The 243,793-nt window shown below is 49.8% G+C and overlaps 85 protein-coding genes across 85 annotated transcripts; 45 read left to right on the top strand and 40 right to left on the bottom strand.

The window, feature by feature from the left end:
* Positions 1 to 255: 255 nt before the first annotated feature.
* C7974DRAFT_402520 (uncharacterized protein) lies at positions 256 to 2,262 on the bottom strand. Its single transcript, XM_046142722.1, has 3 exons — positions 2,241 to 2,262; positions 1,023 to 2,187; positions 256 to 973 (listed from the first exon to the last, which is right to left on the bottom strand). Exons 2-3 carry the CDS (start codon positions 2,071 to 2,073, stop codon positions 612 to 614), a joined length of 1,413 nt encoding a protein of 470 aa, XP_045993634.1. The 5' UTR covers positions 2,074 to 2,187; positions 2,241 to 2,262; the 3' UTR covers positions 256 to 611.
* A 262-nt stretch (positions 2,263 to 2,524) lies between these two features.
* C7974DRAFT_53138 (uncharacterized protein) lies at positions 2,525 to 3,745 on the top strand. Its single transcript, XM_046146803.1, has 3 exons — positions 2,525 to 2,966; positions 3,014 to 3,255; positions 3,314 to 3,745. Exons 1-3 carry the CDS (start codon positions 2,603 to 2,605, stop codon positions 3,611 to 3,613), a joined length of 906 nt encoding a protein of 301 aa, XP_045993633.1. The 5' UTR covers positions 2,525 to 2,602; the 3' UTR covers positions 3,614 to 3,745.
* Positions 3,746 to 4,371: 626 nt separating this feature from the next.
* On the bottom strand, positions 4,372 to 5,782 carry C7974DRAFT_427748 (uncharacterized protein; the record flags this gene model as incomplete). Its single annotated transcript, XM_046144574.1, has 2 exons — positions 4,372 to 5,181; positions 5,240 to 5,782. The coding sequence occupies 2 exons, from the start codon at positions 5,780 to 5,782 to the stop codon at positions 4,549 to 4,551; spliced, it is 1,176 nt and encodes a 391-aa protein (XP_045993632.1). The 3' UTR covers positions 4,372 to 4,548.
* Positions 5,783 to 6,407: 625 nt separating this feature from the next.
* On the bottom strand, positions 6,408 to 6,677 carry C7974DRAFT_295863 (uncharacterized protein; the record flags this gene model as incomplete). Its single annotated transcript, XM_046137685.1, has 1 exon — positions 6,408 to 6,677. A coding segment is annotated over one exon (270 nt), but the record flags the coding sequence as incomplete, so codon positions are not given.
* A 447-nt stretch (positions 6,678 to 7,124) lies between these two features.
* C7974DRAFT_436751 (uncharacterized protein) lies at positions 7,125 to 9,476 on the bottom strand (the record flags this gene model as incomplete). The annotated part of the gene is made up of 3 exons (XM_046145147.1): positions 7,125 to 8,881; positions 8,932 to 9,252; positions 9,305 to 9,476. 3 exons carry the CDS (start codon positions 9,474 to 9,476, stop codon positions 7,125 to 7,127), a joined length of 2,250 nt encoding a protein of 749 aa, XP_045993630.1.
* Positions 9,477 to 9,752: 276 nt separating this feature from the next.
* Positions 9,753 to 10,374, bottom strand: C7974DRAFT_53066 (DASH complex subunit Dad4-domain-containing protein). Its single transcript, XM_046146802.1, has 4 exons — positions 10,264 to 10,374; positions 10,153 to 10,209; positions 9,967 to 10,096; positions 9,753 to 9,916 (listed from the first exon to the last, which is right to left on the bottom strand). The coding sequence occupies exons 1-4, from the start codon at positions 10,351 to 10,353 to the stop codon at positions 9,888 to 9,890; spliced, it is 306 nt and encodes a 101-aa protein (XP_045993629.1). The 5' UTR covers positions 10,354 to 10,374; the 3' UTR covers positions 9,753 to 9,887.
* Positions 10,307 to 11,422, top strand: C7974DRAFT_402510 (YL1 nuclear protein C-terminal domain-containing protein). Its single transcript, XM_046142721.1, has one exon. It carries the CDS (start codon positions 10,431 to 10,433, stop codon positions 10,989 to 10,991), a length of 561 nt encoding a protein of 186 aa, XP_045993628.1. The 5' UTR covers positions 10,307 to 10,430; the 3' UTR covers positions 10,992 to 11,422.
* Positions 11,423 to 11,571: 149 nt separating this feature from the next.
* C7974DRAFT_52850 (vesicle transport protein) lies at positions 11,572 to 12,579 on the top strand. The gene is made up of 5 exons (XM_046146799.1): positions 11,572 to 11,738; positions 11,791 to 11,817; positions 11,881 to 11,929; positions 11,977 to 11,992; positions 12,038 to 12,579. Exons 1-5 carry the CDS (start codon positions 11,708 to 11,710, stop codon positions 12,335 to 12,337), a joined length of 423 nt encoding a protein of 140 aa, XP_045993627.1. The 5' UTR covers positions 11,572 to 11,707; the 3' UTR covers positions 12,338 to 12,579.
* A 999-nt stretch (positions 12,580 to 13,578) lies between these two features.
* C7974DRAFT_52949 (uncharacterized protein) lies at positions 13,579 to 14,752 on the bottom strand. Its single transcript, XM_046146800.1, has 2 exons — positions 14,482 to 14,752; positions 13,579 to 14,434 (listed from the first exon to the last, which is right to left on the bottom strand). The coding sequence occupies exons 1-2, from the start codon at positions 14,557 to 14,559 to the stop codon at positions 13,658 to 13,660; spliced, it is 855 nt and encodes a 284-aa protein (XP_045993626.1). The 5' UTR covers positions 14,560 to 14,752; the 3' UTR covers positions 13,579 to 13,657.
* A 1,056-nt stretch (positions 14,753 to 15,808) lies between these two features.
* Positions 15,809 to 17,016, top strand: C7974DRAFT_436762 (phospho-2-dehydro-3-deoxyheptonate aldolase-like protein; the record flags this gene model as incomplete). The annotated part of the gene is made up of 3 exons (XM_046145148.1): positions 15,809 to 15,851; positions 15,906 to 16,685; positions 16,736 to 17,016. The coding sequence occupies 3 exons, from the start codon at positions 15,809 to 15,811 to the stop codon at positions 17,014 to 17,016; spliced, it is 1,104 nt and encodes a 367-aa protein (XP_045993625.1).
* A 142-nt stretch (positions 17,017 to 17,158) lies between these two features.
* Positions 17,159 to 18,406, bottom strand: C7974DRAFT_402498 (Nse1 non-SMC component of SMC5-6 complex-domain-containing protein). Its single transcript, XM_046142720.1, has 2 exons — positions 18,051 to 18,406; positions 17,159 to 18,002 (listed from the first exon to the last, which is right to left on the bottom strand). The coding sequence occupies exons 1-2, from the start codon at positions 18,202 to 18,204 to the stop codon at positions 17,182 to 17,184; spliced, it is 975 nt and encodes a 324-aa protein (XP_045993624.1). The 5' UTR covers positions 18,205 to 18,406; the 3' UTR covers positions 17,159 to 17,181.
* A 1,694-nt stretch (positions 18,407 to 20,100) lies between these two features.
* On the top strand, positions 20,101 to 23,231 carry C7974DRAFT_52738 (tyrosine-protein phosphatase-like protein non-receptor). Its single transcript, XM_046146796.1, has 2 exons — positions 20,101 to 22,031; positions 22,083 to 23,231. The coding sequence occupies exons 1-2, from the start codon at positions 20,259 to 20,261 to the stop codon at positions 22,926 to 22,928; spliced, it is 2,619 nt and encodes an 872-aa protein (XP_045993623.1). The 5' UTR covers positions 20,101 to 20,258; the 3' UTR covers positions 22,929 to 23,231.
* C7974DRAFT_402493 (uncharacterized protein) lies at positions 23,184 to 25,598 on the bottom strand. Its single transcript, XM_046142719.1, has one exon. The coding sequence runs from the start codon at positions 25,381 to 25,383 to the stop codon at positions 23,623 to 23,625; it is 1,761 nt and encodes a 586-aa protein (XP_045993622.1). The 5' UTR covers positions 25,384 to 25,598; the 3' UTR covers positions 23,184 to 23,622.
* C7974DRAFT_402490 (uncharacterized protein) lies at positions 25,599 to 26,274 on the top strand. The gene is made up of 3 exons (XM_046142718.1): positions 25,599 to 25,793; positions 25,838 to 26,148; positions 26,194 to 26,274. The coding sequence occupies exons 1-3, from the start codon at positions 25,730 to 25,732 to the stop codon at positions 26,236 to 26,238; spliced, it is 420 nt and encodes a 139-aa protein (XP_045993621.1). The 5' UTR covers positions 25,599 to 25,729; the 3' UTR covers positions 26,239 to 26,274.
* Positions 26,275 to 26,329: 55 nt separating this feature from the next.
* Positions 26,330 to 27,460, bottom strand: C7974DRAFT_52747 (cytochrome oxidase c assembly-domain-containing protein). The gene is made up of 2 exons (XM_046146798.1): positions 27,062 to 27,460; positions 26,330 to 26,980 (listed from the first exon to the last, which is right to left on the bottom strand). Exons 1-2 carry the CDS (start codon positions 27,327 to 27,329, stop codon positions 26,421 to 26,423), a joined length of 828 nt encoding a protein of 275 aa, XP_045993620.1. The 5' UTR covers positions 27,330 to 27,460; the 3' UTR covers positions 26,330 to 26,420.
* A 132-nt stretch (positions 27,461 to 27,592) lies between these two features.
* On the top strand, positions 27,593 to 28,857 carry C7974DRAFT_52743 (uncharacterized protein). The gene is made up of 3 exons (XM_046146797.1): positions 27,593 to 28,145; positions 28,193 to 28,232; positions 28,280 to 28,857. The coding sequence occupies exons 1-3, from the start codon at positions 27,727 to 27,729 to the stop codon at positions 28,538 to 28,540; spliced, it is 720 nt and encodes a 239-aa protein (XP_045993619.1). The 5' UTR covers positions 27,593 to 27,726; the 3' UTR covers positions 28,541 to 28,857.
* A 317-nt stretch (positions 28,858 to 29,174) lies between these two features.
* C7974DRAFT_379660 (uncharacterized protein) lies at positions 29,175 to 30,250 on the top strand (the record flags this gene model as incomplete). The annotated part of the gene is made up of 3 exons (XM_046140471.1): positions 29,175 to 29,214; positions 29,309 to 29,588; positions 29,644 to 30,250. 3 exons carry the CDS (start codon positions 29,175 to 29,177, stop codon positions 30,248 to 30,250), a joined length of 927 nt encoding a protein of 308 aa, XP_045993618.1.
* Positions 30,251 to 30,762: 512 nt separating this feature from the next.
* On the bottom strand, positions 30,763 to 32,298 carry C7974DRAFT_402486 (uncharacterized protein). The gene is made up of 10 exons (XM_046142717.1): positions 32,240 to 32,298; positions 32,048 to 32,180; positions 31,941 to 31,993; positions 31,768 to 31,872; positions 31,608 to 31,703; positions 31,400 to 31,556; positions 31,264 to 31,317; positions 31,155 to 31,213; positions 31,057 to 31,094; positions 30,763 to 30,992 (listed from the first exon to the last, which is right to left on the bottom strand). Exons 3-10 carry the CDS (start codon positions 31,985 to 31,987, stop codon positions 30,847 to 30,849), a joined length of 702 nt encoding a protein of 233 aa, XP_045993617.1. The 5' UTR covers positions 31,988 to 31,993; positions 32,048 to 32,180; positions 32,240 to 32,298; the 3' UTR covers positions 30,763 to 30,846.
* An 807-nt stretch (positions 32,299 to 33,105) lies between these two features.
* Positions 33,106 to 35,225, bottom strand: C7974DRAFT_366448 (glycoside hydrolase superfamily; the record flags this gene model as incomplete). The annotated part of the gene is made up of 5 exons (XM_046139845.1): positions 34,846 to 35,225; positions 34,498 to 34,785; positions 33,931 to 34,435; positions 33,756 to 33,872; positions 33,106 to 33,701 (listed from the first exon to the last, which is right to left on the bottom strand). Exons 1-5 carry the CDS (start codon positions 34,918 to 34,920, stop codon positions 33,106 to 33,108), a joined length of 1,581 nt encoding a protein of 526 aa, XP_045993616.1. The 5' UTR covers positions 34,921 to 35,225.
* A 589-nt stretch (positions 35,226 to 35,814) lies between these two features.
* Positions 35,815 to 37,924, top strand: C7974DRAFT_475197 (general substrate transporter). Its single transcript, XM_046146636.1, has 6 exons — positions 35,815 to 36,298; positions 36,359 to 36,506; positions 36,566 to 36,846; positions 36,900 to 37,019; positions 37,076 to 37,479; positions 37,545 to 37,924. Exons 1-6 carry the CDS (start codon positions 35,860 to 35,862, stop codon positions 37,767 to 37,769), a joined length of 1,617 nt encoding a protein of 538 aa, XP_045993615.1. The 5' UTR covers positions 35,815 to 35,859; the 3' UTR covers positions 37,770 to 37,924.
* A 230-nt stretch (positions 37,925 to 38,154) lies between these two features.
* Positions 38,155 to 40,556, top strand: C7974DRAFT_52714 (uncharacterized protein). The gene is made up of 4 exons (XM_046146795.1): positions 38,155 to 39,214; positions 39,263 to 39,349; positions 39,403 to 40,161; positions 40,211 to 40,556. The coding sequence occupies exons 1-4, from the start codon at positions 38,184 to 38,186 to the stop codon at positions 40,410 to 40,412; spliced, it is 2,079 nt and encodes a 692-aa protein (XP_045993614.1). The 5' UTR covers positions 38,155 to 38,183; the 3' UTR covers positions 40,413 to 40,556.
* A 3,942-nt stretch (positions 40,557 to 44,498) lies between these two features.
* Positions 44,499 to 45,671, bottom strand: C7974DRAFT_475195 (uncharacterized protein; the record flags this gene model as incomplete). The annotated part of the gene is made up of 1 exon (XM_046146635.1): positions 44,499 to 45,671. Exon 1 carries the CDS (start codon positions 45,639 to 45,641, stop codon positions 44,499 to 44,501), a length of 1,143 nt encoding a protein of 380 aa, XP_045993613.1. The 5' UTR covers positions 45,642 to 45,671.
* A 727-nt stretch (positions 45,672 to 46,398) lies between these two features.
* Positions 46,399 to 47,760, top strand: C7974DRAFT_52705 (uncharacterized protein). Its single transcript, XM_046146794.1, has one exon. It carries the CDS (start codon positions 46,704 to 46,706, stop codon positions 47,526 to 47,528), a length of 825 nt encoding a protein of 274 aa, XP_045993612.1. The 5' UTR covers positions 46,399 to 46,703; the 3' UTR covers positions 47,529 to 47,760.
* Positions 47,761 to 48,300: 540 nt separating this feature from the next.
* On the top strand, positions 48,301 to 52,830 carry C7974DRAFT_475193 (uncharacterized protein; the record flags this gene model as incomplete). Its single annotated transcript, XM_046146634.1, has 2 exons — positions 48,301 to 52,707; positions 52,780 to 52,830. The coding sequence occupies 2 exons, from the start codon at positions 48,301 to 48,303 to the stop codon at positions 52,828 to 52,830; spliced, it is 4,458 nt and encodes a 1,485-aa protein (XP_045993611.1).
* Positions 52,831 to 53,294: 464 nt separating this feature from the next.
* Positions 53,295 to 54,143, bottom strand: C7974DRAFT_402475 (uncharacterized protein). The gene is made up of 2 exons (XM_046142715.1): positions 53,794 to 54,143; positions 53,295 to 53,668 (listed from the first exon to the last, which is right to left on the bottom strand). Exons 1-2 carry the CDS (start codon positions 53,985 to 53,987, stop codon positions 53,476 to 53,478), a joined length of 387 nt encoding a protein of 128 aa, XP_045993610.1. The 5' UTR covers positions 53,988 to 54,143; the 3' UTR covers positions 53,295 to 53,475.
* Positions 54,144 to 56,169: 2,026 nt separating this feature from the next.
* On the bottom strand, positions 56,170 to 57,554 carry C7974DRAFT_402474 (uncharacterized protein). The gene has a single exon (XM_046142714.1). The coding sequence runs from the start codon at positions 57,281 to 57,283 to the stop codon at positions 56,345 to 56,347; it is 939 nt and encodes a 312-aa protein (XP_045993609.1). The 5' UTR covers positions 57,284 to 57,554; the 3' UTR covers positions 56,170 to 56,344.
* A 1,068-nt stretch (positions 57,555 to 58,622) lies between these two features.
* On the bottom strand, positions 58,623 to 59,493 carry C7974DRAFT_52683 (uncharacterized protein). The gene is made up of 2 exons (XM_046146793.1): positions 59,456 to 59,493; positions 58,623 to 59,385 (listed from the first exon to the last, which is right to left on the bottom strand). The coding sequence occupies exon 2, from the start codon at positions 59,192 to 59,194 to the stop codon at positions 58,706 to 58,708; it is 489 nt and encodes a 162-aa protein (XP_045993608.1). The 5' UTR covers positions 59,195 to 59,385; positions 59,456 to 59,493; the 3' UTR covers positions 58,623 to 58,705.
* Positions 59,459 to 63,177, bottom strand: C7974DRAFT_52638 (OPT oligopeptide transporter protein-domain-containing protein). The gene is made up of 6 exons (XM_046146792.1): positions 62,835 to 63,177; positions 61,858 to 62,705; positions 61,449 to 61,808; positions 61,246 to 61,399; positions 59,848 to 61,196; positions 59,459 to 59,794 (listed from the first exon to the last, which is right to left on the bottom strand). Exons 1-6 carry the CDS (start codon positions 63,094 to 63,096, stop codon positions 59,723 to 59,725), a joined length of 3,045 nt encoding a protein of 1,014 aa, XP_045993607.1. The 5' UTR covers positions 63,097 to 63,177; the 3' UTR covers positions 59,459 to 59,722.
* A 39-nt stretch (positions 63,178 to 63,216) lies between these two features.
* C7974DRAFT_402471 (26S protease regulatory subunit 8) lies at positions 63,217 to 65,061 on the bottom strand. The gene has a single exon (XM_046142713.1). The coding sequence runs from the start codon at positions 64,812 to 64,814 to the stop codon at positions 63,552 to 63,554; it is 1,263 nt and encodes a 420-aa protein (XP_045993606.1). The 5' UTR covers positions 64,815 to 65,061; the 3' UTR covers positions 63,217 to 63,551.
* Positions 65,062 to 65,641: 580 nt separating this feature from the next.
* C7974DRAFT_436732 (carbon-nitrogen hydrolase) lies at positions 65,642 to 68,619 on the top strand (the record flags this gene model as incomplete). Its single annotated transcript, XM_046145145.1, has 8 exons — positions 65,642 to 65,691; positions 65,755 to 65,890; positions 65,957 to 65,978; positions 66,032 to 66,600; positions 66,655 to 67,140; positions 67,526 to 67,681; positions 67,730 to 68,058; positions 68,109 to 68,619. The coding sequence occupies 8 exons, from the start codon at positions 65,642 to 65,644 to the stop codon at positions 68,617 to 68,619; spliced, it is 2,259 nt and encodes a 752-aa protein (XP_045993605.1).
* Positions 68,620 to 68,893: 274 nt separating this feature from the next.
* Positions 68,894 to 69,868, bottom strand: C7974DRAFT_52584 (EthD domain-containing protein). The gene has a single exon (XM_046146791.1). It carries the CDS (start codon positions 69,650 to 69,652, stop codon positions 69,167 to 69,169), a length of 486 nt encoding a protein of 161 aa, XP_045993604.1. The 5' UTR covers positions 69,653 to 69,868; the 3' UTR covers positions 68,894 to 69,166.
* Positions 69,869 to 70,054: 186 nt separating this feature from the next.
* C7974DRAFT_402466 (eukaryotic translation initiation factor 3) lies at positions 70,055 to 72,052 on the top strand. The gene is made up of 3 exons (XM_046142712.1): positions 70,055 to 70,455; positions 70,516 to 71,553; positions 71,601 to 72,052. The coding sequence occupies exons 1-3, from the start codon at positions 70,204 to 70,206 to the stop codon at positions 71,679 to 71,681; spliced, it is 1,371 nt and encodes a 456-aa protein (XP_045993603.1). The 5' UTR covers positions 70,055 to 70,203; the 3' UTR covers positions 71,682 to 72,052.
* On the top strand, positions 72,050 to 73,520 carry C7974DRAFT_442611 (uncharacterized protein). Its single transcript, XM_046145412.1, has one exon. It carries the CDS (start codon positions 72,415 to 72,417, stop codon positions 73,222 to 73,224), a length of 810 nt encoding a protein of 269 aa, XP_045993602.1. The 5' UTR covers positions 72,050 to 72,414; the 3' UTR covers positions 73,225 to 73,520.
* Positions 73,521 to 73,545: 25 nt separating this feature from the next.
* Positions 73,546 to 74,592, bottom strand: C7974DRAFT_402460 (uncharacterized protein). The gene has a single exon (XM_046142711.1). It carries the CDS (start codon positions 74,543 to 74,545, stop codon positions 73,712 to 73,714), a length of 834 nt encoding a protein of 277 aa, XP_045993601.1. The 5' UTR covers positions 74,546 to 74,592; the 3' UTR covers positions 73,546 to 73,711.
* Positions 74,593 to 75,051: 459 nt separating this feature from the next.
* Positions 75,052 to 75,672, bottom strand: C7974DRAFT_475185 (uncharacterized protein; the record flags this gene model as incomplete). Its single annotated transcript, XM_046146633.1, has 3 exons — positions 75,052 to 75,395; positions 75,434 to 75,564; positions 75,600 to 75,672. 3 exons carry the CDS (start codon positions 75,670 to 75,672, stop codon positions 75,285 to 75,287), a joined length of 315 nt encoding a protein of 104 aa, XP_045993600.1. The 3' UTR covers positions 75,052 to 75,284.
* A 509-nt stretch (positions 75,673 to 76,181) lies between these two features.
* C7974DRAFT_442607 (uncharacterized protein) lies at positions 76,182 to 77,044 on the bottom strand (the record flags this gene model as incomplete). The annotated part of the gene is made up of 1 exon (XM_046145411.1): positions 76,182 to 77,044. The coding sequence occupies exon 1, from the start codon at positions 77,022 to 77,024 to the stop codon at positions 76,182 to 76,184; it is 843 nt and encodes a 280-aa protein (XP_045993599.1). The 5' UTR covers positions 77,025 to 77,044.
* A 445-nt stretch (positions 77,045 to 77,489) lies between these two features.
* C7974DRAFT_436727 (uncharacterized protein) lies at positions 77,490 to 80,279 on the bottom strand (the record flags this gene model as incomplete). The annotated part of the gene is made up of 2 exons (XM_046145144.1): positions 77,490 to 77,492; positions 78,087 to 80,279. The coding sequence occupies 2 exons, from the start codon at positions 80,277 to 80,279 to the stop codon at positions 77,490 to 77,492; spliced, it is 2,196 nt and encodes a 731-aa protein (XP_045993598.1).
* Positions 80,280 to 81,151: 872 nt separating this feature from the next.
* C7974DRAFT_402455 (uncharacterized protein) lies at positions 81,152 to 82,681 on the top strand. The gene is made up of 5 exons (XM_046142710.1): positions 81,152 to 81,189; positions 81,243 to 81,288; positions 81,336 to 81,553; positions 81,606 to 81,836; positions 81,884 to 82,681. The coding sequence occupies exons 1-5, from the start codon at positions 81,169 to 81,171 to the stop codon at positions 82,502 to 82,504; spliced, it is 1,137 nt and encodes a 378-aa protein (XP_045993597.1). The 5' UTR covers positions 81,152 to 81,168; the 3' UTR covers positions 82,505 to 82,681.
* A 914-nt stretch (positions 82,682 to 83,595) lies between these two features.
* C7974DRAFT_442602 (uncharacterized protein) lies at positions 83,596 to 84,459 on the bottom strand (the record flags this gene model as incomplete). Its single annotated transcript, XM_046145410.1, has 1 exon — positions 83,596 to 84,459. One exon carries the CDS (start codon positions 84,457 to 84,459, stop codon positions 83,596 to 83,598), a length of 864 nt encoding a protein of 287 aa, XP_045993596.1.
* Positions 84,460 to 84,710: 251 nt separating this feature from the next.
* Positions 84,711 to 86,815, bottom strand: C7974DRAFT_427716 (major facilitator superfamily domain-containing protein). Its single transcript, XM_046144573.1, has 3 exons — positions 86,798 to 86,815; positions 86,076 to 86,726; positions 84,711 to 86,021 (listed from the first exon to the last, which is right to left on the bottom strand). The coding sequence occupies exons 2-3, from the start codon at positions 86,534 to 86,536 to the stop codon at positions 84,995 to 84,997; spliced, it is 1,488 nt and encodes a 495-aa protein (XP_045993595.1). The 5' UTR covers positions 86,537 to 86,726; positions 86,798 to 86,815; the 3' UTR covers positions 84,711 to 84,994.
* Positions 86,816 to 87,587: 772 nt separating this feature from the next.
* Positions 87,588 to 90,196, top strand: C7974DRAFT_52491 (uncharacterized protein). The gene is made up of 3 exons (XM_046146790.1): positions 87,588 to 87,921; positions 87,971 to 88,096; positions 88,144 to 90,196. The coding sequence occupies exons 1-3, from the start codon at positions 87,631 to 87,633 to the stop codon at positions 89,773 to 89,775; spliced, it is 2,049 nt and encodes a 682-aa protein (XP_045993594.1). The 5' UTR covers positions 87,588 to 87,630; the 3' UTR covers positions 89,776 to 90,196.
* Positions 90,197 to 91,879: 1,683 nt separating this feature from the next.
* C7974DRAFT_427714 (uncharacterized protein) lies at positions 91,880 to 93,120 on the top strand (the record flags this gene model as incomplete). Its single annotated transcript, XM_046144572.1, has 4 exons — positions 91,880 to 92,201; positions 92,257 to 92,490; positions 92,550 to 92,624; positions 92,697 to 93,120. The coding sequence occupies exons 1-4, from the start codon at positions 91,990 to 91,992 to the stop codon at positions 93,118 to 93,120; spliced, it is 945 nt and encodes a 314-aa protein (XP_045993593.1). The 5' UTR covers positions 91,880 to 91,989.
* A 176-nt stretch (positions 93,121 to 93,296) lies between these two features.
* C7974DRAFT_442595 (uncharacterized protein) lies at positions 93,297 to 94,445 on the bottom strand (the record flags this gene model as incomplete). Its single annotated transcript, XM_046145409.1, has 6 exons — positions 93,297 to 93,308; positions 93,371 to 93,882; positions 93,932 to 93,961; positions 94,025 to 94,178; positions 94,230 to 94,273; positions 94,313 to 94,445. The coding sequence occupies 6 exons, from the start codon at positions 94,443 to 94,445 to the stop codon at positions 93,297 to 93,299; spliced, it is 885 nt and encodes a 294-aa protein (XP_045993592.1).
* An 828-nt stretch (positions 94,446 to 95,273) lies between these two features.
* C7974DRAFT_318408 (peptidase S8/S53 domain-containing protein) lies at positions 95,274 to 97,271 on the top strand (the record flags this gene model as incomplete). Its single annotated transcript, XM_046138652.1, has 5 exons — positions 95,274 to 95,501; positions 95,551 to 95,935; positions 95,989 to 96,726; positions 96,777 to 97,093; positions 97,143 to 97,271. 5 exons carry the CDS (start codon positions 95,274 to 95,276, stop codon positions 97,269 to 97,271), a joined length of 1,797 nt encoding a protein of 598 aa, XP_045993591.1.
* A 906-nt stretch (positions 97,272 to 98,177) lies between these two features.
* Positions 98,178 to 99,219, top strand: C7974DRAFT_52421 (heterokaryon incompatibility protein-domain-containing protein). The gene is made up of 2 exons (XM_046146786.1): positions 98,178 to 99,133; positions 99,179 to 99,219. The coding sequence occupies exon 1, from the start codon at positions 98,326 to 98,328 to the stop codon at positions 99,013 to 99,015; it is 690 nt and encodes a 229-aa protein (XP_045993590.1). The 5' UTR covers positions 98,178 to 98,325; the 3' UTR covers positions 99,016 to 99,133; positions 99,179 to 99,219.
* Positions 99,220 to 99,822: 603 nt separating this feature from the next.
* On the top strand, positions 99,823 to 102,920 carry C7974DRAFT_52423 (ankyrin repeat-containing domain protein). Its single transcript, XM_046146787.1, has 2 exons — positions 99,823 to 102,845; positions 102,894 to 102,920. The coding sequence occupies exon 1, from the start codon at positions 100,039 to 100,041 to the stop codon at positions 102,697 to 102,699; it is 2,661 nt and encodes an 886-aa protein (XP_045993589.1). The 5' UTR covers positions 99,823 to 100,038; the 3' UTR covers positions 102,700 to 102,845; positions 102,894 to 102,920.
* C7974DRAFT_52424 (caspase domain-containing protein) lies at positions 102,921 to 104,120 on the top strand. The gene is made up of 2 exons (XM_046146788.1): positions 102,921 to 102,985; positions 103,059 to 104,120. Exon 2 carries the CDS (start codon positions 103,167 to 103,169, stop codon positions 103,875 to 103,877), a length of 711 nt encoding a protein of 236 aa, XP_045993588.1. The 5' UTR covers positions 102,921 to 102,985; positions 103,059 to 103,166; the 3' UTR covers positions 103,878 to 104,120.
* Positions 104,121 to 105,007, top strand: C7974DRAFT_52425 (uncharacterized protein). Its single transcript, XM_046146789.1, has one exon. It carries the CDS (start codon positions 104,364 to 104,366, stop codon positions 104,922 to 104,924), a length of 561 nt encoding a protein of 186 aa, XP_045993587.1. The 5' UTR covers positions 104,121 to 104,363; the 3' UTR covers positions 104,925 to 105,007.
* A 388-nt stretch (positions 105,008 to 105,395) lies between these two features.
* Positions 105,396 to 106,579, top strand: C7974DRAFT_52406 (CHAT domain-containing protein). Its single transcript, XM_046146785.1, has one exon. It carries the CDS (start codon positions 105,540 to 105,542, stop codon positions 106,479 to 106,481), a length of 942 nt encoding a protein of 313 aa, XP_045993586.1. The 5' UTR covers positions 105,396 to 105,539; the 3' UTR covers positions 106,482 to 106,579.
* Positions 106,580 to 107,214: 635 nt separating this feature from the next.
* C7974DRAFT_475178 (kinase-like domain-containing protein) lies at positions 107,215 to 109,517 on the bottom strand (the record flags this gene model as incomplete). Its single annotated transcript, XM_046146632.1, has 4 exons — positions 107,215 to 108,520; positions 108,559 to 108,895; positions 108,947 to 109,064; positions 109,275 to 109,517. The coding sequence occupies 4 exons, from the start codon at positions 109,515 to 109,517 to the stop codon at positions 107,215 to 107,217; spliced, it is 2,004 nt and encodes a 667-aa protein (XP_045993585.1).
* A 953-nt stretch (positions 109,518 to 110,470) lies between these two features.
* On the bottom strand, positions 110,471 to 112,005 carry C7974DRAFT_402446 (uncharacterized protein). The gene has a single exon (XM_046142709.1). It carries the CDS (start codon positions 111,969 to 111,971, stop codon positions 110,649 to 110,651), a length of 1,323 nt encoding a protein of 440 aa, XP_045993584.1. The 5' UTR covers positions 111,972 to 112,005; the 3' UTR covers positions 110,471 to 110,648.
* A 37-nt stretch (positions 112,006 to 112,042) lies between these two features.
* Positions 112,043 to 112,970, top strand: C7974DRAFT_416895 (uncharacterized protein; the record flags this gene model as incomplete). The annotated part of the gene is made up of 2 exons (XM_046144027.1): positions 112,043 to 112,091; positions 112,240 to 112,970. The coding sequence occupies 2 exons, from the start codon at positions 112,043 to 112,045 to the stop codon at positions 112,968 to 112,970; spliced, it is 780 nt and encodes a 259-aa protein (XP_045993583.1).
* Positions 112,971 to 113,096: 126 nt separating this feature from the next.
* Positions 113,097 to 115,506, bottom strand: C7974DRAFT_319228 (phosphofructokinase-domain-containing protein; the record flags this gene model as incomplete). The annotated part of the gene is made up of 2 exons (XM_046138701.1): positions 113,097 to 113,867; positions 113,914 to 115,506. 2 exons carry the CDS (start codon positions 115,504 to 115,506, stop codon positions 113,097 to 113,099), a joined length of 2,364 nt encoding a protein of 787 aa, XP_045993582.1.
* Positions 115,507 to 116,503: 997 nt separating this feature from the next.
* C7974DRAFT_318970 (subunit 17 of mediator complex-domain-containing protein) lies at positions 116,504 to 118,568 on the bottom strand (the record flags this gene model as incomplete). Its single annotated transcript, XM_046138683.1, has 3 exons — positions 116,504 to 117,741; positions 117,790 to 118,220; positions 118,273 to 118,568. 3 exons carry the CDS (start codon positions 118,566 to 118,568, stop codon positions 116,504 to 116,506), a joined length of 1,965 nt encoding a protein of 654 aa, XP_045993581.1.
* Positions 118,569 to 118,850: 282 nt separating this feature from the next.
* C7974DRAFT_402440 (IMP-specific 5'-nucleotidase-like protein 1) lies at positions 118,851 to 121,115 on the top strand. The gene is made up of 9 exons (XM_046142708.1): positions 118,851 to 118,892; positions 118,946 to 119,261; positions 119,351 to 119,361; positions 119,413 to 119,433; positions 119,487 to 119,501; positions 119,549 to 119,696; positions 119,772 to 120,517; positions 120,566 to 120,611; positions 120,657 to 121,115. Exons 2-9 carry the CDS (start codon positions 119,237 to 119,239, stop codon positions 120,902 to 120,904), a joined length of 1,260 nt encoding a protein of 419 aa, XP_045993580.1. The 5' UTR covers positions 118,851 to 118,892; positions 118,946 to 119,236; the 3' UTR covers positions 120,905 to 121,115.
* A 55-nt stretch (positions 121,116 to 121,170) lies between these two features.
* C7974DRAFT_402431 (uncharacterized protein) lies at positions 121,171 to 122,662 on the top strand. Its single transcript, XM_046142707.1, has one exon. It carries the CDS (start codon positions 121,496 to 121,498, stop codon positions 122,192 to 122,194), a length of 699 nt encoding a protein of 232 aa, XP_045993579.1. The 5' UTR covers positions 121,171 to 121,495; the 3' UTR covers positions 122,195 to 122,662.
* Positions 122,663 to 122,712: 50 nt separating this feature from the next.
* Positions 122,713 to 125,349, top strand: C7974DRAFT_52190 (HEC/Ndc80p family protein-like protein). The gene is made up of 3 exons (XM_046146781.1): positions 122,713 to 122,906; positions 122,963 to 124,965; positions 125,027 to 125,349. The coding sequence occupies exons 1-3, from the start codon at positions 122,862 to 122,864 to the stop codon at positions 125,250 to 125,252; spliced, it is 2,274 nt and encodes a 757-aa protein (XP_045993578.1). The 5' UTR covers positions 122,713 to 122,861; the 3' UTR covers positions 125,253 to 125,349.
* On the bottom strand, positions 125,324 to 126,989 carry C7974DRAFT_52196 (S-adenosyl-L-methionine-dependent methyltransferase). The gene is made up of 3 exons (XM_046146782.1): positions 126,619 to 126,989; positions 126,222 to 126,522; positions 125,324 to 126,132 (listed from the first exon to the last, which is right to left on the bottom strand). Exons 1-3 carry the CDS (start codon positions 126,871 to 126,873, stop codon positions 125,480 to 125,482), a joined length of 1,209 nt encoding a protein of 402 aa, XP_045993577.1. The 5' UTR covers positions 126,874 to 126,989; the 3' UTR covers positions 125,324 to 125,479.
* Positions 126,990 to 127,656: 667 nt separating this feature from the next.
* On the top strand, positions 127,657 to 129,738 carry C7974DRAFT_52233 (pisatin demethylase). The gene is made up of 3 exons (XM_046146783.1): positions 127,657 to 128,234; positions 128,283 to 128,482; positions 128,532 to 129,738. The coding sequence occupies exons 1-3, from the start codon at positions 128,012 to 128,014 to the stop codon at positions 129,669 to 129,671; spliced, it is 1,563 nt and encodes a 520-aa protein (XP_045993576.1). The 5' UTR covers positions 127,657 to 128,011; the 3' UTR covers positions 129,672 to 129,738.
* Positions 129,739 to 129,742: 4 nt separating this feature from the next.
* On the bottom strand, positions 129,743 to 131,608 carry C7974DRAFT_465894 (uncharacterized protein). Its single transcript, XM_046146307.1, has 2 exons — positions 130,227 to 131,608; positions 129,743 to 130,174 (listed from the first exon to the last, which is right to left on the bottom strand). The coding sequence occupies exons 1-2, from the start codon at positions 131,320 to 131,322 to the stop codon at positions 129,858 to 129,860; spliced, it is 1,413 nt and encodes a 470-aa protein (XP_045993575.1). The 5' UTR covers positions 131,323 to 131,608; the 3' UTR covers positions 129,743 to 129,857.
* Positions 131,609 to 132,130: 522 nt separating this feature from the next.
* Positions 132,131 to 134,579, top strand: C7974DRAFT_402425 (uncharacterized protein). Its single transcript, XM_046142706.1, has 4 exons — positions 132,131 to 132,369; positions 132,423 to 132,867; positions 132,921 to 133,180; positions 133,234 to 134,579. Exons 2-4 carry the CDS (start codon positions 132,582 to 132,584, stop codon positions 134,158 to 134,160), a joined length of 1,473 nt encoding a protein of 490 aa, XP_045993574.1. The 5' UTR covers positions 132,131 to 132,369; positions 132,423 to 132,581; the 3' UTR covers positions 134,161 to 134,579.
* Positions 134,580 to 134,767: 188 nt separating this feature from the next.
* C7974DRAFT_475168 (uncharacterized protein) lies at positions 134,768 to 137,188 on the bottom strand (the record flags this gene model as incomplete). Its single annotated transcript, XM_046146631.1, has 2 exons — positions 136,803 to 137,188; positions 134,768 to 136,681 (listed from the first exon to the last, which is right to left on the bottom strand). The coding sequence occupies exons 1-2, from the start codon at positions 137,016 to 137,018 to the stop codon at positions 134,768 to 134,770; spliced, it is 2,130 nt and encodes a 709-aa protein (XP_045993573.1). The 5' UTR covers positions 137,019 to 137,188.
* A 53-nt stretch (positions 137,189 to 137,241) lies between these two features.
* C7974DRAFT_402421 (uncharacterized protein) lies at positions 137,242 to 138,879 on the bottom strand. Its single transcript, XM_046142705.1, has 3 exons — positions 138,437 to 138,879; positions 138,269 to 138,374; positions 137,242 to 138,223 (listed from the first exon to the last, which is right to left on the bottom strand). The coding sequence occupies exons 1-3, from the start codon at positions 138,767 to 138,769 to the stop codon at positions 137,601 to 137,603; spliced, it is 1,062 nt and encodes a 353-aa protein (XP_045993572.1). The 5' UTR covers positions 138,770 to 138,879; the 3' UTR covers positions 137,242 to 137,600.
* A 131-nt stretch (positions 138,880 to 139,010) lies between these two features.
* On the bottom strand, positions 139,011 to 140,695 carry C7974DRAFT_51893 (Glucanosyltransferase-domain-containing protein). Its single transcript, XM_046146778.1, has 4 exons — positions 140,489 to 140,695; positions 140,313 to 140,439; positions 139,840 to 140,264; positions 139,011 to 139,790 (listed from the first exon to the last, which is right to left on the bottom strand). The coding sequence occupies exons 1-4, from the start codon at positions 140,540 to 140,542 to the stop codon at positions 139,248 to 139,250; spliced, it is 1,149 nt and encodes a 382-aa protein (XP_045993571.1). The 5' UTR covers positions 140,543 to 140,695; the 3' UTR covers positions 139,011 to 139,247.
* Positions 140,696 to 141,183: 488 nt separating this feature from the next.
* Positions 141,184 to 142,377, top strand: C7974DRAFT_402418 (profilin). Its single transcript, XM_046142704.1, has 5 exons — positions 141,184 to 141,469; positions 141,524 to 141,539; positions 141,590 to 141,674; positions 141,755 to 141,898; positions 141,950 to 142,377. The coding sequence occupies exons 1-5, from the start codon at positions 141,457 to 141,459 to the stop codon at positions 142,082 to 142,084; spliced, it is 393 nt and encodes a 130-aa protein (XP_045993570.1). The 5' UTR covers positions 141,184 to 141,456; the 3' UTR covers positions 142,085 to 142,377.
* Positions 142,321 to 145,137, bottom strand: C7974DRAFT_51890 (calcium-activated chloride channel-domain-containing protein). The gene is made up of 4 exons (XM_046146777.1): positions 144,814 to 145,137; positions 144,603 to 144,759; positions 144,250 to 144,550; positions 142,321 to 144,202 (listed from the first exon to the last, which is right to left on the bottom strand). The coding sequence occupies exons 1-4, from the start codon at positions 144,995 to 144,997 to the stop codon at positions 142,535 to 142,537; spliced, it is 2,310 nt and encodes a 769-aa protein (XP_045993569.1). The 5' UTR covers positions 144,998 to 145,137; the 3' UTR covers positions 142,321 to 142,534.
* A 1-nt stretch (position 145,138) lies between these two features.
* Positions 145,139 to 147,220, top strand: C7974DRAFT_51855 (glutamyl-tRNA amidotransferase-like protein). Its single transcript, XM_046146776.1, has 2 exons — positions 145,139 to 146,103; positions 146,156 to 147,220. The coding sequence occupies exons 1-2, from the start codon at positions 145,485 to 145,487 to the stop codon at positions 147,064 to 147,066; spliced, it is 1,530 nt and encodes a 509-aa protein (XP_045993568.1). The 5' UTR covers positions 145,139 to 145,484; the 3' UTR covers positions 147,067 to 147,220.
* Positions 147,221 to 147,857: 637 nt separating this feature from the next.
* Positions 147,858 to 149,254, top strand: C7974DRAFT_51939 (uncharacterized protein). Its single transcript, XM_046146779.1, has 3 exons — positions 147,858 to 148,632; positions 148,775 to 148,788; positions 148,933 to 149,254. Exons 1-3 carry the CDS (start codon positions 148,133 to 148,135, stop codon positions 149,055 to 149,057), a joined length of 639 nt encoding a protein of 212 aa, XP_045993567.1. The 5' UTR covers positions 147,858 to 148,132; the 3' UTR covers positions 149,058 to 149,254.
* On the bottom strand, positions 148,999 to 151,432 carry C7974DRAFT_402405 (peroxisomal membrane protein PEX31). Its single transcript, XM_046142703.1, has 3 exons — positions 151,076 to 151,432; positions 149,769 to 151,015; positions 148,999 to 149,716 (listed from the first exon to the last, which is right to left on the bottom strand). The coding sequence occupies exons 1-3, from the start codon at positions 151,086 to 151,088 to the stop codon at positions 149,234 to 149,236; spliced, it is 1,743 nt and encodes a 580-aa protein (XP_045993566.1). The 5' UTR covers positions 151,089 to 151,432; the 3' UTR covers positions 148,999 to 149,233.
* Position 151,433: 1 nt separating this feature from the next.
* Positions 151,434 to 152,558, top strand: C7974DRAFT_402404 (mitochondrial import inner membrane translocase-like protein subunit tim16). The gene is made up of 2 exons (XM_046142702.1): positions 151,434 to 151,703; positions 151,752 to 152,558. The coding sequence occupies exons 1-2, from the start codon at positions 151,701 to 151,703 to the stop codon at positions 152,163 to 152,165; spliced, it is 417 nt and encodes a 138-aa protein (XP_045993565.1). The 5' UTR covers positions 151,434 to 151,700; the 3' UTR covers positions 152,166 to 152,558.
* A 232-nt stretch (positions 152,559 to 152,790) lies between these two features.
* Positions 152,791 to 154,825, top strand: C7974DRAFT_416878 (uncharacterized protein; the record flags this gene model as incomplete). The annotated part of the gene is made up of 2 exons (XM_046144026.1): positions 152,791 to 153,821; positions 153,871 to 154,825. 2 exons carry the CDS (start codon positions 152,791 to 152,793, stop codon positions 154,823 to 154,825), a joined length of 1,986 nt encoding a protein of 661 aa, XP_045993564.1.
* A 1,126-nt stretch (positions 154,826 to 155,951) lies between these two features.
* Positions 155,952 to 157,669, top strand: C7974DRAFT_402401 (Mn2+ homeostasis protein-like protein Per1). Its single transcript, XM_046142701.1, has 5 exons — positions 155,952 to 156,112; positions 156,165 to 156,207; positions 156,252 to 157,023; positions 157,072 to 157,106; positions 157,202 to 157,669. The coding sequence occupies exons 1-5, from the start codon at positions 155,999 to 156,001 to the stop codon at positions 157,222 to 157,224; spliced, it is 987 nt and encodes a 328-aa protein (XP_045993563.1). The 5' UTR covers positions 155,952 to 155,998; the 3' UTR covers positions 157,225 to 157,669.
* On the bottom strand, positions 157,665 to 174,471 carry C7974DRAFT_51796 (uncharacterized protein). Its single transcript, XM_046146774.1, has 3 exons — positions 170,032 to 174,471; positions 158,023 to 169,985; positions 157,665 to 157,972 (listed from the first exon to the last, which is right to left on the bottom strand). Exons 1-3 carry the CDS (start codon positions 174,104 to 174,106, stop codon positions 157,829 to 157,831), a joined length of 16,182 nt encoding a protein of 5,393 aa, XP_045993562.1. The 5' UTR covers positions 174,107 to 174,471; the 3' UTR covers positions 157,665 to 157,828.
* Positions 174,472 to 175,138: 667 nt separating this feature from the next.
* On the top strand, positions 175,139 to 179,758 carry C7974DRAFT_51699 (leptomycin B resistance protein pmd1). Its single transcript, XM_046146773.1, has 2 exons — positions 175,139 to 176,168; positions 176,229 to 179,758. Exons 1-2 carry the CDS (start codon positions 175,432 to 175,434, stop codon positions 179,470 to 179,472), a joined length of 3,981 nt encoding a protein of 1,326 aa, XP_045993561.1. The 5' UTR covers positions 175,139 to 175,431; the 3' UTR covers positions 179,473 to 179,758.
* An 815-nt stretch (positions 179,759 to 180,573) lies between these two features.
* On the top strand, positions 180,574 to 182,840 carry C7974DRAFT_402394 (L-ornithine 5-monooxygenase (L-ornithine N(5)-oxygenase)). Its single transcript, XM_046142700.1, has 3 exons — positions 180,574 to 181,802; positions 181,857 to 182,403; positions 182,456 to 182,840. The coding sequence occupies exons 1-3, from the start codon at positions 180,886 to 180,888 to the stop codon at positions 182,579 to 182,581; spliced, it is 1,590 nt and encodes a 529-aa protein (XP_045993560.1). The 5' UTR covers positions 180,574 to 180,885; the 3' UTR covers positions 182,582 to 182,840.
* A 287-nt stretch (positions 182,841 to 183,127) lies between these two features.
* Positions 183,128 to 186,583, top strand: C7974DRAFT_465882 (kinase-like domain-containing protein; the record flags this gene model as incomplete). Its single annotated transcript, XM_046146306.1, has 7 exons — positions 183,128 to 184,145; positions 184,211 to 184,488; positions 184,543 to 184,902; positions 184,953 to 185,212; positions 185,261 to 185,739; positions 185,789 to 186,413; positions 186,460 to 186,583. The coding sequence occupies exons 1-7, from the start codon at positions 183,626 to 183,628 to the stop codon at positions 186,581 to 186,583; spliced, it is 2,646 nt and encodes an 881-aa protein (XP_045993559.1). The 5' UTR covers positions 183,128 to 183,625.
* Positions 186,584 to 187,287: 704 nt separating this feature from the next.
* C7974DRAFT_402392 (eukaryotic translation initiation factor-like protein 3 subunit 8) lies at positions 187,288 to 190,386 on the top strand. The gene is made up of 4 exons (XM_046142699.1): positions 187,288 to 187,757; positions 187,859 to 188,477; positions 188,529 to 188,901; positions 188,954 to 190,386. The coding sequence occupies exons 1-4, from the start codon at positions 187,436 to 187,438 to the stop codon at positions 190,202 to 190,204; spliced, it is 2,565 nt and encodes an 854-aa protein (XP_045993558.1). The 5' UTR covers positions 187,288 to 187,435; the 3' UTR covers positions 190,205 to 190,386.
* Positions 190,387 to 191,772: 1,386 nt separating this feature from the next.
* Positions 191,773 to 193,733, bottom strand: C7974DRAFT_366334 (nuclear localization protein-like protein NPL6). The gene is made up of 2 exons (XM_046139844.1): positions 192,568 to 193,733; positions 191,773 to 192,516 (listed from the first exon to the last, which is right to left on the bottom strand). The coding sequence occupies exons 1-2, from the start codon at positions 193,617 to 193,619 to the stop codon at positions 192,084 to 192,086; spliced, it is 1,485 nt and encodes a 494-aa protein (XP_045993557.1). The 5' UTR covers positions 193,620 to 193,733; the 3' UTR covers positions 191,773 to 192,083.
* Positions 193,734 to 194,746: 1,013 nt separating this feature from the next.
* On the bottom strand, positions 194,747 to 195,865 carry C7974DRAFT_402387 (uncharacterized protein). The gene is made up of 3 exons (XM_046142698.1): positions 195,517 to 195,865; positions 195,113 to 195,174; positions 194,747 to 195,062 (listed from the first exon to the last, which is right to left on the bottom strand). Exons 1-3 carry the CDS (start codon positions 195,594 to 195,596, stop codon positions 194,815 to 194,817), a joined length of 390 nt encoding a protein of 129 aa, XP_045993556.1. The 5' UTR covers positions 195,597 to 195,865; the 3' UTR covers positions 194,747 to 194,814.
* A 437-nt stretch (positions 195,866 to 196,302) lies between these two features.
* Positions 196,303 to 198,839, top strand: C7974DRAFT_402385 (Brf1-like TBP-binding domain-containing protein). Its single transcript, XM_046142697.1, has one exon. It carries the CDS (start codon positions 196,412 to 196,414, stop codon positions 198,608 to 198,610), a length of 2,199 nt encoding a protein of 732 aa, XP_045993555.1. The 5' UTR covers positions 196,303 to 196,411; the 3' UTR covers positions 198,611 to 198,839.
* Positions 198,840 to 198,932: 93 nt separating this feature from the next.
* On the top strand, positions 198,933 to 200,633 carry C7974DRAFT_51494 (uncharacterized protein). The gene is made up of 3 exons (XM_046146770.1): positions 198,933 to 199,549; positions 199,596 to 199,988; positions 200,038 to 200,633. Exons 1-3 carry the CDS (start codon positions 199,004 to 199,006, stop codon positions 200,536 to 200,538), a joined length of 1,440 nt encoding a protein of 479 aa, XP_045993554.1. The 5' UTR covers positions 198,933 to 199,003; the 3' UTR covers positions 200,539 to 200,633.
* Positions 200,437 to 202,480, bottom strand: C7974DRAFT_51547 (caib/baif family protein-like protein). Its single transcript, XM_046146772.1, has 3 exons — positions 202,143 to 202,480; positions 202,058 to 202,089; positions 200,437 to 201,860 (listed from the first exon to the last, which is right to left on the bottom strand). The coding sequence occupies exons 1-3, from the start codon at positions 202,326 to 202,328 to the stop codon at positions 200,729 to 200,731; spliced, it is 1,350 nt and encodes a 449-aa protein (XP_045993553.1). The 5' UTR covers positions 202,329 to 202,480; the 3' UTR covers positions 200,437 to 200,728.
* On the top strand, positions 202,469 to 203,549 carry C7974DRAFT_402379 (uncharacterized protein). The gene is made up of 3 exons (XM_046142696.1): positions 202,469 to 202,527; positions 202,581 to 202,703; positions 202,753 to 203,549. Exons 1-3 carry the CDS (start codon positions 202,497 to 202,499, stop codon positions 203,307 to 203,309), a joined length of 711 nt encoding a protein of 236 aa, XP_045993552.1. The 5' UTR covers positions 202,469 to 202,496; the 3' UTR covers positions 203,310 to 203,549.
* A 710-nt stretch (positions 203,550 to 204,259) lies between these two features.
* C7974DRAFT_51499 (uncharacterized protein) lies at positions 204,260 to 206,746 on the top strand. The gene is made up of 5 exons (XM_046146771.1): positions 204,260 to 204,827; positions 204,874 to 205,694; positions 205,742 to 205,859; positions 205,908 to 206,188; positions 206,240 to 206,746. The coding sequence occupies exons 1-5, from the start codon at positions 204,394 to 204,396 to the stop codon at positions 206,287 to 206,289; spliced, it is 1,704 nt and encodes a 567-aa protein (XP_045993551.1). The 5' UTR covers positions 204,260 to 204,393; the 3' UTR covers positions 206,290 to 206,746.
* Positions 206,747 to 206,767: 21 nt separating this feature from the next.
* Positions 206,768 to 208,397, top strand: C7974DRAFT_402374 (S-adenosyl-L-methionine-dependent methyltransferase). Its single transcript, XM_046142695.1, has 6 exons — positions 206,768 to 206,914; positions 206,971 to 206,984; positions 207,036 to 207,055; positions 207,118 to 207,227; positions 207,292 to 207,623; positions 207,673 to 208,397. Exons 1-6 carry the CDS (start codon positions 206,835 to 206,837, stop codon positions 208,149 to 208,151), a joined length of 1,035 nt encoding a protein of 344 aa, XP_045993550.1. The 5' UTR covers positions 206,768 to 206,834; the 3' UTR covers positions 208,152 to 208,397.
* Positions 208,398 to 243,793: the final 35,396 nt, after the last annotated feature.

The following is a 243,793-nucleotide window of genomic DNA, read 5'->3' as shown; positions in this document are numbered from 1 at the left end:
AGCGTAGGCCTGCTAGCTTTGGCGCCCACGTCCGTTGAGAGTAGTTGAATAGGCATTTTGACACAAACTTAATGGCACCATGGCCAGCGTCCCTTCTCTTGACAGCTGATAACAAAACAACACTCCGGTACTAATGCGGTGCTTTCTGGCTGGAGGAAGACTTTGTGCTATGTCTAAGACATCATTTTGTTTTTTACACTAAGAGTTCAGGCATTTTACCTAGTTTCTAGGTATTTCATACAAATCCTCAGTACATTTTTAACTAATTGAACCTTTGTTTGTTGTGAAATAATACAAAAACGCGGGGTTATTAACACTAATCTCTAGTGTTTCTTACAAGATTCTGTACCGTAGTATAAAGCCCATGTAACGCATCAATATTTGCATGAAGGAAAGCACACCGATTGATTTGTTATAAGAATTAGTACGACATATGAGCGGTGTAGATATGCGATGTCTGCATGTATGTGTCGTTGCGCGATACAGTTGAATGCTACTTAGACATAGCGTTCACCATTACAAAGACATATGTCAAGCCTTTCAATGAGTATTTGCTCTTGCTCTGAGAGTTGTTTGAATCTACCCCAACCTGATAAGCCTCTTTACTCCCATCATGGACTCACTGTAGCGACGGAAGCTGGCAAGTTGGAAGAGCTACCGGTTACGTTGGAAGACTCTGTCTGTGGTGACAGATCTGTCACAATGTCCGTGCCAGATGACGAAGTTACTGTCTCCGTGATTGAGGTGGGTGCTTGAGATGTGGGCTGTTGCTGGATCTGATCTCGAATTGAGTTGTAGTAGGAAATTACAAGGGCTGCTCGATCCGACTCGTACCCCATCTGCCTTCCAAGCTCCGCACGTGCTTGGGTGATTGAGTAGCAGGACTTGCTGGCACGTATGCGATTCCGATTTTCTTGCTGATCAAGTACGGCTATCGACTCCAGAATGGACACGTCGTTAGAAGCAGCACTATCTGTGCTGAGGTATTAGTGCTCTGGTCTGCACAAAAGTCGGGGACCTACCCGCAGTTTTCGCGGCTTGATCATCTTTCGCTAAGGTAGTCTTGGATACTACCCATTTCTTGGTTTTGCTGGCTAAGGCTGTGACTCTCTTCTCGAGCGGCCCGAGATGAATGATGGCTGCAATGCCCTGGATAAGGCCGCTGTTGTTGACGGCGAGGTGGACCGGTGTCTTTTTGAAGAGGGCGAACTCGGCGACCAGTTCCTCGCTCAAAAGCAAGTCATGTCTGCAGTTTGGAAGTACGTGAAAGCGAACTCTCTTCCACGGGCAAGGTCCTTTGGAGTTTTGTACTGGAATCGTCAACATGATCTCGACAATGCCAATAGTGAGCGCTATTGATCCGTCTGCAAATTTAATGCGCTCGGCTCCTGACTCAAGCGACAGATCGCGAGCCATCATGTATGAGTCACTGATGAGCGCGATCTCAGAGCCTGTGTCGGCATACGCATAGGCCAGCTCCCCCTCGGCAACACATACAACGTGGTTGGTGGCTTCTCCCATCGAACAAAAGAGATACGGACGCTCGTATGGACCAACTGAAACTCGCTTTGGTAATTCCTCGAGGCGGTGATCGTTGTCGGTCAGTGTCTGTGTCGCGATTAAGAAGTCGAGACCCATGAGAGTTGGTGTCGCTAGTTCTGCGAACACGTAGAACCAACATGGCATTGCAACTGCTTTATCTGGATGATCTGCCTTGAATTGAACTTTGGCTTCGAATTTTCCGAGAGCTTGCATAAACTTTCCGTTTGGTAGCTCGAATAAAGTGTTGCATTGTCCTTGCGATCGGAAACCCAGGGAATATGCTAGGGATAGCGAGATGTGATTTGCATACGTTCCAGTATCAGGGATGGCCACAATCTCTTTGGAGTATCCAGGACAATCGAATATAAGACGAATACCTTTTCGGGTAGCCGCAGCGGGAGCGTTGGCTAGAGCTTTGCCTCGAGTTATGGCTAGAGCTTCGGCGAAAGCTTCGGCTATAGTTTTGCCTCGAGTTATAGCTAGAGCTTTGACTGGAGCTTTGACTGGAGCTTTGGGAACGCCGGCTTTCATATGCACTTCAACCTTCGATATGTGGCAATTACCACATCGACCGTTCCCACAACTCGGACAGCTGGCAGAACGATAAACTATAGAGGGGTATCCGCAGTAGCACTATATCAAATACCAAAAGGCGTCAATTCAAGACCGCTGTACAACAAAAGCACCTGAGCACTTACACACTGCCAAACATAGGAATGGCGCTTTTTGGTCTGCTTTGCCATCTTGCCGTTTCGCTGCTGTTTCTTAGCTGGAAGAGCGGAGCGTACGCTACTACCAAACTTGCGCAAGTATTGAATGCAGGTGATGATAAATGATGGACTGATTGCTCGGTGTTTGCGAGATACTAGGTGTACCGGCAGCCCTCCTAACCTTGGAAGGGACCGTGCTTCGTGTAACGTACACAGGAGCGGGGTATGCATGCACAGCCACTCGGATCGGAGACCATTGTAGCAGACGGCCTGCGAGGCAAACTACGAGGCAGACTCAAATCTACATGCTTATTGCAATGAAACCTCCCTGATTTCCGTCCTTTCTCAAAATGTCCGGACAGCTTGAACAGACGTCCAACCCTTTCCGAGCTTCCCCAGTATCGCTTGATGGGTTCCCATCTCTTGCTAGTTTTATTGCTAGCGACAAGGATCGTACTTCGTTGATCTTCCGAAGGTTTGACAGGCTTGCTGCCAGGAACATACTCTACCTCCAAAGTGAGCTGGTTGAGCTAGAAGCACTCCAGGATCAGTATGACCGGGAAGACCAGAGCATCGATGGCGGGGACCTTCACACGAAGAGATGTGCAATGGACTGGGAAGAGTTTAAAGGTTCAGCAATGCCAACTGGAGTAGAGAAGCAGCAACGCCGCATGAAGCTCGTAAAGGACATACGTGCAAAAATGAAAGAATACCGTATGCTATCATTACAAGATTTGCAACACGCAGTCTGACCATCAAAGGCAAAGCCTTACTATCTGAGAGCTTACTGGCCAGTCTGGAAGCGCCACCAGATCGCAACTTCGAAAGCCTGATGTATGCTTCCACCCGACCGGTCAACAACACAGACCAGCGTGACTCCATATTCGGTGGGCATAGCGCAACGCTCTACAGTAGCAACGACGACATGGTTTTGCTCAAACATCCAGAGCACAGGGATAGGTTAACTTCATTTGTGGAGAAGCACATGCCGATTTTCTTCATTGTATGCTATCACTCAACCTGTAAACTGAATACACAGGGAGGATGCTAATCTTACCAAGTCAGAACGATCCAACGACGATATGGCGTTCGTATCGCAGAGAAGCATTTCCCGGTTCGTAACGATAGTCAGTATTGTACTGTCTATTGTCCTCTTGTTCAGTGCCATAGTGGCTCTGTATCTAGTCTCAAGTCCAGCTAAAAAACTTGTTATTCTGGGGTTGTATGTAGTCTTGTTTGCGAGTAGTGTAGGATTACTAACCACGGCGAAGAAGACCGAGATTTTTGCCGCAACAGCAGCATATGCCGCTGTGTTGGTGGTTTTCGTAAGCGGTAGTCTTGGGTCGGAATCATTGAGATAGTGTTACTGTATCTATGCTCACTATACACGTGTTTGCAATATTAACGTAGGTTTTATACACCAAGAGCCTATAAACCTTAGTAAGTTCCAGAATTTTACTACATAAAGTTATACTCCCTGCTACGCACTAAGGTTTTGTAGATCAATCTGATTGATGTGAATTTGTTTGCTTGCTTTCAAGATTTACCGTCCTGCGGAAGAGCATACCCACAAACGCAGCGCGGCTTCGCGATAAAGTATGTGTCCTGCTGTGCGGAAAAGTGCCTACATGATCCGTGAGGAGGCACAGCGCCATGCGTCGAAGCAGCATTGCGGTGATGGCATGCTCACGTATTCCTTCATAGGTGATGCGTACGTACATGGTTTGATGGATGGGCAAGCAATTGCTCAGGCGACAACGGACAAACTGAAGCAAGAGTGTATTCTTTTGGGCGGGCAAGCCTTGGACCCGGAAATGGAGTTTATGCATGCGGAGATGGATGTTCAGCATGTCGAAACGGAGGTTGAGCATGCGGGATCAAGGCTTCTTTACACGTCGACGGAGTTTGAGGCTGCGGGAAATAAGGTATCACCCACAGAGTCAGTGCCCGAGCGCAGCACTCATTCAAAAGCTGAGAGACCTCGCTGTAGCTGCGTTATTCTGTAGGCACAAAAGCAGGTTTTCTGTTGACCTGTCGAGACACTGTTGCACCACGAAGGGATCAGAGCTGCAGCAACAACACAATCACAAACGCCTCACCACACGCGACCAAAAAGTTTCAAACTTTTCTTCTATTCTCACCGCACACAGATTACTATTACTCAAATTACGCATTAAAATTAATCAGTCCCAACCCAATGACCACCTAGACATAGGAAAACCTAGACATAAGAAACCTAGAACATAGGAAATATATGTTTGTCGGAACACACCAAGTCCACGCGCAACACAACGCTTTACATCTCCGCGAACACCCAGCCCATGACGCCCACGGCACCCGCGAAGAGAACGGCGGGCGCGTTGGCGACGGCAGCGCCGGTGTAGTCGGGGACGGCAGGCGAGGAGGGGGTGGTGGGGGGTGAGACTGGGGGCGAGGCGGGGGGAGCAGCGGGAGGAGCAGCCGGGGGAGCAGCAGGAGGGGCAGCGGGAGGTGCAGCAGGAGGAGCGGCGGGAGGTGCAGCAGGAGGAGCGGCAGGAGGAGCAGCCGGGGGAGCAGCCGGGGGAGCAGCCGGGGGTGCGGCAGGAGGTGCGGCAGGAGGAGCAGCCGGAGGAGCAGCCGGGGGAGCAGCCGGAGGAGCAGCGGGAGGAGCAGCCGGGGGAGCAGCGGGAGGACCAGCAGGAGGATAGACAGGAGGGGGTGCAGGAGACGAGGCAGGGGGGGCAGGAGGAGCGGAAGAGCTGCCGGTAACGCGAATGGTGGAGGTGATTTGGCTGGTAGAGGTGACGGTCGTGGTGTTGTTGACGGGAGGAGGAGGAGGAGGAGTGCAGTAGGCCTTGCACGACGTAACAGTGATGGTACTGGTGGTGGTAGTAGTCTTGCCGTCGGTGGTGATGGGGCACACAGTCGTGGTGGTGTACGTGGTGTACTCCTGTGTCTTGTTGTTGACTGGGTAGACTGGGTAGGTCGGGTAGGGTGTGGGGGGTGACGGTGATGTGGGTCGGGTACGGCTTGGGAGCATAGCAGACATCCTTCTGGAAGGCGATGTAGGCCTCGTAGTCCTCCTTGCTGCAGCCCTTTCCAACCTTTCCGGCAACGTCCTCGTGCTCTAGGTCCTTGCAGATGCACTCGTAATCGCAGGGGCTGCACTTGCTGTGGGCGATGGCCTCGAAGACATAGGTCTGGACAGACTGGGGAAGCTTCTGGATGGTGCCGAAGATGTCCTTATCGCACTTGTGGGGGACAGGAGAGGCACTGTAGGCGCTGTATCCGGAGCTGTAGGCGCTGTAGGCCGAGCTGTGGTGAGCAGTGATATAGGACGTCAAAGTCGTCGCCGAAGTGACGTAGGTGGTGGTGGTGGAAGGCATAGCGCTGCTGTGGTTGCTAATAGGCACAGAAGGCGTGTAGATTGGAGTATAGGTTGGAGTGTCAACCGAAGAATACGGCGAAGTCTCCGAACTGTAGTCTGGATAGTAGACCGGAGTTGAAGTGTAAGCTGGGTAGCTAAGGGAGGACGAAACTTGGTAGGCCATTTCGAGAATTTATAGTCTGTTTCGAACTTAGAACGAAAGTGTGTGTGTTCAAATGCAGATATTCAGCGAGTGATGCGTTTCCTTGTTCTGTTCCGGGCCCTTCATTATATAGAAAGAATGTTTTGCGCCAACCTCGTCTCGACCGTTTGCGACATTTCCTAGCGCTGGCAAAGGACTCATACTGACGCGCGAGTGTAAAAATAACCGCCTCACGCATCCGGCAGACGTCTTTGTTTGGAGTTGAGCGCTGCGGAGTCCTCTGGGCCGATGTTGCGTTGCCGGATTCGGCCAGAACTGAGGAATGTAACCATCGCCAATGAAAAGTCTTGCGCAAACCCTAGTCGCTACCAACCGATTGCAATTGGACAAGTGCCCGGAAAAGCGCGCGATACGATGAGGCGCAAATAATGGCGTCGCTCGTATCTCTGCTGCTCCTGCACCTAATGCAGTGCCGCCACTTTCGGCCAGTCCCGCTTCGTCCTGCCAAAACAAACTCAACCTCATATACCCGAGAGCGTAACATCGGACGCGACCAATCTCACGGGTTATGTTGTCATGGACTGCTGCTCCCGTGGGGTCCTTGTGATGGGCTGCGAATGCGTTCGAGCAGTTTCATCATATCCATGGCAACCGGCTTCTCTTCTGCCTCGTTCAGCCATCCAATGATACGCTCGATGTCCCGGATCTCATAGTAACATTCATAGCGCTCCTTCGCGTACCTTACCGCACGTGAACGGTCGTCTACGGCATCGGCATCGGGTTCAGGCTGGTTAGCTAGAAGGTTCTCAAAGTACTTATTGGAGTATTCATGACCAGATAGGTGGCGCTGCATCGGGTGCTCTTCCATATAGTCCTTGTAGCGGTACGCTAGAACGTATGGGTCCTGTCGTAGAGATCGCGCGTTTGCTTCTTTCTGAAGCCTGCGAGCGCATCGTCGGGGAATCTGTGATCCGTCCATATGAGTGGGTATTCTCGAGTCGGTCGTGGTGTCAGGAAGTCGAAGTGGGCAGTCATGAGTTGAGATGTAGTCGAAAAGTGCGACAAAGCACGTGTACCTTTGTCTTAGATTGCTCCTTCCTAAACATGTGCGCTGCATGTGCGACAAATGGCATTTGCTTGCTGCTTTGTGACACTGAAACAAGCGCGGTCCTATGCAGTCCTGCAGTAAACAACAGACACAATAGAGTAATACGACACGTGGTAACCAAGGTGATGAAATGCATCTCCACGTGTGAAGGATGTGACATTATAGACAACGCCATGCTGTGAAGTGCCTGTCTCAACTAGGTTAATGAACGCCTATTCATTGTGTCCCAAATACTCTTACAGATAAGAAAAGACTTTAGCCGAGCGCGTTGCCTAGGTCGTGCTCTTTGATGTACTCTCCGCCCTTCTCGGCCCAGTCCGCTTTGGTAATGAAGTTGCGCCGGTTCTCCTTCTTGCCACCCCACTGAGCTGCACCTCGCCAGCTGTCCAGGACGCAATCCTTAGCCCGCCTTACCTTGATGCTTTGCTCAGCAGGCAAGACAGCCCTCAGCTCGTTCCTCAGTCTTTCTTCAAAGCCTTGGAAGAGGGTGTTTCCACCGGTCAAGAAGATGTCGCTGAGGACATCGTCTCTTCGGGAGTTGTTCGCGAGTCGCTCAGTCAAAATCGTCGACGCAATCTCGACGATGCCTGCTTGATCAAGACCTGCTATGGACGGTTGGAATACGACTTCAGGAACGCGGATGCGCTCGACGTTGAGATGCAGTTGATGGGCTTCACGTTGAGACTCGGGGTCATACGGATAAGGACCGTGGAAAAAAGCGTGTAGCACGCTCTTTGTCCAGTCTGTCTGTGCTTCCCGTGTGGAGTCCTCGGTGAAATTCGGGTCATGCTGCAGCAGCTGTCCTTCGATGTCCTTGAGAGCTTTGGCCAAATCTTCCTCTTCTTCATCATCCGACCCCTCGCCAGTTGCGATTGTGCGGTACACCGTCCAATCAGCATCGTCGGCGCCGAAGGTATCGTCATCTCCACCACCACGGCGGCGCTTTTTGGAGGGTGCATCTGAGGCCAAATTGGCAATAGATTTCATGCGCATCTGGTTAGCAAGCGATTTCCGGTTGCCAAGCTCCGCCTTCAGACGTTCCCGGTCCTTGATTTTCTGAACGATGGCTTGGCGGGCTATCCTTCGCTCGCCGATCCAACCGTCCGGATCGGACTCTCGTCGCTCGTCGTCGAGACGCTGTTCTTCTGCTAGACGAGCCTTCTCGTTGTCCTTCTCTACCCGCGCACGGAGGCGCGCATCGTAATTTGACTTCATAAGTCGCTGCTGGCGCTTTTGCTTGATGCCCTCTTCGTCCAGCTGATCGTCTGGGACTTCGAGAAGAGGGAAAGTAGGCTCTTCTTGTTGCTCTTCCTCGGCATCGTCACCAAGATCCTTGTTCCGTGTCTTCTTGATCGACTTCTCCAGCTCCTTGACCCTCTTGTCAAGCTGGCTTTCGTCGTCAAAGTCGTTAGACTCGAGCACACGCGCCTTCTCCTTCTTTGTGGGTATCTCCTGTATTTGCGCCTGTAGTTGTACGTAGTACTCGAATTCTTCCTCTTTCTTCTTGAGCTTGTCCAGGCGCATCTTGGCAGCTTGGGCTTGTAAGCGCCGTCCGCTCTCTTTACGCTTTTCGGCTGCTATCGCCAGTTCTTCCTCCGTCTTCTGTACCACTACCTGCTCGGTGTACGGCGTTTGGACGATGTGGTCCCGGTCTTCTAGCCCCGTCCAGTCTAGGTATCGGCTGAGCTCCTCTTCGTAGTTTTGTGATACGTAGCAATGCTCTCTGACCAAGTCTTCCGCCTGGGTGTCGCTGAGCTTGCCAGGGAAAGAGGGATACTTTAGTCTCAGCAGCTTCAGCAGGTACTGTGCGGACTGGAATCGCCCCCAGTTGAGTCGCGTGGCCTGTGATATCAGAGGCTTTGCATCAACGACGGGTATCAGGTGGGTTGAGGTGTAGGAAGAGTCGACGACCAAGCCATTGCGGCCACCGTTGTACGAGTATGAGAAGAGAGAATCGACGCCGTATGCGACAGATGGCGCGCCGTAGCACTCGAATAGGATTTCAGACATTGCTGTTATCATGTCAGCGATCTCCAGCAAAATTGTGCTCTGCTGTACATACTCTTTCTTGTGTAGCCCAAGTTGGCGACTGGTTCGGTCATGACGATGGGCCTGTCTATGCTGCCTGATCGCCCGTCGATGCCCATTTTGATAAAGCAGTAGTCCAGCACACCTTCCATAGCATCCCAGTTGTTGATGACGTTGCTCCCGGGCTCGTATATGGGCTTCGACTGCCCGCGCGCCGTGCCGTCAGAGAAGACGTCGGACCCGATGAATGTGAATGTGCGGTTGAGCTTGCGGTCCCTGTACCGTGCCATGTTGGGCAGCACCGAGAGACGCGGTTTGGAGTCAAAGGACCACCCGGCGCGCACCGCCGACGACCCTGCGATTCATTAACACTTGCGACAAGTGAGATCCATAGCTTGGGGTGGTACCATTGTCGATGATGATGGCTGTTTCCCGATTACTGCGCGCATAGCCTTCGTTGTCGATGGGCCTGAAGCCCTCGAAGGGTGGCTCGCTCACGTTCCAGATGCGCGCAGGGGGAGGCTTGGGAGAGTTGCGCCCCGAGGCGGCTGGCGCATCGTTGATCGCAGATGGCGCCATTGTCGTGAAGTCGTATGTTGAGGAAGGAGTGGTCAGGGAACGTCTATATCATGTCGCGCGGTCAATCTGCGGCGTAAGCAGGTCACTAGCGCGCGGGTTGTTGGGGTCGTGGTGGTTGCTGGTGGTTCTGTGAGCTGCGACTTCGCGGAGCGGTCCAAGCACGCGCCTCCGAGGTGTTGCGCGCTACAAAGTACCAAGGTACTCCAAACTTCAACGTGTGAATGCAAATTTTGGGCAAAAAGCAGAAGAGGGACTCTCGTAATCATGAGGTTTAGCTTTGTCTATCTGTCTCTCGCACACGGGTATCATTTTGTCCATCGTTCAGCTCATCTAACCATCAGTACCAATCTTCTAGATTTGGAATACCGATCCTGTGCTGCAGTTTTTCAACCAAGAGCATGGAAAGTCCCCTCAGGCTGGGTCTTTCAGACCGTTTGTCGCTGTCCTTGTCAGCTAGGCAGTAGTGGTCGAGCTGTAATGATTTATTTACCTTCAAGATGGAACAGAACATTTGACTGATAGTTCTTGAACATCTGCGCGACAAGTTCAGTGTCCATGTTCTGGATGTTGATCTCTTGGAGATTCTTGTTTAACATCATGATGGCCTCATTTAGTTTCTCCTGTATTTGGAGTCAGTTGAGCGCATACTGGTATTGTTTACATGGCTGCCACTCACAACATTGACAATGATACGTGAGAGCAAAAGGCTCTGTTGGTGCTCGTGGGGACTTTCCTTGAACCCAGTCAGCTATCTGCACTCTTGGACTCTAACACTTTCCTAACTTACCATAGCTGTTGCGATGCGACGGGTGGAGTTGGTGGGATGGACTAGAACAGTTAGATGCAGGGCGGCTTGGTGAAAGGCGATCGCCGACATCTCCACCTCCGCAAGCTCCCCCGACAGCTCGATAGCAACCACACATCGCCGTCGCTGCCTCACCGCCTCGCATCAACATGGCGCCGCTTACCACTCAGTCCGACGAGAAGACGCATCAGGCGCTGCTCGACAAGCTCGACATCTACGCCGTACACAAGCCGTTCCGCAACCCTAGCTGGAAGCCACCGCAGCGCCGCAACAAGAACCTCAAGCAGGTGCTCGGCGATGCATCGCGCAGAGAAGCCTCGATGATGAACACACAAGCCAACAGCGGCGCGTCGACGCCAGCCGTCGCGTCTGAGGGCGGCTCGACACCAGCCGGCATCGGTCGACCGCCGAACATCGCGCAAGCAGCGCAGAGCCTCGACCGGCTGGTCCTCGAGAAGAATGGCCGCGCAGCAGCAGCGAATGCAACCGGGCCTGCGCCGACCTACACAAACATCGAGTCCGCGCCGAGCTTCCATCCAAGCGCGCAGAAGAAGTACTGCGACATCACCGGACTGCCTGCACCCTACACCGACCCCAAGACGAGGTTGAGGTACCACAACAAAGAGATGTTCGGAACTATCAGGACAATGCCGCAGAACGTGTACGAGGGGTACTTGGCTGCAAGAGGCGCACATACAGTGCTCAAATGAGCTCCTGCACTGCGTAGATTCATCAACCAACAGCGGCGCATCAAGGTCTCACAAGCTGCGGCGCGCGGTACACTTTCGCGCATAACACTGGACGCGAGGTGAAGCTTGCAAGAAGCAAGCATCAGACGACCGTTGGCAGCAACCACGGGAAAGCAACAGCATGCTATGTATGACCATCAAAGTCAAGCACCTTCCACCCACGCAAGCTCCTTTCGAAGCAAGGCTCAAGAAGGCGCTCCGGCTTAATCGTGATCCTGTATTGTTCTTCGCCCATCAGACGGGATACCAGGAGCTCGGGGGGAGGCATCCCAGTTACAGCAGCACGGAATGGCATGCTGTTGTCAGGGCGGTTCTAAACTTTTCCTACAGGATAGCATCATAGTACAATCAGAAACACATTGATTTCTCCAAAGTCGGTACAAGATCTTGGCAACTGTATGTTGAGTTGATGAGTGACGAGACAAGACGGCGCAGCTCAAAAATCTGCGAACGCTCGCAAAACTCCACGCTAGCAGGGGGTGGCGCGCTAGCAGCCGAGGCGCGTCAACCTCAACGGGTCAGGACACGAGACAAAAGTTGCCAGGCACAGACAGACATAGACACTCACTCGCTTCCTCGGGGCTCATAGTTGCTGTTGTAGATCACGAGGTTCCCCTGCTGTTAGAACTACCACCGCATTTTTTGCGAATACATAGGCCCGGCCTCCCGAACTCAAGATGCCTACCATGTGGCTTTCAGATACCCAGAGTACGTTGGCATAGGTACTATAAACGTGTGGTTCTATACTGACAAACCACAGAGATCGGGGTCGCCTTCTGCTCAGGAGGTAGGTACGCTCTCCGTCCAGCAGACCGCATGCGAACCACGCTCTAACACCCGGGCTTCCCAGGCGGCCTCTTTCTCATGGGCGGCGTAATGATGTTTTTTGATCGCGCCATGTACGTTCTTTCCAGCCGTCTCTCAACTGCCGACTGACAACCCTCAGGCTGGCCATGGGCAACGTACGCCTCCTCCCCTCGCCCCCCCGCGCACCCTAACGCCCGCAGATCCTCTTCCTCATCGGCCTGACCCTCATAATCGGCACGCAGAAGACGCTCGCCTTCTTCGCGCGGCGGCAGAAGTGGAAAGGCACCGCCGCGTTCGCGCTGGGCATCACGCTGATCCTGATGCGCTGGGCCTTCTTCGGCTTCCTGATCGAGCTGTACGGCATCCTGGTGCTGTTTGGCGACTTCTTCGCCACGATCGCCGGGTTCGCGGGCGGCATCCCCATCGTGGGGCCGTACATCGCGAAGGCGCTGAATAGCCTGGGCGGCGCGAGTGCGGCCGCGAACGGCGAGAGCGTGTGAGCGCGTAGACGTCGCGGGGAACCAGACTCGGCGCGAACTGCACGGATCGGCGCGGCGCGGGACAGGGCGCGCGCGACGCTCGCAGGCAGTGTATTGTATACTACGGACTGGGCAGGCGTTCGGCGCGCCATTGCACACGATACCACACGAAGCGACGACAGGGCATGTATGTACTTAATTACCACACCTGCACACTCCACCCGCAGCGCCATGTACCCGCGCCACCCCCCACCCACCCCAAACCTCCTCAAGCAATGCCCTCGCGCAACACCCTCAAGCAATGCCCAAGCAACGCGCCCCAAACCCACACGCAATGCCCAAACACCGGAACATAGCAACCGCCCACCCCTTCCACACCCCCTCCGGCAGCCTTACATCCGAGGCACCGACACCCTTGTCGCACCTGCAGCCTCGCCGCCTTAACAGCGCCTGATAAGATGCGCAAAACGCGCGGGAGCTGGGATCCGAAACGCGAGGACTGGACATGACAGTGGACGGGCGGTGGTGCCGGCGCGGGCCAGGCCTTGCGAGTGTGAATGGTGGTGCAGCCAGACGCTGCTTACAGACTCAGCACACTGTCATGTTTTTGCGCGCGATAAGACTCAACCTGCATACATTATCGCGCTGACTCGCTGCTATAGCAGCACATGCACCGCACTGTGATGCCGTGTACTATGTATGCAAGTACCACAATCCCCTACACCATCCTCTACACCGCCCTCTACACCCCACCACCCCCCACCGTAAAAACAGCGCCCTGTGTATGTACTGTAGATGTGCAGCCCACAACACCCAACACTCCCAGCGTACTCCAACCCGTCCATACACACACACGAGCACGCGCTGTTTCACGTCGCATCAGCGCCGTTAAGCACAGGGATCACGCTCCTGATGACGCTGCGCGGCTAGATCGGGCCGGTTTCGTTTCATGTCGGGCGAGCGCGGGGGAAGGTCAGGGAAGGGAAGGTGAGGACGAAGAAGAAGAAGGGCCCGGAGTAGGAGGTCTTGGAGTGGGAGCAGAGAGAAAGAAGAGAGAGGGAGAGGGGAGAAGCAAGGTGGGAGGTGTCTTGAGAAGCGTGAGGCAAGGAAAACGGAAAAGAGTGGGTGTATTGATGGATTTGTCGCAGATGCACAGCGCAGCGCTGAAGTCATGTTCGTGGTAATAAGTAACTTGTGCACAATGGTATATCCTAAAAAAAAAACGCCCCGGCCGTGATGCAACCCGCGACGCCCGCCCGCGCCGCGCCCATACCGCTATAACGCGCACAACGCTATAACGCCAAGTGAAAAATAACAATCGTCCTTGTTTCGCGGTGCCCGCTACGGCAGGAAATGCGAATAGTGCCCGGGGACGCGCTGTCTGCACTTCTCGCAGTCGTCGCGGTAGCCCATGCTGAAGCGGCCGGGCGTGCCGGTCAGCGCGCCGCTGCGTTTGCGGCCGCGCGGGGTGGGCGGCAGGGCGAGCGGGGCCGACTCGGTGTCCATCTCGTCGGCAGTCGCGTGCGAGAAACTAAGTCGCGAGAGTTGCGATTGCGTCAGGGCGGTGGGCGTGTCGGGGATGTCTTCGTCTTCGGAGATGGGCGAGGGCATGCGGCGGCTGCGGTCGTTGGGCTGCTCTTGTCTGTTCTTGCGGACGGTCAGGCCAGGCAGTGAGGGCGATGCGTTGCTTGTTACGCCGCCTGCTGAGCCGCTGGTGGGATAGCTGAGCCCGTTCATGCCGCCTCGGCTGAATGTGGGATGTATGGGCGTCGGTATGCGCCCAGTGTTGTTGCAGTCGGAGAGCGTCGAGGAAGATGGATTGAATGTGGGCGGCCGAAAGAAATGGTCGCCGAATGGTGACTCTGGCGGTTGGCTACATACGTCGCTCTGATTGTCGTCTTCGTCCATGCTCATTCTGTAGTCCATATCTGACCACTGGGAGGACTGGACTGGGCCTCCCCATGCGTGGTTTTGTCGTTGTCCGTTGTGCGCCGACATCATGGTATCGGCGTGTGATGTTGCTGGCGGCGAAGGCGGAAGTGAGGGTCCGACATTGATATGTAATGGCGATGCTGCGAAACCATGGTTGAGGTGTGCGATGTATGCTGGTCGAGATTTCTATTACCCATCAGATTGGTCCACTGCATTTGTTGGCTGCTACACACCTTGAAGTTGGGCTCCTCCTCAGAGTCCGAGTCGTCGTCTCGCCGCCGCTTGGAAGTCATGGTCTGGAATTGAAACATGGTGGGTGTGATGTCAGAGCGACTGATTAGATTAGGTAGCGGGGGACACGATCAACGTGCGGGCGAGGCAGCAGTGAAATGGGTCCAGCGGCGCACAGATGGTCTTGAGTCTTCTCTTCGTCTCTGACCGCGGGGAATCTCGAAGCAGCGATGGATGTGGCGTGCTCATTTGTTTTGAGGCAGGCGCTGATGGGCTAGACAATCAGGGGAAGTGCAGAAGACTGCGACCCTGTTTCAGGTGTTGCATGAATGCTCTCCGACTGCCCAGTCGAAGGAGTCGCGCGCCTGTCTGATCGCTGGCGGATCCTGTGGGGAGTCGTTCCGTCGTTCCTCAAGTTTCTCAAGTGAGTTGCGCCGTTGTCGCAGCCGGCACCACCGTTACGAACGATGATCGTGGTGGAGGCTATGACCACGCTACCAGCCAGGGAGCCGCAGCCGCATCCCGTTGCGAAAATAGCGTCCCAGGAATCCGAGGTTCAGTGCCCCCTTTGCTCGGCGCAGGCGTGCGTAGAAACTGGTGGAGCTGAAGGCAGCCCGCTCAGCTGGACGGGCATTCTGATGCTGGTTGCGGCTGGATCACATGAATGCGGTGGGACAGCATGATGTGGAGGTTGCAACATGGAAATGATCAACCCCTCGGTACTGTGCACCTTTGAAAGGTAGCCTACCAGCTTGGCTTCGGGTCAACCCTTGTAGCCAGCAGTGCGAATGCAAGAACTGCTCGAGAACCATTGACGGTGCAGCGGTGAGTATGCCCTTCCAAGGTTGCCAAGAGCGCCATTGATCGACGCCTGAGGAATGGCGCTAGAGTCTATCGATTAGCCACGAACGCCCCGCCCAAACATTTTCGAGCGTGGAGCCTCTCAATTTGTCTGGATTATATGACTCCATGCAAATCGAAGTGACTTATAACGCAAACTACTCTCACACCACCTGAAATCTCTTAATCTTACATCTCTGCCTCTGCAAATCTTGTCTGCCCAGCCAATTGACTCCCTGCTTCACTGTCAGCAGCCAATCAAGCCCCGCGCATTGCCCCTCATAGCACGTCCCTACGTGGCGCTGCACAGCTCGCACTCAGCACACACTTGACCGCTGTTCCTCATCGCTTAATTGTCTGTTGTGAGTAAAGCCAGCACTCAGCCCCCTGTCACATGTAGGGCGCATGTCTGACTAGCTATAAGAAGCAGAGACCTTCACAATGGCCTTCGCCGACGCAGATCTCAAAAACCCTAAACTTGCCGGAGACATGCCTTCCTTCAACTCCACCGAGCAGAGCGACGATGTGCGCGGTATGTGCTGCAGAAATTTCGCCTAACAGTCGCAATGCTCATGTTGCGTCACAGTCCTCGGCTACGATCCTTTGATCCCTCCCCAGCTCCTCGCCGCCGAAGTCCCAATCACACCCGTCTCCGAGAAGACTGTCGTCCGCGGTCGCAAAGAGGCCGTCCAGATCATCACACAGCAAGATGACCGTCTCCTGGTCATGGTCGGGCCCTGCTCGCTGCACGACCCCGAGCTGGCGCTCGAGTACTGCCAGCGCCTGAAGGCTCTCGCCGACAAGCTGCAGGACAACATCTGCATCATCATGCGCGCCTACCTCGAGAAGCCCCGCACAACTGTCGGCTGGAAGGGCCTGATCAACGACCCCGACATCGACGAGTCGTTCCAGATCAACAAGGGTCTGCGCATCTCGCGCAAGCTTTTCGTCGACCTCACATCGTCTGGCATGCCCATTGCCTCCGAGATGCTCGACACCATCTCCCCCCAGTTCCTCGCAGACCTGATCTCCCTCGGCGCCATTGGTGCGCGCACAACAGAGTCGCAATTGCACCGTGAGCTTGCCTCTGGTCTCTCGTTCCCCATTGGCTTCAAGAACGGCACCGACGGCGGTCTCACAGTCGCTGTTGACGCGATTGGCAGCGCGGCCGCAAAGCACCACTTCATGGGTGTGACCAAGCAGGGTCTCGCGGCCATCACCCGGACAAGCGGAAACGAGCACTGCTTCGTCATCCTGCGCGGCGGGTCAAAGGGCACCAACTTCGACAGCGCCAGCATCAAGACTGTGCGCGAGCTGTTGCGGAAGAAGGGCCTGCCCGAGGTCATGATGGTGGACTGCTCCCACGGTATGTTCGCACCTGTGCAGTGATTTGAGTACGGCGACTGACGCTTCCAGGCAACTCCAACAAAGACCACCGCAACCAGCCCAAGGTCGCCAAGGATGTCGCGGATCAGATCCGCAATGGCGAGACGGGCATCGTCGGTGTCATGATCGAGTCCAACATCAACGAGGGCAACCAGAAGGTGCCTGCCGAGGGCCCCAGCGGCCTCAAGAAGGGCGTATCCATCACCGATGCCTGCATCGACTGGGAGTCCACGGTCGGCGTCCTTGAGGATCTCGCTGCTGCTGTTGCCGAGCGCAGGGCGAACAGCTCCAAGACTAACGGTGCGCACTGAGCGCGTAGACTGGCTTGGATCGGGAGGGTTGGTGCTTGTATATACGTGTTTTTTGCCGACGTTTACATTGGATGAAAAGTTCAACATGGGGGTGCAGATTTTACACATTCAGCGTCGAGAATACGATTGCATATCTTCACGATCAGCTTCGCTTTGGGTATCAAATCACTCGTCCTCTTCGTCTTCCTCCATCTCTTCATCTCCCCCTCTCCCACCCGCGCTATTCCGCTGCGGTACTCTGTCCGCCCTCTCGCCCACGTAAACGTTCCCGCTGCACACAGCCCTGCACTTCGGACACCTCTTCCCCTCAGCGCTCTTCCCCCTGTAATACTGATTCGCACACCGATCATGCCACCGCACCCCGCACTCGCGATTATTACACCGAATGCCAAACGTGACAATCTCCCTGCACCCTTCACAATCCCGAATCCTGACCACCGGCTCCTCGTCCTCGTCCTCGGCGCCCTCGTTGTACGTCTCCTTGAGATACGAGTGCAGCTCCATCAGCGCGCGCGGCGCAAGCGAGAAATACATGGCGCGCGAGAGCTGCAGAAAGCGGTCTGCGACCAGCGCATCGAGCACGGCGTCGGCCTCGGCGATCGAGATGCCCGCGTCGGCCTGGCTCTGCGCGTCGTCGGCGAGGCTGGCGGCCTGCGACTGGCGGCTGCGGCGCGGGCGCGCGAGCTGGCTGGCTTCCATTTGCTTGACCGCCATGGTCTCGCGCGTGGGTGTGTTGTTGGTGTCGAACATGGCGTCGAGCAGGCGGCGGATGAAGGCGATTTCGCTGGGGGAGAAGCGGGTCGCGAGCTGGGTCATGGCGTCCGAGGTCTTGTTTACGAGCGCGTAGGTTGTTTCTTTGGTCTGTTGGTTGCGGGTGTGGCGGATTTCGAAGTTGTAGGGCTCGAGGCGGGCGTTGATGGTCTGGATTGTGGGCGTGATGAAGCCGGACTGAGTTACGTCGCCGACAGGGAAGGGTCGCTCTGGGTCTGCGAGGTGTGTTAGTGAATGCGGTATATGTGGGGGAGTGGACTGACTATGCGCAGTCATGATGGCTGCGAGGACTGGCTTGATCTCATCCACTGTCATAACGCCATGAGTGAAGAAAGACTGCAGGAAGACGCGGTGGACGTGAGTATAGGCCTCCTCGTCTGGCACGTCGCGCACAAGCGGCGTTTCGTCCCGTGACATAGTGATCCTCACTTGAGGTAGGTCGAGTCAGCGTGCGATATTTCAAGTGGTGTGGGGTTGAAGTTGGAAGGAATAGACGCGTTGCCAGGGAATCTTGGCAAACGCGAAACCACGTGCAGGCGTCGCTGAAGTACACGGGCCGGGCCTGCCTACACCATCCATCGCGAATTGATGATTGAACGTTATTGCTCCCAATAAACTAATTGGGTGGGTACTATGCCTTTAATTGCATGTTAGACTTGCTACAATACTTCGCAGCTACAACCCCTGCATTGATGACCTTCAACACCGCTGGTCGTCTTGACAGCTTCCGTCGCTTCCAAGGTTTGTCTCCCAGCAACCTTGCAACAGCTTCACGACTCGCGGCTCACCGTGAATGACCTTGTGATCACAAAACAAGTACATCCTGGCCACAAGGCGCTGGACCGGTGAACTTGATAGTTATCATGCCATTTTGCAACTGTCAGATGGGGAAAACAGGGCGGTTGTCGTTTTGTCGGTCCTTCTACAGCGTGAAGCGTGCTAGATGACCACGAGGACCTTCTACCGGCCCGTTCATACATCATGATCCAGGTCCAAGTCGTTGTTCAATATCTCGGGAAGCTAAAAAAGTCTATCTGCAGGAACAGAGCCGCCGGCCGAACATGATGACGGTATTGCGGCAGGGGCCTCTTGGCTTACCCAACACCACGATGAATTTACAAAGTGCAAAAAATGGACAAAGTCACCAGTTTTGTTCGGCTATGATGCCGAGGATCGTGACAGTGCTCCCAGATAGCCGCCCCCTGGCCAGCACGAATCAGGCAGATCTGCAATTAGCAACGATTGGCCGGCAGCCGGTGCCAGCTCGCAAACAGCGGTCACCGTTGGTGAGCCCAACCGGGCACGCGACAAAAGGGTCCGTTCGCTCTGGCCTGGGCCAGCTCTGAAGATCAACCGTCATATGAACTCTATTCAGCAGCGAGCCCGCGATCAACATTTGCTCTTGCCCAAGGCTGCGAGCTGCTTAAGCATGTCCCGCAGCCCAGTGCATGACGGGGTCCTGTCTGGGACCATCATGTCAAACTAGCAAAACTCAGGGTCTTGTGGATCGCCTTGTTTCGTACCTACCGCTTGACGCCCAGCCTGGTCTCAGACAAGCCACAGCAGGTTTCCGCCTCGTACCCTGAAGTGGTCAGATGGCTCGCAATACCTGCACAATACCAGAGTGGCAGTGTGACTGGGAAGTACTGGGAGGTCAGCACGGAAGGCTGAGCACGTGAAGTTGCAGCGCATGTACACTACGGTGTACTCATGTCTCTGCAAGCTGCCCTGGTGGCCCTAGCGACTTGATGTCGCAATCGAATGAGAGGAAGCAGCGTGATAGGGCGGGCAGCTGACTGGACGGGTGGAAAAGTGGTGATGATTGTCAGTTCCAGGCCCGGCCCCGGGACTGAGCAACGCTCTCTGCGCCTTGGAAGCGGAACACTAGTAACTCGCCATCCCTCCATTTCCCGATCCCTAATAAGCACTCTCGATCCGCTGCCCTTCTATGCTCCAAAATTCACGATCACAAGTAGTTGTTTCCGCCCTCTTCTCCTCTCCGCCCACGCTCCGCCGTTGGCACTCTCAGCCCTACCACCGTTACGTCACGAGCCTGCTGTTTCAGGGGGCTCCAGAACGGACCCTGCGTACCCTCTTAGCGAGCCGCGCATTTCAACAGCCCGCCGGCGCAATTGGCCACGGCAACAGGTTTTGAACGCAGCAATTGCTTATCGCCGCATTTGCACTCCGAAGGCCTTCGTCCGGCCTCAGACATCAGCGACATTCCTCAGCACACTCAGCGAGCGCTGTTCTGAGCGTTCGTTGCTGCGCCGTCCAGGCCCTGTTTGTCATCGGTGCGGTGACATCATACTGGAAATTGCCGGGCAGCACACCACCCCGGCCATCACGCCCGCACCAACTATAATCAACGCCACGGAGATCCATATTTCATGTACCTATTGCCTACCACGCCCCTGCACCGCCGCTAGAGCCACACCTGCTACGTCGACACCATCGTGCAGTTGCTCAGCATGTCAACACCTGTGATTTCCCCCAGACCGCGAGGAACCTCCTACTCGGCACAGCGACCCGTCAGATCGACGCCCATGACGAAGCCAAGTACGACCCTACCCAGGGCCCATCCACCGCCTCTCGCGCCCCGCATGAACGGCATCGCCAAAACCCCGAGCCATGTCGTGCAGAAGAGTAAGGCACCGGGCACGCCGAGCCCGAATTACTTTGGCCTGACCGTCAATGGCGACCACTTCTCCTCCAGCGCGGCGCAGCACATCCGCGGCAACTGGAGTCCACCGACGTCAGACGTGCGCTCGACCGCCGCCGCGTCGCCGCAGATGATTCCTGTCGAGCAGAATCCCGAGTTCGAGCAGTTCAGGAAGGCCTCCGAGAACGCAAAGGGATTCGCTCTGGGCAACTTCGACTTTGGCTCGTTCTCGGCTGCCGTGCCCACAAAGGGCCCACTGACTGGGTCCTACAAGCCGCCTATATCTCCACAGTCGATGAGGGACACTACACAAGCCACCGTCGAAAAGTACGACGGCAGCAGCGATTCATCGCCCAAGTCGCCCAAGCCTCGCTCCCCCAAACGCATGCTTTCCACCGATGCATCCATGTTCCCCGACCGACCGAGGAGAAATTCACCAGCTTCCTTTGAAGGCTTCGGGCGCACAGATGCCATCGCCGAGTTCGATGAGATCCGCCCACCCCGGCCCTCCTTGCCGCCAACAAGAACCTCGCATCACCAATCGATGCGGGCAGAGACACTGCCTGCTAATATCTCTGGTGAAACCAACACCGAAGGGCCTACTATGGCGACCCCTCAGCACATCCTTAACATCCTAGAGTCAGCGGTCGAGGAGGTGCTCCTGCTCGACCTTCGAGTGTCCACGCAATACGCCAAATCTCGCATTGCAGGCGCACTTAGTCTTTGCATACCTACAACACTCCTCAAACGAGCATCGTTCAATGTACAGAAGTTGGCAGAGACCTTCAAAGACGACGAACAGAAGCAAAGATTCGAGAAATGGAGGAACAGCAAACACATCATAGTCTACGACTCCAACTCAGCGCAAATGAAGGACGCGGCAACTTGCATCAACACACTCAAGAAGTTCACATGTGAGGGCTGGAGTGGCAGCACTTTCATCATCCGCGGTGGCTTCCTAGAATTTTCACAGAAGTTCCCCAACTGGGTCACACAAGCGAGCTCCCAAAGCCCTATCTCGACATCGGGCATGAAGGGAGCCCTCAAGCTCAACATTGACCGACCTGTAGTTGCACCAGTCATCGGTGGCTGCCCAATGCCCGCTACGCAGAACGCTGCAAACCCCTTCTTCGGCAACATTCGTCAAAACATGGACCTCATCGGTGGTGTTGGCCAGATGCCTGTAAAGAAGCCCGCGTCCATGACTACATCTGCGAAAGAGGAAGTTCCGCAGTGGCTTCAGCACGCCGCAGATGACAAGGACGCGGGCAAGCGCGTGTCTGACAAGTTCTTACACATTGAGAAGAAGGAACAGAAGCGCATGCAGGAGGCCCTCTCAGGCAAAGTTGTCTACGGGACCCCTGGAGGGCAGAAAGATGTCTCCAAAAACATCCAAATTGCTGGTATCGAAAAGGGTTCCAAGAACCGGTACAACAACATCTGGCCGTACGAGCATTCTCGAGTCAAGCTCGAGGGTTGTGCAGATGGGTCGTGTGATTACATCAACGCCAACCATGTCCAAGCCGCCTACTCGAACAAGCGTTACATCGCGACGCAGGGTCCAATCCCCGCTACATTCAAGGTATGTCTTACACTACATCACACTAAGCAATCACGGCTGACAAATGTTTAGGACTTCTGGAACGTTGTTTGGCAGCAGGATGCCCGCGTCATTGTCATGCTTACCGCCGAGCAGGAGGGTGGACAAGTCAAAGCGCACAATTATTGGTCTGACAAGCACTTTGGCAATTTGCACTTGAAGCAGCTCGGAGAGCATCGTGCTTCCCTCGAGCCATCCAAGATCCACGGCCACAAGGAACGCTCGAGCGCAAACAGACCTACTCTCGGCCAGAGGAAATCGACAGCATCGCAACCGAGGACCTCGTTTTTCCCTGACCCTAATGAAGATGAGACCGCCGCACCTCCTGCATCTGAAAAGCCTTATGTCATCGTGCGGAAGTTTACACTTTCAAACGACGACGAGCCTTTCGAGCGCATGCGCGAAATCACGCAGCTGCAGTACTCCCACTGGCCTGACTTCGGTGCGCCAGCGCATCCGACCCACCTTCTCGGTCTTATCGAGCAGACCGATGCTGTCGTCCGTTCTGTCAATGGCGTCAGCTCCCCCAACAAGCCCGAGTCGGCTAACAGCCGTCCGGTTGTTGTCCATTGCTCTGCTGGCTGCGGCCGCACTGGTACATTCTGCACTGTTGACTCTGTCCTCGACATGCTCAAGCGCCAGAAGCTAGCCGGCTCCGGCCGACAACCCACGCCAATGGACGTCGACGCCGGGTCACCCAACCGCCGCGAGAACGGAGAGTGGATCAGCAAAGACGATCTAGATCTCGTTGAGAAGACGGTCGAGGACTTCCGCCTCCAGCGTCTCAGCATGGTGCAGTCGCTGCGCCAGTTTGTGCTTTGCTACGAAAGCGTCCTGGAGTGGGTGAACGAGCAGCACGTCCAGGCCAAGGCCGCTTAGACCGGGATTCTCCGCATTGCATGCATTTTGTCTGTTTTTTAGTTTTTGAGAAACTGGGTTCATGAGATTCACGACATGCATGAGCAGGGCGTGTGGGCGCACAGTTGTTAGCATTGGTGTTTTTTGCGGTTCGCTGTGTGGGATCATGGGTCGGCGTTGCATTGCTTCGGGCGTGTGTATAATGCATAGGTATCATGGCGAGTCGGCGTGGATCTGGGTTGGCTTGATGCGACGGGCTTGGATAGTATGGAATCAGGCGCAATGGTCGCGATGGCTAAAGAACACAATTGAAGACGTATTTCCAAATTGCTGCTTCAAATCTTTCATCTTGTCGTTTTGCATGTGCGGCCTCACTGCTGTTACCACACTGCTCTCGCCTTGGTGGGGTGCGTAATCACAAATGTCTCCCATATATACATGGTATGTCCAACAGCGCTTGAGCAGTACACCTGCCATCCACCGCCATCGGAGTCGTATATCTGTGCAGAAGCCAATACTCTGCCCCCAGAAACCCACGCCTCCATCCACAAAACCACCGAGAAGCGGTAGGACAGAACAAGTGCCACAAGCCCCATCACCAGAAGGCTCGAGTACCCGCAACAACGCATCAAAGCCCAAACACCCTCCTCCATCCCATCTAACGACCTCCCACTGTCCTTCATAGCTTCCTCAATACATCTCAACGCCCGCTGCTCTACACGACCCGCCTCCCCGCCACCTTGCGGTTCTCAACCTGCCTCTTCGCCTTCAGCGCATCGCGCCTCCTCTTCTTCCACGCACGATTGATATCGCCCCTGTGCTCCCAGAACCACGCCTTGAACGCGCTATCCTCCTTGGGCTCGCCAGCCGGCGCAGCCTCGCCGTCCTCACCGCCCTCAGCCTCCTCAACCACATCAGCAAGCCCCTTGCCCTTATTCGCCCGCGTATTCAGACTGAGCTGCGCCTCCGCGGCCCCGTCGCCGCTCAGCTCTGCGTCCTCCTCGGCGTCCGCGCTGCCCTTGCGCCAGTCGAAGCTGAACCGGCGGCCGATGGCGGCGGTGTCAGGCGTTGGGGCGGCGCTGCGCAGGCCGCGCCACTCGAGATCGCGCTGCGTGAAGGGGGTGGTGGGCGCGGCGTCGGTGGGCGAGGTGGCGGCGGGCGGCGAGGTGGTTTCGTTGTCGAAGAAGGAGAAGGTTGTGTTTATGGGGGGTGGCTTGGTCGGGGTGGAGAGTGTGGGGGTGCGTTTGAAGAGTGCTTCGAGGGGGTGGATTTCTTTGGATTCTGTGGAGAGGGTGGCGGGGATGGGTTTGGGGGTTGGTTTGGAGGCCGGTTTGGAGTGGACTGGGGAGGGGACGGGGGAGGCGGCGGGAGAGTTCTTGCTTGCTTCTGAGTCGTTGTCGAATTCTGGGTCTGAGTCTGAGTCGGAGTCGGAGTCGGAGGAGTCTTCGGAGGAGCTCGATACGACACTCGAATCGTCGTCCACTTCAGACTCGGACGATGACTCTGGTGGTGGTGCGGCCTTCTTCTTTTTCTCTTTCTTCGCTGGCTTAGGCGCTTCTTTCTTCACGATTGGTCGTCCTTGAGAGTCTGTTGGCGGCGGCTCCTTCAACGGCTGGCCATCCACGAGCTGCAGAACTCTGCTGTGCGCTGCTTTCTTCGTCTCAGGTTCGACCACAGTGCCGTCCTCGTCCACCCATCCTACGCCATCAATGTAGTCGACTGGAGGCTTCTTCTCGGTCGAGACCTTGGCTACCTTGAGGAAGGAAGGCGTCTTGGTGTTCTTCTCGAATTCATGAATAATGACTTCCTTGGTCTTGGTTTTGCGCTCTTTCTTGTCCTTCTTTTCCTTCTTTTCCTTCTTCTTCTCTTTGTGCGTGTGCTCAGTCGCAGCAACAGGCTCTAGCTTCGCTGTGAAGAGGAGCTCGGCATCTTTGGTGTATTTGGACGGCTTCGCCTGGTGCTTGTCGTCTTTGCTCTTCTTGTCCTTCTTGTCCTTGCTGCTCCTAGTCTTTGCAGAAGCAGGCTCAGTCCATCCACGCTTGACCTTGCGGCCCTCTGGGAGCTCCACGCCGTCAAAGACACCAGGTGACCTCTCGCGCTTCTCTGATTTCGCCTTCTTCTCTTTCTTCTCCTTCTTGTCTTTCTTTGAGCGCTTGGCAGGCTTCTCCTCGGCGTCTGCTTCTTCGCGCGCTTTGCGCTTCTCGGGCTTGGCCATCTCGATGCGCACCTTTGAGCCCTTCAGCGTAGCACCGTTGAGCTTCTTCTTGATCTTCTGCGCCTCTGGCTCTGGCAGCTCGACGTAGCCAAATCCTCTCTCGGGAAACGTCTCAGTGGCGTGGTAGGAGATGTTGCGCGCAAGCGGCAGGACTGATGGCGCGAGATAGACCTTTAGCAGCTCAGGCTTGAACGGCGTAATGTGCAGTCTGACAGTCTTGGTGTTATCCGATTCTGTAGCAGGCGCCTGTGTCGCGGGCATTGAGTCGCCGTGACCGTGTATATCCGAAGCTCGAAGCTGTTCTGCGCGTGCAACTTGACCGCGGCGGTGGGGAGGAAAATGTAGGCCTTAGCGCCTGCTGGTCGTCGATCAGGTCAAAGCGCGGCGAGCTGTCGGACTGGGATGTCAAAGAACAGCCGAACCTGGTCAACCCTCGAGTCTGTGTGAGATCAGGTGAAACCCCAGATCATCGCTGACTGCGAGTGTCGTGTTCTTGTAAGCACGCGCCGACTGTGCATCGGAAACCGAGCGGACCCTGGTCAGCCGCACCCAACCGCCACCAACGCGCCAGCACTCGTCGCGCAACTGTACAACAACCACCGCGACCATGAGGAGGTACCTCCTTGCTGTTCTGACCTTCTTTGCATTTTTATCGCTGTCTCTCGCCGCATGTACGTCTCTCGCCCGCCGCCACTTTCGCCTCTAACCACCACAGCACCGACATCCTACTGCAAATGCACCTGCTTCGGCAATAGCACCATAGTCGCCCTCGACGCGCCCTCCACCACGTCGAAACCGCACCTCGAACTGCGTCCACGCGCGAATAGAAAGTCTTGCAACGACTGCAACCGCCAGTTCTGTCTGGGCTACAGCTTCTGCAAGGGTGAGAAGGAGGAGAAGGTCCTCACATCGTGTTTCCAGCGAGACTCGACAAAGGACCAGGTCGTGGTGCTGGCCTTCATCGCTGCGACGGTGGGATTACTGGGGTATGCGGGCGTGAGGCCGTGGGTAGACCAATGGCGAGAGGTAAGCACCAGTTCTGATTGCGAGGCTCGTACTAACGTTGCACAGCGCCGCCAAAGCTACATGCCCGTCTCGGGGCGAGGCAATCAATAGACAGAAGCTGCTCGTGCGATGATCGATATGCAATTATAGACATGAATGACAGATATCCAGCGCCCGTCTACATGTGCCGCCCAACTCCGCGATGCATACATGATAGTGAAACAGCGATGTACAAGCTGATGTCGAGTATAGTACACGGAGGTCTGTTGCCTCCTTTTACTCAATCTGATATCCTACTCTTTCTTGGAGGATCCCCACATCCATCCCAACCAGCCCTTGCCCTTCTGCTCAATCTTCTGGGTCGCCTGCGCGGCCTCCTGGTCAAGCGGACCGCCGACAACTGGCGTTGATGTGGATGTTGTCGACAGAGTGCTCGAGACCTTGTCCGCCACCTTGTCCCGTGCCTCCTGCACCGCCGCAGTGACACTCGCAACGCCAGCATTGACACCTGAGCTCTGCCCCTCGGCCTCTGTCTTCTTGAACTCGGCCAGCGCCGCCTTCCTCTGCTCCTCCAACAGCTTCTCCTCCTTCCAGTCGCCGTGCAGCCACCACAACAGCTTCGATGGCGCTTTCCTCTCGGCCTTCTTCTTCTCCATCGCCTCCTCTTCCTCGGCAATACCTGCGACGAGGGCCGCCTGCGCAGGCGATGCAATTCCTGCGGCGACAGCTGTTCGGGCGGCTTCGAGGATCTTGGCTTGTTCGCGCTCCTGTTCTGCGAAGTAGATTGCGCGTTTCCGGCGGTTGTAGACGACCATGTCGCCTATTGAGAACACGGCGAGGACACCGACACAGCCTGTAATTTATGAGTAACTGGATTTTCACTTTACAAGACTCAATGCGGCAGCATTGGGCGTATTGCACGTAGCAGACGTACCGGTTGCGAAAATCAACCCATACACTGTGAACCTATGCGCCGCATCTGCAGCCATTCGGCCGTACAGATACGCGTAATCCCACTTGGTGACCTGCGCCATCTTCGCCCTGTTCGCCGCCTCCCTCAGCCTCTTGACTTTCTGCTGCGGCGTCTCGTTCTTGGGTGCTGGATCGGCGAATTGCAGCGTCGAGGCGCGTCCGCCCGGTCTTGTGTGCGCCCATACTCCCGTCGCTGTGAAGCGCGTGGCATCTTTGACGTGCTTCGACATGCTGATGTGTGGGGGAGACGAGGGGTGGGCGTGGCAGGTGCGATGTGGAGATCGGATGATTCGACAAAAGTTGGGATCATCGAAGAGGCTGCCAAGACCTGAGATCTTGACATCGGCATGCGGGTCATAGAGCTGCCGACTTCATCTGTCGATCACGCACTCCGTGATTGGATCTCACGGCCGATTCTTGTGATTTTTTGCTTTCACATGCATTGCAGGGCTTGAGGAAGGAGTGAAGAGTGCGGTTCTCATTTCGTCAACTCGAACGCGACTCTTGTCACTTTCGATCTTCCCTGGCTTCCACTACGCGCCATGTCCATTCACGTGCACACTGCTGGATTAGCTGCTACAACCGCGCCTTGAACCGAGCTGTTCATTCCAATACTTGCTTGTCAACATGGCGGAGAATAACGCGCTGCCGGCCAACATGGACCTGGATGCCATCCTCCGGACACTTGCCAGTCTCTCGAAGCCCGAGGAGCAAGGACAGCATCAGCCTCAGGACCAATACGTGCCACAACAACAACCCGCGGCAGATCCTCGCTTGGCCGGACGCTCATTCCAACCTCAGCCCATCCCAAAGCCTCAAGTGCGCTCGTCCACGCCCCTGATCGATCCTGCAACTATCATCGACTGGAAGCAGGGTTTGCGATGCGTTAGCAAAATCGCGGCACAAAACCCGCAATTCACAATCACAGTGCGCAAGCTAATCAAGGACCAAGAGGGTAACGTGAGGCAGTGGGAAGCCGGTCGAACGCGCCTCATCGAAGAGCATGTTCTAAAGAAGGAGAATGAACAAACACATCGAGCTGCATTGTAGGTTTGGAGTAATTCTTGGTATCGAACCTGGCTGACCTCTCTAGATCTCTGCCAGGTCTTTTGGAGAACACACCTCTCCTTCGGGTACGACCGTGCAGGCTGCTTAGCATGCACAAGCTAACACGCGCTAGACTCCGGAGCGTGAACAGGAAGAGCTTACACAATACGATGCCAAGGTCTACCGGGCTAGCAAAGCAATGGTGGAGTCGCAGACGTCAGCGCTGAAAGTACTTGGAGTGCCGTTCTTTGGTGTGCGGCCGCACCTGCTGGCCAGCGAGGACGAGACGATTGCTACGAATGCAGATGAAAGTCCCATGAAGATCTCACAAAGCCAGGTCTTGGAGCTCCAGCGAAGGATGCTAACCCACTTACTGGACCTGTATGGCGATTGATCGATACTGGGCGTCACTGGAAATTGCATGGAGCATAGGCAAGATAGCATCGACTGTTGGATTGGTAGACATAGGGTGTCTCCGCCACTGGTCCCGATATCGGTTTCCACTGTCTGAAGTTCTTGCTTGGATCTCGCTGGTAGTACCATAGCACAACCTGCCATGTGTAGGTCGTTTCGACCTGGTCACAACTAAGATTACGGTCACGAAAAGGGCGGCACCACCCAGAAAGCCGGGATGTATTGAAATAAGCACCTGAGGATTATTGCACATGGCACGCGACGACGATGCAGGCTACCAATAAGAGCGCGTTTGCCAAAGCACGAAACAGGCAAGAGCGACGCGGGTATGACACAACAACACAAACGGAGGTTCACCGTCATACCGATTTGCTGCTCTGCTACTGGCTCACCTTTGATCAATCTTGTAAAGAGCTCTCATCTCGCCTTCACCCCGTGTCGCGTTGCCAAGAACCTTGCGATCGGCGCTCACTTACACTTGCTCCCTCCCCGGCTTTTTTCCTCTCCTCACCAACGATCCCACACTCGTTCCACCCGTTGGCTCCGCACTCTTTCAACACAATCACGTTCTTTTTCTGAACCCATTCCCCACGACTTCGACCACTTTCGTAGTCATGAACTCCCTTCGCACGCTCGCGCTTGCCGCAGTCGCTGGTAGGTATCACTCCGCACTTTCTTTCCGCGCAATTCCCTCGTGCCGCCACACGAAGGACACAATTCTGTTTTGAGTAATCATACTGATATGCAGGAGCTGGCGTCACTGCCGAGGCCATGTACGACCGCGTTTCCAATGGAGAAGTGATCGAAATGTTGCCTAGGGGCGAGGCCGAGGGCATCTGCCCCGAACTTCCCAATCTCTGCACTGCGCCAGCCATGATGTACGGCTACGCTACAACCGTCACCTACGTCTGCCCGGAGACCAGCAAAGTTCGCGAACCGTCCACGGTCCATGTTACGATCACCAAGACTACTACGGTGACGCCTACCAGCGCTGAGCCGACTCCGGTGTTGACCAGTGCTCCTAGCGTGTAAGTAGCTCTCTTCCTTGAATGTTCTGGTCGTGCTATGTATTGATCGTGCTAGGGTCGCTCCCCCGGTTCAATCTGAAGAACCGGATTCCACGACTACGGTCCACACGACGAAGACCGAGTACTTGACCATCACCCTTATCGGTGCAACCCCTCTTCCTGATGCCTCGACTATCAGCGTCTCGGATGATCCTATCGATTCGACTCCCTCTGCTGCCCCTATCACCAGCACCTTGACCGCTCCTGTCGGTTCGACTTCTTTCCCTGCAGCCCCAATCACCAGCCACCCCTCAGTGACCACTTCGACTCTGCTGCTTCCTCATCCCATCGATAGCGAGGAGCCTGCGTTCACGGTTCAAACCTCCGTTCCCCCAAGGGTCAACTGCACATCACACTCCAGCTTCCCGTCCATGTCGCTGCCCGTCATCAACGGCACCACGACCGGCGTACTCTACTCTGCATCAATGACGAACTCCTCCCTCGTTCATCCCACCCCTTTCTTCCCTAACGCGACTTCTGCTCACTCGCACCTCGCCCTTCCTACCCCGAACGTCGAGAACAGGGCGGCTGAGAACCAAAAGGTCAAGGGCGCTGCTCAGAAGCTCGGCACTTCTCTCGTGGCTCTCGCTATCGGCGTGGTGGCAGTAGCCCTCGTTGCCTGAGCGTTTCTTTGATGCATCTGCAGTCAATGATACGCAAAGCTCGCATACTTACGACGGTGCAATTTTGGCGGAGATCTCGAGACTGAGATATGAAGGTTATGCGGCATCTCGCTCACAGATGTGGGTTGCAATTTGGGGTGTTCAATATCATGGCGATTTTGGCGTCTATCCGCTTCACTAGTATGGATTACGTCGGATAGCCAATCACAAATGATACTCTTTTTCATCATGGACTGACTATCCCCACAACGTTTCCTTGCACTCAATTCGTGATGCTCCAGACATAGGAAAGGTAACACGTGATATCTATGCATCCTCACATCGCCACTCTCATACAGACAACGGTAGAAGCTGATAACTTCTAATGCTTCTGCACTTGATTGAGAACAAGACTAGACTGCTAATCATAGGTACATGTGCAGGCCTGATGTGGACAACCTGCAGTAACGTCCTATATGTAAGGTAGTGCATCAACTGAACACATCTTGTACAGATTTAAAGTGCTCATTAGACCGTAATATATACACATGCTTCCTACGTACTGCCTTGGCCGAACTGCATCACCTTTGAAACAAAGGCCACGTACTATTCCACCTTTAGATGCTATCTTCTGGTATATTATTAACATCAATCCCAGGATAAACAACACCGCGGAACTTCGCCACCTGCTCTCGCATCCTTTGAATCTGTCCGGGTGTCCAAGAAGTGCGGCACGAATCCTTGGCATATCCCATGTGGTTATCTACAAAGCACGATGCACGTCAGTCTGCCGTTCTATAAGTGCTGATACTATATTTTCCACTTACAGATAAGATCTACACCGGGATGGTCGGGGCATGAATCTCTGTCCTCAGTGTTAGTAAATCGAGGCCCGGTGACATTGCTAGAGGATGCAGAGGCTTACCTGGGTTCGCAACTTGTTGGGTCGGAGTAATCTAGCATCTCGTGCGGAGTGTCGTCGACCTGAGTAGATGATTAGAAGCTTCGATACGAGGCTGAATCAATGAACGTACGTAGTCGAAACTGAATTCGCACTGGTATGAGAAAGGGTGATAGAGACCAAACCACTAAATAGTGCAGTTAGCTTTAGCTTCAGGCAGCCCTTCTTTTGTAAATGAGCAGAATGGCTTCAGAGCAATGGAGACGTACGTGGCCAACTTCGTGAACAAGCGTCTTGCCCTCGCTTTTCTCAGGATTGCTTCCTCCAACTAACACTGTGCCGTTGATGAAGACACCGTCCATTTCTGGACGATACTGCACCTCAGAGGCTGTAGTAGCCCATGCATAATCGGTGCTGTTGTTCGCACTAGAAGACTAGGTTAGCTCAACTCGGTACAGTCTAGGGCGTATGACTTACCCCACGGTGTAAACATTCAGCGTTGCATTACCTCCCTTGTGTAGCGTTGTTGCTATCTCAGTCTCAACTGGAGAATAGTACTTGACGTCCCGGTACCTGGTACAATGGTAAGCGGCTTGAATGGCGTAGGGATTGCATCGAAAGGTTCAAGGAGACGTACCAATGGGCGTTGATCGTGCGAGTCGTCTCCACGAGGGTGAACTTGTATCCAACCTCTTCAAAAGCACTGTTCAAGATCTTCATTTGCGCATCGATTGTTTCATCACTATGTCTCGGTTAGCGGCTACCACGCCGAGTACTTCCCATCTGAAGTTGTGTTGCACACCGTCATACCTGATGTTTCCGCCTTCCTCCGTCTCATCAGCGCTTATGACCTGCATGACAACCTACGAAGTATCAGCCATAGATACCATATTGCTTGTATGTCTAGGGAATCCTACATCAATCGGTAGTAGCACAGATGAGTTGCCTGCCTGCCTCGGCCGAACGATAGTCTCTTTCTTGATCTGCCGTGGAAGAGCTCCGGAAGCGGATGTTGGTACAACTTTATTCTGCGTGCCACACCCAAAAGCCCTATATCAACCCGTCAGCAAGCAAGCCACACACCTAGGACTCCTCTCGAATGCACATACACTCTTTCGGCTTCGGCTGCGCGCCCAACGTCTTGAGCGGAAACCGAGACGCACGCGGCGACCACGAGAAGGCACGACCACAGAGACGCAGCAACCATATTTACCAGCTGCGAGGTGTGAATTAATCGACGGAAGCATTGCTACCGGGCAGCCGCCTCTTTTACTACAGAACTGCCTGGAGTAGATCATCGTATCTTTAATCTGCGTTGCCTTGGCGGGTCCCGATGTGGGAAGGAGGGTTCTTGGAACATCACAATCGCACACCGCTTCGACTAAAGAGGTTACTGTCGGAAGTGGCGGTATCTTAAGGGCCCGCTAGTCCTTGTGCGCGCAAGTGTACGCTGGACGACAGTCTTCGTGTTCACTACGAGTTTACATCACTAACGGCGTGATCAATGTCGTCTTTATCCGTGTCCTTGCCCTATCTTTGCATTGCATGTGCAATAGTATCGGTGCTTGTAAGAATGTGCAGACCCTCCCAAGCATGGAACAGAGATGTACCTGTAGGTAGTAAAGGCCTCTAACTGGCTATAGGAGTCTAGTTAGACGTCCTGCAGGGCAACAACGTAAGATTTAACTAATAATAGGATGGTTTGTTAATTGCTACCATGGTCTGTAGCTACACTGTGCAATCTGTTCCATAGTTGTAGGGATCTGCACCAATTGCCAACGATTTTAACACAACACGTTGCTTCAGAAGTTAGGGCCTGAGGATTATCTTATCTTGATCATGAGAAATACTAGTTTGAGCTTGATCAGACTGTCTGCCTAGGTATTATTGCTGGTCCCAATTCATGACCGTCCCATTCATAAAAGCCCTTTCAGCCACTCCAGTGTTCGATCATCATATCCCTTTAGGCTCCGCCCTATGATGCCACCGAGATAAGCTGGACCACCGGTGTCTCCATCTTCTTCTTCTCCTCCGGCGATAACTCAAAGACGCCAACGCCTGAGACGGAGTCCTTGACCTGGCCCGGCTGGGGTGTGTCCTCCACAGCAGATGGAATTACCTTTCCCTCGAGCCTCTGATCGTCCGCCCGCATCGGCGCATAGAACGACAACAGATCATTCAACCGCTCTCGCTGAATGCAATTATCCAGCTTCCAGCTTGCTGCCAGCTCATCGAGCTCCTCGAATGTCTTGTCTTTAAAGTAGTCCGCCCACTCGGGGATCATGTACTCAGCCATAGTGATACCGCGGATTCCGCGGAACACGTGCATGTGCATGCGCCATTGCCACGGATACTTCTTGCTGTACTGTGCCGGAACGTTTTCCTCGAACCACTGGTGCAGCGGGCCAAAGAGGCCCTTTTGCAAATGTGCGTCATCGTATGCCCATGGGTCAACGGCTAGGTCGTGCTTCTTGCGGATCATGGGGCCCAAGAGTTTGAGCCAGGGTGAATCTGGGGAGACGTGGGCGAGACCCATGACGTTGATGTCTTTGTATGTCCAGATGTTCCAGGCTATGAGCAGGAGTCAGTCGGTACATGCAGGTGTGAGCCATGAAGGGAACCTACCAATACTTTCTGAAGTGTAGATAGCCATCTGTTTGTCGAGCATGTTGTATCTCTCGTTGTTGTGAACTTGCCAGTCCGGGTTGTATTCCTCTTTCTCGTAGATGGGTCCAAATTCACCTTGATATCTATGTTAGCTGTTGTATCCGCTATTCAAGCTACCACTGGAAGTGCATACCATTCCAGACTGGCACATTGTGCTCCTTCATGAATGCGGCTTTGCGGTCGTACATCCGGCGGATGTATTCGTCCTGCTCCTTCTGGCCTTGATATCTGCCTATGCGATTTGGGAAGCCGAAACCGCAGTAGTCATGGATGGCGTACACTGAGTTGGGGAACGTTGTGGTGAAGCCTGTAAAGTCCATGCTGAATGTATTGCCCTCGAGGAACAAAATGTGGTCCGGGTCGACTTCGCGGATAGACGGCACAATCCTGTCGTAGAAGGAAAGCAGCCGCGTCCACTGTTCGTCGGCAGGCTCGTTGAGTGGGTTGTAACCAGCCACCCAGGGATTGCCCTTGTATCGTTCTGCGATGGCCTGCCATAAATTGATAACGCGATCCTGGAAGTGTTTGTGGTCCCAGAAGGCGGCATAGCAGGTGGGGTTGTCGGAATGCCAGTCCTGATTCTGGCCACCGGGGGCTGAGTGGAGGTCGAGAATCGTGTAGATGTTATGTCTCGAGCACTGCAGAGATGTTGTCAGCCGCTACCACGCAAAAATAGGGCTGTCATTATGGGCAAGCTTACGATCTCAATCGCTCTGTCTATGTGCTTGAACGCTTCTTCCTTGATTACGAAAGGATTCATGTCGTCCTCGAAGTGGTGGTAGTTGAACGAGAGGCGTAGGCAGTTGAAACCCAGACTGGCCAAGAACTCGCCGTCCTTGTCGGTGAAGAAGTACTCCAGGAAGCGGTCAAAGAAGAAGTCGTACTTTTCCTTGCCCAGCACCTTGAGCAGTGCCGCGCGAATCTGGTGCTCTCGGCCGGGGAAGCCATTAATGAAGTTCTCCATCATCATCCAGCCACCAAGAGTTGTCTGGTCTAGTCAGCGAAAGCTCAAGGGCAAACATACATGGGTGCGATGGGTGCTACATACCCCTCTAAGGAGCACATCTTGGCCTTTGGCATCCACGATACGCGTGCCAGAGGTCTTGAGAATCCCAGATGCCATATCGAATGAATGGTGTACAGGTGGGGAATGGTGAATGGAAAGAACGGGCGTGAGGGTCGGGCCTGGTTCGTCACGGAGGACCTTGAGAGAGGATCAAGAGTTCCTAAATATACGAGCCCGGTTATATAACTAGAGTTAGGTTACGAAGCTGCTTTCTCCGACGTCGGGAGGATGTGTGGTAGCTAGTATGAATGGCGAGCCACTCGGCCACATTGAGTGACGATCTTGGAACTGTATTTCTCTCATACCTACTCTCACCACTTGCTCTCCGTGATTCGTACCTCGAGGAATAGGCGAAGGCGGCTCGGGGGAGGCACCGAACAAGCCCCGTCGGGGCAAGCATTTAGATGCCCCGCGCTAGGATCCACCTCGGGGACCAGTTTTAGGTCCCCCGAACACCTCTGACTGGTCAATGGGTGCCGACCTGGAGCCAAAAACGCCCAGACATGCAGACTTGAAGCAAACTCGATCACAAGAGTCCCCCATGGGGTACCCGCACGCGAAACATCTCCTGATTTCCCCGTAGGTGCCTTCCCCAATCTTTCGGAGCGTCTCCGTATCGCGACGACGTAGACCGTCATGCAATTCACCCGGCGCCTAGACTTTCCCTCCCAAGTGCCTGGTTTGAGGAGATTAGCGAGCTTGTATTCGATCAATTCAGAATGCTTTAGCCGCAAAGCTTGCATCGCACCCAAAACTCTTCCGTTGAATCAGCCGATTTTCGGCTAGCCACCAGGACTTACCCCGGCTCGACAACACTATTCCCTTGGGATAAAGTAGCCCTCGACACTTCGCGGATATAAAGTACGCAAGGTCCCCTCCGATGGGATCTTCAGGGCCCATTCACCACACCCCTGACCTTTCTTAACCCCCCCCCCCCCCCCCCCCCCCCTCCGCACTGCTGCTCGAACTTGAACGGCACCGTCGAAAACCTCCAACATGAACGCACTCCGCCAGCGACTACCAGCACCTCGCCAGGATCAAGTCACCCGCCTGGCTCGGAAGCAGGGTGATTCCGAGAGAGGGACTCACGGTGTCAGTCAACCGAGTCGCATGACCCAGCTTGCTGGCGAAGCCCCAATCTGGTTCCGCTCCGCCGCACGCCGACGCCTCTACTTCCTGCTTTTTCCAGCCGCTGTCGTGTCTTATGCCACATCGGGTTTCGATGGGAGCATGATGAACTCACTTCAGACGGTGTCCTACTGGGACGACTTCTTTGGAAATCCACGTGGAGCAACACTGGGGCTGATCAGCGCCATCATGTCGCTCGGAAGTATCTGCTCCACCCCTATCGCGCCCTGGGTTGCAGATAAGTACGGCCGACGGTGGGGAATCACCACAGGAAGCATTATTATGATTATTGGTGCTATCATCCAGTGTGAGTACTCCCCTCATAAGCCTGGCTGGCTGGCGGGCGAAATCTGACTTTGCATAACAGGCGAAAGCGTCAACTACACCATGTTTGTCATCAGCAGGTTCATTCTCGGCTTCGGCCTGTCCTTTGCCACCACAGCCTCACCCAGCTTGGTCAGTGAGCTGTCGCACCCCAAAGACAGAGTCACGGTCACGGCCATCTGCAACACCTGGTAAGACGACAGCCCAGAGCTCCAAGGCTCAAGAACAAGAAGCTAATACGAGATGAAAGTTGGTTCCTCGGCAGCATCGCAGCAGCCTGGATCACGTACGGCACGCGGCGTATTCCGAGCACTTGGTCCTGGAGAATCCCCTCACTGCTCCAGATGGGACCTAGCCTACTTCAACTGTCCACCATCTGGCTCCTCCCCGAGTCGCCCCGTTGGCTGATTTCCAAGGACCGTGACGACGAGGCGCTGGCTGCCCTGAAGCAATACCACGGGGAAGGCAAAGAGACCGAGCTCGTCAGGCTCGAGTTCGAGGAAATCCGCAACGCCATTGACCACGAGAAGCGTACGTATTGCACTTCAGCCCGAATTTTGGATGTGCAAACTAACAGTAGTCAGTTGCCGGCACGACAACCTGGAAGTCGATGGTCAGCACCCCCGGAAACCGCTACCGCATGTTCCTCGTCATATGCATGGGCTTCATGAGCCAGTGGAGTGGTAACGGCTTGGTCGCATACTGTGAGTGAGGATCTCTGTGGCACATCTGTTCCGGAGCTGACAATTGCCACTCGTAGATCTCTCCCGGATTTTGGACTCTGTCGGCATTACGAACAAAGATACCCAGGCCCTCGTCAATGGCTTGATCAATATATGGAACTTCGGCCTCGCCCTCACCAGCGCGTTCTTTGTAGAACGAATCGGCCGCCGGCCCCTTTTTAGAGCGTCAACCCTGGGGATGCTGGCCATGTTTACCGCTTGGACAATTGCTTCGGCGCGGTTTGCTGAGACTAATAACAAGTCCGCAGGCATCGCGGTCATAGCTCTGATCTTTGTATTCCAGTTCTTCTACTGCATCGCCTTCTCTCCGCTCCCTGTTGCGTACTCAGTCGAGGTCTTACCCTTCTCGATCCGCGCCAAGGGGATGGCGACCTATGTATTTTCCACGAAAATGGCCGTTTTTGTCAACCAATACGTCAACGTAAGTTTCACTATGCACGGAGCTGGATCCTATGGATTATCATTTTACTGACATTTATTGGATAGCCCATCGGACTTCAGGACATTGGCTGGAAGTACTACCTTGTTTACGTTGTCATCCTTCTCGTAGAGAGTTTCATCGCATACGGATGGTTCCTCGAGACCAAGGGCAAAGCTCTGGAAGAGATCGCTGTTATTTTCGATGGGGAGGCTGCGGATGTTATGGTTCCCGGTGGCAAGGCTGTTGCGGGCGTAGTTGAGCAAATCGAGAACGCGGAGCGCAAGGCATAAGATGTCAATAGCTTGGGCACGTGTTCGACCCACACACAATCTTGTTCAATCAGTGTATGGAAGGATCAAGTCTGAATACTTCTCCAACTCGTAGAATGAAGTTGGATGTTTGTAAAGTGGAAACAACATAGTAAAAACGAGCTTCTTAATCTGAGCCCCTCAAAAAAAAAACAATACTAAGTGAAGACATTACATGATGTGAATGGTGGAAGCTTTGCGGATTATATACACGCAGTCCATTACGTAGCACATTAGTACCCTCCCATTCGAAGACACAGTTCGTCAACAATCGACCTAACCAAATTGGGTCGCTACTGTGCGGCTACCGAGGGCGAGGCGCTCACGCGGACCCTCAGGTCCTCGACTTTAACGTCGATCTCTCCAAGCACGTCCAGACGAGGACCCGTCTTAGCAATGAACCATGCAGCGTCGACCACCTCGTTTGCCGCCTCGAACTACTTTCCCAGCCGACGACGGGTGTGGCAAGCATGCACGAATTGCCGCAACCGCAAGACGCGATGCGACGCGGCGCAACCGAGGTGCGGCCTGTGCACGGCCCAGGATGTCGAATGCATCTACAAGGACAGCCAGCAGCCCCGAATCGAGCACAACACGAAGATCCTGCTGGAGAGGATCCAAATGCTTGAGGACCGTATTTTCTCCTCGACTGCCTTCCTATCAGAGCAACGGGACCGGACCGGACCGCCCCCAGTCGAGCCCATCAACCCACTACCACTCAAGGAACGCAACTCAGCGTGGGCGACCTTCTCGTCGGCGCCTAGGAACGGACCAGACGAGGTTGCTCAGACAGCGGCATCGAGGGATGCTCCGGACGGCGACAGCCAGATCCCCATCCCGCTCTCGCACACCGCCAATGCGAACCACGTCCTGGGCTGGCCCTTCGTCCAGCGACTCCTTGCAGACTCAGGGGTGCTGCCTGCCAGGCCTCGAATTGATGTGCCCTGGACTGCTGCGACGGATTCATTTTTCGTCATCTCGCCAGATTCATCGGGCACGCCACCTCAGTCGTGGAGGCTCTTCCACGACCAAGGCCGCCAGGGACAGACCGAGAACCCAGATCATCTCCGTAACTGCATCAACTCGTACTTTGAGCAAGTTGACGTCTTCTTCTCCTTGCTTTCGCTTAGTGAGCTCGCCTCTGTCCTTGAGGCAGTCATTTCCTCCGAGTTGGGACCAGACGAATGGCCGTCTGATCGCATCGTCTCAACTGCCGAGTACTGCTTGCTGCTGCTCGTCCTCTGTCTCGGTTCCTTTGTCAGTCGTGGGGAGGCTCGAATACACCTTGAATCTGATCTGCCCCTCGACGACGATGGTGGTCAATCGCAGACCCTCGACGACCAGCTATGGCAGAAAGCGAAGCTGCTCCTCGGCTACCTCTCGTCTCAGGTTAGCGTCGAGGCGGCGCAGTGTATCATGCTTGCCAGGTAATCAGGCACCCGAGACTCCATCGCTGCCATGCTAATCCCACTCAGCCTGTACATGGGAGCCAGGGGCCGAGTGGCCGATTCATTCAATTGGGCTCACGGAGCCGCCGTCAAGTGCGAGGCGCTTGCAAAATTGTATCCCTTCCTCTTCTGCTTGTGCCACCCTACACTCTTCTGATACCATGCAGACTCTCCAACCAAAGCAGTCAACCTGATGCCTTCCCAGAGTCATTCCGGCGGCTGTACTGGGTGGCGTATATCTATGAGAGCGATTTCGTGTCCGAAGTCTCCATCACGCTCCCCTCGGGCATTACTCGGTACGAAGACCTGGTACCCTACCCAGCCAATGGACAGCTCACTAAGCTGTCCCACATGGGAACTACGCCGGGTTCGGATGGCAGCACGCCAGGATCCATGTCCTTTGATCGCACTGACGAGCGGGTGGCGTTCCAGATCAGCACCAACGCCGCCATCCGGCGCTTCCTTAATCGTGCTAACAACTTCGTCTACGATAGCAAGGACCAGTTCCGGATGACGCGAGCGAACTACGCCAACTGGCTCCTTCGCATCACGGAGGACTTATGGTCCTACCACGGCGCTATCTACCAGAACCTCCACGACTTCCTCCTTAAGAGCCAGTTTCTGCCGACGCATCTACGAAATGCCTCGTCACCCAAACCTCCTGGCATTTCGTGGCTGCCTGAGCTAGGGCACGATCCTTGGAACGTCCTGCGTCTGGAGGGGCGGTATTACGCGGGCCAGTACACCATTCACCGACCGTTCATCGAGTACGTGCTACTCAACATGGATCACTTCCAGACGCACCCTTGTCGAGAGGCAATTCTGGAACGATGCCGCCGGTGTCTTCAAGGCTGCCGGGGGTTCATCAAGGTATTCGACGTTGAATCTGCCAACAGTGTCACTTGCCTCTTCGCACCCGGGATGGTGTGAGTATGTCTGGGCCAAAATTTGACCGGGGGACTGACATAATCTCAGCACGTTCACCATGATCATCATCCTGCGCATAGCAACCCTGTGCCAGTTATTTCGGGACCTTCTCTCAGACGACGTGGAGCACGTTATCTTTGTCGGCAAGCGGAACTTACGAAGATTCGCGAGGAGTGTCAAGGATTTCCAGTGGCATCTGGAGGTACTAGACAAGCTGGATGCAGCCTGTCGGGGCATGGCTATGTCGTAACATCGTAGGTGACGAACCTTAACGAGCGACTAAACAGCAAGATGAAATGACCGTGTTTTAAGCGCTGAGGTAGTAGCAGTAACGTCAGACCTTACTTGCTCTAGGCGATGAAAGTAAAGTTGCTGTGCGTTGCATACCTAAAACATGCCGACGCGGTGCTCAGCTGGCTACGAATTGCGAATCGCTGCCACTGTGACCCATGGGACATTTGACCGACTGACGCCGATGATTCAACATACTCCTGTCAACTAAGGTAGGGGTACAACTTTACCACCAGCCCGCACCTACATGCCTCGATGTACCGCTGCCGCAATAGCTCACGCCCTGAAGCAAATCAAATGCGACCCAATCGTCCTGGTACGCTCTGTGGAGTTGAGCCTTGGCGGACAATGTCTCAATCAGTACTCTAGTGCCGTTGATAAGAGGTGTCAGGCAAACCGATGTCCCCAGGGCAAGGCCACAATCTGGCAGCCAAGCGACGTCTGGCGGCTGCGGTTTAGGCGTGGGCGGTCCACAGCCTCCACAGCGCTGCGCGGAGACCAGATAGGAGGCCGCAGCAGCAGAGCAGAATGCGTAGGGTATGGAACACATCAATCGGATTGGATGACAAGAATATCACAGACGTCATGCCATAGAAAGATTGTGGACATCTATACAACATTTGAGCGTTACTTTCACATACGACCATAGGACGTTGAAAACAAGGCTTCCCGTTCGCTCAGCCCTATTTAAGCAACGTACCGGTGGATTAGTACTCAGGTGGGTGACCACTGGGGAATCCCCACTGTTGTATGTGACGCGATTTCTTTTTGCATCTTGTTCAGTCTTTATAACTATGTAATGTTGTGGTAGTCTACAAAGCCATGTTGCAAGCGTCCCTGTTTCTGATTAACTGGCTACTTCTCAAACATAGCCTACTTTAGACAATTCCGTATAGCTACAGACTGTTTATCTTAGTAGCCTCTTTTTGTTGCTAGCCGTATTTAGACTATAAATCTTTGCCTGTCAACAAGGTTGTCTTTATTCTGCGGCTATACAGGGCTAATACAGTCGCAAATTTTTGAAGTAGCTTAGATACAGGTTCTAATACAAGAGGCAATACAACATGCATGCGCGATTTAAAAGAGCCTTTCGGAAAAAGTAGTAGTTTATAGTTGAGTGGCAGTGCAGTTGCTTGTGTTCGGATGTTGCATTTACGCCCGTGGACAAATATCTCGAGCAGACCAGACTGGTGCCCTCCGTCATGGGTGGGTGAGGGGTGTGGCCAGATTCAGACAAGCCTGGACACGCAACTACTAACTAGCACTCACCGCTCACATCTCAAGTTGGCCAAATGCATACCTCAATCGTCATTCTATACAAGACCAATAGTAGCTTTGAATCCTGTATGCATTCAGCGTACAAGTACTGTGTACGAGAATAAGATGATCCTCTGTAAACCAAATGACTACAAGACAGGCTCTGTTGCACGCTATTCTTGAATCTATCGTGTCATGTACAAGCTACATCTACGCAGATCTGCGACCACAAGGCATTCTTACCCCATGCGCTAATCTGCCTGCTACTGTCCATATTAGTGTTACATCGTATCTATCACTGATACCTCCATGTTCAACATTCACACTACAGTGCACAACCGCGAGAAAAACACTAGGGATGGGGTAAGCGGCTAGGTAAGGATCGAGAATAGGATGCACTCTGTGTCTAAGACATTGCCGCCACCGCAAGGCAGCCAACGTTGCTTTGTGCAAGAATTCACTTCGCTCGCCATGGGGTCATGCAAATGTACAGTTGGAAGAATATGTAACATGTGAAGCTGGCGCACACTGGCGCATGCTAGCGCACATCTATTTACTTATCCTTGCCATGCGCCCATTGAGCGGCGTTTTACACACCTATGGTCATCTGTAGCCCCTGTTTTTTGGGCTTGTGAAACGCTAAGATAGAAGGCCTAAGGTTCCCAAGGCTGTGTACAAGGCTCATGACGACAGCTTATCATATACACTGCAAGTTACGGGGGACTATTCTGTCGATCTGTCGACGCAGCGTGAGCAGCGTCTCAGAACTACTCCAATTGTGCGACAGAATGACGTGGGGCGGGATTAGCTTAATGCGAAAGTCTGTCAAGGTAGCCTTGCTGGTGTATCAACATAAAGAAGCCGCACAGCGCTTGTAGCTCTGAAGTATTGCCTAGTGAAATAGAGTCGAAAGTAAAAGCTGGCAAAAGTTCGATGACATAGATGCGACACAAAATAGGCCGCTGCGTGAGGCAATGCAGGTAACTAGAATGGAGGTATTAGCTGCATCAAACACCCAGCGTCCTACATTCCGCCTTACCGATCTGCACTAAGACAGTGCGTAAATTGCTCAGGTCAAGTTAGAGGAGTGCATCGGTGGACCAGGTGGCTGCATATCTATTGATTCTGATGATCGCCTTCGTGCATCATGAATTGCTCTCTGAAACATGCAGCAGCGATTCTCTGGCCATTTACGCTTGTTTTATTGGCTACGTATGCTTTGCAAGCTGCAGATCGCATTCTAGCTATGCAGCTAGTTGGAAGGTCTTCTGCGGTCTTTGATACTGTAAGACAATTCTTGCATCTGCATAGGGCTGTGCGATGACCAGCAACTGGGAGCCATGTCTGTAAGTAGCGTTAGAAGCTCTTTGGCATCTAGCCATGTCTCAGCCATGCAACCTACTCAAGGGTCCCGTAGCTGGAACCTCAAGTCTGAGTATCACGTTAAGACTACCGCTCTTCTCTACGAACCACCGAGCGTTGTGAAGCTGCGCCTCGAGATCGAGCCAATAACATCCAGTGACAAATAATGTGACTCTGAGACTTTAGGTCACCATAAGTACCTTAGCAGGGGGCCTCTCTTGCTTACGGGGCGTAGACATCATAGATTCTTCCACCTATCCGAACTGCGTGAACATTAGGCCTAAAGTCTCCTGCTGTACTCCCAACCGTTGAAGAAGACTATTTAATGGGGAGCAGAACGCGAATTCGAGAATCATCAAACACTCTTCCAGATCCGCTTGTCTGTACTTTCGTATACGCGATTCTGAATCACTTTCCGAAACCAACCAGACACAACTCGCAATGAAGGCACACGCGATTGTTTTGGTATTTCTCACAATGATCCCTGCCTTTGCGACAGCGGAGTGTCGTCTCGGAGGCCATAAGGCTCGTGGCGATTGCACCGAATATGACGCAGGCGATGAAGCTTGTGGCAACCATGTTATTGTAAGTCCGCGAATTGATGTCATTATTTAAGTGACTGCGGTCTGGCCCCTGAGCGACCTGTCTTGCGATAGCCAAAATCAATAAACGATAGCTGACTATATCTTAGTTGGAGTGTCAGAACAATAAATGGTCTGTGCAGAAAAGCTGCCGACTGACAAGCCAAAAATGTAAAGCATGCGCGTGCGTCTAAGCTGAATATCATACATTCTTGTCGAACGATGTGAATAGGGGTGTGGGTGGTAGCGTGTAAGGTGAGGCAATGCGAGTGGGAAGATTTTTTCCCCGTACTGCCAAAGATACAATCGTCCAGTCCACTCGTGGGGAGCAAAAGTCTCTATAGTGTGACTGCATAAGTCTCAACCTTACGAAGTTCAATCAATATTCACTCTGAAGCTTCTGATCAAAGTATGGGGTAGTGAGATGTTTTCTGACTCAAATGTTGCAAGTAATGATTGCTCCAGGATCTTTGTGTTACCATTCAGTTCAAGTAACAAGCCAAAAGAGTCCCCCCTCTTTCAACGAGCAAGCAGAAGTGACAGCTTTACTCCAAGCTAAGAGTAGTTTTTCAATTTGTTGATATGGCCTCGTTGATCCAGAACTCGGCAATCGTGGCTTTTAAGGTCCCCAAAGCGTCTGATGCAACCGCACCGGTACACCGATCCTCCATAGCCTGATTATACTGACTTTTCTGTTTTCTATAGCGAACGCGAATGGTATCATGAAGAAGAGGAAGAATAACTCTTGTATTGTACACAACATGAACGTTAGACATTACGTTATTACGACGTCCGGTATGGGACGATTAGTCACCCATGACATAACTCGATATCTCCCCCTGCACTTAAACCCCAACGCAGACGTAAGTCTTCGACCACATGTTATTGCAGCCCGAACCAACACCCGTGTTCCACTTCGTGAAGCTAGCAAGATCGATCTTCTCATAGCTGATTATCTGGCCACAGGTATCGCCCTCAGATACGTAGTGAAACTTCTTGCAATTGGAGACCATGCCAGGCTGGGTTGGTGTAGGTGTTGTGATGCCATTACCCGCACTGGTGGTCGTGCTCGGCTTAGTCGTAGTTGTGGTCGGTTTAGAACCTCCAATGAGTCCGACACAAACATTAACTTCAGCCCACATGCCCGAGCAGTCGGCCTTAACTGATGGATTCCATGCGTAGAAGTCTGCAAGGCTAATCTGCTCGTAGCTGATGATCTGGCTGCAGCTAACACCTTGAGCAACATAGTGGAACTTGGCACAAGTACCAATCATACCTGGCTGGATTGGTGTTGGTGTTGTGACGCCATTACCAGCCTTCGTAGTTGTTGCAGCCTTGGTGGTGGTCGTCGATGGTGCAGCTGGAGTCGTCGTGGCACCTCCGATAATGCCGACGCACACGTTAACCTCTGCCCACATACCGGAGCAATCAGCATTGACTGAAGGATTCCAAGCAAAGAAGTCAGCCAAAGAGATCTTCTCATAGCTAATCACTGCGCTACAGCTAACACCCTGGTTTATGTAGTGGAACTTGTTGCAGTTGGATACCATGCTAGGCTGTGTGGGTAGAGGGGTCGAGATGCCGTTACCAGCACTAGTGGTGGTACTGGAAATGGTGGTGCTCGTCTTGGTGGAGCTTGGAGTAGTGACTACTGGCGCTGAAGTTGTCGTAGGGACTGTCGTCGCTGGGACTGTCGTCGCTGGGACAGTCGCCTTGGTTGTCGAGGATGGGGTGGTCACTGGGTCGTCATTGACTGTGCCAATCACGCAGTACGACTTGCTGGTGTCCAGGCTGGCACACTGGATCCCAGGGTTCAGGGACGTGAGGTCATCGACGGACATACCCCAAGAGCTCGCAAAGCTCTCGCAAGTAGCGCCATTGTCCGCAGTAGTGGCAAAGTCGCAGTCAACTCCACGACGTTGAAAGGCCGGTCTTGCAGAAACTGATCCCAGGGCCAGTGCAGCGGTGAAAAGGCTGTGCAAATGCATCTTTCTAGATTCAAAATGAACGTATGTCTCAAGTAAAGGCTGGAAGAGAAGAATAAGGTCCAAGATATGAAGCCTGATGTTCTGATACCACAACTAGATCGGATCACTCTAGAGCTTTTATACATGATTCAGAAGAGACTGGTGGCCTGGATGGTCTGCACTGAGTATAGTCTCTCAATAGACTTCACTGTCACCCCGGCCTCGCTGCATACGGTACAACCGATACTGAGCCGATCCGTGTCTGAACGAAGCTTGTCATATTGTACTATGGTAGAACAAGTGCTGTATGCCGTTGTCACTAGCGGGCCCCACCATCGTTGTAGTCTCTCGGCCGATGACAGACGGGAACCTCCCATGACGGTGGGGCCCGCTGATATGCTTGTTGGTGCCAAGCCGGCAAACGGCAAATTCTTAGCGTGCTTCTATGGAATTGGCTCCTGCCTGTTTCGAACTCTCCTGACCTAATATTCAGCACCTCAAAAAAGCGCTAGGCTGTTCCATCAGTCAGTGGGTCTTGCCTCGTCAAAATGTGGAAGACCTTCACAGCTCGCACAGTAGGCTCACGCGCAAGGCCCTACAGAACTATTGTAGAAAATATGGCTTCTTTTTCTCTCTTTAACGTGTTGCTACAAACTCTACTTATCTCTGGAAAACAGGCTGTTGTTGGCTCACAAAAAAAGTCACTCTGAAGCATAAGAGAGCCTAATCCTAGGCTGTTGATTGGGCAGACGGTGCTAATTGGTGTTCTCGATAACCTTCATTAGGATGCTCGACAACGCTTCCCGCGGTCCGTAGTCGGTCATGCAGGAACAAGCAATTAACGCCCGGCAAGGCACGGCCCGCTAATATGAGCTCGCCACAAAGGCGTCCAGCGATGGGGCTGATATCTCTTTGCGGCACGGTAGTCTCGGCATTCTCAACTACTACCTCCCTACAAATTCCTGCAGTGCTTTGCCTTGCACTTCATTTGGGGCCTTACATCACGACCATTTGTCTCTATTGAACAATCACAGCGCCGTTTCTCTTACACACGTGCTCTGATCCCTGTCAACAACAGGCAACATGCGTCTCTCCCCTTGGCTGCGTCCAGCCCTCGCGGCTCTTACGCTGGTTGCCGCTGCGGCAGCCAACGGAGCAGAGGGTGTCGTGCAAGTGGACTTAGCTTTCCCTCGCAACGAGACGTATGCACCTGCGGAACGGTTGCCTTTCATCTTCGCCTACCAAAATGCGCAATCGGCAACATACCTCAATAGCCAAATTCACCTGGATATTTGGCCTCTCAATGACAGCGATCGGGTCACCTCACCCAGGTATCGCAGTCACGTATTCGATGTGGGACAATTCAATCATTCCGGTGAAGGGCCTCTCTTCGAATATTACGGCCTCAAGTTTGATACCGAGGGAGTCTGGTTGATGCTATGGGATCTGCGATGGAGCAACTGTTCGGAGAACCCTTCAAGGCTGAACGAGAACCCCATTTTTGCCGATGGCACCATGACACGACAGATTGTCTTCACAACCAAAAACTCTGCGCCGAGTCTTGACCTGATCGAGGCTACAAAAAACGCACAATGCTCGAATAGCTCAGGCGTTGCTCTGAACATCACAGAGAATATCGATGTTCCTGCCAGCACGACATATCCTGGGGGGGCCAAATGCCCAGTTTTGGCGGCCACCAATCCCGCCCCAAGCCTCTGTCTGCCCGCGATTGATTCTGCCACTGCCTCTAAAGTATCTGCCTCCTTGACTAGCCAGGAGTGTCGAGCCACCTCTCCAGTAGTGGGTTGCGATCCTGACGATGAGAAGGGAACTGGGGCAAATTTGGCGGTGGGTCTTGTTGCCACCTTGACAGTCACGGCAGGCGCCATCGGTTTCTTGTTATTCTAGATGGTGTTCAGGCAAACAACGACGGCACAATCATCTAGTCTCACTTGCACATGTACCCTGTATAGTCACTTCAGTAGAACAAATTTCATCTCCGGTACCAACGTTAGTGTGTCATTCGGTGCCGGGCGAGACCAACGATCTAAGCTTGAGGCAGATTGAATGTACGGCTTAACTTCCTGTCAGTGCTTGGACGAATCCTATACATAAAAGGGTTGCCTAGCTATGCATCTTAGTGTGGATCCTGACCGATTTCGCCCCGAGCCGATGCTATCTGGGGGCGGGAAACCTGCAAAATGTGGGTCTCATACATTGGCCAGTTGACTACCGTCCGCTGACAGCCCACTAGTAGAGACTAATGTCCCGTTCAAGGCCCTGGTTTGAGGCCACAGTGCTATGTGCAACGGGATCATGCAGTTGTGAAATGACAGATCCTTGCAATATGGTAAGAGCCGCACATTTGGCCAAAGTTAAGGCAACCAAGGAGATGCAACAAAGCCTGAGGGTCAGATAAGCTTGGAAGCCGAGATTCGGAAGACAAATTTGCTGGCAAACAGCGGCTCGGTTCTCCTGCATCGAGCATACGGGTATCAGCCTTCCAGAGATGAGTAGTGTTAATGTGAGTGTGAGACTATAAGTACCACTCAATTGCTCCAGTCTCTTACAGCATCTCTCAATATCCGGTCTTTACCATCTCTTACTCACTCTTTTCTACACTCATTTCGTATCTTATGCCACACGTTCATTAATTTCGGGACCGTGCCCCAGTTCAACCATGGTAGCTGCATCATGGTTGTTTTTCCCAGCTGCCAGTATTCTGCTCTCTATAGAAGGAGTACTGGCCAATCCGGGACTCGGACTCTCTGTCAGTCCGTCCTACCGCACCTCCAATCCTTGTCCAGAACGCTGCAAGATCACTGGACCAAACGCCAGCAACTGGTCTGTGTATCCAGATTTTAAGAAGATCCAAAAATGTCAAGAGACCATGTTTTACGACTTTTCTCTTACCGACGATGTCGATGACCCGGAAAGCACCCACAAGATCAATGCGTGCTCATCTTTTGGCCCCGACTTTTCCAAGCTTGCCAACTCGACGGCTGAGACGACTGCTGCTACAGCCGTCGATTGTGATTTCGAACTTGGATGGTGGGAAGAAGGCTTTGGACTCAAGACTTCTTCCATCCGTTCCGTCATCCGACAGATCCGCGATTATGCTGATAGTGGATACGGTGCTACAGATAGGCCGTTCATTCTCTTCGGCCGATCTGGCCAGGCTAGCGTCGGTGTATACATAGGTCAAAGTCTGTCAAACGAAGGGCTGAGTGCAACTGCGCTCAAGAAACTTGAAGATGGTCTAACTAGTCTCAATGTTTCTTCACCCAGCTTGGCCATGCAGCTTTGCAGCCCTGAGTCTGACAGCGGCCATATCTTTGGCGTCATGGTTACCAGTAACTCATCTTTTGGACCCATTCAAGAAGCGATCAAGAAGTGGAACAACGCAACCTGCCTTGAGTTTCCTGACTCGGTACAGCTCACGGGACAAGCTACATTTATAACGCCACTTTTGTCTAGCAATGGGACTTCCAACTCGACCCTTTCGAATGGAACACTGAGCCAGGAGAAACGCCATCTGAAGCACATGCAGCACCATCATATCCGCCCGCGTGCCGAGTGCAAGACGGTTCAAGTTGAATCCGGCGACAGTTGTGCCTCGCTTGCCACCAAGTGTGGCATCCCATCTGCTGCTTTCACCAAGGTCAACCCCGCGTCCGACTTTTGTTCGACTCTCATGCCTAAGCAGCACGTTTGCTGTTCCAGTGGAACTATGCCCGACTTTAGTCCCAAAAAGAATGCTGATGGCAGCTGCCACGCATATCAGGTAGTCACTGACGACAATTGTGACAACCTTGCTTCTGAGTACAGCTTGACTAAAGACAAGATAGAGAGCTTCAACAAGAAGACCTGGGGCTGGAATGGATGTCAGCTCCTGTTCGTGGACACCATAATGTGCTTAAGCGAGGGTACTCCGCCATTCCCAGCTCCAATTGCAAACGCGCAGTGTGGGCCTCAGAAACCAGGCTCTGTTGCACCGACCGACGGTTCTAACATCACAACTATGAACCCTTGCGCACTTAATGCTTGCTGTAACATTTGGGGGCAGTGCGGAATTACTAAAGATTTCTGCGTTGACACATCCACTGGCCCACCAGGCACCGCAAAGAAAGGCACTTTTGGCTGCATCTCCAACTGCGGCACCGATATAATTAAAGGAAGCGGGTCTGGAAGTATAAAGATTGCGTACTTTGAGGGCTACAACATGCAGCGAGATTGTCTACTCCAAGACGCTTCCCAGATAGACACCTCCGGATACACGCATCTTCATTTCGGCTTTGGCACTCTGACATCAGACTTCCAAGTAGAGACTGGCGACATACTTTCCACCTACCAATTCCAGGAGTTCAAAAAGGTCACGGGCGCGAAGAAAGTCATCTCATTCGGTGGTTGGGACTTCTCTACCAACCCTGCCACATACACCATCTTCCGCCAAGGCGTGACCTCCGCTAATCGTCTCAAGATGGCTCAGAGTCTCGCTAAATTCGTCAACGATAACGATCTGGACGGTGTCGACATTGATTGGGAATACCCTGGTGCTCCTGATATCCCAGGTATTCCTGCAGCCAGTAAGGACGATGGTGCTAATTACCTGGCGTTCCTCGTCGTTCTGAAGAACTTATTGGGTCGCTCCAAGACCGTGTCTATCGCCGCACCCTCTTCCTACTGGTATCTCAAGCAGTTCCCTATCAAAGATATCGCGAAAGTAGTTGACTACATCGTCTACATGACATACGATCTCCACGGTCAATGGGACACTGACAACGCATGGTCACAAGAGGGATGCGACATGGGCAACTGTTTACGCAGCCAAGTCAATCTTACAGAGACTAAGCAGTCTTTGGCTATGGTCACTAAGGCTGGCGTCCCCGGAGAGAAAATCATTGTTGGTGTTACCAGTTACGGCCGATCCTATAACATGGCCGCATCTGGATGCTGGGGTCCAAACTGCCTCTACACGGGTAGTCGCGCAGCCTCAGATGCTACCCCGGGCAAATGTACTGCTACTGGTGGTTATATTGCTGACGCCGAGATTGCAGACATCATTGCTGACCGTAAGCGTTCGGGACGCGTAGTTACGAGCTTTGTCGACGCAAGCAGCAACAGTGATATCCTTGTGTACGATGACAGCCAATGGGTCAGCTACATGAGTGCCAGCACCAAGAAGACCCGCGCTACTTTGTATACAGCATGGGGCATGGGAGGTACCTCTGACTGGGCCAGTGACCTCCAGACCTACAACGATGTTCCCGAGCCGGCTGCTAGTTGGGCAGAGTTCAAGCAACGCGTCAAGGCCGGGGAGGACCCTAAGACAGACCATTCTCGCACTGGCAATTGGACCGATCTTGACTGCACCAGCAAGTTCATCGCAAGCTACCTCGACTACACGCCCTCGCAGCGCTGGAAGGGCCTCGATACAGATGCGGCATGGGATGACGTCCTCAGGATCTGGAAAGACACCGACAGCGACAGAATCGGTGTATCTTTCATGCAGTCGGTCTCCAGCACTCTTCACATGGGCGCCCAACCGGACTGTGAGAAAATCACTAGTGCTACCTGTGCAGTGGCAATGGAGTGTCCCGATGGCGCAAATGGTAAAGAGTCAGGACCCGCAGCGGAACTTATATGGAATTCTTTGGCTACCATCCATCAGATGTACCAGGATTACTACAACACTCTATTTAACGTAGCGTCGGTTGTCAGCATGAGTTTGAAAGATTTGGAGAACAAATTTGCGCCGTTGCCTGAGCCACAGGATAACACCTGGTTGTTAGTTATGATAGACCTTCTCACCGTGGGAACACTCACCGCGGCCGGTCCCTTCTTCAACACCTTCCTCAAGAAGCTACCTTACTTTTTAGAGAAAGCCTCATCTTCCACCTTGGACAACGCAAAAGACACAGCCATGAATCTCATCGGACAAAGTACCACTCTTGCCAAGGATCTTCTGTCTACTGATGACCCCAAGTGGACTGCCGAAAAGCAGGATGCCTTCTCGAATTACTTGGGTCAGGTTATCGACGGCTGGGCGACCGTCGCTGAGCTCACGGTACAGGACCTTTTCGACGGGTCCCAAGGCTCAATTGATCTCGTCTGGGGCGCAATGTCGGGCGGAAAACTCATCGAGGGTAAATTTGAAACTGAACCGGAGAAGAAGAACATCACGACCGAGTTGCGCCAGAATATCGGAAAGTCCTTCTTTGGTTATGCGATACCCAACCTCTGGCGTGTCTCCAAGACGTACGCCTTTGTGGTTGATTCAGGATACGACTGCAGCGAGGATAAGCCGCTTGACAAGTACCTTGATGATGAAACAATGGAAGCCACGGGTGCCTGCGTGGACAACAAGAGATACTACCTCGTCTACCCTAAGGGCGACTCGACGACCTGCACATGTACTGTATACGATCATGGTCCCTGCCAGACGACCTGTGTGAACACCAAGTTCAGCGCACCACCAGGTATCGATACTCTTGACGGCGCTCTGTGGAGCGGTATCTCGAAGGAAGACTTGATCAAGGGGTCTGTAAACACATACATCCAGAACGGTGGAAACAATGGTGGCGCGACCGCCGATCCCAGGGACAAGGGCACAATGGAAGCCCTCATGGATGTTGACATCACCACTCCTGGCTTCATCCGCCTACCTGTGTGCAGTCCAGAGCGCGCTTTTCAGTCCTGGGACACATCGTCAGCAGGATCGAGCAGCAACTACCCCTGCGATATTCCGCCAGGCATTGGCGACTGCAGTGACTCGAGTTTCGAGAACGAGACCAGTGATGCTTCGCCAGACGTCGATGATTGTCTGAAGATCATCAAGAACATCGAGGGCGACGGTTCTACCGAATGGACTACACAAGTTGTCGGCCATAACCAACGCGAAATTGCAAAGGCGGGTTCTTGTAGTTTCGGTGTTGAGGCTACCAAGACCGATGGCAATGTCAACTTTCGGGTAGGCGGACAAGACGTCATTGACATTATCAACGATGCTATCAAGCAGTTTGGCGGAGGTGGTAAGATTGGCGCCAAAGGCGATATGTCCTGCAATGGCAACGTTAAGCAGCAGAACGTAAAGTGGGGAATTTACTAAGCTCTATGTAGCATTCTCTGAATTGTTTCATATGTAACTTTTCATGTACAGATATTATACATGATATTTTCACAGCAAGTCATTGAGCCACTAATGAGCTAGAATCTGTACCACATCAAATGCGTCTTAGTCGAGTCAAACTGACGTCGTACCTCAAAACGCCATGCCAGCTCAAAGACATCACCCCCTAGGCAGCTAGTAGATAGGCCCACTTGTACTGAATAACACGAAGATCGGCAGCTTCCAGTCTATGGATAGCTTGTCCTACTAAATACGATATCTTACTAATGCGCGCTCTGAATCACTTGTATCTTAAACCTAGTCCTACACTAGCTATTATCTACGCTAGTAATGTTAGCTGGTAATCTAATATAAACATAGGGTACTCATATTTTATTGACTATCATAACCCCACCTGATAGGTCCCATTGGCTCACTATCAACATAAGTCGAGTATCTCAGCGGCTCGGGTTGAGGCCTGGCACTAATCCTAAACATATAGCCCTAGACTTTCTACTTAGCTTATCAATATTAGTTCGGTCCTAAATGTTGCTATCACCTACACTCCTGAATGCATGTACACGTATATTTAGCAATATTTGCTGTTGCATATTAAGATCAAAATGGCTACAGATATTCACAGCAATCTACGAGTTCGCGCAGCGACATCGACAGGTCAATAACGACATGACCACCTTCCAAATTACACAATACTACTGCAACTTGAAACAGTGAAGATAGGTATATCTAGCAGAACATCGAAAAATCCCATTCGTAATCCGTGCACCCAATGTGAACCCCTTTGTCATCACACGCGCCGTGGCAGCAGTACCTGGAGGTAGATGGATGCTGCCCAAATGACCATGACTGGCTTGGATTAGCGAACCAGGCCGTGCTTCCATCTTTCGTGAAGGCGTAAACGTATCCAGGCAGACATTTCCTGTGCAGTAGAATTAGCACGACTTTTCCACGTATAGGTAGACACCAGGCGCGCATTCTAGGACGTCGGAAAGTAAAATATTGTAAACCCTCACGAGGCATCTCGTGTTCTGATCAGCTACTTACATAGAATAGTGACCGTCCTGATCGATGCGGGATTCCGAGTTGCAGACTTGGACACCATTGTCTACAGCCTCTACGTTCCAAGTACCACTCAACCCTGGAAAAGGGTCGTGAGTAATACCACCTTTGAGGTGAAGACAAGCGAGACCAGGGGCCACCAGAGCAAAAGAAGCAACGAGGATGGATAGAGACCTCATTGTGTGCGATTGCCTTATTGAATTAATGGATGAAGACAGCTGGGTGAAAGTGATCGATTGGCAGAGGTCTAACAAGATGATGTGGAGATCGCAGCACAATCTGCCATGACTTATATACTGTCCACTTCGTATACACCCCGCACTCTAACGTTGAGGTGATTGGTGGATTGGAGAAACATTCAAGGCAGCCGAAAGAGTAGCAATACAATCCCCCATCACGCGAATGCCAAGAGCAACTGTCTAGGGTTCTGCCTGAGTCGCACGGTGCCTCTTGCAGGCAGCCAATACCATCATTGTTAAGGCGGCCAAAGAACGGCGGCCAGATAACAGCTAAAATGCTCCAAGTAAAGCCCAATACCGGTCAGAACAAGCATCAATGATTTCCACTCATGAATATCTAGGTAGATGCGGTCATGCAGAATCATTGCAACGGTAGAGCCCCTACACAACCACTCCCCAACTTAAGAGCGTGCCCTTGTCAAACTTCCAAGACAATCAGCTTAATCCAGAGCGATATAGCACATGCATTGTGGCTTCCGATAAGATTTTCTGACAGGCTTCGGAGGTGGCGCGCGGTTTTTGCGGATTGTGTATCTAAGGTGAGTGCTAACGAGTGATGCGTTTGGAAGTTGTGTAAAGATTTCAGGCCCCTCGTATGGTTTGTCGTATTTCTTACATTGATGTGGAAGCTCTAGTGTGTCCTCATACGCTGAGAGGGTCCTACAGATTTTTCAGGGCTTGTTGTGGCTTCGTGACCCCAGAACGTCCAGGGTCCCCCCCAATCGGAGTCTCATCGCCAATGTTTAATGGCAGGCCCGAATCAGAGATAAGCTCAGCTAAGAATTTCATTCCGGCGGCTTGCACTTCCTGTTGTGGAATAGGGATTGCTTATCTGCAGCGGGCAAGACTTATGAGGCTAGTGCTTATACAAAACTACATAGCGAGGACCATGTCACGAGGCAGCATGGTATGATATGGGCAGCTCTAGAAAAGCCTCTTCTGCCCATCTATGAATAGGAACTTTATCGAAGACATGACTACCTAGGTCGAGTCAAAAATTACAATCCACAATTGAAGAAAAGGCGTGCAAAAAACAAGGATCGGTAAGGCGTCCAAGATCAGGGTTGTGGTAAGGCGTCCAAGACCAGAGGTCGGTAGTGCATAAGTACCAGGACCAAGCCATGTCTGCTGGTCAGATGAGGCTTTATAGGCTACTAGTGATCCGGCATCGAACGGTGTCATTGTCGGTACATTCGGAACTTGGCTATAATCTCTAGGCCTTGTCTGTAACCTGGAAATAGAGCTGTAACATAAGACCAAATTGTAGATCCTTGCTGGATGGACCCCAGGTCAAGGAACTTCGTTCTGAACTCTAAAGGACACGATATAGAAAGATAGATAGTCGCTAACGCGGTAAATTTGTACTAGGTGTTGCTCTGGCCTTTATTCCATTTGGCGTCCTCGATAGCAGCTTCACTTTTAATCACAGTCCACTTATGACCACACCCTACTATCTTGTATCAACGCTCTAGTTTCTTGTAGACGATTTGAAACGTTTCTAGGGCTTTGATATGATCCTTTGAGCTCCTGACTTGGTCATGCAAAATACTATCGCTCAAAACTGAGTTGATCAGATCTAGGTATCGGACTTCCGAAGCGGCAATGAAGGTTAATAGCTAATTTATATGCTAGAACGGAGCAGTGCTAATGTCTTTGTCTTCTCTGATTGGATGGCGTGACGTTTTGATGTAAATCGATCGACCTGCATTCAAAGGCAGGATTGATGTGATAGTCTGAGGACAAGGCAGCGGCATCATGTCTGGGCAAGGTGACTGGCCCAAAGTTTATGCTTGTAGCAGCGTAATCGATATCGAATTGTGGGTTCCCTATGACCGTTTTTCTTTTTGCTTGGCTCCGGTATCTGCCCATACAACTACTACGTCTTTGTTTCAGTAGCTTAACACAAGTATATTACGTATAGGCATACTTAAACATTGCTTGAGGTCTTCGATGGAGCGTTGGATCAAGATGGTTGCATCCTGCTCCAAGTTGAATCTGCGCAACATGTCACACAACTCTGTCGCTCGGAATATATAGGGGTTGGAAAGGTTTCCAATTCGTCCTGTCCTCAGGTCCTACAAGTAACGACCCATATGTGTAAGCAAAGCGTGGTAGTAGTATATAGTCTCATGTATAAGTGTATTGTTGTGCGTATGTACAAGTGTGTAATCTGAGCTCGAAAGCAGTTGGACGTATCAGTCATGCCTGCAGGACAGTCATGCGATGTGGTCCTAGGCTTACAAATATTGTTCGGATACCTTCCACCTGTGCCACTTGCCTACATGAGAAATCTAGGATCATTGCAACAAGGCCTTCAAGGTATCTGCAGGCGTAACCGTTGGCGGCGCAAGCTCCAATACCTCCTTGCTTATCGTCGATGTTGATAACAGTCCCTCCCAAGTTGTTAAGGGGCCCAAGTTAGCCGATCCAAGCACATTTTTGGACTCTCCAGGCACGGCAAACACCTCGTCAAGCACAGACACATCTTTGTATGAAACATCTTCAACCTTTGTGCCAATGTACTTTTCTACCATTGCCACGATCCCCTCGCCGTTGATGTCCTCCGGTCCGGTGAGGGTGTACTTGGCCTTGCTGTGTTTGGAGATGTCTTCTTGGATCAAGAGCGCCGCTGCCATGCGACTGATGTCGTAAGGGTCAATCATGGCACTGGGTGCCTCGTTGAAAAGAATTCGAAGCGTATTTTGCTTCTCCCCAGCTCGTACCCTCTTAATCAATTCAGCAGCAGGATACAATATCATTGGCGCGAACCCAGTCGGCTGCAGAGATGTCCAGTTTAGCTTGCTGAAAGCCGGTTGCTCAAGCATCGTCTCAATCGCCCAGTGCGTGCGTGGATAGTATGCTGGGCAATCTGGGCGTACATTCGTTGTTGTTGTGGAGATGCGCACTACGTACTCAACTTCTGCGTGGAGAGCTGCTAAGAGGAACGTGGATTCTTCTGAAAACTGATTTGGCCGAAGGTGTGAAGCTATAAAGACTCTAGCAACCTTTTGTTCGCGCAGCCATTCAGAGGTGATCTCAGGCCAGTTCACTTCGACGAGTTCGACATGAGGTAGCTTGGCAAGCTCTTTAGCCGCAGAGCCGCTGGCTGATCGTGTCTGAAGGAGGAGACGGTATCCAGAAAACTTCGGATGGTTTGGAAGGGTCTTGGATAAGATCTCAACCACGCCGCGACCAGTGTTGCCAGTTCCGCCTACGATGAGAAAAGAAGGGGACATGTTGAAAAAGCTGCTGTTTGTTGGAATTCTGGGACGAGCGCTGCGACGATAGATACTAGACCTTTTGATGCTGTTTGTCCTTCATAGTCATTTTATGCCTAGGAATTGCACATTGTCGAACAAGTTTAGGTCTCCACAATGCTTTGCAAGCAGTCCCAATGTGGCTGGCGTAGTGACCGGGTGCAGCGGGTAGTCCAAGGTGCAGACTGACCCACACTTACTAGCTCATTTTCTCCAGTTTCAAATGTAGATCAATCAATTTTTAATCGTAGCCTCAGAAATTCAACGCCCCGCCAAGCTATCTATCCCCAGTTTTATAATGCCACGATGGTATCGTCAAAGCTTCCCAATCAACGCCATCATTTGTAAGCAATAATTTGTGATCATCAGAGGGCATTACCAACCTCATGTGAAGCTGTAGTGCGTTAGCAGTCTTAGAGACGCCGCGCCCGTAACAAATGTATCCAAGGCACTAATCCTTAGGTGGTGCTCAACCCTTTTTCATGCCAATGTAACAGTCCATTTACACAGGACACGGTCAGTCGCCCCGCTGCTGAAGCTTGTAATACATCATCTCCATCGTAATTCTCGTCAATATTCACGTCCCGTGCGGCTTTGTTGTCGGAAACGTTCAACAAAGACAAGTTTGACAGCCCTTCCAAGATATCCGTCATTCTCCTCTGCAATGGTTGCCCCGGCTTGCGATGTCCCCACGGATGTCTCGATCTCGATAATTGTGCGTAGTTCTGCTACAGTAAACTCGGCGATTGTTCCAGTGTGAGTTTCTACGATTGCAGGCTGAGTTGCGTCAGGTGAGCCACTAGATAATTATAAAGATGACACAGTGTGACTTCCAAGTGTCTGGATAGACTCAATCATGTAGGCGGTAGGAAGCTCATCTCCGTACGGAGGCGAAGCGACCGATGCACGAGCAGAGGCGATCATAGGCAAGGACGTGTGGAGGTGTCGTGGAATGTATTCACTGGCTGCAGCGCAATGCTGTGCATCTACTCCATAGAACGAACTTGGGCCGTTTAAAGAAGCAGGAGGATCGGCTTTCTGCAGGTTTTCAACATCAGGAGCGATCTTCGCGATTTCCCTAGCAGGCTTGGCTGCAGTCTCAGCTGCGACACCTTCTTTAGCCTCTCGGTCAGTAGTGTCTGCCCGAGCAATAGTTGCGGCGTTTTTCCCCGGAGTCTTGTCTTCCCAGCCATTGCCCTTTCGCTCCTGCTTATTCTCCCCGGCACTCTCGCTCATGTTGCCGATTGCGTTATTCTTCTACCCTGTTGTTGTCGTGCGAGCCGCGCTCACCTTTTCTCTCTGCTTAGCCTCCTTCGCGGTCTTCTTGATCCCCTTAGTCTTTATAAAAGCACTCTGTTCTTTCATCCATTGTACAAACAGGCCTTCGAGTGGGACGTCTTTCTAGGAAGCTGGATTGGCGTCCGTGGCCACCATTCTTGGTGCTCGTCCTTCGTCACAAGTGGTCTTGTAGATACGATATTCGTGCTGGATGCTCTCAGTAAATCGTTCAATCGGATAGAATCGCTTCCTATCAACGTTTTCCTTCAAGGGATGGGCGCGGTCGTTGAAGAGTTGAGCCGCGTCCAACAGGGAGATCATAGGCTGTTTGAGAAAGACGCCTCCCAACTCTTCTCTTTCCGCTTCCGACCAAGGATCCTCTCTTTTCAAACTGTCCCTAACTGCATTCTGGATGCCTTTGTTCGCGACAGCAAGTGCCTTCGAATCGGACCAGTCAACAGGGATCCCGTGCTGGCACTGATAGGTGATGGGGTCACGCTTAGGCTGCTGGCCTTGAGGATTAGGTCGGAGATTCATCAGCGGAAGACATAGGTGATACGCTTGATCGTAACCATTGATGAATCGATCACCCTTATTGACAAGGCGCTGCATGTCTCCACCAATCTAACAGCTCACAGGATATATATGGCCCCCGCTTCAATTGCCAGACCTGCGGCAACCCCGATTATTGTTTCATGTGTAGACCATTTTTGCGCCAGTTGCATGACAACCACAAGTGGGAACGTGTAGAGCCACCGCTTCTTTGAAATGAAATGGCAACCGACAATAGCATGATTGGTGGGCTAGCGAGTAGCAAATCAATGCGGTGAACGTACGCTGTGACTCGGAACACGGATACAAGAAGAGACATACCTGGCGCGCAGAAAGCGTACCGCTTGAGGAAGCTGGAATCCCCTCTCCGAATCATTCCCTTCCACAACCACAACAATAGGGACTTGCCGCAGTAGAGTGAGGTCTATCTGTAGAACCCGGTGAAGGGTACTTGTGCACGTGTATCTGCCTCTCTTCTAGTTATCACTAAATTGTATTCAAAACCGAACTCCGCTGTTGGATGTCTATCACAACAAAACGCCTTGCCCATGCATATGCAAAACTAGCAGCGCGATGCAAAATCGAAATCTACCAGTCTTTCGGTCCAAAAATGCCTCCTTGCGGCACGTCGCGGTACGAACACGCTGTGTAATCGCAGCCCTGTCGGTGTGTCAGTATCGAATATTGAGTCTGGGGGAGACCTTGTGACCTACCTGCTTGTACACCTCGGTGCCCCACCACTTGAAGTTCTTCATCCACCCGGGGAACACAATTCCGAAGAAGATGACCACGACACCGAACGCGAGGCCGGAGTCGAGGGCAGCGCTGAGCATCATGTTGTACTTCCTCCACCAATTCTTCCTACGGTTGCGGATCTCGTAGTTGAAAATGTAGCACACGATGGCCCAGACCGAGAAGTTCAGGCCCGTGGCGGGTGGGATCCAACTCAAGCTACCAAAGACGACCGCGAGATTGACCTTGCGGAGAATAGACTTGCGGTTATTGCGCGCGAAGTACCACAAGATGATTGGTGATACGGCACCAATGAGAAAGGCCCAGACGAGGGGTCGGTAGAGAGCGCCGGGGCCAAAGAAGCGCTTCGGTCCTACGACACCCCAAAGGATACTGCCGTTGAAGTGGACTCGAGCAATGGGGCAATTAAAGCCGTTGATAGCCTCTGTGGTGCAGATGCCTGGAATGTAGTTCAGCATCCAGTTCAGAACGCCGATCTGAGTCAGACTTGATACGATGGTGACTGTGAGCTGGAGCCTGAACAGAAGCCTAGGAGGGATTTTCATGTAGTGACCGAGCTTCAGATCAGACGCGAACTTGAGACCCTGGGTGGAGGAGATGTAGCCAAAGGTTGTGAAGACCATGTTGGCGACCGGACGACCAGGAAATACGCCGCCGCAGATCAATTGACAGATGAGGTAGATACTGCTCTGCTGGTTTGTGATGGCCATGACGATGCCAATCGGGATGAAGAGAAGTCCGCCGATACCTAGAGCCAATAGGAGCCCGTACCAAGGGAGATGGACTGGATAGTACTCGACGACGTACATGCCGACAGCTGCCATACTTACTCCCGTGAGCAAGTACCAGGTCATTGGTGCATCAGGGTATCTGCGCATGAGTCGGTTGTGGACATCCTCGGCCTCCATTAGATCCTCCATATCAGGCTCCGACGTCGTGCTATTCCGATGGCGATGGAGATTGGGAGATGGAGTGCGTCTATTGCCATCGGGTAGATTGTTGAGTGGTTCGTAATCAGGTGCAGGTGCTTTCCGTATCTCCGCCCACGAACGGCTCCATTGCCTCCAGATGTCTTTGCCATGCCAGAGGGCCGTGTGCGAGAGCAGCGCCGTGAGGGCTGCGAACTGTAGTGCGTAGCTGAGCACATACGTGATAGGTAAGAATACCCGGCTGTATTGCTTGTATGCCTGCTCGTCGAACAGAAAGTCTTGGGTTAAAATCTTGCTTACATCGTACGGAGCACCGGTGTTGTCCCAAACCGCAGCCGAGAGGATTGGCATGTACGAAGAGTACATGACATTTGTGTAGTCTGTCGTTGATTAGCGAAACACTTCAAGACCAAAGACTTGAAGCCGTACACATGATAGGTGCTGCGATCCACATAACAAGCACGAGCCCACCAAGAATATTGAGAGCAGCCCAGAATGGTGTGACAAGGGGGGATCCAATGTACGCAATCTGGGCCCAGTCAAACGTTACAGGAAATAGACCTAAGCCGGAAGATACTCCAAACTACAGCTGGGTTAGCTCACATTGTGGTCTGATATATATAAGAACTTACAAGATTGGCAATAACGACATTCTGGGGCGCAAACCAAGTTATGACGCTAAAGTAACTTAGAGCCGGGAAGAGCAGACCGGGCAGAAAGTAAAATGCAACGGAGCCAGAAAACACGCGCGTGAAGAACTTTCGGGGCGAAATCGTCCATCCGTCTGCAGGCTTATTTTCCTCTTTGTGTAGTGCTGTGAACATAGCCGTGGACACCAGCGTGCTAGGCCAAATCATGCCGCTGGGTCGGACCAAGTACCGCCTTGTGAGTCCGGCAAGCGAATATCCAAGAATTTGCGTGGACAGAATCAGTAACACCTGGTACATGATACCTAAGTCTTGATGGTAGAATTTCACTTGCTCGACGATAACCTGGAATGTGATCAGCACACGAAAATTGTGTTGCGGTTTGTGTACTGACATCTGTAGCAAATGCGAATCCAAAAGATACGTTACTGCTGACATAGACGCAACAGTGCTCTTTCTCGTTCCAACGGCCTTTTGCAAGATAGAGTCGGAACCGACGGGTCCAAGATGTGTTAGGTGGTAGAGCGAGGCTGGCTCGGCAGCCATCAACAAAGGTTTCTTCGGGGTCATCTGGTCGTTTGAGGACTTGATCCCAAAACAGACCAAGAGGATGGACAAGCAATAACGCAATAATAGGAGTGAGACTGACGCTAGGGTATCGTAGGGAAAAAAACAAATTGGTTGAAGAACCAGCAATAGCAAATATCATAGACAAGATCCACATCCGCGGTGTATCAATGGATAGGGTGGTGTCGTCGGTCGCAGCGACGGAAGCCCGGACTTGCGCATAGGGAGAGTTGTCAGACGGGTTGCCTTTTTGGTCATGCAGACTGTCGTCGTCGGAGGCGTCGTCAAGTTCATCGTCGTCATCGTCATCGTCAATGTCGATGTTGGTGCTGGATGCTGACGATTTGTTGCTCCCAGGGACAGGTGCTACTCCAGCTATCGAGGGATCCAACGCACTTGCGTTGAAACGTGCTTCAAATTGCGACGCTCCCGGTCCTCCAGTTTCGTTAAGAGTCGTACTGCTACCGCTCTCGTCCCTCAGTCGCCGTCTTGAAGCCGAATTTGTGAGAATGGGCGAGCTCCGTGCTGATCCGTGGTTGCTCCTGAGTGATGCGTTTGACACCGCGTTTGAAAGCTTACTCTTCGCCGACTTCTTCCCATGACGTGCGCTGATCACATGATCCTCGTCGGATTGATCGGGGCTCAAAGAAAGTATGGGCAAACCTCCATAGGATCCTAGCAAACATGATCAGTATGCGTTTTCCAGGGCACTGACACCAAGCACAGGCAAAGCGCACGTTCCTAGGCGCCGTGCGACGCCTGAGCGCACTCGAGCACGGAATGCGAAATGACCCATTAGCTTACCTGTGCCCTGCGCCGGGGACGATCGCACCAACAGCGGGGCGCGCGACATCCTTCTCTTGCGAGATGGAGAAGAGTTGTCTGTGGGATGATCTGAGAGATCGCGCTCGTCATCGGGTGTGGCTGTGGCTATGTTCCTTGCGTTTTGGCGGAAGTCATGTAATTCGTAGCTGCTGCCTGCGGGCGAGGAAGGGCCAGGGTCGTAGCTTGTGTCACGCAGAACAGGCGAAGAAATTACAGGCGGAAACGACGGTTCTTCAGCCATATATGTGGATTCGTTGGCCACAGGGGGCGCGTGGCTACGTCCGCCCGTATATCACACGAAAAGGGTTTCGTGCCAGTCGGGGTAATCAGACAATCAGATAATTCCGTAATCTTTCGATGATCTGATTAGATGTTAAGGATCAAAGCAAGATTGACCAATGGATCCTGCATCTCAGGCGGGACGCGTTAACGTGGAAGAGCTAGCGTGGCGCGCAAAGCTCGGCCTTCGAACGCGATGCGGTACGGGCGGTTGCGCATCACTTGCAGCACGCATTTGCTGCCCGGCCCGTGGGCTTGACCCTGTTTCTCGGGCCTGGTGATGAGAAAAATTCGCTCTGCAGCGCCCTTGAGCTGCCTAACAGTTGCAAGTGAGATTATGGTACACTAGATTGTCATGCAACAGAGTCTAGACATGCTGATATCTCGGTGTGATGTCATGCATTCTTTTGACCCCACTTATCTCAGATCTACGTGACCGGGGATGCCCACATGGCCTTCACGTTGACTGTGATCAGCGGTGAGGCCCGAGACCATGCTAATGGCTCCCTCGACGTCGTCTTTGTTATACAGGAAGAGACCCTGCAGCGCTGCTGTGCTCACCGAGTCAACCAGTCCCAACTCCTTGACCTTGGCCATGAATCTCCGCCTAGCTTCTCCTTGCCTGTCAAACTCGGCGTAAAATCGATCCCACAAATGCTCGATCTGATGCTCGGTAGCCTCACCGAGTCTGACAGTCATGTCGACGCGCCCAGGTCGCACAAGAGCCTCGTCCAACCTTTCGACGTGATTGGTTGTGAGGAAGATAATGCGCTCTTCAGCACTGGCGACACCGTCCAGAGCATTGAGGAGTCCAGAGAAAGTCACAGAGGCACTCGCAAATCCATCTGCACCCGGCGTCTTCCGGTTCATGAACGCAACGTCCACGTCTTCGAGGAGGACGACAGTCCGTCGTGGCACGTTGGTCAACAGATGGTTCAGGCGATCGTCCGTCAACCCTCGTTCGCTGACATTGAGAATGGCGATGTTGAAATCCAAGTGTCCTGCAACAGCTTGAATAAACGAGCTCTTGCCGGTACCCGGAGGTCCGTAAAGCAGATAGCCCCTTCTGTATGGAATACCACGGTCAAGATACCAGGCGCGTGAAGCAATGAAGGCTTCCATATCCTCAACGATGCGCTCTTTAACGCCTGCCTCCAATACAACCGAGTCCAACGGGCGCTTGCGCTTCGGCTGCCCAAATGGCTGCCAGCTCGTGCCCATGGAATTGTAGATGACCGTTTTTCCTTCTTGCGATTGTTGGTACAGTTGGTGCGCCTCCGCGAAGATGTCCTCGAAAACGCCACGGTGGCTGTAGAGAGTCGTGAGGCTGATCGTTTCAAAGGGCGTACCATCTCGCATGTCAAACGCGTCGCGCGTACGTTGGCGGTCGACTAAAAGAAAGGCATTCTTGTAGCGCATGAAGTGCCGCCCAGGGCCAGGTACGAAGGCAAAGTGCGCAGCCAACGACGGCCCATCCTGCGGCGCTGAGGTTCGCACCTGAAGATGGTGCATACGTGGGTCGATGCGATTGAGCAGTTTCGTAAGGAGACCGTTTGGCGCAGCGGCAGCGCCTGTTGAACGTTGGGCGCCATTCAGTTGCGCCCTGTGATACGTGGTCATCCATTGAAGGAGCCAAGGGTAAGCATCGTCGTGACGTGTGATCTCAAGGTCGATGAGCATCCGTCTCCGAAGAAATGCGGCGCCATGCTGAAGTCCTTTCTGTCCTGTTCGCGCTGCGACTCCTAGTGCAGCGAGTCCGAAGCCCTGTGGCCATTGTGAGCACACTCCATCTCATCGGGGCAATGCAAGGATCGATCGTACAGCAGTAAAGAATGGATTACTAGTAAACTGTGAGTATAACGAGCTGGCATTGTCGCCGCCGCTCGTGGCGAGCTGCTTCAACAGCTGCGATTTCGGATCATTAGAGTCCATGAGCTGAACACGCACGTCACGAAAACTTTAGGAAAGGCGCGGATTGCACTAGGCCCAGAACGAACAGCTACGCGCGAATCAGACCCACTAAGTACTTCACAGGATCCAACTCGTTCTTCTCGCAGCAAATAAACGGCGGCACGATGTCTGAATTCATTCATTTAAGGGCAAACACTCTAGTAGAGAAGAGTCGCGATGAGATTGTTGGTGTTTCTCGCCTGATGCTGCATCTTGCCAATTGGCTAGTTGGAAGTGCCTGGGTGTAGTACCTCGCACAGATTGAGGCATGTACTGTTGGTTAATTGATAATTGCTAGCAGTAGACACTGGCGCAAGGCAATAGGCTCTGTAGGTCCACCCGTTGAGTACCCTCTTCGAACAATGGCGAGATGGCTTCTCGTCGCGTCGCGCCTTTCCAAAAAAAGTGGGGCGGCGCGCCCAGCTCCTTCCCCAGATTGATATCAGACAAACGGGCAGCCAAGATTGCTCGGGTACTTGCTACATATTATTTCTTCTTCTCCCACGCTTTTGCATAAAGCCACCTCCAGCCGCTCACCTTCTTTTCACCTTACCGTTATGGCCACTGTTACTATAGGCAGAGCCTATTTCGATGCTCTTCTTCGCAGGTGAGTGTGCTGTTGACGCGCAGCTAAGCCTTACGTATTCACTGACACAAAAACAGAGCCCAGTTCGTGGGTCGCCATGGCAAATGATCGATTCTTCGTCAAACTAATTCACTGCCAGTACACTTCTGGACAGGAGTTCGAGCTTGCGCCTGACCTCCTCAGCAACGTCATCATCTCGAAAGTAGAGCATGATTACATGGTAAGTTCCTAATAAGTCTGGTTCTTCTCGCATGGACATCTTCTGGCAGGTCACTAATGCGTACAGCAACAATGCAGTCACGAGTATGGTACGTAGAATCCCGGACTCCTCGAACTACGACATAGTATTGAAATTGCTTAGCCCTCCTCAAGAGTGCTCTGTTCCGTGGCGGCCTGACGATGGACACACTGAACACACTCCTCGCTAGTGAAAGCGAGGCCACCGATCACACTGCACAGTACGGACACGGCTCCTCCGAGAAAATCTTCTTTAGACCTGATACAGTACCTAACACGACGCGAATATCTTACAACGATGTCAGCCCTCGCAACAATGACAGTTCGCACAGCTCAGACGAGACCGAGACTCTCAGTGATCATCTCAGCCTACCCCAACCTCGACCTCTGCAACGCACAAATAGCATCGACGAGACTGAGTCCTGCATAGACAACTGCGTGGAAGAAGAGCAGGACCATCGGCAGGATTATGGACACCGCGAGCGCATTCCTGTGCGTGATCAACGCACCATTCTCATCAGCAATCTCGCCGAACGTACCACTCATAAGGACATAACTGGAATAATTCGGGGCGGGCGACTCCTAGATATCTTCCTCCGCAACGACCGATCTGCTACAGTGTCCTTTGTCGAGGGCGCGGCTAATTTCCTGGCACATATCAAGCGCAATGACATCTATCTCCATGCCAAGCGTGTAAGTTCTGCCAGCTCCCTAGTTCGCCAACAAACAATACTGACCTGAATATAGCTTGAATTCCGTTGGGCCGACCGTCAGTTCCACGTTTCGCCTCACGTCTCTTACAATATTGCAAAGGGGGTGACGAGGAACCTCGTGGTGCGTGGCGTGGCTGGTAGAGTCACTGAAGAGCAGATTCGAGATCATCTTGACCATATCCACAACCTCATCATTGTCGACGTCTACTTCCAAAATGGAAATGCGCACATATCGACAAATTCGATCAACAACGCACGATTTGCGAGGACCTGTATGATGTCTCGTGCAGTCTACAAGGGCGTACGGATCGAATGGGGCCCAGACGAGTGTGCTGCTCCGCTGCCGCAGCCTGAGTCAAGGACTCGTCCACCAGCCATGCGTGTACCTTCACTGCCTCTCTCGATGTCGAACATCTATGCACCCCTCGATACTAGCTCAGAGCTGGACTCAGACTCCCAAACTGAGCCTTACATTCCTGATGGTGTGCGTCTCGACCGCAATGACTGGGCCAACGCTACTGTAGCATAAGTATATCAGCTCAGCGCTCACACCGGCTCACAGCGCAGTCAATAGGCGCTTCGCAACTTCTGATACCCACACATGCAAGGAAGCTTGCGCGGGCAACTCGTTCTTTCGAGGTCAAGAACTGTTCCTGCGCCCTTTCTTCAATTCAGATTCAACAACAATATGAACCAGTCGTCATTGGTGTTGTCCTCGGCGTATGACATGATCTGGTTTCTTGGTTCTTGTCCATATCTCGGGTGTTTTCAGGAACATTAACACTGCCAGTACTTAGATATTCGCCCTAGTTCGAGAGTTTTTATAGTCAAACGAATCACCTGTAGAAGTTTTGATGAATTCGTGATATAGACTATTCGATGAACACTGACCAATCATGCAAGAGCGGAGCTTATCTTCGGCTGAGGGCTTACCCCATCTTCATCTACATACCCTTGCAATCCTTCTTACCTCGAAGCATTTTTCTAATTGCTGTTTTGAAGCAGGCAGCAGCAAGATGGCATCCACAATTAAAGTTGCGGTGATCCAGATGTACCCAAAAGTACGATCTCCCCATGGTGACCCACATTGACCACGCTCATCCAAGCAGCCTCTGGACCCAGAGCACAACTTCAACAAAGCGGCAGACTATGTACGCTCTGCTGCAGCCCAGGGCGCCGAGCTGGCCGTGCTGCCAGAATACCACCTCACCAACTGGTTGCCGAAAGACCCGGCTTTCGTAGGGCTCTGCGACCAGTGGGAAACGTATCTGAAGAAGTACCAGGCGCTGGCGAAAGAGTGTGGGATCTGCATTGTGCCGGGGACTATTGTCGAGGGTCATCGTGGCGAGCAGAAGGAGGAGGATCGGCTACTGAATGTGGCGTACTTCATTGGCGCAGACGGGGAGATTGTAGGCAAGTACGTGAAGAAGAACCTATGGTACGTACGCCAACACTCCCCGCACCACGCACCCCCCACTCACCCCCCAGGGGCCCCGAGCGCAGCCACCTCACCTCCTCGCGCCACGCGCCCCACGAAGTCTTCCCCACGCCCCTCGGCAACGTCGGCCTGCTCATCTGCTGGGACCTGGCCTTCCCCGAAGCCTTCCGCGAGCTCATCGCCGCCGGCGCCCAGCTCATCATCATCCCGACCTTCTGGACGCTCAACGACTGCTCGCCCGCGGGGCTCGCGCGCAATCCCCGCGCCGAGGCGCTGTTCCTTGAGAGCGTGCTTACCGCGCGCGCGTTTGAGAACACGTGTGCAGTTGTTTTTGCGAATGCGGCGGGGCCCGCACAGGAGGGGTATGCCGGGTTGAGTCAGGTCACGGTGCCCTTTTTGGGGCCGGTGGGGCGGCTGGGGGATGCGGAGGAGGGGTTGCTGGTGGTGGATGTCGAGATGGGGATTTTGGAGGAGGCGGAGCGGAATTATAGGATCAGGGAGGATATTGGGGGGGAGGGGTGGCATTACACGTATCGACATGACAGTGTGGGTGGTGAGTAAAGAGTTCTTGGGGGTGGTGAGATTAGGGAAGGGGAGCATGGAGATGTTGACTCTGGCACGTGATTGGAGGAATGTAGTTGCTTAGTTTAGGTTTCGATAGTGAACGCATGTTGGCTTGTAAGTATTAAAGTTATGTCAAGCTGCAGGCTGATGTCAATCTGCTGTAGCGGCTCGCGACTTGGTAACTGCCGTCGTGGAAGGATAGCCGAAAGTGAAGCACTGCACGTCTACTCAAGTCGACTACACTCAGATCCACTGCACTCAAACGCACCACATGCACCGCATAGGTATTGGAATCCACCACGCTTAAATTCACTGCACTCATATCCACTACAAACCCACTGCAGGGACTCCAATCCACCGCAAATCCACCGCACCACCCCCATCCTTCCAAGAAACATGATTTCAAACCCCCAGAACGCCATCCAGACCGCCAGGCTCCCACAATTCAACAAGGCTGGATATCGCGCAAGAACGCCTAGAGAATCCTTCCAATAGTAGACCCACATGCTAATGCAAACGCCAAAGGAGAAACGACGGGCAGAGGCTAGCTCTGCTCGCTCATGCTGCCGTCGCTGTAGTCGGTGTCGTTGGGGCTGGGGCAGTTCTTGTAGGAACGGGTGATGCCGTGCTCGGTGGAAACAGTCTCGCCGACGACGACGACGCGGGTCTTGCCCAGCTGCAGGAACTCGTTCTCGTCGGCGGCCAGCTTGGCGGCGACGTCCTTTTCGTAGATGCGCTTGTAGAAGGCCTGGAAGGCGCCCTCGCTCTCGAAGGTCATCTCGGACACGACGTCGTAGTCAATGACGTCGGCATCGCCGCGCAGCAGCAGCGGCGGGCGGTCGGGGTTGGCGGGCCCGCCGAAGCCTCGTCGCGTAATGCGGGCCAGGTACTGTCGGGTGAACTTGTAGGGCCAGCTGCCGGCACACAGGCGCTGGGCCAGCGGGATGTGCACGTTCTCGTAGTGGTCGCGGAAGGCCTCGGGCGAGAGGTCGGGCCGTCGGGTGACGAAGAGCAAGATGGTGTAGGCCATGAGGGACACGGTGACAGCGGCACTTCCAGAAGCCCAGAAGCCGCGTAGAAGACGGCGACGCGGCTTATAAGGTGCAGCGTGCGGCGTGCAGCGGGCCACTGGAGACGGGCGTCGCAGGGCTAGCCGGAGCGCGCTGGGCGGGCATGATGCGACGAGCTGGCGCTGGCGGCGCAGGACCGCAGGATCGCGGAGCTCGCTCGGCGCGCAGGATCTCTCTCCGCGCGCACGGCACAGGCGCTCCGCTCGCCAGACCTGCTGGCGACGCTGTGAGCCATGGATCCAAGGCCCAGGTGCAGCGGCGAGCACCCGGCGGCCGCGGCGCTGTGATTGGCCGGCGGGGGTGGTGGCAGCAGCCGCTAGCAACGCACTTTGGCGGTGCGAATTCGAAATCTCGCGGGGAGCCTCGTCGCCATTGTCTCGTCGCTGCCACCCCGCCCACGCCTGCGCGACCACCTGCTGCTCGACACTGCCGCCCGAGCTCGACACTGCCGCGACACACTCGACTGCCGCGCAGCTCGACCGCCACACCCGACCGCCACATTTCCCCCACCATGAGCCGCTACCAGGGCGACTCGGACGCCGAGGACGACGCGCCGCAGGTGCAGTACGACGGCATGGACGAGCTCGACCGCATGCCGTCCATGGGCGGCACCCAGGACATCCACGCGCAGCTGCAGGCCGCCGCCACGCCGCTCGAGTTCCAGGCCACGCTCGAGACCAAGTTCGCCAGCTACGACAACTACTGCAACCTGTTCCACTACATCCTCAACTCGGACGGGCCCGTCGACCTCGAGGTGCCCAACGTAAGGCGCACCTGACTGCCGCATCTGCTGCCGTATCTGACTGCTGACTGCTGACCGCAGTACTACTGGGCCTGGGACGTCATCGACGAGTTCATCTACCAGTTCAACAGCTTCTGCAGCTACCGCCAGAAGGTCGCCCTCAAGAACGACAACCCCGACGAGCTGGCCCTGCTGCGCGAGAACCCCAACACCTGGGGCTGCTACAGCGTGCTCAACGTCCTGTACTCGCTGATCCAGCGCTCGCAGATCAACGAGCAGCTGGCCGCCATGAAGCGCGGCGAGGACTCCAACCTGTACGCCGGCGAGTACGGCCAGCGCCCGCTGTACAAGATGCTGGGCTACTTCTCCATCATCGGGCTGCTGCGCGTGCACTGCCTGCTGGGCGACTTCAGCCTGGCCCTCAAGACCCTCGACGACATCGAGCTCAACAAAAAGGCCCAGTTCGCCCGCGTCATGGCCGCCCACTTCACCACCTACTACTACGTCGGCTTCTCGTACATGATGATGCGCCGCTACACCGACGCCATCCGCATGTTCTCGCACATCCTGGTCTACGTCTCGCGCACCAAGAACTTCCAGAAGAACGCCCAGTACGACTCCATCACCAAGAAGAACGACCAGATGTACGCCCTGGTCGCCATCTGCGTCGCCTTCCAGCCCACGCGCCTCGACGACACCATCCACACCGCCCTGCGCGAGAAGTACGGCGAGCAGTTCAACAAGCTGCAGCGCGGCGGCCCCGAGTCGCTGCCCCTGTTTGAGGAGCTGTTCCGCACCGCCTGCCCCAAGTTCATCTCCCCCACCCCGCCCGACTTCGACAACCCAGAGGTCAACATCGACCCCGTCGAGCACCACCTGCGCATCTTCATGGACGACGTCAAGAACAACATGATGTCGCCCACCGTCAAGAGCTACCTCAAGCTCTACACCACCATGGACCTCAACAAGCTCGCCGGCTTCCTCGATGTCGAGGCCGAGACCCTGCGCTGCTGGCTGCTGGTGAACAAGCAGCGCAACAAGCAGATCCGCTGGAACGAGGGCGGGCTGTTGGAGGGCGACGTCGTGTCGGCGGGCGACCTCGACTACGCCATGGAGGGTGTACGTATTTCCAAAACTACAGAACGACCGCAAACTAACGCAAACAGGACCTCATCCACGTCTCCGAGGCAAAGGTCGGCCGCAAGCTCGTCGACTGGTATCTCCGCAACCTGGCGCGCACGTACTAGATAGCGAAACACGAGGAGAGGAGGCACGTCAGAGTCATTCTTGGCCAATCGAGATAGAGCATCCGGCTTGGCGTTGGGGTTACGGCATATGGAAAGACATGGCATAGCAAAAGCGTTTCTGAGGTTTTTGAGCGTGATGAGGCACAGAAGGTGCTGTGTTGGCCGTGCTGTGCTGGCCTGCGGTGCTGTGGCCGTGCGGTACGGTGTGGAGAAGGATGTTGTGGAGCAGAGATGGACGGGGAAGAAGCACCCGAGGATTGAAGTAGAAGTATACGGTGATGATATATGCGCCAATGAACAAATCGCACTTGAGTCTTGCTAGCCTGTAGTGGTATGGCGGGGCACGTTGGTGGCCACCGCACGACGTCTTCTCGACCAGCAACGCAGACAGCTCACTAGAAGTGCAGGGGACAGTTAATTAAAAGCGTCGTCTCCAGCACTTCGTCGCCTCAGCATGAGACTGGGTTTCACTTGATGCAGCTGCCCCTCACGGCCGCTCCTGCCTCCGCCGAGACCCCTCCTTCAACACGTGCAGGACCACTGTCTTGACGACGCGTAACTCCACACAGCGACGCGTCTGCTGTTCGCAACACGCCACGAGCTCTCACACGCCGAGCAGTGTTCAAAAAGCATCCCGGTCGCAGCCCCAGCTCTGCGGGGTAAACACTATCATCCGACAACAAACACCATCGACGACACACCACCTCCAACCAACCTCCACACAACCACAACCATGGCTCCAGACCTCAACTCCGTCCCCGTCTCGCCGCGCCCAAGCGCCTCGCACTCCACCACCACCTCCCGCCAACCCTCCGCCCCCACCTCCCGCCGGCCCTCGCAAATGAGCCCCCCCGCGCTCCCCCTCTCACCCAACACCGCCTTCCCGCCCCTCTCCCCCGCCGAACCGCACGCGCCCACGCGCCACCCGCGCCCCATGACCGCCGCAGAACTGCACCTCGAGCTCGAAAAAGAACAAGAAGCCGTCGTCAACAGACTCACCCGCGAGCTATCCGTGCTGCGCGCGCACTCAGCCTCCGTCGCATCAACGGGCTCCAGCGCATCCGCGATCGTTGGGGGCGAGGAGGCCGTGCCGCCGCTGGGCGCGGAGCGCAGGCACAGGAGCAGCAGCAGCGTGTCGCGCGCCGCGCTGGGCACGGCGCACGGGCACGCGTACGGGCTCGCACACGGCCACGCACACGGCCACGCCCACGCGCCCAGCTCGACGCCGAGCGTCAGCGTCAGCGCATCGTCGTCCGCGCGCCAGAGTCTCAGCGGCCCGCCGGCGGGTCCGCAGGGCGGCGTGGAGATGCGGCGCAGCAGCAGCATTGTGGCGACGCCCAGGTACGAGGAGGTTGCGCTGCAGCGCGCGGAGCTGGAGGACGTGCGGCGCGAGAACGAGGCGCTGAAGGAGAGGATCAGGGAGCTGGAGCGGGCGATAAGGGGTGAGGAGAGGGGGCGGCGCGGGGCTCCTGCTGCGTCTGTTGGGGGGGAGGGGGGTGCGTCTGCGTCTCCGTCTGCGGTTGTGGCTACCGGAGAGTCGTAGGCAGGGCGGCATCAAGGGGAGGAGCTAGAGCGGTATTCTTCCAGGGGTATGCACTTATACTTGCACTTGCACAAACCGCGTCACAGCCAGATCTTGAGTTCTTTTAATGCATTAAACGTTAAGCTCATAGCAATACCCTGGCTAGCCCTGGTCCTTAGAGATCATTCTCACAGGCCCTGACTAATCCTAGGAGGAGCGTGGAGGATAGGGTCCCTTCAAGTTCCGAAAATGGTGGCGGAAGAGTTCCCTTAAAGCCAACCAAATGTAGAACACATTTTGTAGCTATTACAATGCCCAAAGATAATGTTTAGTTGAGAGTTGTCCACATTGTCTATAGGCAAAGTAGTGTTCAACAGAGACTCTTAGTATTTCCCCTTCTCTGCTGTTGTGTGGTGTACTGGCCTCATATCCTCAATCCGCCGTTCATTCTGCAACGTCAGCACTTCCCCATCGAGACTGTAGAAAGCCGCACCCGCATCACCCGTCCCTAGTAAGAGTCCAAGCCCTCGACATGCCTCTCAAACTCCGCTTCCGCGAGCGGCCTCATGTAAAACCCCGTCGACAGGCTCCCCTGCATGTCTGCATCTGCCTCCCTCGGAACCTGCTGCAGCAACTGCTCGAGAAACTCTGCATCTGCGGCCTGTGCATCGCCATGGAGGGTTATGCGCGGCATCGGCGACTGGTAGACGACCACAACGCGAGACGGAGGGTAGTGCGTGGGCTGGGTGAGCCACAGCACAGACTCCATGACTTCTCGGCCGTGCACGGCGCCGCGCGCGTGTGTGATGGTCATTTCGATGGTGCGGACGGGCGGGGCGTCCGGTGTGCGGCCTGGTGCTGGACGCGTGCGCGAGAGCGCGAAGGCGCAAACGTCCAGGAAGGACTGCACGGCTGTGTTTTGTTCGCTGACGTACTCGTCGGGTACGCCGAGGCAGCTTTGCAGGGGACTGTTAGGGTATATGAGGGCGAAGGCTGCGCTGTAGTCGACAAGATATCGTACAGGCAGGAGCATAGAGTGCTCTATCTTGCGTCTAATAAAGGGGTGGGCTTCCTTGTTGACGAGGCGGCAAGTCGCAAGAATTTCGACCGCGAATTTAGTGCACGGCTGGATAAGAGTGACGCGAGAATCTTGGACCGGAGACTGGCGAGGAACTGGCCAGTTCGATTTGCAAAGTTCAGCCTGTGTTCGTTCGAGGACGTGCCGGGTAGTTGGCATCTCGAGATCGATCTGTTCGTACACGCAGTAACGTAGGTCTACAGGCAGATCGAGAAATCGGAAGGGCTGATCATGATTACCTACAGCAACTGTGTGTGATGCCATATTCGCGGACTGAAAGATGTTGGTGGAAACATGGGGCGGGCGTGAAGTACAAATACTTTGTTGACGTCCCTCAACAACCCAAACTCTCTGTCTAAAAGCAGGATGCAGTCGGGTCAGGGGCACACTAAGACCTAAGCAATTTCACTCTACCACAAAAAAGATGGTGCACCCACGCCGTCTTAGCAGTTATTCGTTACTAGAAAACGACTTATAGAGGTATACAAAGTATCTCGGCTCTAATATTAGTACTTATTGTCTAATCTTGCCTGCATTACAGGTGTTGTTTGCAGAGACGTGTTCATAGAAGAAGAACATTTAAGGATGCACATTAATTACTCACCCTTGCTATGCTGTATGTATGGAGCTGTGGAGCCACGACGAGACGCCTTGCTCGATTATCGTCCCCACAGTGTCGAGAGAAGGCGTGAGATGTGGCATTGGTGTTGATAGGTAGCAGACGGAAGAAGTCAGAAGGCAGCAGCGAAACGCCACACCCGGCACATTTCCTCCCCTGAGAACTCTTGTTGCGTCAAGAGCAAGAGCCTAGGGGACCGGGGTGCGAAATGGAGAAGTGCGTCCACTCGGTCTCTAGCTTCCTAATCGCTAGGTCTCTACCGCACCTTTCCTTCCTTCAATGTAGCCTTTAGGGTTGGCCTTGCTGTTGCATAGTGGCTTGCCGGTAAGAGCATATTAGGGTACATGTAGTCTTTCGCGCAGTCTCTTATCCTGGTTTCTTTCACTAGCACATCGAGACCGCTGCCACCACCACCACCACCACTACCACCACCGCCGCCGCCACAGCAGCAGCAGCAACAACAACAGCAGTAGGTAGATCAGGGCATCCTTGATCCTACTGCAAATAAAGTATCATGCTGAGAGCCAACTTACAGGCCGCCGCACCGCCCTGCCGCCGCCGCCGCCCACCACCACCACCACCGCCGCCGCCACAGCAGCAGCAGCAACAACAACAACAACAGCAGCAGCAGCAGCAGTAGGTAGATCAGGGCATCTTGATCCTACTGCAAATAAAGTATCATGCTGAGAGCCAACTTACAGGCCGCCGCACCGCCCACCACCACCACCGCCCACCACCGCCGCCGCACCGCCGCCCGCCACCACCCCACCATGTTCGTATACAGTCTACCGCTGTACCCCTCCTCCTCGATATCATCGTTGAGATTGCATGTTGTCGTAACGTCGTAGTATGATCAGAAGATTTGAGCTGATGTCACGTGATTTATAGGAGTCGTCTCGACCGGCTGCGGGAGCAGCTGCGGGCCGCCGAGGCGGCCCATTTTGTAGCCGCCGGCGACTACCTCGCCGACCCCACCCCGGAGACGGCCCGCGCGTGGCTTCGCGCTGGAGCGTTTGTGAGCATAGATAGCTTTCCAGGGCTCTCTCTGTTGCGCTGTGGTGGATGGAAAACTTTAATTCTCATGTGTGCTAACAATTGTTGTAAAGGTCGCCGCCACTGGAGCCGCCATTAAGGCGGAGGAGCGACGCCGCGCCTCCAGGCAGTAGAGGGGGGAGGGGGGTAGAGGGGGGTAGAGGGGGGGGGGGGCTTTTTTGGACTTCTGATATAATTACCGTCAATATATTTCGATAATCATTTTTTAAATGCAGACCTACATCTTAACTAAACCTGATTCCAAGAACTATCCAAACCCTCTACATGTCTCTCAAAATCTGCTTCCTTAAGCGGCCTTATAAAAACTCCCCAAGACAGATTGCTAATTTCTAGTTCTCTTGGAACCTGTTGTAGCATCTGCTCCAAAAAACCTGAATCTGTCACCTGCGTACTACCAGGCATCAATATTCTTGGAAGCGGAGACTGGTAGATGACCACAACTCGAGTTGGAGTCAAGTACGTGAGCTTAGAGAGCCACACTACAGCTTCCATGACCTCTCTGCTGTGCACCGCGTCGCGCCTGTAAGTGATCGTGATCTCTATCGCTCGTACCCCGCGTGAACCGCTCTGTGTTCCGTCCCATGCTCGGTTCCGTGCTGGACGCGTGCGAGAGAGGGTGAGTGCGCAGACGCGCAAGAAGGACTTCACGGCTGTGTTTTCGCCCTGGCTAATGCCTGCGCCAGCCATGCCGAGACAGCTTCGCAAGACGCTGTTGGGCTTCACGAGGGCGAATACTGCACTGTAGTCTACCAAGTACTGTACAGGCAGACGCCTGGCTTGTTGTATTTTGCGGCTAAGAAAGTAGCTGGCTTCCTTGTTAACAAGGCGGCACGTCGCTAGGAGGTTTGTCGCAGACTTGGTGTGCGGCTGGATTAGGGTGATGCGGGAGTCATAGATCTGGGATTTGGGCAAAACGGGCCAGTCTGGTTTCCTGATAAGGGCTTGTGTTCGGTCGAGACTGTGCCGGGTCGCAGGGATCTCGATGTGTTCGTACACGCAGCAACGCAGGTCTGTAGGCAGATCAAGGAAGCGGAAGGGCTGTTCGCTTATAGTATCTGTACATGATGCCATGTTTACGAACTGGAAAATGGTGGTGGAAACGTGAGGCGGGCATGAAGCTGTGAGGCGGACATGAAGCTGAAGTATCGTACCTACCCTGTTGGCTTCGCTTAACGACCCAAACTCTCCGTTCAAACACAGGATGCGGTTGAGCCAACCAATACTAGGAGAATGAGTACACTGGGACCTTGGTAACTCCACTTTAGTGCATCCTTATCTTTAAGTCCATGTGCGTAAACGGGAGGCATTCAGCTCGGATCTCGGACATTATATGTTAGATCTCAGAAACCAGACGCTAGAAACCGAAAGGCAGAATACAGATGGCAGGAGTTCGGAGCCTAGAGTCAGAAGACAGGAGCCAGACGTTAGAAGGCAAATACAAATGTCAGACACACGTGTCAGATGCCAGTATCCGCCACCCAGCGCTCTGCAAACTTGCTTCTGCTTCCGTTGCGCCTTTGTAGGATGTAAGTTGTGCTACTTGCAGCGTAGAAGCTGTGGAACTACTGTTAAACACTTCCATTTAGATAGCAGATGGCAGATGGCAAATACTTATATCTGCGATCTGCGGAACAGTGTTGGGTATAGGACCCACTTGGCTGCTCGGTACGTTGTAGGATGTAAACTGTGTTGCTTGCAGCTGGGAAGGTGCACAAGTACTGTTGAACAACTCCGTTCAGATAGGAGATAGCAGATACTAGTAGTTACTTAATAGGCACTTGCACACGTCTGCCGAGCTGCTTAGCACTATTATAGGATGCAAACTGTGGTACTCGCAGCGAAGAAGCTGTACGACTCAGATGCTGAACATCTAACGTCCAGCATCCAACACCCAATATCTACCACCTGCAACTTGCCACCTGCCACCTGCCCTACCACAGTTCTCTAACGAATGTCGAGGCTGGCACGTTATGGGATAGATATGCATTAGCTGCTCGATTCAATACTGGAAGGGTATACTATAAACGACGCCTCGAGACACACAACACCGTAAAACACAACCAGAGATCTAGAATAACCGCACCAGCACACACCCCGACGATGAATACCTCACTGCTTCTGCACCCCCCGTACAACCGCCCGCCCCACACCCGCCAGAATCCGGAACACTAGCATCAGCACCCATACCACCGCCTTCACCGCAAACGACACCAGCTTGATCACCGCGCGCACCACAAACGGCAGCCGGTCCTCCTTCTCGGCCTGCCGGCGCGCCCGCTTCTCAGCCCGGGACTCCTTGGCACTCGGACTCGCGCTGACACTGGCGGTCGCGGGCGCAGCAGGACTCTGCCCGTACCACGCGCCCATCTCGATGTCCTTGTCGACATCCGCATTGCGGTCGCGGGCGCGCGTCGAGCTGTCGTCGCCCGTGGACGACTTGAGCGCGCACAGGAGCCTGCTGAGCGACGACTTGGCGGCTGCGCCGGCGTTGGCGCGGCCCTGCTTGCTCGCGTCGACGGCGGCCCAGTCGCGCTTGAGCGTGTTGCCGACGCCGCGGGCGCTGGAGCCGGGGGAGCGCGGGGCGTAGTCGTTTGCGGGCGGGGCGGCGAAGTCGCTGAGGGATGTTTTGCGCGCGGAGCGGCCGCGCGTAGCTTCGGCGATGGCGACGGCGCAGAGGGTACTGGCGGCGACGTCGACGAGGAAGGGGTTGCCGAAGCGGGTCAGGGCGCCGAGATTGAGAACCAGGGTGTCGGCAGCAAAGTCGAGGCGTGCGAGCATTGCGTCGTCGGCAGTAGCGTCAGTGGTGGTAGGGAGCTGTGCGACGGACATGGTTGAGGGGGTGGCCGAGATGGGGCGGTTATGTGCGTCAAAGCGTGGGGGCTCGGGGAGAGGTGAGAAGGCGTTTGTCCGCGGTGTGGTGGTGGACAGAATGTACGGATTCAAAAGAGTGATGGACGCGGGCTTTGGTGTAGATAGGGTTGGTGTCGAGGCCATATTGTGCCCGTATATGGCGGTTATGGGGCGGGTGGATGGCTTGTTGATGACGGAGCAGTCGCCTTCAATCTGGATGGGAAAATTGCCTAGAGCCGGGTGGTGCAGCTGGTACGAGCCTTCAGACGGGATGTGCTGGGCCCATGGATTGGCTTGTTGGTTAGGGTCATCACGCGTCCAGAGGAGTGTGCAGCACTCCCGTTGAGCGGCGCCGGCAAGGACGTCTTCGGCCAGCCTTTGTGCAGCAGGGGACTGGGCACCAGGATCTACCAGAGCGATACGTGAGGCGGCAGGCGACGTCGCGGCTGCATCCAGGGCTTGGAGAGCGGCGAGTTTGGGGTATACGCTTGTCAGAAGAGTAGTCGACTCCTGCTGCCGGGGGTCGAATGCCATGCTATCCATAGAAGGAGGTGAGATGAGATCGAGTTGTGCAATAGGCAGTACCCGAGGTTGAGTAGGGTGATGCCGTTGGATCAGGAGCTCGTTGATGATGCTCTGCACCGGGGCATCCTCACCAGCCAGGTTCGTCGTTGCTAAGCTGTAGAACGGAAGCGAGGGCGTGGTTCCGAAGGTGATGGTAGGGTTGGCCATTGTAGCTCGATGCATTTTGAGAGTATAGATCTGAATCGCCGGCTCTTCTTGTCCATTGGCCGCTAGCCAGAGATTGTCAAGCAGGTGAGAAGGCGTGAAGAAGGTTTTCGGTGGCGGTTTGGCAGTCATGGTGCTCCTTGAAGACGTGTTGCTGTGAGGCACGTACGGCTCTGCAGAGTATGGCGATCTGCTGGTCTGCAAGTGAGTTGGCGACGCCTGCATGGGCTTGTACGCCTGTTGCGAAAGAGGTACATTGGGGTTATATGTTGGAAACATAGAACGCATCTGGACCTCTTCTTGTGGTGACCTTGGCGGTCGTGTGGCCGTCGTGTTGCTTCGGACAAGCGTCTCACATGTTGAGAATGCAGGAGAGGCTGTCCGGTTGGGTTCAGGACTGTAGGCGTGAGGCATCGAGAGGGCTGGCGAGGGCCCTCGGTAGAACTCCTCATGTGCTGATGGTGGTGTATGGCCTGCGGCGGAGCCGCTTGGCGCGACATGAGCTCGAGGCGGTGCGGCGATTGCTGGAGCCGCATTGTTCGTGTTGGACGGTGATACGGGAACTGAGTTGACTTGTATGACCAGTTCGTGGAAGTCGATTGACTGTTCCATGTGGTTTGCGCTGTCCTTTCTCTCCACCACGGGCGCGGGCACAGATGGCTTCGCCGCTGGCGAGGGCCTCCGAGCCGGGCTTGTTTGCCTTGCCCGAGGCGGTGGAGGAAACAATTGGAAGCCGGTACCAGTCATGTTCAACGCTGCTCTTTCGTGTAAGGACGATTAGAAATTACGTGGAGACGTTTTGTTCGCTATGATAGAGGCGAGAGACGTTAGGTCGGCATTGAAACACAAGACGCTGAATGCACGAGTATATGGGAACGACGATGCATGCACGCGGTGGAGGCTGGCGAACAATCTCTGCTCTTTACCCCGAACGATAGCGGTAGAAGTGCGTCGCATGCATAAACTACCTCTTGCAGCACTTGGGGCGGCCAATCAGAACGCCGACCTGGTTCGGCGCGTAGAGTTGCGGCGAGGATTAGCGGCTACGATGTCGGTGGTTGGTCTACATCACATTAAGCGCCGGCATACTCAAGACCCCAGAACATGGCCAGGACTCTGAATGGTCTGGGAAAGTCTGCGAAGCGCCCTCATTCGCCGGAGGCCTCGTGCCTGACAGCGCACAGGCATGGCTGTCTGTGATGGGTGCACGGGAGAAGCGATCGTCTCGGGGTCTATTTCGGGGTCTTCTGCGAGCTGCTGCTTCTCTGAGAGGACGGTACAAGAAGTAGACGCTCGCCGAGTCATGCCTGGCCTGATTTCTCGGAGCATGAGCAGTCCGTCGAGGTGACTGCCAGAGATCGACAGCGATGGGTACTGTCGCCGCATGTGTGCACGTGCAGGTGGCAGAGGTCACTTTGACCTGCGCATCGGGCAATCTCGAATTGACAGAAACATTGCGGGGTCGGGTCGCTGTCGAGCTCCGAGATGTTCAGTGAGGTTTGAAGGGCGGAGGAAGGGCATGGAAGGGCTCGTGTGGCGTAGATGAGATGAAGGCGCTACTGTTATCGATAACCTTAAATACTTTTGGTGGCAGAAAAGTTGTCATTGCGCATGCGACCAGCAAACAACTTTCAAAATGCCGACAGAACTAGAAGAGGTACGGTGCTGAACAGACAAAAGACAGGATTGCATACTCACACACATCTCCAGCTTGTTGAATTCCTCCACCACGGCAACACGCAGATCCGACAAGTTGGTGAGCGCTGCCCCACCACCCCGCCATCTCTCGCTCACAGCAGACAGCCGCTGAGCACCTGGTCGGATACTCGCAGGTCGACGTACCACTCTTCAAGCGCAACCAGCTGGAGCCTGTGAAGGACCTCAAGCTGCTTGTCAAGGACTACACGCCAATTGCGAAGAATGCCCTCACCATTCTGATCAACATCTCGGCCGATCTTGAGGTCCTGAAGGACATCGCCAAGGACGATGCCTTCCTCGAGCTGCTGCTGTCTCGGATAACAGTATGTCAGTTCCCCGCACGTGTTGCGTCGGTAGCACGCTGACGCCGTCCAGAACAAGAAGGAGCCCCATGCCAATGAGATTGCTATGCTGCTCGCCAACATGGCAAAGGACGACGCCCTGCAGCGCGTCCTCCAACTGCAACGCGACATACCAAAAGAACTGTCGACGTCCAAATGGGCCATGGACCAGCTAATGGACTGCTTCGTCAAGGGCGCTGAGGGCGCATACAACCCCCACGCCGACTTCGACTTCCTGTCCTACTTTTTCGCCGACCTCGCCAAGGTGCGTCACAGCTCCACCCCCTACCAATCCACGACTAACCCCTCCAGTTCGAGCAAGGTCGCGAGTACCTCACCACCCCCCAAACGCACGACAACGACATAATCCCCATCACCAAGCTGCAAGTCTTCACCTCACACACCTCACACACCCGCCGCCTGGGCGTCGCCTCAACACTCAAGAACGCCGCGTTCCGCGTCCCCGCACACCCCGTGCTCCTCTCGTCCCTCGCCACCGACCTAGACCTCCCTCCGCCGCACCTCGGCGCCAACACGCTCCCGTACATCCTGCTCCCACTCATGGGCAGCGAGGACTACTCCGACGAAGACACGGACGGCATGCTCGACGAGCTGCAGCTGCTGGAGCCGGACAAGGAGCGCGAGCCCGATTTCGAGATTGCGAAGGCGCATTTGGAGACGCTGTTGCTTTTCACGTCGACGCGCGAGGGCAGGGACGTGCTGAGGAGGGTCAAGGTGTATCCGATTGTGCGGGAGTGCCATTTGCATACAGAGGACGAGGGTGTTAGGGAGGCGTGTGATCGCGTGGTGCAGATTTTGATGCGCGACGAGGAGGGGGAGGAGAGCGCTGAGGCTAAGGCAGGGGGGAGCGGGCGGTTGATCGAGTTGGAGCAGGACGAGGATGAGGAGGATCAATTGATCGAGGTGTTGTAGTGGCGTGATGTATCGAAGAATTGAATTGACGTGTTGAGATCAAGCGTTTGTCTTGGGCGCTCGTAAGCAATGACACTGCATGCTATGCTTTCTCTGACCCCTCTGTCATATTCTCCACACTTTCACGTTTCAGGATAAACAGTGGATCAAGGAGGTGGGTAGAAAGAATGAAATTGGATAAAATTGTCCTCCCCAATAAAGCCCACCAGTTCGAGTGCATTCACCCTCGACAGCTGCCCCGTCGCCTCCTTCATCGCCGCCAACGTACTCTCGTCTAGGTGCGGGAGGAGTGAGCCCATCTTTGCCGTCGTCCTCAACAGAAACTCGAAGTCCAACAAGCCACCAATCTTCCCCCGGTCAGCCACCATCACACCACGCAACGCAAGAAGATCCGCCCGGGATGTGATGAATCCATCATGAAAGCGTGTCTGCACGGCCCCGCAAAGCCGCCACCAAGTTGTAGGAGTCTTAATTGCGTGGTGCCGCTCGCAATTACGCCGCGAAAGCAACGAATCGCTCCGGAGAAGGCCGTCACCCTCGCCGTCTTCTATGTACTGTGAACCGTGGAAAACGCTGGCGGCCCCTCCGATTGCGATGAACGACGTGCGCAAGTGCAGCGGAAGGAGGCGGGTGGCTGATAGGAAGCACTCGATCAGAGCTGCTTTCATGTCTCGGGTGATGTGCCTATGGGAAGGCATGAGTGCTGTGGGACAACCTGAGGACAACTTGTCAGCACGGCGGTATGGGTTAAGATTATACAGACAGACTGACGGCTGTTTAGTGATAGGCTGGCGGTAGGAATACGGATAAAGACCTGCAAGTGCGTGTTGGTATCGTTGTTCGAGGGTGGGTTGTACGCCTTACTGTTACTCTGCGCCGGTGGATGAAGAAGAGAGGAGAAGGAAAGGAGGCAGGACCTGAACAAGTTCATTGCTACCATCGTAGAACCTTCCATCTCTGATGTAGGTAGTGACTTCCATGTGGTCGCAAGAACGCACTTGCTAAGCTGATATGGCAGGAGCGAAACCGCAGATCAAAGGCGCATCATAGCATCTTAGAAACCTTCCCAAGTACGGGAACATCGAGCTCGACTATTTCGATTGAGGCTGCGCTCTTGCTTTGCACCAATCCGGATAACTGGCTGGGTCCCACTTATGCACCTGCGTCCCAACACCTTCTTGATACACAAAGAAAGGTTTTCTCTTGTAATCCCGGAGATACTCCTCCATATAGTCGTCCTCTTCAAGCTCTATGAGTAGTGGTAACTGCTGATGGGGCAGCTCCAGATACAAGTACCGAACTAAGTTTCGAATTATCCATGATGCAAACAAGGCAAGTTCCTGCTTCGATTCTCTGTAGTGAGTTGCCTGAAACACAAGGGCGTCCAGATATGCCGGAAGGCTTGGGACTAGTATCGGATGGTTGTTGGATGGGCTCTTGCCTCTTGGAAATCTTTCGGAGAATGTCCTTGCTGCCACTGCTCCCTCTGATAAGTTGCGTAATTTCGTCTCCGAACAAAGACGAGGACCATACCACCATCCATCTTCTCGCCCTATTGCTGGGTGCCACTTCTCTTCTATGAGAACGACGAACCAGGGATAAAAGTCGGGCACTTCGACGAATGGGCAAGTATCTACGTTGATGTGATACGTGGTTTCAGACCACAGACAGAGATACTCGTACTCGTTCTCATCCTCGACTTTTGTTCGCTGGAGGAATATATCGGCTTCGGATTCGGGCACTTCATGCAGGCCGAGCTGTTCTTTCGGGTTGGCCTTTTTCCAATGTCCGGACTGAATAAGAGCTTTGCCAATGCTTTGAAGACCACTGTTCTTTATGAGGAGATCACAGATACGTGAAAGGGCTCCGGCGGACCCCATCCATCGTTGCGCGGAAGAGCCCACTAATACCACAGGATGATGGTGAGAAACCATGATATCAACAATATGATCCATGATGTCTCTCTAGTAGGACACTGTCCTAATAGACTAGTAGTGATCTTTTGCGAGGTCTTTGAAAAAGATTTAGTCGTCAGCTTCGCGCCCGCTGTGAGTTGATTATCGGGAGAGGCTTGAGAGTCGAAGAATGAAACGTGTCATCTGATGCGGCGGAGGATAAAATTTTTAGTGAAGGCACCGATTATCGCTATCGAATAGTGTGATTTCGTGGTACAGCCCTATTAGAAGCTATCCGTTACCACGGTAGACTACTTCAAGTTTGTTCCCGTGATTGGGCCTGGCAATGAGATTCTGCGCTAGGTATCGACCCTGTATGCACCCTGTTGAGGCGCTGTCATGAGCCAGCCACGTTTGTGACAATTCCATGGATTTCCAAGGTCGTCAACCTTGCAAGGATTTTGTTTTCAACATCGCTCCCTTCGAAGGACAACAGTGTCAGGCTTGCTGCTCGTTCTCTCCCGTCCTCTGTAGCAAATTGATGTGGTTATTCCAGGGGTTTGACTAAGACGCTCGTATGTGATGACTTCGACCTCTACGCCTTCTCCTCCACACTCCCACTCTCGCGCAGCTCACTCGCACCTTCCTCCCGCACAACAACCACCTCCCGCTTCTTGAAACTCCACCCCCCACTCCACCCAACCCACCCTTCCTCCCACGGCCCCCTGACAACCATGACCCCCACCGCGGCCCCCAAGAACCCCACACTGACACTCCCACTCGCCACCCACCCCCCTCGCGCATAAACCCGATTCCCGACCGCCGTCCCGATCAGCTGCCCCACAAACGCACACACCATAAATGCCGTGTTTACGCCATTCCGTCTCTTCGGCTCGATACCGAAGATCGCGCTTCTTTGCGCAATCTGCGCAGTCTGGTTGCCGAAGTCGAGCAGCAGCGCCTGCAACACGGGGCCCGCGACGCTGAACAGTCCCGTGTAGGTACCGATACACACGCCGAGCAGCGAGCAGCTCAGACCGAACAAGATACTGAGGTGAGGGACGAAGCGGTCGGTGACGGTGCGTGCCCACAGCGGCGACGCGAGCATACCCGCCAGTCCGATGAGGCCGAACAGTCCGATTGTGAGCGACGAGTAGGCGTAAGGCGGGCCCGCGAGGAGGAAGGTGAGTGTGGTCCAGAACGAGGTGAAGGGCGCGGAGCACAGGAGCGAGGCCAGGCAGGCCTGAACGAGGACGGGGTGGCGGGGCAGCATAGCGGGAATGGAGAGGAGGAGGTGCGCGTAGTTGGTGTCTGGGTTCGTGGGCGGGTAGTCTGGCATGAAGAGCCACAGCAGCACGAAGATGAGGTACTGCAAACCGAGTGACAGCCAGTATACAGCGCGCCAGGAGGTGAAGTTGGAGATTGTGCCGGAAAGGACGCGGGCAATCAGCACGCCGAGCATGAGGCCAGAAACTACAATGGAGAGGGCTGCTGCGCGACGGTTGGGCGGGGCCAGATCACCGACGAGGGGGAGCATAAGCTGTGGGGTTACAGTTGTGACGGCGGTGATAAAGGAGATTGCGGTGAAGACGGAGAGGTTGGAGGTTATGCAGAGACCGAGCCTGTGGTGGAGATCTTAGTTTTGGACTCTGGTTTGACGTTTAATTTTGACTTACCACATGGTTGCCGTGAAGAACACCAAGCCACATACGAACGGTCGTCTGGGTAGCAAGTCTCCTAGCGGACATAGAAACAGTAGGCCAGCAGCATATCCGGCCTGCATTACCGTCGGGATCTGCGCAACCTGTTCATAGCGAACACCAAAGTCTCGCGCCATGATGTTGAGAACTGGATGACTGTAGTATAGGTTGGCGACCGTGAAGCCTGCCGCAAAGGCGAAGAGAACGTTCATCGACATCGAGAACTTCGGTGGTTTCTTTGGATCCCAGCGACATCGCGGTGGACAGTATGTAAGAACAGCGTAGATTTTGTCCCATCGAGATAGCTTTTTCGGACTGCCATCATTGTCATGCGTCGAGTCTGGTATCGAATTCGGTGTTGATACTGGTGTTGGCGTCTGATATCCCGGATTGGGGATCGGTTGGTCACCCTCGGCCTTTGGTTCGCTCGCTGCCATCGTCTGTTGCACAAGCTACCCTGATCTAAGACCTGTCTAATGATGTACGATTGCGAGAAAAGCCTCAGTATCCAAACATAGTCACACGAAGCGAATACATTGAGGGAACACAGAATGCCATGCAGGAAAGTCCATGACGGATCTCGCCTCGGGAGTCGATGAGGAGCCGATGTCACAATTGTTAAATCCGGTATGGCCGCCAATCACATCATCAAAGCCTGATTGCTGCGGATAAGTATCCATGCTGACTGGGCGCTGCAGAGACAAGCCTTATCGTCCGTCTGCAGTCTGAAGGTAAAGCAGTTGTTAGCACCACATTACCAACATAGAAGCAATAGCCCTGAAAGTCTAGGGTGCAATATTGGTCACGTGTCGAGCTGAACCCTCATACGAGCTATCGGTGGACGTGATTAAAGCGCGGAGAGTGTTGCTTGTTGACCCAAATCTACTATTGAGTGTCTTGATCGACAGGATGGGCAATTGCTGCCAGTGGAGACTTCCTGTTGCGATGACCGGATCAAGACCCTGGGGTCCAAAACAAGGTGGCCAGACAGACATCGGGGCAGCAGTGCATTTGAAAGGAGCAAACAGGATTCGGGATTTGCGTCAGGCTTTTGCATCCGCGGAGCATGTGGAGACCAGCGACAGGACAAGGATTGATACGGTGCAGGAATGTGCTGGGAGCGAGGGTGTGCGGCATGATCGCGAACCTGGAGAAGATCGGTAAGCGAGAATTGCCATCCCTAACACATGCTGATCCTGACATCTCGATTCCTCAATCCGCTCAGCGCCGACAAGAGGTCTGGATCAACTCTCGCGTGTCACCCCTAGCAGCATTTAGCACACGACTTTCAGGTGTCAGAAATGGTTGCCGCGAATATTGGGCTGAAAGCGGCAGCTGATGATCCCTAGTGATGCTGTGGCTTCGAACGATCTGATGCGGGCCGCTACTGCAGCAGCCTATGACGCAACTCATACTGGCAAGCGCACCCTGGCGCGTCTCCTTGTTGTATAACAGCAACAAAGCGTGAGGCTCATGCCTGATCTCCCTACACCTGATTTCTCACAACCGTGCTACTGCGACCTCAGACAATATGGTCGAAGGAATGGTCCTCAAGGATCTGCTACCTCACCCGGAAACAGACCCCACAGCGCATGAGGGAAAAGCCACAACGATTGTAGATGCACCTACCGAGAGTCATGCGCTTGCTTTGGAAGCAGCGAAAGGCATCAATCCAGACCATGGCACAGGCAGAGCCCAAGTTGCTCATGGCCAGGAGGTGCTGGACCTAGGATGGAACGAACCAAAGGAGCACGTAGAGAGCCCTTTGGTTGGAGGCCTCTCAAATGAGGATGTGTGGCTGCTTGTTCGACGATTTAATAAGGTAATTGATTGTAGACATCTGTGTCCTTGCAGACTGCTGATTGCGATAGCAAATGTACCATGTGAAGGAAATCCCAACGGCCCCACCTGGTGGCTTGGACATGAACATTGCAGACGAAGAGGAGTTCTCTCCTGACAAGCTGCGGGCAAACCTTGAGCGTGTGTATATGACGATAGTAAGGCAAATCCGCAAGACTATCATGCATTCACTTACGTACAACAGGGTATCGGACTGATTACATTCGGGAAACACATCGTCCGCCTCCGCTCATGGCGCGAATTCAACCGTACCTCCTACTTTGCCGCAGCGTACTTCCTGGCTTGGGTAATTGACCTGATTATGCCACTGATATCGATCACACTTGTCACTCTCATCGTCTACCCTCCGTCCCGTGGGATGCTATTCCCGCCGGCACCAATAGCACTGGTCAGCTCCAAAGGAGGAGTGCAGAAGCCCAAGGCTGGCACCCTGGGTAGCAAAGACAGCGCAACGGGAGCACCAGAGAACCACAAGGGTGAAGCAGTGGAACAGGAGGCCAACAACTTCGTCAACGGCATTGCTCATGTTGCGCTGGCTAGTGCGACGGGCAAGCACCCTCAGGGCGAATCTGAGTCTGACGACCAGCCGCAAGGAGATAGTATCCCGGACCCAACCTCTATTGCTATCGGCGCGGCGGACGCACAGCAAGCAGCATCTGGTGGCAAGGCTTCAGCCAAGCATGACAAGACCAAGGTGCCCATGGAGACTGCTATGTGGACCAAGATGCGTCCCATCATGCATGGCCTAGCAGACGTCACCGACACATGGGAGCGATTCGGGAACGCTCTTGAGCCAACAGCTCCGTTCCCAAAACGAAAGTATCCCTTGCGCATGGCAATTGTTGTCGCTCCACTTGTCCTCGTCTCACTGATCGTCTCCTCCTACATGTTCATGAAGGGTTTAACATTTGGCATCGGGTTTGGATTCTTCGGCGACCCAGTCATTCAACGCGGTCTTGCGCTGCTGAATCGCAAGTTTCCAAACTGGCAGAAGCTGCTCGAACTCCGTAATACACTACTCAAGGGCGTACCCACTAATGCTCAGCTCACTGTTACGCTCCTCCGGATCGGCGAAGCTAATAAAGCGCCTCTACCACCACCACCTCGCATCGATGAGCCTCCCCCAGAGAAGCCTGTCGACGTCAGTGATAAGGACCTCCGCGCTGCTGGGGCAGACTGGCCACTTAACGCAACACAAGCCGAGCTCGACGAGGCCATGGCCCACGACCCGACCGTCAAATACCAAACCGATGGCGCAGACATTGACAAAGCCAAAGACAGCAAACATGGCAAGAAGGGCAGCAAAATTCTCAACTTCTTCCGCGGTACCGTCAAAGGCGGCGTCGAAACTACCATCGGTGCCGACAAACTAAAAGCCGCCGCCGGCTCTCACCACGCACGCAACCGCCTCGGCGCCGTGCAGCCCAAGAACGCTTCCCCCGCCGACGGCCCCGTCGACTTCAAGGCCCGCGATAACGGCAAAAAGGGACACTTGTACATCACTACCCTCGCCACCATCCCTAGCATCGCCTTCTCGACCGACTCCACCATCGAAACCATCGGCTCCCGCGACCGTGAGGATCTGCACCCCTCGTGGAGCATGCCGGTCGGCGACATCAAGGAGCTGAAAAAGATAGGCGGGTATGGGTGGAAGGCGAAGCTGGTGGTGGGATGGGCGCTGAATCGCGAGGTCGCGGACGGCGTGGAGATTGTGGATCGCAGGGGGAAGGTGGTGAGACTTACGGCTATGCCGCTCAGGGATGAATTGTTCAATCGACTAGTGGCGATGGGTGGCCAAAAGTGGGAGTGTTGGTGAATGGGAGGTGGGAGCGTGGCGCGTCGCCAGTATATACCACGGACCGGCGTTTGACGGCGTTCAAGGGGCAAGTGGTGTGTGTACTGAGAAAGTCCTCTCAGGCGTATACAGTCTAACAAGAAAGACTCCTGATGAGAATATCCATCGTTGATTCCGCATACACGCAGCGAATATCAGCTGTAGTAGGACTCCACACCCTCTACATACCTTTTAAGATCAGCAAGTGTCATTAAACAGCTACAACTGACGTAGTTTGCATCCTACAAAGAGTTAAGTGGCTGGCCAGGACACGCAACTTATTACGTGGTGTATGCACGCTTATTGATTATTAATTAGTTATTCTTGTAATTTAATTTTTAGTATTAGCAGGTATTGATTTTATGTATAACTAGTATAAGTATATAAATAGTGTATAGACACGTTAAGAGTTATAGTACATAGCAGACTTGGCATAGTTAGTAACAAATCTGTCCTAATATTCCTGGCCTCGATATAGCAGAAAACAATCCACAAGGGCGAACGTTACTAGACCACTAGATCTACATAGCTTCTGTTCGTCGTCCATCAACAGTATCGGACGGTTGGGGCTGCCAACCCGATGTCGTTGCTTTGCGCGACTCATTGGGTGTACGCGATGTCTAGGCTATAAAAACCTGTATGTTAGCATCCGAAACTAAAAGATAGTTATTAGCCAACTAATGTAGTCCCGCCTTCTTTTGCAAACATGCGACTCTAATAGTAACGCCTAGACATTTTGCATGTTCATGCCTAAACAACGCGTCTAGCTCGTACTCTAATGTGCTTAATGAATTACTAGGTGCGAAATGCATGTGTTCTAGTCGCTGTACTATTCTCTGTACGAATTGAGCTTTCCTATCGAAGTCGTCACGTAATGCTTTCACCTGACCCTAAATGTCATCATCCACGCCTTCGAGGATGAGCTCATGCACTGCAGCAGGCATGCTTCCACTTGTCCTCATCGTAGTTATATCTACCAACGACCTCTGCCAGCTATGGTTCCCGTAATCTCCAAGATCTTTGTTTGAAATGCGCAATAACATGAGGCGCCTCCGTACATGACCTCTAGTCAGTCGGCGGAGGCGTCAAAGGCTGGCCTGTGAAGACAGAGGGTGGCTTTACGTGTTGGTGCTGCGTTGAACCAATTGGCGATGTCGACATAGCTGTGTGCTGTGTTGCATTGTGGAATGAGGTCGGATCGTCCGAAACTGCGCAGAATTTTGATTGCCTTTGCACGACTGCAGTTCTCCCACATGCTCGTAAGGATTTTAGCTTCTACCTCGCTCTAGTGATCCAGCCCTATGGCAAGCCGTATGGCTACGTTCGATACTGGAAAAAAGCTACGGACATTCGACGCGTCCAGGTCACGGGATAGATTTGTGGTTGGCCGTCTTACATTTGTCTGCACATGAAGGCACTGCGATCATTCGCTCTTGATCACTGCATGGCTTGTTGTGGCACAGTGATGAGGCAGCGACGCTTATCTCGCACCATTCAAATGCAGCCTCATCCTCTTAATTATCTCAGTGCGGGTCGCAAATATGTTGCCCATGTGGTCATAATGTCACCGGTAGCCTTACTACGGTTGTTGGCATAAGTAGTGTAGGTGTTAGGACCGAAGAGGGCGACATCCTAGACACTCCCTGTCAGCAAATAACAGCCCTCCAGATTTTTGACAGGCTTTGTACTGGCCATGATCTTATACGAGACTGCAGAAGTTTCAATCAACCAATGGACTACTCTTCCACATCAAACATGACATCTTAGCTTCTCAACTTACTATCGCCAACTCAAGGACCCTAGTGACACGAGTACTACGGCCATTTACTCGGTCCGCTCATGGTTGGATGTCCCTACCAACGAGGCAGAAGGGCGCTATCGGTCCGTCTTGCTCCCTTTCGGCGAATCAGGTGAGCGCACTCTCGCTTGTCACCATGGTAGGTGGAGTCTAGGAACAAGTACCATAAACTCGGACTTGGTAAACCCGGGTGTACTCAGTCAAAACTTCTGTATTCGCTGCTAGCTTATAGCAGTACGTAAAATGGGGCGCTCCCCTGGTCTTCTAATTGACCCCACGTCGACGAGTCTTTGGTATAAGTAGGTGGTTGATGGCTTTTACCTTCCTCTGGTTCATAGCTCATTCTTCAGTAGCTGTCTCTGGCTCCAAGTCCCAACTACTCATTATTATCACACATCATGTCTACGAACCGTATCGCTGTCTACGGCCATCGCGGATTGTTCAGCTCTACAATTGCTGCTGCCCTTGTCGCGTCCGGCGCACCTGTTACCGTTCTGTACCGCCCTGAATCGGACGCTTCTGGATTCCCCGCTGGCGTTCCGACGATCAAGGTAGACCCCTTCGACGAGGATGCGTTGGTTGCGGCGTTGCAGGATATTGACATCGTGATGTAAGTGAGAATGAATCCACTCGTACCTAGCGGAAGATGAATTGACAACCGCCAGCTCTCTAGTGGGAGACAAAGGCATTGATGCTGAGCACGGATTTGTCCGGGCTATTCCTCGAACCAAGGTCAAATTGTTCGTACCATCGGATCTTGGCCTTCGCTATGGCGAAGAAGGAATGCTGGTCCCTGTTCTAAAGAGAAAGGAGGATGTTCAGGAGGCCGCTAGAAAAGCGGGTATTCCGTTGACTGTCATTTTGATCGGTAACTTTGCAGAGTATACCCTTGGCTCAGTGTAAGTCATTTCCCTGTTAACTGCGATGTTACTGCACTGGCTGACAAATCGTGATGTAGCGCAATGGGTATCGACGTTAAGGGAAATAGGCTTTGCTACACCGGCAACTCGGCCAAGGAGAAGGCGATCATGAGGTAAGTTCCCAACCAAGAACAACACCAGGGCGAGAGGCTTTCGAATCACATGAACTTATTGGTGTGATATAGCACGGCAGACTACGTGGCAGCTGCATATGTCTCAATCTTCACTGGCAATCCGGTTTCCGAAATCAGCAACCGAGCCATCGCTGTGATCGAGCTCGCCCCTACAGGCGAAGAGATCGCTGAATCACTCCGGAAAAAGCACGGTGAAGAGCCCAAAATCTCCTATCAAAGCGCTGAAGAAGCCACTGCGCAGTACCACACTCACCGCAACTCCGGCCATCCAATCCTCTCCTTGCTTTCTGGAGCATGGTTCTATCGCAAACTCTGGGGTACTGGCGAGCTGACCAGTATGCTCGGCTTAGACATTTGGGATGTTGCTGGGTACCGGAAGGCCACAATTGACGATCTCATTGTTGAAGGAATGGTCAGACCTTATCGGGATCTGTCCATATACCTGCCGTACCTTGAACCAGTCATGTTTCCATAAATTTTTCTTTGCCGACTGTTGTTGGTACTAGCATACTACAAGTAGCTGTATTTCAACGCGCGCGTACACTGACTTGCCACGTGCATTGAGTGCACTGACGCTGTACATAGGTATGGGGCGAAGCCAGATTGGATGAAAAACCCGGTTGATTCTTTCGACAAATGCAAACTCTAATATCAGCCCCAGCACTGCTTGCGTCTCTCAAGAGACGATCGATGAACTGTAACACCTCCAAAGACTCCGCACATACGTCAAGATCGTCTATAAGAATGCGAACACCACCTGTCAGGCTGGTCGTATTGGTCAACATGATCTCCCTCAAGGCAGTCTTGGTCCTATTGATCGTCCAGTAGTCAATCACTGGAGAACTATCTGTGGCCTCGAAGGCTTCTTTCCATGACTCAAGGAAAGACCATGGTTTCTTTGGAGCCTGTTTAAGAAGTTGACAGAGCAAGGATCTATAGAGACGCGGCAGCTGATCAGCTGGTGTCATCTGTCGGCTCTTGATATCTCCAAAGCAGTGTCGAATAAGACTGGCCCTCTCGCTTGTACATATTTTGGCGATTTCGGTCAGTAGCACAGTCTTTCCGGTTCCTGGATTACCTCTCAGCGACAATAGAGCGTGCGACCGACTGCCTTTCAGGTTGCCAGCGTTCCATTTGGTGTAGCTTTCGTGTTCGAAGAGCCATTCAGGCCTCTCGAAGAGCCAGGGGTCCTCATTGTTGGTCACATCTTCTGAGATGTATAGTGCACGTTTGCAGCCTACTCAAATGTTCAAGCACATGCTAGAAGTAAGCGCTACAGTGCTCACCTATGTATGCATGATCATCCATGATTGTATCTATGATGTCTCAGAAATGCTCTACTACGGAATTGGAACATGGCTATTCAAGCGTGCGCTTACTAGAATGCTCAATCATCTTTACCAATGCATCACTGACGTTCTCGAAGTCGTCTTCTGTTGGTTTGGCAAACTTGTTGATGTTAAAGTGGTTGCGCGATATCGAACACCTATCGGCAAAGTCGAGACAGCCCGAGGTCTCAGTGACAACAATGGCCTAGTAGTAATTGTGAGCTAAAGTGATGTACGGCAGCCCAGATCTACTCACATATCTGTCTTTGCTTCCAACGATCTTTCCGGGATTTGCTTGATCTGTTTCGAAGAAGCAAGACAGCTTCGCTCTCGACTCACTTTTGTACACTGCGCTGAACTCATCCAAGAGTCCTTTCAGTGTCTCACCTTCGTTCTGGAGGATTTTGAGGCTTTCGATGCGGATCTGATCCCCAGTATACTCCTCTAATGCCGCTGCTAGCATTATCCACATGCCTTTCAAGACCAGCAAGTGTCATTAAACAACTACGACTAACGTAGTCTACATCCCACAAAAGAGTCAAGTGGCTGGCCGGTACACGCAACTCATTACTCAGTGTGTACACGCTTAATGATAATCAATTGGCCAATCAGTAGTTATTCTTTACACAACGGGTGAACGACATGCTAGAAGTCATACTATATCCCCGAGTCATATAATACATGGTCCCGTTCTGTCGGTACTCGGATGATGACCACACCGTACTTTCGTACAGCACCAGACCAGGAGCCGGGCATGCTCGATACGAAGTAAAGTATGGCTGCTCCTCTCAGCATAAAGTCCATACCTATCATGTATTATGACAACCTTGATAGTTTAGGCCAATAAGATCTTCTCAGAATTTTTGTTCCATGGTTTAGTTGGTCCGCACATGTTCGTATAGGAAGCGGGGGTGCAAGGATCCGATTTCATTTAGAATGTTCTATTATTAAACACCGAAGGCATACATAACCTTCAACATCTTGTCGCAGCGAGAACAACCTCATTCAGATGCGACGCAACGCAGCGTACTAGACCTTATAGTCTAACGAGAGCTCAAGAAAGAACACCGGTGAAGGAGCACACGCAAGCCATGCTTGCGCAAAGCACAGACTCTCAAAAGCTCGGAATACGAGGTTACGAGATAGGAGCATTGCGCTCGACCACTCTAGGCAGGAGCACGTTTGGATCTGCAATGTAAAACTCGCGCTCTTGTCATGCGATGGTGATTAGTATAAAGGCATGCGTATATGGTGACTATGGGAAAATTAATAGCCTGACCTACGTCCGTCTTCCTCCAAAATGCGCTCTGAGTCTCTGCTTCGTGTTGCAGCTGTTCTCAACGCTGTGTCTGCTTCAAATGCCGGTGCTGAGGATGAAGGAGTTTCATTGGGACACCCTCGCAATGAGGTTGTGCATATGACTGTCGCTTTCCATCAATCAAGGCTGGCTGAAGCCGAATCCTTACTACTCCAAGTTTCGGACCCGAAATCCTCCAATTTTGGCCAATACTTAACTAGAGATGAACTGGTGAGTGGATCTGGGTATGTCAAAGGACTTGGGAAGTAACGAAATCAAGGATGTCATGTTTGCACCGAGCGAGGCCTCGCAACGCAAGGCCTTGGAGTGGCTCAACGAGGCAGGAGTGACCGGTAGTAATGTTCGGCTGCACAAGGCTGCAGGCCTGTTTGAGTTCCCGGTCACAGAGGATCAGATGAGGAAGTTGTTTGGTTCTGCCCACGAACGCCGCGACACGGGCGAAACGCGCCACGATAGTTCTATTCATCCTGTCCCGGTGGGGCTGAAGTCTCACGTGGAGTCGATTTGGTCGAGGAGGCCGAGACGGAAGCGGACCTCGGTGCAGTCTGAGCAACCAACGTCGTACAAGTCCAGAGAGTTGCACGCCAGACAGACCAACCAAACGAGCGAGTGTGGGCCCAACTGGTCTCCAAAATGCATTCGAGGTGAGACTTCGAAAGTCCTCAAGTTGTACCATTCACACCTGACCATCCAACAGAGCTCTACCAAATCGATATCGACCAGCCAGCTGCCCCGAACAACTCGCTCGGTATCTACGGTAGCGGCGATGCCTACGAAGCCGCCGACTTGCCCAACTTCTTCTCCCAATTCGCCAACTTTATTCCAAACGACACTCACCCAACTGTCGACATCGTCAACGGCGCACCAGCCGTTCCAGGCGTGAGCTTCGCCGGCGAACAGATCCTGGACCTCTCGATGGCGTACCCTATTGTGTATCCTCAGAACGTACACATCTTCCAGATGCCCGGCGCGAGCTACGATACCGGGTTGGGCAACAACTTCCTGGACGCCGTTGATGCGTCGTATTGCACCTTCGACGGCGGCGACGACCCAACGCTCGACCCGCAATACCCGCAGTTTATGGGCTACCAGGGTCCCGCGATGTGCGGCACGTACAACATCACCAACGTGCTGTCTATCTCATTTGCCACAGACGAAAGCCACCTTGGCGCGCGCTATGTGCGGCGCCAGTGCACTCAATGGATGAAGATGGCGCTGCAGGGTGTCAGCGTGCTTGTCTCGTCTGGAGACCGCGGTGTGCAGGGTAACCAAGGCTGTCAGTTCTTGGAGGCCGCGAAAGGTGGCGCGTTCAACCCGCTGTTCCCGGGAGTTTGCCCGTATGTGACGACCGTTGGCGCAACGCAGGTCAACTACACCGAGCCCGGTCGTCCGGAAGTGGCAGTCTATGATCCCGCGCACTACTTCTGGTCGGGAGGTGAGACAACAATGCTCCATTTGAGATGCAGAACTGACCATGACTACTAGGCGGCTTCAGCAACTTCAACGAACAGCCCGCATACCAAACTGAGGCTGTGGATCACTACCTCGCATCCCACGATCCCAAGTACCCCGAGGGCACTTTCAACAGATCCGGCCGAGCATTCCCAGATGTTTCCATGTTAGGGGCCAACGTGACAATCTCAGACAGCGGCAAGATCGTGCAGAGTGGAGGCACAAGCGCCGCTGCACCGTTGTTTGCCGCAGTTATCAGCAAGATCAATGACGAGAGGTTGCTTTCTGGCAAGCGTCCGATTGGCTTTCTCAACCAGATCTTATACCAGCACCCTGAGGTGTTCAACGATGTAAGCGTTTTCGAATTTCTTCAATACTCAAAGCTGACACGTTCCCCAGATCACAGATGGCAGCAACCCGGGATGCGAGACTGGAGGCTTCCAGGCTGCGGAGGGATGGGATCCGGTGTCAGGGTTGGGCTCTCCCAACTTTCCAAAGTTGCGGGATCTGCTTGTCAACCTTCCTTGAGCAGGATATTCACAGGCAACAGCGAATTGTTCTACCGTTCAGGAAGTGTATACGGGAGATAGTACGTCTACAGTACTATAATGTAATGTTGTAGCCACAGTGCTAAACGCAACCGATAAAAGACCACCAATCGAGGGTGCGTATAGCAGGTACCTGCTGCTTTTGGACTACAAAATAGTTGAATGTCCTCCACTCATTATCAGGTCAATGTCTGACGTGCCCCAGAGTATCAATGTTATAAGAAGTTGCAACGATCCATACCGTGGAGGTCCTGTAAGAAGCACTGTGCAACAGATATGTCCATAACCCAGTTCTGGGATAGTAAGTCTGCTTCTTCGACTTTGATGTACCAGGTTTCCAGTCCAGGGCATCCATAGAGTGTTGAATCGATACTAGTCAGCAGATCGACATAGTTGCATGGTGCGCGTCATTGAGAGTAGAGAAAATGGGTGTCATCAGAGCTTGGGGAGGCAACGACGCGTACGTCCACGTTCTCCAAGACGAAGATATCTTCTACAAAAGTGAGTGTGATGTCCTCATTCAACTCACCCAGAGACGTGACGTTCAAAAATAGAAGGTGCGGGGCCTCGGCACTGCCCAATGGTTTCGATTGGCGGTACCACTCTTTTTATGTACTCCTTTTGTAAGCGCAAGAGATGCAACACAAGACAAGACATCAATACCATGATGCCAATCGCAATGTGCCCTCTTATATCTCGATTCCATTTTGGCCTGTGCAATAGTAAGTTCAGCCGCATTATGTATGCGTACCTAAGGTACTCCACGTGTAAGCTCGCGATTACCCCGCCACACGTCCCGTGTCCACCTCCCTGTTCAGCCTTTCGCTGTCGCCCTCCTTCTCACTTCGTGTAACCACCTCCTACTGCGCGACATTGCCTGAAAGGACCTGGAGATCCCGTATGGGAGTCTCGCGAACAAAACGCGTCCAGAGCTATCCAAGCAACGCCTTGCCACTGATTGAGCGATCGAGCTGGCCCGCGCGCTTGTGCCTCTGGAGAAAGCATGATGCCACCTGCAAGCAGAACAATACAAGATGCGACTTGTGAAGATCAGCAATGGGGAGCGACTCAGCTTGACTGAGGATTTGATGGGCGACGATGACGACATCCCTCTTTATGCCATACTGTCGCATACGTGGACGAAGGATCAGGAGGTGACTTTCGATGACCTCAAGAACGGCACCAGTAGCGACAAGGAAGGGCTAAAGAAGATACAATTCTGCGCAAAACGAGCTATGCGTGATGGCCTCTCACATTTCTGGGTAGATACATGTTGCATCGACAAGAACAACCCAGTAGAGCTTCAGTACGCAATAAATTCGATGTTCAGCTGGTACCGGGATGCAGCAAAATGCTACGTTTATCTTTCGGACGTTTCGACAACGAAGCGTAAAAAGAGCACCGATCCCTCACCATTCACTTGGGAGCCTTCCTTTCGACACAGTCTGTGGTTCACTCGGGGCTGGACTCTGCAAGAGCTTCTCGCACCTGAGAGTGTCAAATTCTTTTCAAAAGAAGGATACTATCTAGGTGACCGTCTTGAGCACAAGAAGATGATCCACGAGATCACAGGGATCCCGGTCACCGCATTGTCAGGCAGATCGTTGCATAAGTTCGGTGTTGAAGAACGTCTCTCATGGTCGGACAAGCGCAAAACTACCTGGCCAGAGGATAAAGCATATTCAATGCTAGGAATTTTCGGTGCCTTCATGCCATTGCTGTAGGATGAAACACAGCAAAATGCCTTTCGCCGCCTGCGCAAATGCATTGATGAATTGCGTCGTGATCAGACTCAAATGGCCAGCACCGACACAAAGATCGAAGTCACACCACAAATGCTTAGTAAGATATCTGTATCAGTCCTGTAGCTATATCTGACCCTTCAAGATTGTCTCAAGTCCTTGTCGTTCCCGGAACAGGACCAAAGGTACAATGACGTTCATATCGCAAGAGATACTTGTCAATGGCTCCTGCAGAATAATAAGTATCGAACATGGGTCGACAGTCGTCGAGGTCTCTTCTGGGTTAAGGGAAACCCAGGCTCTGGCAAATCTGTGCTGATGAAGCACGCTGTCAAAACAATGCATCAGTCACATCCTGAAGAACTTACAGTACACTGCTTCATCCATGGACAGGGATCGGACTTGCAACGAACTTCACTCGGCGTACTCCGCGCACTGCTGAACACGGTACTATCAGAATTCCCTTTCACTTTGGATGTGCTTGCACAAGATTTCGAGCGACGAGAAAATAGATCGACATGTGGATGTATATGGGGCTGCAAGGAACTCCAGGACACCTTCATGAAGGCCATTGCAGACGAGCAACATCAGTCTCGCCCTGTCAACGTTTTTGTTGACGCTTTGGATGAGTTGGGCGAAGAGGAAGCTAGAAAGCTATTAGGGTATTTCCGTGATCTCATGGAAGTTGCCGAGAACAAGAGAGCGCAGTTGAAGATTTGTGTATCTTCCAGGCACTATCCCATCATTGGTCATGAAAATATTCCCTCGGTTTATGTAGAACAAGAGAATCACGAGGACATCCAAAGGTACCTGCGAAAGGCACTCCGAGGCCTCAAGCTCGGCCCAGCCCGCCAGTAGATTGAGCAAGATATCTCGACAAAAGCCCGCGGCGGATTCCAATGGGTTATTCTGATCGTTGAAACGATACTGGTTAAGAACTTGGTTGGCATCAGGGCAGACAGACTGCTCAATGAACTGACAACCTGCCCGCAAACATTGAGCGACATGTACGATGCGCTATTAAAGACTGCCTCTGAAATCGAGAAGCATCAGATGATCAGACTTTTCCAATGGGTCTTGTTCGCTAGGAGACCTTTGAACGCTGACGAGTTGAGGGATGCGTTGGCTATCAGCAATAACACCTCCTGTACTACGGTCTCCCAGATGAGGACCCACGATGGCTGGTCGGATTCGCTGGCGAGCTTCGAACAACACGTCAAACATATTTCCAAGGGTCTAGTAGAGTTCCGCGATCATCGCCACTCAACGGCCTCAGAGAGTGGTCGTACAGCACAGTTGATTCACCAATCAGTAGCTGATTACTTGTTGGAAAGGTGGCTGAAGAACGATAACTACGATCAAACTGAGACTGCCCATATCGAGCTATCAAGGTCGTGTCTCAGATACTTAACGTTGGAGGAAGTCCTATCGTCGCCCTTCCCGTTGGAAGACAGTTTTACATCAAAATACCCTCTAGCATCATATGCAACGAACAATCTGTTCGACCATCTCAAAAGCTCGCCATGGGACCTTACCAAACAATGTTACCAGGTCAGCACCTTTCTTACGTTGCAGTGGACGCCCCTCACTAGGACTTCGCTTGCGCTCTCGACGTTATGGAGATTTTTGGCACTGCCAAATATACACGAAGAAGTGCACTGGCCATTCCACGGGGCAGCAGGCTTTCATGCATTGGCCGCGCTCGGGTCCAAGAGCTCCCTCAAAGCTGTGGAAGAATTATGTTCGCCGATACATGGTAGGTTTGATCGCGCCAGATGTCGACCGCTACATTCTACGAGCATAGACAGTCATAAAGAGATAATATTGGCGCTCTTGAACCAACACACAGAGTCCTATACGGGGAGAGGTTCGAGCATGGAACATTCCAGGGCCAGTCTCACCAACTTTCACAGCCGTGCCGTGTCGACAATTGCTTCCGCGGTCAAACCCGAAACAATGGTCTTCCTCGGGTTGATGGACGCAGATCTAGATATCGGTCGAATGTCACGAGATGTTATGCTGCTCTACTTCGCTATCAGCAGTAGAAGTACGACGCTCTTCGACACGATGATCACCCAGTGCACTTGCCTGAACGGTGCGATCTACTTTGCATTAACTACTTGCACATCGGAGGAGGACACTGTTCTCGAAAACATGGTGGCAATGCTTCTCCAGTCAGGCGCAAGTACGGCCAGGTCCTGGACATATCAATCACCTGCCTCCATCAAATCCGAGGAAAGTATGGATGAGGCGTTACAGCTAGCTTTCAAAAGGGGCCTCACACACATGTTCGACTTACTCGTTGAATATAAGGTCTCAAAAGTATCGTTGGATGTCTTTGGCCCAAATCAGCTCATAACGGCCGTTACTATGGGTCATGTGGGTATTGCTACAGCTCTGCTCAAAGATGAGCCTTCGGCTGTAGAGCAGCTAGATGCCCGAAAACTTACAGCTTTAGACCTTGCATTCCGGCATAATCGTCTCGATGTCGTAGAAGTTTTGCTAGAGTTAGGCCAGTATTCAGCACAAAGCTCAACCTTGAGCAACTTCTTCTTCAAGCTTGTCGATTCGGAAAAAACACACATCCTCGAAGTTCGCCCCGGGAGCCAACAGAACACGGTGATCGTGTTGACTGCACAACGAGGTAGTCCGAAGATATTTAGACTGGTTCTCGACATGCATCAGATGAATGTTTATGCAAATGACGAACAAGGTCATTCGTTATTATGGTACGCTGCCCGAGGTGGTTGGACCGCCATGGCGGAGCTACTTCTCGACGCGAACGACGTCAACATGAGAGACAAGCACCATAATACACCACTACTTCTAGCGGTACTCAATGGCCACTTCGACATCGTCACATTGTTGCTTTCTACGAATCGGGTAGATGTAAACGCAAAGGGTTTGATCAACTGCACGCCGCTGATGCTGGCCGTTAAGAAAGGTCGTACGGACATGATTACGCTTTTACTTGCTGCAAGAGGCGTTGATCTCAACACAACGAACCGATTTGGATGTTCGTTACTCCAAGAAGCAGCCGGCAGTGGAGATCTGGATGTTGTCAAACTCTTACTGGGCACTCCCCAAATCAACATCCATGCGAAAGACAGTGATGGAAGCTCCGCCCTGCACTACGCCGCGCGATATTGTCACATTCCTGTAGTCAAACTGCTCGTCGAGACTGGCGAGTTCGACGACGATAGAATCTCCTTGCTGTGGGCTGCAGTAAGAGCTCAAGTTCCAGAGCTGATCAAGGCTCTCCTCGGAACAGACCATAGACTTATCAAGGTCAAGAATGAGCAAGGGCAGTCACTGCTGTGGCAGGTGACAGCATCCGGAAGCCACGAAGCATTGCAGATACTGCTTGCTCTGCCTAAAATAGATTTAGGGGAAAAGGATGAGGCCGGAAGATCACTTCTGTGGCAGGCTGTCCAAACCAAGAACAGTGCGGTCGTGAAGCTACTGTTAGGCACAGGAAAGTTCCACGTCGGATGTACCGACGAGAAGGTCGGTGACACGCCATTCTCGTGTGTGGGAAGTGAAGGGAATGATGCGCTTGCAACCCTGTTGCTCGATTTCCACAAAGCTACGATCGGACACCAAGGCGGGCATGGACATTCTCCTCGTTGTGAAGCAATAGGTCATTTGCAACTGACAGGTAGGTAGAGAGTGATATTTTGACCTACTGCAATAGATCGCCTTTCCCACTTAAAATATGCGATATCACTTGACGAGCCATGAGGATATCGTATCACAAAGCTGGAGGTGTAAAGATCACGTGTGGCAATGCGGGGTCTGGATCGCACGCGCCAGTAGGTACAGCGACCTCACACAACGACGTCACTCTCAACTTTGCTCAGCCATACTGACTGCATTGAAACACTACACAAATTGCACACATCAATAACACCAATCACAATGGTCAGTGCGTAGATGATTAGCCGTACCTATCGTAAGTATGGACCTGGTATTTCTAGCTGTTTGCCAAAGCTCCCAAAAACAACAACCGATTAACAATTCAAGAGACTTTCTACCTCAAGAGGCGCTCATTTGAACAGCAAGCCGTTCTTAACTTATGCATTCATCCACCAATATCATATCGTTGGCCAATAATCGCTACCGTGCCATTGATCATGGTGGACTCCAAGGATGTGTCCACTAAGTGGGCAGTGCTGCTAGGAATTAATGCGTATCCGGTGCATCCTCTGGGAGGGTGCGTTCGCGATGTCTCGAGGATCCACAACTATCTCACCTCAGCGTCAACTCGTGTGAACGTGACGGCCTTGACCGCGAGTCCGGCTGATGACTCACTGTCTAGTGCCATCATCGAAAGCCCAAGCTCAAGACCGACTTACAACAACGTTGTCTCCAAACTCGACGAGATCGCCGATAAGGCAACATCTGGTGACCATGTGCACATTCATTTCTCCGGTCATGGCACCCGCAACAAGCTCACAGGCGACTTCAACTTGGTCTTACTCGATGATGACCAAGACATACGTTATCTCGGAGGTCATCATCTGGCTGGGCTACTGAGTAAACTAGTAGATAAAGGACTTCATGTTACGCTTGTGCTAGATTGCTGCTTCTCTGGTGGGATCTTGCGACAAAATGACATACACGATCCTTCTGTTCGGACTATCGAATACGACCCAGGCGTTGACACCCGACATCCACCAGCGCAACTTGAAGCTGGTCGCCGGACTAAGTCAACGCTCCGCGACGTCACTATTCTTCCAAGGTGGCTGATAGACCCCAGATGTTATACAGTTCTCACTGCCTGTGGCCCTCATGAGAAAGCACAAGAGCACACGGCTGAGGACGGAGAGAAGTGTGGGGTGTGATCACACTTTCTGGTCCAAGCACTCATTGCGCTCAGAAAGCGGGATGTTGAGATCACCAAAGAGTCCCTTTATAGATATATCTCGCTCCAAGTTAGCTCGTATTGGCGCCTGCAAAACCCAATCTGTTACGGGGATCCCAATTTCCAGTATTTTGGCAATTTCAAATCTGAGCCCGACTCAGGCTACGTTCAAGTCTCGTCTGAGAGCGGCTCCCACTTGCGTCTCCAAGCAGGGCTGGCACACGGTGTCAATATAGGAGATGAGTACGCCCTATATCCATTAATCAAATCCAAAGTCTCATCCGCACAATCACCGGAGACTTCGCGCAGGGCACGAGTGACTAGAGTCTGGGAATTAACATCTGATCTATTAGAGATCAATGCGGCGACCATCCTTTCAACGTTAAGCGATCAGACAGACTACAGCGCAAAAGCTAAATCAACAGTCAAAACAGGATGGAAGGCTGTACCGCTTACCACCATTTCCATGAGTAAGATTGTGGTATTCATAGCGCCCCAGCTTCGGAGGCTTACTTCGTGGGTAAGTATTGTGCATGAACAAACATTCCGCTACCTTGCGTTCGATACAGATCAGCAGAAGTGCATACTCTTTGTATCACGGAATGCGAAGGACGAGTATGAGATCCAAGACAGTCAGTCTGTGCAGATGTCGGGCTTTCCCGTCGTATCTGCCACATCGGATGGAGCTGAGAACCGTATTGTTTCTACTTTAGCTCACATAGCGGCTTACAAATTTTTTGAGAAGATCGAAAATCGTTGTCCGGACCCTGTCTTCGAGAACTTATTCAGACTGAAGTTTTGCGATAGCAACGGGTCGGATCTCACACAAGCGTCACGAATCGACATTCGTCATGAGGGGATCCTGAGCCTGGTGCTAGAGAATTTTGATCAGGTCCCACGATACCAAAAGCTTTTGGAAAGAAGGGCTGGCTTGGAAGGCAGCAACACCTTCGATACATGCCCGGATAGCTTACCAACTTGCCGAACGTACCCGGGGCGAATGGAGCGAAGCCTTCTCCTACTATGAGAAGGCAGTAAAGCTAATTCCTCTTGTCACCGACTGGACACTAGCGAACAGCGATAAGCTGGACTCATTCGAGCATTTCCATGGCCTGGCATCGGCAGGTGCTGCTGCAGCATTACAAGCTGGTAAAGGTACCCACGCTGCATTGGAACTGTTAGAGATGGGTAGATGCGTCACTGCCGGCTTGCTCCTTGGGATACGCTCAGACATCACTACCTTGAAGGAACAACATCCAGATCTAGCTGCGAGATTTGTCGCCTTGAGGAACGAACTGGATGCACCTATCCAAGACTCTGGACATGTTCCAACCGATACCAACTTTGTCATTGATGAAGTTGCCCAAAAGGCCAAAACAAGCCAACGGCTAGATGAGCTTCTGGAAGAAATTCGTAGCCACTCTGGCTTCGAGACGTTCCTTTTGCCGCCTAAATCCAAAGAACTACAAGCTGCAGCTAGTTCAGGTCCTATCGTCATCGTTAATATGCGCGCCTATCGATGTGACGCATTTCTGATCGAGCGCCAGCAGATCACAGTTCTGCCTTTGCCAGATCTCAAGCTGGACGACGCGAACAAGAAGTCAAAGCAACCACGGCTTACGACAGACACCTTACAGTGGCTATGGTTGACGGTGACAGCTCCGGTGTTATCAAAGCTGAGATACACCAAGAGCTCATCCGATCAGGACCTTCCCCACATTTGGTGGTACCAACAGGGCCTTTGAGCCAAATGCCTCTCCATGCAGCCGGCGTTTACGGCACAGGCTCCCAAGATACAGTCCTTGATCGATGCATGTCCTCGTACGCTTCATCGGTAAGAGCACTGATCTATGGGCGACAGTCGAAACTTCGCAAAGCACTACCTTCTGACCAGAAGCTTGCCCTTCTCGTGTCAATGCAACACACGCCAAACCTCTCGTGGAACTCGGACCTTCCCTTCGCATCGGAAGGAGTGGAAAGCGTGACCGGACTTGTCAAATCGATCAATCTCGATCCAATCAGACCGCCTCCCAGAAGAAAAGATGTCCTCGCCAACCTCGGCGCTTGTCACATTTTCCATTTCGCTGGCCACGGCGAATCAGACCCCCGAGATCCATCGAAGAGCCGTTTGCTACTGGAAGACTGGGAAGAAAGCCCACTGACCGTGGGAGACCTGCAGGAACACAGAGTCCAGAACGATCCTCCTTTCCTGGGGTACCTTTCTGCATGCTCCACAGCCTCGAACAGAGTCGATCGCCTCGTTGACGAAAGTGTCCATCTCGTGAGCGCGTTCCAGCTCGCAGGCTTCAGACACGTCGTTGGTACACTCTGGGCGGTGTCAGACAGTCATTGTGTGGATGTAGCACGGATCGTGTACGAAACGCTTCGGGACGAAGGCCTTACTGATTTGGCGGTGTGTCGAGGCCTTCATCGTGCAGTCAAACACTTGCGACTGAGTACAAGTTATGTCAAAATGAGGGGTCCAAGAGACATCGAATTATTGGACGATGAGGAAGAAGAAGAGTGCAAAGTGGTCCTAGGAGATCCAGCGCTGTGGGCGCCATATATTCATTATGGTGTTTGAGGGTTGCATGCTCTTGAGCAGCATTTCCAGCTTCCTAAAGCAACAGAAAGAAAGCATCCACATACCATTCTTCACGGCTAGCAACCACTGTTGCTACAGATCCAGTTGTTCGCAGCTTCTACGCCCTACTACCTGCTTCCTTCCTACCCTGTTGCACGTCTTAGCATCCTACCCTAAGGACTTCTGACAGATAGACATGAAAACAAAACAAGAAGTAAAAAGAAATTATGTTACATGCAAGGCTGTTTGTGAAAGTGGGCGTTGTGAGTTTGTGTTGTTGAAAGCGCTCGCTCTTGTGACAACATCTGCGCTAATGCTCAAGGTCGTGTACAACAGCGTGAGGCCCCCAAAGCGTTCGTGATCTCTGACGATATGTGCCGAACGACGTACAGAAAGAAGACAGCTCGCGCCAATTTGATCATAGGACCATCAGCATCCTCGAATGGCTCTAGCTCCATGTCACAGCTACAAAACTAGCTTTGCATACGTTGTGGGTCTGACACCGATAGAAGATTAACCCGACGCTAGTCTACCACATGCTTCAACAGGGCGACACATTTCAACGAGAAGAGGGCCTTTTCGAGGTTTCCACTACATTCCCCTTGTTTCTCTACACGCCATCTCACCATGGCTTCTAAGCTATGGTAGTGTGTTAAGTATAGGCGTGATTGAACATGAACAGCAGTCCATTGCTGCTGTATTGGCTGCTGTACTGGGCACCCACAGAAGTATCTCATGCGGCTTCGAAGGGCTCAGGGCCGGCATGACACTGCCCGCATGTGTGGTTCGCAGTGATACCTTTCAAAACTTCTGCACTTGGACGACCATATGGCTCGCTGGCGAGCATGGCGGCGGGCTCAGTCCACTCATTCAGCAACAGCTCCCAGTCCTCCTTTCCAAAAGTGACATCCACAAAGTTCAAACGCTCAAGGACATTGTTGTGCCAAATGCGCACAGCTTCCAAATTACCTTGGTACGATCTGTCGCCCGGTGATCTATGAGCTTCCGCTAGTAACTTGCGCTCATTTCTTTGCCCTGTTGTGCTCAAGGTGGCAAGAATTTCCATGAAAACACATCCCAGGGAGAATATGTCTGCAGAATAACCCCTTGTTTCCTGTGCTACAACTTCGGGTGCGGCATAGATACGTGTGAACGAGGTCGGGGAGTCCGTGTTGGAATCTTCGTCGCATTTGTATGTACGAGCGATGCCGAAATCAGCAACGTATATACGATACTCGAAGCCCGCCTGACGAACAAGCAAGTTTTGCGGCTTGATATCCATATGTTTCACATGTTTGCCGTGTATGAACTGTAGCGCATGTGAGAGACATCCAACGAAAGTGCTGAGATTGGTAGCAGCAAAAGGGTGGATATGGGGCTCGTGTTGAAAGAAGCTGTCCATGTACTCCTCAAGGTTCCACTGAGCAGCCGGATAAAGCAGTATCGCAAGTTCCTGCAGGTGTCCCCTTTTGAACAAGTATGTGCCAACTACACGGACTACATGCCGGTGTAGTGCCTGCTGCAAGCTCTTGACCTCTTCAACAGCTTCCTCTTTGGTCAAGCTTCTAGAGCATCGAATGATCTTGCGTGCCAGCTCAATTCTCCGACACATGACACTGTCCACGATGGCAGATCTACTCTCGCCTAGCAGGCGAGAGTCTTTCAACGGTATGATACCCTCTTCTCCAGGTTTGTACTCAACGTGCTGTCCACGACCAGACCAGTTGAGCTCCGCGTCTGGATCCAGGACGATCCCCCGACGGTGTAGATAGTTCAACCACTCGCTAGTGAACACTTGTCCACCTTCCCAATAGGATCTAGGAACCTGATCTCTCAGATGTGGCTGAACAGATGCGAACTCGAAGACTCGCAGACGAATTGTGTCCTTCAGGCTTGTCCATCGCGAATGCGCAGCAAAACCTTGTCGTGTCGAGAACTGCTGCATATTCAATACAGTAGTATCCACCACATGTTCCAGAGGCTTGATCGAATCTACGGAAGTTAAAGTTGCTAATTCTTTCACGGCTGTAACGAGCAGGCTATGAGTGAGCGGCATGCATGCTCCTGCTGCATGTACCATACAGGCATCGCTGCAGCTGTGACGGCGTCTTGAAAGACCGTTTCGGCGAACAAGTCAAAGAACTCCTCGTCTGTGAAATGCGGCACGGGTGTTTGCGCGTTCGTGTACAAGGCTGGATTCAGTTTCCTGCGCGCTACCCCGAACTTCCACAAGCGTGCAGAGTTGGCTGGTGCTGTGGTATAGCTAGCGATACTTGAGATTGCGGATGCATAGGTTCGGGAACTGCCCGTGATTGAAGTGTGTGGGCCTTTCGATGTTGGGTGCGAGGGCAGAATAGGTACGATCGTGGTAGCGTCGGAGCCATATGATCCAGGTCCTTCTGCGGGCGCTGAGGCTGTCAATGGGATTCGAGGCATCGAAGAACAAAAAGATATTTCGCACTGACCTTCAACTACAGCCTCCTTTTCCCGCCCGCATCGTCGATGACGGATCAGGATCGAACGACGGCCCCGCGTTTTGCACCTTGCTATACGATATCCGCGGTATGTGTGCGCCTGATGATCCTTCAAAAGATCAGCCCCAATGAATTTTAATCTACACCAGTCGCAGAAGACCTTGGACAGTCCAGATGTCTGGGTGCCTTCATTTGACTTTGGCTGGATTCGTAATTTTCTGGTTTTCCGATCTTCCATAGATGTCATTGCTGTACAATTGTATTTTCATCCGAAGGTACGAATGGTCTTCTTAATTGTTGATACCAATGTTTCCTATACATCAGGGACGAAGTACGAGACAAGATCTCCCTGGGTCCGGTAGTCGACCGCTGCAGCGACGTCAGGAGGCAAAGGTGGCCTGTTGCCAGCAACGCGGACGAGGTGCATTCGTGGAGCGGTGTAAAGTCCCTTTGCTGTGCAGTGTAAGGGAACAACACGATGCTTTCGTACGTGGAGCTCTAGCTGGAGAATGAGGGTGGGGAGCGGCAACACGTTCGCAGGCAGGCGATCAGGCAACGCCATAACCGCCACCATGCAGGAGGGACGTCATGCCCTGCATAGTATCTATATCTACACCAACACTGGTGGGCATCATGAATCTTGATATGATGCAAGATGGATTGAAGCTGCTTGTATAGCCAGTGAGCACCGCGTATTTGAGGTGTTTTTGTTCTCTCTGCAGATGGTCAACAACATAAGCGCCCAGTCGGCGTCGTTTCGGCGCGCTTGCAGTTCTAGCCCCAAACGCGTACAGCTCGCTATGCTATACCTACAGCGACTTGTTGCTGGAGCAAGCGGTTAGGAGTGAACGGCCGTGAGCGAGAGGGCTGGCGCTGGCAGGACATAGTAGACAACAGCATGTCAGAAGTCGGCATGTTGTCAAGTTCACAGAGTGGACTCTTGTCTTTGGTTTAGTGCTTCCGAAGAAGATCGTTTCTTTTTTACAGAGAAGACCGTAATCCTTCAAAACTGCTAAGATGCTACTTGGATGTGCCTGAGTGCCGTACTCGGGAGCTGTAGTCCGAGCAGCATTCCTATGTAGCCTCTTGTTCCAGCCCTACCTAGACTTACCACAGTGACGGCGATCAGTTATTCACTTCATGGTATTTCATACATCTAGCAGGATGTCTTCGCGTGTTTCAGTCGTCATCAAGGCGCTCAAAGCGAGAGCAAACGGAATCGCTGCTCAAGGCTTGACCTGACAGAAGCCGAGACCGGGAGTGCACCCAAATAGCACAAAAAGAGCATCCACATACCGCTCTTCACGGTTGGCGACTACTTCTTGTCAAAAGCCTGGTTGTTCGCGACTTCCACACACCACAGCCCCCCTCCTTCCCACCCGCGCACCCCACCCGTGAGTCTTCAATAACAGCAAAAGCAGGCTGGCAGCAAAAAGAAATCATGTGACATACAACAGTGGGGATTCCCCAGTGGTCACCCACCTGAGTACTAATCCACCGGTACGTTGCTTAAATAGGGCTGAGCGAACGGGAAGCCTTGTTTTCAACGTCCTATGGTCGTATGTGAAGTAATATCTAAACGCAACCATATCTATTGAGACTTTTTGCATCGGGCAGGGCCATTGCTGAAGGCACGTTGTGCGCAATCCCGCAATATATACATCTATCTATACATCTAGATCAGACCAGACACTCACGTCTCGCCAAACACAAACACGCCCTTGCCCTCCCGATACCCGCCCAGCGTGTCCTTGACCTTGGCAATCAGATCCTCGCCCTTGGTATCGTACGCCCACGGAATCTGGTCAAACGGCGTGTCCTTGAACGAGCCCTTCTTGGTCATATCCAGCACATCGTTGACCGTCTTGAGCTTCTCCTCCGGATGCTGCTCGGCCCAGCGACTGACCCAGAAGCCGTGGAAATGGATGTCTTTGAAGATGAGCATGGACGCGGGGACCGTGAGCGGCTGCTTGGACATGGCGCCATAGGTGACGAAGTGCGAGGACGACGAGAGCAGTTTCGCCATGGCGGTGGCCGCCTTGCCGTTGACGCAGTTGAGCGCCAGATTGATCTTTTCGCGGCCGCCGGCCGTCCACTCCTTGGCGCGGTCGCGGATGCCCTGCGCCTGCAGCTCGGCGTCGGTGATGACGATGTCTGCGCCGAGGGCGGTGAGATCGTCTTTGAGTTTCTGCTCCGCGGGGGCGTCGTCGCGCGCGCGGATGATGTTTATGCTCTTCAGGCCCCAGGCGGCGCCGAGCTGGATGGCGGCGCGGCCGACGCCTGAGTTGGCGCCGTTTTGGATGAACCAGTCGCCGGGCTTCAGGGTGGTGAAGTCGGTGAGCATGCGGTATGCGGTGCAGGGGTTGATGCTGACAGTGCCGGCTTGGAGGGCGGTGATGCCCTCGCGCGTGGCGTCGTCGAGTTTGACGACTTGTGAGGTGGTTGCGGAGGCGTGGGTGCGCCATGTGCCGAAGCCGGGGCCCTTCATGAAGACCCAGTCGCCCTTTTTGTATCCTGCATCTTTCGCCTTGTCGCCGAGCGCGATCACTTCAGCAACGCCCTCATTTCCAGCTACTGCAATGGGGTTGGGCGTGCCGAGGTCGGTGGTAAAGGTCGGTTTCGACGGGTACACGCCCTGAATCTGGTTGATGTCGGCCGGGTTGATGGGAGAGGCGAGGAAGCGGATCGTCATCTTGTCGCCGTGCGGCGGCGAGATCGAGTGTCCATGAAGGGAGAGGACGGACGGCGGCTCGCCGTACTCAGTGAATGTGAGGGCTTTGGCCTGCTCGTAGCCGTATGCGGAGATGCAGCGGCGCTGTGCGAGCGGAGCAATTGCACGCGGTGCGGCGAGGCGAGACGCGGTTCGAGCGCATGTCCGCGCAATGCCTGGCGCAGGCGAAAGGAGTTTCGAAGCCATTGGTGTCGGAGTGTTTGTGGCCGAAGAAATGTTTGGAGCTCTCGGACGACCGAGACGAGCTATGACGTGATGTCTAAGCCGCGGATAATGGCGGTACATAGAGTGGGGAGCTTGAGCTTCACATAAATTCTGAACACACCATTGCCCCTCCAAACATACAAAACGTCAACATGAGTGAATCCAAGGAAATGGTCATTATCCTCACTGGAGCATCGCGAGGTACGTCCCGTCAACGCAAAGACATTGCACATCCACATCTCAACCAATCCCCCACCACGCCGACACATCACCAATGCACAGCTTCTGCATACAGAAGAAGCAGAAGCTATACTCAAAACCCTATCATGATCTCTACTAACAAGCACAGGCATCGGCCTCGCAATAGCGCACCACCTCCTCTCCCACCCCGCCAACCACAAACTCGTCCTCACCTCGCGCACCACCAGCGCCCTCAGCGCCCTGCAAACCCAATACGGCGACTCCCGCGTCGAGATCCTCGCCGGCGACGCCGCCGACCCCTCGCTCCCCGCCTCCCTGATCAGCGCCGCAAAATCCCGCTTCGGCCGCCTCGACGCCCTGATCGTGAACCACGGCTCACTGGACCCGGTGTGCAAGATCGGCGACTCGTCGCCCGCCGCGTGGCGCGCCGCCTTCGACACCAACGTGTTCAGCGCGGTGGGGCTGGTGCAAGCCGCGCTGCCGCTGCTGCGCGAGAGCAAGGGCCGCATCGTGCTGACCAGCAGCGGGGCGGCGACGGGCGCGTACCAGGGCTGGGGCGCGTACGGGGCGGGCAAGGCGGTGCTGAACCATGTGGCGCTGACGCTGGGCGTTGAGGAGCCGGACGTCACGACCGTGAGTGTCAGGCCTGGTGTCGTGGATACGGAGATGCAGCGTGCGATTCGCGAGGATCATGTCCAGGGGATGAGTGCGCGGGACCAGGAGAAGTTCCATGGGTGGCATAAGGAGGGGAAGCTGGTTAGGCCGGAGCAGCCGGCGGGGGTTATTGGGGAGTTGGCGCTGAGGAGCGAGAAGGGGCTGAGTGGGAAGTTCTTGAGCTGGGATGATGAGAGTTTGAAGGGGTATCGAACGGATTTGTAGATGGGACGTCGTAGATGAAACGTTGTAGACGAAATATAGAGCAGACGCAATAGATCAAGATCAAACTGACAATGGTTGATTCGTTTCGTTACATACTATTCATAATGCACTCGTACCGCACACCGCCTAGCCGCTGCTGCTAGGCCTGCCAGCCAGGGTATCGATGGGTGTGGGGTTCTTGGGCGCCTGGGGACGGCCAGACAGCGTGTCGACAGTTTCCTTGAGCGCCATCCAGAACTCGTGCTTGGGGCGTCTCCTGTGCCACTCCGTCTCCTTCTTCTCGACCTGCTCCATGGGGCTGAACAGCAGCTTGCTACCCTTGATACCGACAACACTGACGCTCATAGGGTCGTCGTCGATCTCCTCAGGATCCTGGCCGATAAACTCCTCAAGATGCTGCATGGCCTTGGTGGCGAACCTGACAGCGCGGACACGGTCCATGGGCGAGGGTGTGGTGCCTTGCTGGAAGTGACCGGGTACACCGTGCCTCGACTCGAACTTGCCCTTGCCGGCCTCTGCGATCATCTGCGCAATCGTCTGGACGGAATATGTCTTGCTTGCCTTCTCGTTGACCAGAATGACCTTGCCGGAGCGGGAAACACCCTTGTCCTTCTTGAACACTGAGGCCAAGTGGTCGATATCGCGATCCAGCATCTTGAGGTTGATGCCGTCCTCGGGTGTGTAGACAGCGAGCGCGCCGATAGAGAGACCGGCAACAGTGGCGATGTAACCAGACTCACCACCCTGAGTCTCGATGACGAAGACACGGCGTCGAGATGCGGAGGCAGATTGGCGGCAGGCGTCGGCGTACTGGATGAGCGCGTTCAAGCATGTATCTGAGCCAATGGAGTACTCGGTTCCAGGGACGTTGTTCGAGATGGTAGCAGGAACGATGACCTGTTCATGTCAGTACTGGAATTACAGGTTACAGTGGGAAACTTACGATAGGGATCTTGAACGCCTTGTAGTGCTCACGAGCCTTGCGCAGCTCGGAGACAGCCGTGAAGGCCTCGAAACCACCAACAACAAACAGCGACTGGATGTTGTACTTCTTGAAGACAAAGGCGGTGGTCTCGAGGTCCTCACTGGGTAGACCACGGTTGGTACCGATCTCAGATCCACCCTTGGAGGCCCATGTCTCAGCGTCAACCCACTTAATGTCGCGCACAGCACCGACAGGCTCGTCTGAGTGATGGCGAATGATACCTGGGAATCCATTGTGGAGCGCGACGGGTGTGTGACCACGGGCAATGCAGTACGCGACCGCCGCACGAGTGGCAGCGTTCATACCACCAGCTGGCGCACCAACGTGGATAATACCAACACGCATGCGCTTCTCTTCTGGGAGGCGAAGCTCAGGCAGGTTTGCTGCTGTGGTGATATGGTAGGATTGGTACTGCTCGGCGAACTCGGTGTCACGAAGCTGCATGGCACGCTCGAAGTCCTTGTTCTCGATGGCGACAGCGACCTCTTTCGTCTGAGCAACAGCCTCTAGCAGAGATCTGCGAACAATCTTGTTCTCTTGCATGCAGATGACCGGACTGGGAGTCTCAGGAGTAGCCTCCAAGACTGCCTTGACAGCCTCAGCACCCTGCAGGGTTGCAAGCATGCGGTCGTACGCAGATGGGGTACCTCCACGCTGAACGTGACCAAGTGTTGTGATTCTTGTGTCAAGACCGCCCTCCTTTGCGAGGACGTCCTTGACCTGTTCGCAGGTGATCTTCTTCAGGTCGCGATCAATCGCACCCTCAGCAACAACCACAATGGTCTTGCGCTTGCCCATGGACCTCTGCTTCTGGACCTGCTTCAGCATCTCCTTCTCCCAGCCTGGGTGCGGCGGGTTCTCGGGTGTGAAGACAAAGTCTGCTCCAGTTGCTACACCGGCGCTAAGAGCGAGCCAACCGCAGTGCCTCCCCATGACCTCGATGACGAACGCACGCTGGTGACTGACGGCTGTGGTGTCGACCGAATCGATAGCCTCGCAGATACGGGCAAGTGATGTGTAGCAACCGATGGTGGCATCGGTCATGGAGAGATCGTTATCGATGGAGCCGACAAGACCAACAATGTTGAGGTGACGGAACGGATCGACCTGCTCCTTGGTGAGCTCCTTTCGCTCAATGAGCTCCTCGAGCAGGCTGGGCCATTCGTCGCGGAACCTGTCGGCACCTGTGAGCGAGCCATCACCACCGCAGATGATGAGCGCGTTGATGCCCTTGATGATCATGTTCTTTGCGGCTGTGCGGCGGCCCTCTCGCTGCATGAACTCCATGCAGCGCGCTGTGCCAATGAGGGTACCTCCTTCCGAGAGGAAACCTCGAACGTCCTCCCAGTGCATCTCCTTGATCATGTCGCCGCCCTTCACCAGGCCGTCGTAGCCTTCGTAGATGGCGTAGGCCTCGCAGTCGTTGTGAATGGCCATGCGGACAACGGCTCGCACCGCTCCGTTCATGCCAGGCGCGTCTCCTCCGCTGGTCATGACACCGATTCTCCTCTTCTTGCCCGCAAGGGGCGGTGGCACGTTTGTGGGCGCCATAGCTGTGAGTGTTGTTCGTAGTGGAAGGTCGTAGGAGTCTGGGTGAATCGTCGAAGGGAGGGAGGAATGATGTAGTCGGCGTTTCACTGTGGGTCAGGTATGAGATCAAGGTGCGGTGTCAAGGTAAGAATAGCGAGGCCGAAGCGGGTCCTCGTGGATGTGTTGAGGTTCAGAGCTTCGGGAGGGGTAGCTCCAATGCGGCTGCAAGCAGACAATAAGAATGACGAGAGTGTGTATCTGGGAAAAGCAACGTTGATTGATTATACAGACATGTCCGGTCAATTACTATATACCCACGGCGACCCGATGATAAGGTTGCGCGCGTTCCCTTGCGGTGCTGCTCAATGGCTGCACAGCTGCGGCATGACGTGGGACGTTGGAAAAAACAGCAGCCCTGGTCAGCAAGTGGGGTCACTCCACTCTCTCGTGCCTGCCGGATCTCCAGCGATGCGTTTTTCAGCCTCAACACCAGGCCGCGGATCGAGATGGGATTATGCAATTTTGTGATGTCAACGTCGCCCAAGTAGTAGCATTCTGGTGATGCGGCAGATACGGTGCGTATGGCTGCAATCCCACGCCCCAGGCTACACTGCACGGCTGCACGGCCGAACACTGCGACACGTGCTAGCTAGCTTGTCTCGAAGCCAATGGCGGTCGTGCCGCGTCCGGTCCGAGACGTCTGGAGCAAGACTGGGAACAGCACATTATACGACTGCTGTCGAAGACACCCTGCGATCGAGATGTCTCGCAATGGTCGCTCCTCCCAATGACGGAGCTACTTGGATTCGCTCGGCGCCGGTCCAATCAAGGGCTCGAGCGTCCGACTTCCAAGGCAGCAGACAAATCTCAGCTGATATCTGGCGCTTGGCTGTGTGGCCTTGCAGAAGAAGGTCTCATCACTTCATGTAGATGCGGATTCAAGCAAACAAGTAGGGCTTCAGCCAAGGGCTGGGCCAACAGACAAGATGTCGCAGGCTATGGTATTTCTGCATATCGCTCACCCGAGCCAGCTCTTGACCTGCTCCTTGAGCGACAAACCGCCCTCATTGCCAGACCATGAGTGCGATTCTTGTGATGGCTCCTGCGAACTGCTGTTCGTCAAGTGTACTGACAGCGACCCTTCTTTCAACTCGAGCGCGATGTCCTGCTTGGCAGACGTCCCCTTCTTGCCGCCCTTACTTGCAATTGTCACTCTAGCCTCGTTTCCATTGACAGATGCACGGTTCGCGTACTCGTACTTGAGCACTCGGTGCGCTATATGCAACGACAGAATCCAGTCGAGGTAGGACGTGACGTCGACGGTAGACTGGAATCTGTTCTCCGTAGAGAGGCCGAGATCTGTTGCGAGAGCTGCCGGGAGCGTAAGTTTGTACTCGGTGCCAAAAGTAGGTGCGCCGATGACGGTGCGTATTGCGATGGTGAGCTGCTCGGTTTGCGAGCCTGGGTGTGACGGCAGAGTCAAGGTAGCTTTGCCTGTGAACGGCTTGGAGAAAATTTCCAGGAGCTGATCAGTTGCTGAGAGATCTCTCCTGGTAGGCTTCGCGAGGCTGTCGCGGAGTTTGATCCATGACTCCTCGCGGTCTGTTTCCAACGGAGCTTCAAGACCAGCACTTTTCAGCGTGCGGCAGACAGTGATAAGGTAAGCAAACAAGGAGTCCACATGCTGTAGATGGTATAACATGGCAAGCAAGGTGCGTAGAAGCGGCGGTGACTTCTGCTCTTGCTTTCGTGCTGTCAACGCAGGCGGAAGCTGGGTCCTGCGGTACAATCGCATGTTGTGCTCATGTGTCAACAAAAGACGCAAGGCTTCTGCAATGTTGTGTGCAAGCCAGTCATTTGCATGCCCCTGCCCATCAGCAGCTCTGTCGTCCCGAGGTATACAATCGATGAGGAGTTGTCGTGAGACTGAGGTGTTCGCCCCTGGCGCATCCACGGATATGACGTTGTCTCGCAGGCGAACACCGTATGGTAGCAGCTGCCGTGTCTCCAAGCTCATCTCGTGGTACAGTTCCTCTTCGAGCAGCGAATCTCTTGCAAGCCGTACCGATTTCTCCACCGCAAGACCTTCTACCAAGCTCTCTACGGGAAGCTGGGATGACCCGGTGATCTTCCCACCCTCGCTGATCCTCACACGCAGAGTCTTCGGTTTCAAAGCAAGATTCGGATCGAGGATAATGCTGCCGTCTTTGTCCATACGTAGAGGAGCTGAGCCGCGAGTTTTGAACTGCCCGCTTGCTGTACGCTTGTCAGTAGTTATTCTCATGGCGACCTGCTTTCACGTACCTTCGGGGGCCCCAAAACGCACACCGAACGGCGCATGGCGGGCATTGCCCATGCGGTGAATTGGCCAGCCCTTATTCGAGATGGACACGATCTCCTGCCAGTATTTTGTCTCTCTGCGAACTTCCTTCTCTAGGTTCTTTGCCGCCTTCAGGATCTCGTCCGTCGCATTATCGAGCGCTTCCATCCTGGCAGCCTTGGCTACAAGCTCTTGTCTCTTTTGATATTCTTCTCTCCGAGACCTTTCCGGGGGTTTCAGCTCGTCATATTCATGGTTCTCCCTAGCAACACCCACAGATCCGAATGGCAGCCCTTGGTTCAGACCAGCCTCGCGGAACGTATGGCTGAAGGACGTGGGCGCACGCTTGTTGGGGTCGGTGGAAAGTACGAGTGAAATGAGATCGAGCGCATTGGTGGCTGCAAACCTGGCCCAGCTTTCAAATATCAGTATACAGTATTCTTGCGTGCGCGCTATGGCATGCGTACTCTAGGTGGCTCGCCATCTCCATCTGCATCTCAGCTATCTCCTTCTTCCTCTCATCCAGGGTGCGGGGCTCCTTCTCATCGTCCTCGGTCTCCGAGTCCTCTTTCGCGTTATCGAGGACATCTTTGCCGGCCTCAATGTCAGCCTGCAGCGACTGCTCTGTGATGTTGCGCAAGTGGCCGCGCTCTCGCGCGAGCTGCTCGATTTGTGGTAATATGACATCTTTGCCAAATTCGTCTGTCTTATTCGCTGGCCATGGGCGCAATGCCACATCCTTCAGCGACTCGATCCCAGCCATGGTGCGAATTGTCCGGCGACCGATTGTGCCAAAGCGGTGCCGTTGATCGGAAGAAGTTGGACCCTTGCACAACGGTCGAAGCTCTGCTCGGTAGCGCCCGCGGCTCCGCCTCTCACGTTGCAGGATGAACAGCGGGCTATCAAGGTGTGAGCCAAGTATTTCACCACGCAACAGCAAAGTAGAAATGATATAAGGGAAGTCTATCGAACACTTTTCGCCTACACCATAGGTAGTTCTTAACTAAACGTTAGCTTCAGGCATTACAAGAGCTACAAGTTCTGTATCAAGGTTGTTCAGCTCGAAGGTCGCTTAACTGCCGTTTTCCCTGGAACGTCAGAGTCGGCCCCTCGTCGCGTGTCTGTTATCGATAAAGCTCACCTCATTCACCTCCGCTTTATTGCTGTGCCATTGCAGCATCGTTCATCGGGTCTCTGTCAAGCCTCGATTGTGTTGGTCAATCTCCTTTCGCGTGTGTTCTCGTTGCAGCGGATCATCTGAGCTTGAAAGTGTCACATACCCACCGTACCAGACTCCACGTGTAACTCTTCGTTCCGCTAGCGGCGTCCTCCGATACCTAAGCGTGCAGTCATTGAACACATTGACAGCGCGACACTCTCCTCCCTTTCTAACACCCCTTTAACACCCCCTCTTACCAATTGCCACGCACGATGACCACCAGATACCGCGTAGAATGTATGTTGGACCTCTGAGCTGCTATGCCATCCCACTCACGTCTTCAAGCTGAGCTCGTGCAACGACACGCTAACGTGGCTGATATGTAGATGCTCTCAAGGTCGGTCGTTCAATTCCAGACCTCTTGACTCCCGATTAACAGGCATTGAAGACACACAGGCGAGACCAGTTGGTAAGGGCACTTACAGACCCATTGTGGACCCCAACACTAACTGACTTTCATAGATTGAATGGATCAAGGTACTGTTTCTCTGTTGTCGTGCTACCGAGATGCTCATCGTCAAAAGGGTCTCCTTGCAGTTCCGTTCGTTCTGCATTCGCAGCCAACAGCCGTGTTCGAGGAAAATGCACAGACCGTTCATCAGCAATCCAGTGTTGCCCAGCGTCGATACGCCGAGATCATGCGTGATGTAGAAGAGATAATCAACGACCACAGTGAGTCTCACGGATTGAATGCAATTGGCTTTGTCGCTTTGAGTTCCTGAATGATGATATTGACCTCTGTTCTAGTTGAACACCAGAAGCAGGGGAAGCCAGATCGATCCAAGCTCAAGCTTTTGGTACCTACCGTCGCCAATTTCTTTACTCCTCTAGCTCTCCACGATGCGTTCATATTCCAAGACCAACGTCGCTCCATCAGCTACAGGCGGTTTGTGCCACCTTCATTCAACGACGTGCGTCTGGTTCTCAACACCGCTCAAGTCATGAGCCTTGTCCGCAGTGGCCCTATTGAACTCGTCACCTTTGACGGAGATGTCACCTTGTATGATGACGGGATGAACCTCCTACCCGACAACCCAATCATTCCTAAGATTTTGCAGCTCATGCGGAGAGGGTCAAAGATTGGTATTGTCACAGCAGCAGGCTACACAGAAGCTAGTCGGTACTACGGACGTCTTTTCGGACTACTGCATGCAATCCAAGAGTCTGACCTACCGCTCGAGTCGAAGCAAGGCTTTATGATCATGGGCGGCGAGAGTAGCTTCTGCTTCAAATTCGACGAGAACAGCCCGGACTTGTTGAGATTCGTTCCGCGCGAGGAGTGGGTGCTCAAGGAGATGCTGCTGTGGTCGGACGCCGATGTTACGGAGCTCCTGGACATTGCAGAGGCATCGCTGAGAGACACGGTGAGGAACATGCGGATGAACGCCGAAATTGTCAGAAAGGAGATGGCAGTGGGCATCATACCAAAGAACGGTGACCGATTCTGTCGAGAAACGCTGGAGGAGACGGTGCTGATTGTGCAGAAAGTGCTCGTATGTCTTGCAGCTGCTTTCACACTAACGACCTGCTGACTCGCCCAGGACATCTCGGACGTCGGACAGCGACTGCCATTCTGCGCCTTTAACGGTACGTGGCGCAACATGTCTTGTGGATCTTTACTAACACGACCAGGTGGCAACGACGTGTTTGTGGATATTGGAGACAAAAGCTGGGGCGTCTTGGCCTGCCAGAGGATCTTTGGGTCAATTGAAGGCAGCAAGACGCTGCACGTGGGAGATCAGTTCTTGAGCGCAGGTGCGAACGACTTCAAGGCGCGACTGGCATGTACGACGGCGTGGATCGCGAATCCCACCGAGACGTGCCAGCTGCTGGACGAGATCACCGAGCTAGACGAGACACACCAGCGCAAGACTCGCTGAGACGTCGCCACAGTCAGAGTAAAGGGACCAGGGCAGTGTGACATGGCATGTGTTTGACAGACTCACAGCAGTGTCCTACCTATTTATACTACAAGACTTGCACAGAATCGATGTTAGTAGGCTGCAGGAGACCCTGCGCCATGGTGTGGAGTGGGACGGGTCAGGGCAACAGCTGCCCCTGACTCGCCCGCGGCCCGCAGCTTCCGCATTCAGACAAAACTGGCATTGTGCATGCAGCCTTTCAAAACGTTGTTCCACGCCTCGCATTCTCGCCTTCGCGCTTGCTGGCTGGCGGCAGCACATGGGGCCCGTTGTGGACTGACTTTCCAAGGCGACGCAAGTGCATCGCTTGTGCCTCCCGGACTGCCGTTGGCCGACGCCACGCTGCCTCGTGTCGTGCAAACCATCGCTCGCAGCACCGTCCCATAAACCCTGCAAGCTCCTTCGCCCCGGCCCCTTCTGAGCTCACACCCACCGGCGGCCGTGCGACGTTCGCTGACCTCTTTCTGCCGCTCGCCGCCCAATTGCTTGCATTGAGACGCACTTCACTCGCGTCGTTGCAGAGGCAGTAATCTCTCGAATACCGCCGCGATGCCTCCCACTAAGTTCAAGCCATTGACGCTTGTGCCCATCAACTTCTCGCTCACAGAGGGCACCTCGATTCCGGCACCGCTCGACTCGCCGCCCGAGACGCCTCGTCCGCCGACGCCAGGCAAGGGACCGCTCTCGTCGCATCCCACACCCAGGTCCCCCGCCTCGTCACAGCAACAGCTCAGCTCCCCGAATGGAAAGACGTCTGAGGACTCGGTGCAGCCAGAACCGCCAGTGACGCGCGGACGGACGAGCGAAGCGGCCGACGGCGGCCTCTCGCCCACGAGTCCCGGCCGGCGGCCGTCGTCGGTGCGCCAGTTCCTGGGCCTCCGCACTTTGCCCTCGCGGGACAGCCTCCACCAGGACGAGCGACCCGGCTCGCCCGCCGCCACCATAAACAGCCAGCGGAGCCTCACGCGGAAGAAGAGCACCAGCTGGTTCGGCAGCAAGAGGAAGAGCTCCTACTTTGGCTCAGTGCCCGAGGAGAACAAGAGCACAGCAGCGGCGCCTCTGTCCAGGACCGTCACAAACGGCACAATGGCCGCACCGGCACCACGACCCCAGCCTGTACAGCCTGCACAGCCGCCGCCCCAGAAGAAGGGCCCGCCGCCGCCGGCTCTGCCGCAGCTCAACTCGTTTGGCGTCAACGAGAAAACGCTGAGCTTCGACGCCGAGGACATGTTTAAGAACATCAAGTAAGGCGGCAGACGCATCGACCACGACTACGATGCAGTTCTGATGGATTGGGGCTAATGAGGTTTGTCGATTCTGGACCATGACATGGAGTTTATAAGTTTGATTGTGGATAATACGTTCTTTGTTTCTGCTTGTTGCATAGCACACGATACCCCGGGTCGACGCATGATAGCAGAAGGGCTGGCACGGTTTGGGGTATGCTCTGGGGATTACTTCGCAGACAGCAGTACTGTGGGTACTTTGGACTTCTGTTCGAGCGTTCGTTTAATACTTGACAGCACGGGCTGTCGTTGCTAGACCCTGCAAATACCATTCTCTTCTGTCGACTTTGCTTTCCCAATGTGCAATTTCGCATCTCGCACACGATCAGGTTCGTCATGCTCACGATTGGTCGTGGTCGAGACGCTTAATGTTGCCGCCATCGCTATTGTTAGTTTGCGATGTTGTCGGTCTTGCACGCGACGGCTCCAGTGACGGCGTACGTGCAGGGCGCCAATGAGGGGCACGCGCTGGCCAGCAACCGCTAACGACGACCCCTGCCACCACAACAAACAGTCAACACGGCCGTCAGCCCTGCAACACCAACGTACATCTCGACTTGCGCGCGCCTGCACTGCATATTAGCGGCTGTGCCCCCATCGCAGCATCATTGCGACAACCTGACTCTACTATGGCCCACGACCAGGGCATGTTCTCGGTCCAGCGACCGCGCCAGGTCCGTTGTTTTGCGCCGAAAACCTTCCGGACGATACTGATACTGATACTGCGCAGACATTAGGACCCATAAACAACAACTCCTCCGCCATTCCCATGCCCTCGTCGGCCATGAAGCGCTCCAGTTCCGTACACCAGATGCAGCAGGGCTCGCAGTTTGGCAACAACCATGCGCGCTCGCAGTCGGGCGGCCGCATGTCGCTGGCGCCCGGGCGGCCCAGCCAGCCGCTCTTTGCGCGCTCGTCGTCGGGCACAAACCTCGCTGAAGGCTTCCCCTCGGTGCAGCGCCAGTCCATGGGCGCCTTCGGTGGAGCCAGCAGCGGGCGCAAGAGCTATGCGCCAGGCTCTGCGCTCTTCCAGACTCCTGCGCCGCCTGCCGGACCAGACTTCGAGCAGAGCGCCCAGCGACGCAGCAGCGTCTTCAAGGGGCGCACGTCGCACGCCGGCGGTCAGCCGGGCATCAAGCAGTCTTTCTTCCAGCAGGCGCCCATGCCTGCGACCCCTCCACCAGACCCGCGCAGACTGAAGGACCTCCAGACCCGGCAGACAATGGCCGCCGAGCTCCTGCAATTCCTCACACACAACAACTTCGAGATGGAGTCAAAGCATGTCTTGTCCGCAAAAGCTATGACATCCCCCACACAAAAGGACTTCAACAGCATGTTCCAGTGGCTGTACAACAAGATCGATCCGAGCTATCGCTTCCAGAAAACCATTGACCAGGAAGTACCGGTTCTGCTCAAGCAGCTGCGCTACCCCTTCGAGAAGTCGATCATGAAGTCGCAAATTGCGGCGGTCGGCGGAAACAACTGGCCGACGTTCCTGGGATTGCTGCATTGGATGATGCAGCTTGTGGTCCTGTGTCAGAGGTACGAATCTGGTAGCTATGACGATGCTTGCTTTGAAGCCGGCTTCGACGTATCTGGCGACCGCATCATCTTCGAGTTCCTCACAGACGCATACAGCACATGGCTAGCAGCAGATGACGAGGAAGACGATGAGGAATCCCAAGCTCGACACATGGAACCGCACATCAGGGCGATGGCGGACAAGTTCGAGGCAACGAATTCGCAAAACCACGATCACGTCAAGATGCTTGAGGCAGAGCACAAGCTTCTCGAGGAGCAGATTGAGGAGCTCAGCAAAGCGGGCCCGAAAATCGCAAAGTACGAGGAACAAAACGAGATCTTGGGCAAGGATAAGGTGAAGTTTGAGAACTTCAACCAGAACATGGAACTCAAAGTCAAGAAGTACACCGATCGCTGCGAGTTTCTGGAAAGAAACATCGAAGAGCTAGAAGCTGAGCTCGAAGCGTCAGAACGGGAGCAGGCTGACCTCCAAGCCATTATCGACGGCCGCGGGATGACCATCAACGATATTGATCGCATGGCTGCCGAGAAGGATCGCTTAGACCAAGCCCTACAAGGCACTGCCGCGCGTCTGGAGGAATCGAGGAAGCGCATTGCAGAGAGAGAAGTGCATGCCTCGAGGAAGCTTGACGAACTCGAGCAGACAATCGAGCGCTACAACAACTTAGGCTACCAAATCGGCGTCATCCCATCCACTGCCGTAAACGCAAAGGGCCAGGACTACGAGCTCGTCCTCACCATCACCGACGTTCCCAACTTCTCAGGCTCCCAGATGGGCGCCTCCTCCCAAGAACCCTCAGACCGCCTCCTTCAAGACGCAAGCACAGGCTACGCGCCCGCACACCTCCTGAACCTCGACCTCAAGGGCAGCGTGAAATCCAACATCCTTACCCTGCGCAAGGAAATCGCAGAGCGCCGCAACGCCGCTCTCGAAGCCGACATGAACAACCACGACCTTCTGGACAAGATCAAGGAAGCCATGGACGACAAGGTTGCCGAGGTCGAGGCGCTCGGCCACCGTGTTGCACAGGCAGAAGACGAACTCGAGAAACTGCGCGAAATCACAAATACCCAGAAGAGCCAGAGCGACGCCCAGATCGAGCGCCTGGAGAAGGATCTCGGCCGTATGCGCAGCGGGCTCGGCGAGAGCGTGCAGCTGATGGTGCAACGCGAGATGGCGGTCAACATTGAGTACGTCCCCACTCACATCGGTTCTTCTCTTTGCAGAGAACGTCAAGCTAACCCGCCCCAGATACGAACAACTTCAGCTCCGCGCCAACTCGCTCCGCGAAGAGTTGCACACGGAGATCGAGCGCATGCTAGACGATATCGTACGCTTCAAGTTGCACGTCCAGCGCTCGCTCGAAGAGTACGAGCAGTTCATTGCCGATGAGGTCGAGCGCAGCTGTGAAGAGCAGGATCTGCTTGCACAGGCGCCCGAGGACGAGCAGGACGAGGAGATGGAGGATGCTGAGTGAATTCATTCAGCGCATTGATGGGTGGATTGGATGTGTTGGATATAGCGAGTTCTGACGATGTTACGACGCGGCGTTGGGTTTGAGCGGCTCTTTCATGGACGGCGGTGTTATTGCCGCGGAGCTGCCCATGGCAGACTCGGCTGGAGTTTGGCGTTGGAGCCTGATACTTTCTAGATACCTCTGCGTTTGGCGCAATGCAACGTGCTCTCCCTCCACATCCCCCCCTTCTACACCCGCGCCCCCGGCTTCCGCGCACTAAACTGAATCACCTCAAAGTACGCATGCACCTTCCTCTCCTTCAACCCCGTCCTAAACTTCGCAATAAACACCTGCGCCTCCTCTACACTCCACCCCATCACCCGCGTCAGCAGAAACAACCCCCACCCCTCCGCGCCCTGCGTGCAGTGCAAGAAATTCCACCGCCCGAGCTCCTTCATCCGCGCATCCGCCGGCCACCCATTCACGGGCACCTTGTACACGCGCTCCACCACCTCCTCGAACCCGGCGTCCCTTGCATACCGCGACAGCGCCCACACCTCGTAGAAGCTCTTCCCAAACCGCTTCGACGCGTCGTGGAACACGTCGCTCCACGCGCTGAGCACGTGGTCGGGCGCCAGCGTCCCGTCGTCGGATTTGAACTGGATGCTCATCTCCACGGCGTGCAGGTAGCCGCCCGGGACGAGCGCGGCGTGGGCCTGTGCGTACAGCGCGGGCCAGTCGGCGATGGAGCCGTAGAGAGAGCGGTGGTTGATGAGGTCGAAGGTGTGCGGGAAGGTCCACGGCGAGGTGATGTCGTCGATTTCGAAGCGGCAGTTGGGCGGCGTGAAGGAGGGCTGGATGGGGGAGAGGTCGACGCCGGTGATGTCTGCGGCGGGGTGTTCTGCGCAGAACGACTGGTCAGTGGCGGATTCGGGGAGAGGGCGGGGGGGGGGGGGGGGGGGGGGGGGGGGGGCAAGAAGTAGTGTTTACCGTCAGCCATGTCCATGCACCAGATGCCCGTGCCGCAGCCCAGATCGAGGATGCGCTGCGGGTCCGGGATGGGCGCGAGGTGCAGCTTGTTGTCGAGCAGCAGCAGGAACATGTGGTGCGCAATGTCGAGCTGGTCGTTTTGCAGCTCGTCGTTGGGGCCCCAGTACTCGCCCTCGCGGAACTTGTGGTAGCGGCGGCCATTCTCGTAGCGGTGCTTCCAGATGGTCGACGGGATCGAGGTGGTGTCGCTCAAGTGGTCCGAGTCGCCATATGCGGAGTCGGATTCGTCAAAGTCGGACTCCTGGGTAGGTTTCAGTCATGGTCATTTTTGATGTTGTTAAGCTGTGTTTCACACATTCAATCTGTGTTGTGCACTGCTTTTAGTTCATGTACATACGGGTTGAATTGGAGGTTGGATTGGGGCAGGGTCGTGTTCTACCAGCGTGGAGGGACCCGCCGTTGTGGTCATTGGCGCACTCTCCGCGGAACCTTGTTCTTCGTTTGTAGGTGCCGGGGTTGCTGGACTTGCCGGTGCATGCTCAATGGATGGTTCCGGTACTGCTTGATCTGATATCGGCACCGTCTCTTCGATGCTTGCTGGAGGAGCCGACGTGCTCGCTCCCGCGGTATGTTCTGGTTGCGTCATCGGCATGTCGATGAGCTCTAATCGGTGGAGTCAGGTACGACTACGCCGCACTCTCGCAGACCGGGGTCGCCTGAGTCAGCCTGTCAGACGTCAAAGATGACTTCAATAAGGTTCAAGAGGTATAAATTTTGGCAAGTGTCCGGGTTTGCTCGCAACTTTGCAGGATTGTGCGCTGCCAACACGGTCGAGAAAAATCTACTCCGGCTTGACTGCTCCACAACCTGGACAACCAAGAGACTATGTACAGCGGGAAGCTCCAGTCTCCGGATCCGTCGACGGACGTGCATCGGGAAGCAACGTGGTTGCAGGCTTCACACCTGGTCGTAGCTGCGGGCCAATCTGTTCCTAGAGACTCGGGCGTCGTGGGTCTGGCCGTGTGGTCAGATGTTCATGCAGAGCATCTCCCGATGACTCGCAGCGCTGCTGTGTGCTGATGTGCTTTTTGCATTGGCGCTGCCATGCCGTGCTTCCTTGGAAACATTGTCGCGCGCTGGAGTACTCACACGGCAGAGAAGATTGCGGTCGCTAGCCCATGAACGGCGGCTCTCACATTGCAGGATAAACGGCAGACCAAGGATGTGAGCTGAATATCCTACTCCCCAATGGCAACGTTGAGGAACTGCACAAGAACTCTATGCAACACTTTTTTTGCCTACAACATAGGCAATGCTTTAACACATCTTAGCTTTAACTGTTATAATAGCTACAAGCTCTGTTTTGAAGTTTGTCAGCTTGAAGCTCGCTTGTCCGCCGTCATTCCGAGCGACAGCTCGATGCGCTACCTCGCATTGCAAGCCAGCCTACTTGCCCGGGGAAGCTCCGCTTCCCGGTAGCATCAGTACATGCATTCGGATACGGGCAGGATTCCGCAAAACTTCACTCGCCATATGCATGGCCCACGTTGCCGCGCTTGGTCGCAAGCACGGCAGATGTCATGCACACACGGAGATGGCTCCCTCTCCAGCCAGATCGTGTCAGCAATGCGTCTGTAGCGACGATGAACGACCCTCTCCCTAGCGCCCGCGGCATCCATCATCCTTGAGGATCCACAAAACCTACCACACAGAGACTCCTTGTTGTCATCAACCGCCTTGAGTGTGAGGCAGAACGGCGATTGCTTCTGTCGTGTTACCTGGTCGGCATCATGGTCACCGATGTGTCAGGCGCACTGCTGAATACAGTCCCACCCTTGTACCTAGGCCTGCTCCTCATTGCGGCTTATCTGGTAATTGCTCGCCTCCGCCAGTATTATCGCCTCAGCCACTTCAAGGGCCCGGCAACCACCGGCATTTCATGGTGGTGGCATTCGAAGGCTGTATTGAGTGGTCAGGCGCAGCGCTATTATGGTGACGTGACGGAGAAATATGGTAATTTGCAACACTGGGGACAGAAAAGAAGATATACTAACAATCCAGGCCCAATCGCAAGAGTGTCGCCTGAGCACTTGATAACAAGTGACCCTGAGCTATGGGCGCACATCAATGGCGTTCGGTCGCCATACCGCAGGGCGCCATGGTACTACCACGCAGCACGTTTCGAGCCTGGAAAGGACAATGTCTTCACCGAGTGCGATAATGAACGCCATGATGCCAGAAGGAAGAAGATGTTTGCTGGTGTATGTGCATCTGATACTAACAGCCTTGGGTATATGCTGACTACAGCAGTACTCTGGAAAAGAGAACCCAACCCTAGAACCCTCTATCGACAGCCATGTGCAAGAGCTGATTCAACTCGTCCGGACTTACGCTGATCAGACAGCATCATCAAAACCAATTAAATCAATGGACCTTGCCAAAAAGATCCCATTCTTCACTCTGGATGTCATCAGTCACATTGGTCTCGGCTCCGCATTTGGAAACCTCGTCTCGAACAAGGACGTGAACGACTACCTCAAGTCCACCGAGGAGGGCCTCAAAATTGGCAACACAGCCTTTGGTATGGGTCTAGGCTGGATGCGAGAAAACCCCCTCATCGGCCCAGCAATCAGCCCCTCGGAGAAGGACGCCAGTGGATACGGCCGCATGATGCACGAAGCGCGCAAGCTCGTCGATGCTCGCAGACTGTCGTCCACCGAGGGCAAGTCCGACATGCTGGCATCCTTCATCCGCAACGGCGTCGCAGGTGACGACCTCTTCCAGGAGGCCTTCGAGCAGATCCTCGCGGGCTCCGACACCACCGCCGCCGCTATCCGCATCATCCTGCTCTACATCATGACGCATCCCCGCGTCTACGCAAAACTGCAGGCCGAGATCGACGAAGCCGTGAAATCAGACGCTGCCCCGCCGTCTCCAGGCGTCATTTCAGACACCGAAGCGCGTAAGCTGCCCTACCTGGGCGCCGTGGTGCGGGAAGGCATGCGCGTGCACCCACCCGTCGTCAACCTGTTTTCCCGCGTCGCTCCCGACGCAGGCGACGTCGTCACGGTGCAAGGCAAGGAGTACTTCATCCCGGGCGGCACCATGGTCGGCTACTGTGCGTGGTCGATGCACCGCAACAACACCTCCTTGTACGGCGCCGACGCCGCCATCTTCCGGCCGGAGCGGTGGCTCGTGGACGAGTCTAGCGCTGCTGAGCAGGCCCAGCTGAAGGAGATGGTCAGGACGAACGACATGATCTTCGGGCACGGCAGGTGGGTGTGCTTGGGCAGGAATATCGCGTTGCTCGAGGTGCACAAGTGCGTGTTCGAGCTGCTGAGGCACTTTGATCTTGCGCTGAGTAACCCCGCGGAGCCGTGGAAGACGCATAATAGTCTCGGGCTGTGGGAGATTAAGGATATGTGGGTTGATGTTACGGCGCGAGCGTGATGATGCCACTCGCAGGTAGAAACGGTAGATTGGCGACGCGAGATAATTAATGCAAGTTTGAAAGTGCAGTGGTGCAAAGGCATGGGAACGTCATTTATTACAACTCATTATCGTCGTGACAGAAACAGGGTATACGCAAAGGGACAGCAATTTAAGCCAAACGAGACCACCACGGCGTCTACACACTCACTTCTGCTTGGGCGCCTTCCCCGGCTCAGGCAACTGCGACACATCAGGCAGATCCGCCACCGTCGCCTTCCCATCCTCCTTGCCGTCCCTGATGATCGTCGGCTCCGTCGGCTCGCCGCCCACCCTCGGCACGGGCTCAGATGTCGCCTTGCTCTTGCGCGCCTTCTTGTCGCCGAACACGGAGTCGTCGTCGCTGGCGACCGCACTGGTCGTGCCCGAGGCCTCAGCCGAGCCGGCCTCAGCAGCGAGACGCTCTTTCTCGAGCCGCACTTCGCGGCCGCGCTTGTGGCAGTACCAGAAGACGAAGAGCAGGACTGCAGGGGTCAGCAACGGGCGTCACATCCAGATGTGTGGGGGGTTACTTACTCATCACGGCCAGACTCATGATCAGGTTTGTGCCCGTGGCCAGGGCCGGGAACCTGAACTTGAGGAAATTCACGATGCTGCGCAGCGCCGTGGCGACCGCGCCCTGCGCCGAGACCAGCTGCTTGAGGCTGGGGATCTTGGGGACGCCGGGGATCTTGCTCTTCTTGGTCTTGCTGCCCTCGCCGGCCGCGCGCTGCTTAGCGTCGAAGCCTGGTTTCTCGGCGCTGGCGGCGAGCAGCTCGGGGCCCAGGGTGGCGGTCATTTTGGCGGGCAGGCTCTTGACGAAGTTCTGCAGAAACGGGGGCAGGCCGCCGTACATTTTCTTTAGCTGGTTGTCGTAGTCGGTGAAGAGCTTCTCGAGGTCGTTGTATGCGGTTGGAGCGCCGTTGACGAGGTCTTTGAGGACGAGTGTGAACTTTTGTAGGAGTTCTTCGGATTCTTTGCTGAAGGAGAAGACGCGATTGTTTATGGCTGACATGTTCAGTTCCTCCAAGATCTTCGAAAGGTCTTGAGTCTCCTTTTCGACTTCGGCTTCCTCTGCAGCCTTTGACTTTGCGGCGGCGGCAAGGAGGTTGTCGGCGAGCTCGTTGCGCTCTGCATCCGTGACCTTGGCTTTGCCCTTCTTGTCCTTGGTTGTGGTGTCCTTCTCCTTCTCAGTCTTGTCGGCCTTCTTGCCAAACTTGGGGAGCGCGAAGTATGACGTGAAAGCCTTCTTCTCCGGCGGGCTCTTCGGGAGCGCAATTTTGTCTGCGCCGTCCATCAGCGCCGCCTGTGCATCCTTGCCGACCTTCTGTTGACCAGTCTCGTCGATGACTATGGCTGGGCGGCCAGGTAGCGGCGGCGGGGTACCCTCAGGCTCAGATGCAATCGCTGCGAGTCGTTCCAGGAATTTCTCGTCTTCTTCGTCGAGGACTGGCTCGGCGCCTGTCTCGTCAGCCGGTTCGCTGATTGCGGGTGCGGGCGGTGGTGAGGGAACAGGTCCGGTGGACTTAGGTGCCTCCTCGGTCTTGGGCGCATTGTGAACCACTGTTTCTCTGAACTTGGTAGGATCATCCTGCTTTGGTTTCGGTCGTAGTTTTTGTAAGTAAGAGGCCATGGCGGATGTTGATGGTGTGTCGGGGTTTCGGGAGTGTGGGGTATTCGAGCACCTGGTTCAGGTTTCTTGCGTATTTTAAGCTGTCTGGAAGGACTGACGTTTATTAAAGATCTTCGCAACAGCTCAGCCACGATCTCCCACACACGGTGATCGCCACGCGGTAACCATGTCGTTGTGGCCTTGTTGTGCGTCTGGTCGCATCTAGTACTTACGTCATTAGCAGGGGTCTGAATGTCGCACCTAGCGCGTCGGCATGTGCAAGTTCACCCTCTCCAACCAACGCCACTGGACCAACCGTACTTCGGTTTTGAGAGTATTGGCGCGCTAGGTATTCCACACGGAGCCAAGCTATATCTAATGGCCATTGACGTACCTACTCCCTTTCCAGGGTCGCCTTTCTGATACTCTACCTTACACTCTTCATGCTCCTTACAAGGTGCTCGCTACGAGTTCCTCTCAGACGAGCTTGAGTCTAGCTACAATCAATTGTTTGAGCGAGGGACCACGTGACGATGCGGCGGGCACAGCGTGATGGACTAAAAAGTCTTGGATGGCTCGACTTGCAATCGCCAAGCTTCGACCTCACAATGCGACAAATGCTTTTAGACCCTTTTTTATGGCAGCCATAAGCATGGCATTGTACATTTTATTCCTACTTGATGCGATCTCTGGAACAACATGCTGTGCTTTTCGGTGTTCGCTGTGCGTGGCTCACTCTCCTTCCTTCACTAGTCAACAACCCCCATCAGCGCAAGCCGTTTGTTTGTACCTGATGAATCTATGGCTATCACAGGCTGAATTGAGCCAGTATACTAGCATGATGATCGCTTGTACCTCTTACCTTGACTGTTGGCGACCCCGGCGTTCTCTTACTTGCTGTTCGCGCATTTGTCCTCCTCGCCAAGGAGCACTTCACTGGCTGTGCAGGCTCCAATATAAAGTCAAACACCCCTCCTAGATCTGACCCACACCCCCAACACACTGCAACAGGTATCCGCCTGGCATATTTCGCCAACGATATGGCCGACTACGCTTTCAGCTCTGACAGTAAGGCTGCTTGTACTAACTCCAAGCGCTCGTCGTACTGACAGATAGCACAGATGCTGATCCCGTGGACGACACAGCGTTTGACGATGGGATGGAGACGGCCTCTAATAATGACCCAGACGACGAAGTAGACGACGAAGTGGATGATCCCACCTTCCTGGACATGAACGATGCAAGTGCTGATTGCGCCCCCTAGAGATAGTCACTGACGGATGCAGGGTGATGACGAAGACTTCGAGCTTGATGGCGTCGATAGTCTTGGTCTCCCGGAAGATGAGGAGAATAAGCACGACAGTGACGATAACGACAACACTCTAGCCAGCAAGAAGCTCAAGCGCAAGCGCGCCGCCTCTGATACCGGTGATGGAGAGCTGAATCACTCCAAGCACACCGATGCCCGCATCAAGGCTGAAGGCGGTGAAGCCTTCATTCTTGAAGACGGGACTTCCTCGCTTTCTAACTCGAAGAGCTCTCGCGTGTTCGGCACGTTCGGTCGCCGTAAGTTCAACTCCAGCAATCATCAAACTCAGGTATATGTTGACCGGTATCAGGCGATCGTGAGAAGGGTGAAAGTCTGCCTGCCTACCACAAGAGGGTGACTGCCAAGCTCGACGACGATGATGCGCTCATGCTTGAGATGCGCGAGAAGGGTTTCAGTGACCGCCAAATCGCCGAGAAGCTTGCAAAAGACGGCCGCGTTCGCTATGATCAGAAGTCCATCTCTACGCGTATCATGCGCATACGTCTTGCTCAGGCTGAGAACGTCGATTACCTTCTGAATGAGGGTCTCAAAGAGTGGGAGATGGAAGACGTTAGTTTCACTTCTTTGTAATGTCGCTGGGATGGCTCACTCATTATATCCAGGACCAACGCCTCGCTGAAGCATACGCTCTGGCTGACATCGAGATCAGCTATGAGATCGAACGCATCCGTGCTTGGCGTTTCCGCAAAGTATCTGAGTATATGCGTCGTCTGAAGAAGGACTCTCTCTTCTCCGCCAACGCCTGCCGTACCCGTTACGGTCAGCTCACATCAGGTACCGCTCGCATTCCTTGCGATGTAGACGATGACCCAGCAGCTCGCCGTACCGAGCTCGAACTCTTCCGCCAGTTCCGCGAAGCAGCCCGCGACAAAGAAGAGAACGAGAAGGAGACGCGTGAATCCATGGAGAAGCGAATCAAAGACCAAGTCAAGATCAAAAACGCCCAAAAGGCCGAAGAAGTCGCCAGCAAGCGCGCCGCAGACGAAGAAAAGAAGGCCCAGAACCTCATGCAGCGCGCTGCCCAGGCCCAGCTACGTTTCCAGAAGGCAGCCGAGAACCGCAAGGCCAAGTCGGAGCGCAACGCGCAGATCAAACAGGCTGCCTCCACGCCCAAGAAGAATTCCAAGAAACCGAAGCCGGACACCTCTCTCGGATCCTCCAAAGCCCCAACGCCGAAGACGACACCCTCCAAGCCCGGCAAGGAAGACTCCGAGGCCGTCGACCCGCGCTCCTACCTCAACATCTCCGACCTGACTAGCCTCTGCGCCAAGCGCGGCCTGCCCACCTCCAACAAGAGCAAGAAGGACCTCATCGCCTCGCTCGTTGATGCGGATATGGAGTGGAGCCACGACCAGCTGCGCAAGATGTGCAAGGCGAAAGGGCTGAGCGCAGGCGGAAACAAGACTGTTATGCGCTACCAGCTTGCTCTCAAGGCGGCACAGAGCTGCCCTAGCTTCGAGACGGGTATGAAGGCGGTGGAGGAGGCGGAGGATGAGGGTGGCGATGCTATGGTTGTAGACGCCGAGTAGGCGCACAGTCGTATGGTGGTGAGGGCGGGAATCATCTGCAGCCGTTTTGACTGCTTTTGGGATGGGAATGTGTGCTCCGGGGTGCGATGGAGCTGACACGGCGTGCTGCGTTGCGGATCTTCTGGGTGTCTTTGTCCAACATTTCGTTTGGACAGTGTTTTGACAAGGTCTTACGGAAGACACAGGTTTGATTAAAGTTTGCATGTCATTCATTCTTCTCATTGCAGCCTTCAGGGGCTGTTCACCTTGGCTGCACCACATCGTGGGTCCGTTTGAGTACCTACCCGGTAGTTTATTAATTTTTGCCGCCAATACTACACTAGACGGTTTTCTTCCAGTGACGTGAATGCAGTAAACTCGCAACGTTCCACTAGACTGAGTACCTTCAGAATCAAATGTACATCTCTCTCGAGCCTGACAATTAGAGGAGGCCCACACCATTCAATCTTCAAATCGTTCTGATATCAGGTAGTATGGCGGATGTTTCTAGTCACTTCACACTGCAAACTATTCCCTTCATATCCAAGGTCTCTTACACATTAATTTGCTACGAACAAACCCATCCGAACAACCGATAAAGTCTCAGAGTCTCACTACATCCACCCAACTAATTCATCTTCGACGACAATTTGAGTCCATCTGTAGTCGGCACAAGCCTGACCACCATGGTGTCAGCCTTCTTCGATAGCACTCTTGTCTTGTTACCATCTACACCGCACGAGTGCTGCTCGAGAGTATCTTTATCCAAACCATGAAACATTAGTTCGAGCGCTGAAGACTTGAAGTCAAAGGCGCTGTTACCCTCCCGACCACAAGATTTCTGCAAGACTCTTTGTGTTTCGTGGCTATGCCATATTGTTAATGCGAGAAAGCCGGCGAGGAGAAGCACGATCACAGTGGAGTAAATAAGCCATGGCCATGCTACACGAAGGCATGTTGTTTCTTTGAGTACTTTGCCAGGTGCCGGGGCGCTAAGATTCGTGTCGCCATGGATGCGAGAGTAGGTGTTCATGGCGTCTGCGATGTTATCCATAAAAGCCTGCGCGTTTACGAGCGAGGTTGCAGCGCTACGAAATGTGGCGTACGGAATATCATCATCGACTTTTGACTCGTTTTTGGTATATCCGTTGAACATCTCCATCAAAGGCCAAGTATATGCTTGGTACAGATTAGCGGAAGTAAGTAGGTTGTATGCTTTCAGGGTGAGCCAGTAATTCGAAGGGAACGAAGTGTTATGCGGGCGACGCTCATAGCAGAACTCCTCTGTGTCGTTGAGTTGCTGAGCCGTAGTAAGTGAAACCAGGTGATCTGGACACGGGTTTTCTTCAAGTCGAAAATCAGTGTAGTTGAAAGGTGGTTGTCTCCCGGCCATGAAGCTGAGATTGTACGGGACGAAATGAGTGGTATCGTCGAATTTGTAACCGAGAGTCTTCAGCCCGACTCGCTGCTGTCCAAGTAGTGGTAGGGTCTGGAGGTCCACATAACTGAACGTGCCTTTTTGAGACCAGTGTCTAGAAGTGTCCACCAAATTGAATTGAGATTCAATTGTTTCATGGAGTTTCCCTGCATCTACTCTCGCCCTGATGTTTCTGATACATGGATGCAAAGAGCAGTGATACCCTCTGGGTTGATCGGTCCAACTGATCCAACTTAAACCCAAATGGCACGCTTCTGCGGCAAAGACTCCTGTGTGTGTCAGAGAGCGCTGTAATGTTACGTTAGATCCGCCCCACTTCTCGCAGATTGGAAGTGTCACGTTATTGGACGTGGGTAGTTTTGGGTAGTAAAGAGACTGGTTGAAACTCCCAATCAGAGGGATTTCTGATTCAATAAGTTTGTCGGAGATATCTGAACAAGAACTTGTCCATGCCAGCGTTGAGAATTCTTCGAAGGTGCAATTTCCAGTTGAACAGCTGAAGAGATCCTGCTCGAGGGAACCTCCTAACAAAACTTTGTAGATGGAACCTTTGTAGCCATGATCAATACTGGTGGATCGATTGCGGGACTGGCTTCTGCCTGCATCAATGAATCGAGTTCGAGATATGGATGCCTCAAGTCCATCTACATTCTTCACACAAGAGATCTGCCGGACAATCTGTTGCGTGAAGGGATCCAAAGCCAGTAGCATGAGTATGACAGCAGCTCCGAGTGAAGAACGTGGATTCTTCCATCGAAAGTGGAAGAGCAATTGAAGAGCTCCCAAAGGTCCTCTTGAGGCATCATCGTGTACGACTATATCAGACAATGACTTAAAGTCTTTAACGGCCCATGTCCACTTCAAGTGGCTCAATGCTTCCGCTGCCACCAGACCACCGGCAGATTTAATGATGACGGCGTAAATTGAGATGACAGTGTTGAATGTCATGCCACTTGGGAAGTCCGGGATAGCATGGCCATCGTAAGCCTTGAGTGTGCTGACTAAAGCGACGAAGGCGAGCAGTACTATGGAGCAACAGGTCGACTCCCACCACCAAATCCCGATGCGAGTGTATGAAGTGCGCGGCGATATTGACAAAGAAGACTTTGAGTCCAGGTAGGCTATCGATGCGCTTATCGCATCCTCTAAACGCAAGGACTGGCGCTTCTTGACTGGCGTGATTGATGGAGAAACCGTAATGTTAGATGTCGTAGTGTTTTTTTACCGTATGTAGCAACGGCGTTGTGCTGCACTCGGTTTCGTTGTCTTTGTGTATCAAGTTCGCAGACGCATTACTCAGATCCCGCGGCCTCTGAACGCTGGTGCTGGTCTGCGTCGAGTCTGTAGGCTGGACAGCCTGTTCGAGAACGCTGATGATGTCGCTGTCTGTGCCACCTGACGTTGGTCCTGCCTGGGAGAGCAAATGCTCAGACTCCTGCATCGTAACGAACTAGGAATGATCGTTGGAACGCATGGAACTGGGATCTCTCGTAAGTGACGGATGACGAGGTGCCTTGTCTTTCGCCATGCAGGATGCCTGAGCTGGGTAAGCTGCAGAGCACCTGCGGGGTCCGTCAGATAGCCAAACATATCGCAAGGCTGAGACGATAGACATCTTGCTGTTGTTACACGGTCGAGAAATCAAGCATAAAACATGTAAAGCACTCGCATGCATTAGTAGCAAAAAAGAACAGTGCCATGAATTCTTAATCGCTGCGACAGTGACGACGAAACAAGGCATGCAGTGACAGAAGGAGGCAACAACCGCAAAGGAAACCGCCACATCAGAGCAACAGCAGAAGCCGCAACCGACGTCTAGCTCACATATCCGTTCAAATTACACCGTACCTCTAGCAAGCTGGGGATGGTTATACATCACCGAAAAGCTGACATGAGGACATATCACGATTCCTGGGAGTCGCTGGTAGGCAATCGCGGCGGAACTGAAGTTTCCAAAGCTGGCACCTGTGAGAATTGAGGCATTCCTCCAAAAAGATGTCCATTGGGTTCAAGTCTTCTCGCTCTATCTTCGGCTCCTGCTCCTGCTCCTGCTTCTGCTCTTGGATCGTGGACTGTCGTAGGAATCGTAGCTCGGGCTTCGCCTCCCACCGCCGCCTCGTCCGCCTCTTCTTGGTGACGAGTCTCTTCGCCCATAGCCTCCTCCACCTCGCCCACTTCCGCCTCCTCTGCGGCGTGGCGGTGTCCTTGACGGTGACCGGCTGTATGAGGATCGCGATATGCTCCTTCGCGGTGACCGGCTCCTGGACCTGGAGTACGAGCGTGGCCTGTGACCGAAATCTCCGCCTCCACGCCCTCCTCTGCCCCGTCCTCTGCCCCGTCCTCGCCAGCCTCCGCGTGGTGAAGGTGATCGTCCACGCCCCCGTCCACCGCCATAGCCACCCATTGGTGGTGGCCTGTAGGCGCCAGGTGGCCCTCCAGCTCCGAAACCATTGTGGTCGTCGTGGAATCGCGGTGGTGGTCCTCCTCGCCTTGGAGGTGGTGTTTGGGAGAAACGGCGACGGGGAAGGACGATTGAAACTTGAATTTTGGCTCCATCCAATTGAGCCTCGTGCATTTTCGCGATTGCGCGCTCCGCATCTTCGATCTCCTCATACATGATGTATGCAGTCCCGCGGTTCACATTGACTATCAGGTCAGCACAGCCTTAGGTAGAGATGTCAGCGAACGTACAAACTGGATTCATCGGCATCCTCAATTCCTTGATGGTACCGTACTTCCCAAAGATTTCGCGAACATGGTCTTCTTTGACATTCCTTGTCAAGGCTTCCACTACGATCTGTAACCATCATCAGTGGCTGCGCAACGAGGCTGGAGGCTTGCTAGGTAAGCTTGTCTTACCTTTGCGCTCCTCGGCGCAGGCGAGCCATCTCGAGGGCTGGGACTTCGCGTGAAGCTCCTTCCTCTGCCGTTTGGTGATTTTGTGCGCGACCGTGACCGCGATCTTGCCCTGTCGTCTGGTGTGAGGCTTCTGCGCCCGTTGCGCCGAGGCGTGGGGGACCGTGTGCGTGACCGAGAACGGGACACAGAGCGTGGCGACCTCGACCCACGAGGCGACAGCGATCGTGCCGAAATAGAGCGCCGAGGAGATCTTGTGCGCGAACGGTCGCGAGGACTTGGAGAACGCGTTCGTGATCGCGATCGATCCATTGGAGACGGCGAGCGCGACGGCATTGTGAGAGGACTCGGCGTTCGATTGCGTTGGTGATATGATTGCAATACCAATATATGGAAATTCAATTCGCAAGTCGCTACGAGTAGGGATCTCTTGAAAGTTGGTGAGCCTTCTTTGGAGCTCGAACCTTGCAACATGAACGCTGGTTGGACATCATTAGCGTGGGCACGGGCCATCATGCATACCCACGCTACGAAGTCCCACTTTCACCTCGACCTTTGATCTCAAAGACTCACTCCATAACATGCAACATCACCTATCTACCGCACTTGGGCACGACCGAGCTGTCTCCGATTTAACTCTAATGTAAGAAACACAAGACCAATAATGTCAACCGGCAGCTCTCTTGTTAGCGCAGTTGCGTTGAAGTGGAGGTATTCAGTTATGATTTGAAAGCCTATCAGCTATGTTAAAGAACAACTCAATCCTCCAAAACTACCAAGAGGCAACTCAGACGTTCCTGGGTGCAGTATTGGCTTAACCCTCTAATTGCGACCAATCCACCACTGTATCCGGAATCTGGAACTGCGGCTCCCAAGGCCAGCTCATCTGAGTCGTGTTCACATTTCCTCTATCAGCCGCCTCGCGTTCCATGACATCCCCGTCCCAGTTGTTCTCAATGCCTCTTGTCCCCTCCAGGTTCTTCTTGTAGTTCACAAAATCATGAAAAATTGACACACGTCCAATTTCCGTCCTACGCCTCTTAGCTGTCTTCTCTGGCTTGTTTGATCGAGCGAGGGCTTGTTGCTGATTGCCACGGGGTTGCTTTTGATCCACGAGCTCTACTAGGCCGTGATCGTTCTTACCTTGCCAAAGTTCGTATGCGCAGCCTCCAGAGAAAACCTGACTCATCTGCGGTGAGTACAAGGCAGTCGTTTCTTGGAATAGTCGTGGTTGTATTGAGTTTGTTCCGTACTCGGACATGAAGATGGGTATGGCTGCATTTCGAAAGCGACTGATCAACGCTTCGTAGCCGGACATCTGCAGGTTCGAATTTCCTGCCCACGCATAACAGTTGCACTGTTCACTAAGATCAGCAACAATGATACAACGCAAGAACAAGACTTACGGTCCAAAAGTCAATCGTGCTTGCGGGGTCTCCAAGAGATAGGAAGTCCAGATTCGTCGTACGTAGTTGCTCGGGCGAACCAGCTGCGTAGCCGATAGGAAGTATTCGCTGACCGCGAGCTACGTTCTGCAGTTCCATGTACTTCTTGAGATCTCTCACCACAGCTTTGATAATAGGGCTAGCATGCTCTGAGATTGGGCTGTTCATCACAGCTACGCCTGCGAGAAGACCTAACGTATTCGGATATTGTGCCATGGTGTCCACAGTCTGGAAGAACTCTATCACCGCTGTGCGATTATAAGAGCCGTACGGATCAGAGCGGTTGATGACGTTGATTTGAGTGGAGACAGCGGTGAAGACGTAGATACCAGCATCCTGAAGCAGTTTCATGGCAGATTTATGTCTCTTAGAGTTATCAATCGTGTCTTATTTTATTAGCTTTGCTGGTCGGCATCGAAGTTGTGGCTACAGACAAACAAACAACGTGTTAAGTCCTAACTCTTTGAACAAAGTGAGGTCATGCTTCAGTCGTGGTAGACATGCATCCGAGATTGGGTCTTGCACATTACGGTCCTGGTACACAACTCCTCGAACGAAGAACTATGCTGTGATCAGCGTCTGTACGGCTTTTGAAGAAACCATTGCTTGCCCTTTCGTCCCCTCGCCAGAGATAGCGTCCGCGGACAGTGATAGGGACTGACATGCTGATGTTGGTTCAAGAAGTAAGTCATGAATCTCAGGGCTCCATGTGTTGAACAGCTAGGAAGTCGCGACAGCGAGTGGTTGCCTAAAGAGCAGAGCTTAGTGTGACGCAGCTTGGGCGTTGCAGTAGCAACATTCTCGTGTCAAGAGCCATGTTGAGTTGTTCAGTCCATGCCAGAGCCGAGCTATCCATGTCTCTTCTGCTCGCTCGATAAATGTGTCCTGATAACGATCGAATTTATTCACGACTATTCCCGATCACAGGCGCGAGGCGCGCCTCTTCCTGAGGAGGCTTCACCCTGTGATCGTTATTCTTCGAAAGCATCCAAGGACGTCGATGAGTTCATCAAATAAGCCCCAGCATGCATCCGGGATACCGCCGTAGATATCGAGTGCCGTTCCATTTGACCGATCTTGTGCATCGATACCTCGAGCCAGGATGGCAGGGCGGCAGATGCGCGTAGCACGCGCCGAAGCTCGTGCGTGCTCGTTCTCAACATGGCAACTGCAAGGCTGAGGCAGCGTGTAAGACCTAAGGCTGAGGCAGAGTGTAAGATATCCAATACAATAGGCAGCTGCACGACGGCGCCATCACTGTAGGTAGTCGATTTATCTTGTGTTGCCATGTTCGCGTGTCCGCTGTGTTCGTCGCCCGTTGCAACAGTGACCCCGCTGCTGTCACAGTTTCTCAACTGCCCCACCAAGCACACCAAACGGGTCCGTCCGCGCGACAACACCCAACACTCGCCCTTCCACACCGCATACATTCACTGCGGCTTAGTCAGACCCTTGTTGATCTACCTCGCCTTAAACTTGCGATTTTCTCCTGCGACTGCATCGACTGTTTCAACCGTACTTCCACGCACCCCACACACCACCAAGCTCCCGTAGCCCGCATAACCCCCCTCAGTAAACATGTCCTGGCAAGGTGAGCACCGGTGACGCACTTGAGACCCGTCCGCGAAGCTGACCACAACAATAGCATACGTCGACCAGAGGTGATTAGCTATCTGCATCTAAAACCGACCATCTCTAATCGCCCCCGCAGCCTCGTTGGCACTGGCAACATTGACAAGGCCGTCATCTGCGATGCCACCGGCCAAACCACCTGGGCCTCATCCCCCGGCTTCTCCGTACGTCGCACGCCACGCCGCGCGCCCACCCTCACAGGCCAAAGGCGCCCCTGCACTCAGACACCGACTAACCGCCGCAGCTCACCGCCGCCGAAATGGGCGCCATCGCCACCTCGTTCAGCGACAAGAGCGAGCCCAAAGCCGTAATCGCCAACGGCATCAAGATCAACGGCGAGAAGTACATGACCATCGAGGCCTCGGACGACTCGCTCAAGGCCAAGAAGGCGCGCCTCCCCCCATCCACACCCGACCGCACACACTAACATCTCTCGCAGGGCAAGGAGGGCATCGTCGCCTACAAGACAACCCAGGCGCTCCTCATCGCACACCACTCGGCCGAGGTGCAGACCACCAACGCCTTCAACAGCGTCGCCGAGCTGGGCGAGTACCTGAAAAAGGTCGGCTACTAAGCGCGGCGCGGTGCGCGGTGTGAGGCTTGTTTATACGATGGATATTTGCATACAGCGCGGCGGACGTGAAGCGGCGCCGCCCGCGGCTTGGCGACGCTTGAGATGGGAGGGGTGAGGAAGGAATAGATCATGGCAATGAGACACATTACGCCTACAATGAACGCTGTAGCGTGACCATCATGGTGGACACTGAAGAACGTGTTCTGGGAGAGACCTATGCGAACCCAGAGGCCGGTGATGACCCACTTACTTCGAGGCAGTGTGAACGACATTCGACGATTGAGCGAGCAGTGTCTAACGGAGAGTTCACTTGTTATTGATGGTACCTAGGTCGCTCACAAACGCCGGGCTAAATATGCTCAACCCAACACCACATCTTGCAAGGTGCCTTTTGATTCCCCCTTCCCTCCCTGCTTCCCCTCCATATTGACTCCTCCGTTAACTCACAACTTACAATTCCTTCTTCATCTCAGGCTTCGCCTCAATCACCGCTCTGTCGATCAAGTTCTTGCCCACGCTAGCAGACTCCTTCCACCCGCGCTGGCGACTCCAGAAGCGCGTCTCAGGCGTCGTCTCGCTCAGACTCGACTGCCTAGCATCCTCCTCGAGACTCTTCCTTGTGATTTCCTCACCGCCATCAGTCAGCGAGGGGAATTTCTGCAGCTGACTCAGGTTCTCGTCGAAGAACTGCTTGCGGAGCAGGAAGCGCTCGCGACGCTCCTTCTGCTGACCTGGAGAATCGATCTTGGACACGCCAATGCGGACGGCTGTGCGAACGAGGATGAAGATGTGTTCGGCGAAGAAGACGGTGAGAAGGAGGGCCCAGAGCTGGATGTTGGAGGGCTTGCCGTCGGGGCCTTTGCCGTCGCCGTAGAACATGTAGACGAGTGCGGAGGTGGTGAGGCTGCCCATCCAGGTTAGGAAGCTGAGAGAATCGAGCCAAGGACCAATGGTGTCCGCACGCCAGGGAATAGGACGTTGCATCTCGACGCAGATCTTCATGGCATCGGCACGAAGCTCGATCCAGTTGTTGATAAGGAAGGACACAGCGGTCAAAGGCCAGACGACAGAGAAGAGAGACAGGTATCCGAACTGGACAACCATCTCGCGGAGATCTGCGGTAACATCGTAGACCTCAAGCTCGGCTTCCTTGCGGACACGATCCAAGAAAGCGGCATCCTCGGGTGGGTCGTTTGCAGCGGGCGAAGGAGCAGCACCACCGTTCTTTGCGGCACGCTCAGTCTGAATTTCCTTGAATTTGGCCATTCCACGACGCTTCAAATACGGGACGATGAGCTCCATGCCGAGATTGACAACTTGCGCGGTGACCGTGAAGTAGATGACTTGCTTGCGGAGACGGTCAGGGTTGATTGACCAGCTCGAGGTGCCGGTAGTTGAGTGAAGATGCAGCTGCTTCTCGTCCTCGGCGAACGGACGGACAGCCACATTAAAGACGTCAAGGTGAGGTACAATAACGGTACCGAACGGAACGTAGACAAATGCGGTCAAAAAGATACCGAGGTAAGACATGATGAAGTTCAACACGAAGATCTTCTGGGTCAGAGCATATTCGAAGGCGCTTGCGGTTTCGTAGTTCTCGAATTCTGTGAGCCGTGTAGCGAACCGAGTCAAGATGGTGTTGAGAATAGGGTTGACCGTGGTGAGGATACCAGTAGGGATAAAGACCAGGACGCTCTTGAGTGGCCCATTGTAGACTTCCGAGATGAAGACCTCGATACCAAAGCAGGTTGCAATGACAGTTCCAAGCATGAACGTAGCCGCAATGGCGAAGGGAATCTGCAGCAACTGCCTTCTAAATCGCTTCTGTGCGGGAAAGAAGCCGACCTGCTCGCCGGTGATGGGGTCCGTGATGGTGTGCTCGTGCTGGAAGTCTCTCCTCTTGACGTCAATTGTGGAAACGTTCTTGACGCCCCAGCGGACACTGAGGTCGCCCTCCTGGTGCTTCCAGTATTCAGTGAAGACGATACACCAAAGTGCGCTGAATAAGGCGTAGATGGGCGAGAAATGACCGAAGAAGAGCCATGAGAAAGTGCCGAAACCTGCTGCAGGAATCAGGAAGGTGAAATAGGACTGTGTAAAGGCAAAGTAAAATGCGATCTGCAACGGTCAGCTTGCTAGCGAAAAGGCTGGCTTAGGGATCGTACCTTTTCGCCTAGACGGTTCCTGATATCGTCAAGATCATCTATGCTCAGAAAGTAGGACGATGTCCACTTCTTGATCCAGTCCTTGTTATATGCATGATCGTGAAGAGCGAAAATGGACTTGACGTCCTCCCATTCTCCTTCCTTAGGTGTGATGCCAGCTCCGCCTTCGTCTGTAGGGTTGGTAATGAGCTGGTAAATGATTCGCAGGCGTTCAGCTTCGTAGAGGGGTTCGGCTTCGAGCGCGGCACGCGTCTCTTTGTCGGGGGCAGCAGAGCGGACGCCATGCATCCAGTCTCGAACCCTGAAAGGAGGTCAGTACCGTGCTATACATGGGAAACTGGGCGGATGCCTACCTTGATCTGTATACTTCACCGAACAAGTGCTCATCCGAAGCTACCCTTACAAAGAGCAGCACCGAGTTGTTGTCTCCATTGCGAGCCTCGGTCTGCAGACCTACATTTGCAAGGGCATGGCAAAGCTTCTCGAATTGTGCAGCAGCCTTAGCCTTGTCTGTATCGTGGTCAGCTGCGAGTTGCCCCGCTGGTGTGTTCACATGCTGCGTACCCGTCTTCGCAAAGCTATAGCTAATCACGTAGTCGACGTCCAGGTTCGACTGGAGCGCCTGTGATTTCGTCATGGCGGAAGTTTGACTCGAGTCGAGCAGGACGTATTTGAGGTCGTAGATCTTCCAGGTCAGGTCCGTAAAATAGGGAATCTTTTGAGGTGTGAGCCCCTCAGTGGAAGGCATTCCAAGTTCCAAGAGTCGGTGTTCCACGCTCAAAAGGAGACACGACGAACGTCATTGAGGCGCCGATCCAACATCCTTGCAACACATCCCGCTTCTGACATTTCGACATCGCGACCGCACTGCATAAACAGGAAACAGTGTTCACACAAGCAGAAGAGCTTTTGGGTGACAGAACTTGAGACGTGTGCGATTGTCGTCATTGCTTGGCTCGCAAGCACTCGCAGCAACGGGCAGACTTCGCAACTACACTGAATTCAACCACAATGACTAACCTGCGCAAATCTTGTGTAGAGTCCTGCATGTGTCGGTAAATTCGCTTGACGCCTACACTCTAAACTTGCCCGCCAGAGGCTGCTACATCACCAGGAGATCGGAGGTTGGCGCGAGTCATGTTCGTTCTCCGAAGCGTGATGCATTGACCGTGCACGCGTCCTCGCGACATCCGGAGCTCGAATTCCTAACAGTGACGAAATGCGCTCCGATCCAAATGTCACTACTTAAGCATGCAAAGCAATACATAGCCAATCAGTCGAAGTACGCACATCTCAATGCCTTCATATCACTAGTCGACTCGACCAAACTGCTCCCTCGAGCCGAGACGCCCTCGAGCGATGACCCGCACAATGTCAGAGACAAACCAATAGCCTTGAAGGACAACATCTGTACGAAAGACTTTAAGACCACAGCGTCTTCTGGCATCCTTAGGGACTTTGTGAGTCCGTACGATGCGACGGTCGTAACGCTTCTGCAGGGTGCGGGCGCGGTGGTCGCAGGAAAGACGAACATGGATGAGTTTGGCATGGGCTCGCACTCCACACACTCACCTACTGGGCCCGTGAAGATGCAGAGACATAGCAACGAGGAGGTTAAGAGTGCTGGAGGTAGTTCGGGAGGAAGTGCGCTCGCTGTTGCTAGTGCGCAGTGCTGGGCAGCTCTAGGCACAGATACTGGCGGCTCTGTCAGGTTGCCGGCTGCGTATACAGGTGTTGTGGGCTTCAAGCCCAGCTATGGACTGGTCTCGAGATGGGGTGTCATCGCATACGCAAACTCCCTTGACACTGTCGGTATCTTGGGCAAGAGTGTTGGCGATGTTGAAGCCGTCTTCGGTAAGTCGTCCAGAGTCCCCGAACCTGGGAGCTTTGCCTAAGATCGACCCAGACAAACTGAACGCCTACGACTCCCGAGATCCCACGTCACTCCCCACTTCGACTCGAGCCCAGCTTGGGAACAACAATACGAAATCGCCGTCGTTACGAATCGGTATCCCCCTAGATTACAACATCGCTACACTACAGCCAGCTGTTCGTCAGGCATGGACATGCACGCTAAAGTCCTTGTGGGAACAAGGTCATAGCCTACATCCTGTGCGTCTGCCATCAACACAGCACGCGTTGTCGGCATATTACATTCTTGCGCCAGCAGAAGCTTCAAGCAACCTGGCCAAGTACGACGGTGTTCGTTATGGGAGCAGAGCAGATGGCATTGACGGGACACCCGAGAGTGTACTTTTCGCTAAGACAAGAGGGCAAGGGTTCGGCTCTGAAGTACAACGACGTGTTCTACTGGGAGCTTTCACGCTCAGTGCAGAAGCCATGGACAACTACTTCATCCAAGCACAGAAAATACGTAGACTGGTTCAAGAAGAATTCAACGGGGTCTTCTCAAGGCCGAATCCCCTCAACAGCGAGACTTGTCAGTCAGCCGAGGATATCGAGAAGGTGGACGTCATAATATCCCCTACGGCCCCAACGCTTGCACCATCGTTAGCAAGCGTCAAGAACCAAGACCCCATCTCGGCGTATATGAACGACATCTTCACAGTACCAGCCAGTCTTGCTGGTCTACCAGCTATCAGCGTTCCTGTCCGAACAACGCCTGAGACACAAAATGCTCAACAGCAGGACCATGCTACGCACGAGAGTGCTGGGATCCAGGTGATCGGCCAATACGGCGATGACAAACTAGTTCTTCGTGTTGCAGATGCCGTTGCAAAAGCCGCGCCGACGAAACAGGCACACGCTGGACCGACCGTAACCTCTTGGGGTGCCAGCACACTCCAGGATAGCTGAGCGAGGAGATGTACAGTACGAAAGTGTATACCTAAATTACTTCACGACGAAGTTGTACAACATACACACGATCAGCCAGTTTCACAAGCCAAACACGATGCTCGTGTTCCTCTTTCCAACGCGGAACCTATCTCTTATCTAACTCTATTCACTCCGTGCGCATCGTCATAGGGCTTCAGGTTAATGTCTCGGCTTTACCGCCCTCGGCGACTACAGAGATCAATGTGTTTCTCTAATAGGAAAGTCTGGGCACCTGGCGATCTCCGACGTTGTCTGTGTCAAGAGTTCGGTTCGATTACATTTTGCTATTAGGTGTGCTGCGGCTGTCGCGGCATTGAATGATCATAGAGAGGGTCACTGACTAGGGTAACAGGAATGGTATCAAAAGTACGTACCATACCAACTACAGTCTGGATCTTACACCACGTGCGATGAGATACCGGTAGTAACCTTGAGCCTCCCACCCACACCCACGTGTCCCAACTAGTACGTCTTGAAACGGACTGGGTTTCCATATGATTGGCTTATATGGTCCTCAACCATATTGGTCAATTCTATCTCTGCTTCAAATCTAAGCAGATATTGAAGATACTATGAGCACCATGTGACTTATTGACAGCAACCGATGGATATGTGACTGGTGAAAGCAGCGCGGCTTTAGCCGCCCCGGGGTCTCGAAGTATCATGCATGCCCAGCTCAGCATGAGCGGGGTTACATATGCAGTACTACACTCGCCTAAAGTTGACCAGTAGGCAAGTAAGAGCAGACTACTTGATAACAACCTCAGGTAGGCGGACGCTTCATCCCACGTCTCCAATATCTCGTACTATACCAAACCAGGTATCCCACCTGCACGGTAGCTAACGGCTCAGTCCAGTACGTGTGAGCGATCTGCAAGCCATCATGCAGGTGCGTCTCTGATGGTGTGAAAGACATCCAACATACTCCTATCGGAAGATCTTGGCCGAGAGACATCTGCCATCATAGGTGCGACTAAGGCTTGTCCTACGCATGGTTGCCTGATATGCGGACCTGACAAACTAGGAAGGATCGTATCTCTCGTGTATGGACTATCTTGTCCTCAATCCCGGTGTCTTCACCTGTCAGACGTATCGGCAGTCACAGAGTCTCTGGTCCAGCCCGCGCCCGCCACTCAGTGCCCAACAGCTTGTGCGTGGTCCTGCATATCCATACCGTCGTGTGGGGTCCCAGACGCCTCACTCTGCCCTGCGGCCTTTGTGCGGATCGAATCGCATCTCATCGTGGGTTGTGAAGCGTGTAGTCGGCCGTGCTAGCCAGCGGCTAGTCGCCATCGACATGTCACCGGTTCGTCGGCGCCCAATCGGCCGCACAAGTCGCGCATGGTCAGGTGTCGCCAACTTGATACGCGCGGGTGCGGAGAGGCGTCCAGATACCATCCCACAGGCGGCAGATGCTGTATATAAAGGCCTGCTCGTGGGCACCTTGATGGGCACAACTCACCGACTCGACTCCTCACCAGCCAACTACAACGAATCACTTTCCAGCTTCACGCTACCAACCAATTATACCAACATGTCTCCATGGTATGTTTCACTATCCCGCTGTTCACCAATCTCGCGGCCTGAAGTCTCCAGGTTGGCGTTGGGATGGGCACTGCTGGAGCGGGGCACACCTTGATGTCCAGTGTGCATGAAAGAACGACGTCAGCTGACCATGCCCGAACAGCAACTGCAACACCTGCTCGTGCAAGGGCGACTGCACTAGCTGCGGATGCGGATCCTGCTCTGTGAGTGCCCGTCCCGTCTTCCTTCACCCTTGACGCCCACCATCGTCCCCATCGTCCGCTTCCTCACCACCTCGGTACTGATAAATGCAGCACTAAGCATCTTGTGCTCTGAACCCTGATTTCGATCCCAACCCCGTGTCCCGATACAACCTGGGACGTCGAGCACAATGCATGCGCCTTCTGTGGCGTTTTGGGAACAGACAGGGGGAAGATAGCATGTAGCATGAATCACGATAAACGAACAAGACCTTTTTCTGTACATACAAGTGACGTTCCTTTCTGTAGCAGTACCTATAACCGCATTCAACGCAACACCAACGGGTATACTCATGAAACCAGTTCCAGCCAAAAGACCAACCCATTACAATATTGACTAAACATAACATACCCGCAGGTCCCTAGATATCCAAATGTTGTCTAATATCATCGCCGAGCCGCCACTCCTCCTCCCTCGCCGCCCTCTGCAGCGGCGTCACAATGTCGTCTTCGTCGCGGTCGCGGCCCCCGTCCGTTCCCCCGCTGCCCACAGTCTCCCTGCCCAAACTGCCCGAGCTGCTCTTAGTCCGCTTCTTCTTCTTGAACCAGCCGCGCTTACTCTGAGTGCTTGCTGCGTCATCATCGCCGCCCTCCGACGCAACAGAGGCCGCGTACTCGCTGGGCACGAGCGTGGGATCGCGGCTGGAGGAGGTGGAGGTGTTGGAGGAGAGGCGGGTGAGGTGGTTTGGGTCTGGGGAGAGGGGTTGGAGGGGATCGGCGCGGGGGGTGGGTACGGGTGTGATTTCGGTGCTGGGCGTACACTCGACGAGTTCGGCGGAGCGGTACCATTTGCGGCGGCGCGTGTAGCGGCCCCAGCCGTCTTGGCCTCTGCGGCCGTCCCGCCACTGCGGTTGTCAGGATATTGCTTCTCACAGGGAGGTACTGGAAGGTGCTTACCTTGTTGTCATAGTAGATCCAGCCCATTTCCTCCTTGTTGGCTGCCTTTGAAGTTTTACTGTCATGCTCGCCGACTTCGATCTTCCACTCGCTGCCTTGTACCCAGCGCCATCGTGATGCACCGCCGTCGACATCAGGGAGCTCGAAGTGTTCCTTGTCAGGGACTGCATTCATGTGCTCGTCTGTCCAGGACGCCCGCTCGTAGGCCAGCATCGAGGATGTCCAACCAATGCCGAGCCATCGCCGCTGATTCTCGTAGATTGAGAATGTAAAGCGTACCCCTGTTGATTCAGGTCGTCGTTTCGCCACTAGTGAGGCTGCGACTTCTTGCGTACTCTTCTTTCGAGGAGGAAGAGGGGGTGCCTGGGCGCCTTTGACGGGTGCATCGCCGAAGTTCAGACCAGTCACGAAAACACAAATCCGGCGGACTGTGCGTGAGCGCCACAGAAGAGTGCGGGTCACGCGCGCTGGGCGGGAGTGCCAGCTGAGGACTACCGTGCCAACTGCTAGTACGACTCGTTTCGTTGTGAGGATATAAAGGGGAGGCAGACTCAAGGCAATCCAGAGCGGTAGAACAAAGAGTATACGGATGAACAGAACGGTAAGCGCGGGCCGTGTTGTGGCGGATGTTGCAGTGCGCTGGGTAGAAAGAAAGTCCGTCAACCGTAGAAATGGGTCCAGTAGGATGTTGCAGCGCGAGGTGAACAGCTTTAAGTCGTCCACAATATCTTCCAAGCTCTTATGATGTTTGATGTTGACGTCCGACTCTGCGCGCTTGTGACCCTTCTGGCTCTGACCTTTCTCCCCCGTCCATCCTGTTGATGACAGTGGCGAGTATCTGCGCGCGTACATGCCCAAGATCAAACTGGTCACTACAATAATAGGTCCAGCATATCTTGTCACGGCATCTCCGTACATTACTACTGCCCAGAAGCTGGCGACCAGTATGAAGCTCTCCCACGGGTCGGCAGTCGTCCATGTTATCAGCCCAGCCAGTTTGTTCAGAGGCAGAAGGAACGGATGCGAATATGCAAGGACTCGAGTGACCTGCGGCGGCGTCGCAGCAAGCAGTGGGGATTTTTGATGTACGAGTATAGCGGATCGGAGCTTTGTTTGCGGCGTCGCCTGCCCTATGTTAGAGGGCGAGAAGGCGGCATAAGTTGGCGGGTTGGGGTCGCCGGAGGGTTGCGGCGACGCATCGTTGGTGCTCTTTGAAGGGCTGGACATATGCTCTAGCCAGGGTGTGTCTTTCAATATATTAGCATACTGTGTGGTACGTGTGTTGGAGTGTGTCGGTGCAGGTATACCTAGTGCTGCCATGCAGTGCTTAGCTCCTCCAGAACTGCGTCATAAGGCAGCTACGGTTGGGGCTACAAAGTACGTGCCTCGTCTTTATACACGTCGCAAACCTGTCTGGATGGGTTGAGTGTAGATTATGGAGGTTTTGCATGCAGTGTCAGTGTGCGCAGCTCGCGTGAGGCTTTCAACATATGATGCGGTCACTGGATGTATGGAGGCTACCTAGGTAGGGCCGACGGACATGTGAAAGCCTCGCTCGGTACTTGCGGCATCCACAGTAATGTGAACATTGCGCAACTTGGGTAAATGAGAAGAAGTCACATTGATGTCAGATGGCAGCCGGAATAGGATACGCTACGTAGCATCCTCTGGATGCATACTCGCAACCGTCGAGTTGCATCGATTTGAGGACGGTGCTTTGCGATCGGAGTTTGATTGGCTGTTGAGCCACAGGTCACGTGTACGAGCGGAAGACCGCCGAAGGCTCGGAAGAAGGCGATCTGAAATTCTTGGGACCATCCATCCAGTGTTCAGCTTGTCCATCACGGCCGGCCCGCTGTACTGCCCGCTCAGCTCATTCCTATTCGAATCTGCTGTCCCTCTGACCTCTTTTGCCTCAGCGGTTTCCTCACAATGGTCAGTCATCCCATCGCAGCTGCCACAATATCCTGCTAACACCATCAGGCCCACCGCATAATAACACAGGTCGTCTTTTCCGGCGCTCGTATCATCGGGCGCGCGGTCTCCGAGTCATACCGTCAAGCTGCTGCCTCGCAGAAGTATGCCGCCGCAAATAACGGAAGTGGTGGCGGCAGCGCATTTGCCTCGTCGAACATCACCATGGACGAAGCATGCAAGATCTTGAACGTTGGTCCTGGAAAAGGAGGCATAATAGAAGCAGAGGCAGTCACCGAGCGGTTCAAGCGACTGTTCGATCTAAATGATCCACAGAAGGGTGGCAGTTTCTACCTGCAGAGCAAGATCTTAAGAGCGAGAGAACGGATCGAACGAGAGTTGCAGGGGCAGCAGCGTATGGCAGAGAGAGAAGCAGAGTTAAGAGACGGATTCAAGCCGAAATTCACCAAGGAGGAGAAATGAGCGGACACGAAACTTGTATAAGACGAAGCAAACACCAAGCATGCATGAGGGAGCGGGAACACGTTGGACTCGGATATGAGAGCAAGCAAGAGCCGGAGAGTGCATCGAGATGGCGTTGGTTTATGGGCATACCTAGCGATCGGAGCTTTCTTCTCGGGGCATATCTCGTTGTATAAGTGGCACCATTGTTGCCTCTTCCGAGAAGCACATGTGTTGCTGTGCGCCTCTCTACTCCACCAGGCGGGTACATGCCCTTTTAACCTGTCTAAAATATTGTAACATTAGATGCTATGAGCATTGTACACTTCCTCGCAATGTATGTCGTAATACTCTTGTGTATTCGACTGACTTTTGACTTAAACCACCCGAATGAGCATCGGATATTTCATACAAGATTGTTTATGTCGAACACATTCGGGAGACTTATCTTGTTGCGCGTGCTAGGAAGTGCAGGGCTGCAAGCAGCGCGGGCGCGACTTCCCCGTCTCTTAGCGGGCCCCACCTCGTCCAAACATTTTCCAAGCTGCGGCTCTTCCTCCACCTCACCAACTATCACGAAAACCTCGACAAACGCCAACAGTAGCGATTTAACGCGTCGCGGTGCAAACGCATCCAGTAAATCACGATGGGTGACTCGTATCGCCCAGGCGGCGGCGGTGGTGGACGATCGCTTGCAGACCGCATGACGTTCACAGGTGGAGGAGGCGATAACCACCGTTCTGGTGACCCTCAGCAAGGTCGCAACCACTCTGAGTTCACGTTCTCGTCGAACCACGATGGACCGCGGTTCCCTCCTGCTGGGCCAGCAAACGCGGGGCCACCTGCAAGGAGGCGCAACCAGCGCGGTGGCGGTCAACACGGCCTACGCGACTCGAGACGAGGAGATTCTAATGGCTTTCGCGGCAGAGGCGGTGGCCGAGGAGGCTACCGTAAGCCTGGAGCCCACGAACGCGCTCTCCTTAGAGTTCAAGATCACGGTAGCCCTGAGCGAACGCTGGGCGTTGCTGATGGGTCCAACAAGTTTATGAACGTCGAGGATATGTCTGAACCTGAAGAAGAGGGCGCGGAGGATGGATCTCCTGAAGACACTTCCGAGAATGGCGCTCACAAGATTGCTCGTACGTCGAATGGACGCGCTGATGGCGATTCTGTCCCGAAGTGGAGTAACCCTGAGATTTATTCTGCCCTGCCTCCTCCTGAAGAGCTGAGACCTGGGAAAAAGATCGATTTTGTTCAGCTGATTCGAAAGGCAAAGAACGAAGCAGCCGAGATGGGCGAGAACCACAACGCTGTAGCTGCTAATGACGATTTCATCTCATTTGGAGATGATGACGGCTCTGCCAAAGGCCACGACTTAGAAACCCTTGACGACAACGAACCCAAGAGGAACAAGCGACCACAGAACGAGAGCTACACGGAAGGGACATTGAACGATCTCGATTACGTAGATGATACTGTCATCGAAAACCAGCGCGCATATCAAGTTGCTGACGTACGCGAACAGCCGCAACACAGCAGAGCAAAACGTAAGAGAGCAGAGATCGAGACTGTGCGCAGCATTGTTCACGAGTGGGTGGGCACTGCGCGTTGTGATACAGCGCCGTGGCTCGATCCACGACACAGCTATGCGCATCTTGTCAACGACCCGCTTAAATGGTAGGATTCCGCACTTCTGCCGACCTGTGCTCTATACTGACACTCGAAGGCTACACAACGAAATTCTCGACTTCTACGACTTCGTAGCGCCTCAGCCATATGAGCACGATGTCCGTCATCGACTTGTCCAGCGAGTACAACAGGCTTTGGGCACTCAGAGATTCCCTCAAGATACTGGGCGCATTCTCTGCTTCGGCTCCTTTCCTGCCGGGCTGTACCTGCCTACTGCAGATATGGACCTGGTATACACCTCCGACAGGTTCTACCAGGGTGGTCCAGCAGCTATGGACTTCAGCAACAAAGGCGTTGTCAACTCTACGTTGAGGAAGGCTGCCAGAAGGCTTGAAACTGTACGCATCGCCACGAACGTGCTGTGCATCACCAAGGCCAAGGTGCCAATTATTAAGTTCGTGGATCGAGTGACTAACATCCACGTGGATATTTCCTTCGAGAACCTCAGCGGAGTCCAAGCTCAAGCAACGTTTCAGCAATGGAAGCACGATTACCCCGATATGATATACATGGTCGCTTTGTTGAAGCAGTTCCTCGTTATGCGTGGCATGAACGAGGTTCATACAGGCGGTATTGGAGGCTTCACCATCATCTGTCTCGTTATCAGCTATTTCCAGCACAACAAGAAGCCCGAGAATCTCGGTGACTGCTTTTTGGGCTTCCTCGATTATTACGGCAACGAGTTCGACCTTCGGACACAACGCATACAGATGCATCCGCCTGCGATCATTCGCAAGAATGGCTACGATGTCGACGGGCGTGAGGATAGACCTAACGGGCTGTCAATCCAAGACCCGAATCGCCCCGAAAACAATATTTCGGGAGGATCCCATAAGGCCTGGGAAGTATTCTCAGCTTTCCGCTCCGCGCACCGGGTGTTGAAAGATCGCATCGACTCCAAGAGCGCCGGAAGAAGCATTCTCGAGTGTCTTTTAGGTGGCAACTATGAGACGTACATCATGCAGCGACGTCATATGCAGACTCTCAAGTAAGTTGTATGCACTAGATAGGACGCAGGGTCACATTCGTGGTATTCTCAGAGTCAAGCAAACGGTGAACTGCAGCTCTGAGCTCAGTCAGCGAACATTTGCTTGTCCACTGATTATCTCGGCCCTTCTTCCGATCGTGTATACAACCTTACTACCTCGCGAATGACTGTGTGGTATATGACTTACTTTGTCTAGCCCTCGGGACTTTGAGGCCCAAGAACGATACATCGAAATCGCTCGGATGAGCTACGACTCATGGTTCCAAGAGCTCGAGCGGATTTCGTTGTTACAGTCACCGCCACACCGTCCTTCGCGTTCCGCGTATGGACGAACTTGGGATGTTTAGGCTCTGGAACGTGGAAAGGTATATTCTAACGGTAGGGCGTTTATCGGCGTGTGTGAGTTGAGGAGCACCTTGCTTCTCACGCTTCACTCATCCTGATACAGGTTAGGGCTTTCATTTTGTCGCGATACCCTGGAGCATCACAGGCGTTACATTCGAGCATCATACGGCGGGCATCTCCTACCGGCAGCGGTCTGCCTCTGGACCGTTGTTGTATCAACTTCAAGACAGAAGAACGGACTCACGAATACGAATGACACCGCGCTGCCACCGGGATCACCAGTCGATCGATCGACTCGTTACTGTACTCTAGATGTTCATGACAACAGATTCACTTTTTCTTCCTCTGCTTCTGTCATCTCCTGCTCGCTTCGGCGGTGGCTGATCCGTTGTTTTGCACTACTGATAAGTTCCCGGTGTGGGCAAGGTCTTTGTGGGGAACTCGCATCCAACTTGTCAGTGATGACAGGTTCGGACACCTCAGAAATGTCCGCAATCATGGGACACCTTTTCTCGTCGAATTGTTTGCTTCAAGCGAGCACTCGAAGAAGAAAGGTAAATCTGAGTTTGCACAGCTTCATCGTCAGCTCAAAACGTCAGTCCTGAATCAATCAGCTGCTCTCTCCGGAATTGGAGGGCACTTAAAATGTGGCATTTAGCGCCACGTCGAGTGACACCTGAGTTGAGGATTCCATATGGTGAACGGCAGTGGCGTGCCGCCAGTGGGGACAAGGGGTTGGATCGGAATTATCGGGACGCCAAGGCGTCGACTGTCAACACGCGACTGACTGCCCAAACATCACCCTCATGGACACGATATCTATGCTCCAGCCATGAGGTCACACACAAATTCAGCATGGCAATCCATTGCTGTGCTTCTCCTATTGAGCGGAGCTGCAACAGCTTCGTTGGGCGATAGATTGCCCGACTTCAAGCACTGTCTAGAGGTATGTAGCATTGGCAATACCGCTCTCATCGCAATGCCAATAGCTATTCTAGGTCTGCAAGGAAGCCAACTGCGGCGAAGATCCCACACCAATCCGTAGGTCTGCCTCTCAATCTCTCACCTTAATCTAATTTTCCTAGCCCTCCACCGTCGTCTCATGTTCTGGGACTGTCCAGCCGAATGCGACTACACCTGCCAACACTCCGTGACCGCGAAGCGTCTCGCCCGTGACCCGCCCTATATGCAGCCCATATACCAGTTCCACGGCAAGTGGCCTTTTTACCGCTTCATGGGCATACAAGAGCCTTTCAGCGTCATCTTCTCGCTCTTCAACTACCTCGCGCACGACTGGGGCATGTCACAGCTCCGTGAGAAAATTCCAGCTTCCTATTCGTTGCGCAAATACTATCTCTGTTTCGGATACGTGGGCCTGGCGAGCTGGACATTCAGCATGATCTTTCATACCAGGGACTTCAACATCACCGAGAAACTAGACTATTGGGCAGCAGGTGCAAACGTGCTGTACGGACTATACTATGCGCCGATCAGGGTGTTCAGGCTGGACCGCGCTGATCCAAGGAAGCAAAGTGTGCTGAGGCTGTGGACTGCGCTGTGCATACTCCTCTACGTAATGCACGTCCTCTATCTCTCGCTGTGGAGCTGGGACTACACGTACAACATGGCTGCGAATGTGGTTGTCGGGACTCTGGCCAATATCCTTTGGACTGGTTTCAGTTACGTACAGTACAAGAGGATTGGACGGACATGGGCAGTACTGCCTGGCATATGCGTGGCCTGGATCATCTCCGCAATGAGTCTGGAGCTCATGGATTTCGCACCATGGAAGGGCATGATTGATGCACACAGCCTGTGGCATCTGGGCACCGTGGTCCCGACCATCCTTTGGTACAAGTAGGTCTGCCATCAAAGCGCCGTTGAGGACTCTGCTAACCATGACAGCTTCCTCGTCAAGGATGCACAAGAAGACATAGCAGGTACGCGCCCGAAGCAATAGGCACCGCTTTTCTCGCTCAACTGCTGCTTACCACGTACTTCCCAGGCAAACTGCCGATGGCTAATCGTAGCGCAGGCGCACGAAAGGGGAAGGACTAGACGGCCGCACCCAAGATCTTGGTCTCGTTCTTCATCAACCAATACATTTACTACCTTCATCTCCGCGATCTTCTATATCATATCTTTGTCAAGACTTCCGATGATATCGAGGCGAATTTGACGTTTCAAGGCGGCCTTTCGGTCATGTCGCTGTTAAAAGTTGGGATTGATTCTGGGTGCACAAAATCATTACATCAATATGACTGTCTGACATGAGCCAAAACACTCAATTACAGACCGCTTTTGAGTTCAAAATCACACATATGCCGTATCAGTACTACTTTGTCAGGTAAACTGCTACATTTCTCTCCTCGGCCATCAAAAGCTGTTACGTGCACACTTTGCGGTGAAGAAGTGGAGAGGTGCAGGAGTTGCTTTGCAATGATCCCTATCAGTCCGTAGTATACATATACAACAACACAAGCAGCACAGAGCAACAAAAGTGAGTACAAGGTCATTCATCTATATGCCAAACTCCAACACCCTCAGAACTCCTTAAATCCGAAAAGATTGATCACAGCCCTTCACGCAAACGTCATACATCCGTACAAAGCAGCCCTACTCCTCCCATCACACCAACGCCATGAACATGTATTAAATGACCTCAGTCTTGCCCCAGACCTACAAGTTCAGACCTCAGGTTTTCAATCAATTTCTCTCCATCCTCCAGACTCATCATCTCAGTCGGTGCGAAAACGCCAACGTCCAGTTTCCCATCACGGATCGTAGCTTCCACATCAATTGCATGCTGTCCGGTATTAGCATGGTTCCCGCCTTCGTCAGGACACATGAACTTACAAGATACGCCGCATTCACACGCTCATTCACCAAGTCCTGGGGTACTTGCCAATCACCGTGATCGACGGGAGTCACCCTGCTGACAGCGTCTTGCCAGCTGCTCTTAGGCGTGATCTTCACCCCGACCGTGGGTCGCGCGCTTTCTGTCTCGGCATCGGGCAGGCTGAGGAAGTTGACGAAGGTGTCGAGTTTGATGCCTGTCCACTCGCTGATCTCAAAGAGGCTGGTTGTTGCGTGGGCCGGCTCGCCGATGGTTTGCAAATCCTGTTGGATCTGGACTGCCACATTGATGAGGGGCGTACTGAGAGGTGTTTGAATGCGCAGAGGGAGGAGGTTGACAGTGAGTATTGCAGCTGTCGAAAGCCCGTAAACAGGGAGCGAGCGGTTGGCGAGGTAAATTCCGATCACGACGTCCTCTCCTCTCTGCGCCAAGACCGAGTTCATCGCGTAGACTTTGGCGTAGACTGCGAGGAAAAGCGCTTGCATGGAAACGCCACGTTGCCGAGCCTTGCTTTCCAGACCAGATGTTTCCAAGAAACTGGGTCGGTAGATTTCCGTCTTTGAGATGGGCCTGACCTCCACTTTGATGTTATGATGCGGACTGATGCTTCCAAGATACTGCGTCCAGAACGATCTTCGTTGCGGTGGTGCTGACGTATTGTGGGCTACGGCAATGATCTTATCAAGTGTACAGCTTGATGTACAGGAGACAACGCCGTTGCAGAGATCCTGGAACTGCTGCATCAGAAGCGGAAGGCTCACGCCATCATACAAAGCGTGATGAATCTTTAGTCTGAGGGACCAACCTGACGCCGTGCGCAAGGCGAAAAGGTAGACCCAAGGTTGCTGCATGATGGACGTTACAGTATGTTCCTTGTCGACCGTGATCTCGGTGAGCGAAGCACTCGTTTCCTTCAGCACAACCTGGACATACGGTATATCGCTCTGATTGGTCCGAACGATGCGTGTGCGAAGTATCGGGTTTGAGGCCATGAGCTCTTGCCAAGAGTGTTTTAACGCTTCAAAATCTACCAGGCTCTCGAGCTCGTAGACAAATTCTGGGAAGAAGTTTGCGCCTTTGGTGTTGAGCCACATAGAGAGCATGTACAGCTGTCCAGCTGTGAGAGGTAGAATGCTGTCAACCTGTGATGAGTCCACGCTCGCCCGGCTCATGATGTCAGCTAGATCAAGTCCGCGCAATGTACGGCTGACCACAACGGTCGGCTCATTATGGTCTCCAACAGTGGGAGCTCTCTCATCAGCAGTCTCGGCCATCATTTCCACAGTACCGGCCTTAAGCATCTGGCCAACACTGAGAGCAATGCCTTGCTTGCGAAGAATAGATGACACCTTGATGGCACTGATGGAATCCAGGCCAATATGGAAGATTGACATGCCTTGTTCGATATCATCCTCGGGTATCTGGGCAACGGAGGCTAGTGCTTTTCGAATCTGGCGGAGCGTCTGTAATGACGGAGCGTTGGCGGAGCTTGGCTGCTTGTTCGTGGCACCACTTTCCTTTGTATTCGCACTCGTCTCTTCGAAGGCCGGTAGGCCACACACCGAAATTCCTTGGGGGATTGATTCGATGGTTGGTGCTTCAGGAGATTGGAAGATGTTGTGAAGGACTTGGTCCAATCTACCGATCAGTACCTGAACTTCATCTGGACCCATAATTTCTTCCTTGATCGCGCAACGCCAGACTAGCCTGTCGTCGACAACCTCCATCTCCACACAAACCGGGTATTCCACATCACTTTTACTGTCGATGCTGTGGTAAAGCTCTTTCTCCGCAGAGGAGGGCTGCTCTATGCTCTTCTGATAGATGAATAAGCTATCAAAGAGCTTGCCTTGCGCGCCTGCAAAAGCTGATGCTTTCCGTAGAGGGAAGTTCTGCCATTGCTTGACACCGGTAAAATTTTCCTGGACGTACTGTAGCAATTCCGAACGCGAACCGTGCAGCACCGTACGAATGGCAACTGTGTTCATAGTTGGGAACAGTAACTGGGATTTCTCATCGTCGTCACGACCGGAAAGCACACAGCCAAAGGTGACGTCCAATAGACCAGTGTACAATGCCAGTGTTATTGCGAAAATGGTCTGGCCTAGAGTCTGAAGGGACACTCGGTGGCTCTTGGCAAAATCAGTGATGTCGTTGAGCTTCATAGCGCTTGCCATCTCGTTGCGGTGAACCTTGTCGATAGCCGTACTGGAGATTCGACGGCGAGGCATAAGGCTTGGTTTCAGATTAGCTAAGTTGTTCTTCCAGAAAGTTGCAGCTTCCGAGCCAGATCCGGATCCAGCAAGAATGTCGGCTAAGGTTGTCTCATAACTAGGCGGGTGAAGGAATCCGCCGTGATAAGCCGCGTTGATAGAATCGTGTAGCAGACTCAGAGACCAGCCGTCGTAGAGCGCATGAGCAATTGAAAGTATTTGATACTTATGTTGAGGTGCTTCTAGTAAAATGACCTTAACAGGCGGGTCTAGGGTCTTTGATTGTACGGCCGCGCGACGTAACTCCTCAAAAATGGTGGGAAAGTCGGGTTGTTGTGCAGTGTTCATATGCTGGATATTTACGGGAGACTGTACCGAATCTTGCTTGACAATTGCCTGTACGAAAGCTCCGTCAATTTCTGGATGATCGACTTCGACAAACGCTGTGCGGAGTATAGGTGCTGACTTTATAACGGTATGCCAGGCGTTACTGAGCCTGATAACATCGGTATCTGCAGCCAACTCTGCGACATCGAAATTGTAGTAACGGGTGTAGTCTGAAGCTACCATCTCGGCTACCATGGCTTCTTGCAATGGTGTGGAAGGTAAGACATCGTCGATATTGGTCATGTCTATTGCACATGACTCAACATAGCGCCGTATCTCTCTCTTGCGATGAGCAAATCCTGCCTCGATTTGGGAGTTTGTGTCATTGTTCTGGCTTGTCAGTATGTTGCTGACCATTTTATTAATGGTGAGTCCTCGCATGATGCCGCTAACCGGTAGACTGAGGCCATGTTTCTTGAGCCTCGATGACAGCTTGATGGCGTCAATACTGTCCAACCCGAGCTCGAAGATCGATGTAGACTCGTTGATCTGAAAGCTTTCGATACCAGCAAGAATGGCGACCTGTTCCCTGATCGCGATAGCATTGTCATCCCAATCGAACTTTGCCGCATCGCAATCTCCGTTGGTGATGTTGGGTTCTGCTGTACCATTCGATGTGCTCAATCTTGGGTGAATGGCCGTTTCAAGAACCATCGAGGAGTCCGTCAATGCGCATGTCAGTGCTTCTTCGAATCGATCGAGGAGCTCATTCGAAGTTTTCGTGCTTGAGATGTGACCTTGAGTGACTAAGGTAAGTGAGAACCTGTCAGAGCTTTTCTGCTCGATCTCTATTGCCAAAGGATAGTCTGCGACAGTATCATCATCTAGCAGCTCCCAAATCGTGTTGTTTCTCCACCGGTTCCTATCAGTCTGCGCCACCTGATAGACAAACAACGTGTCAAACAGCGGCCGAGTCGGGCTTCTCTTGGACCATTTCGCGATATCCCGCAATGGTGTATGTTGATGCGGAAGAGCCGCCATATTGAAGTCATGTGCCCTGGTGATCGCCGATGCCCAGGTATCACCGACTTGGGTGTGGTGTTGGTAGGGTATTGTGTTGAACAATGGACCAGCGATGCGATTAGCATGTGCAAGTTCGAGACTTCGTCCAGATACCACAATGCCCGTTGTGATTGGAACACAAGCATACTCCTGCAGTGTCTGTATCCAACAGGCTTGGGCAATCGCCTGGGCTGTGACGTTGAGCTTCCTTCTTGTGATGTCATATCCTGGGACTGGCTCCAGTTCTCGAGTTACTACCACTGTGCCTCTTGTTCTCTCTATCGTCAACGATGGCAGTGTATCCGATACATGATCTTTCAGATGCTCTTCCCAAAAGTTCCGTGTATCTTCAGGAATACAGAGGGGACCATGAGGAAGAGCTTCATGGAAGGTTGGTACATTGAGAATCTTGGCTGTGGTGCCACAATAGATCCTGTGTACCTCTTCGAGCAGGAGCTCTATGCTGTTTCCATCGTAAAGTCCATGGAAAATGTGGACAAGCAACAGCTTCGTGCCCAGGAGATGGATTTCGAATGGTCGAATAAGCTCAATGCGGTTCGCTTCAAGCCAGCACTGTCGTAGTCTGAGTAGGTATTCTGGTGTTGACGCATACTTGGCATCATGCTCGACCCATGGTAGTGAGACATTCTGCAACACCGCTTGCACATGGCCATTGTCTGTGTTGATAAAAGCTGTTCGTAGGATTTGTGTGTCCATAAACACTGAATTCCACGCCCAGTACAGTCGAGGAATGTCAATGTCGTCTTTCAAATTGAATTTGAAGGTGTTGAAGTAGAGTCCGTCCTCGCTGTCGAGATACCGTGCAATCATACCCTGTTGCAGAGGGGTACATGGAGCGAGCGCTTCCAGATCTTGCGACTCCACACCGAGTGACTCGGCGACGGACCTCCGGCATCGGTGCTGTACAGCATTGATCGCCTGCTGTGCTGCTAGCAGGGAGCCACGATTGGATGTATTCGCGCCAGAGGCAGACAGTGCCTTAGCAAGTCGACTAATAGTAGCGTGTCTCATAAGTACTGCAGCAGTGACCTGTGTGAAACCGGCTTGCTTCACAGCTCGAGACACCCCAATGACGGATATCGAGTCCATACCGAGCTCATAGAAGCTGGAAGTTTTGTGTATAGCATCTTCACTGACGTATAAAGCTTCAGCTAGAGCAACGCGAAGCCTCTCTTCTTCCTTTGACCACGTTTCGTCCAATGTGGTTGAGGTCACCGATAGCTTCTGCAGGTCACTGGTCGACAATGCTTCATATATCTGTCTTAGCTGCTTACCATCGGCTTTGTTGTTGATATTGAGAGGCATAGAAGCTAAAGGAACGAAATGTGTGGGAACCATGTAAGGTGGAAGCTTGTCATGGCATGCGTCCTTTGCCCCGCCTAGATTGACTGTTTCGCCGAGGAGTACTTTTGGCTCGCGAAGAGACTTCATACCAATGACGACGAACGCAACAAGCTGTTCTTTTTGTTGTTTGGGATGTTTGAGGACTATTGTCGCGACGTCCGTAAAGTGCTTGCTCGATTGTCTGATGACAGAGTTGATCTCGCCAATTTCGAGTCGCTGACCGCGCAGTTTGACTTGGTCGTCTGCACGTCCTAGAAAATCAAACGTGCCATCATACAACACTCTGACCAGATCTCCAGTGCGATAGACTCTCTCTTTGAAGCGGTCAAGGTGAGCAAAACGCTGTTCTGTTAGGTCAGGGCGATTCAAATAGCCTTTGCCAACAAGTTTGCCAGAAACACAAAGCTCACCAACCCCACCCCGAAGTACAGGAATGTCTGTGCCAGGCTTGAGCACGTATGAACCAACGTTGTCAAATTGATGTCCAATGTTAGAAGGCTTGCCGTTGGCTGGAACTCGTGGGTACATGGTACATCCGATCGTAGCTTCAGTGGGTCCATAGCCGTTATAGATTACACTGGTGGGACCCCAGACATCCAGAATCTCCTGCTTCAGGCTCTCACCACCGGTAATGAAAACTCCTTTGCAGAGACTAGGTACGTCGTCTGGGTGCAGTGTCTGGGCTAGACTTGGTGTAAGGTCGATGTGCGTAATATTGAGTGTGCGAATAGAGTTTGCAAGGTCCTCAAAGATGAGATCTCGCGGCGCTGAGACGACACAGATACCTGCTGACCAGCTCCAATACTGCTCAAGCACGGAAACATCAAAGTGGAAAGATGCAAATTGCAGCCAGCGCGAGTTTGAGTCCCAGTGGCCTGCAAATAAACGTTGGAAGGCAAGCAGTGCCTGTACTGCATTTTCATGGGTCAACTCACAGCCTTTAGGCGTGCCAGTAGTACCGCTGGTATACAGACAATAGCTGCGATCTTGAGGTACGATAGGCCTCTCGAGTGGCGGCCTCGATGACGATAAGTTGTGGGTACTGATCCTGTCAAGATTGATCACTGGCACCTTAACGTGTTTCGTGAAGCCCGAAGATTGTGAGCTCATCGTGAGTACAACTTGAGCACCAGAATCTTCGACCATAAAAGTTTGACGTGCGCCAGGTGCACTTGGATCGATAGCAACAAATGCACATCCAGCTTTCAGTATACCCAGCATCGCGAAGGACGCTTCAGGGCACTTTTCAAAGCACACACCGACAAGTCCACCTTGCTGAACGTTACGGGCTAACAGCAAGCTTGCAATTCTATTGCCTTCTGCATCGAGCTCCCGGTATGACCACCTCTTGCTTGTGACCTGATCGTCGTGTATTGAGCTTGCGAACTCGAACGCAACCCGATCAGGGCAGACATCAGCAGTAGACTCGACAAATTGGTGGAGCAGCTTTACTTCAGATGGCAAAGTTGATTCCTTGGCTGGTGTGATGGAGTAGATTGATTGATCGAAGAAAGACCCAGCCGCAGTCTCGGGTTTATCAATGATATAGGCTCTCATAACATGATCCAGTTGTTCAAGGATCATGTTCGCCTGTTGAGATGGAATGATGTGCGGTAGGTATGTCAATCGGTATTGTAAGACCTCTTGCGATAGGACGAACTCAATGGAGATTGGGTACTCTGTCGTTGCTTTCTCTTCATCAACTGTCCACAGTTTGCTCTGCTGACTTCCTCCAGTGGGCTTTTGGAAAGCAAACAGTGAGTCGAAAAGAGATTCGTTCGCCAACCCCATCAGCTTCTGGATCTTGTTGAGCGGGGTGAACTGATGTTGGTACAGTTCTGCATTGAGTTTCATGACTGACTTCATAGTCGCCATCTTGTCGTCGGTTACTGTGCATGGGAAAGGTACTGTATTGATACACGGGAGAACAGCGTTATTGGCCATGTCCGAAGTGCGGCCGGAAAGCACAATACCAACGGTCACTGTAGGCTCCGCTGTGTATGCTGACAAGATCGTCGACCAACTGGCGATACTAGCAGCTTGGAGAGTGACGTCTTTCGCGCGACAGGCGTGTTCCATCTCCAAGACGGACATGGAAGAAAGTCTTGTGAGTACCACTGGGTGAGCTGGTTCAAGTCTGAGGGGTGTCATATTTGGGAAACGTGATGAGACTGTCTGCTTCCCTAAGTGAGACCAGAATTCCTGGGTTTGCTCGCTCTGCTTGTTGGTGAGCTGCAGAAGCTCGCTTAGCGTCGATTCAGGGAGAGAAATCTCCCTTAGCGGTTGGTCACAGTAGGTAGCAACAACGTCTTCAAAGATTAGCTGCAAGCTGTGCGCGTCAAACAACGCATGCAACATTGACAGGTCGAGGAAGAGCTCCCCATCATGGGTGATGATCCGAAGGTCCCACATTGGCTGATGAAGCTGGGTCAGACTCTCCCGCTGTAGCTGACCCAATCTCTCTGCAGCGAGCTGAGGATCCGTATCAGAATTTTCTGACCACGGTAATATGCATGAGTCAGGCATATGCTGGACCATCGCGAAGGAGTATTGCTCGTCCTTGACTTGAGCGAACCCTGTCCGGAGGATGGGATGTCGTGTCATTGTCTTCCTCCAGGCATCTTTCAGCCTTGTAACATCCATATTGGCGTCCCGCATTTTGAGACGGATATAGTTGTAGTACACAAGTCCATCTTGAGCAATATATTGAGAGAGCATGCCTTGCTGAAGGGGTGTACATGGCCGAATGGCTTCGATGAGCTGATCATCGAACCCACAGCTACCTAGAATGCCGGGTCTGTGCTTCCTCTCGAAGGCTTGGAAATCAAAAGGCTCATTTCGAAGTCGAATCGCATGAGATCGCGTCCTAACATGTTCTGCAAGGTCAATGCAAGTGGGATACTTCAAGACGTCTGAAGCACTGGCTTCATAGCCTTGCTTCCGAAGTGCGGAAGCAATCTGGACTGCGCTGATACTATCGAGTCCCAGCTGGTAGATCGATAGTTCTGGGAGAATCTCATCAGCTGGTGCTCTCGATAGTCGACTTAGCACATCGCGGATAAGCATTTCGACATCAGTCCACGTATGATTGACGACCATCTCATTCGACAAGCGCTTCACAGCAGTGGCAGCTTTGAAGATGTCTGACAAAGCTTTCTTGTCGACCTTGCTAGCCATCGATCTCGGTATACTGCTCACAAATACATAGATCTGAGGAACCATGTACCCAGGCAGCTTATGCTTCGCAGCTTGCATGGCATTTCTTCGAAACTCCGACTCTTCAGTTGGTTCGAGTTCACGGCCCATGGCGAGGAAAGAGACCAATTGCTCCTTGGCATCTGTGTCTTTCTTCAAAATCTGCGTCACAACAGAATTGATACGCAAATCGGAATGTTGTAACACCTGGTTGATTTCACCAAGCTCGACTCTCAGTCCGCGTATCTTCACCTGATCATCCGCGCGACCGATGAACTCAAAGTTGCCGTTACTTAGCTTGCGTACTACGTCGCCACTCTTGTAGAATCTTTGGCCGCATCGGGTCACAAAGCGGTCGTTGGTCAGCTCAGATCGACCATAATAGCCTCTAGCGAGCTGTGCACCTCCAATGTACAGTTCTCCGGTACTTAGCAAGGGTAAAGGCTGTTGTCCTTGGAGTGAAAACACGGCGAAAGACGTGCTTGGATATGGCTGTCCAATAATAGATGTCTTTGTGTCCTTCGAAATGGGAAACATGGTCGTACAGAAGGCGGCTTCAGTAGGCCCGTAGGAGTTGACGCAAGCGCCACCCCATTCTGCGGCAACGTCGTCTGACATTGCCTCTCCAATACAATAAAGCCACTGCACACCGGGTACATCAAGCCGTGACAAAGAGGCGGCTACTGAGGGCGTGAGGTCCAGTAGAGTGGCATTGTGCGAGTTAATGACATGCGGGAGGTTGTCGAACATGATGTGCTGCTCGGCTGAGCAGAGAGTGAAGCCAAGCGTCCAAGCCAAAAAACAGTCATAGTAGCACATGTCGAAAGTAATCGCTGCATACTGCAAGAGTCTCGAAGACTGCGTCCACGGCACGAGTGCCCTCGAACTTTCTATGGTCTGAACCGGAGCTTGATGGTCCACACTGACTGCTTTGGGGACACCAGTTGAGCCGCTTGTGTAAAGACAGTACGCCAAGTTCGAGCCTCTCAGGTTGTCAATCTTTGATATCTCGCAGTCGTCGTAGCTCGAATCCTCAAGATCTGTGAGGTTGAGAATGATTGCAAAAGCCGGGTCTCCGAGGCTCGGTACGTGTTCTGTGCACAGCACAACTTTCGGATTCAAGTCTTTGAACATCACGTCCTTGCGAGCTTCCGGCAGATCCGGATGGACTGGTGCAAAGGCGGCGCCGGCCTTAAGCACGCCAACAATACTTGCATAAAACATCGGGGACTTCAACATATGAATCGGGACGACGTCTTCAACGCCAACGCCGTGACGCATCAGTCTGTATGCGACGCGATTGGCTAACATGTCCAGCGTTTGGTACGACCATCTTGTTCGTCTGTCGTCCGAATGCAAAAAGTCTAGAGCAATGGCATCGGGCGGTAAAGAAGATGCGTTTTGCTCGAAGGCTTTGTGCAGCAGATCTGATCTCGTCGGCAAGCGCTCCAGACTTGGGTTCGAAATGGCCCTAAGAGTGTGAGGTATGTCAATGGGATCGTTGGCAGCAGCATCGGGATGATGAGCTAGATCCCATAGGCTGCTATCGAAAGTTTGAGCCACTATCTGCGCGTCCTCATCAGACAGCAAGTCGGTCTTGTAATGTAGCGTCAATCTTAGGCAGTCGCCTTGTTCGTCTTGATACACTTCGCACACCACGGGCAAGTCCATCTCACCCATATCCTCCTCAAGGCTCCAGATGGTTTCATCAAGGGGTTTGCTTGGTTGTTGTAGAACGACTAGGGTATCAAATAATCGACACCCGTCTCCCAAGACAGCATTCTGAATACGCCGAAGGGCTGTCAATTGGTACGGAAATGTGTCCACGTTGAAGTTGTGCAAATGTTGAACGAGTTCTGCGTTGGGTTTCGAGAAATCGAGTTTGGCCCGGACCGGTAGGGCATTGAAGCAAGGCGCTACAAGTGCATCGAGCCCCTCTTCTGGAATAGCACGACCGCTGACGATGTTCCCGAAGCATAAGTCGTACTCGCCAGTATAGTAATGCAACAATTTCACCCAAGCGGCTTGTACCATGGGAAGCACGGAAACAGAGACCTGCCGAGATGCCGACCGAAGTGCACTCAAAGGGATTTTGAGGTCTCGCTTTGTTGACCGAAAAGTCCCAGTGATTTTCTGAGCCATACCAGTCAGGTCTGGAAAGTAGGTTGGTTCGAAGTTTAAAAAGTGGTTTAGCCAGAACTCATTTGTCTCCGCCACGTCCTCAAATACCAAGTGCTGCAGATATCGGTCGTAAGAGACGGCAGGTGGTAGTTCATGGTCGAAGTAGGTCTTCTGAATCTCCCCCAACAAATTGGTGATAGCAATACCGTCATAGAGTGCATGATGGCAGCTAAATATGAGTTTTGTTGTCAACTCTGTTATATGGACTGCCAGGTACAGAGGTGGTCTGTGAGATGCAACAAGGCCTTGAACGATTGCATCTGCCCGAAGCTGTACTTCCTGGAAGTTGTCCAATTGGTCCCACTGGAGGTCCCAGTGTTTCAGCACCACCTGTGCGTAAGCAAAGTCGGGGTGATCTGAGGGAACAAATGAGGTCCGCAGCATCTCGTGACGAACCAGTGCAAGCTTCCAGCTTGCCTGGAGGCGAGGAAGATCACCTTTGACATCAAAGATCATAGTATTACTGTAAGCAGCCTCAAAGGAAGCACTACTTGCCAGCATAGCTTCTTGTAGAGGGGTACAAGGATTGATCTTTTCCACCTCAAGGCCTGTATTTTCAAATACCGAACGGATCGAATATCTCTGTTGTTCTGTGAAGACATTGAGAAGCTTTTCGGATGAAGAGCATTTCAGGTTTGAAGCAGCAGTCCTCTCCCTGCGTTTCGCGTCCAAGTAAGAGATAGATGGATTCTTGAGCACTTCAGCCACCGTAAAATCAGCGACATCAGACTTTCTGAGACTCCAGCAAAAGCGAATCGCTGATACAGAATCCAGACCCAAGTTGAACAAGGACGATTCCCGCCGGATCCCTTTCAAATCGATATCGAGTATGCGTGCGAGATGTTCTGCGACGCTCTTTTCCCAATCTGATAAAGGATCCGCTGCGTCATCAATATCTGCAACGGTGTTACCATTAATGGTTTGTGTGGATGTAAACTGTTCAGGGCCGCTGTCCTTGACGTTGTTGAACGTTTCCTGCAGTAGTCTCTTATCGACCTTGGCCTGAGCAGTCATGGGAATTTTGGTTATGCCAATGAGGTAAGTCGGTATCATGTACGTAGGTAGCTGCCTTGAGAGGGACCCAAAAATCCGCGATATAGTGGAACTGGTTTTGCCAGCATCTGTTACAGCGAAAAGCTCACTCGTACATTTCTTGTGAACCCAGAATGTTACCAGACTCTTGGCGCCATTCTCTGTGGAGAAAAGAAGAGTCACACAATCGGCAACATCTATGTCATCCAATACAATTGATGTGATTTCTCCAAGCTCGACTCGCTGACCGCGAATCTTCACTTGGTCGTCCAAGCGACCGGCCGAAAGGATGCAGTCATCAGGAAGAAGTCTTCCCATATCTCCAGATCGGTAAATCCTGCCGTAAGGTGCAATATCAATCAGCTTCGCATCATTGAGCTCTGGTCGATTGAGATAGCCACGAAACACCTGTTCTCCGCCAAAGCAGAGCTCTCCCACTGCTCCGCGGGGAAGGATGGTCTTACTGCTCGGGTCCAGTACGAACGCAGATGTGTTGTCGAAGGGTGGTCCAATGTTGTTGATCAAGTCTTTAGACGTCACAGAAGGTCGTACCGTACAAATGTTCGTTGTTTCGGACGGACCATAGCCTGTACTTGATTTAGCCTACTACATGCAAAGAGTTGAGTCACTTACCTTGGTACAAGCCGCGTCCTGCCCATCGCCGTCGGACGTGCTCTGTCAATGCTTCTCCTGCGGTCACGAGAAACTCGACCTTTGGCACATTATTCGGATTGACGAGAGCTGCTACAGTGGGTGTAAGACTAAGGTGTGTCACCCCCAGATTGTTTATCGAAGCTTCGAAGTCGCGGAATAGGTCCTCTTTCATCGCTGTGCAGAGCGACATGCCTACATACCATGCGTAGAATATCTCGAAGACCGACACATCGAAGGCTTGTGAGCACGACTGGAGCATTCTCGATTCAGGGGATGCTGGGTACAAGCCGGACAAGAATTTGAGATTGCTCATCAAGTTCTGCTGCGTAACTAAAACGCCCTTCGGTACGCCTGTGCTTCCACTCGTGAATACAGCGTAGGCTATGTGTTTACCATGGTATGGTGTATCAATGTTTTCCTTTGAATACGTGGAAAAGTCTATCGAGCCGGGATTGACGATGATGCCTTGAAAAGCCTTACGAAGCGATGGTAGAGTCAAGGAATCGCTCACACAAAGTGTGACCTTGGCGTCCCTGAGTATAGTACTGAGTCTTTCAGCCGGTGTGTCGGGTACAAGCGGTAAGTATCCGGCTCCGAGTTTTGACACGGCAAGGATGCTAACGTATAGATCTACGCATTTCTCCATCATGATACACACCAGATGATCTTCGGCCACTCCATGCTCTGAAAACAAACGAGCCAGTTGATTAGCTCGAGTGTTCAAGCCCGAGTAGGTCGCCGTTTCTTTGACACTCATCACACCATCCAAGACATGACCGAATATGACAGCTTCCTTTTCAGGGGAGGTTTTTGCCCATGTCTCAACTGCGTGCGAGAGACTATCGCTATCGCAACTATGCTGATAATCCGGGTTCGCAATTGAAAGGCTTGAGGTGGTGAAGCTGCGCCCAATATCGGCTATCGTGCAGCTAGTGTCATCCAGGAGCTTTCCAACGACTTCGTCGATCTGCTGCGAGAGGGAGATGACCTGCTTCTCTGGTAGGATTGATGGATCGAACATGGCACGGAAAGAGATAAAGCTGTCGCATGGTTCAAACTCGAGTGTGAGCTTGAATTCAAGATCGTCAGCGCTGTCGACGATCTTTGCTGCGAGTGAAGAGGTATTGCCAGAAGTTGAAGACTGCTGCCATACAAAAAGTACATCAAACAATTTTGTACCAGGCTGTACCTTTGCTGCTCTTGCGATATCTCGTAATGGTAATGTACAATGACGTAAACCTTCGCGATTCAGACGTTGAACTTCCTCTAGTGCCTCGTGTGCCTTCGAGAATGTACCAAAATCCAGGCGGCAAGGTAATGAGGCTATGCACGGGCCGACAATATCCTCTACACCAGTCACTGGTAGTGTTCTTCCGGAAGTGACGTTGCCGAAAACCACGTCTGTCGACCCAGTGTAAAGCCCTAGGATGTACCCAATTGCGGCTTGAAAGAAAACTTGAGGATTGACAGCAAGACAGCGGGCTTTTGCGGACAAGCGCTCAATATCGATCACAGAGCGTTTACGGTATGATCGAAGACCTGCTTCGGTTCTTGTCTCTCCGTTGTAGTTGACTAGAGTTGTAGGTGTGTAATCGTGAAGTAGGTGTGCCCAGTACCTCGTGTCCTCTTCTGATGCTGATGTTCCTCGTCGTTGTGTGTAATAGCGACTGACATCAGAAAATTGAGGACGTTTTGTTGGTCCCCATCCCCGCAGAAGCTTATCAAGATCCGTTAAAATTAGGTCGAATGACCAGCCGTCATACATTGCGTGGTGTATTTGAACAAGTATATGTTGCTGTTTCGGTCCATCCTGTATACTGACTGCAAACGGTCGTAGCAAGTCTTTTGTGCTACTCAGTGTGTAGGCTTTCTCGAATCTTGAAACGTTCTTGATTTGTGTCATTTCCAGCTCCTTCCATGTGATTTGTTCAAAACTCCCGGTGCCATGGATGGAAGGGCGGAATCCCGAGCGCAGAATGCTATTATCCTTAGCAAGTTGTGATATCGCCGCGACTATTTCGTCGTGTGTGCGTGTCACAGTGAGCTCCAGTTCGATCCAATTACAGTACGCGCTTGGTCTTGACATTGTCTCAACGAGCATTGCCTCCTGTAGTGGTGTGCATGGAGAAATAAAATCGATGTTTAAGTTCTCAGATGCGGATTTGGGGCTCGTGGATGTGAGGTCATCATCTGATGAGTTTTCCGTAGACCCCGAGGGCTCAATAAGGAGTGATGTTGCCTTGCAAGATCTGATGAGGTCATACAGAGTTGGCGAAGCTAGGACCTCTACAGCACTGATATTGTAACCCTCCTTTCGAAGTCTTGACGCAATGCGAATTGCTCGCAATGAGTCCAGTCCAGCAGCTCCAAGATCTGAATCCAATGAGAGCCTCCGGCCTAAGCAGTCCTGACTTAGTCGTAGGATCGCAAGGGCAGCATGATCGTCGGGCTGCAAGTCGAGGCTGTCGTCAGTACCATGATGCTGAAGGGACTCCGAGTATGCCGCTTCCAAAGAGCGCTTATCAATCTTTCCAGACGGAAGCTGAGGCATGCTCGGTAATATGAGTACGTCCGAAGGTATCATGAAGGCTGGGAGCCATTGCTTGCACATTCGAAGCACCTCCGTACTCGATACCTTGCCCGAAGTCGTCGCGCAAAAAGCCACCAAAGTGTCGTCGACGATCGCTGCAACCACAACGCGACACCCTTCAACCTTCAGGATAACTTGCTCTATCTCGCCAAGCTCCACTCGCTGACCTCTCAGTTTTACTTGGCCAGTGACGATACGACCGAGGCATTCAATCAGACCGTCATCGCGAAATCTTGCACGATCGCCAGTGCGGTATAATCGACCATACACGGGATGATTGACGAAGACTGCATCTGTCAATTCGGGCCGATTGAGATACTCCTCTGCAATCTGATACCCTCCGAGTGCAAGCTCGCCCTCTTCGCCCCACGGCAGAATTGTGACATTTGTCTTCCCTAGTGCACTCTCAGCTGGAGCGACTACGAAAGTCGAGACTGTATCCAGGGGGTAACCAATGTTGCCGGTTGAGGAAGAAGTTTCGAATCGAGCCTGTAAGGTGCAATGTATTGCGGCTTCTGTGGGGCCGTACATAGCCCAAAGAATTCCCGCTCGAGAGGCGCTGCTACCGAATTCGGTCACGACATGCTGGGTAAGCATCTCGCCAATAGTGAGTAGCAACTTCAATCCGGGCACACTCGATCGGCCTTGCAGGAGGTTCCCAACAACCGTCGGCGTGAGCTCAGCGGCATCTACTGCGAGTGTTTCAATTATGCCAGGGAGATCTTCCAGCATCCGCTCTCGCAGACAACCGACTAAGGTCTTTCCTCTGAACCAGGGAAAGAATATTTCGAATATCGAAACATCGAATGTAGGAGCAGCGAACTGGAGGAAGCGCGCGAAGCCTGGTATGTGACTATCATGGGCCAACAAACTCTGTGTGACAGCGCGATGGGATACGCTCACAGCTTTGGGCAACCCGGTAGATCCACTGGTATATAGCACATACGCCAGATCAGTGCTGTCGATATGTGGCAGAGCTGTGGCATTTAACTCGTCACCGTTCAGCAGTTCGCGATCTGCGCATATTGTCCGGACCTCATGCTTTGATTGAAGTCGGTCCAAGAGCGTGGTATTCGTTATGAGCAAGTCCGCAGAGATATCCGAAAGAATGAATTTCAACCTCTCGTCTGGGGTATCGAGGTTTAGGGGACAAAAGGCTTTACCTGCCTTCAGGATCGCCAGCAACACAATGTATAGCTCTGGACACTGCGGCAGTAGAACTGGAACAACAGCGGACGCATTTTCTAGCGTTGCCGTTAGCTCAATAATCCGCTGCGCTAAGATGTCGCTCAGTGTATGCAGTTGTTGATAGGAAAATTTCCGTCTCTTGATTCCATGTTCCAGGAAATCGATCGCTGATACAGTTGAAACCTGGGGCACCAGCTTGTGTAGGAGTTCTGGACCTTCGAAGGTTCTTGGAGTCTCGTTCAATATAGACAGCTTGTGTTGTTGTGGTTGAACCATCTTGCTGGGTCCTGATTAGGTAAAGCTGGAGTTGCACCAGTTCGAACTTGAAGATAACACGCCGCTCCCAACGAACACAAGAAAGAATAAGCTGTATGTGAAGGGGAAGCAGAATGACGTTTCTTGTAGTCTGACACTATTGACTTGTAAATTATAGCCTCAGTGGGTACAGAATGATGATGAGAAACTGCAGGCCACTGATTGGTCAAAAGCGTTGCAGCACCTGCTGTCGAATATGTAGGCGGCAGTGGCGCACGTGAAATCGCGAGAGTGTCACCTTGTAATAGCGCGTCGAAGCTCGTCTACGGGCCGTGCAGTTCGCTGGATGTTATGCAAGGACAGCCGATGTGCCCAAAGAGGGAGAGTAGCAGAGACTGGTAAGCGTAGCATCGGGTAGCGGCGGGGCTCAGGTCGTAAACCAAGTTGTGCAGCGTACAACACTCTCTGCTTTTTTTATTGGGGCTTCAGCGCTGCATCCGCTATGCTGTACCCTGTGTCTTGGTGATGCGTGTAGCGGCGTCATACATTTTGCTGGGTTTAACGGATCTAATGAAGACGGGATCAGCAAGAACGAACAGGCAGCACTCTAAGGCGAACGAAGCCAACAAACGACGGAAGCTCGAAGGAGGACAGCGCGATGGGCCGCAAGACTGCTCCACAGTTGGCTCGTTAGTTCGTGTTCAAGGTGATGAGGAAATGGCAGGCACGCCTCCAATGACGTGCCTGAAACTCTTCCAGTCCATCATGTTGCCCCACGCCAGAGAATCTGTTTGTCACGCCGCAGATGCGTCGCTAATCGTTGCTTAGGGGCTGAGATTGTGGCCGGTCTCGGAGAGCAAGCCGTTCTGGGGTGAGAAGAAGAAGCTTACGGCTGATGAAGGAGGATACGAATCAAGAAGACATGCCGAGTCACCCGCTACCCACCAATATTTGCATCTGATAATTCGGCCGCATGATCTGATAACCTTAATTTCAGTCATTGGTCTGACTCGCATATTCAAATCGACGACCTCCTCTAGCACCCTCGAGTGCCTTACATTAACTACCCAGATTACAATACTAATACGAAAAGCCTTGAGATTGCCGGAGAGACTTTGCATGTAAACTTCATGGTTTTTTGTTCGCAAAAGCTACGCAACGAAATTAGTCAGGTACGCACGGGGCACCTGCGCAAGTCATGAGTCCGTCCTTCGAGGCTTGGGAGATCCATCTCAACGTCGACCTCGACACGCGTTTTGACCATCTATATGGCATTCTGCTCGTGAAATCTGACATCTTTGTGTCCTTCAACTCTTTACTTACGCGCCAATGAACCGCTCGTAAATATGCCCCATTCCCGAGAGAGCTCCGCGGCTCTCAATCAACCAACATCTACAATTGAAGATGGGCCTGCGACTCCGCTTCTGAGCGACTCTGAATCTGACGACTTCAATATCGATGGCCGGGCCTCTGTACGCCGTAGTGTACAATGGGACAGGCATGCCGAACCTTCGCTTGGAGCAGTGCAACCGGAGGCGTGGGTGGACATCACCGCCATACGTCATAAGTTTATTCGTCAGATCCTCGGGTTGAACCCCTTCAAGACTTCCTATTTTGCACTCTACAGACCACTGGACGATCTAGGCTCAAGATTCATACTCATGTTGGGAGTGGTCTTGGCGATTCTTGCTGGTCTGCCCATTCCGTTTATAGGGATCATACTGGGCAGGATTATCAATAACTTCCCGCCTCCAGAGGATGAGCTTCGAACGTTATTGGGGTATCTCATGATCGTCGCAGCGTGCTACTTCGTGGTCACTTGGGGCTGGGCGGTTGCGTGGGCGGTGATCGGTGAACGGGTGTCGCGCAAAACACGAGAACAGCTTTTGCACCGCGCACTCGGTATGGACATGACCTACTTCGACACTGCTTCACCAGATATGACAAGCATCCTCACGGACAAGACTCAAACGATCCAACTGGGTACTTCTGAGAAAGTCGGCTTGTTTCTCGCATCAATCTCCTACTTTGGCGCAGCTTTTTGTGTAGGATTCTCGCTGAATGCCAGGCTCACAGGTGTCATGTAAGTAAATTTCGATTCTTCTGGATTACAGACTCTATAATGTACTCATGCTCTACGTAGGTTTTTGACTGTGATACCTTCAATGGCCTGCGTAGTCATCTTTGGCACAAAATACGTCGCCAAATTCAGTAAGCAAGCCGCCGCATACACTGAGAAGGCAGCTACTGTGGCCGAGAGTGCCATTCGAGCAGTACAGATTGTGCAGGCTTTTGGGTTGCAAGAGAAATTGAGCGAAGAACACGTTCATTATCTTCGAGCAGCATTGCGAGCTGGTATCAAGAAAAGCGTGACCGGAGCGGTGATGCTAGGGTCCGTCTACTTCGTGGCATATGCAGCAAACGCATTGGCATTCTGGTACGGCGACCGTCTTCGTGATGGTAGTGCTGAGGCTGGTACCATATACGCTGTTGTGTTCCTCATCCTGGATGCATCCTTTGTCGTTGGGAGATTTGGACCATTCATTCAAACATTTGCAATGGCAGCAGCTGCTGGACAGGCTGTCCACGAGATTCTCGACCACCCATTGTCTGACATCGATGTTTACAATAACGAGGGGCAACAAGTTACCGCTTCTTTCTTCGCAAAAGCCATAAAGTTCTCCGCTGTCTCTTTCGTCTATCCGGCTAGGCCGACGGTCAGAATTCTAGACGCCATTGATTTGACTATTACGCCAGGAATGGTAACGGGACTTGTGGGTCCTTCTGGATCAGGGAAATCGACAATCACCTCGTTGATGCTCCGACTTTATGACCCGACCTTTGGCAATGTCTTTGTTGGCGACGATAACATCAAATCATTCAACATTCGCAGTCTGCGGTCGCATGTCGCTCTTGTTACGCAGAATCCGGTTCTCTTCAGTGGAACTATCTATGAGAACATCAAGCATGGACTGCCACAAGGAGAGGCTATCTCAGAGGATGAAGCTTTCGACAGGTGCGCAGCTGCAGCCAAGGAGGCTCACTGCGAGTTTCTCGATCGTCTCCCTGATGGTATGCACACAAAAATCGGCTCAGGTCCTCACTCACAGCTGTCTGGGGGGCAAAAGCAACGTATCACCTTGGCTAGAGCGCTGGTGGGTCGCCCCTCAGTGTTACTCCTTGATGAGTTCACGAGTGCAATGGATGCAACAAGTGAGGCGATTGTGCTGGAGAATCTAAGACGTTCTTCGAAAGCAGCGAACCGTACAACAATTATCATCGCGCATAGGCTTGCCACAGTCAGAGATGCAGACCGCATTGTCGTTTTAAAGGATGGCATTGTAGCTGAAGATGGCCGTCACGAGAATCTTATCAAGGCGAGTGGCATCTACGCTGATCTCATCCAAGCACAGCAGTTCGAAAAGAAGGGCCAGTCTTCAGTTACTTCTTCTGTCTACTCCAGCCCTCGATTCTCACAGAAAGAGCCTGATCACACTGGAGTGTCGACAAATGACTCATCCTCCGAGACTACGATCATTCCCGTGGAGAAACCGAAGAAGAGTGCAGTTGAACTCGTGAGTAGGTGTTTGGCCCTAAGTCGTCATGAAATTCCGGTAATCGTGCTCGGCCTGACTGCGTCCATAATGAGTGGAGGCGTCACTATTGGAGAAGCCTTCATTTTCGGCAATCTGGTAGAGCTTCTCAACGACACTTCAAAGACAAGCGAGTTGGCTTCGAGAATATCCTTCTTCTGCCTGTTGTTTTTCCTACTATCGCTGGTAGCACTAGTCGCTCACGGAGTTGGCGGTGCAGCTTTTGGTCTGGTGTCAGAAAATCTCGTCCTTCGAGTACGAGACATCTCGTTCCGCACGATTCTCAAACAAGATATCTCCTGGTTCTCAAAGCCTGGGCACTCTCATCACGCTCTAATGTCTAAACTCAACATGGACAGCGGTTCTATCAGTGGTCTTTCTGGAGTTATCTTAGGGACCATATTCTCCATTACAACCTCAGTGGTCGGCGGAAACATCCTCGCATTTCTTGTCGCGCCACGGATCGCCATAGTACTCCTCGCAGCTGTTCCCGTCATGATCTTCGCTGGTTATGTCCGTCTTCGCATTTTAGCTCTGGCAGAAGAAAAACATCAAAACGCCTACAACGATGCCGCATCGCTGGCTTCTGAAGCGACCGCCTCCATGCAGATTGTCGCAGCCTTTGGTCTGGAGGACCATTTCCTTGACTCTTATCGAAATGCTATCAGCGGGCCGTACGAGGAACACCTAAAATTTGCATTATTTGGCAACATTCTGCTTGCATTCTCACTATCCGTAACGTACTATGTGTACTCTCTCGCATATTGGTGGGGTTCTAAGCAGGTACGAAACGGATCCTACAGCCAAAAGGACTTCTTCATCGTCCTGCCTGCTCTTCTCTTCTCTGCCCAGGCTGCTGGTCAGCTATTCAGTCTGGCACCCGAGGTTACCCGAGCCAAAACCGCTGCCCAAAATGTCTTTGCGCTGCACGACGAACAGCCTACCATTCTTACGGATGACAGCGATCTGAAAACAACATCAGATGGTAGCAATGTGAACACGGATGCTTTGCTGTCCGGAGCGTCAGCCAGCTATGGAACATTCGGCGTACGAGGAGAACTTGAATTTCGCGGCGTTAGCTTGCATTATGAGACTCGGCCAGATGTCGCTGCGTTGAATAACGTCTCCTTTCAGATTAGACACGGCGAATACGCAGCGTTTGTCGGAAGATCCGGTGCTGGAAAGTCGAGCACAGTTCATCTTATTGAAAGATTCTTCGATCCCACGGCTGGTCAGGTCTATCTTGATGGGCGCGATATTCGCAATGAGCCTGTACAAAATCACCGAGCTCGTTTAGCACTGGTGGAGCAGGAGCCTGATTTGTTCCCCGGTAGCGTCAAGTTCAATATCGGACTCGGCAGACGACCTGGCGCTTATATCAGTGACGAGGATATTGTGGCTGTTGCGAGGAAGTGCGAACTCCATGACTTTATCATGAGCCTGCCTGAAGGATACAACACTGAGGTCGGAGCCCATGGTTCAAAACTCTCTGGTGGCCAGCGCCAAAGGTTAGCCATCGCGCGTGCCCTTCTAAGAGATCCAGAGATCCTTTTGCTTGACGAAGCAACGTCTCAGCTGGACGCAAATACCGAGAGAGAGATCCGCAGAACAATCTCAGCTGCATCAAAAGGCCGTACAACAATCATGATAGCTCACAGGCTTGCGAGTGTCCAGCACGCAGACAAAATCTTTGTATTCGATGCTGGGAGGATCGTTGAACAAGGCCGGCACGATGAGCTTGTCGCAGAGGGCGGCATCTATGCTGGGATGGTCGCAGCGCAAGAGCTGGATTGAGTCTTGGATCGATCACATGTCTCCATCCGCGTTCTGTTACTCTGTTTAGCACTGTTGTACTAATAGCCGAATATACGGCACTTCTTTCGGTGTATTACCTGGGTGGCAGTTTGCTCCTTCCACTTAGGGTCCAGTATCCAGCAAATCAAATATTTCAACATCACACATCCTATCGCTACCTAGGTATATAACACCTTGTACTTTATTCGAAAATTCCCGCCCAACACAAAAGCACATGGTCAAAAGCTGTTTCTTCACAACATTCCTTAGCATACATCATCAGCTCGCATCGATCCAATAGAGATGTCAAATGATTCAGTCACAAATTGGGAAGTAGCATTGAAAAGACGGCGAATGACATGCCCTAAAGCCTTAACAGCCTCTCTCGTCATAGCCCGTGTCATCGCTGGCTAGGATGATGTACGTGTAAATGATCTGCGGCTGCGGCGCATTAACCGAACTCGTACTCAAGCCCGGCACAACCCTGCATACGTAGTTTTTGGTGTTGAGGCGTGCAGAAAGCCCGAGCCCACTCCGGTTTCCGGCTGTTGCTGCGCAGAAATTTCATCAGATTAGATGAAGACCACCAGATAACTTTGCCGCCAAGCTACTACCTGTCCGTCATCCCACGGCTGACGCAGCGACCGGCGCTTGAGTCCAAGCATTTCAGGGCAAGCGTTGCGGGGACGATCAGAAAATTTTGCCTGCACTATGACCGCCCACACCAGCGTCGAGCCGCTTTCTGGCGGTTGTCCCTCCGGCGTTGTTATCTGATCCGGCTTGAAGCATCTGATTAGATGGCCGATCAGTCTCGGAGCCTCGATGCCTGCTCTCGATTCGCAAATGTGGATAGCATACGCCATCTTGAACGGGCCGCAAGGGTCTCATTACGAGCGGGCATCGAACCATCCTCTCACGAGCGTTGCAGGCCTCGCCCTTGACATGGGTTCCTCAGACGCAGGAGCGGAGCTTGGTGTCGTCTTGGTGCAGGTACAGAAATAGTGGATGCTATCAACTTTTTTCCTAATAATCTAGTGACGGTACGCTCCACGAGCTGACCATCAGTCGATTTTACTTTGCTTCCTCTGTCAATAACATTTGTTGTGGGTGAGTACTCCAGATGTCCCTTTGGTTCTTACCTCGCGCCTTCCCCAGTGTAGTGTAAGACGTCATCTAGCACACCAGCCACATTCGCGGCTATGTCAACGAGCAGCCAGTTCCCTTCAACCTATTACTACGCGGGCGCATGTTGTAAAAGATGGATATTATTTACAGTGAGAAGGAGACGGTTTTCAGCAGCTTTCGATTCTTATTGTTGCATCACACGAATTCGCGGTGTTGCAAGAATTACACTGACATTTGTATCAGAGCATCTGATCTCTCCAACATTTAGCGTTCGCCCTAACCAACACAATGAGCCCTCACGCTGAGTTCCCCACCAGCTCGCCTGGAAACCCAACACCGGCTGTTCAGAGAGCTTTTGGTGGCTTCACAAACGGTCTGGATGAGAGCGATTTTCCCGCATTCGAAAACCGGTCGAATCTGCGTTATACACCGGAAGATGAGCTGCACGACTTGATTTGTGTCGGATTCGGACCTGCATCTCTGGCCATCGCTGTTGCTATTCACGATGCACTCGAAGGTACAGATCCATCGCTCTCTGATATCCCTGGTTTGGAGAGCAGGGCACCAAAGGTCGCGTTCTTGGAGAAGCAATCACAGTTCGCATGGCACGCAGGCATGCTGTTGCCTGGTGCAAAGATGCAGATTACATTCATGAAAGATATGGCTACCATGAGGAATCCACGCAGCGAGTTTACATTCATCAACTATCTTCACCAGAAGAACCGTTTGGTTGAGTTCGCCAACTTGAACACCTTCCTTCCCGCACGCGTCGAGTACGAGGACTACATGAAGTGGTGCGCAAGCTGGTTCGAAGAGGTTGTTTCGTATTCTCAGGAGGTCATTGCGGTTAATCCTCAGAAGTCGGCCAGCGGCGAGATCTCCACCTTCGAGGTTGTATCGAAGAATCACTTGACCGGTCAGGTCGAGACACGGAGAACGAAGCACGTCGTCATCGCTGCTGGTGGAAGACCAAACATCACCGCACCTTTCCCCCAGGACCACCCCAAGGTTGTTCACTCCTCGAAGTTCTCATATATCTCAAAACAGATCCTCAACGACCACCAAGCGCCCTACAAAGTTGCAGTTGTCGGTAACGGACAAAGTGCCGCTGAGATCTTTGACTTCTTACACGCGAACTACCCCAACTCTGAGACGCGACTTTTGATCAAGGGTGGAGCGCTGCGACCCAGTGACGATTCGCCATTGTACGTACAGCTACATTATCACACATTTACCAATAGATGGCTAACATTGCGAAGCGTTAACGAAATCTTTAACCCCTCGCGCACCGAAGTAACTTACAACCGCGACCCGACTCTGCGCGCGCAGACTCTCACCGAGGACAAGGGCACCAACTATGGCGTTGTACGCATCAACCTTCTCGAACATATTTACGAGACGCTTTATCTGCAGCGCTTGAAGTACGGCAACTCGCGCGAAGCTGAGGAGCAATGGCCACACAACATCCTACCTTACCGTAGAGTAACGGCTGTCGAAGACAGCCCGGTGGTCAAGGACGGAATCCGCTTGCATGTCCGTGACCAAAGCCCGCTGTACTTCAGCGAGGCGCCTGGCGCAGGCGAGCAGAAGCAAATCCTGGATGTTGATGCTGTGTTCGTTGCTACTGGATATCTCAGGAACTTGCACGAGACACTGCTCAAGGATGCTCGGCACCTCATGCCTGGCGGTGACCTGAAAGACGCGAAGTGGACGGTGCAGAGAGATTACAAGATCAACTTTGCGAACAAGGCTGTCAGCGACGACGCAGGCGTCTGGCTGCAAGGCTGCTGCGAGACCACACACGGTGTAAGTGCTACTGTTGCTTCCAAGTCAACAACAAGATTACTAACATCCGCAGTTGAGCGATACCCTTCTATCTGTGCTTGCCTGCCGTGGTGGAGAAATGGCCAGGGCCATCTTTGAGAAGGCGCCTAAGTGGGAGAACACTGACGTCCTCGGTGGATTTCAGGCTCCCAGACTCTAAGCCACATGCTGAGAGTATCTTCGGAGTCGCGGCGTCTGGGACAGCGAGGCCTCTTTATTAGATTCTGTCTGCCGTTGCGATTGGCAGCATTTTTTGTAGCGATTGCGTTATCTGGAATGGACATTCTTCACCCACTTCTGCGCATGAGGTGTGCGAATGCTGTCGACTGAACCAGGATCAGCCATGCAACCCACACGTCATTCCCCTCGTATCTCTTACAGTTCCGCCAATGGCTAGTTTGCAGCGGCTTTGCGCCCCCTGCGGAATTCTTTGTGAAATTCAGGGTGGTGCAATACATGGTGATGGGACCCTCATTTCGCAGCTGCGTCGCTCCTTCCCTGTCTGCGCCTAGACAGGAGCCCAACTGGAAAGAACGGCAGGACAAGCTCACAGCAAACGGCAAGAGCAACCGGACAGAGCTGCTGGTACCAATTGCATGCTGCACAATGCTGCACCCAAAGTCAAACGTCGACTCGGAGGTCTTGGCACAGCGGATGCTGCGCAGCATAATGTCAGCGTCGTGAGCATGAAACCGGCGCAGGGTTGCGTCGTTGTCGAGAGAGCTGCGTCAACCTGACTAGGCCCAATAGCACAGAAGCGCAGCCCAGTGTTCACGAACCCAACCTCCGCGCTGACCCAAAGCCTATCCTTTTGCCCTGTTCACTGTCCTCCTACACACTGCGCCCGTTGTCTGCTGCAGCGTCTGTCTTGCTCGCCCCTGCTGCAGTCATCGCGTGAAGCTGCGTTCGCACCCAGCATCCCTCGTGGCTCACACGCCCAAGCCCCCGCTGCGAGCACTGTACGTGCACCGTACGCCAGCCAGGCCCGTGTCGCATCCCGCATTCGTGCTCGCCTACCGGTGCTGTCATCGTCTGCAGGCCGCGCTGCAGCGCAGTGCCCCTCATAGGAGCTGCCCGGTACTGCGACGCCGCACTGCAATTCGGCATGCAACGCGCGCATTGACTGCGTCACAGCTGAAGCGGCTGCCTTTTGCGACCCTGCTCGCACCACCTATACCCTCTCGACACGCACCCGCCCTGCGACATGGATCAGCAGTGGACTGCCTACTCCGAAGCGCCGGATGCCAGCCGCCAGGCGCGGTATGCTCCACACGGGACGACCCCCTCGCAACTTACGCAACGAGACGCCAGCGCGTCTGCGCAACTTAAGCAGAACCCGTACGCATCGCCTTCTGCGCCCTCGCGCTCCAGCACTATTGCGCTGCAGTCCCCCAGTCAGCCTTCCAGCCGCGGCCCCGACTTCAACGACAACGACGGCGACGTGAAGATGGAAGACGCCGATCCCTACAAGCCCAAGTACAACACACAACGGCCCAACCAGCACCGTCAGTCGCAGCAGTTCCTGCAGCAGGAGGAAAGCGCCGCAGCCCGCAGATACTCGCCTATGAATATGTCGCCTACCTCGCCCTATGCCGGCGGCACGCAGCACGGTGGTCAGACCTATACGAGCTTCACCCCGCAGGTCCAGAGCAACAGCAATCGCGCAAGTCCCACGCGCAACAACCCGTACATGTCGCCGCCAAACAGCTACTACTCCCCTCCATGTACGTTGCGCCCAACACGCCGGGTCGTATTGTAAGCGCCGGCACGCTAATTCGCACTTGTGTAGCATCGCGCCCAAACGCACCCCAGCTGCCGCCCATCCAGTCCAACATGAGCCCCGAGAGCTTTTATCCCCAGTCTGCCACTGCGCAACTGAACGCCGTCTATAACAGAGACCAGCGTTCGCCACGGACGTCAACGAACGCCAATCCCCCGCAATTGCCCTTAATGGGACGCGGGCCTGTGCCACAGTTCGAGAAGTGCACCAACACTGCCGACCTGGTGCCCAAGATCAATGCGCAACCTCCGTTTCGGCGTGCAAACCCAGAGGGCGGTTTCATCAGCGTGAGTCGAGTCGCAGGCAACAGAAGGCACAGGGCTGACAACACATATATCTAGCCCCTACAGGCACTTACATGCCATCTACCTATGACCTATAAGCTGTGCAACGCCGGCTTCAACTACCAGGCTACACGCAACCCGCGTCGAGTCCTTACCAAGCCCAGCAAAGGCGTCAAGAACGACGGCTACGACAACGAGGACAGCGATTACATCCTCTACGTCAACGACATATTGGGGTCGGAGGAATCAGGGCACAAGAACCGTTACCTCATCCTTGATGTGCTCGGCCAGGGAACGTTTGGACAGGTCGTCAAGTGCCAGAATCTCAAGACACAGGAGGTGGTTGCAGTCAAGGTCATCAAGAACAGAACGGCATACTTCAATCAGAGTATGATGGAAGTTTCGGTGCTTGACTTGGTACGTCGATGCGACGCATTCTGCACGCTAGCTATGCTGACCATATGCAGTTGAACAAGCAGATGGATAAGAACGACGACCACCACCTGCTAAGGCTGAAAGACACGTTCATCCACCGACAACATCTGTGTCTTGTGTTCGAACTGCTGAGCGTCAACTTGTATGAGTTGATCAAGCAGAACCAATTCCGTGGCCTGTCGACAACGTTGGTGCGTGTCTTTGCTCAACAGCTGATCAACGGTCTTGCGTTGCTGGGTAAGGCGAAGTTGATCCATTGTGATCTGAAACCGGAGAACATTCTGCTGAAGAAGTAAGTCGGGACCCTGCGAGCGGATCTGACAGAGCTAATGGAAAAAAGCCTCGAAAGTCCTATCATCAAGATCATCGATTTTGGTTCCGCGTGCGATGAGCGACAGACAGTCTACACGTACATCCAATCGCGATTCTATCGATCACCTGAGGTGCTGCTCGGCCTGCCATACTCAGCAGCAATCGACATGTGGTCGCTAGGCTGCATTGTTGTGGAGTTATTCCTTGGGCTGCCGTTGTTTCCAGGATCTTCTGAGTACAATCAGGTTTCCAGGATTACAGAAATGTTAGGCCTCGCGCCACAGTGGATGCTAGAAATGGGCAAGCAGTCTGGCGAATTCTTCGAGAAGACTCAGGATGAGTATGGACGTAAGAACTACCGGCTCAAGTCCATGGAGCAATACTCAAGGGAACACGGTACAAAAGAGCAACCCAGCAAGAAGTACTTCTCGGCCACAACGCTTCCAGACATCATCAGGAACTACCCCATGCCAAGGAAGAACATGAAGCCGAATGAGATCGAGCGCGGTAAGTGACAAAACTCAAAAAATCTGGCGTATATGCTGATTATCTATAGAAATGGCGAACCGAGCCGCTTTTATCGACTTTGCACAAGGATTGTTGAATCTCAACCCCCTCGAAAGATGGACGCCAGCTCAAGCGAAGCTGCACCCGTTCATTACGCAAGCCAAATTCACCGGCCCGTTCGTTCCCCCAATGACTTTGAAGTCGAGCTCGAGCCGCTCTCCAGCACCTGGCGTCCAAGAACAGCAACGCTTCGAGGGCATGGCCAAACAGCGGGCCCAGCAACAACAACAAGCTCTTGCTGCACAACAGGCCCAGGCTGCGCAAAATGCAGCATTTGCCAACATGCAAATGAATCAGTATGCTGCGCAAAATCCACATGCGCAACCGAATCCGTACAACAACATGTACGCGCCAAATCATCAGGGTGCGCCCCCACCTTACCCGGCGCAGGCAGCGCCGTACGCGCAACAGATTCCTGCAATGCAGCCACAGCAGCCGCAGCAGCCTCGGCAGTATGCTCAGCCACAGAATCTGTACACGCAAGCGACAACGCGTGCTGGACGACAACGGGCATCTACTATGGACCAACAGCAGGCGACCCCATCTGGGATACCTCCAGCTTTGCAAAGAGTGATGAGTCATCTGGATCCGAATGCGCCAGTCAGGCTGCAGCCGTCGCCTGCTTACTACCCGCCACCCCCCTGAAGGAGCTCCAGAGAGCGCAAGCAGCGCCAGACGGCGAGGCTCTCGTACAGGCAATGCACAGCGGAATCATAACTTTGTTCGCAACCTTGAAGATCGAACTCTGGAAGAAGGCTTTATGCAACAGCCACACTGGCAATGACGGGAAGAGCATCAGGGAAACATCCTGCTACATTGTTAAATTGGTTTCAGACTGGCGGCCAGCAAGTGATGCAGTTGATGACTCTGCAGGCTCTGACATGTTGTCGTTCAAGATTGCCCCAACAGAAAAACGCACAATATCGATACCCCGACAATATCAAGCTTTGCAGCCTGATAGCATTCACCCTGTAAGAATGCTGTGTACCCCTCGCGCCCTGCTCCACCTCAAGCGACTTCGCGGCGGTGTACAGACTTTTCCGTATCATTCCGCACAACAGAAATTGCTCGCAGTAGTAGTCTCATCAGACGGGCAGAAGACGAATAGGCGAACTAGATTGACTCACAAGCCTAGGGTGACTTCGCCAGAGGATAGTAAGACGACACCTGTTGGATGACACTCGGCAGTATGAGTCTTGTAACTTGGCATAGCGTCCTGTCGGGACGTCGCAAGTGCTTCAATGTCTTTTATGATTGCTCGCAGCGAGGAGGTGGGGAACCTGCTGGCGGCATATGTACTTTTACTGCTTTCGTATAAAATTGCAACTCCTACGTTGTGTGCGGGTCGTGCCTGCCCAACACATAAACTGTTCCATCAACACATGCATGTCATGTTGTCCCACCTGGGCAGTTCATGCTGTTCCGTTGTTGTGTTGCTGCATGTGAAGACTGAACCAATCAAGCGTCGTTTGCGGACAGCAGGATAAGTGGATGCCCCGCCCACACAATTATTTTGAAGTCTTGGCACTAGCGATTTGGTGAGTCGAGGCAGCGCTTGCCCCAACACACAACCTACGGCGCCCGCCACCTATACCCCTCGACCCTCCGGCAATCTCTACTCTCGAGTACAGCAGCCATGTCGCGCTTTTTCGCCGCCAGCGACAGCTCCTCGGAAGAGTCCAGCGAGGAGGAGCTCTACTCCAACGATGAGGCTTCTGAACAGGAAGGCTCCGACGTCGACTCCGACGACGACTCTGACGACTCCGACTCCTCCTCTGGATCTGAGACCGGTGCCGCCCGTTTCTTGAAGGATGTCGACAGCGAGAGCGAGAGCGACGACGAGGACGCGAGCAAGGTGCTCAAGAGCGCCAAGGACAAGCGTTTCGACGAGCTCGAAGCCGTTGTCAGGCAGATCGAGAACGCGCAGAGGATCAACGATTGGGCTGTCATCTCAGACCGTATGTGCACCCCAGACAGCAGAGCAGAGGTGGCGAACACGCGCTGCGGCAGGACATCGTGGCGGGGTACAACGAACAATGCTAACGTCGCGGACATGTAGAGTTCGACAAGCTGAACCGCCTGGTGCCCACGCTTATCAAGCAGAATGATGGCAAGGTTCCCAAGATGTACATCCAGGCCATCGCCGACCTTGAGACCGCCGTCCTCGAAGCCCACGAGAAGCAGAAGGTCACCCCCAAGAAGATGACCGCCCCCAACCAGCGTGGTTTCAACGCTATTCGTCAGAAGGTCAAGAAGCACAACCGCGACTACCAGAGGGACATCGATCTGTACAGGGAGAACAAAGAGGAGTTCATGAAGGAGGAGGAGATCGTCGAGCAGGCACCCAAGGAGAAGAAGAAGAAGGACAAGACCAGGATTGCCCAGCTCGGCACCGAGACAGTTATTGATGCTGGCGACGATGGTTTCGTTACCGTTGGAGCCGGCGGCAAGGCCGTCTTGTACACCGCAGAAGGCATTCTCAAGCAGTTGCGATCGATTGTTGAGCAGCGTGGACGCAAGAACACAGACAAGCTCGAGCAGATCCGCACCATGGAGAAGCTGTTCGACGTTGCTGTCAACGACTACCAAAGAGTCCGCGTTCTCCTCACCCTGATCTCCACCCGCTTCGACCTGACATCCGGTACCGCCAGCCACATGCACCAGGAGCAGTGGAAGCTGTGAGTTTCGCCACAGTACGTATGAAAGACGCGCGTGCTAATACTTTCTAGGGCCGATCAAGAGTTCGGCAAGCTTCTCCAGATTCTCGAAGATAGCAATGAAATCGTTGTTGTGGAGAATGCTGAGGAGTGGGAGGACGACGAGAAGACACCCACCATCGAGGACGGCCAGATTTTCAAGATCCCCGGCAGCGTTGTCTCTTTTGTCGAGAGGCTCGATGATGAACTCACTCGTTCGCTCCAACACATCGACCCTCACACAGCCGAGTACGTCGAGCGTCTCACAGACGAGAGCGCACTGTACGCTCAGCTTGTGCGCACGATGATCTACGTTGAGAGCCTCCAGAAGAAGGAGGGTATTGAGATCCCACAAGACTCGGCTAACCGCGTCGTCATGCGCCGATTGGAGCATGTCTACTTCAAGGTCAGTCCATCCATTTCATGCCAATGATACTTGAAGCTAACGGTGCTACTAGCCCTCATCTGTTGTTGAGATCCTCGAGAGCAAGACATGGGAGGCAATCCCATCCCACCTCGATTCCACAACCTCTCCTCGTTCCATCGCCAGCGACACAACCTCTATTGTTCAAACACTTTGCACATACCTTTTCAAGCACAGTGAGGGCATTATCCGCGCGAGAGCAATGCTCTGCCAGATCTACTTCTTGGCTCTGCATGACCAGTATTACAAGGCTCGCGACATGATGCTCATGTCCCATTTGCAGGAGACGATTAGCAACTTCGATGTCAACACTCAGATTCTGTTCAACCGCTCGCTCGTACAAGTCGGTCTCTGTGCGTTCCGTGCCGGCCTTGTCTACGAGGCACAGACTTCGCTTCAGGAGATCTGCGGCAGCAACAGGCAGAAGGAGCTTCTCGCACAGGGTCTGCAAATGCAGCGTTACTCGCAGATCTCGCCCGAGCAGGAACGTCTCGAGCGCCAGCGACAGCTCCCCTTCCACCTTCACATCAACCTCGAGCTGCTCGAGTGCGTCTACTTGACCTGCTCCATGTTGCTCGAGATCCCTCTCCTCGCACAGCTTGGCTCCTCGCCTGACCTCAGGAAGCGCGTCATCAGCAAGACCTACCGCCGCCTCTTAGAATACCATGAACGCCAGATCTTCACTGGTCCTCCGGAGAACACTCGCGACCACGTTATGCAGGCCTCCAAGGCTCTGTCGGCCGGCGAGTGGAAGAAGGCCGCTGAGTTCATCAACAGCATCAAGATCTGGGAACTCATGGCCAACTCGGAGCAGATCAAGGACATGCTCTCCGCCCAGATCCAGGAGGAGGGTCTGAGGACTTACCTTTTCACATACGCGCCCTACTACGATACACTCGCTGTCTCCACGCTGGCCGATATGTTTGAGTTGAGCGAACGCAAGATTAGCGCAGTCGTCAGCAAAATGATCTCGCACGAGGAACTCGGTGCTGCTCTTGACCAGGTCAACAGCGCCGTGATCTTCCGCAAGGGTGTCGAGCTGTCTCGTCTCCAGACACTGGCCCTCAGCCTCTCGGATAAGGCATCTGGCCTCATCGAGTCGAACGAGAAGACACTCGAACAGAGAACACAAGGCACAGCCCATGCCTTCGAGCGACAAGGCGGACGCGGCGGTCGTGGAGGCCGTGGTGGAGGCCGTGGCGGCCGTGGAGGCGGCGGCGGGCCGAGGGGAGGCAGGAATCAGCAGTTCACGGGCGGTGCTTTGGGACGCGCCATCCAGGCTTAAACGGTGGCCGACAATGCTATTTAGGTTTTCATGGGCGGCGTTTGATCGGGTGTCGCTTTTTTGGCATGGCATCCCGTGGTAATGCAATGGCATGATGATTCGATATGAGCTGGGGACTGTGGCGAGGATCTGTTAGTGCATACCAAGTAGATTACGAATTACATCGGGAAAAGTTCATCCTACACTTTTTTGTATACATGTGTCTGTTACAGGTCTTTGATTTTATCCGGCAGAATGAGGTCTCATACGAAGTACAATTTAGCCACTGCGAAGTCGTGCGCTCAACTAATATGTCAAGCAATTTCAACACAAGGCAGAACATTCCCCAAAAACACGAGATGTTAGATTCGCACACAGGCCCTGGCTCCGTCCAGGGCTCTCCCAAATTCGCCTTGAACTGTAGCTGGCCGGCAGGAAGCTGCCACGTTTTCCATTCGTTCACATGGGTCAAATACAAGGTCCGAACCAGAACAGCCAGCATTAATCTCAGTCTAGGCTGGACCCGCCACACAGGGCAGTGAGGGAGACTCAAGCCTGTCAGACATCGCCCACCCAGGTGAGAGTTTCTTTTCACGTCGGGGATTGAACGTTGATCAGTCTCGTCTCTCGTCTTTCAAAAATTTCAACCGCATGCATGATGGAGCAAACTGCATGTTTCAAACTAGCATTTCGCATAGGGATGTGTATAGTATAGTTCAGCACTCAGAAGAAGATCACTTGGTCAAGGAGTGTGTGAAACCAAAAAGAGCAGACCGCACATCAGCCCTGCGTCATCTGTTTTCGAACTAACATCACAAAGGCTTTCAAGGGTTGCAGATTTGGAGGTTCAGGTTGCGACCACAGTGTAGTCGGTGTATTTATGATGACGACTCTACAGTGCGGGATCCACGTCCACAGAAGCATGCTGGGGGTATTCGCTCAATCTCAAGAGCCGTTTGTACAGGGAAGCAGAGAGTCACTCCGGTCTCCATGAAGCGGAATCCATCGCATTTCCAAGTGTTCGCAAGTCGCCGGTTGCAGACACATCGGCGGAAGAAAGATCTTTCTTGGGACATCGTTCAAGTGATCGTGCCTTTCAAGCCATCAATTGTGGTCTAGGTGGATTTTCATTCAACCTGCAGAGTCAAGAGATGGAGTATCAGTGGGTTTTCTAACTGAGATTCTGTAGAAGTCTTTTGCCAACTGCAGAGTCCAGACAGACACTGTCCTGAGGAAGTGTTTTCATACACATGTGCCGCTCACTTCAATTTTGAACTTATGTTGTATCAGAGCATGAATTTCTCAAACAAACCGCGTGTGGAAGGGGGGGAGAGTGAGTCTCAGTGCATTGTCGTACGTTGTTTGAAGACCATCAGCGTCGTTCGGACTAACGACCATGGTGAAGCACATGTGCCTCTGGTTATTTGCAGTTTTCTGGCAATAGAGGCTGCCGTAGACCTGAAATAAACGAGGACATGTGTGCACTGTGAATCATATCAAGGGCCTTTGCTGAGAGGTCCGTCTATTTTACGGCACATACTGTTGGGGCAAGTGCCCTTCATGGTGCACATGCATGTGGATTGTGCGGTGGAAGGATTCAGAAACGTTGGAGATGATGTTTAGTAGACTATTTATAAGGAGGTTGCACTCTGCTAACATTGTAGTTCTCGTTGCCCTCATAATTAAGCTAGGCAGTTGCCGATGTTGTAAGTGGGAGAAGCACGCGAGCTTATCAAGCATAATGCTGTACCTGAACCACGCAGGCTCATGGTACTGTATATCACATACTTCCTTCCGTCCATCTCGTTGAAATCGTTCCAACCTTGTGCTAACATATGGTATCAATTCACGTCTGGCGGGTCATAGCATGCTGTTAGGTCTGTTCGCCAGCACTGATCTTCTAGACCGGGACGCCGACAAAACCTATGCGTGGCTTACACCTTGCTCCATCAGTTGTCTCGCCATCCCACTGACTTCTCCATTCCTTCTCCTCTGCCTTCAGATTCTCAAAGACTTCGCGCTCATCAGGCTTCATTTCTGCTAGAACCTCATCCGCAAGATTGGGCAGACCGTTAGTTCCGACGTCGATATAGTCTGCATCTGGTCCGGGGAGACCCAACCCAGCAAAGGGTGGTTGTTGAAATATCTTGTCCACAATGAGATATTTGTGCGCGACGATTGGTGGCACGTCAGTCTCTGAGGCGGACACGCGTTCCCAGCGGGCATGTGTAGGCTGTGTGGTTTTGGGATAGCACATCATGTTTGTGTGAGGATCATAGGTGCCGTTGGCCAAGTTCGCACGGCGAATGGCGGAAAGTGAGGTATTGAAGCGGCTATCGAAAGTCAGTATCTCGGCGCTAGCTATAAAGTACGCGGTAACTTACCTGGCTGCTCGACCATGCTCAAATTGCCAGTTCGCAGACGTGATATTAACCTTCTTCTTCCCGGGAACAGGTTTGCCGCCGATGGCTGTGGGAACACTTGGAACGCCAGTGTGGTAGACGCTACTTGCGCCGTGCCATGCGACATATTGGTTCTTGTTGTATGGCTCACCTGGTGGCGGAAGGCGGTCATTAGGGTCCGCCAGCTCGCCTTCGACGTCTCCACGTTCTCGCGCTGCGGTCACGTAGTAGTCATCGGTGATGCGCTTGCCACCGATAATAATGCGAGCGCCAAACTCGCGGAAAACTGAGCGTGCAGTGACTACGCCGATCGCGCGACCTTTGTAGGAGTGTGGAATGATTTCACGGTCGATCATATCGCGCTTCTCGGCATCGTCTATGATGATCTTGTAAAGCTGCATGTGCTTAGTGAAGAACAGGTAACTGTCCCTGAATCCACAACAACGCGCGGGCTCAGTTGACAGCATGTACTGTCGCTCGCCCCTGCCCTTGATTGTGAAGATGCGCACGCGGTAGTCCCGGCCGCCCTGGAGGTTGCCCAGCTTATCGACTTTCTGTTCGCCCTCCTCGTCTTCAGGCAGATCGACCTCGTCGTTGATGACATCCATCATGTTGCCCTCCTTATCGATTGGCACACGTGTTGTATGCGACGGTCCACCCTTGGGCGGGCGCCCTCGACCTCCACCAGCTGGCCGCCCTCGTTTGCGCTTGATGGGTGTACCGCCTTCTGAAACATTGTCGGGGTCTTGATTCCAGTCCGGTGGTCTGTTCTTAGGCGGCCGTCCAAGTCGCTTCTTGCGCGGAAACGGTTGTACAATGGCTGGCGACGGCGAGCGCTCGGAGGGAACTTCCTCTTCGTTCTCTGGCACGACTGAGCCTGCCTCCTCTTCCTCCTCTTCCTCTTCTTTTGGCGAATCTGCGCGTGATTCCACTACGTCGTCCATCTCTACATCGCTTGCTTGTTGCGGTGTTGCGCTACGCGCGGGCGTGCTGCGACGAGCTGCAGCAGCTCGAGATGGGCGGCCGCGCGCCATTGCTTAGTGAAAGCTCGGTTTGGGCCTAGCGCAGTACTCATGCAAACCGAGATTGGATGCAGCTTGTCGGCGGAAGGTTTAAAGGAAGTATTCTAAAGTGAAGGACAGTCGCGCAGTTCGGTGATGTGCATGCCTTGCGACGAGCTTCGCGACTCCCGGACGTGTTCAGCCTAACCAGGATAGGCTTAATCTAAGCCACGTGATTCCGATCATGTCTTTGCTATCAATGGATGTCTTGCCATGTTCGTTCCAAGAAGAAAAGGCGATAGATTAATAAACATATTTTTTAATGGCACATATTGTTGGCCTGTTCGACTTCAGCCGGAGCACTCGCCCAATGCTGTTGGAAAATCATCCTTGCGTCTCCTGCACAGGCAAAAGCATTAACAGTCCCGTCACAAAACGTTTGTACTAGCGTATGGAGTCTTTGAGGAAGCTTCTTCATTTGAATTTTATGGCCTTATGGCTGTGACAAGGACGAGTCGGGTCTAACGAAAGTATCAAGTTGCTGAATAAATGTGCCTGGGTACATCATTCATACTGAGTCACAGAGGCTATCTTGTACGTTAGTTTCTCCCCCTACAGCTTGTTTATCTCTTTCTCTGATGTTGCAGTAGAAGTGTCGAGATCCTTGATCTTTGCACTTGATCCCATCAGTTCTGTGGACATTTGCAGTCCAACAAGTGCATTGATAAACATCTTGTCACTAACGGCTGGTCCATTTGGCTCAGATTCGTGCATTCGATTTGCAGGCTCAACAGCTGTAAGATCGGTAACAGTAACTCGAGTTACCGCAGTGATGAACCACGACTTTGGATCAGAAAATGTCCAGGCCTTTCTGTTAAGAGAACACATGATCAGAACGTGCTTTGTATCCTGCGCTTCTTATTACAATACGCTTTTGCTGGCGATTAATCATTGTCTTGTGAATCCGAGGGTTTCGCGATGTTGTTTTGCAACATGTACGATGGCATTGATGGAATGACGGAGCTAGAATTCCGAAGTAGTAAGAAGAGTAATCACTATCGAGTCCTAATAGCAGTGTCAGGAACAAGTGCGGAAGTGAGAAAATAGACTCAAGTGTACGAAGCAAGGAAGAGGTCCCATGGGAATGTGTAGAATGTACGTAATTGAGACACAACATTTCATTTCATAGCTACTCGGAACTTCGACACTCAGGGTTCTGAACCAAGGTCTACTCGTCGTCCTCGTCATCGTCGTCAACAACAGGAACAGCCTCGTCCTTCTTTGTTGTCTTGACGTTGCGGTCCGGCTCAGCGCCTGCGGGCTTCTTCGACTTGTCACCAGCATCTTCGTCATCGTCATTATCCTCGTCTTCAGGAACGTCGGATGCAGCATCTTCGTCATCATCTAATTCATCTTCCTCCTCGTCGTCTTCATCTTCGTCGTCCTTGGCGGGGCGCTTGGCTTTTTTCTTTGGGGCTGAGCCAAATGTCAGTATCGCACTATCCAACCTGAGAACCGGATCTTACGAGGTTCCAACGCATCAGAGTCGTCTTCTCCGCCAAAGTCCGAGCCCTCAGACTCTTGATATCTAGAAAACACTGATGTCAGCCTGGTGCTTGTCGCGTGTATAGACGAAGTCTTTGCTGGCAACGCCGTCCCAAACAGAGCAATCGCTGTTTTGAGAGTTTGTCAAACATGTGTCTTGCGCTCGCAATTACTTGGCTTTCGCGATTGCGTGACAACGCGTCAGCTTGTGGTGCCGAATGCGGGAGTCTCTTCAGACCATTGCGCCGCGACAATGAAGCTCGACTATGGTACTCAAGAACATCTGTTCGATAGAGCAACGAGAGGCGACAAAGATAAAGCTGGAACCGCAAAATGACGACTCGGAAGTTGCAATTGCATGACGTCAAAGAAAGGGCACGCTTACTCTTCTTCCTCTTCAGACTCGTCCGAAGGCAGAGCGACGAGCTCCTCCTCGGCATCCTGCTTCCTCTTGCGGGTAGACATTTTGTGTGATGGTGTTGAGAAATAGGTCAAGATGGGTTGTTGTGGTGAGATGAAGCTGAGTCGAAGGGCGAGCTGCGCGTCCCGAGCTCAAGGAGCGGGGACGGGATAAGCTACGTACTTTTAGGCGGATGGCTGGGAAACCAGGCAAGGGGAAGCCGCTCTGTGCTAAGATTGGAATTGAGTCCAGCCAATAGTTTGGGGCGCTCATGGCACCCGCAAGCTCTCGAGCGAGCCGGAAGAAGGGTTCGAGTTCCCTGCCGCAAACTGCTTGCGGTGTTTGCTGCAAGGTACCACTTCAAGGGACACCAACTCTACCACCATGCAAGCCAGTCATCGCACTGTCCTTTGGCTGCACTGCTCACAAGACGATACAGCAATAGTGAGCACGGTCGTTGATCGCACAGTCGACTTGAGAACAGCCAGTCCTCTCATGGCTTGAATGGTGCGCCAGCCCTCAGCTAACTATGCGGTGACATGGCGTGTGAACCCGGTCCGTATACATCTGTGGAGTTCATTTAGAAGTCCCAGCGACACTCGACGTGGTCATGATCAGACGCATAGATACTGATTCTGGCTTATCAGCCTACAGTTCCACATCCGATCGAGATCGAGGTGTCAGCCCTCAGCTGCTCAAGGCGCGAGGTGTAGGGCTCAGTGGGGCACGCTAAAAGCCCGCCCCGCACGATTGGATCTCCGAGCGCTGAACCGTCGTTCGCGGCGTCCTGCATAAACTTTTGACTCTACTCTTCACCTCGTTGACTCGACACGACGCACTGCGATTTTTGATTTTGGCAAGAACGTCAATACACAACACCATGCCTGCCGCTGTTGCGCGGCCGAAGGCGCCACGCCTCGGCTCGATCAACCCTTCGAAGGCAGCGGGCACCGGATACATCTACCAGTCTGCAGAAACAAAACGGAAGGCACAACCCGCGCCAGTACGAGCCTCGAAACCCGAACGCCCGAAATGCTGCGACGATCCGAATGTCAGCGATGCCGACGAGGGAGGATCGATCTGCTACAACTGCGGCCAGGTCATTGAAGAGAGCCACATCGTCGCCGAGATTACCTTTGGTGAAACAGCCGGCGGAGCGGCCATAGTCGAAGGTGGCTTCATCGGAGAGAATCAGCGACACGCCAACTCTATGGGTGGAACGATGCGGGGTCTTGGAGGTATGGGGAGTAGAGAGCAAGCCGAGATGAACGGAAGGAGCGAGATCCAGAAGCTTGCACATGCACTGAAGATCCGGCAAGCAGTTGAGGATCAGGCTATCGGATGGTACAAGCTCGCTTCCAACCATAACTTCGTCCAAGGCCGGCGCATCCGCAATGTTGCAGCTGTTGCTCTGTACATGGCAGCTCGGAGACAACCGGAGAACACGCTGATGCTGATGGATCTGGCCGAGAAAGTGCAAGTCAACGTCTGGCAGCTGGGAGACACATACAAGCAGTTTCTGAAGAAACTACGAGAAGAAGACCCTGCGCAACTTATAGGTAACAAGGCAGTGCAAGAGATCGAGCCACTCATGCTGAAGTACTGCCGCAAGCTCGAATTCGACGAAGCATCGCACAAAGTCGCAGATGACGCTTGCAAATTACTCAAGCGCATGAGTCGGGATTGGATGGTACAAGGTCGACAGCCTGCAGGACTGTGTGGCGCCTGCATCATTCTTGCTGCCCGCATGAACAACTTCCGTCGCTCTGTACGAGAGGTTGTATACGTGGTCAAAGTCGCCGACTCCACAGTAAATCAGCGACTGTACGAATATAAGAGAACACCCAGCTCAGCTTTGACAGTAAGCCAGTTTCGCGAAGTCGGCCATAGAATGAAGGTCCAAACTCTGCCTCCATCTATCTGGAGGCGAGCGGAGCGAGAAGAGAACAAGGCAAAGAGGAAAGAGAGACAGGCCTCCCAGGCTGAGGGGATCAGTGCGGAGGAGCTGGAGACAATGGAAACCGAAGCTGGCCCGAGCACCGCGCCAACGAGGGCCAGTAAGAGAAGCAAGGCAAGCAATGCAGTATCTGAAAACGCCACAGCTCAGTTGCAGACTCCAGATCCGACACAGCAGACACCCCAAGGGTCATTGGACGTTGACGCACTGAACGAGGGCAATGAAGATGGCATCGTAGATGCGATCGGAAGTGCTTTTGGTGAAGGAAACGGCGACGATCCTTTGGATGAAAATTTCGTCATTCCCAAGAAGCGTGGCCGCCCGCCCAAGAAACGCGAACCAGTCCATGTTTCCGAAGAGGATCTTGACATCGAGCAAGAGATTGAAGCAGAAATCAACGAAGAAGTTCAAAACTGGGAAAAGGTTTTCACAGAATTCACCGACAACGACAATCACGAAGTTCTCAGACGCACTGGCCTCACCGCAAAAGAACTTGCCGATACCCTCACACCAAATCGTAACGTCAGCACTTTACCCGACATAGGCGAGGACGAGTTTGAAGACGACCCAGATGTTGCCAATTGCATCCTTAACCCCATCGAAGTCCGTCTAAAGGAGCGCGTCTGGCTTACACAAAACGAGGACTGGCTGCGCGAACAACAAGCTAAGCTATTGGCAGCAGAGCTGGAGGCTGCTCTGGACAAACCAAAGAAACCGAAGCAGAAACGCAAACACCACCAGATGGGGGATGGCAGCGTGCTTGAAGGTCAGCCTGCTGCCAGTGCGGCTGACGCTGCGCACAAGATGTTGAAAAAGCGCGCCAAGGGGTTCAGTAACCATATCAACTACGATAGGCTCAAGGAGCTGTTTCCCGGTGGAAACACAGATGCTGCAAGCACGCCATCGGGTAGTGGGCTGGGTGCGAGTCCTATACCAAGCCAGACTACCACTCCACTTGCGCACGCGCCCGTTAATAAGCCTGCGGAAGAAGAGGAAGAGGAACAAGAAGAACAAGAAGAGTATGTGGTGGAGGCACCGGAAGAAGAAGAGTTTGATGATCCAGCGCAGTACAGAGACGATGAGGATGAAGGATTTGGCGACGACAACTACGACGATTACTGAACATTGAAGAGCTCAAGATGTGGTCTGGGTGACGGTAATAAGCACTTGAACATTGTACAGTCCTGGTGTCAGAGCCTAGGACGGCGTTTGTATTGGGGATTGCATCGGTTTAGATACCCCGCTTCGAAGCGTAAGCGTAGCATATTCAATGGAGTTTGTGTATCTTCTCTTTAATACGACGCCCAATGCAAAGTTCCCAGACGGGATTAACATAGGGCTAGGAGACGACATGACGCCGCGGCTCGCGGCTTCCAATGATCGACAGTCCGTGCACGCAAGGCGAGCTCCAGTTGTCGAATATGCGCCGGCCATTGCTCTTACACAACGCTCATTTCGAGCAAAATGAACCATTGATATCAGTTCGATAGCAATCGCGAGTAAAGCTCCTAGAACATGGATCCTTCAGACCCTGGGAAGGCGCATGCGCTCGATGTCAATAACGCGTCACACTTGACGAATGCATCAGCTAACACCACCACCTCCGCAACACCGCAACAACCAACCCCGCCCAGCTCGAACGCTCCCGCATGGTCAGTACAGATGAACAAGTTCCCATCGAATGGCAATGCTGGACCTAGCTTCCATCAGTTTTCAGCCTCAACAGCTGCGATCTTGGAAAGACTGCAGCAAGGCAAATCCGGGCATGCTTCAACTTCGGCTGCGTTTGAAGCGAAGAAGGCCGAAATTATGCAGAACTACGCTACAAGCGACAAGCTATCAACACCGCCGCCAGCGCCGACTGTAAGCAAGAGGGTCAGAGGAGGAAAAGCCGGTACTCCATTGAAGACGGAAGTAGGGGCAACACCAGCAGGAGCAACACCAATGTCGGGCCGTGGGTCAGCAAAAGGGAAGGTTCGAGGTCGGGGACGGGCTCGAGGCGGGAGAGGAGGCCGTGGAGGTAAGAGAAAGCGCTCTGACAGCGCGGAAGAGGAGAGTGACGTGAGTACGAAGGGCTGCTCGCAAAAGCATGTCTGACAGTATGCAGAACGATGACGACGACGACTCCGACGTGTCAGAAACGTACACACCACAGCCTACGCGGACAAAGTCCGGGCGCAGTGTCAACAGGCCCATCGCATTCGTTCCAGTGATACCAGAGCCAACACCAGGCGTCAAGCGGAGGAAATCGACAAAGACCATGCTAGCCGCAAAATGCAAGACATGCCAACGAGATACAGACCCGTCACAAAACAGAATAGTATTCTGCGATTCATGTAGTACGGCGTATCATCAGTACTGTCACAATCCACCCATTAGTAATGAGGTAGTCACAGTATTGGAGAAAGAATGGTTGTGTGGACCTTGCGCGCGTTCGAGAGAGAGCGTGGTCCAGGGAACAGAGCACCTTGTAGCTGCAGAGGATTTGTCGATAGACGAGGTACGTCTGATCAGCCCAGTGCTGTGCATCCCCACTAAATGGCGTACAGAAACGCGCGTACCTTTCCACTCTCCCACAGCCTCAACTCGTCTCTCTTTTACTACATGCCACAATACGACATCCGGAGCTTCCTGTATTTCCTCCCAACATTGCTGATCACCTCCCGAATCCGTCAACTGCATCTCAGTCACAGCCCCCAGCTATAACCGCCGCAATACCACCGATCGTGTCGACCGCAACCCCTCTCGTTCACACGCCGAACACCACTGCGTCCTCCTCTGAAGCACAGGTGTTGCGAGAGATGGGGATGCGCGCTCAGCCGAGGGTGACATTAGACATGGCGGGTAATCGGTATGAGGAAGATGACGGATACGATACCGACCCACCAACACACTACCCAAAAGCGGGCCAAGGGCTGGCAAGAACCTTGAGACCTGAAAGTGAGGATTTGCAGTGGTTAGTGGACGACAATTTTGAGGTGTTCAGCCATGGATGGAAGGGCGATGGGAGTGGGTTGGGCGCTGATGGCACGCTGGACAGCAAGGCTTAGGCGGCCGATGCACAGAAGCAGGAACCAAACAAAAGGGATGTATCCCAGAGAAAGGAGATGACCGACTACGATGATGGTGAGCTCAGCGAAATGGACACAGATGAGCTGGAAAAGCTCGTTGATTGAGCTTGTATCGTTACAGATGTTCAACAACCACACTATACGCACGAATACACGTCGAGTCTCGCATCTACGCGACAACACCTTCCCTCTTCAGTCCTTCAACCTCATCCTTGCTCATTCCTAGTGTTTGTCCCAAAATCTCATCCGTATGCTGGCCCAATGTTGGAGGCGGCATCCTAATCCCCGGCTTCGAATCGCTCCACTTAACTGGTGTGTTCACCATCTTAATCGTCCCACACGCAGGATGCTCAACCTCCTTGACCATATCCCTCGCCAGCACATGCTCGTGATTCAGAGTATCCTGCACATCATTAATCGCTGCATACGGCATCCCGCAGCCCTCCAGAATCTCAAGCCACTCCTGCGTGCTCTTCTGCCGCGTCTCGCTCTCAATCAGCTCCTCCAGCGTCTCCCGATGCTTGACGCGCACCGCATTCGTCTCGAACCGCGCGTCAGTGATCCACTCCGGCTTGCCCAGCTTGTTGCACAGCACGCCATACAGTCTGTCGTTCCCGCCACCAAGCAGAATGTCCCCGTCAGCCGTCTTGAATGCCTTGTACGGCACGATACTGGGATGCGCGGTGCCCCAGCGTCCCGAGTCCTTCTTACCGCTGATCAGGCACGACGACGCGATGTTGGCCAGCGTGGCGACCTGGCAGTCGCTCAGCGCCACGTCGATGTGCTGGCCCTTTCCTGTGCGGGCACGGCCGAGCAGCGCTGCCATGACTGAGTTGGAGGTGTAGAGCCCCGTGGTGAGGTCTGTGACGGCGACGCCGACTTTGACGGGGGGCCCGTCGCGCGAGCCGGTGATGTGCATGAGGCCCATTTCGGCTTCGACCATGACGTCGTAGCCGGCGCGGTTGCGGTAGGGACCTGTCTGGCCGTAGCCGGTGATGGAGGCGTAGATGAGCTGGGGGTTGAGTTTGGAGACGGTATCGTAGTCCATGGCGTATTTGGCGAGGGAGCCGGGCAGGTAGTTTTCTACAAGGACGTCGCATTCTTTGACAAGGCGGTGGAGGATGTCGACGCCAGCTGGGTGCTGGAAGGAGAGGCCTATTGAGCGCTTGTTGCGATTTACGCCGAGGTAGTATGCGCTTTCACCGGGCCCTTCGTCGCCGTTGGTGTACTGAGCGTATGGAGGGCCCCATGCTCGAGTGTCGTCTCCTCTCGTTGGATGTTCAATCTTGATCACGTCTGCACTATTTCAAGTCAATTGATTGTTCTCATGTCTGCCAACCTCGGCTATCAGACATCTATGAAGGGCAGTGTTGGCTACAAACATGTATTTGATGGCGAACGAAATAGAAAAAGGCCTGTGGAGGTTGTCACAGAACTACCTGGTGCGTTGCCATCAAATATATGTTTGTTGTCAACTCTGATATAGGGATCGTCGTACCCAAGATCTCCGAGAATCTGCGTGCAGTATGGCTAATGAGAGTCAGCAAAGCTGGAATTGTGACTCTTAGGTCATTCGAACGTACTCCAGCCAATACTCTTGTCATATCGAGCACCTTGATACCGGCCAGTGGCAGGTTGGCTGCATCTCCACTTGCCGCCGCGGCCGTTGCGAGTTTCCTCAAGGACCAATTCATGTTGCTGGAAGCAGCAGTCTGTCGAACAGAACATTGCAATAACGCCCTTGCGCCTTGAGATACGATTCGAGACATGATGCGCAATACCTATATGCACTTAAAGAGTGTAATTGCAATGGTTCCCAAAACAGGCACCGTAGGGCTCCCCACAGGTACCCGAAAGTCCGAGGCATCTAGCATTCGTACAGCTCAGGCGTACCCCGCCACACTCTCCCTCTCCAATAGCAAACCCGCACCACCACAATGTTTACCGGGCTTGTAGAAACAATCGGCAGTAAGCCCGCGCTCTACCTCTTTGTACTGCGCGGCTCAGCTGATCATGGCTAGCTGTCGCTGCGCTCGAGCAGCTCGACCAGACGGCGTCCGGAGGCGGTGGCACGTCATTGACTATTTCGGACTGCGAGGACATCTTGGGTGACTGCCACTTGGGTGACAGCATCAGCGTCAATGGTACAACAGCAGCTATTTGCGGCCGAGATGCAATGCTGATGTGATGCAGGAACGTGTCTGACAGTCACCGAGTTCGACAAGACGTCGTTCAAGATCGGATGCGCGCCCGAGACGCTCCGCCGCACGAACCTGGGCGCGCTGAAGCAGGGCTCGAAGGTCAACCTTGAGCGCGCTGTGTCGGCGCACACTCGCATGGGCGGCCACTTCGTCCAGGGCCATGTCGACACAATCGCGACGATCCAGTCTGTGACGCCTGACGGCAACGCCCTCACGTTCCGCTTCAAGCCGCGCGACCCCGCTGTGCTGCGCTACATCGTCGAGAAGGGCTATGTGACAATAGACGGAGCGAGCTTGACGGTCACGAAGGTCGAGGATGGCCCTGAGGGGTTCTGGGAGGTCATGCTCATTGCATACACACAGGAGAAGGTGGTCACGGCAAGCAAGAAGGTCGGCGAGGATGTCAATGTCGAAGTAGACCAGGTCGGCAAGTACGTGGAGAAGAGCGTAGCCGGATACTTTGAAGACGGTGCCAAGGGCGAGTTTGCAATCTTGGAGAAGATGGTCTCGAAGCTTGTCGACGAGAGGCTAAAGGCTCTGGGGAAGTGAGACGATCGACATGTGGGAGGACCCCAACACGGCCCCCGCATAACCTTCCATAACCCATACCCAATAGATCGCATTTCCTCGAATCAAAACAGGTGCCTTATAAGTGATATCGAGGGTGGTTGGATGACGCTGAAACCGGCATAACGGCATGGTGGCGCAGAGAGAGTGAGGCTTAGCTTGCTCCAAAGGACTACATATATATACAACGCCTGTGGCCAGCTCAAATGACTGACTTCTCCATCTATCATTTAAGATCTTGTCTGTAACTATCCTCGTGTGTCTTGCCCCTGCTGTAGTTGAGTCTCGTTCCACCCACGGCTGCTGCCTAGCTTGTGCATGAACAGACCTCAACTTGCAGTTGACGACCGGTTGACAGCTGTCCACGTCGTGCATCTACATATTAGACGGCAGTGGATCTTGACCGCCGTTGCCGGCCAGCTTTTGATCAAGAATACTGACCTGATCTTGCTGACACTGCAGCACTAGGTTCGGCATGCAGTGGAGCGCGGCCAGGCAGAAAGGCCTTTTGGGGCATCTGACAACATTGGCAACGCATTTCCAAAACGATGTCATCGGCTGCAGCACTCGCGTAACCTCAAACGCGTCGCACCGGTTCAGATTTACATGCACAAAGCAATTAGTATTACATGTCACCTGACAAGAGCCGCTGGCTATCCTCACTTAATCGCATCGCAAGCACTCAACGCTTCGTTGCCTACATCTTCGTGTCACAAGCCTCCTGAACTTCAGAGGGCGCATGCAATCGTGGAGGTAGGCCCGGGGGCCAGAATAGTTGAGGGGCAGATCGAGAAATAAAGAGAAGGGAGAGCTGCAGGTAACAAGCTTCGGCGTCCACGATTGGCTTCCTTCGCGGCCTGCAGCCGTTGCTGCATACCTGAACACGTCAAACACCGGTCGGTCCTGATCAAGGCCCGCAACGCCAGTGCACCTCAAGATTTCCTGTTCAGCCCTGTCGCCTCATTCAAATACCTCCCCCAATTGCTCTGTTGGTCTCCAAATCGTGCGCCACTAGCGACGCTTCTTTTCGGCTCCAAATCTCTCGTCACGCGATCTACGTGACAACATGGACTGGCGGTTGGCGGACTACAGCAAAGAAGCCGAAGATACGGCAACAGGCCTTGCCCTTTTCGTCAGCGAAATTCCACAATACCGGAAAGACTTAACTGGCGACATAGCTGAACTGTACGCCATATCGAGTGGTCTGCACACGCTGCAGGAAGCGCTCGAACCGTCCCGGTACGGTAGAGCTGCAGGCCGGATCGTGAAAGATCTGGAAGTATGTCTTCCAAGCCTGGGTTACACTTTGGATGACATTCGTGACATCTTCAAAAACACCAAAAGAAAAGGCCGGCTTCCTGGCGCATTTCCGGGTACCCCGCAGTATGCTGATATGTGGGTGGATGCACTTGCCGATTTCAAAGCTCAGGGTATCTCTCTACCCATCCGGTTGGAGTATTATCGCACCTATTTGCAGGGAATGTATGATGAGCTGAAAGGGTATGTCTCGCGAGCCATGTACGTGGGCATGACTGACGATGTATAGTGATGACCCAGGGGAAGAAATCGATAGAATCCAAGTCCGCCTGAAGAAGCTGTTGAAGCAGCAGGAGCCCATCCAGTCTTATTTCAGTAGACTGTCGCTACCCACCCATGCTCCCTCCAAAACACCTGGACCGAAGCCACCTCGCAACCCACGACCGAACATTCAGAGCTTCTCATCGTATCCAGCTTACAGCCATGTACCTGCCCCACCAGCTCTACCACCCCGCACCCAGCGACCAAAGTCCCAGGTATACGGTGGCATTGGAGAAGTTCCATTCATGCCTCCAGCTGCTGCTTCTAAGCCAGCTCCTCACGCGTACGGCGGCATAGGAGGTTTTCCAATGTTCGTTCCTCCAGCTGCACCTTCTGTACCGACCTCACCTACCTTCTCGTCTGCCTCCTCTCAAGGCATGTCGTCCCACTCTACCGACTCGGGAGGTCCAGTCGCCCACTGGGCAATGCGTATATTTGACGGACGGCATACTTCTACTCCGTTCCAGACGTTAGGCGACATCACTGAATGTCTAGGCCGAGACGAGCCACGGGTCATTGAGATGTTGGGTGATGACGGATTCGAGAAAGTCCTTGAGCTGCCGTTAGAAGCTACTAATGTTTGGCTGCGCCTGTATTGCAGATACGAAGATCTTCGAGCTCGCATCCTGTTTCTCACCATGGATGCCGATGGAACACGTATGAGGTACTGCTTCCCACTGACCGGGCTCAAGATAATTCGAAAGGACTCCTGTCTGCAGCTATGCCGCGTCAACCGAAAGGACGGAGGGCTCGATCTATGGGCCCGTCTACGCTTCCCTCTTTATGAACGTACGTTTGCATTGAACCACCCTTTGGGCAAAACTGACATGCGGAAGGAATGGTGCTGTTCTACAACACCGCCGTTGCTATGAAACACCAAGATCAGACCCGCATGGCTGATGGTCTCGAAGACATGTTCGACCCAGAGAACAAGGAGCGAATGGAGTTTAGCAGGTGAGTCGTCTGACACCTTGTAGGCACCTAAGCTAACTCGAAGCACAGTGAAATCTCGGACACTCAATTCCTTCATCACCTCCGCGTTTACCGCGATACCGACTCTGGTGTTGTTCGCTTCGAGGCGACTCCGCGGCGCGGTCCATTGAAGGCAGTACCCATCTGGACTGCCTTCGTCACGCAGTTCGTCGGGGACAGGAGTTGGATGAAGAGAGTGGGTTCCACGACAGTTGTTTTTAGACAACTGCATCCATACGTGTTCTGCGAGGGCTACAAATTGCCAAAGGGGCCCAGCGGAAGATATCAGCTCAGCTTTTCGGCGCCCGAAGGTATGCACGTTTGCTTTTTCCTAGGAATAAGACTACTGACTTGTGTCGCAGATGCGAGAGATTTTATGGACACCTTCCATCATATTCGCGTGCGACGATAAGCCGGTCAAAAATTGTTGGAGATACTCTCAGGCAGATGCGTGGTGTGACGTGCCGCCGCGTTTGACCGCAATGGTGACATTGGGCGCACTCGGTGCAATTTTCAGCAAACGACATTGACGACTGACGATTTGACGACTTCATGATGATTTTGGGAGGGCAGTTTCTGGCATTTGCAGGATACCCCTCTCTCACGTAGGCGCTGCTGAAATGCGTGTATTGGTAACGGCTTGCATAGTCAAAACTGAGCTTCTGTTGACTTCGCGTGTACTTGAGGGTCCTGTAATATGGACAGTGCCTGTGGCAAAACCACGGAGCTACTCCTCGACAAATTGCACTTAGCTTTTCGCCGCGGCTCAGTTTTCTGAGGCATGTTCTTGTCATAGCCGGTTCAAGACTAGGGTACGTCGTAGGGCTTTCCTGGTGGGGCAGGGTTAAAGGCTAGCGTAGAAATTATCCATCCTGCACCACGGCGCGTACATTACAAGTTCCGCGAATCTCCTTCCATTCCTCACATTCACTTTTTCCACGCTCTCACTTTGTAAAAATGGCAAACAACGCTTCTGCCCCCGCCGGCAAGGAAGGCATCTCCGCGCTCCCTCACACCGAGGCGCATTACTTCAACAGGTATGAAGACCACCAGGCCAGCATAGCTTGAGGCACCTGCTAACTTTGCTTAACAGCTATAACCACCATGGTTCGTCGCGCGCTTCTTCCACGTCTGAATTCTACTAATATGCGCGTGAAGGCATCCACGAGGAAATGCTGGTACGCCCCACCTGATCCCGCGCCTCGAGTAAGACGAGACGCAAAGGCTGACCGCAGTTTAGAAAGATGAGGTTCGCACAAGAAGCTACCGCGACTCGATCTACCAGAACCCCCACCTCTTCAAGGACAAGGTTGTCCTTGATGTTGGCTGCGGTACCGGTATCCTCTCCATGTACGCACGCCCAGCGATCCACCCCCACGCACATCACACGAGCAGATGCTGATATAGAACACAGGTTCGCTGCTAAGGCTGGCGCGAAGCACGTTATTGGTGTCGATATGTCGACCATCATTGGAAAGGCCAAGGAGATCGTTGCCGTGAACGGTCTGTCCGACAAGATCACCCTGCTCCAGGGCAAGATGGAGGAGGTCGTTCTCCCCTACGACAAGGTCGACATCATTATCTCGGAGTGGATGGGCTACTTCTTGCTCTACGAATCCATGTTGGACACCGTTCTGTACGCCAGGGACAAGTACCTGGTCAAGGACGGCCTCATCTTCCCCGACAAGGCTACCATCTACGTTGCTGGTATCGAGGACGGTGACTACAAGGAGGAGAAGATCGGATGTAAGTGGATCTCCGCGCAAAGGCAGATAACCACATACTAACGAGTTAGTCTGGGACAACGTCTGGGGCTTCGACTACACCCCCCTCAAGCACACCGCCCTGACCGAGCCCCTCGTCGACACCGTCGACATCAAGGCTGTTGTCACCGACCCCTCCGCCGTCATCACACTCGATCTCTACAAGTGCACCGTCGAGGACCTTTCCTTCAAGCTGCCATACGAGCTCAAGGTCCGCCGCAACGACTTCGTCCACGCCCTGATCGCGTGGTTCGACATCGAATTCGCGTGCTGCCACAAGCCCATCAAGTTCTCTACCGGCCCCCACACAAAGTACACCCACTGGAAGCAGACCGTCTTCTACCTCAAGGACGTCCTGACCGTCGAGGAGGGCGAGACCATCTCCGGCACCCTTGAGAACAGGCCCAGCGACCAGAACCACCGTGATCTCGATATCACTGTCGACTACAAGCTGCACGCAAACGACATGGACAGGCAAGCCGAGGGCTCTGGCACGTACAAGATGTGCTAAGTATTCTGCGACGGCTGAGCGAGCGAGCGAGTAAGATGTTCTGTTTTCATCCGCGAGAGTGCCGCGGCAGCATGCGCGGAGCATGCGGCATATGCATTTGATTGAACCTCATATAGACCCTTGATAAGAGGCCAGGCGTTGGACGGGGTTTTGGTTTTGGGAAAAGTATTCTAGGGTAGCATCGTCACGACTTACGAAGAAGGGACCAAATTTACGATTGGGAATTCCTCCCCTACAAGACTTCAATATTCGTTCCAGTCGCTCGTGTGCATGTGAAGTAGTGGTGAAGTAGTATTGAGGGAGACCCGTGCTGCGATGAGGCTCACATGCAGCAGCAGCCTCAACTCGTCGAAAGCTTTGGCCTGCAGGCCATTAGAGGATATCCACATATCGTTTTGTCTTACTCATCCTCTCTGATTAAGCTGTAATGTGTGTAGTGTCCCTCTCGGCGCAGTGCGTCTGCGCGCTTCTATCATTCCTCGCAGTAGCCAAGTCAATGCATAACAAGACCAACTACTGCAAGTCGCCTCTCTCTCTCTACAACCTTCACATACAGAGCCTCGGACGCAACTACAACTTCAGTTTACACACATAGCGCAAGCACACCATGAAGCATTGATTCTCATTCGCATGAGGCGTAGCACATGCCATTCGGCACTGTTATCACAAAGAAACTGGACCCCGAAATACCAACAAAGTGCTCAAGCCGTTCCTCCTTGCTTCTCAAACGTTGCAAGATCTCGCCTGCACGGCGACACTGTGTCCTCAAAAATATTCGGATATCGGGAGCTACGGAATGCGTAGGAGCGTTACGGGTAGACCGCGCGTTAGGTTTGCGCTCCTCGTTGAGAATGTGGAATGGCCGTTATCGGAAATACGGGATTAGATATTTCTATGGCTTCATGACTTCTACTGAGTCGTGTGAGCTGTCTCATCTGAGTGAGTTGAACATCACGGTTGTTGCCTTATGTTTGGTCCATCTATCACGCTCGCAAACTACAATGCTCGGAGCCGGTATGAGGTTGGCAGAGTTGGCTACGAACAAGTGTTTGATGTCGAACGAACCAGAAAGAGGACTGTGGAGACTATCGCAGCATTTGGGCTAGTCCACCTACCTTTCATTGGCATCTCTACGGGGAGAGACTGGACCTACGTGAGGTTTCAGACGCAACATTGCGTCGTTGAGGGTAAGAACCGCGTGAGGCCACATCCCAGCATTCAGTTGTCGAGCATGGTAGCTATTGCTGCGCCTGTTGCAAACACCTATCCTCGCCGCGTATCGTTAACGTTCTCGTCTTCGTGGAGCCAGGGCGGCACAAGAGACATCGCCATCAACAATTTTGTGTCAGTCAACCATCGAGTCGTCAACCGAGTCACCCACTGTACCCTTGACGCGATCCCATAGCTTTTGCTGTGTCATTGCGTACTCGGAGTAGAATTTCCACTAGGGCCTTTGTATCGAACAGTGCCTCGTGGAAATCCAGAACTTACTGCGTCGACTGCAGGAAGTTTGCTTTGAATACCAGCCCCAGCGACCATTGATTGAGACCGAGACCGAGTCGCACAAAACCGCTCAAGTCGATCACGTCACATTCTAACGTTGTAGTGTCGCAGTCGGCAACGAGATCGTCCACGCCCCTGACTATTCGGCCTAGGGATGACTTATCCAGCTTGGATGAACCCCAGTAGACAGCAACAGCATCCTTCTCTTGAAAGCCTATGTCGTTGAGATCACTGAGGTGGGCGGATGCTGGTCGGGCACGGCCTTTGGCTCGTGATTCCTACTTTGTGAAGAAGCCAATGTGTTTCTGGATTTTCTGTTCGGTCCAGCCTTCCTTCCACGCAATGGTGTTGTTGTCCTTTAGCTCTGTTGCAAGGTTGATCGGCTGCCTGCGTCCGTATTCAATGTATCCCATATAAGACTCAGAAGTCCCAGCGTTGGCGACGGCAACTTGCATTGGTATGGCGGCGAGGTCTGGTCTTGTGTTTGGAATACCTTCGAAATCCATGCAGAACATCCTTGTCGGGTCGTGTGTATGGATCGTCCTTAGAGTCTTACAGAACGTGGAAGCCGTTTTCCCGTTGGGTACGCGCCATTGTCGACCAGATAGCATCGTGTTCGCCATGGGGAAGATTTCTTCTAGCCTTGGGCTCGCTTCCACTATCGAAGTAAGTCGCGTGGTGTGCATACTGCACATGCCTAACTCGTCAACGTCTGTGTCCACGCACTCCATCGCAAAGACGCAAGAGGTCTTGTTATTGACCAACGTCTTTAGATTATCGGTGCCTGTAAAAATGTGCGGACCCCCCCTTGTTTGGTACGAGGATGTCAGGGACTAGTAGGTTGAGGCCTAGGACTAGTAGGTTGTGGCAGGTTCAACCCAGGCCTAGTAGGTTGTTGCCTAGCTTGATCTACAAGCTTAGTTGTTAGTAAAGGAGAACTAGCTTGTTATTTAGTTTTAGCTTACTTAAGCAAGCCTTCCCTTTGCTTCTCTCTTACTTATATTTATATTAAGCTGCCTCTAGCCCTACTTTTAGCTAGCGTCTGCTATTTTGTTAGTTTAGCTACCTATCTCTTTTGCTATTAGATTGCTTCTTTTGTGCCTATAAAGTCTGCCTTATATAAGGGCCTAGCTTAATCTATAAGCTTAGTTGTTAGTAAAGGAGAACTAGCTTATTATTTAGTTTTAGCTTGCTTAAGCAAGCCTTCTCTTTACTTCTCTCTTACTTATATTTATATTAAGCTGCTTCTAGCCCTACTTTTAGCTAGCATCTACTCTTTTATTAGTTTAGCTACCTATCTCTTTTACTATTAGATTACTTCTTTTATACCTATAAAGTCTACCTTATATAATAGTAGACTAAATAAAGTAAAAAATTTACTTTCTTTAGGCTTCTACCTTAGTTATTAGTTATAGTTAGCTATAGCTACTAAGGTATATACTTAAGAATTAGTTATAGTAGCTAACTCTTTATTAAGTATTAGTCTATATTACTTACTTTCTTTTACTTTCCCTTACTCTATTATATATAGTATAAGAGCTCTAGCCTAAGTATAAGCTACCTCTATACTTCTTAGCTTTAGTATAAGTATAAGGTACTAACTATTTAGCTTATAGCCTAGAGTACTAGCTACTTCTTAAAGCCTATAGCTAGTTTAGAAAGCTTCTAGCTTCCTTCTATAGGTTTAAAGAGGTAGTTTAGTTAGCTAAACTCTTTTTATTCTCTCTTCTTTTTCTATTTATATAAGTAGAATCACCTTATAAATGTAATTACTTACTATCTAGAACTTTTTAAAATATATAAGTTAGTTTAGAGTAAGTAAATATTTTTTATTTACTAACTAATAAACTTTCTTTAGTCTCTATCTAGCTTCTAGGTATGCCTATTTACCTCCTTTCTTCTTTCTTTCTCTTTTCTTTAACTATACTATTACTTCTACTAGCTATCTTCTACTAACTTTTACCTATCTTCTACTAACTTCTATAACACTTTCCTCTTAATCTAGCTATATCTAGCTATAATTAAGATAAAGACATATAGTCTTTAATAGCTAGCCTTTATAAGAAGCGCACTCTCTAATATAAGGTCTCTAAGCTAGCTACTATTAAACCTAACCCCCCTTCTAGATAAGCCTTTAAGGAAAACACCTTAGTCTCTTTCCCTATTAAATCTCTCTATCTAGATAGCTTAGGTACTATTATTACCTTCCTTACTTCCCTTACTATTCTACTTATTAACTCTAAATCCTTTTACTAAAACCTTTACCCTAATACTAGTACTATCTACTATCCTCTAGATAACCCCTTCTCTTAGCTAACCTATAGTAGGCTAGCCCCTACTATACTACTATATAGGGAAAGTTAGCACTCTACTAAACTTCTAGAAACCTTTCTCTACTTATTAACTATTCTCTATCTTAATATTCTAGAATTCCTTAATTAGGTAGTTAATTCTAGTAAAAAGTAAGCTTACCTATAAACTATTCCTAGCCTTAATAAGTTAAAGTTTCTAGAGCCTATAGCTATAATAAAGGCACTTAAGGGGGTGTCTACTTAAGTAGTTATATTAATTAGCCTTAGCCTACTACTTTGCTAGAATAATATACTTAATAAGGCTATTAATAATTTAAAAAAGTTCTATAAAAAGGCTAAAGGATTTACTAAATCTCTAAAGGAGAAGAAGTGCTATTACTAGAAACTATTATATAGGTATAAGTCTATACTTACTAACTTTAATACTCTTTTAGTAGTATATAATTAGCTTTAATATAAAGCACTACTAAAGGGGCTATACTATTAAAGGGGCTACTTTATCTTAGCATTATAACTTTCTTATATAATATAATATGCAAGAATAATGCAAATAGGAATTAACTTAATAAGAAGGTAGAATTACTCTTGCTCTTTAGGTATATACTAAAGGATAGTTTTAAAGTATATAATATGCTACTATAGCCTATAATATACGTTATTAGCAGCTCTTAAGAAGACTTTAAAATATTAGATTTTAATAAAAGGCTCTACTAAATAGCTAGAAGCTCTCTATAACTAAAGAGTAATTAATTATATAATATATAATTAAGCTTAACTTATAAGGATTTATACCTATACTACCTAAGGTAGTAGATATTATAGATAAACTCCTAGCTATATATAGTAGGACACCTATTAGAAAGAACTAGGTAGAGTAACTTATTATACGTATATAGGAGCTTAAAATAGCTTTTAACTAAGTAAAAGATTATTAAAGAATACTTTAAGAGGACCTAGGGGTTATTAATGCCTAGTTTAAGCTTATATAAGATATAAAAGATAAGTATAGAGTCTAGGATAATAACATCTATAACTTTAATAAGACTAGCTTCTAGATAGGAGTTATTAGCTTAATAAAGGTTATTATAGGTTTAGAGAGATGTAAAAGACTATAGCTAGTTTAGCTAGGCAATTAGAAGTAGGTAATAGTAATCTAAAGTATCTATACTACTAGGTATACTACTCTACCCTTTATTATCTATAAAGGGTATATATATATCTCTACCTAGTATAAGGAGACTAATATACTATATAACTAGAAGATCTTAGTCTTAGATAATAGATAGATAAATAATATACTTAGTCTTAAGTAGTTAAAGTACTTTAACTAGTATATAAAGGCGCATTAGAAGGGGTTATATAGGCTACTTATTTTAGATAGCTATAAGAGCTACCTTAACTAGGATTTTAAGAACTACTACCTAGAAAATATAATTCTTACCCTTTTTATGCCTACTTACTTATTATATATCCTCTAGTTACTTAATATAGTATGTTTCTTACTATTAAAACTAAAGTACTCTTAATATATATAAGACTTAGCATCTAAATATGTCTTCTATATTAATAAAGAAGGCTTCCTTCTAGCCTTTAGAGACGCGTTTTTTAATATGTTTATATATAAGAACTATAAGAAGGCCTTTAAGGCTTTAGGGCTTATGCCTATTAATAGGTAGTATATCTTAGATTAACTAGATATTTAGATTTATACACTACTACTAGCACCCCTACTAGAAACACTATAGCAATCCTAAATACTAAGTAATTTATATAAATTTAGGTTATAGGTAAAGCTTATAAGGTAAGCTATTATATAATTACTAGAAGTAGTAAGAAAGAAGTTTATATAGCTTATAAAAGGTAGTAAGCTTATACTATATAAGAATATTATATAAGCAGCTTGCATCTATAAGCTAGAAGAGTAATTAGTAGTACTTACTAAGCATAAAACCTAGAAAAGAAAGTAGATCTAGTATAGTAATATAATAGAGTATAGTAAAGCAGTAGCCTTTATAGCTAAAAGCACAGCTATAGCTTATATAGTATTAAAAAGAGTATATATTAGTAGTAGATATAAAAGAGCCTAACTAGGTTAATAGCACTATAGTAACTATAGGAAGACTAGACATAATATGCATATATACTAGAAAGATATAGAAGAAGATTCTATATCTAATATAAGTATATTATATATAGGTATATAAGAGGGGAGTAAGTAATTGCATATATTATATATAGTATTTATAGTGCTAAGATAAAGTAGCACTTTTAGTAGTATAGCCCCTTTAGTAGTACTTTATATTAATAGATAGTATAGAATACCTAATAGGAGGCTATAGTTAAGAAAAATAAGGCTAACTCTAAACTCTATAACTTCTTACTATCTTCTAAATATAAGGTCTTAGGCTATCTAAAAGAAGAAGAGTTTATATAGTTAACTACTACTCTCTAAATTCTTAAATATAGAAACTACTAAAATAGTATCTTAGATAAATCTTGCACCTCTAAGCTAGCTAATTAAGTTCTTTCTAAAATTAAGTCTTTATACTCTATACTTATAGGTGCCTATAAATACTTATTAGCCTTAGATTAGTACTTAGAAAACCTAGACTAATAGACTAAGAAGCCCTATCTATTTAATAGTACCTATATAAATCTAGCTACCTAGATATTTAATACCCTTTATTATATAAAGGCTAATAGTAAGAACTACTAATATATTAAGGATAAGTAGAATTCCTTATATATACTACTAAGTCTCTAGCTAGAGACCTTATCTAGAAGTACTTAGGCTTTAGATACTAATTTAATAACTCTTTTAAAGTTTAGTAGGCTTTATAAGAAGTCTATAAAGAGTAGAACTTCTATAGTATAGTAGAATATATATTTACCTTATTTATATTCCCTTAATTTCTCTCTTTAGATTTTTCTAATACTATCTCTACCTTTACTACCTTTTATTTATATATATACTATTGCAGAATTAAGTATTAGACTACTATTAGGTAGCTTGATTATATAACTACTAATTAAGCACCTAGAGTAGTATAGGAGGCTTAGGCCTATAGAGGCTAATTAACTAATATAGAGCTGCTTAGGCTATAGTAGAAGCTTAATTAGACAAGGTTATATAACCTATAGAATTTTCCTTTATATTTAATATAAGTATTATTCTATAGTATAGAGGATAGTAGTCTATTAAATAGATTACCTAAATATAGGCTTACCTACTTAATTATAGTTATAAGCCTAGCTTTTATAAGAGAATAGTAATCTCTCTATATACTCTTAGCTAAGCTTATAAGCTTATATTTAGCTACTTTAATTATTCTTCTTCTTTCTATTCTCCCTTATTATAGATAAGCTTATTACTATAGGTAGAAATACTTAAATCCTTAGTAGAGTATACTAGCTTAAGTTATATATAGACTAGCTAAACTAGTATATATAACTAACTTAATATATATAGCTTAAAGATCTCTAGAAGCTTATTAACCTAGATACCCCTAATACCCTAAGTATAAGTAATAGAGCACCTTATATGCCTCTTATATACTTAATTTCCCTTATACCGTTACTAAATAGTATATTAACTAGAGTATTAAGGTTATAAACCTCCTATTTAGCCTAAACTAAGTAGGTTAGAGGTATATTAGATAATCTACTAATATTAATACCTCTACCTCTAATACTACTAATAGCTATACTAACTAAACTTATTAATTAGGCTATATATAACTAGTAGCTTACTATTTTAAAGGTAGAATTAAGCAAGTAGGTAAGTAAAGTAGAGTGCCTCTAGAAACTATAGAATTAGATTAATATAACTATTACCCTAGCAATTATATTATTAGTAATAATATAACTTATTACTTTAAACTCTATAATGCTCTAATTACTTATATAAGCCTTATATAAGAAGCTTGCTTCTACTAGAGTTAGTATACTTAACTAAGTATATACTAAGTATTATATATACCTAAGAGCTACTTATTAAGGATAAGTAGCTCCCTAAGACTAGTACTAGAAATAGATATTCCTATATTTATAATTAAAATTATATAAGCTTTCTAATATTAAGAGGGAGCTTGCTATCTAAGATTTCTTAAATATAATATTTTATAAGATTATACCTAACTAGGGTTAAATAATATACTAAAGAATTATCTTAGACTCTATCTTAAGGCATAATTCTCTTAATGTTAATTAGGTTAGCTAAGTATTTAATACTTTAATATATAAGTATATAGTAAGATTAGGAAAAGATAGTCCTAGAGTATTTACTATATTTAGTAACTAATCTAATATAAATAGAGCTTCTTAGCTACCTACTAATAGCTTATAATCTACTCTAGGTTATACCTACTTTTATAAAGTAAAAGGTAAGACTTATAGATAGAAACCTATAAATTGCTAAGCACTTAAGATAGCTATTAGAGGCTTATTCTCTTCTCTAATTAAACTATTAGAAAAGTACTATTTAGAAATACTCTAGAAGCTTAAGTACTATAAGTATAAAGAAATAAAGAAAGTAATTAAGTATCTTAGCTAAATAGTGCTAAGTATAGCTATAATATCTAGAAATATATAGCTAAACACTAAGTTAGTAGCTTTATATACTAAGTTTCCTAGCAATATATATACTATATTAATTAATCTAAAGTTAATATATAAGCTAATAAGTAGCTTACTTCTAGTAATATACTTAGAGCCTTCTAGTATATATAACCTTATAGACTTTAATACTTACTTATTATTAGATAGTATAATCCTAGATAATAGAGTAGTAATATACCTAGTAAATAGCTTAAAGTTTCTTATACCTAGTAGTTTCTATCTAGCTAAGGTAAATATAACTATAGAAGTAGGTATAACTATATGCTCTATTAGTAGCTAAGGTAATTAATTATTTAAGAATACTCTTCATAGAAAGTATAGCCTATTTATAGAGGACCTACTCTTAACTAATATTATTATAGTAGAAGGTTTCTATATTAATGTAATCTTAGAAGCTTGATTAAATAATATAAGCTTCTAGTACTTAGGTCTTAATATAATACTCTATATAGGTTTTATAACTAACCTTAGAAAGAGTATTATATATACTACTCTATAGTATATATATAACCTTACTTTCTTTAAATATAAGCTACTATTATTTTACTTACTACCTCTCTTAAGTACTATAATACTTATTAAATAATTATATACCTCTATACTAAGAAGCTTAACCTTAGAGCTTTAGTATATATAAGTAGGTTACCTAGAACTAGAAGTACTCTAGGCACTTATAAAATAAGTATATAGAGTATATATTAGTAGTATTACCTAGAAAGATTATAAGTATTATATAATAATATATACTAAGTAGGTTATCTCCTATAGGAAGTATAAAAAACCTAGGTAACTATTTTAGAAAATTAGCTAGAATTTGTTTAATATACTAATAAGATAAAATATTAAACTATAGATCTTAGTAATTAAGATGTACTATAGTAGGAAGCTCTTTATATTTTGCCTATAAGGTAAGATACTTATAGAGCTTCTCTAGTTACTCTATAACTTTATAAGCTAGGTATATACCTAATATAAGCTTAGTATTGTAAAGAAAGTAGAGGGAGAACTAGTCTACTTTCTCCCTAGTCTAGTAGACCTAGACTTACTAGACTAGTAATTTCCTAATAGGGAAGCGTATAGCCTAAAGAGATAATAAAGATATAAAAAAGAGTAGATAATAAAGATATATAATAGTATATATAGCTTAAACTCTTAGTTGCTAGGTGCAGGATAACATAGGGGGAATAGGAGTACTTATACTTTCTTCCTCCCTACTATATTACTAAGTAGAATATTCTAGACAATACTAGAGTATTCTTATTAGTAATATACTAACAAGATTTCTAAGCAGATTACGCGTCTATACACGCAATCCCTACTAATAATAGTAGTATATATTTATAAGCTTATTCTAGAAGCTTCTCTATACTACTAAGAATAGAACAGTTAATATCTCTAGAACTAGTAGAGCTATAGGCTTGGTAAGCACAGGAAAATACTCCTTAGAGTTAGGAGGTTTTATAGCGTGATTACCTAAGCGCTATACCTAGCTAGGAATCTACTAGAGTAAAGATTATTCTAAGTTATCTTAAAAACTTTACAAGTATCTATAAGATTATATAAGATAATAATATAGTAATACTTCTATAGAGAGAGAGTACTAAGTATAAGTACTAGATGCTTAAAAAAGGCATTAATATTAAATATAAGCCTCTATATATATATTAACTAAGTAGTAGACTTAAATAAGTAGGTTAGAAGTTAATTATAAAATTAATTAAAATATTAAGTAGGGTAAACCTACCTAAAAAGCTCTAGCTAGAAGTTATAAAGGTAGCTACCTAGCTATATAATATATACCTAATATATATAAATAATCTATATAGCCTTAATAAGTAGCTTAATTACTAGTTTAGAATATATTTTAGATAGTATAAACCTAAGTAGCTTAGAGGCATAATAGTAGATCTAAAACCTAATTAGAGTAGAATTTATACCTATAGCTACTAAGCATATCTATTAAATAAGAAATAAGTAGCTAGTAGAAATAAAAAAAGCTTTAAAGTAACTACTAGAAGCTATATTAGATACCTTATTAGTTACTAAGCGTCTAATATATACTATATATAGGTTTCTAAACTAAACTAGGTAATTATAATATATTATATAACTTTTAATAAGGAGCTCTATTATAATAAGAGTAATAAGTCTATAGTAATTATAGTAGAGAAGGTAGTAGTACTTTTTAATATCCTCTATAAACCTAGTAATATAGTTAATATAGGAGAAGTAATTAAGCTTCCTATTAATATAGAGTAAGATCTATTACTTAATATATTACCTACTAAGTAATAGCTTAGAGGTAGAGAAGCTCTATAGGGAACTAAATTACTAGATAGCTAGAAATCTAGTAATAAGTAAGCTATTAAAGTAGAATCTATATATATAATAAGCTTAGCTAGTAAATTATCAGAGATCTATATAGGATATAAAATAGGCTTACTTACCTCTAGCTAAATACTAGAGCCTAAGTAGCTTAGTATAGGTAGAGAAGCTCTAACTATAAAGGGAGATTATACTAGTAGCTTATAGAAAGTGCACTTAACTATAGAAGAGAGTATACTAGTAGAATCTTAGGCACGTAATCTAATATATTGCTAAGTTAGCTAACTAATATAGGCTAGATTACCTATTATTCTAATTCCTACTTATAGAATAATAGGGACTAAGCTAAGCACTATACTACTAGTAATAAGCTTAAACTAATAGGAAAACTACTTCATAGTAACCTAATTAAGCTACTAACTCTAAAACTAGAAGTATAACAAGCTAGTAGATAATAATATAAGAGGATAGTACTCTATAATATATCTAGAAGCAAGTTATAGGTATAATAAGATCCTTAAGCTCTTATTTAACTTTATAATAGAGTAAGGTAGATAGAGTAAGAAGCTTATTACTATATATATAATAATATATCGCAGTAAGTTACTAATTAATAACTCTCTAAGATTGCAGAGAAGGTTTAGATTATATAACCTTAATTACCTTAACTGCATAATAAGTCTAGGGTATAGTAATCTCTAATTAGCTTAGTATTTTAGCCTAATTAAGCTCTAAACAAGGTATATATTTAAGTAGTTGCAACACCTTAGAGAAGATAGAGAACCTAATTAATTTACTTAATTATTTATTCTAGTCTATTAATTAATTTAGTTACTTATAATCTATAATTAATAATAGTTATAAGCCTAGTTTGCTAGAGCTATAAGGTAATTCTTTCTGCGTACTCTAAGTAACTAAATTAATTAAATAGACTAGAAATCTACTCTAATTCTCTCTAACTCTTCTAATTATAGAAGAAATAATCTTAACTAGTTAGATCCTTCTTAGGAGCAGATTAGACTAGCTATACTAGTACACTTAGCTTAAGCTACACGCTTAAGACAAGGTAATATAGGATTAGATTAACCTAGATAGCAAAACTATACCCCCTATTAATTAACAGGAGCTAATCTACCTAGATTTTAAAGAATCTGCAGGTACTCTATTAGGTAGCTTAGCAAGCGCCTTAGAAATAATAATCTTAACTACTATAATTAGCAGGATTAATTATGCTAAGCAAGTTAATTAATATAAGGTCTAGACTAGCTAGTAGTCTAGAAAGGCTGCTAAGCTAAGTAATCTCTAAGACTAGATTAATAAGACTATCTTAGCTAATCTTATAGCACTAGCTTTAATTAAAATAATTAATTAAGATAAGTTAACACCCTAGGCCCTTGTTTAAACCCTTAAAGATAATCTAGCTCCTGCTAATGCTAATACTATAGCTCTAGTTAGGCAGTAATACTAATTATACCTTAATAAAGCTAGAATAGGACAAATAAACGCTAATAAGTAGTTTAATAAGTAGCAGGTAATCTATAGCAAGGCTTAAGTATTTAGGATTACTAACATTAAAGGACAGCTTATAATTATAGATTTCATAGATGCTCTAGCTCCTAGAATTACTCTAGAATAGTCCTAATTAATAAAGCACTATATTAATATATATTATTAATTATAGATCGTGAGTAACTAAATTAATTAATAGACTAGAACAAATAATTAAGTAAATTAATTAGGTTCTCTATCTTCTCTAAGGTATTGCAACTACTTAAATATATACCTTATTTAGAGCTTAATTAGGCTAAAATACTAAGCTAATTAGAGATTACTATAGCCTAGACTTATTATATAGTTAAGGTAATTAAGGTTATATAATCTAAACCTTCTCTGCAATCTTAGAGGGTTGTTAATTAGTAACTTGCTATAATACACCCCCTAGGTGCATTAATCTATTAATTACTATACCTACTTACTATAGCAATTACACTTCCTTCCTTTAATTAGTAATCTTAAAAATTTATTATTATTACTTATTTGCTATTATAACTGCTCTTAGCACTTTACTTAATTAAGCAAGTAAATAGTTGCGCTAAGGCGCATAGTAAATAAATAATATCACGCTCTATACTTGCTTATTCTAACTCTAACTCTTCTAATTGCTCTTGTGCAATATTATTACCTTCCTTTACTCTAATCTATCCCTTAATTACTACTAATTATAGTATAGTTAACTTAATTATACTTAAGAATGTGTGCTAATCTTTTAATTAAGGTCTCTACTCTAAGTAAAGCGCCTAGTAATCCTCTAATTATGCCCTCTACTATCTGCTAGACTTGCTTAGGCTATCCTATTACTCCTAAAGCTCTAATAGACACTTCTAAGCAGTGCTAATCTTATAAGTCTTATATTCTAGATAAGCAGGATAATAAGTCTACTTAGTCTAATTATCCTAGTCTTCCTCTAATTAAGGGTAATATTTAATTCTATATATGCTTTAGTTATATAAAGAAGACCTAGGCTGCTGCATTTAAGATCTAGATCTATTATAACTAGCTAAGTAGCAGCAGCAATTAGTGCGTTAAGTATAGTATATATTTATGCCTGCTTATAAATAGTATAATTACTTAAGTTTTTAGTTAGTGCCTTAGGTATATATGCAAGAACTATCCTATAAGTATCTATTTTAATCCTTATAAGGTTATAATTATTTATTAATTAGATTATAGTTTATAACCTAGAAGTTAGATTATAATTATCTTACTAAGCTTATTACTAAGCACGCTAAGCATCTTAATAAGCTTAGGCCCTCTGCTCCTTAATTAATTAAAGGTCTTGCTTATCCCCTAATCTAGTATTTTAATAACTTAATTACTAATTCTATTATAGTAACTCTAAAGTTAAAGAATAGCTCTAAGCACTCTACTCTAGGTAAATTATCTAATCCTATTTCTTCTTCTAAGAAGAAGAAGCTTAATATAGTTAAGAGAGTAGGTCCTTAATTAGAGTTTAGGTAAACTTTACTAATCTATTTCTAGCTTTAAGTAAAGTTTCCTTCTAATTCTTACCTAGTTACTCCTAATTAAGAAGTCTTTAGTCCTTCTAAGGCTCCTCTAAGCCTATATAAGCTAAGGTCTTATATAATCTCTTAGAAGAGTACTAACGCTTATAACTACTTATTATATTATAATTAGCTTAAGGCTACTACTTCTAATTAAGAGGTTAATCCTTCTATAAGTGTCTATTTCTATTTCTTTCTTTACTTATGCTAATCTGCTTAGAAGAAGTCCCCTATTATTTCTTAATCTCCTTCTCCTACTATTCCTGCTTTATCTATTCTTAATTACTACTTGCTTAAGCAAGTCCTTACTAATACTTAGCTTAAGGCTAAGAATAAGGCTTATAACTGCTTATACTGCTTATATTTAGGCTAAAAAGAAGTTAAAGGCAGAGCAGGATTAGAAGAAGCTTACTAAGTAGGAGAAGATTAAGTCTAGGATTAAGGATGCTAGAGCTTTTACTTAATCCCTCTCTACTAATTACCTTAACTTTTCTTAGGCTTAGCTTAATTAGTACCTTAAGGCTTATAAGGCTTTATCTACTTAGGTTATATAAGTGTTTAGGATTCTAGATTATATCTTTAGAGTAGGTAATAATTATAAGGAGAATAAGGAGTAAGAGTAGTTACTACTCTTATATAGTTAATTAATCTCTAGTTCTACTTTTCTTTATTTAATAGTTTGCTTTTTTCTTTAGCTCTAATAATTAATATTTTATTCTATAATCTAAGTATCTTAAATATTAATTAGTGCTTTAAATAAGTTAAACTATTACTTAGTAAGCTTCTTAGTTAATCTATCTGCAGGCATACTCTTAGTATTAAAGTACTTAACCTTAGATAATCCCTTTAAGTATTCCTACCTAAGCTAGAGGTTATATATATCTATATAACGCAGCTTAGTTATAATCTACTTATTCTTCCCTGTTATAAGCCTAATTATTTGCTAGTTATTATACTAGATATTCTAGACTTGCCCTAGGTTAAGCATAAGCTTGCTAAAGAATCTCTTAATTACTATTATCTCCTTAGCTATATATTCTAGGGTAATTAGCTTAGCCTCTATAGTTAATATTATAATTATTAGTTACCTAGCAGCTTTCTAAAAGATTAGTTCTCTAAATATAATTAATATATAGCTATAAGATAATCTTTAAGTATCTAGATTATTAGTAAATAACGCATTACTATAGATTATAAGATTAGGGCTATTATAATTGCTATACTTAATTCTATTATACCTTATTTAGTATAGGTAGGTAATTACTTAATTAGCTATAGTATAGTATTCTTTGCTTAGATTTAGAAGAAAGTATAATAGTTTTAATACTATAAAGGTAATATTAGGCCTAATTATAATTGCAGTATATAGTACTAATCTAATCTTTTCCTAAAAATAACTTAACCTCCTACTTAGTTACTTCTCTCTAATTTAGGATTAGTTCTTCTAAGGGGAGCAGAGTAGGTAGAAAGGTCTTATCCTCTAATCTAAACTTCTTTATAATCTTATTAATATATATATTATAAACTAGAGTAATTATCCTCTTTGCTTAATCTCTTATTACTCTAATCCCTAAGAACTATTCTACTAGTCCCTACTCCTAAATCTTATACTTGCTAAATACTTTATTCTAGAGAGCCTTAGCTTCCTACTTATAGGACTTATAGAACAGGAGTAGAATATTATTAATATAGAATAGAATTAGCATTAATTGCTCTTTATTAAAGAATAGGTAGGGCTCTTCTTTTAACGCTATAAGTCTAAGCTTAAGTAGTATTCTAGAGAACTCTTTATATTAAAGAAGTAGAGATTCTCTTAATCTATATAACGCTTAATTTAGTTAAATATTATAACCTACTTTCTTAAACTCTATTAGTAGTTCATAGATTACTAGATTATCTAGAGTAATTAGAGCGTTTAGGAACGCCCTAACTATGTTATATTAGTATACTTCTAGATTAAACTAAGCTATAATTGCTATTGCTATTTAGAAGGATTAAGTAGCTAGAATAGCTGCATATATGCTACTTAATATATTATTTTCTTAAAGATTACCTCTAATAATAATCTAAGCTTTATACTTAATAAAGTAGCTATTTTAATTAAACTTATAGGTCTATACCTACTTAAGCAGAAGTAGTTAATTATCTTTTAATATAGAGATCTTAGTCTATATACCTTTCTACATAAGCTAATTAATCTCTTTACTATAGGCTTAGAGGAACTAATCCTTAAGCAGATATTATAATAATTATTTCTAGGTCTTTAGTAGTAGTAGGAGCTAATCTTTATAAGGTTATTCTACTCCTAACTTTAAAGTCTTGGTATTTTAATTGCTTAGTGTTGCTGCTATAATAATTAAGTTAATAGTCTTATAACTTAGCTAATTATTCTAGTCTCTATTTAGACTAGAGAAGAAAGTATTATATAAGTCTAACTATAGATTATTTTCTTTGCTTAAATCTGCAATTAATGCATTTATACTTCCTTATAATAATCTACCCCCTATCTAATTATTGCAATCTAACTTATTCCTTTATACTAGAAAGTATTTACTTATAGGTTAATTTATCTTAGGTCTTAAGCCTTATTAGCAATAACTTAATTATATTAGTAGATTGTTTTAACGTGCTTTGCCTAGTATTGCAGATGCAGCTTAACTAGATTAAGAGGTAATATTAGTTAAGCGCTTATATATTAAACCCCTAGACCCTATCTAGTTACTAGAGATAGGTAGATTAGCTCTTATAGGAGAGTTAACTCCCTATTAATTACCTGCTTCTAAATCCCTCTAAATACCTATACCTTAATTAATTAGTCTAGGTATTTACTTAGGAGTAGCTAAACCTATGCTTTCTAATTAATCTGCTTAATTCTCTAGATACTTACTAGCCTTGTGTGCGTTCTAAGTAGCCTCTACAACCTTAGTTTCCTAATTAGTAGGTAGGCCCTCTATACTAGTTAATATTCTAATCTGCTTACCCCTAAGATCTTGCTTAGTAGTTAATTATTCTAGTTAGGTTACCTAGTACTCTTCCTCTAGAACTAGTATTTTAATATCTTATCCTAGATTATTAAATTCTCTAATATAGAGTATATCTGCTACTTTAATTACTTAATTCTTTAGTATTTTATTATCTTTACTACTTATATAGAATAGATTCTTATTAAATATAATATTTTTTATAATAATTACTTAATTAAAGGTAGGTACCTAGATTAAATAGATATTAGAGGCTTAATAGCTAACTAAGTACCTAATATAACTATAAGGATTAACCTTAAATCCTTGCTTATCTCTGCCTGCTAATTACTCCCTATCTAAAGGATATGCTTAATAGCTATAGGCATTTATTCTACTCTAATTAGAGTAGAGATTAGTAGTTCTAATTCTAATCTCTAGAGGCTTATACTAGCAAAAGTACTGCCTAAACTAGGAGTCTAGAACCTTATTAGGTAATTAATACCTATAAATAGCTATAGGGCTTAGAGTATAAAGGTAAGCTGTAGCGTCTATAACCTCTAGCTAGAGGTAAGTAGGGAGGTTTGCTCTAATTCTTATCTTTATAGATTTAGTAATAAGCTCCTACTCTACTCTCTCTACTAATCTATTTAGCTTATAGGTATATAATAGTAGAGTAATAATCTTAATCTCTCTTTCTTCTGCCTATTCCTTATATCTTAATTAACCTCTCTATAGTCTTATAGCAGTATTGTTATCCTAGTAGATTTTAATAATCTGCTGCTAGTATTTCCTTATAATCTTGCTCTTAAAAGTAGTAATTACTCTTATAATCTTATTAAGTATCTTACTCTAAATATTAAAGTTAAATAGCTTACCTAAGAAGTTATCCTTAATAATTAGAGCCTATTCTTTATAAAGCCTTCTAGTTAGCATATTAAATAGATCCTATAATATCCTATAGAATAGTCTAGGTAATTATTCTTTTAGCCTTTTTAAGATTGCTTATACTAAGTATATAACTAAGTAGTGCTTATAGTTAATTCTTTTTATACTATTAATTAAGATATTTCTAGCTAATTTAATAAGTAATTAGATTAAGTATTTGCCTAGATAGTATAGTAGTAGGAATATGCATAGTTAAAGTATAGTATATTATCTAACTCTCCTAATAGTCTATTAGGACTAGTCTTTTAAGCTATAAGTCTTTATTACGTGTATATGCCTTGCATCTAGTCCTAATAGAGCCTTAAGTTGCACTAAGTAGTTAATACTCTACTATATATCTCCCTACTCTATAGAGCTTAGCCCTATTAAGCTTATCTTGTCTACTAATAAGCAGCTTAGTTGCAACTAACTTAACCCCTCTTAGCAGGATGCCTTAGCCTAATAGGATTCTAGGCCTATATATCTCCCCTAGTGTTAAGAACTATAACTACCTATTATATCCTGCGTAGTAAACCTTACCTAACACCCTAATAAGCCCTTAGTAGCTTATATTAACCTAGGTCCTAATAGTTCTATAATAACTTATTTTGCTAGTTTATATTATTATTTATACCTCTATTTATATTATCCTCTAGCATTATAGCTCTTACGCTAGCTTAGTTTATAGATGCTATTAATAGCCTACTTTATAATATTAGTCTGCTTACCTTATTAATGCCTACTTATTACTACCTATTTTTATTACTAATAGCTGTTTATTACTTTATATACGCGTTTGCTTCTACTAGCATATATATAAAGCCCTTTGCGCCCTAATAGCTTATTAGCTAGGTAAGTAAAGGCGCTCTTAGGCAGCTATGCTAAGCAAACGTGCTAACTTTACTACTAGATTCTAGAGCCTGCGCGCAACTTCTCTTACTACCTAATATTGCTAACCTTTAGGTGCATATAAGCTAGCTTAGGCGCCTCTCTACTACCTTTTAACTCTAGCCTTCTATTAAGCCTTTTAATTAGCACTTCCTAATTCTTTAATTAGTACTTCTTAATTCTTTATATCTTAGACTAGATTTAATAACTCTCTCTACTATAGTAGTAGTAGTAGTAGTAATAAGAAGCCTTCTAGAGGTTGCAGCAGGCTAGGAAGCGCTAATATTAGTCTATCTAAGCCACGCCTAAAGACTCCTTAGGTCCTTATCTAGGAAGCTAGTATATTTATACTCCCTTTACTAGGCCTAATAGGCTACTAACTTCTCTAGTGTTGCTGTTCCTTAACTACTGCCTAGACTAGCGCTTAGCCTATAATATTAGCAATACTCTTGCCTTCCTTTTTAACTATGCATATATCTAACTACTACTATTTCTTTAACAAATTATAGAGGCTTATAATGCTATTAGCTTAAGCTACCTACTAACTATAGCTAACCCTTAGCTATTCTATATCCTGCTAACTAATAATTCCTAGCCTTATAATATAACTCTTTTCTAGTTCTTCTATAAGATACCTTAAAAGGGGGAGCTAGTTAATCTGTGCACCCTTATATAGTTAGCTAATATATAGGCTTTCTATTAACGTGCTATTAAGCATAGCTAAAGGGAGGGCTATTCTATTAGTCTCTATAGCCTATTACTAACTAGTTTCTTGCTAGCGTTTACTATAGGGGCTATCTAGTATACTATTTTTAATAATAAGGATAATCCTACCTCTAAGTATAATTATTATATCTATACTAGAGATCCTTATACTTAAGTTGCTAATCCTATAGAAGATAAGGTCTTTCTGCTAGGCGCCTATACTTTATGCTAGAGGGCATCTTATAGGAATTATTTATTTAGTAGGCCCTAATAGCTCCTTAGGTTCTTACTTTCTACTAACTATAGGCAGCTTAGGCTTAGTAGGCTGCTAATAAATTACCTCTCTCTTCTTCTAAGGTTAATTAATTTAATAAAGGCTGCTATAAGGCCTGCAAAGTTATTAGTAAGACTGCTCCTTTCTATTCTAATTTATATTTTAGAGCTAGCTGCTAAGCTGCTTAGAATACCTTAAGTAAGAAGCTAGCTAGGTTAGATATAGATAAGAAAGAGCAAGATTATATACATAAGATTGCCTCTACCTATAATATTAGTTACCTTACTTAACCTTATAAAGGCACTACCTTCTATAAGTGTGTCTAGGCTGCTATAAATCCTGCTCTAAATTCTTCTTAGCTAGCCCTAATAAGTCCTATAGGTTCTATTACTAGAAGGACTAATAATAAGTTAGCTATCTATTTTCTAGCTAATTAGACTAGAAGGACTATATTACCTAAGCTAATAGATCTTAATAATTTTATCTAGCTATTATCTGCACCTAGGTCTCCTATTTATAGTTCTTCTAGTTCTAGCTTGCCTGCACCTAGCTCTCCTAGCTCTGATAGAGGGTTAGGCATATTCTCTTGCTATACTAGCTTCTTGCTAGCTACTTAAAGAGTTTTAAGATATAGTTCTAGTTCTCTTGTTTTATAAGAGGATTATAAAGTTTTTATAGATATAATAGAGTATATAACTAGCCCTATTTAGACTTCTTATTAGTCTCTATGTTTAGTCTCTCTATAATCTCCTTAGACTCCTTAGCAGTCTCTTATGCAGCTACCTTAGTAATCTCCTTAGACTTCTTAGATGTTGCCTTTATTATTAGCCTAGAGATCTTCTTTACTATCTCTAACCTTATTACCTATGCTTTATACTTAGGCCTTATTACTACTTTATTCTCTTATGCAGTCTTCTCCTCGAGTCTTAATAGAGAATTAGGTGCCTTTAGCTTTGCTTAATACTATAGTGTCTTAGGCTATAGCTTAATATAACCTTTCTTAGTAGTTCTCTAGTTATAGAGGTTTATTAGGGGGTAGTGCTACTTATAGTAGTTAGCTAGGTTCTCTAGGTTATAGTTAGTAAAGTCTGCTTACTTAGCAAGGTTATAGTTAGCAAGGTCTATCTAATAATTCTTAGAGGCCTAGTAGGTATTACTAGTATAGTCTAGGTAACGCTCCTTATTATAGTAGCAAGTAGGGTAGTAGAGAAGGTTTAGCTACTTAACTATTTTAGTTTTCTAGCTTTATAGTTTCTAGGTTAGTCTACTAGTTCTTTCTTATAATTTTAGGCTTTAATAATTTATTAGCTACTACTATAGTTTCTAGAGTTCTAGGTTAATTTGCTAGTTTCTTTTTATAATTCTAGGTTCTAATAGTTCTTTAGCTTAGTTTTCTTATCTTTTAATCTTAAATCTTAGCTTTTTAAAATAAGATTTTTCTATTAACCTATCTTCTCCCCTACTTAAAAGACTTAACTAACTCTTAGTTAAAATCTATCTACCTATCTTTATTAAAGCTACTCTAGTACTTATACTTCTTCTTCTCTTCCTTAGATAGTTTGTGCAGAATCTAAACCTTAACTATCTTCTTAGCTAACTTCTACCTAGTTTTCTAAGGTCTACTTAGTATTAGTATATCTAACTATCTATTAGGCGCTCTAGGTAGCTTCTCCTATCTGCCTATATCTAGCCTAGTAACTATATCTAATAGTACTAACCCTTACTAGTAGAATTCTATAACTCTGTTACCTATATATATTATACACAATAGCATTCTATTAAGCTCTTTAATTAGGTATATGCCCTTATTAGAGATTCTCTAAATCCTAAAGGGCCCCTTCTACTATAGTTGCAATTTATAGTCTCTGCCTATATAGATATTATTAAGAATGTCTTAGATTAGTATTAGATCTCTAGGTTCTATTAGGGCTAGCCTTAGTGTTGCTTATACATTAAACTATTTCTTCTCTATATCCCTTAGCTAAGTAACTCTTTTAACTACTTTATAAAGTTAATTATCTCTATATTTAAATTATTTTGCCCTTATTACTAGTAATATTGCTATATCTATTACTAAGTTCTAAGGGAGTGTTTGCTATATAGAGATGTGCAACTTAATAGGTAGTATATATTCTCTTCTATATATAAGATATATTAGCGTCTCTTCTATTAATTACTTTATAGTTACCCTATTAGCCTATAGAGCTAGGTATAGGTTTAAAACCTAATTTCTAGTTATCTTTTAGAGTGCTAATACTAGTTCCTTATACCCTCTCTTAATAAGTTCTTAGGCCTAGAGATAAAATATACTAGCTACTACTCTATTAATCCTATATAAGGTAGCTAAGTCCTTAACTATGCCTTTATTTTCTAGCCCTCTATCTACTAACATCTTAAGTAGGATTCCCTATTATATAAAGATTACTTCCTCTAGGAACTTTATAGCGCTAGCTAAGTTATTATATTGCAGTGCCCTTGCCTCTAGATATCTAGATAGATAGTCCCTTACAATAATTATATACTTTTAACCCCTAATCCTATTAGGCATATAGATAATATCTATTATAATCTACTTCTATAGGCTATTAGGACTAGATATTAGATAGAGTTCTTCTTAATACTACTTTATTAAATATACCTAGTATTCCCTGCAGCTATAAATATACCCCTATACTTGCTAAAACATCTTTAGCTAGTAGTACTATATCTATACCTTATACTATGTGCCCTCCTAGCTATAGTAACCTAAATTATTATATAGCTTAGTAATAATCTTTATCTATTATTTAGGATTATTAACTACTTACTATAATAGTCTATTAGGTGTTATTTTTACCTATAGAGTTTTGTCTACTAGTATAAATTAAAGAGCTCTTCTCTATAGCTTTTAGAGGTTACCTTTTAAAAGGTATCTTAGGTTCTTTATAGTTAATAGCTATTCTATAATGTCCTTAAACTTATTAGTATAAAGATTAGGCTAGACTTCTATACTAATCTTAATAGCTATATGCATATATTATAGCATCTAAGGCTCTATTAGGATTAATAATTATATTACCCCTAGTTATTTGTTCATAAATTCCTCTATATTATCCTTAGGTTTTATAGGGGGTGTCTATCCTAGTTCTTCTAGCTATTATAATAGCGTGTCTATAATAATATTCTATTTCCCTACTATATACTACACCTTAAATTCCTATATATTTAGCAGCGCTAGCTAATATATTATTAATGCCCTTGGTAGGTTAGTTACACTATAGTTTAGCTAATCTACTAGCGTTCTAGTATTAGTTTTAACTATAAAATAGATACTATAGATCTAAGGGCAAAACTTCTTTAGTGCTAGTAGCATTGCTTTAGACTTATATTTTCTAGAATCCTAATTTTACTCTAAGGCTAACTATACCCCTAATTTATATTATATAGAGTGCTAATATCCTATTAGGTTCTCCTGCTAGATTACTACTCTCTATCCTTTTTTGCTACTATCTATAGAAATAATAATAGGGCATAAAGGCTTATTATAGTTAATAGAGACTAATACTAGCGTAGTTATTAGCTACTACTTAAGCATAGCTATTATATTAGCAGCCTTAATAGTCTATTAGAAATCCTTATCTTTCTAAAGTAAGTTAAAGAGTAGTGCTATAATAATAGCAAAGTTTAATATCTAGACTCTATAGTAAACGCAGAGCCTAATAAATATCTAGATATCTTTTAGGCTTATATAGGCAGGCTATTTTAAGATCTTATAAACCTTCTTCTATGCTAGGTATCTTCTATATTTATTAATAATATACCTAATAACACCTATGCTCTTATAGCACTATTTGCTTTTAAATCTAGACACAGTTACTCTAGCTAACTTAAGGTTTTAAAGTACCTTATCTATATTAATAATGTGCTCCCTAATAAACCTTTAGACCCTAGGTAATAACTCTTCTCCTTTATAGTCTGTCTTAGGTCCTTTAATAGTAATATTATCTATATAGGGTATACTAGCTATAGGGACAAGATCTTATAGAATCTTTATAATAACTTGTATAAATTCTATAATAGAGTTTATAGTGCCTATTAGAAGTGTGCACTACTATACTAGCCTATAAGATAGTATATAAAATGCTATTAATAGGCAGGAGTTCTTATATAGCTTAACCTAGTTATACCTAGAGAAGAAGTTAATTAGTAATACTACTTAGTATCCTATAAATTCTATAGAAAATTTATTAGGGTTAGGTAGTAGGTTAGCATTGCAAATAGTAACCCTATTAATTTATTAAGCATTATTAATTAACTAATACCTATAATCTTTCTTTTTAACTAGAAACTAAGAATTACTATATAGGCTTTTTAAGTATTCTAGCACTTCCCTATTTATATATTCTTAAATTATATTTGCTACCTCTACTTAAAGCTTCCTTAGGATTAGAAAATTACCTTCTTTCTATACCTTATATTTAATAGTATTAATATAAACTAGTAGATAAATATTATTATATACTTGTCTAGATTTAGAGAAGTTAAAGCTTAGTGCCCTTTTATAATAGTAGAATACTTCTACTAGCATTTCCCTTTCTTATAGTTATAGCTAACTTATAATCTTTATTTACTAGAGCTGCTTAGCAGTTATATATTGTTCTAATAGGAATTTAGCTATTTAGGGTATAATATACTTAGTAAATTACTACTAGGATTAATTACTATTAGGTAGTTGCTATTTACTTACTTATTTCTTCTAGTTAGGCTTACCCTCTACTTAATAAGGTATAACTAATAAATTATATACTAGTTATACTTTATATACTTTAGACTTATATATTATTATAACTTAGTATCTAATAGTCTATTAGAATCCTTTCTAGAAGCCTACCTCTTTTATTATATATTAATCTTCTACCTAGCGCAGCTGCGCAAGGTTAAGTAGTATATTATTTAAGTTCTTATCTATATACCTAGCTATATATAGCGCGTGCTAATTCTTATCTACTACTTATAAAAGCATTAAATAGTCTACTTGCCTAGGCTACCTATACCTACTTACTAAGTAAGTAGACGTAACTAATAGTTTATTAGAACTTACTATTATTAGGTCTTGCTTACCTAGAGTCTTAAGCCTAACACTTAGACTCCTAATCCTTTTAAAATTATAGATTCTAAAGCAACTATACCTACTATATTATTAGTTATAGCTATAAATATTGCACAAGACATATAATCTTCTAAGTAGACTATATACCTTATTTATCTATTAGCTTAGTATTAGAAAGTATATTAGGTGTCTGCTAGGAATAGGTTTCTAAGTATAATTAGTATTAATAATAATTTTAAGATAAAGAAGTTTATTAGGATCTTAATATTCCTAATAGTTACTAGGGCCTACTAGATTATTCCTTTAAATTATTTAAATAACCTATTAGTAGCTTATAGCTAGGATAAGGCTATTTCTTATAGTATTAAAGTAATAACAAGTCCTGCTACCTATGCTATCTTTAGGCGAATCGTGTTAAGTTTAGCCCCTAAGTCTAGTAGGGCAGATATCTTTATATCTCTAATGCTTATTAAGGCTCTAGAATAGTCTCTTTAAATATGCTTAAACCTATATTCCTAATTATATTCTTATTATTAGCTTATAGTTTATTCTCTATCTTCTAGCTCTATATATACTACTTAGTACTATTATAGTAGTATTAGCGCAGCAATCTATAATCTATTAGGACCTAATTTATAAGTGCCTACCTATATAATTATACTATTATATACTTCTATATATATATACTCTAGACAGGAAAGTATTAGGTTGCTAACTTTAAACAATAGGGCTTTATTAGGCTTAGGTGTTAGCAGTTCCTCTACCTTAGCTTATGCATAATATAGCTTAGTTATTCTCTTATATAGTTCTAGTACTAACGCTAACAGGTCTTATAGTAAGACTTCTACTATTATCTATAGTACTTATTTTATAAGCGCGTTAGAGTCGCTTATAAGGTAGTTAAGTAGCCTAACTTTCTATACTGCGTTTAGCATCTATTACTCTATAGGAAAGCTGTTAACTTCTATCTTATTATTAGTAGGCTTTATACTAACCTATTTATTATCCTTCTATCTTCTATTTTAAACTATAGGTACGTATTCTAATGCTGCCTTAGTAATAGCTGCGTTTTTATACCTTGTTTTAATTATATTAACTTATATTCTTAGACTAGTTTCTATTATTATAAATTCTATATTCCTTTAGTAGTTATCTTCTTCTAGAAGACCTACTGCTTATATACTATTATTATCTATTATAATTATATACTTATAATCTTAATAACTTCTTAGTTCTTATTTTCTTATTTATATAGGTTTACTATTATAAGTAGATTAACTACCTAGTGCCTGCTTGCCTAAAGCTAGCTCTTAATACTCTTAATAATTAATAATATAATTACTATTCTACGTATACTCTATACTTCTTCTTTTAGGTTTTCTTATATTCTCTATACTAGATAGTTCCTTAGGTTAAGGTATATCTACTTATTTTAAATTAGCTTTATATAATCTTTATAATTAGTAGCTATATATCCCTACTTTCTATATGCCTAATAGTCTATTAGGGCTCTAGGTGCTGCTAAATTATAGGTTAGTTAGTATAGTGCTAGTTAGAAATTGTTTATTAGTAGCAGAGTAGGCTAAAAATTAGTTATTAGTAGGGCGTAGCTAGCTATTACTAGTTAAGTCCTAATAATACCTTAGTGCATGTTTACTTAGTTTACTGCTATTATAACTTCCTTCTATACCTCTAAATTAGCTAGTAGCTCTACTTCTTATAGAGCCTATATAATAAGTAATAGGTTTATTCTATTAAGCTTAATATATAAGAATTTCTTAATTAGATTATCTACCTCTCTCTAAGTAGGCTTATACCCTAGTAGCATCTGCACTCTATGCTCTCCCTAGAGTTACTTAAGTACCTTATTTAGGTCTATTTACGCTAGTTAAAATAGTAGTAGTCCTATAGTTTCTAATAAGTTATTAGCTAATAGTCTATTAGAGTTTAGTCTTACCTATTTCTTAAAAGCTAGATTAAATATTTTAATCTTAGCTTCTCTAGAGGCAACCTTGCTAAGAAAAGGCTTAATCTTAGTATAGCAGAACTCTTCTAGCTTTATTATAGTTAACTTAAATTTATTTAGTACTTTGTTAAGCTACTACTTATTAAGTCTCTTAGCAAGGTAGAATCCTTTATATACTTCTAAGACTATACCTGCTTTAAGGCATTAATTAAATTAAGGCCTAAAGCTATTAAGGTAGCTTTGTAGAGGCATATTTATTATTACTAAGTATATTATGCACTAGGCACGTAGTAACTCCTTAGTCTCTTCTTATTAGGCTTAATTAAGATTGCAAAATTACTTCCTTATTACTTCCTTTATACCTAACTAGTTATTAGCATGCTAAGTAACTATAAAGTTAGTTGTGCTTATTTTAATAATATCTTGCTAAGTATAGTTATAGTAGCTAAGAAGTTATAAGATTTAGTCTCTAATAGTCTATTAATAGAAGCTAGACTGCTACTTAAGTTCCTTAAGGAATAAGGTAATGTTATCCCTATTAAATATAAGGGAGATATTAGTAAAAAGTGCTTTCTTATTTATATAAGTATACTAGGCATTAGCTTATACTATATAGCTTACTCCTCTTATAATTTTTATAAGGAAGGCTTAGAGGTTATTACTAATTACTAATAGCTTATTAATTATAGGTTGCTAGATAAAGAGGTCTAGAGCTATCTAGCCTGCTATGTTTTTAGCACTTAGGGGCATAGCTATAATACTGCCTTCTATTAAGCTTGTAGGACTAAAATCTTAGTTATTAGACATAGCTTAGAGCTTATCTTTAATAACTAATAGGATAAGTAAGATTAGAGCATATATTATAATTATAATAATTAATAATATATCCTAGAACTACTAAAAATATACTATTTAATCTTATTCCCTTTAAAAGGCAGTCCTAATAGATAATTAGACATGCTATAAGGCTATAGTTGCATAAATTAGATTTCTTCCTATTATTGCTACTAAGAGATTATTAGGCCTATCGCTAGCTTGTTAAGATCTCCCTTGCTAGAGGGTAATCTTGCACCTACATGCTTGCCGCGTTCTTAAGCTAGAATAGACACCTCCCTTTTACGCTAACTAGTTCTTTATACTATATTATAACTATCTTTTAGTTATATCTAGATAGGAGGGAAGAAAAGAAGAAAGTAAACTTATATATAGAAGCAAAAGTCTATAGTATAGCTTAATAGGTTATTAGGCTTAGTATAGTAGCAGCTTAGACTTCTAATCTAAAGAGATGCTAGTTTAAGACGCGCTAGAGATGCTAATTTATAGTAGTAGGAATATGCATAGTTAAAGTATAGTATATTATCTAACTCTCCTAATAGTCTATTAGGACTAGTCTTTTAAGCTATAGGTCTCTTTACGTATATATGCCTTGCATCTAGTCCTAATAGAGCCTTAAGTCGCACTAAGTAGTTAACACTCTACTATAATAGCTAGATTATTTATACTAGAGATCTTTACTATTAGACCTTTAAATAGAATAAGCTAATTAGATTGCTTTAATAAGTATAGGTAGAGCAGTATAAGAGCTAAACTTAATATATTTAATAAATAGTAGCTTAAACTTCTTCTTAAAGGTTGCTAGTATAATATTATTTTCTAGTAATTCTACTTAAAGTATCCTATCTAATCCTAGGTACTATATACCTACTTAATTAAGTGCATTACTACCTATAACGTTTATATAGAAGTAGTTAACTATATTAATATTCTTAAGTAGGAGATCCTCTATTTAAGGTCTATTTTATCTATTTAAGAAGTTCTTAATTAGCCTATTACTAGTGCCTAATATAGGTAGTAATTAAGTGCCTGCATTAACTATTTCTAGAATAGTTAATACCTTAAAGGTACCTAGAATAAAGAGGCTCTAATTATTAACAAGGTAGACTACTAATCCTCTATTATAGATAGTGCTCTTAGAGAGTAGATAGCCTTAATAAGCAGTACTAAACACTAGTTTAGGATTAGCTAGGAAGGTGCTTAGATTAAATAAGGCTGTAACTATAGGACCTAGATATTTAACTAAGAAAGTTTCTTTATTATTACTAGGATTAGAATTCTATCTAGACTAGATTACTTATTTCTTAATTATAGTCTATTCTAATTTATTAGCCCTTTCCTTAATCTTAGTTTTATCTTTATTACTTAGATTAACTAGTATACTATTAGCTAGGCCTAGTCTAATTAGCATAGTCTTAAGGCATTAGTAGTTAACTAGCTTCTAGAAGTAGTTCCTATTTAGCTTGTAGGGGCATTTAAATAATTATTTATCTTTCTTATTATTTTTATTCTAATTAGAGATTAATCTAAATATTAAGTAAATGCCTAATCCCTTATTCTTTAGAGAGAGGGCTTACTCCTATAGTTCTAGGGTAAATACTTAAGTAAGTTTATTAATTATAAGTAGTTTCTCTCCTAAGGCTGCTTATATATTAATATAGTGCTTTATTAATTAGGACTATTCTAGAGCAATTCTAGGAGCTAGGGCATCTAAGAAATCTATAATTATAAGCTATTCTTTAATATTAGTAATTCTAAACGCTTAAGCCTTGCTATAGATTATCTACTACTTATTAAACTACTTATTAGCATTTATTTGTCCTATTCTAGCTTTATTAAGGTATAATTAGTATTACTGCCTAACTAGAGCTATAGTATTAGCATTAGTAGGAGCTAGATTATCTTTAAGGATTTAAACAAGGGCCTAGGGTGTTAACTTGTCTTAATTAATTATTTTAATTAGAGCTAGTGCTATAAGATTAGCTAAGATAGTCTTATTAATCTAGTCTTAGAGATTACTTAGCTTAGCAGCCTTTCTAGACTACTAGCTAGTCTAGACCTTATATTAATTAACTTGCTTAGTATAATTAATCCTGCTAATTATAGTAGTTAAGATTATTATTTCTAAGGCGCTTGCTAAGCTACCTAATAGAGTACCTACAGATTCTTTAAAATCTAGATAGATTAGCTCCTATTAATTAATAGGGGGTATAGTTTTACTATCTAGGTTAATCTAATCCTATATTGCCTTATCTTAAGCATATAGCTTAAGCTAAGTATACTAGTATAGCTAGTCTAATCTGCTTCTAAGGAGGATCTAACTAGTTAAGATTATTTCTTCTATAATTAGAAGAGTTAGAGAGGATTAGAGTAGATTTCTAGTCTATTTAATTAATTTAGCTACTTAGAGTATGCAGGAAGAATTGCCTTATAGCTTTAGCAAACTAGGCTTATAACTATTATTAATTATAGATTATAAGCAACTAAATTAATTAATAGACTAGAATAAATAATTAAGTAAATTAATTAGGTTCTCTATCTTCTCTAAGGTGTTGCAACTACTTAAATATATACCTTATTTAGAGCTTAATTAGGCTAAAATACTAAGCTAATTAGAGATTACTATAGCCTAGACTTATTATGCAGTTAAGGTAATTAAGGTTATGTAATCTAAACCTTCTCTATAATCTTAGAGGGTTGTTAATTAGTAACTTGCTGCAAAAAATTCTATATTGCAAGCTTAATAGTATAGTTAAGTAGCTTAGTTAGTTCTAGGAACTTACCTATATTATATAAGCATCTAAGGTAGTATAAGCCTAGACTTATTGTGCAGTTAAGATAATTAAGGTTATGTAATCTAAACCTTCTCTGCAATCTTAGAGGGTTGTTAATTAGTAACTTGCTGCAATAGTAGGTAATAAGAGTACTCTTCTTAGATAGAATAAAGAAGCTATAAGAAGTAGTAGGCTAAAAGAAAGAAGGCTTAATTACTCTAGATTAGATATAAGCAAGGTGCTTGCTAAAAAGTAGAGAAGCTAAGCTAGTTATTATTAATCTATAAGAGTAAGAGGGCTTACTATAACTATAAATAGGTAGTAGAGACTTATAAGTATCTATATAGCCTAATAAAAAGTTAGCTAATAATCTTATTATACTAGTATTCTTAGAGTACCTACTTAAAAGAGCTAATTATAAAGTAGCAATACTAGTAGGAGTATAGTATAGATAATTATTATAAGCAATATAGCTAGCACTCTAATCTATATAAGCTAGAAAGAGAGAAAAGTAATTAGCACCCTTATTCTTAACCTTATAAGCAAATTTAGCAATTATATACTAATAATCTAGATTAGCAACTTACCTTTAGCTTAGTATCCTTCTTCTACTTCTTAGATAAACCCTAATTAGATTAAGTACTAGCATGCTTACTAAGAATAGAGATCTCGATAGAATAATTAGTAATCTAACTATCCTACTTAGTAATTATTTTAGTAGGCTAGGTAGCTATTAACTTAGGAATATAAGTACTAAGCACCTTAATCTTCTTTACATACTAATTAATATAGCGTTTAAACTAGTCTTAATAGATCTACTACTCCTTTACTTATTTAGGGGTTAGTAGTATAACTAAAGCAAAGGGACTAATTAGCTTATAGGAGCACTATCTTTAAAGTACTTAATATAAAGATTATAATAATATACTATATACTTATTAGACTTATAGTAGATATAAGTAGTATACTTATAGCAGTAATTGCTATTTCTATTAGCATAGTTATAGTACTAATTAGAGACTAGCTTACCTAAGTTATATACTTACTTTAAGCACCTAAAGTAATACTCCTTCCTAACTATTCTAATCTCTTAGAATAGAATAGGTTTATCTTCTTTTAAAAGCTTAAAAAGCTTAATTAGCTAATTAGGCATACTACTAGTAGTAGCAGGTATAAATTATATAGAAGTAGGAATAATAATAGTAGGTTACTTAGCCTTAGAGATATACTACTACTTTTTAGGAGTAAGCATTTATACTTCTTAAGTAGGACCTTAAGATTAGGTCCTGCAAGTAGTAGAGAAAGTTACTAGATTAGTAGGCTTCTTAGAATAACTTATAGTAAGTAATACTTAAGAGTTAGAATAAAGAGAATAATTATATTATATAAGAAGTAATTAAAAGAGTTAAAGTTTAAAGTAAGTAGGTATACTACATAATGTTATTTATTTACTATATAGCTTAGTATAATTATTTATTTACTTAATTAAGTAAAGTGCTAAGAATAGTTATAATAGTAAATAAGCAATAATAATAAAAATTTTAAGATTGCTAATTAAAAGAAGGAAGTGTAATTGCTATAGTAAGTAGGTATAGTAATTAATAGATTAATGCACCTAGGGGGTGTATTATAGCAAGTTACTAATTAGCAACCCTCTAGAATTACTAAGAAGGTTTAGAATATATACCCTTAATTACCTTAACTATATAATAAGTCTAGGCTATAGTAATCTCTAATTAGCTTAGTATTTTAGCTTAATTAAGCTCTAAATAAGGTATATATTTAAGTAGTTACATTACCTTAGAGAAGAGAGAGAACCTAATTAATTTACTTAATTACTTATTCTATTCTACTAATTAATTTAATTGCTTATAATCTATAATTTATAATAATATATAATCTACTTATAAATCCTATTAGTATATTACTAATAAGAATAGTCTAGTATTATCTAGAATATTCTGCTTAGTAATATAGTAGAGAGAAAAAAAGTATAAGTACTTCTATTTACCTCTATATTATTCTATACCTAGTAATTAAGATTATAAGTTAAATATACTATTATTATAACTTACTCTTTTTATATCTTTATTATCTCTTTAGGCTATATACTTCTCTATTAGAAAATTACTAGTCTAGTAAGTCTAGGTCTACTAGATAAGAGAGAAAGTAGACTAGTTATCCCTCTACTTTCTTTATACTTTAGTTATATAAAGAAGACTTAGGCTACTATATTTAAGATCTAGATCTATTATAACTAGCTAAGTAGTAGTAGTAATTAGTATATTAAGTATATTATATATCTATGCCTACTTATAAATAGTATAATTACCTAAGTCTTTAGTTAGTGCCTTAGGTATACTTATAAGAACTATCTAGCCTAGGGCCTAATCTACTCTAGGTTATATTTTATGTTCTAATTTTATAAACCCCCCCCCCCCCCCCCCCCCCTCCTCCCTCTAGATTTTAAGACAAATTTTGCTAAGTATACTAGCAGTAGCTTATATTACTAAGTAACTAATATTACTAAGCAACTAATATTATAGAGTAATAGTAATAATACTAATACTATAATAATTAAGCACTACTTAGGCAGCTATTTAGTAGCTTTAAATATATTTATAGTAATATATTATAGTTATCTACTAACTAAGTATACTTATACTATATGTCTACTAAACGCCTAGAACCTTATATAGTAATTGTTTAAGTTATACCCCTAAGGTCTATCTACCTAAACTTAGATAAGAAAAAAGTTATATATATAACTACTACTTCCTAGTCTTAACTAAGTTAGAAAGCCCTCTTATATAAGTAGTAAACTAAGCTATTCTATGCCTACCTTATTTTCTAGCTAGTAATACTTATTCCTAACTACCCTACCTATAGTAATCTTATCTTAAATAATTTAAATCTACTAGTTTATACTTACTCTCTCCTATATTATAAGAGCAGGTATATAAGCCTATACTACTTCCTAATTAAACTAGACTAGGCCTAGTAACTTATTTAAGGTTAAGGTAACTATTCTATTAGTAGCTTAAGAAAGGTAGTTAATACTATATATTGCGCGTAGCAGCAGCTTATTAATATATCCTAGTGTGTCTAATACTACCTAGATTAAAGGTATAAGGCTATAAAGTTAGTATATAAATAGCACTAGCACTAGATTAATATATATTACTAGTATAGCAAGAGTAATAGTATAGATGCTGTTAGAGTTAAATAGAAGTAATATTTTAATATAGGTTAGATATTTAAGTACTTAGAAGGAGAGAATAATTAAGATAATAGACTCTAGCTATAAATAGTAAGAATGCTCTTATTTTAAATAGTATAGAATACTAACTAGTTTATAGTCTACTCCTACTATAGGAAGCCCTTAGAGTTATAGGTCTTCTATAGTATTATAGGTTAAATATAGTTTAGGGACTTAAAAAACTTTTAAACTCCTATAGAGCTACCTAATAATCTATAGTTATAGATAGCTACACTTGCAATTATTAAGTTAACTTTTATACGCGTAATATAGCTTATATAATATATTATATCTCTAAAGCTCTTAGAACTGTATATAATTTATAATATATTCTTAGAATATACTTTGCTATAATAAGTATATAATAATGTTTATGCTATAGGTAGAGGGCTTTAGCCTATTTTATAAGATTTTTCGCGATATACCTCTATTTTTTATACTTTATTAATAAAATTATAGGTTCTAACTATATTATACTATATTTATAGTGCTTTAGTAAAAGCTTCTTAAGTGCCTAATCTATCTATAAGTTATACTTTTATAACTAAGGAATTTCTAATATAATATTATAAGTAGCTATCTTAAAAGTATCTAAAGTTATTTTCTTATAGTGTTCTTAGATAATTATTAGAATAGATAATACTTTATAGGTTATTTCTAATTCCTTAGGTATAGGTTCTCTATTAGCTACTTATAGTAGGTATAGTTCTATCTTCTAAGTAGGGTATAGTTAAGCTAGCTATATTACTTATAAAGAGATATAGTTAGACTATAATCCTAAGTCTAATAGTACCTATATCTATACTCTACCTAATCTAATAGAGAGTAGTATAAGGTAATTAGTACTAATATTAATAATAGATTAATCTATAGTATATATTATTTGCACTAGTCTAAAAAAGACTCTTTCTTACTATCTAACACTTCTTTATATTTAAGAAATCTTTACTACTTCTTAGCCTCTTAGTAGCCCTTGCAGTTATTATATAGGTATTATTACTAATATAGGTTTAAGTAGTAATTATTAATTAGTAACTATTTTATATATATATACTAGGTATCTTTCTCTCCTAGAAAGTAGTACTATTATTACTTATTCTATATGTATACTTTGCATATATTATTCTTATATTTATACTATTTATTATAATAGTGTTATTTTATACTAGGGAATTATCTACTATTTATTTTAATATTATAGTATACTATATATAAGTTAGTGCTATAGGCTATCTATAAAATAGTATAGTAGAGAAGGTTCCTTATATCTATTAGGTACTAAGGTATTATTCTTTATTATATAGGCATTTACTTAAAGTTAAGTTTACCCTATACTAGAATATCTTTATTAGTATATTATAGCATCTTAATAGTTATATAGTTATTTTATTAATAGTCTATAAACTATTTATTATACTATTCTTTAAGTTTCTTTAGAAGTTTATAGATAGATACTAGTATATTTTTATAGTTCTTATAAACTTATAGGTCTAAGGTAACTATAACTAGTTTCTTACTATTATTATATCTCTATAGTAACATCTATAACTAAATATAAGCTACTTTAGGTTTATTATCTATAATATTAAGTATATTATTATTTAGTATATACTACTCTATACTTTCTTTATTATTATATGCTATATATTTTTTACTAATATATTATACTATATTAGCCTAGTATTTAACCTCTAGTTATTAGTCTAGAACCTAGAGTATCTAGTTATAGTAGTCTTAGTATTTAGTAGATCTATATTATTTATTAGTATAGACTTCTTCTAACTATTAGTATAGTATAGGTGTGCTACTTTAGACATTCTATTAGTTCTTATTAGGTTTAATATATTTATTATCTATTCTAGATTCTATCTCTAGGTCTTCTATAAGATAACTTATATTATTAGTAATTATTTCCTAGTTACTAGCATTAGTAAATTTAACTTCTTTACTAGATAATATATTAAGTTATTATATAACCTTATTCTTATTATAATAGTCTCTAGTAAAGTAGCCTAGTTTACTATAGCTATAGCAAGTTACTAGAGGCTTACTAGTTCTAGAACTACTCTTATTCTTTATATTCTACTATTTAGGCCCTTTATTAATATTAGAAAGGTCTATAGCCTTAGTGCTATATTATCCTATAT

The sequence above is a fragment of the Boeremia exigua genome, assembly GCF_020726555.1.
Source record: "Boeremia exigua strain MPI-SDFR-AT-0100 chromosome Unknown C7974scaffold_11, whole genome shotgun sequence".
Lineage (NCBI taxonomy): Eukaryota > Fungi > Ascomycota > Dothideomycetes > Pleosporales > Didymellaceae > Boeremia > Boeremia exigua.
This window is presented reverse-complemented; position numbering and strand designations above follow the sequence as displayed.

Bases quoted from the DNA above. Each gene is read 5' to 3' on its own strand.
- C7974DRAFT_402471 (XM_046142713.1), bottom strand. From the start codon at position 64,814: ATGCTCATCGACCTTGAGATCACACGTCACGACGATGCTTACCCTTGG.
- C7974DRAFT_52743 (XM_046146797.1), top strand. From the start codon at position 27,727: ATGGCGGAGAATAACGCGCTGCCGGCCAACATGGACCTGGATGCCATC. The intron at 28,146-28,192 runs GTAGGTTTGGAG...TGACCTCTCTAG, and splicing joins CAAACACATCGAGCTGCATT to ATCTCTGCCAGGTCTTTTGG. The intron at 28,233-28,279 runs GTACGACCGTGC...AACACGCGCTAG, and splicing joins AGAACACACCTCTCCTTCGG to ACTCCGGAGCGTGAACAGGA.
- C7974DRAFT_52491 (XM_046146790.1), top strand. From the start codon at position 87,631: ATGGTCGAAGGAATGGTCCTCAAGGATCTGCTACCTCACCCGGAAACA. The intron at 87,922-87,970 runs GTAATTGATTGT...TGATTGCGATAG, and splicing joins TTGTTCGACGATTTAATAAG to CAAATGTACCATGTGAAGGA. The intron at 88,097-88,143 runs GTAAGGCAAATC...TACGTACAACAG, and splicing joins AGCGTGTGTATATGACGATA to GGTATCGGACTGATTACATT.
- C7974DRAFT_51796 (XM_046146774.1), bottom strand. From the start codon at position 174,106: ATGGTTCAACCACAACAACACAAGCTGTCTATATTGAACGAGACTCCA. The intron at 169,986-170,031 runs GTAAGTGACTCA...AATCAAGTACAG, and splicing joins AGGACGCGGCTTGTACCAAG to GCTATGGTCCGTCCGAAACA. The intron at 157,973-158,022 runs GTAAGTTCATGT...AATACCGGACAG, and splicing joins GTGTGAATGCGGCGTATCTT to CATGCAATTGATGTGGAAGC.
- C7974DRAFT_427716 (XM_046144573.1), bottom strand. From the start codon at position 86,536: ATGGCAGCGAGCGAACCAAAGGCCGAGGGTGACCAACCGATCCCCAAT. The intron at 86,022-86,075 runs GTAAGTCAAAAT...TCTCCACCACAG, and splicing joins TTCTTCACGGCAACCATGTG to GCTCGGTCTCTGCATAACCT.
- C7974DRAFT_52233 (XM_046146783.1), top strand. From the start codon at position 128,012: ATGGTCACCGATGTGTCAGGCGCACTGCTGAATACAGTCCCACCCTTG. The intron at 128,235-128,282 runs GTAATTTGCAAC...CTAACAATCCAG, and splicing joins TGACGTGACGGAGAAATATG to GCCCAATCGCAAGAGTGTCG. The intron at 128,483-128,531 runs GTATGTGCATCT...TGACTACAGCAG, and splicing joins GGAAGAAGATGTTTGCTGGT to TACTCTGGAAAAGAGAACCC.
- C7974DRAFT_402440 (XM_046142708.1), top strand. From the start codon at position 119,237: ATGACCACCAGATACCGCGTAGAAT. The intron at 119,697-119,771 runs GTGAGTCTCACG...CCTCTGTTCTAG, and splicing joins AGAGATAATCAACGACCACA to TTGAACACCAGAAGCAGGGG. The intron at 120,612-120,656 runs GTACGTGGCGCA...TAACACGACCAG, and splicing joins GCCATTCTGCGCCTTTAACG to GTGGCAACGACGTGTTTGTG.
- C7974DRAFT_402455 (XM_046142710.1), top strand. From the start codon at position 81,169: ATGCCGACAGAACTAGAAGAG. The intron at 81,190-81,242 runs GTACGGTGCTGA...ACACATCTCCAG, and splicing joins TGCCGACAGAACTAGAAGAG to CTTGTTGAATTCCTCCACCA. The intron at 81,554-81,605 runs GTATGTCAGTTC...GACGCCGTCCAG, and splicing joins TGCTGCTGTCTCGGATAACA to AACAAGAAGGAGCCCCATGC.
- C7974DRAFT_402493 (XM_046142719.1), bottom strand. From the start codon at position 25,383: ATGCCCGCGACACAGGCGCCTGCTACAGAATCGGATAACACCAAGACT.
- C7974DRAFT_52850 (XM_046146799.1), top strand. From the start codon at position 11,708: ATGCCTACCATGTGGCTTTCAGATACCCAGA. The intron at 11,739-11,790 runs GTACGTTGGCAT...GACAAACCACAG, and splicing joins GTGGCTTTCAGATACCCAGA to AGATCGGGGTCGCCTTCTGC. The intron at 11,818-11,880 runs GTAGGTACGCTC...CGGGCTTCCCAG, and splicing joins GGTCGCCTTCTGCTCAGGAG to GCGGCCTCTTTCTCATGGGC.
- C7974DRAFT_366334 (XM_046139844.1), bottom strand. From the start codon at position 193,619: ATGGCGCGCGGCCGCCCATCTCGAGCTGCTGCAGCTCGTCGCAGCACG. The intron at 192,517-192,567 runs GTAAGTTACCGC...GACTTTCGATAG, and splicing joins GAGCATGGTCGAGCAGCCAG to CCGCTTCAATACCTCACTTT.
- C7974DRAFT_52424 (XM_046146788.1), top strand. From the start codon at position 103,167: ATGGTGGACTCCAAGGATGTGTCCACTAAGTGGGCAGTGCTGCTAGGA.
- C7974DRAFT_402498 (XM_046142720.1), bottom strand. From the start codon at position 18,204: ATGTCACGGGACGAAACGCCGCTTGTGCGCGACGTGCCAGACGAGGAG. The intron at 18,003-18,050 runs GTCAGTCCACTC...CACACCTCGCAG, and splicing joins AGCCATCATGACTGCGCATA to ACCCAGAGCGACCCTTCCCT.
- C7974DRAFT_52190 (XM_046146781.1), top strand. From the start codon at position 122,862: ATGGCCCACGACCAGGGCATGTTCTCGGTCCAGCGACCGCGCCAG. The intron at 122,907-122,962 runs GTCCGTTGTTTT...GATACTGCGCAG, and splicing joins CGGTCCAGCGACCGCGCCAG to ACATTAGGACCCATAAACAA. The intron at 124,966-125,026 runs GTACGTCCCCAC...AACCCGCCCCAG, and splicing joins GAGATGGCGGTCAACATTGA to ATACGAACAACTTCAGCTCC.
- C7974DRAFT_402418 (XM_046142704.1), top strand. The intron at 141,675-141,754 runs GTACGTCGCACG...TAACCGCCGCAG, and splicing joins CCTCATCCCCCGGCTTCTCC to CTCACCGCCGCCGAAATGGG. The intron at 141,899-141,949 runs GCGCGCCTCCCC...CATCTCTCGCAG, and splicing joins ACTCGCTCAAGGCCAAGAAG to GGCAAGGAGGGCATCGTCGC.
- C7974DRAFT_402379 (XM_046142696.1), top strand. From the start codon at position 202,497: ATGTTTACCGGGCTTGTAGAAACAATCGGCA. The intron at 202,528-202,580 runs GTAAGCCCGCGC...GATCATGGCTAG, and splicing joins GCTTGTAGAAACAATCGGCA to CTGTCGCTGCGCTCGAGCAG. The intron at 202,704-202,752 runs GTACAACAGCAG...GATGTGATGCAG, and splicing joins TGACAGCATCAGCGTCAATG to GAACGTGTCTGACAGTCACC.
- C7974DRAFT_52738 (XM_046146796.1), top strand. From the start codon at position 20,259: ATGTCAACACCTGTGATTTCCCCCAGACCGCGAGGAACCTCCTACTCG. The intron at 22,032-22,082 runs GTATGTCTTACA...ACAAATGTTTAG, and splicing joins CAATCCCCGCTACATTCAAG to GACTTCTGGAACGTTGTTTG.
- C7974DRAFT_52196 (XM_046146782.1), bottom strand. From the start codon at position 126,873: ATGCCGATGACGCAACCAGAACATACCGCGGGAGCGAGCACGTCGGCT. The intron at 126,523-126,618 runs GTATGTACATGA...AAACCTACCCAG, and splicing joins TCCAACCTCCAATTCAACCC to GAGTCCGACTTTGACGAATC. The intron at 126,133-126,221 runs GTAAACACTACT...CGTTCTGCGCAG, and splicing joins GTGCATGGACATGGCTGACG to AACACCCCGCCGCAGACATC.
- C7974DRAFT_52747 (XM_046146798.1), bottom strand. From the start codon at position 27,329: ATGTCGAAGCACGTCAAAGATGCCACGCGCTTCACAGCGACGGGAGTA. The intron at 26,981-27,061 runs GTACGTCTGCTA...CATAAATTACAG, and splicing joins TGGGTTGATTTTCGCAACCG to GCTGTGTCGGTGTCCTCGCC.
- C7974DRAFT_52423 (XM_046146787.1), top strand. From the start codon at position 100,039: ATGTACGATGCGCTATTAAAGACTGCCTCTGAAATCGAGAAGCATCAG.
- C7974DRAFT_402401 (XM_046142701.1), top strand. From the start codon at position 155,999: ATGAGGTCACACACAAATTCAGCATGGCAATCCATTGCTGTGCTTCTC. The intron at 156,113-156,164 runs GTATGTAGCATT...TAGCTATTCTAG, and splicing joins ACTTCAAGCACTGTCTAGAG to GTCTGCAAGGAAGCCAACTG. The intron at 156,208-156,251 runs GTAGGTCTGCCT...TAATTTTCCTAG, and splicing joins CGAAGATCCCACACCAATCC to CCCTCCACCGTCGTCTCATG.
- C7974DRAFT_52714 (XM_046146795.1), top strand. From the start codon at position 38,184: ATGAACCATGCAGCGTCGACCACCTCGTTTGCCGCCTCGAACTACTTT. The intron at 39,215-39,262 runs GTAATCAGGCAC...AATCCCACTCAG, and splicing joins CAGTGTATCATGCTTGCCAG to CCTGTACATGGGAGCCAGGG. The intron at 39,350-39,402 runs GTATCCCTTCCT...GATACCATGCAG, and splicing joins TGCGAGGCGCTTGCAAAATT to ACTCTCCAACCAAAGCAGTC.
- C7974DRAFT_402392 (XM_046142699.1), top strand. From the start codon at position 187,436: ATGTCGCGCTTTTTCGCCGCCAGCGACAGCTCCTCGGAAGAGTCCAGC. The intron at 188,478-188,528 runs GTGAGTTTCGCC...AATACTTTCTAG, and splicing joins CACCAGGAGCAGTGGAAGCT to GGCCGATCAAGAGTTCGGCA. The intron at 188,902-188,953 runs GTCAGTCCATCC...CGGTGCTACTAG, and splicing joins TGGAGCATGTCTACTTCAAG to CCCTCATCTGTTGTTGAGAT.
- C7974DRAFT_53066 (XM_046146802.1), bottom strand. From the start codon at position 10,353: ATGTCGGCGATCGCCTTTCACCAAGCCGCCCTGCATCTAACTGTTCTA. The intron at 10,210-10,263 runs GTAAGTTAGGAA...ACTGGGTTCAAG, and splicing joins GTCGCATCGCAACAGCTATG to GAAAGTCCCCACGAGCACCA. The intron at 9,917-9,966 runs GTAAATAAATCA...TGACAAGGACAG, and splicing joins TGTTCTGTTCCATCTTGAAG to CGACAAACGGTCTGAAAGAC.
- C7974DRAFT_402475 (XM_046142715.1), bottom strand. From the start codon at position 53,987: ATGAGGTCTCTATCCATCCTCGTTGCTTCTTTTGCTCTGGTGGCCCCT. The intron at 53,669-53,793 runs GTAAGTAGCTGA...TCTACTGCACAG, and splicing joins CAGGACGGTCACTATTCTAT to GAAATGTCTGCCTGGATACG.
- C7974DRAFT_52683 (XM_046146793.1), bottom strand. From the start codon at position 59,194: ATGCAGCGCCTTGTCAATAAGGGTGATCGATTCATCAATGGTTACGAT.
- C7974DRAFT_402421 (XM_046142705.1), bottom strand. From the start codon at position 138,769: ATGCCGTCGCGCTCGCCGTCTCCAATGGATCGATCGCGATCACGAACG. The intron at 138,375-138,436 runs GTAAGACAAGCT...TGATGGTTACAG, and splicing joins CTGCGCCGAGGAGCGCAAAG to ATCGTAGTGGAAGCCTTGAC. The intron at 138,224-138,268 runs GTACGTTCGCTG...CTGACCTGATAG, and splicing joins GATGCCGATGAATCCAGTTT to TCAATGTGAACCGCGGGACT.
- C7974DRAFT_402431 (XM_046142707.1), top strand. From the start codon at position 121,496: ATGCCTCCCACTAAGTTCAAGCCATTGACGCTTGTGCCCATCAACTTC.
- C7974DRAFT_402466 (XM_046142712.1), top strand. From the start codon at position 70,204: ATGAGCCGCTACCAGGGCGACTCGGACGCCGAGGACGACGCGCCGCAG. The intron at 70,456-70,515 runs GTAAGGCGCACC...TGCTGACCGCAG, and splicing joins TCGACCTCGAGGTGCCCAAC to TACTACTGGGCCTGGGACGT. The intron at 71,554-71,600 runs GTACGTATTTCC...TAACGCAAACAG, and splicing joins TCGACTACGCCATGGAGGGT to GACCTCATCCACGTCTCCGA.
- C7974DRAFT_402394 (XM_046142700.1), top strand. From the start codon at position 180,886: ATGAGCCCTCACGCTGAGTTCCCCACCAGCTCGCCTGGAAACCCAACA. The intron at 181,803-181,856 runs GTACGTACAGCT...AACATTGCGAAG, and splicing joins CCCAGTGACGATTCGCCATT to CGTTAACGAAATCTTTAACC. The intron at 182,404-182,455 runs GTAAGTGCTACT...TAACATCCGCAG, and splicing joins GCTGCGAGACCACACACGGT to TTGAGCGATACCCTTCTATC.
- C7974DRAFT_52949 (XM_046146800.1), bottom strand. From the start codon at position 14,559: ATGTTTCAATTCCAGACCATGACTTCCAAGCGGCGGCGAGACGACGAC. The intron at 14,435-14,481 runs GTGTGTAGCAGC...GATGGGTAATAG, and splicing joins AGGAGGAGCCCAACTTCAAG to AAATCTCGACCAGCATACAT.
- C7974DRAFT_402385 (XM_046142697.1), top strand. From the start codon at position 196,412: ATGCCTGCCGCTGTTGCGCGGCCGAAGGCGCCACGCCTCGGCTCGATC.
- C7974DRAFT_51494 (XM_046146770.1), top strand. From the start codon at position 199,004: ATGGATCCTTCAGACCCTGGGAAGGCGCATGCGCTCGATGTCAATAAC. The intron at 199,550-199,595 runs GTGAGTACGAAG...GACAGTATGCAG, and splicing joins GCGCGGAAGAGGAGAGTGAC to AACGATGACGACGACGACTC. The intron at 199,989-200,037 runs GTACGTCTGATC...AATGGCGTACAG, and splicing joins AGGATTTGTCGATAGACGAG to AAACGCGCGTACCTTTCCAC.
- C7974DRAFT_51855 (XM_046146776.1), top strand. From the start codon at position 145,485: ATGTCACTACTTAAGCATGCAAAGCAATACATAGCCAATCAGTCGAAG. The intron at 146,104-146,155 runs GTAAGTCGTCCA...AGATCGACCCAG, and splicing joins CGATGTTGAAGCCGTCTTCG to ACAAACTGAACGCCTACGAC.
- C7974DRAFT_442611 (XM_046145412.1), top strand. From the start codon at position 72,415: ATGGCTCCAGACCTCAACTCCGTCCCCGTCTCGCCGCGCCCAAGCGCC.
- C7974DRAFT_51699 (XM_046146773.1), top strand. From the start codon at position 175,432: ATGCCCCATTCCCGAGAGAGCTCCGCGGCTCTCAATCAACCAACATCT. The intron at 176,169-176,228 runs GTAAGTAAATTT...TGCTCTACGTAG, and splicing joins GCCAGGCTCACAGGTGTCAT to GTTTTTGACTGTGATACCTT.
- C7974DRAFT_52584 (XM_046146791.1), bottom strand. From the start codon at position 69,652: ATGGCCTACACCATCTTGCTCTTCGTCACCCGACGGCCCGACCTCTCG.
- C7974DRAFT_52421 (XM_046146786.1), top strand. From the start codon at position 98,326: ATGCGACTTGTGAAGATCAGCAATGGGGAGCGACTCAGCTTGACTGAG.
- C7974DRAFT_51547 (XM_046146772.1), bottom strand. From the start codon at position 202,328: ATGTCTCGAATCGTATCTCAAGGCGCAAGGGCGTTATTGCAATGTTCT. The intron at 202,090-202,142 runs GTACGTTCGAAT...GACTCTCATTAG, and splicing joins TGACAAGAGTATTGGCTGGA to CCATACTGCACGCAGATTCT. The intron at 201,861-202,057 runs GTACGACGATCC...GACTTGAAATAG, and splicing joins CAGATTCTCGGAGATCTTGG to TGCAGACGTGATCAAGATTG.
- C7974DRAFT_402490 (XM_046142718.1), top strand. From the start codon at position 25,730: ATGAGGAGGTACCTCCTTGCTGTTCTGACCTTCTTTGCATTTTTATCG. The intron at 25,794-25,837 runs GTACGTCTCTCG...TAACCACCACAG, and splicing joins ATCGCTGTCTCTCGCCGCAT to CACCGACATCCTACTGCAAA. The intron at 26,149-26,193 runs GTAAGCACCAGT...AACGTTGCACAG, and splicing joins GGGTAGACCAATGGCGAGAG to CGCCGCCAAAGCTACATGCC.
- C7974DRAFT_52406 (XM_046146785.1), top strand. From the start codon at position 105,540: ATGGTTGACGGTGACAGCTCCGGTGTTATCAAAGCTGAGATACACCAA.
- C7974DRAFT_402510 (XM_046142721.1), top strand. From the start codon at position 10,431: ATGGCGCCGCTTACCACTCAGTCCGACGAGAAGACGCATCAGGCGCTG.
- C7974DRAFT_402486 (XM_046142717.1), bottom strand. From the start codon at position 31,987: ATGCAGGTCATAAGCGCTGATGAGACGGAGGAAGGCGGAAACATCAG. The intron at 31,873-31,940 runs GTATGACGGTGT...ACCGAGACATAG, and splicing joins GAGGAAGGCGGAAACATCAG to TGATGAAACAATCGATGCGC. The intron at 30,993-31,056 runs GTAAGTGGAAAA...CGTGCTTTGTAG, and splicing joins TCCCGGTGTAGATCTTATCT to ATAACCACATGGGATATGCC.
- C7974DRAFT_465894 (XM_046146307.1), bottom strand. From the start codon at position 131,322: ATGGCCTCTTACTTACAAAAACTACGACCGAAACCAAAGCAGGATGAT. The intron at 130,175-130,226 runs GTAAGTAACCCC...TGACCCCTGCAG, and splicing joins CATGAGTCTGGCCGTGATGA to TCCTGCTCTTCGTCTTCTGG.
- C7974DRAFT_53138 (XM_046146803.1), top strand. From the start codon at position 2,603: ATGTCCGGACAGCTTGAACAGACGTCCAACCCTTTCCGAGCTTCCCCA. The intron at 2,967-3,013 runs GTATGCTATCAT...TGACCATCAAAG, and splicing joins TGCAAAAATGAAAGAATACC to GCAAAGCCTTACTATCTGAG. The intron at 3,256-3,313 runs GTATGCTATCAC...AATCTTACCAAG, and splicing joins ACATGCCGATTTTCTTCATT to TCAGAACGATCCAACGACGA.
- C7974DRAFT_51939 (XM_046146779.1), top strand. From the start codon at position 148,133: ATGGACTATCTTGTCCTCAATCCCGGTGTCTTCACCTGTCAGACGTAT.
- C7974DRAFT_52638 (XM_046146792.1), bottom strand. From the start codon at position 63,096: ATGGCTGAAGAACCGTCGTTTCCGCCTGTAATTTCTTCGCCTGTTCTG. The intron at 62,706-62,834 runs GTAAGCTAATGG...CATGTTTGCTAG, and splicing joins GTCCCCGGCGCAGGGCACAG to GATCCTATGGAGGTTTGCCC. The intron at 61,809-61,857 runs GTCAGTACACAA...ATCACATTCCAG, and splicing joins GATTCGCATTTGCTACAGAT to GTTATCGTCGAGCAAGTGAA.
- C7974DRAFT_402446 (XM_046142709.1), bottom strand. From the start codon at position 111,971: ATGTACCGCCATTATCCGCGGCTTAGACATCACGTCATAGCTCGTCTC.
- C7974DRAFT_51499 (XM_046146771.1), top strand. From the start codon at position 204,394: ATGGACTGGCGGTTGGCGGACTACAGCAAAGAAGCCGAAGATACGGCA. The intron at 205,860-205,907 runs GTGAGTCGTCTG...CTCGAAGCACAG, and splicing joins GAGCGAATGGAGTTTAGCAG to TGAAATCTCGGACACTCAAT. The intron at 206,189-206,239 runs GTATGCACGTTT...CTTGTGTCGCAG, and splicing joins CAGCTTTTCGGCGCCCGAAG to ATGCGAGAGATTTTATGGAC.
- C7974DRAFT_402520 (XM_046142722.1), bottom strand. From the start codon at position 2,073: ATGAAAGCCGGCGTTCCCAAAGCTCCAGTCAAAGCTCCAGTCAAAGCT. The intron at 974-1,022 runs GTAGGTCCCCGA...ACCTCAGCACAG, and splicing joins TCAAGCCGCGAAAACTGCGG to ATAGTGCTGCTTCTAACGAC.
- C7974DRAFT_402374 (XM_046142695.1), top strand. From the start codon at position 206,835: ATGGCAAACAACGCTTCTGCCCCCGCCGGCAAGGAAGGCATCTCCGCG. The intron at 207,228-207,291 runs GTACGCACGCCC...TATAGAACACAG, and splicing joins GGTACCGGTATCCTCTCCAT to GTTCGCTGCTAAGGCTGGCG. The intron at 207,624-207,672 runs GTAAGTGGATCT...CTAACGAGTTAG, and splicing joins CAAGGAGGAGAAGATCGGAT to TCTGGGACAACGTCTGGGGC.
- C7974DRAFT_51893 (XM_046146778.1), bottom strand. From the start codon at position 140,542: ATGTCAGTCCCTATCACTGTCCGCGGACGCTATCTCTGGCGAGGGGAC. The intron at 140,440-140,488 runs GCAAGCAATGGT...ATCACAGCATAG, and splicing joins TCTGGCGAGGGGACGAAAGG to TTCTTCGTTCGAGGAGTTGT. The intron at 139,791-139,839 runs GTAAGTCTTGTT...CTTAGTGAACAG, and splicing joins GCACGATTGACTTTTGGACC to TGCAACTGTTATGCGTGGGC.
- C7974DRAFT_52705 (XM_046146794.1), top strand. From the start codon at position 46,704: ATGCGTCTCTCCCCTTGGCTGCGTCCAGCCCTCGCGGCTCTTACGCTG.
- C7974DRAFT_402425 (XM_046142706.1), top strand. From the start codon at position 132,582: ATGCAGGGTGATGACGAAGACTTCGAGCTTGATGGCGTCGATAGTCTT. The intron at 132,868-132,920 runs GTAAGTTCAACT...GACCGGTATCAG, and splicing joins GTTCGGCACGTTCGGTCGCC to GCGATCGTGAGAAGGGTGAA. The intron at 133,181-133,233 runs GTTAGTTTCACT...CATTATATCCAG, and splicing joins AAGAGTGGGAGATGGAAGAC to GACCAACGCCTCGCTGAAGC.
- C7974DRAFT_402405 (XM_046142703.1), bottom strand. The intron at 149,717-149,768 runs GTAAGCACCTTC...TGACAACCGCAG, and splicing joins GGATCTACTATGACAACAAG to TGGCGGGACGGCCGCAGAGG.
- C7974DRAFT_51890 (XM_046146777.1), bottom strand. From the start codon at position 144,997: ATGCCTTCCACTGAGGGGCTCACACCTCAAAAGATTCCCTATTTTACG. The intron at 144,551-144,602 runs GTAGGCATCCGC...ACCTCCTTTCAG, and splicing joins GGTGAAGTATACAGATCAAG to GGTTCGAGACTGGATGCATG. The intron at 144,203-144,249 runs GTACGATCCCTA...TGACCGTTGCAG, and splicing joins GGAACCGTCTAGGCGAAAAG to ATCGCATTTTACTTTGCCTT.
- C7974DRAFT_475197 (XM_046146636.1), top strand. From the start codon at position 35,860: ATGAACGCACTCCGCCAGCGACTACCAGCACCTCGCCAGGATCAAGTC. The intron at 36,507-36,565 runs GTAAGACGACAG...ACGAGATGAAAG, and splicing joins ACGGCCATCTGCAACACCTG to TTGGTTCCTCGGCAGCATCG. The intron at 37,480-37,544 runs GTAAGTTTCACT...TTTATTGGATAG, and splicing joins TTGTCAACCAATACGTCAAC to CCCATCGGACTTCAGGACAT.
- C7974DRAFT_402474 (XM_046142714.1), bottom strand. From the start codon at position 57,283: ATGTCCCCTTCTTTTCTCATCGTAGGCGGAACTGGCAACACTGGTCGC.
- C7974DRAFT_402460 (XM_046142711.1), bottom strand. From the start codon at position 74,545: ATGGCATCACACACAGTTGCTGTAGGTAATCATGATCAGCCCTTCCGA.
- C7974DRAFT_402387 (XM_046142698.1), bottom strand. From the start codon at position 195,596: ATGTCTACCCGCAAGAGGAAGCAGGATGCCGAGGAGGAGCTCGTCGCT. The intron at 195,175-195,516 runs GTAAGCGTGCCC...AGTGTTTTCTAG, and splicing joins GAGTCTGAAGAGGAAGAAGA to ATATCAAGAGTCTGAGGGCT. The intron at 195,063-195,112 runs GTAAGATCCGGT...CATTTGGCTCAG, and splicing joins CTCTGATGCGTTGGAACCTC to CCCCAAAGAAAAAAGCCAAG.
- C7974DRAFT_52425 (XM_046146789.1), top strand. From the start codon at position 104,364: ATGAGTAAGATTGTGGTATTCATAGCGCCCCAGCTTCGGAGGCTTACT.